The sequence below is a fragment of the Gorilla gorilla genome, chromosome 2, assembly GCF_029281585.2.
Source record: "Gorilla gorilla gorilla isolate KB3781 chromosome 2, NHGRI_mGorGor1-v2.1_pri, whole genome shotgun sequence".
NCBI classification, from domain to species: Eukaryota; Metazoa; Chordata; class Mammalia; order Primates; family Hominidae; genus Gorilla; species Gorilla gorilla.
In genome coordinates, this window is record NC_086017.1 from 13,225,055 (window position 1) to 13,513,412 (window position 288,358).

At 38.9% G+C, this 288,358-nt stretch overlaps 1 long non-coding RNA gene across 1 annotated transcript; it reads left to right on the forward strand.

Annotated features, from left to right (window-relative positions):
• The first annotated feature begins 131,229 nt into the window (after window positions 1–131,229).
• On the forward strand, window positions 131,230–132,194 carry LOC129532540 (uncharacterized). Its single transcript, XR_008678296.2, has 2 exons — window positions 131,230–131,315; window positions 131,608–132,194. It is a non-coding gene; the product is annotated as an uncharacterized lncRNA (long non-coding RNA).
• The last annotated feature ends 156,164 nt before the right edge of the window (window positions 132,195–288,358 follow it).

Here is a 288,358-nt window from a genome sequence, read left to right on the forward strand (position 1 = left end):
TAAATGATCCAAGACCTGGATATCTACTATAATCCCCAAAAAGAGAATAAACCCCAAAGGACTTGAGAAGTGACTTCTAGAAGCTTTAGAATACATATTTTCAATTAATTTCACACATCCTAAAATAGTAATAAAAATTCAGTAATATAAATTCAAATAAAAATACTTAATATTTCCTAACAGACAAGTCAGACATTTTGCTAGGTGACTGGGAATCAGGTATCAAAGAGACATAGTCTCCCTCAGGAAGCTTACAGCATGGTGGGAAAATATCTGTGTTACCTTAGGCTACAGAATGAAGGTGGTGACATTTTCTTTTATTCATTATTAACATTCATGTCACCCATGTTGTGCCCTCTTAAGAAAATAAGTCAGGCTGGGTGCTGTGGCTCACTCCTATAATCCCAGCACTTTGGGAGGCTGAGGTGGGTAGATTGCTTGAGCCCAGGGAGTTTGAGACCAACCTGGGTAACATGGTGAAACACTGTCTCTACCAAAAAACAAAAAAACAAAAAACAATTAGCCAGGCATGGTGGTGCACACCTGTAATCCCAACTACTCGGGAGGCTGAGGTGGGAGGATGGCTTGAGCCTAGGAGGCAGAGGTTGTAGTAAACCATAATAGTGCCACTGTGCTCCAGCCTGGGTGACAGAGCCAGATATTTTCTCAAAAAAAAAAAAAGGAAAAAGTCATAATTTCAGTCCTTGCTGAGCTACTACCCAAGGCACAATGGTGTTCTCATTAAGCATGGAGATGTTTTGCTACTGTTGAAGCTACTGTTTGTAGCCTTGATCCTGCACAGTAGTTCACTTACAGCTTCCTACTACCTTACCCTACCTTCATTGCACTGCCGTTCTAATGGGAAGATTCCCTGGAGCAAGGGGAGGAGCGCTGGAAAAGCAAGTCCTAACAATACATGCCACGCAGTCGGCTTAGGCTGTTCCCTCCTCCTCAAATGCTTGTCCATAAGGCATCCTCTGTCCCTTTCCCCTGATCAGTGCCAACTTGTTCTTTAAAGGTCAGATTCCTGGCCCCACAGTCTGAACCAAAAATTCCCTTAGATGTTTTTATAGTAGCATACATCTTTTCTTCCCAGCACTCATCTCACTTTGCAATTATATATTATTTGTGTGAATATTTGATCACTGTCTATCTCCCAAGAAATGCTCAATGCCATAAATTCACAGTACCAGGAACACAGAGTAGGCATTCAACAGACATCATAGCTTAATAAAAAATTTGGCTTGTGGTTAAGCCCGGTTTCAGACACAGGACTGTGATAAAAGATAAATTGTTCTTTGCTTTTCAAATTTACTTTCTGATTATTGCCATTTAGCCAGAGTAGAACTGATAGCTGAAGACGTTTGTCATTACATCATGTCTGGCCTTTATTCCATGACCTTATTTCTTCCCTTCTGCTCAGGAGAACATATTGTATAAGGTCAGCAAGATGGAGCTGAAGCCCCAGTTTAATGTCTTCCGTTGCCAAAAAAATCACTTCTGTCTGGGGCACACACCTGCTTCTTCCTTCTGTGCCAGCTCTGTGAGGTGAGGCAAATTGGAATCGCTCCTCTTTCCAGGATTAGTGGGATGAACACCTCTAGCTTCTGTTCTCCATCAAACAGCAAGTAGTCAATGGGTACTTATTACAGTTGCAGCACAAGACCAAATGAAACAGGAAATGGAGTCACACCAGTCCTGAACCTAGGAGTCTACCTTACCCCTCCCAGATCCCATCAATCAACAAATCTTGTCGATTTAAATTCCCAACCTTCTTTTCAATCAACCCACTTCCTTTGGTCTTCATCACCCAAGATCAAGCCACCATCTTCCTTTGCCTGTGTCTCCTAAGTGTCCCCGCATCCACGCTGGCCCTCTCCAGCTGTTTTCACTAGACCTAAAGTGATAGGTTCAAGTGGAAAATCTCATCCTTTTGCCTTCCCTGAACCCTACACACTTGTTTAAAGCCCTACAATGTTCTGCAATTGTTCTTGGAAACATAGTTCATATCGTACCCCATGAGGCCCCACACCTTTGCCTACTCTTTTGGCCTTATCTTATGCCACTTTCACCCTACTCTCTGAGCTCCTGCCACTATGGCCTTTAGTTTTCCTAAAGGATTGATGCTCCTACTCACCCAGGAGCCTTTGCACATGCTGATCTCTCTATCATTAACGCACCTCCCATCCCCAATCCTTCAACTAGTTTATTCCTCCTGAATTTTCAATTATGACCTCAATTATCATTCATAAATGGCAGTTGGAATTTGAATCCAGGTCTTTGTGTCTCTAAAGTTAGTACTATTCCCAGCACACTTGGCTTTTTCCCAGAAAAGTAATAAGATACGGTCAGCAATATACATGGACCATGTGCTAGTTCAAAACCTAGGAGATGTTTCTGGTCTAGGCTCTTTTCCAGGATCCACTTTTCTCCTAAGAATAGCAGCTCCTAGCCTAGGCATTCCGTTTTCCCTCCTTCGATATCATTTTCTCCATCCAGGAGTTTCTCTGTCTAGGATCATGGCGGGACAGAGGTTTAATGGAAAGAACACTGGATTGGGTGTCAAGTATATTGGGTCCAGGCACCAGCTGTGGTACTCACCAGCTCTGTGAACATGCTCAAGTGACATTACTTGAGCATAATGTCACTTAATGCTACCTAGGCTACTCTCTGAGTTCCTGCCACTGTGGCCTTTAGTTTTCCTAAAGGAGTGATGCTCCTACTCACCCAGGAGCCTTTGCACATGCTTATCTCTCTATCATTAATGCACCTCCCATCCCCAATCCTTCAACTAGCTTATTCCTCCTTCATTTTCAATTATGACCTCAACTATCACTTATACTTACATAGTGTGTTAATTTGGTTTTTCCAAGAAGTAGACACTAAGACTGGGTTAGATGTGCAAGAAATTGAATGGGGAAATGCCTCTGAAGGTTAAAGGGGAGGAAGCAGCAGTGGCTGTTGAGTGGCATCAGACTGCAATGCAGGTCTGACATCCATGAAAGCATTGCGGGAAGGAAAGAGAATTGCACCTGGGTTATAAGAAAGGTTAGGCCAGGCTGACGGTTAGGCCAGATAGTGGAGGAATAGGCCCCCACTAGCATCACCTCCTGCAGCTGTCATTGCTAGGAGCAGCCTGGGGGAGGAATAAACTTGGTGTGAACTTGGGGGCGGGTCCAGGGGACACCAGCTGGGGATGTGTCAATTATGATCCCCTTAGTGGGAGATGTGAGTGGCACATTGCCACACACAGCCTCAGTTTCCTTATCTGCAAATAAGGACTGTGTACTTAGTGATTCCTGGTGTGAATTTTAGCTCTGAAATTGTGAGCTTCTTCACTTGCTTCTATATCGTCTTGTTTAGCTTCTTCTAATTTTGAAGTATGTTCTTCTGGTAGTAACCAGGGAGACAAGAATAAACAACATAAACAAAAGGGATATTTTAATAAACCTGAAAAATAATTTCTGGTGTATTTTTTCTTTCCCTGATAAACTTTTAGTACAATCCTAAGGACTTCTTGTCTTAAGCATCCTTGAATCTCTAGGATTCTGCACAATAAATGCCATATCAGAGGTGCTACCTTACTCTTCCTTGATTAAATGACTGAAATAGAATAAAAGTGGGTCTGATTTAAGACACATTCATTCATTCATTTAAATTTCTAGGCTTTTTGTTTTGGGAAAGAATGCCACACTGATCTGCTGTTTTCCTTGTTTTGGCAACTAGGGTTCCTAAATCCCTCTACTCAGGGGCATGTTCACCTCCCTTATTCTTGTTTCACAAATAAAAGGCTCAAGTAACATTATTTGCCTATTAGAAAATCTCTTACCAATCCCCGTGAGTTTTCCCCAGAAAAACAGTCTCTGATCGTCTCGTCACATATGGCCCCTATTCTCAAGGAAGTCACAGTCTAGTTGGAAGATAAGAAATGAATCAGTAACAAATGTGAGATACATCATAGTAAGGACTATGAACAGAGCTGCAGTTACTGCCAGACATTGTATTATAAGGGCTTTACATAGTGGGGGGCCGATACTATAAATGAATAAAGGGAGTTGGATGTGACTGTTGGTACAGGACAGCCTGTGCCTCAGCTGAGTGGGAAGAAGGGCAGCCATCATCCTGTTGCAGCTGATTTCTGCTAGGGGGAAATGCAGGTCCAATGTTGCAAATCTTCCTTTTTTAGCAGAGAAAAGAAGCAGGAAATCAGAATTTAGATACAAAAATTTTTCATTTTATAACAATGAGTACTAATTTTAAAAATTTAAAAACATGATGCAGGCAGAAGAAACATATTTGTTAAACACATCTGGACCATGGACATATGAGGGCCTTATTGAATAAACAACATCATTGAATTATCACTAAGTGCTGAATATAGACTTCAAGCATTGGGGAAGATGAGTAGAGGAATCAATAGTTAGGTCAGAGAAAGCTTGATAGAAGGGACTAGTACTGAAGTTGATCCTTAAGAAATGAATATCATTTAGATAGGCAGAAGGAAAAGAGCATTTTGGGCAGAAGAAAGATGTGTGAGATGAAGTTCTGACTAGAAGGAAGGAGCAAGGCACTTTTCCAGTGATGAAGGAATTAGGACTGGAAAGATCGAGTTGGAAAAAAATTAAAGAGGACATTGTTATTGTAGCCTGCAGAACATCATATTTGGAACTGAAGTTCTGGAAGCACCTATCATACATGGGCTAGCCAAATCCTAAGGGATGGAAGGGTGGGGCAAATCTGAAGCAGATGGAGATATTGAAATGGAGAAAAGGTGTCTTTCTGCCTGAGTTTTGAAGGAGCAGGATATGAGGCTCTGCTGAAAGTAAAGGCCCCCTGCACTCAAGATGCACAGCCAACATTTGTCAAACTTAATTAAACCCAGGGCAGCAGGGCATGGTAGACAAATTGTACCCTGCGATTGTTTAACAACCTACTTCAAGTTTATCAATCAAGTGTTTTAGCAGCAAAGAGTGAAGAAAGAGGTGGGCAAAATGCAGAAGAGGGAGAAGAAGAGAGGGAGAAGAAACAGAAGAAAACATATGGAGGGATAGGGTGGAAGGGAGAGGAGGCTAGAGAAGGAGGGAGAAGAAAGGAGGGATGGGGAGAGAGGTTGATTACTGTGGGTCACTTTAGTGGCCATTCTGGTAAACAAGCGCATGTCCTAGGTGACCATGAGTGCTGAAGCAGCCATAGGCTGATATTGCAGCTGAGTTTCATTCCCCATTGCTTCTATTGCATGAGGTTCTTGCCCTGCTAAGTGTGATTTTACACAATGGCTACTAAAATAAAAAACAAATTAATTCATCTCATGTCCAAATGAAGAAATAGCAATCTGTTCCAACCCTGGAGGAAAATCTGGTTATGTTGAACCTACTGAGAATGGTATGTTGGTCTCCAATGTAAGATTTTCAAAGTTAATTTTGACTCAAAATGCTTCTTTTTTTTTTAATGTAAGGATTTAGAACACAATCCCTTTATGGATCACAGCTCCACTGAGGAATAGAATGCTCACTTTAATTGAGCCATCTACGGAAACCTACCATTCTGGTAAGCTGTCCGTCACATGCAGACAGCAACTGGCCCAAAGTCGGCACCCAATACTTTCATGAGAAATCGAATCTGCAGGGAAATAAGAGAGGCAAAGGAGAAATAACTACTTGAGAGAGAGGAAGGCTGAGGCCAGGTCAATAGATTTAAGAGGATTTACTCCAGCCCAGCTGAGAGGAGGCAGTGACAGGTCTCAGAGAGCCCTACAGACCAGGAGAGCTTTGCCAGCTTGTCTAGTGCCACTGACAAGAGGCAGAGAAGAGCCGCTGGGGAGTTAGCCCATCCATCATTTAGGGCAATAACCGTCGGCGCTGAGTGCCTAGGAGAGGTAAAGGAGCCATTTCCAAAGAAAAAAGTGCACTCTTTGGGGAAAGAAAAATACGAAGAGGAGATTTTACTTTTCAGGGGGAATAATGCATGTTGGTTAAAAATAATACAGTTTGATGGCTCGGGCTGTTTGTTATGCATCCCACTGTCAGTTTACGCAGATTTCATCCCTCTCACTGCTCTGTCGAGCAGGAAGGCAGCCAGAGCCTTCCTCAAAGTTGATAGCACGGAACTTCTTCCACCTGCCAGTTACCGTGACCTTAGAACTGCAGCGGACTCCATCGTGCACATGCAAGCAACTGAATCGTAAGGAACACAACACGATATTTTCATCACCAGAAGATGTACTGTGTATTGACTTCTGAAGTCACTTCAAACAAGCAGGAGAGAAAAAGCTTGTGTAGACAGAGCCAAGTAGAGGAGATAGAACAAGTTCATAAGTGTCAGAGGTGGAGAATTTTACATTTTGTTAAGTCCTGGGTTGCTATACCTAATTTTGAAAAAAGTAAAATAATTAGTTTCTAGAATGATAATAACATGTATCATTCTATAAACTATGATCAATGACAATAACATGTAGCACAGATCACATGTACTGTTGGATTGGAAGTGTTCTCTAATGAACATCACTCTCCATTGTAAGGGCACACTGTACCGAATGACTTAAGAACAACCAAGAACGAATGAATAAACAGAACCGTGAAGAAGAGAACACCTTCACTCATTTGCCTACTATGAATGTATGCATCTTTTAAATTCCAGCTTAAATGCCACCCACTTAGCCAAGATTTATCCTATCTTCCTCTCTGAAGTTTATTGCTTTGATTTTGTATGTTCCTGTCTCCTATATAAGCCTGCCTATACCTTTATTAAAACACTTTTAGAAGTTCTACTTTGGCTTAATTTTTCTCTTGTCAGTTTTCTTTCCTATTGGTGTACTCCCTGAGACACAGTCTGAGTAATTAAAAAATATATTCTGTGCCCATTCCTTGGTATGAGAAGTGTGGCAGTGCTCTTTATATATTTTGTGAATGATTTAATGAGTGCATTTTTTTTATAAAGAAGGAGACAGATCCATAGTCAAAGCATTGTCCTCTTACTTACCAGTAAAGACACTGAATTCTATGATCAGCCATTCAAAAAAGTATTCAGGTCTTGTTTATCTACTTTTTATTTTTTATTAATCCTGCTCATTGGGCTAACTAAAACAACAGATCTCTGATTTGACCTCAATTAAAGAACAGAGTTTGGAGAGACAGTGGTCTAATGGAAGTACATGTTCGGAATGAGTATTATTTTATTTAATCCGTTTTTCTTCACTGGGGCTTCATAATTGGTGCTCCCACTAATGGTATTTGTTGTTTGGGTTCTCAAAGAAAAACAAACAACTTAAAATAGACAGACACAGTGGAAAGTTCTCTAGATTCTCAGATGCCAGTTTCCCCCAGGGAGTGATGCTCAGATGGATGTAACATGGAGAAGCAATTGTGAACTCTTCCCATGAGAAACGAATGTTTCTGTGTTAAGGGCTCAGAGCGATGAAAATGAATCCTTTTAGGGAGACTCACATTTTTAAAAATGTGTAGACAAAATGAATATAGAACTCTTTACCAAATCCTACGCTCAGTTAATCATAAGTTTGCAGCCCATATGCAGGGTTTTTCATCTTCAAAAAGAAACCTTGCTGCTGGATTTTAGAAATATGTCTGTTTTAAAAGAGAAATTGTAAGGACGGGTTTTCTAGCACAGTCATGCATATAAATGTCATCCTCTCTTGGTCTAAAAAGTCTAGTTTCTGTGTCGCAGAAAAGTTTTGTATGCCTATTTTACCGTAGAATTATTCTGTTATTACGGTTGTTGTTATTGTCAGTCTTTTCAGCACCATCCACCCTTCTTCTGAGACCAGAATGCTTCTTTTCAATAGGGAATCTCTTTCATCTCATTTGGGTGAAGCGAAAGCCTTTTGGCCATGTGGCATGAAAGATATGCTCCCTCTCCAGTGTGATCCAGCCCCAGCCAATCAGAACTCTATCCTACTTGGTGGTTGGGATAGGCATGGGACTTAGAGAGCATCAGTTGCAAGTTTCTCTGAGACTTGCTATATGGGTGCTTGAAGAAAGAGACTTTGTCTTCCTTTTGAATCATCAGTCATGATGACGTAGGCTTGAGGTGATCAGGCACCACATCACCCTACAGATGAAACTAACCTGCTAGAGAACAAAGTAAACACATAGAGATGAGGGGAGTTGAGAGACAGAAAAACAGTCAAAACCCTGAGGATGCCATATAGGTTTCTGTATCCAGTTGACTTTGAGATTTATTTAATCCTGTACATCATAGTTATGTGAGTCAATACATGCTTTTTTTTGCTAAGTAAATTCGACTTTAGATTCTGTGACATGCCACACAAAGAGATCTAATCAATAATCCGTATTATGAATATGGATTAATCAATAACCCATTTTATAAAAGCTGCAATAGTGAGACTCTGAATACTCTCAGTGGACCCTGACATCTTTGTCTTTTGGTCATGCTGTTCTTTGTTTGAAATCTATGGTTCAGTTCAAGTTCCATTTCTCCCATGAGCTTCCAGCCTTCATTTCGAGGGAACCTCTTACGTAGGACATCCTATCCATGCAAGAGTTTCTCAAACTGGAATTCAAGAAACCCTAGGATCCTCAAGGTATTCAGATGAAGTTTTTATTTTAATTCCTTATTCTGTGTTAACTATTTATTGAGCACTTACTTCGTGCCAGGCACAATGATACGTACTGAGAAAAGAAAAATGAACAAGACAGACAAGATTTTTGACCTAGCTCATATTCTAGTAAGGAATGTGCAGTGGGTAATAATAAATAAATATCTAGTGATAGGAATACATAAAGAAGTAAGCAAGCAAATTTCAGAAGGTGATAGATGCTGTGAAGAAGATTAAATAGGATTGTGTGTTTGAGAGATTGTGGGGAGAAGGTCTATCTTAGACAGGATGGATCTGATGTTTGAATGCATTTAAGTAAAGATTATAATAAACATAACAAACAACAGTAGGAGGAAGTAATACTTTTTTTCTTCTAAAATGCTTAATATAGAGTTACAGTACCCTTATAATCTAGCAGTTTCACTCCTAGGTATCTATCCAAGAGAAGTGAAGACACCACACAAATATGTGTACACAAATGTTCACAGCAGCATTATTCACAATAGCCTAAATGTGGAAACAACCTAAATGTCCATAAAATGACAAATGGATAAATAAAATGTGGTGTAGTCATGGGATGAAATATTATTTGGCAATGAAGAGTGGCACCCCATAATATGCCATAATATGCCTTTTTGACATAAAGATTATTTTGAGCTAAAGGCACTTGAGAAACAGCAGATGCAAGAAAGGCATTCTGATCTACTTCTTTCTTCCTGAAAACAGGCCATAGAAACTCCTGTGTGAAAGATGTCCTCACTGTACCAGAAGAAAGCAAAGCATTCTTTGACAGGGAGTTACAGCAGAAAGACTTCTGTGCACGTGGGCCTTGTTAAAAATAATTCTTATCTTCCTTTAGCCTCCCTGTACGGCTTAGCCACTTTTCTACAATTGCCTGTCGTTGTTACACCTAGCGTAAAAGCATCTAGGTTTTGCCAGTTCTTTGGGTCTTCATTTCCTTATAAGGTCTCTTGTGTCACATAAAACGTATGTAAGTGCTTTTCTCTTGTTTATCTGTCTGATGTCAATTTAATTCTCATGTCCAGCCAAAAATCCTAAAAGGGTAGAGGTAAAATTTTCCCTCCCCTATAGCAATAAAAGGGAATGAGGTACTGATGTGTGCTACAACATGGATGAACTTTGAAACATTATGCCAAGCGAAAAGTCAGTCACGAAAGGTCGTATGTTGTAGGATTTCATCTACGTGAAATGCTCGCAATAGGCAAATCTATAGTGACAGAAAGTAGATTAGTGGTTGCCAGGAGCTGGTGCAAGGTTAAGAATGGAGAGTGACTGTTAATGGTATGGGGTTTCTTTTTGAGGTGATGGAAGCGTTTCGGAATTAGACAATGGTTACGGTTACACAAATCTGTGATTTGTGCCATAACAAATCTATATTATACCATCTGTCATAGTGCAGTCTACACGATGCTAAAAGCTGTACAGAGTATACTGTAAACTACTAACCTGTTCACCTTAGTTTTTCCTTTTGCAAACCAAGAACTTGTATCCTGTACATTTTAAATGGGTGAATTTTATGGTATGTGATTTTCTTAATGAAGCTGTAAAAAATGTACCAAAAAAGGGAATTTTGTTTTATTCAGGGTTGAGAGACACTGGTATACAGTTCTACTTCATTCGCTTAATCAAATATTATCTTGTGTTGTTACTTTGAGTTTCCTAGGATTATGTCTTCTGTACTTAACTAGATTGTAAAGTTCTTGAGCAGTAAGAATTGTGCTTTTCAATTCTTTAGCGCTATCCCAGAGGTATTCACACAACACGGTCTCATTAAATTTATGCTTACTGGTGGATTATCTGATAAAAGGCAGCAACGAGCATGAGCCTGTATTAGTTTTCCAGGACTGCTGTAATAATGTGCCACAATCTGAGTAGCTTAAGCAGCAGAAATTTATTGTCTCATAATTCTGGAGGCTAGAAATCTGAACCTGAGGGTCAGTAGGGTGAGTTCCTTTTGAGGACTGTGAAGGAAGTATCTGTTCCAAACTGTCTTCACACTCACATGGCATTCCCCCTGTATATGTAGGCTTGTCTTTGTGTTCAAATTTCCCCTTTCTATAAGGACATCAGTCCTACTGAGTTAGGGAATTCCCTGGCATCATCTTAACTTGATTTCTTCTGTAAAGACCCTATCTCCCGCTAAAGTCACATCCCGAGGTATTGGAGGTTAGGACACCAGCATATCTTTTTTGAGGGGACACAATTCAACCTCTGACAGAGTCAAATTTCAATTTCTATTAAGATTCTCACCCATCAAGCTCATGACTTTGTAAATTCCCCACAGCTCCCAGGCCAGAGCATTTCAGCCATGCAACCAGTAGTGACCATCATAAAGCTATTATTAAATCTCCAAAGTTGAACAGAAAATGTCTCGCTCTGGTGAGCAGGCTGCAACTCAGCCTTTCTGCTGAGACTTTCTTATTCTGCAGTCCACTACTTTGCCCTATCATCGGATGAATCCATTTGCCTTAGCCTTATTCTTATGTCCACCGATTTCTTATGTCAAATAAAAGGGCAAACCAAGTGAGGCGCTCAATTTTTCTGAAAGGTACAAAGCATTACTGATTCCCAAATCACTGGTGGTAGGACAGTCTAAAAGAGTAAAAGTCCTGGAAAAATAATTAAATGTACACAAAATTCAAACTGGATTAAATCTGTGTGTTATGTCCATATACTCAGCATATATAGCTATCTATCCAGGACTAGGTTAAAAAGTATTTTCTGAAATAGACCCTTCTTTAAGAAATAGATCAAAATAGTTTTTAATTGGTCTCCCATTTGTTTTATTTAACTAATGAGCCTAAAATAGTCTTGAAAACAGAGGGAGGTTTTTTGTTTGTTTCTCATAATCAGGAAAATATTCACCTTTAAATCTTCTTCCATTCTTTATTTGGATAAAAAAGAATGTTTGCAGAGATAAGGGTCTCAATTGTGGTAGGAATTTTGACTTGGAAGTCAGAACATCCAAGTCCTCTTCCTGGATCTGTCCCAGATTATGTAGAAAATGTGGGCATGCCTCTCAACTACGCAGAGCCTTATTTTTTCATCATTAAAAAGAAAATGATACTACGTAAACAGCTCACAGGATTGGTATTAACAACCAGTTAACTCTACCCTGAAGCAACAGCAATTTGGTAGGGTTTGCAGCAGATGTTTAAGTGATCACTATTTATATCTAAAATAATCTTAAAAAGTACCTGGCACAGAGGAGATGCTTCATAAATATTTTCCAAATGCATGAAAAATTATGAATACATCTTTAGCAAAAATATTGTCTTAAATTATCTCAAAAATGTTAAATTTTAAAATCAAGACTTTGATTAAAAATATACTATTATTCAAAAGAAACTGAAAAAAACCCCAAAAAGTATATTGCTATTCACATCTGATAAGGGATTAATATCCAGAATATACAGAAAACTCTTAAAACTCAACAGCAACAAAAAACCCAAGTCGAAATACACAAAGGACTTAATAGACATTTCTCCAAAAAACATATACTAATGGCCGATAAGAATAAAACAAGATGTTCAACATCACTAATCATTAGGAAAACAAAAATTAAAACTACAATGAAATGTTATCTCATACTCATTAGGATGGCTACTATATATAAATAAATAAAGTAACAAGTGTTAGTGAGGATGTAGAGAAATTGGAATTCTCGTGCAGTCTTGGTGGGAATATAAACTGGTACAGCCAGTGTGGAAAACAGTGTGATGGTTCCTCAAAAAAAAAAATATATAATTACCATATGGTCAGCAATTCCACTTCTTCCAACAGAATGAAAAACGGGCTCTTGAAGAGATATTTGCATAGCCGTGATCACAGCAGTATTACTCACAATAGCTAAAACATGGAAGCAACACAAGTGTCCATCAACAGATGAACGGATAAGCAAAATATGGTCTATACCTACAATAAAATACTATTTAGCCTTAAAAGGGAAGGAAATTCTGACATACGCTACAACATGAATGAACCTTGAAGATATCATGCTAAATGAAATTAGCCAGTTACCAAAAGCCAAGTACTGTATTGTTCCATTTACATGAGGTCCTTGGAGCAGTCAAAATCAGACACACGCCATGCACTGTGGCTCACGCCTGTCATCCCAGCACGCTGGGAGGCCGAGGTGGGTGGATCACCTGAGCTCAGGACAGGCAACTTGGTGAAACCCCGTCTCTACGAAAATACAAAAATTAGCTGGGTGCGCTGGCCTGTGACTGTAGTCCCAGCTACTCAGGAGGCTAAGGTGGGAAGGTCACTTGAGCCTGGGAGGTCGAAGCTGCAGTAAGCTGTGACCCTGCCACTGCACTCCAGCCTGGGCAACAGAGCAAGACTCTGTCTCAAAAAGCAAAAAGCAAAAAACATTGAGAAAAAAAGCGGTTGTAGGGAGGAATAAATGTGGAATTATTTTTTAATAGGTATAGAGTTTCAGCTTTAAAAGATGAAAAGAGTCCTGAAGATGGATGGTGGTGATGGCTCCCTAACATTAAGAATGTATTTAATACTACTAAGCTGTACACTTAAAAATGGTTCAGATGGTAAATTTCATATTATGTGTCTTTTAACATAATAGACACAATTGGAAAAACTGTATTGGTATTTTTGAAACTTCCTGTGGATTTGCAATCATTTGAGAATAAAATATTCAAAACAATGCAAAAGGTTTTAGCAAAATTGAAATATTCCCAAGGAATGTGTTTCTAAAGAAAATGTTAGCTGTCATGTATAGTAAGCATTGAAAAGTATGAGAATTTGTGGTTTCAGACAAGTGTGGCTGCCTCAACAGGACAGGTACAAAGAGGTATGAAAGAGAGAAGAGAGGTAATAACAAAAAACAAAACAAACACACTTCAATACACATGCACACACACACATAATGTACATATCCATACACACACTGAAATAATTTATAGTAAAAGAAAAGTTTCCTAAAGTTACTAAAGTATACTTGATGTATGGGTTACTTCTTTTTTTTTTTTTTTTTTTAGACAGGGTCTTACTCTGTTGCCCAGGCTGGAGTACAGTGGCAAAATCTCAGCTCACTGTAGCCTCCACCTCCTGGGCTCAAGTGATCCTCCCACCTCAGCCTCCCAAGTAGCTGGGACTACAGGCATGTGTCACCATGTCTGGCTAATTTTATTTTATTTTTTAGAGATGGGGTTTCACTATGTTGCCCAGGCTGCTTAAACTCCCGGACTCAAGCAATCCTCCCACGTCAGCCTACCAAAATTCTAGATTACAGGCATGAGCCACTGTGTCTGGCACAGGATACTTTTTAATATTAAAAAAATTAATTAGTTCTTTTATATGATCAGTAAGTCAGGCTATGATAGGATTCAACTTAGAAGGCAAAAGGTTTTATCTGCTGCTAATTTTACATTCAGAGTATTTAGGGAGGAGTTTTGACTGCTCAGTTGTATAATGTAGAACTCACCCAAGACATAAAATTTACAGAAAAAAATTGTTATTTTTTTCAAGGGTTAATTTTTCCTGGTGGTTTTGTTTCAATTCCGAGAGAATTGCAGATGCTGAAAGTTGCAATGTGTTGTTGCTACAAATGCCTTTGTCAAGAACACACTGTAAGAACATTTAATTATCCATTTTTTTCAAATAAGTTCAACAGTGTGGGAAGCATTATGTAGGTTATTATTTTTCCCCACTTATAAGCTTTTTTCTTCTTAGTTACATAAAACATTTTAACACCTGCAAAAAATGGGCAAAGCTCTTTGAGCAGCTCAAGCTTACAGATGGGCTCAGGCAAGTGATCTCTCTACACTGGTATTTATTTTGTGGTGAACTGTTACTATCTTTTGGAGAAGCCATTAGACTTAAGATTTTATGTGAATAAGAGGCTGTAAAATGGGGCAAATCCATGTTTCCAGAGTTGGACCTTTTGAATTAATTGAGCAAACATTTACTGGTATTGATTATATATCCACCAAATAATGTAAATCACACCTGTGATAGGTACCTGAAGGAAAGTCATATAGCACCACAGAGCATATTATTAACTGGAAAGAGTGAGGCAGTACCTTGTGTCGGAGATTTCTATGAGGAAAGGAAGGCTTGAGCCCAGATCCAAAGAATGAGTAAGAGTTAACTAGACGTTCCCCAAGGAGTTTAAAACATGTTCACACAAAAACTTGTACACGTGTGTTCACAGGAGCATTACTCCTAATAACTAAAAAGTCAACTGAGGAATGAACAACGTATGGTAGATCCACACAACAGAATAGTATTCTGCCATAAAAAGAATTTAAATACATGACTACTAATGGGTACAGGTTTCTTTTTGAGGTGATAAAACGTTCTGAAATTAGATAATGGAGATAATTGTGCAAATTAATAAGTGCACTAAACATTCAATTTAAACTTTGATAGGGTGACTTTTATGGAATATGAATTATATCACAATAAAAAAGAAATAACTAGATCAAAAAAATGTAGAGGGAATAACCTGACAAATAAGAGGAACTGAAAAAAGCCTGGTGTTGCTTGAGCAGAGGGCATTGTGGGAGGTGAAGCTGGAAAGAGGGAGGGGTCAGACCAGGCAGAGCCTCATGGGATGTCAACTGTGCTCTTCTTTTATCCACTCTCTATTGGTCTCCATTACCACACTGATCCTGTTCTCTTTTGCTGTGTATTCTAACCCAACTCTACCAGGGAAACTTCATTGCCATTTTTCTCCACAAAGTAATCTCCCCTCAATCAACTCTGCTTTCTTATCCCTGAAGCACACCAGGCTTGTTTTTTTGCCACTTCATCATTTCCATGTTGTTCCACACGTGAAATACCTTCTGTCTGATCTGCTCTGAATTACACAAAAGAGGCAGTACACATCCCAGCGGGGGCAGCTCTCTTGCTTAGCACAACACCTGGAGGACTGTTTTCGACGAGAGAGACGAGGTCCCTCAATATGGTGTTGATTTGTTAGAAAAAAGGAAGCATCTTTCTCTGAAAAATAAAGCCACAGAGATATTGATTTCAGAGGTTGTAATTTGAGGATTCTGGGAAAGGAGAGAATGGAAAGGGATATCAAAGAAGGATAAATCTTGAGACATGGAAGTTAAAGAATGAGAGGAATCAGGGGAACCCCTGTGAAGATTAGACTTGCATTTTCCTTTGGGATTCAGGAACCATCATACTGTATGCACAGTTTCAAGTTCTTTTTTTTCCTACATTTTAATTATCATATCTAATAGTTATCCCCAAATTTTAGGGAAAATCACAGCCATGACTTAATTATTGATTGTTGGCTGATTTCTATGACTTCTTTTTGGTTATCCTGAAATAAATACCAGTTTCTCATAGGCCCATTCCAAAGGCAGAATAAAAAGTGTCCTGTTAATAGTATCTGAGGAACAGAATACATTTCTTCCTGTAAAACATGTTTATGAGTTTCTTCTATGTACCAGATTCATTTATAAGTGCTGGTGATTCTGAAGTATATGAGGCAAAGTCCCAGACCTCAGGGAGCTTCCACTCTGTATCACTCTTGAATATTTATAAAATCCCTTCTGCTTACCAGGCACTGGCCACACAATGGAACAGAACAGAAGAAACTCAACAGGGCCTTTGGCAAATCTTGCTTAATGGTCTTGCTCACTGCTTTGTGTAAAACATAGAGCAAACTAGAGTGTGCATAATGTATCGACTAGGAACCAAGTCATGTAAGGTCTCTAAAATAGCAGTAGAGTTGTCAATCCTGGGTCTCCTAGCAAAGATACGCAAAAAAGTATTCTCTTCCTCTACTAAACGAGAGCAGCCACTTCTTCTCTAGTGTCCCATCCCCAACCCTTGGCGGTGGAGAAAATTTCATGATCACAGTCAGTTCTACTGATATCATAGGCCAGCCTCCTGAGATACAAAAAGAATCAGATGAACTCATTCGATGTGGTCCCGGATGTAGGCTCTCTCTGAGGGATCCCAAACAGCTCACATCTGCACCTGAGCTCGGTTTGCTTATAAGAAATTTGAGGTAACAACAGAGCTTTATATTTCTATCATGGAAAAATCACAGGATTTAAAAAATACTTATTTTGAAATAGTTTGACTCACAAGAAGTTCTCATGTTTCTTTCACCCTGCTTTCTCAATGATATTATCTCACAGGACTATAGTAAGTTAACACCAAGAAATCAACATTGGTACAATTCTATGAATTCAAATAGAGATTGTAATTCAGAATTTACCAGCTTCTACATGTACTTTTTCCTTCCTGATGTATAGCTCTATGGAATTTTTATCATGTATGTAGATTCTAGTAGACATGGCCCCACTTAGGATACAGAATTGTCCTGTCATCACCAGGCATCTCTCTCGTGTTACCCCTTAAGAGTTGCACCATACCCTCAACCCTAACCTCTGGCAACCAAGGTCTGATTCTCTATCACTATAATTTTGTCACTTTGGGAGTAACAATAGACTTTAAAAAAATATACAAGTTCACTGTTTCCTTTAAAGAGAACAAGCTTCATTATATTTGGATTTTTTTGAGGGGTTGTACTTACAATTAATACTACTTCCCACCAACAAACTCTCTGCTCCTTTTCTGCTGTTCTCTTTCTTTATATTCTACATTCTCAAATCTCTGAAGAGAACCCCACCCCTGAGCTAAGTCATCTCAGGGAATTCAGATTTATTTATTACTTTACAGTCTAAGCCTATCATTGACCCTAGCACAGTGAGAAGGAAAAGATTAACATATATTTCTACCAGGTTCAAGAGCTTAGGATACTCATGCTAGTATAGGGAAAGGGAAAAAGAAGACAGAAAAAAACAATCTAGAGAGAGTTCTGCTTCAGGCCCTCTTCTGGCCACAGTAGAACAAATAGAGATTTATTTCAGGTTTTGAGGATTTTGGAAAGCCCCTGAAAGTTAAGACCGAAGATATTTTAGAGGCACTTGTACACACAGCCTGCTTCACGTACTATGCCTACGTCAATGTGGCAGATGATGTCTTCAAAAGTAATTTTTAAAAAGTTTGGGTTGGAAAAAAAACCTTAGGATATACTATGATTATATTCTATGATGCTACTTCAAGTAAATTCAGTGGAAGCTATTGTCACTGCATGGATACCCGTGTGGGAATAGTCACGATGTTCCATAGTTACCAAATGCAATCTAAAGCAAGATGGTGAAAGAATCATTTCACAAAATGCTATGTCATGTCACAATATGGAGAAGCTGCCTGAAAAGAAATTAATGCCAAGTAATTGTGCCAAAAGTATGCAGACTTAATACATTTTCCTCTCTATTAAAATTTTCTGGAAGGCTCTCTATGAAAGGAACATGCTAAACACATCGTTCTTTAGTCCTGTTCTCTTCCATAAATACAGAAATGCTTCCAGAAAGTGAGGAATTAAATATGCAAGCACCAACGAGTAGAGGAATATGAGTTAAGAATTCTTTAAATGAGTTTGTAATTTTTTCAGTCAACAAATATGTTCAACTTTGATTTCAGTTCAACTTAACAAATACATGGGGGACGCTTACTTCGTGCCAGGCATCATGCAACTTAAGATGCTGCTCAATGCAAATGGAAAGGAGAGGAGAAGAGCCTCTCTGGAAGGTCTATGGAAGTCGCCCCTTGGCCAAGAAAAGGGAAAAACAAGAGTGTAAAGGGAGGGACTAGATCTTCCCACCACAGCGGCATCCCCTTCGGAAGTTTGTGGTCCAAACCTCGTGTGGAATCCTGAATGTCACTTCCTACCACCCTGTGAAGAACTAAATGTTCACTCTGCACCATCTGCCCTCATAAAGAACCTCATAAAGGTTCTCTGATTATTTGCTCCCTCTCCTACCTCGCCTTTTTCTTTTCCACCTTCTTCCCACCCTTGTTGACAGTATCTTCCACCCTCCTCTGGAGCCTTCTCAACATTTACCCAAACTTTAAAGGGCCCATTCAAGTGCCAATATATCCATGAAACCTTTCTTTACTTCCTTCCAGCTCCTGGGCCCCTCTGAAGTCCCCTGGGAGGGGCACTACCATTTATTAAATATCCATTAAGAGTCAAATATTTCAGTATGTATTATCTAATTTAATCCCCTCTGAGGTGACAAGGCATTCAAACGAAGACAGAAGGGGCTGGGCAGGGTGGCTCATGCCTGTAATACCAGCACTTTGGGAGGCCAAGGCAGGTGGATCACTTGAGGTCAGGAGTTCGAGATCATACTGGCCAACATGGTGAAACCCAGTCTCTACTAAAAATACAAAAATTAGCTGGGCATGGTGGCACATGCCTGCAATCCCAGCTACTTGGGAGGCTGAGGCAAGAGAATTGCATGAACCCAGGAGGTGGAGGTTGTAGTGAGCTGAGATCATGACACTACACTCCAGCCTGGGTGACAGAGCTAGACTCCACCTAAAAAAAAAAAAAAAAAAAAAAAAAAAAAAAGATAAACGGGAGCTCACAAAAGCTACAATAGCCTCATTTTGATACAGCTGGAGTGATATAGCCACTCCGTTCTGATTCTGAAGCCCATGATCATTCATGATCTGCTCTTGCTACCTGCAACTCTCATTTACAGGTTCTTATCTTCACCTGGTTGCCTTACTTCATGCCTGATAAATCATCATCAAATAGAGAGAAATCTCTAACTTGCCTTGCTATTTAGAATAGTTTTTAAATAGAAGTTACTCAATAATTACTGCTTAGTAGGTTTTTCCCCTTTGTTCCCTTTTCACCCAACTCCAGCTTTGCCTGGATGGCTAATTCTTTAAGCAGCCAAAGAGGCTCCCTTCTCAGAACAAAGTACACTCAAGTGAGAAAGAAATACTCAGCCATTCACACAAGAAAAGCAATGAGACCAGAGACAGAGGCAGGCTCGGAAGATGGCTCCCGAGCATGGGTACTGCCTTCATTTCTGGTGTTCACAAAACAAGAAGGTGGCAGAGTCAAAAGGACTTTTGGAAGTCAACATCCTGTCCCCACACCCTACAGAAAAGAGCCCAAAGTCCTGTGAGATAAAGTTGCTCACACAGTCTCACTCACGGTTCTTTCCCCATCCTGTCTTCCAAATTACTTATTTTCCCCCTAATTATAGAAGCATATATACTCAATGTCAGAATTGTGAAATATAGTGAAACATATGAAAAAGAGGGGAAAAATACACCAAGACTCTACTGAACCCCCTACCTAGTGTCCATATTGGGCTTTCCTTGGTTTGACCCATCCATATTTCTTGCTTCATCTTCCATGGTTCACTGCCTAAGTCCCCAGGCACAAGGCCTTGTTTCAATTCTCGTCAAGTGCCTTGTTCTTCCTTAGTTTTTACCTTGGACCTCATAACCTTTGTCCTACTACCTCTCACCCTCTTTCCCACTTGCCTTTAATTCTCTACTCTGCCTTTAATTCTCAACTTAATCATGTCTTCCTCAGAGAAGGCTGTCCTGATCTCCCAGGCTAGGCCAGCTTTGCCCTTAACTAATTTCTTTGCACCATGTAAACTGTGCATGTGAATTTCTCCTCAACTGTATGTACTCTGGTCAGCTTTCTAATTTCTCCTTTTCTTTCTCGCTTCCCTTATGACACCGTTGTTCTTTTGACCTCTAGTGCCAACCACTATGCTCACCATGCAGGCCAAATAGAAGCTTGGTAAATGGTTGTGGAAATAATGAATAATTATTACTACTGCTAATTATTTCCTTCCATTTTCTCTCTCTTTGCTTTCTGATCTTTTCATTCTGTCTCTCTCTGCACACATATATATATATCCACCCACCCACTCACTTAGTTATGTTTACAACTCATTTGAAAAACCTTTATTAAGGTTCGCAAACTTTGCATACTGCTTTTGTAAGTAACATGTCAATGATCAGTTTAACATTTCAAGAGGGTTTTTTTTGTAAAAGATTTTCCAATAATTGCATACACTTGTATATAAATGTAATATAATTTACACATTTCCCTTTTATTGGCCATTCTAGATTTTCTAATTTCTCAAAATGTAAATAATGCTGCAATAAGTGTACAAACAGTCGTTTGAATTTTGTATTCTGTTTTGGAAGGATTCGTGAAAGTGAAATAAGTGGGTTAAAAGGAATAAACAACCCAAGAACTCAAGAATTACTCAATGGTCAAAACTTTGTTAACTACTCAACTGTCAATGAGACTACTCAATGGTCAAAACTCTGTTAACCGAACCCATTAAAAATATTTTCTGTAACCTCCCAGAAGTTTTTGCCTTTCTCCACTCTATTCTGCCTCTTCAAGCACTGTTCATGCTTCAAGGTCTGGTTCAAATCTTACCTCCTCAAAGAAACTCTCAACTCCTTTTGCACTTCTTATCTGCATCTTTCTCACATGTATTTGTTAACCTTAATATTAAGGTGCAAATGCCTGAACTTTGTCTAACACACTTTTCTGTTTTCATATGGTTCTTAGCAGACTGCCTAGTATGTGGTAGAATTCCTTAAGACAAAAAGGTTGATTGATAGATATAGAGAACTGTTACTTTCAGAAGATCGAGCAAGTTTTCATTTGGGGAACTTTGCCTTCTCTGCCTGGTGGGAGCTGTCATTCATATGGCCCCAACTTTGCTAACTCAGGATTGGACAAGATACTCAGATGGGCCAATGAGAGCCTTTCCTGAGATGTTTGGCTAAAGCTGTTGGGCAAGAACCTTACTGTTGGGATGCTAAGCTGGAGAAATAATGCAGATTGAAACTACTGCTGGCCGGGATTCCTCCCCATGGATAAAGCCCATGTGAGAATAAAACCAGGGGAAGGCAGGGTCAAAGGAAAGAGAGAGAATTCTGAAGATGTTGTTTGAGTACCTGAATGCAACTGCCGTAAGGCACAAGCTCTGCCTCTTGAATTTCCTTCTTACATGAAACAGTAAATTCTTCTCCCCTCTTTTTTAAGTTAGTTTGAATTGAGTATCTGTTACTTGCAATTAAATGGGATCTTACTGCCGCAACTGTACTGTGCAGACCCATAATGAATAGTAATATACATTGCCAATAAGCATGTTATTCTGTCTATTTAGTTGCCATTTTAAATTAAACACTGCTCATCTTTGCAATGGGAGTTACATACTAATTCCCAAGAAAGGTTAATTTTTACGAGTTTGTAAGCCCTTAGGAATCATTTTTTATCCAATATTTGCCTCTCAGCCCTGGTTTTTCCCTCGAGCCATCTTGCTGTTTGACTTTAAGAAAATGAAAGTTAGTGATTTCACATTACATTTTAATTATTTCTTTCATAATAAACCAAATTAAAATTTAAAAGCTAAAGACATTTTCTGCTCTTGAACTTAGAGCTGTAGCTTTTAATGAAATCTGCTGCAGCCTTTTTTTAATTTTAATACATTTTCTACATCTCACTGTGTAGCCTTTTTTTCACAAAGATTATCAATGTTTAATTTTGCTTTATTATGATGTTCTTTTTATGAGAGTCACAGAGAAACTTCTCTTCTGCGAAGGTACTTCCTGGTAATACATGTTCTAATTTCACCTCCGACAAACTTGGTTTAAGCTTTACAATTCTAGTCAATGGAATATTTTCTCCTCTGAGACACTCTAAATTTAGTCAAAAAATCTGATTGAAGCAGCTTATCTCTAGAAGAATCAAATTATTTGTGAGGTACTTGTTTTTTAATATAGTCTGTCCAATCCCACTCTATCCACTGAAGCAGGCTTACATCATTCCTCATAAATTTAACCTGTCTCTACCTGAGATAAGTCTATCCATACTCTTTAACCATGCAAAATGTTTCTTCTCAACCATAAATAGAGTCTAGGGTTACTTTTTCTTTGAACAGAACAACTTGAAAGAAAATAAGTATTTTTATTGCTTATTCACTACACATACAGACACTTAAAAAAACCATATAATATTCAAGCATATAAAATAGACATAAAAATCCTGAGAGAATCATTTTTAAGTACTGTGTATAACTTTTCAGATTTTTGTGTATTTTTTTTTTTTTTGAGACAAGGTCTGGTTCTATTGCCCAGGCAGGAGTGCAATGGCACAATCTCAGCTAACTGTAACCTCTGTCACCTGGGCTTAAGCCATTCTCCCACCTCAGCCTCCTGAGTAGCTGGGACTACAGGCATGCACGACTACTCCCTGCTAATTTTTGTATTTTTCTATAGAGACAGGGTTTCACCACGTTGCCCAGGCTGGTCTCGAACTCATGAGCTCAAGAGATCCACCAGCCTTGGCCTTCCAAAGTGCTGGGATTACAGGCATAAGCCACTGTGCCTGGCCAACTTTTGTGTATGTTTAAATATATATACACACTTGGAATGAAACCACATATACTATCCTGTATTGCCCCACTCCAATATACACATATTTAGCACCTCATGTTTTTTTCTGCAATGCAGAAATAAATTATTTAATGCATATATATATATATATATCATTCCTTATACAGCAGCTTAGTATTCTAGTAGGTGAATGTACCTTAATACAATCAATCTACTTCTAGACCTTTAGGGTATTTTGAGACTTGTGCTAATATAAAAAATGTCCTGACCAATACCCTATTATATATATTATTGACATGATTACCAGATAATTTCCTTAAATGTACAACAAATATTTTCCTAAAATTCGCAGTAGCATTGCTGGATTAAAAGGTAGGCACATTAAAAGTTTGTATGCATATTGCCAGACATTCCTCAAAGAAAATTATAAAAAATTACAACCTCACCAAAAATTAACAGTGAGGGCCTATTCTCTTCACTATTAAAATCTCTAGGCCAATATTTCTAGAAGTGTTTTCAGGACTGCCTGCCTTAGACGGTTATGCATGCACATCACTGGGTTTTACAGCCAGCCTACTAGACAGTAATCAAAATGGACTGAGTCTAGGAATCTCCATTTGTACAAGTCTGAGAAATACTACCCTGCCCATATCACTTTAAAAGATAGTTACTGAACAGATGGCTAAAGATATCTTTTTCTCTCTTAAAGGACATTTATTTGCATATATCTTTATATATATATATATATTGGTTATTTCTCTATCTCAACTGTCAGTATTTATATTTTGTCCATTTTTCTTTTGGGATGGGGTTTCATTTTTATTGATTTATATAATCTTGTTATATATTAATGATATTAACTTTCTGCCAATCACATATATTATAAATATGTGTTTTTATTTTTGTGACTTTTGTGGTGGGATTTTTTTTTGTCATATAAAAGTTTATAACTTTTGCACAGTTAAATCATTCTTTATAATTTCCTGACCTTCCCCCAATATAAAACCCCTCTTTGAGATGATCTTCTACTACTTAGTTAATTTTTTTAACCAATTTAGAATTTTTTGGTTATGTTTTTTAAATAAAAAGCTAATTTTCTAAACATCATTCACTGAAAAGTCTTCTAATATTGCATTCCCCGAAACACTAAATGCTAGAAGTCTGATGCCACATTGATGTTCTTCTTAAGACCATTTTCTTCCTGTCTGTAAGACCATTCAGAAATTCTACCAAAATAAGGATACATTTATTTATTTAGCATTTGGAAAGCTTGGTCAATATTAAAAAAAAAAAAACCTTTCCTGTTCTTTTTTTAAACCTCAGACGTTTTCTTCTAATAGTTTTTTAAAAATAATTATTTCATTTTACTCTGTTCTCTTGATAATTTCTATTATCTAGAAGAAATTTGATGTCATGAAGCATTCCTCCATGTCAATTCTATTTCTAAAAGTTTACATATAAACTTTTAAGTATTATTACCAGAAAAAGTTTATGCACATAGATGACTATGTTATCATTTGTACTCATAAAGAGAGAAATCTCTAAATATTTAGTACTATCTTTCAGCCAGTAAATAAAATATGGGTATGAAGAGCTAAGAGTAATATAAGAAAATACTTTTGTTTCAATGTTCTGAGCAAAAAGTAGATGCACACTTTTGTGTAGTAAGATTCCCATTACATCAAATGGTCACAAAAATATGCAAGGAAATACACCACACCCTTAACAGTTCTTACTGGGATGTGAGACTATGGATGATCCTTTTTATTTTCTAAGCGTTTTTTGGCGTGCTTTTATAATAGGAAAACTAAACAATATTCTTACTTTAAAGCTAATCATAAGTATCAAATCAGCATCAATGATGCCTAGGAGTTAGGGAAAGCAATTGTAAAGGCCCAGGAAAGGCTCCATCCAAGCTGAGACTTGTAGTGGGAATAGATGGGTCTGGTAGGACTGCAGAGCCATGCAAGGAAGGAAGGAATGAAATTCGGAAGTGCAACCCTGAAAACTGCTTCAGCATCTTACAGATGTGAACTTCAACTGCACAGAGAGCTTGTTTCTTCTCTTTTAGAGCTTTGACATTCTATGGCTCTTCATTTCATTTTTATTTTCACCTCAGGCAAAGAGAATTTCTCTTAACAGTTTTTCTTACATTTTATGCAATGTTAGGACTTTCACCAAAAGCATATAAAATGGCATGGATGAGATTATAAAAAGTTATTTGACATTAGCGTTTTTGTTTTGTCTTTTATTAATAAGGAAAAGATTATATTTGGCTTTTTTTCATTTTTCATGTGTTTCATTTATTTTTCACTAAAAGTTCTAAAACCTGTTTAACCATCTCTCTTGTTAGAATACCAAGTCTCTTAAGTTTAACTAATAAACAGCTTTTCCTCTGCTTGAAAATTATTTAAAATTATTAATGATGTCTTTAATCAGAATAAAAACTAGTTTTTATTTCAGTATCTTCTTGTATTAGCACTCTAATATACAGTCAAATGACAAAAACTCAATGTCAAATAGTGTAAGATACAGTAATATGTTGGTCCGGATTCCCAGACTTCCAGAAGGACAAAGGTTGGAAACAAGGACTCAGACACCATTGGCACACTTCTCTCCATCTCTTTTCCTCCTTCTTCCACATGGCAGCTTTATTGCCTCAGTCCATAAACACCCTCCCTCGCCTTACATAAAGGGGTATCCTAATAAAGTTCTGTCCAGAGAAGAAAAGACTCTTTCCTGACAATTCCTTTTAGAAGAGAACTGAGGAAGGACCTTCATTAGCCTAGCTTGGGTCATGTGCCCATCTGTATTAGTCTGTTCTTGCACTGCTATAAAGAAATACCTGAGGCTAGGTAATTTATAAAGAAAAGAGGTTTAATTCTGCAGGCTGTACAAGGAAACATGGCAACATCTGCATGGCTTCTAGAGAGGATTCAGGAAACTTACAATCATGGCAGAAGGCAGAGGGGGAAGCCAACACCTCACATGGCCAGAGCAGGAAGAAGAGATAAAGTGGGAAGGAGCCATACACTTTTAAACGACGAGATCTCATGAGAACTCACTATGCAATGACAACACCAAGAGGGATGGTGTTAAACCATGAGAAACCATCCCCATGATCAAATCACCTCCTACCAGGCCCCACCTCCGACACTAGGGATCACAATTCAACATGAGATTTGGGTGGGGACACTGATCCAAACCATATCACCATCCTGAAACAAATCCTCTCTCAGTGAAGTTGGTATATGGGTATAACAGGTGACCAGTCTTGTTCTCGCCTATGGATGGGGGCATTTTTTTTTTTAGAAGAAGAGGGGAATAAGGGAGGATTGAACAGACAAAAACAGTCAAAGGATTTTGTATTTTTGACAGCAAAGGTGAGTTTTAGCTTCTCTCGGATTCTCCTAAACATGTTGGAAAAGATGATAGATTTGGGTTCAGATGTAGGAATCCTTGGATAAATACACCATCCTGTAGATCATAGGAACATTTCTAGAAAATCTGTTTGCAAAACAAGTGTATGCCAAAGCATTTTACATTTGCACCAAAGAGCTAATATTTGATAGATGTTCAGATTATTCCACTATAAACCATTGACTCAAATTCTTTATGGAGAGACATGTCTGTAATTGGCATGTCTCCCAGGTTACCAATCTAGGAACCAACTTACCAAAACAGTTTCCTAAGTAGGCTACATGTGCCCAGAGCAGTTTTGATTCAGCAGGTAGGAAACCACTTTGAATCTAAAGATCAGGTTCAAATGGCCAAAATTAAAATTTTATGTTAGAAAAACAAATTCATTGAATATAATTTGCCATGATCGTGTTTTCTAAGATTTGTTCAAAATACTCAAGGACCAGGGATCTGTCTTTCATGAGAATCTGGGACTCTGTTGGTACTGTCTCAGGTTGCTTCCAGAAAGCATTAAATGTTGTGACTAGGTCTTTGATCAAGATGGTCTGTCTGCCAGGCTGTCGGCATCAGGAACACATTTCCCAGTGTGAACAGCCAAACGGTCAGTGATGCAGGCAAAAAGCACTCCTAATAGATCACATTCTCAAGTGAGTTGTACCTTTTTCTAGCTCAGAAAAGCCTGTGAGGCTATTTCTGACCCCTTCTCCATGCTCAAACCGAAAAGAGAATTAACTATGTTAGGCCAGTGCACTTGCACGTGGGGAGTCCTTAAGTGAGAGGACTTTCTGCATCATCTTTTCCTTCCAGTGTATTTGGGAGCATAAATGTTTATTGGGCTATTCTAACAAACCTCTTCAAAAGATGTGTTACTACCTAGAGGATATGTTGAGAAATGATAGCCATTGCTTCTTAAAAAGAAAAACAAAGCTAAGAGAATGTAAGTGCTTTGACATGTTGTGGTTTCAAATTGAGAATCTGATAAGTGGAAAAGTCAATAAAAATAATGAGTCTGCCAGGGAGAAGACAATATATGCAGGTTTATAAAGTAATACTATTATGCAGAAATAAAATCCCCTATATTCTGAAAGGGTAAAAAACTAGCTAGTGTATTTAAATAGTACTGGAAAACTTCTGCTTCCTCCCAAGATGGGAATAACAGGGACTGCGTTTACTCTCCTGCTGAAACAATTTTAAAAACTGGATAAAATGCATGAAGGTGGTTTTTGAGACCCTGAACATCAAGCAATGAAGGACAATAATCTCTGAAAGGCAGGAAAAAAAATGAGGTGAGCCCTATGATTATGTTACCTTACTGCCTGTGAGATTTTCCAGGCTGCAACACAACATGGGGAAACCCAGGGAGAGCTTGCTGGACATCCTGGGTTAAGGACATGGAGCTGAGATTTCAGGGAGACCAAGATAACTAGAGTTCTCAAGGCAGCATACTGAAGAGGAGAGAGCTGTACAGAGAGAGAACTGTGGGGATCTGCAGCGGGTCCCTCTTGAGTATAGCAGAGTACCAGTCAGTACATGTGTGTGAGGGAACTACCTCCCTAAGGCTCCCGGAAGAACCTCCAGAAGAATTCAAGGAGAGATTCCTCAGGGCTCAGCAGGGGCTGAGAACAGAGCCAGTTTCTATTGATCACACAGATTACTCCCAGATCAGTGAAATACTCTGAGAAGTTTAAGCAGAGGAATATTTTGTTTTATCTGGTACTTAGATAAAATCCTTACCCAAAATGTCAAAGACCTGCTTTATAAGTATTAATATTATCAGAAAATGGAAACAGGCCCGTATCCGCAGTCAGGAGAAATGGGGCTATTTTTATGGGCCAGGGACTTGATAATCTTCCCAGGCTTACAACTCAACAAAGAACGCTCGGCTAAAAACAGCACAATCTATGGTTTTGATTCTCAATCCAACCATTTTTCTTTTACTCAATGTTGTTTCTTCCTAGCACTATGACCTGTGCTAAGACAACAAAATAGTAAATGTAGCATTTTCTCTTATCTGAGCATTAGGCCATCTGAAGCGTTAAAAGAGATTTGGGGAAGCTGCATTGTGGGCTTCTGTGGCAATGACACATTCAAAACTTCAGAACTATACAACTATACAAACACAAACACGTTTTTTGCAGAACCCACTATAGTGAGTACAAGGGCCCATTTCTCTTTCTGTCAGAATCAAAGAAGCCAGCTTTATTCTCACTCTTAATGGTGAGGTGGGGGCCATGTGACTAGGTTTTGGCCAGTAGAATGTTTGCTCCCCAAGGTGTGAACCGTAAATTATTTCTCTGCATGATCCGCTTCTCTCATCGTCTTCCTTGGTGACTTTGCAGCTACATTTTTTTGTTTGTTTTTGTTTTTGTTTTGTTTTGAGACCGAGTCTTGCTCTGTTGCCAGGCTGGAGTGTAGTAGCGTGATCTCGGCTCACTGCAACCTCCACCTCCTGGGTTCAAGCAATTCTCCTGCCTCAACCTCATGAGTAGCTGGGACTATAGGCACGTGCCATCATGCCTAGCTAATATTTTGTATTTTTAGTAGAGATGGGGTTTCACCATGTTGACCAGGATGGTCTCGATCTCTTGACCTTGTGATCCACCCGCCTCGGCCTCCCAAAGTGATGGGATTACAGGCATGAGTGCAGCTACATTTTTAACATGTCTGTGTCACAAGGGGGACAAGCTGGGCTCCTGAGTCACTCTATGGAGAAAAGCCTTTTCCCTGTACCCTGAGAACTACATTGGAGAGTGATGTGAGCAATTGATAAACTTCTTCTATGTTAAACCACCAAGATTTTAGAGCCATTTACATAACAGAAAGCCCTTCTAATAAACCTATTTACTCTGTATTAGATCAAATGATGAAGTGTATCAGTTAGTGTTTGTGTGTGTGTGTGTGTGTGTGTGTGTGTGTGTGTGTTGGGGGGAACTTTTATATATTATCTGGTAAAATTGGTAAAGATTAATGATTTAATTTCTGCAGAACTCTAATGATTTTTTTTAGAAAATATAATGGTCATTTTATTCTTAAAGTTTGGTTTAAGATTTGAGGTAGTAATTCTGATTTTATACTTTAATTGGGGAGGGACCGCCTACCAAGGACAAATATGATCTGTCCATTTTTATCATCTATCTAAAGCTTTTGAAAAATTTATATAACCCATAGGTCTCTTATCTTTCATTTTTCAAAAGATAATTTCTCACTTGGAACGAGGATGATTTGGAGCTCACACTGTGAGAAGTTCACCAAGACCATTTTTTATTGAATGCTGAGCACTTAGTGATCTGAGAATAGAGACACTTTCTCAAAGTTGGGTAGAAACGACCTTGCAAACAATTTAAAGAGACAAATAAGAAAAACAATGGGTTAGGTTTTTGCTTGAATTAAGTTCTTTCAATGAATTACTCACATAAACGTAACTGGGTTTCACACACTATTTCACTCCATTGTTAGTATTATAGTGGCAGTATAGGGTTTTTTTCTTCTTTCTTCAATTCCCCTTTCTCCTCTCAAGGTTAAGTATAAAACAGAAAACAAATACTATTTCAGAGCGGCAGCTTCAGAATTTCTATAGAAGAGGGCACAGAGGCTGCAGTCTGGTTGGAAAAGGGGCCAGGGAACTTGTCGTCAATGGTATTTGCTTCACAAGGATGCTATTCTTATGTTTAAATTAAAAGAAATCTAAAAATCGCAAAGTTTATTAAAGATGCTTTTATTGATATGTCATATGTAATATTGAGAAAATTTGTGTTTATAAACATTTATTTTTCTTTAGGATACCTTGGGGAAGTAGGATATTTTTTAAGGAAAAGGTGACAGGACTCCACAGCCACTGTTTCCTGGGCATTCCATTTAATACTAGATACTTACAATGGGCCAAGCATTGCTCTGGGCACTGGAGGAAGATGGTAAACAAAACACACATGAATACATGCTTTCATGGAGCTTCTTGCATACTTATAGGAGAGATGAGCAATGAAAAATTACCTAAAATATACAGTATGCAATATAAATGCAATATAGGAGGCTTTATGTGTGTGTGTGTATGTGTGTATACATACACACTAATACATATACTAAGTCTATAGTATGTTAGTATATATATGGCTTTGTATACATGTCTTCATATTATATGTGTCTTTATATATAAAAATCTTTATATACAAAAGGCACGTGTGTGTGTGTGTGTGTGCGTGCGCGTATGTGTAACATACTATAGAAAAGTAAGGGAAGGGTGAGAATATCGGAGGAATGGTGGTGGAAAGGAGACAGTTTAGAGTTTTAGACAGGATGGCCAAAGCAGGTCTCAATGAGATATTTGAGTTAAGACCTGAAGGAAGAGATCTACCTGGAGAGATCATTGCAGGCAGTGTGCATAGTATGTGCAAGGGCCCTGAGGCAGGTGCTTAACCTGGTGTGTTTGAGGTCAATATGGATTGAAGAGAGTGAGGCAGAATGCAGAAACTGCACATGCTACCTACTGAGGTCAGACCACTGTGAAAAGACTGTCTCTTCGCTTTCCCCTTGATCCTGGGCCTGAGGCTGCCCAACTGGGAGCTGAAGTATTGATGAAGACTAATGCAACAGAAGAAGGGTCCCTGAAGCAGATAACTGGTCATGTGGTATCCAACACACCAGACCTTGGGGGTGGGGGTTGGGGTGGGCTCCCCCAGAGTCAAGAACTGAGGCTCTGGGCCAGCAAGGGCAAATGGGGCAGAAGAAACCCCTAGTGTAATACGGGAAAGGAGTTCAAACTCAACACCATCTCTTAGGGATCCAAGGAGTTAAAAAATATGCCTTAGAGAGTAAACTAAAAACCACTTCATAGAATCACAAAACCTCACAGAGGCTGAAGCAAACTTAAAAATTATCTAATCCAAATCATCCATTTTATAAAAGGGAAAACAGGCCTAGCTGAGGAAATTGATTCTGAGAGGTTAAACGACAAGTCTAAGATGACACAGCCAGTTGGGAGTAAAAGCAGGTTTTTTTGACGGCCATTTCAATGTTATTTCCTCTACCATTGTTTAGGTGGCACTTCCTTGACGTGATTTTCTTTTAGATTCTATTCTGGAAGGAATTGGTGCTTTAAAACAACATAAATGGCTATAGGCCATGTAATATGATAGAAAGACTTTCGACTCACTCCTGGGTTTAAATCTCAGTTCTAAAAGAATGACCTTACTAACTAGGTAGGCTTGGGATATTATTACTTTCCTCTTGGGTTTGTTGAGGGGATTAAATGTGAAGTGCTGGTTATATAGTAGGAATTCAGCAACAAACTATTATGATGAAAAGACTCTAGACAGTCACTTATCTACAGAGGAATATCAGATTATGCACGATTGCCATAAACTAGACATTCCTCATCCTAGTTTGTGTGAAGTATGTGAATTTTGGCCAGGCGTGGTGGCTCACTCCTGTAATCCCAGCACTTTGGAAGGCCAAGGCAAGCGGATCACTTGAGGTCAGGAGTTCGAGATCAGCCTGGCCAACATGGAGAAACGCCGGCTCTAATAAAAAAAAAAGAAAAAGCTAGGCATGGTAGGAGGCTGAGGCAGGAGAATTGCTTGAATCTAGGAGGCGGAGGATGCAGTGAGCCAAGACTGCACCACTGCACTCCAGTGTGGGTGACAGAACAAGACTCCGTCTCAGAAAAAAAAAAAAGAAGTGCCTGATGCCTTCCAAAGATCTTGTGCAAATTGTTCATTAACCTCAGAGGACATGGGAGGATCAGGAACACCAGCCTTGTAAGAGCATTAGAGGGCTTTTCTGTGGACACAGTCAAGCAGTGTTTTTAAAAATCCATTATAAGTCAACTCTTAGTGAAAGTACAGACAATCTCACCCATGTCCTATTAGATGGAGTGCAGGACTGGGGCTCAGAGTAGATGCAATGAAGCTCTACAAATACCATCATGTTTCCAAGACAACGGTATGTGAAATGGTGATGGGGACTGCCATCACCAGACTGGTGAAGCAAATGTTTTAATATGGGAATCCATTATGGACTTATAAGCTGGGAGCTCTTCCCATCTAAATGCAGGACCAACACTATCACATTTTTGGGACAACGGTGTGTGAAATGGTAGTCCTTGTTAAAATAGCTGGAGGGCAGAAGAAAACACTTTAAGGTAAAAAGCTTATTACAGGCTTAGGAGCTGTAAGCTTCACTTCCTCCAGGCAAGGACCTGCAGATGTCTGGAAGTTATAGTCCTATTTCTGCCCTTGCAGTCAAAAGTTTGAGGGCCGCACACAAGTGCATGGACTCAGTGAAATGTGGGGTGACTTTTCCACAGATGCTGAGCCCTGCTTGCTTTCTGGCCACCAGCCCTCAAGGCTCTGTGAATGGGACGCCAGTGACGCTCTGCAAAGTAATGATGTACCACGTGCTTCTCAAAGAGTGTCACGAGGCTATTTTTTCCAAAAAATGTCTTTTCCATGCCAGTACAACAGTGCCTGAAACTTCAACGTGTGATTCCTCTGGAGGAACCCTCCATTTATAAAACAGATGCTCCTCAACTTATGATGGACTTACATCCTGATAAACTTATAGTAAGTAAAAAATGCATTTAATGCATCTAACCTACCAAATATCAGAGCTTAGCTGAGCCTACCTTAAATGTGCTCAGAATATTTACATTAGCCTATAGATGGGCAAAATACTCTGGCAACACAGTACACTGTAGAGTATCGGCTGCTTTCACTCGCGATCATGTGGCTAACTGGTAGCTGCAGCTCACTGCGGCTGCCCAGCACTGCAAGATAGTTATCACACCACATATCCCTAGTCCAGGAAAAGATCCAAATTCAAAATTTGAAGTATGGCTTCTACTGAATGCATATAACTCTTGCATCATGGTAAAGGGAAAAAATCATAAGTTGAACCATCTGTATAAATATACCCCTGAGAGGACTCCACCATTAGGCCACTTTCAACACAATGTGAATTAACCTATCAACGTGCGGTCCTGTACTACTTGAGAGATACGGTCACAGCCATTAACCTGCTTTACAGAGCTTGTCATGGCTGCAAGGACTCTGTAGAGAATGTTTTGAGATAGACCTTAAAAATTAGTGGAATATGGGTGAACAGGAAAAAATGAGAGAGCAAGTGCCTTGGAAAGCGATTCTTTTCCTAGAACCAAGTCTCCACTTTTATTAGGAAGATGTTTTATTTAAGGCTCCTTTTCATTTCAAAGTTAATTAAAATGGAAAATAATATAGTTTCTAAAGCTTTTCACAGAAACAAATCAGCCAGGAGTCCTTGGAAGATGTATTTTACTAGATCAAAACTTATTTTCTTCTCTTTAAACAGCCAAGTATAAAGACTGCTTATAGAGTATAGAAGACAAGATCAAAGTTATGCCCCACTTTGACTCAAATTTTAAGGCTTTTTGCATTCTCAGAAGCTGAGAACATTCCATTTTTCTGACTTGGAGGACCTGGATTTAAGTTAGAAGCCATCTGTGCTCACTATAATATTCTGTCTCAGGCTGAATTTTGACCAAAATTTGATTCTACCATGATAGCTGAACATTATGATGAAACCCTGGAAGATGAAAGGACATAGATTTCCTCCCAGTGATTTATGTGTAAACTTGTGATTTATTGAGAGACTGTGGATTATTTGACACATTATCATAAACCACTAAGTTTACTGGAGAGTCTCCTGGTGTCCTTGACACAATGGAAAGATATGACAAATTCTAAGAAATAATCTCTGCCTTTAAGAAGTTGACAGTCTCCTGGAATACACAGAAATTATTTATATGAAACAAATAAGAAAAAGAAGTATAAAGTATAACTAAGTGCTAAACTTGTATATGAACTTGAGCTATAGCGCAATTCACCAGCCATCAATGGAGGGTAGGTTGATGAAAAAAAATTTTGAAGAAATCAGAGGAGGTGCCTGGTGAACCTGGGGTCTCAGGAAGGTTCTCCAGGTTGGGTGGGATTTAGAAAGACAGTGTGGAAAGCACAGGGCATTCCTCAGTCCAAAATGATCATGATAACCATAATGATTTGATGAAACCTATTGACGAGCAAGAGTGACAGGACTCTCCCAGCAAACAAACATGTGATGTAAAGGACTTGGAAGAGTTATGCACTTTAACTTTGCTAGATTAGAATGACAGGAATTGAAAAGGCAGACAGTAGGGATAGTATCTTGAGTTTTTTCCGGGGACAGTAGACACCATACATGGAGAAGGTAGACTACGTGTGAAAAAATGAGTGTTAGGGACTGCTGAAAATTGTGTGTGCCTATTCTAAAGGCATGTAAATACAAAATACATTAAAAAAGCATCTTGTGGATGAAAATGCTATGGGCTCATCACTAAATTCCAACAACATTCCTAAGTCCTCTGGGTTATGTCTTAGTCTAACCTCCATTTTCACACACTCAGTATTAACAGTGACATTTCCTGAGGACTCAACTTGCAACTTCCAGTGTCACCCCCTGACTTTTGTTTCTTCAGATGTCACTCCTACCCCTCCACCTCACCAACTTACACTGATGCTAAAGCAAGGTGTTTTGTTCTCTGAAATGGCCCTGAGCATTCTGCTGTCTTCTCTTTACTCCTTTTCTTCCCTCTTTTGCAAGTATCCTTCCCCTCAAAATCCTTCTCATTCTTTAAGGCGGCCATAGTTAAAACTAGGTTGTAAGTGGTAGAAAGCCAACCTCCATGTGCTTCAGTAAGACATGGGGATTGCTGGTTTAGACATCAGAAGTCCAGGGGTTGACCTAGCTCTCAGGAGTAACAGTCTACTCATTATTTCCCAGACTTGTGCAGCTCTGTTTTTTGTTTTTTCAGTTTTTTGTTTTCTTATGAATAGGCCTCATTCTGTCTCTTTGTAGCCATTCTTCTTTGCCTATGGGTGGGCTGGGGGCCAAGGGGAGTGTGGAGAGCAAAGCAGATCCAGGTTTACCTCATCCCAGCATAGTAACCCTGGAGGAGAAAACACACTTTTACCTGCAGGATCTAGAAATAGAAGGTCCCAGAAAATAACAACTGGTTGGCCAGACTTGCATCATGTGCTATGGCACAATTACTCTAATAGGCAGGCATGGTCTGCATGGTCCTCTTCTTGCTGCCTTTTCTCCAGAGGTACCACAAGGAGTGGAAAAGGGTCAGAGGGAATTTACCAAAAGAGGGTGTAATGGGATACTTAGCAACCATAACCAACAACAACCATCGGTGTTATCAGCCCTTTCTACCACCTCTCCAGGAGGCAAGGCTGCTTAACAGAATGAGCACAGACTGTATCAGGCAGCTTGGTTTCAAATTCCAGCTCTGCTCCTTCTTGGTTGCATAAACTTGCAATAATTAGAAATGCTAGGAGCCTCAGTTACTTCATCTGCTAAACTGAGATGACAGTAGCTTCTTCTCCCCCCACACCAAATCTGCTGTGAAAATTAAATGAAACAAAATTAAACAAGCAGCCCAATTCACTGCTAGAAATATAGGCACTGCTAAATACACAATTGCTGCTACTATGATGATGAGCAGCATCATCCTTATTATTACGGTTAATATTACAACTGCTATTACTACTTTTTTCACATTCTTCCTCCTCCTTATTTCTTATGCCCCAAGCCAAAAACAGATCTTGCACTTTTTGGCTTGGGGTTTGTCTACCTTCATCTGTGGACAAACTTCAGCATGTGTAATTCTCTTTTATTATAGTTTTTTTACTTTGAATGGGTGACAAGATTCAAATATTTACTTGTGAAGGTACTCGGCCTTCTTTATTTTCATCTTCTTGCTAAATAGATTTATTCTTTATCCACTTCCCTTCCCCTCTCTCTCTTTCTTTTGCTGGTCTGGTTCCTCAGTTTTTAAACTGAGAATTAGGAGGGGAAAAGGGAGACAAGGGAGGGAAGAGGGGAGATGGGGGAGGGAAGAGGGAAGGGGAGAGGGAAATGAAGGGAGGGGGAGGGGGCAGGGAAGAGAGAGAGAGAGAGAATGAATTGGAAATGGAGGGGGAAACTAAGGGCACAGGAGGAAAAAAGATGAGAGCCAGGAGATCTGAATTTGAGAAAAGTGCTGACTGAGAGGTTTGGTAAGGGAGAAGTTCCTGAGCAGCTGCTCTGTGTGGGGAAACAGAAGAGGAGATGAAAGAGAATGAAATGGAGATGAAATGGAAAGTTGTATCCAGCCTTCCCAGCTTTTTCACCATCAAATACATTTGTGTATGTCTTATATCTATGTACCTGTATACGCATCCCTCAAATCATCAACTCTCACCTGAAAATAGAAAACAGGTATATTTTTTTGCTGTTGTAGAATGTACGCAATGATTAACAAACGCAAGAAAGCCCAGGTAGACCTAGAGGTTTAGAAAATGACATCTGTTGGGGGTTAAGCTATGAGGATGCGCAGGCATAAAAATGATACAATGGTCTTTGGGGACTTGGGAGGAAGGTTGGGAGGGGGTTGAGGGATAAAAGACTACACACTGGGTACAGCATACACTGCTTGGGCGATGGCTGCACCAAAAGCTTAGAAATCACTACTAAAGAACTATCCATGTAACCAAACACAACCTGTTGCCCAAAAACCTACTAATTTTTTTTTAAGTTTCTGGGTTAATCTAGAATGGTTTTCTAAAATAAAAGTTTTAGAAGAATTATTAAAGGATCTTTTCCTCCCAGGTTTTCCCTCCCCAGTTACATCATCACCCCCTAGACAAATATCAAAAATAAATCAAAACTATGTAACAGATAAATATGAGAAAAAAACCCCATCAGGAACCAAGGGCTCTAGCTCCCAACTTTACCATTAATAAAGGCACACTGCAGTGTACCAGACTTGACCTAGGAATAAGCTGTTCTCAGCTCTGTATTTAGGTTAGTTCCTTAAAGTTTCTTCCAGAATTTACTTCCTGAAAATATTGGGGTTGTTGTTGTCACTGCAACCTGCAACTAACCTTCCATGAATAAATTTGATTTAGATAGTAATTATTAGAAAAGTGTTTCAAAATAGACAGTTAACAAGCATAAGAAAAAGGGTGCAACCTCACTAGCGTTCAAAATTATAAATCAAAATTATAATGAAGTAACTTTTTTTTAACCAATCACAATAGGCAAAGACTTTGAAAAGATAATTCCACATTTAGCTGAGAATATAGTGAAATGGGCCTTCCTATATTTTACTCTCAGGAATGCAAATTAATTATTCCTTTCTGGGAAGCAAATAGCCAGACTGTCCACAGTCCCAAATTGACCCACAATATCCCACTATGAAAATGCAGCTCTGGAAAACAGTTCTAAATATGAGAGGGAGGAGGATTTTTTAAAAATCACATCCTTAAACAATATTGTTTCTATTTATTAAATTATCTGTTAAGTCCAATGTTCAAGAAGAAATCAAGAAGTTTAAAATAATGATTGATGATCACCACTTTTCCTTGAGCCAGCGTCCTCACAAAGGGCATGTCATACTCAGGGACTGGGCAATAGAGCTGTGGTTATCTGGTAGGACAAAGGGCTTTGCTCACTTGGACATTAACTGCAATGCAGCACTTACTCGTGTAAGCAGCATGCTTCCAATGTGGCTTAGCATAAGGCCAAAACAAATAGAAGTCCTATAATTATTCCTAGTTATACAATTATGTATATAATTATGCAAAAAGTGCTTTCAGATACTTGTGACATACGTTACTCATGATTGAATCTTCTAACTCCAGAGAAATAAAGGGAGCTCTACTAAATGTTGACAAGCCACGGAGACAGATGCCAACACTTTCCCAGTTAGAGAGTACAGCTGATTTTTTTTTCTTTTTTTTTTTTTTTGAGACAGAGTCTCACTCTGTCACCCAGGCTGGAGTGCAGTGGTGCGATCTCGACTCACTGCAACCTCTGCCACCCAGATTCAAGCGATTCTCCTGCCTCAGCCTCCTGAGTGGCTGGGAATACAGGTGAAGCCACCACACTCGGCTAATTTTTGTATTTTTAGTAGAGACAGTGTTTCACCATGTTGGTCAAGCTGGTCTTGAACTCCTGACCTTCTGATTCACCCGCCTCGGCCTCCCAAAGTGCTGGGATTACAGGTGTGAGCCACCATGCCTGGCCCTGAAATTTTTTTTTTCTTTTTTTAGAAGGCAAGGGGCACCTTGCTGCCTTAAACCTAAAAGGGAGGAAATATTTACAGAAGATTCCTGCTGACTTTCTAAAAATGCCTTCTTGATGCCGTTTCCCAAAGTTTCCCCTTCTAACACTTCCTCCTCTTTGAGAAATGCAAACTTGCAAGCATATTTTAGTAAAGCTGCTCATGTAGTACCTTAAGATCTGAACAGTTAGGAGGAGACGTGTGATCTCTAACCTTCTTTATTCTATTGGCTTTGGACAACATTTCATTAACATTACTGTAGGAATGCTTACCTGTCCAGCAAGGCTGACTAGGGACTACAACTGGAAATCATGAGGCATTTGGCAGCCAATATGGATCAACATCCCAAGAAACATTTTCTCCCCTGCCTTGGCTGCAACCTCAGGCCTGGTAACATTGGCACTTTTTTGTGGTAATCAGTCCAGAGTGAGGGCTAAGATTGATACTCTTCTGAATGCAATTTTCCATCAACAGAGAGTAGAAGATTGGAAAGGCTTGGACTTAGAAATGCCAGCCTCATTCCTCTTCCTGGTGTCTGAACATGCACATTTAGCCGTATCAACTGAAACGCTGATGCAGTTCAAATTCACACACAAGGCATTTGTTACTTTTTTAAAAAGGACATTTTTAGCTTTGCATAATAATATAGCGGAGACTTTAGTTTGTGTTGTTTAAATTTTTCATCTTTAAATTTAAAGATGAAATTTAAATTTAAAATTAAAACCTTAAATTTAAAACCTTAAATTTAAAAATTGAAGGTTATTTTTCATCTTTAGAGATGAAAAATTGAAGGTTATTTTTCATCTTTAGAGATGAAAAATTGAAGGTTATTTTTCATCTTTAGAGATGAAAAATTTAAGGTTTGGACCAGAAAGGTTAAGCCACTTGTCTCTTCTCACACAGCTAAACATATGGCTCAGCAAAGTGATTATGTGAAGCAATATGGGGACATAAGAAGGGAACGATTCAAGACTAAAAGGGCTAATGAAATAGCCTTAGACTACACATGAAGATTATAGCTTATCTCTATAATCAGCCCTTGAGTTTTGGATTTCACTGGTCAAATCAGAATTTTATGATTTCCTAGTACTCTCAATATTAATTTCAAGTTAATTATCACTTTTTCTCTCTTGCGTATAATGCATCACTCTATTTCTTGCAGTTTGGAGGCCTTATTTGCAACAGAGCCATTGACTACTTGGTGGAATTGGGTGGAAGCTACCAGTTAGCATATTTCTAGAGAGATGTCCAAGCAGCATAAGGCCCCTGACTAGTGCTGATGATGTCACTGATTTGGTCAAATACGTTTGTAAACTGTGAGATTCTTGAGAGCAGCGGTGCTCCTAGGACTTAGCTATACATAGACATATGTCATAAATGAATGGACAACAGGGTGAAGCATCCAAGAAAGTGATAAAACTCTCTCCATCTACTGGGGAAACAAGGCACAGATATTAGAGATTTAACACTCTAATGGGAACAGAACATCGCTGACCTACTTTTTCTCCCTCTGTTTCATGTAAATTGCAAACGCACACATTGCCAGCTCTTAACAACATAGCACTCTTGCTCCTAGAGAAGCAGCTGTAGATACTGGAGGCTGTCAGAACTAGAGGTGATATCTGGCTCTGCTCCATCTCCACCATTTGGACCACCCAACTAGGTTTATTAATCTGTGTCTTACTCAGATTACGCTTTTACAAAGATAGAGGAGAAATTAAATAGAAAATTTAAAATGATACCATTCAGACAGGTTTTAGTTGGTGCTGTCCCTTGGGTCAGGCAAAGTAATAAGCATTATCTTTTCTGCATTCCAGATAGGATAGAAGATGAAGGTTAAGATGCACGGAGGGAAGCCTCCTGGCCGGTAAGGCATGGATCAGCAGATAAGAGAAGTGGTGGGATTTGTGAATTTGGAGAAAGGCAGTCGCCTGTGACATTGCCCCAATATACCAAAGGATTTCGGGTGGTATCTGGCCTTGGAGATACACGCTGAGGCTGGAGGCTAAGCCTGTTGGCCTTGGGAGTGGCAACTAAGGAGGGTGGTTGATGGTTGATTCTGAGCTGGATCAGTAAGAAGCTGGATGTGAGAGCAGCAGAGCCTCACTGTGGGTGGGTAGCGGCCCTCACTGGTGGCATCCTGTGCAGAGGAAACACATGATGCTGGGGCCAGTGGATGGATACTCCTAAGTCTCTGCTCTAAGTTTTGGGGCCTGCCTTAGTCCCAGTGTTCTAGCATCATGCCAGATTTGTCCACAAGCTGTCAAAAGAGAAATTTCTCACTGTGTCATTACCAAATCCACCAACCTACCTGCCTCTCAAACCATATTGTCTACCTTCCCTCCTACTGCAAGGCATTAACTCCTTATGTTCTTTCTTCAGGCAGCCCTTCCACTAGTGCATGAGATCCACTGGTGCCTCATCTCCTTAAGATCACTGCTCCATAATTCTTTTTTTCTGTACTATCAGTCCCCATTCCAATCATTCCCATCAGGACATCGACTTGCTGTAATACCTCCCATCCTACAAACACGTCTTCTACTAACTGTGCACACTCTCTGCTTCCATATAGTAGAATTCCCATAAATGATTATATATACTATCGTCCCCACTTTGTCACCTCCTCTGATCCATTTTTTCCTCAACCTACTCCAGTCAAGTTTCATGTGCATCAAAGTCACCAGGAGTTTCCACATTGCCAAACTGGTGACCATTTTCCAGTACTTGCCTTCCTCAATCTCTCAGCAGCATTTGACTTTGATGCAGTCACTTCCTCCTCGAAACACTTTCCTGCCTTAGCTTCTGGGATACTATGAAATTGCAGTTCTGTTTTCTTCCAGTATGGCGACTGCTCCTTCTCATTCGCTTCTGCTGGATTCTCCTTTTCTTCCCCATTTATAAATGGGAGAATGCTCCAGAGATTAGTCTTTATTTCAATTCATGCTTATTTCCTCTACAATGTCCTTGAGTTTCACAGCTTTAGATGTTATCCACATGCTGATGGATCCCAAATTTGACCTCTAGTCTCTGTCTTTCTCCTAAACTTTATACTCATACTCGGTTCCTACCCAGCATCTTTGCTCACCTGCTATTAAGCACTTCAAAGTTAATATGCCTCATATTGATCCTTTGATTACCATGCCACCCCCAAATATGCATGTTTTTAGGATTTTCTATTAAATGTTCCAACATTATCAGTTGTTCTGTGTAAAAACCTAGGACTCATCCTTGGTCCTCTCTTTCTCTTACAGCTTACATCAGATTTATTAGTAAGCCCAACTGGGTCCACCTTAATGGAAACCCACTAGTCACAATCTCACCACTACCATCCTCGTCTGAGGAGCCACCATCTTTTTCCTGCACTAAAGCAAGTGCCTTCTAACTAGTGTACTGCATCTCTTCTTAATATTGCCGCCTACCACCTATTCTCCACACAGCATCCAGAATGTATGTCAGATCACAACATTCTCCAATTCAAAACTCTCCAAATTTCCCCATCATACTTGGAATAAAGCCAAAGTAAGTGACAAGGTACATAACATCAAGGCCCTATGTGACCTGTGCTCTCATGCTCTTCTTGTATTCTCTCCCTTTTGCCTCATTTGCTACCATTCTTTACTGACCTTGCTTTCTCTGAGCATGTCATCCATGTTCCTGTCTCCAGGTCTTTGTACGTGTAGGGCCCTCATCCTGGAAGATTCTCTTTCCAAACATAGCATGACATCACTCACCTCAATCCCTGACTACCCAGCCAATACTCTGCTTAACTTTTCTCCAGAGATCTTATTCCTAACACTGCCACAAATATTATGACTGATATTTTATAATTACTTACATATTATATATTGCTTTTATAATCATGTATATTAGCATATTATTATTTGTGTGTTTGTCTAATATTTGTCTCCTTCACATAAATGTACACTCTGCAGAAACAGGGACCTTGCCTGCTTGTTTTCCATTTTATCCAAATCATCTAAAAGAATCTCTGATAGAGAGTCAGGATTTAACACTTTTTTTGAATATATAAATGGCAAATTTCAATCACCTCAGTAGATTTCAGTAACTTGTATTGAACTAAAGTGGTGGATTAGCACTAAACTGTTACAGCAAATGCACTTATAGTGGCTTCTTTATGATTAATCTGTGGTTATTTCAAAGGTGTTTATTGAGCAGAAAAATGCTAAGAGAAACCAAACTGCATTAACAATCCTTTTAGGTCTTTTGTGCACACACACACAAAAAAAGTTTTATGATATATTACGCAGCGAAATGGTTTTAAAAATTACTTTGTTTTTAGCTGCCTCAGGTCTTTGCACTACTTCGTCTCTCAACCTGAAACATTATTTCACCCAAAACATTTTCATGGCATCACATTTTCATGTGATATAAAGATTTCCTGCTCTGAAAAAAAAATTATGGATGTTATTGGGCTAGAACAAAAAATTGGTTTACAAATATTCCTAAAGACCAATTAATAAGAGAATATACTAGTAACACATATAACAAAAGATTACTCTACAGTATATAGAATAAGTAAAAAAAAAAGATAAGAAACAAAATGCAGAAATGAGAATAGGAATTTTATACAAAAGAAAGTACAAGTGGATCATAAGTACATAAAAATTTGCTCAATCTCAAGTTATTAGAAAAGGCAAATTGAAATTACAATGAGAAACAATTTTATACCTAGAGATTGGCAAAACTTAGACAATACTACATGTTGATGAGGTGTGGAGCAACTAGAACTATTAAAATGCTGGTTGGTGAGCAAGTTATTACAAATGCTTTGGAAACAGTTCAGCATTACTTATTAAGGTGAAACTTACACACATATCATATACACTATATATCATGTGATATATATGATAGATGTTATGTGATATATAGTGTATATATGTGTATACTATATATGTATATACTACATATATATGTGTATACTATACACTATATATGTGTATACTATATATACACTATATAAGATATATAGTCTATATCATATATAAGATATATATACACACACGTATATCATATATATCCCATATAAAGGATATTAATGTTTTATATGTTACACGAGTATAAAAATTTTCCCCCAATGTGACAATTTGTGTCAACAGGCAGGGAAGAAGTGAGGCCTGAGTTCACTCCAAGAGCCTGGGAGGACCTGAGTCTTATTAACAACTACTGGAGTGAACTGGAAGCGGATCCTTCCCCAGCCTACGCTGGAGGTAAAACTTCAGCCTTGTGAGTGACCCTAAGCCACACCTATAGAAGCAGCCCACAGAATCAGTGGGATAATAAACATTCATGTTTTAGGCCATGAAGCTTTGAGGTAATTTGTCATGCAGCTTTAGACTGCTAATTTCTTCATTACTTTCTACTTGGTGTTTCTAGAGGGCTCTTAAACTTTTTAATTTAACTTTATCGTGCTAAGTATCCCTTGACAGACTGATGAAGTCTATAGAGCATTCCTTATTATAATATTTTTAAATGTATAGAACGAGATACATAGGATTACAAAGGAAACAAATTATATTGAAATCTGTGTTCAAAATCCCCCTGGTCCATTCCACTGTGTTTCAGTTAACGTGTTAGGCTCATATTGTTTTAATCTTACTAGCTGCATATTGAACATTTTGTAGGCAACTTTTTATTAGTTATTGTTTTTCACATTTTCTTGGCAATTCTCATGTTTATTCTATATTACAATTTCTCAATAATTTTGTTTATCCTTTCCAAAATGGATTGGGATTCTGATTGGAAATGCATTCAATATATATATTAATTTGAGAAGCACTGACATTTTTACAATATGAGACTTTCTCTTCTATTTATTCAGATAGTGTTCTCTTTATACCTATGTTACTTTCTGCATCTTCTCTGAATAGTAATAGTAATAACATTTAAATGTCATTTATTTGAGTATGTACCATGTGCTATACTGTGTGCTAAGTGTTTTACATATATTGGCTAGTTTAGTCCTCACTATGAAGTAAAGACATCATCCCTTTCTTGACAGGAAAACTGAATCTCAGAGTTGTTAAATGTTTCCCACAGTAAAAAGAGTAGACTGGCTAACTGGTAAAATCTACCTGGAAATCATGAGTTTTTTCTACTTGGCAAAACCATCAATTTATGTTCTAGACCCATGCCTTCACAATAATGTAAAGGGCAATGTCTTTTAATGTCCTACAGGACATATCACAATGAATAGACAGCTGCACGTGTGAAATTCCACATTTTCAAACTATAAAAAATGCATTTGTAATAAAAAGTAAGGAGTCTAACCTCATTTTTCTTGTCTGACTGTTGACAGATTTCAACCACCACTTGTTCTTCTCTTCCCCTTGGCTCCTTATCTGGGCAAGATAACAAGAAAGTCCAGGTGCACTAGGTTGATTTTAAAAAATCCTGGGTGTATCTAGGCAAGCTGATGGGAAAATTGGGTATACCTTTAGCACCAGTGGGAAGTTCAAACCACCCAAGTCCTAGCCCTTATGAGGGAGCTCTCTCTGAGCCCCCTCTAGCCTCCATCAAACTCCAAACTAGTGTTTCTTCCTTCTTCTCAAGCCATATTCAGATGTGCCTGGAGGCCTTCCCTGCTCTTCCCAGAAAGCCTCATTATGTGATTAATAAATCTTTTCATGCTCTCTTGGTGCATGTGTGCTATCATTTGTCTTAACATCTGAACCAAATTTTGAGTGAAGAGTCGTCCTGATTAAGGTGAGTGACCACAGCAACACTGAATATTTCACTCACTATTTTAGACATTGGTATTTGAGAACAATTGTTCCATAATAAGAGAATTTATTGAAGTAGCTAGATGCAAGATAAACATCACAAAGGAAGCCACACTTTCCCTTTACACTATTTACTTACACTAGATTAATTTCTCCCAAGGGCGTTTATTAACTACTTACTGTGTAGGCATACTATTCCAGGTGCTGTGAAAGATACCAAGGAATTTGTCACCAGGCAGTTATAAGATTATCCTAGTTTTGGGAACAGAAATTTTAACTAAAAATATAAAGTCAAATACAGGGGAAAACCCTATAGATTAATTCAACATACTATCTATGTTCTATTCCCTTATGGAAGAAAATTAATTTATAGCTACTTATTTCAAGCATATACTATTCTAATCACTTAAGGAAATTAAATATTTCTTTTTGTTAGATAAAACTAAAGCTTACAATGGATACTTTCTTTACGATTAAAAAACATTGAATGTTTGTCACTAAAGCTTCCCTACAGATTTAAATTTCTTTGATCATGACATTTTTCAAAGTTGCTCACATGCCAACATAAAAGACTGTACTTGGAGCACTGTAGTTGGAAGGATATAAGCTTTCAATTTTGTGAAGTCTACTTTACATCAGGTGTTGACACATTCATGCATGCATTTTTTGCCAAGTATTTATGGTAAATTCACACATTAATTTAAAAAGGAGTGATATATGTGTAACATTATGATTTCAGAGTATATATTACCAGTTATTTGAGTCTTATTTAGTGCTCCTCTATCAAATTTTATGCTTTTCTTTCAGCTAGGTCTTCCATTTTTTTATTTACTTTAGGTCTCTTAATTTGTCTATGATGAATGATTTCCTTCCATTCCAATTTCTAATTGGTTGTTGCTCATATAAAAGAAAATTATTGCTTTTTGTGGTATTTATCTTGTATCTAGCTACTTTACTGAATTCTCTTATTAGTTTTAAGAAGTTACTTATTATGGAAGTATACATCATCTGCTAATAATAATAATAATAATAAATGTTTTCCCTCAAATTATATGTATCACTTATTCTATGTTTCTCTTAATTTATTAACTAGGACTTCCAAATGATGTTGGATAATAATGCTAAGTGACCATACTAGTCATATTCCTGATTTGAATAGGAATGCCATTTAGTAAGATGTTCATTCTTGGTTTCTATTCAACATTCTGTCATATTTAGGAAGCTTCCTTCCTTTCGTAATTAGCTTTGATTTTTTTTTTGAAATTAGGAATAGGTGCTAAATTTTGAATTACCATGTTTAAAATGCTATTTGAACTTCTATATGGTCTACTGAATTCAAGCTTGCCTATCAGGAAACAGAACCAACAATAATGTTCCAAAAAAATTACTCATGTGTTAAACCAATAAATAAAGAAAAGTACTTATGTGGCATAATTTATTTTCCTAGACAATCATCACAGTTCCCTTGTCTTTACTTCAGCCAAATATCAACTATCACTTTAAAACTTTTTGTTATCTTGAAAACAGCCTTGTAACTATAGTTTGAGGAATTGAAGAATGGCTGGAATATAGTTAACTTCATTAATTAACAGGGGCTGTGATTTCAGGAGGTTTTTGTTGTTATATGAATTATGTTTGGCCTTATATATGATTCCAAGACTTATAGGCTATTTTTATATTCATTTAAATTAGGTACAAACCGAATGTATTAGGTAACAATGTACTTCTTTAAGTGGCACAGGTGGCTCCATGACAAGCCATACTTATCAAAATAAAAGAAATGGGGAAAAACAAGTAATATTCAGCAACACTTAACTAAGACTTTCCAAAGGGCTGTGACTTCTAAGGGGATAACAAAAGGAAAATACAGTTATTACATCTGTCTTCCGATTCATTTTCAAGTATATTTTGAAGTATGATTAATAGTTTTACAAACACTTTTCTCACTTCATCCACAGCGACAAAGAATTTCAAATTAATTCACTGTTTCTGACTCCATTCTTAATGGATTTTTAAAGTCCACGGCAACAAATCAATCCACTGCAGATTCAAATCTGTGAACTATCATATAGACTTTTATAACCAGAAAGGAATAGGAATGCAACACAATAAATGATGTTGTGAAATGTATTGGTGCCATTTACTCAGAACAAGAAAAGGAACATAGTCATTTCAAGATATTTAATTTCTAATACCAAAAGTAGTTATATTATTTTACTTGTCCTAGGCAACTAATAGGCTCTGAAATAACGACTTATCACATGCACACTATACACTATATATTTTAACATTTTAATTTTTTTCACCAGATATTTGAGCCTTTAAAAGGGGCAAGATAAGATTAGAAATACTCAAGACATCAATCATTATAGCTTCACGGAAGCTATACTCATAAACGAAGGTGATATTTTCCCTTGGAAAGCAAAAGAGTTTCAAAAACTGTCAACTGAAAAGCTTTTGAAGACTCACAAGTCAGAAAATTGTCAGGATCAAGGGCTGAAAAGTGTAAGAATAGACAAATAGATCAATGGCACAAAATGGAGAGACTTAGAATAATCCCAAATATAATTGGGAACATGAAATCTGACAGAGGAGGGAGGTAGAGCAAATCAGTGAGAAAGGAAGACTCATTCAATAGAAGAGGCCAGGGACATCTGCTCTTTAGGTGGAAAATAATACAACTAGATCCCCACATTTTCATGATTTCCAGATGGATTAAAATTAGAAGTGGCAAATGCAAAGAATTTACCAAAAAAACCCCCAATAAGATACTTATTTTCTATTAGGCTGGGGCACACTTACTTAAGGCACAAAAAGTGCAAACCGACAAGGAGAACATCATCGTTTGTCTATATCAAAATGAAAATTTTGTGTATGAAAAAATACATCATAAACACAGTCAAATTATAAGCTGCTAACTAGGCAAATTACTTGTAACACTGTGAGAGAACTAAGGTTTAATAATAATAAAATTACAAGATGGCAGCAAAATATATAATGCTTTGTATATGCCAGACTGTTTCAAGTGCCTGACATACAAACTCATGTATTCTTTACAACAAATTTGTGGGTACTGTTATTCTTCCCACTTTTCAAAGGAAGTAATTTAATCACAGAGAAATTAAGTGACTTTTCCAAGGCTAATAATGCTAGTTAGTGGCAGAGTGGGATATATAAAGATGGATAAATAAAAACAACAACAAAAAATGAATAACCCAATAGAAAAAAAAAGGCTATGGGCATGTAATTCATGAAAAAGGAAACCTGAACGGCAAATAGTACATTTGAAGACTGGCTCAATTGAACTACTAGTGAGAAAATGCAAATTAGAACACTGAGATACAATTTAACATCCATTAAATTGGCAAAATTTAAAAAGTCTGGAAACATCAAGTGTTGGTAAAGATATAACAAATGTAAAGTTTTTGTATACAGCGGACATCCAGGTGAGTTTAAAAAGTTTGAAACTCTCCAGCTCAAGAACTATACTTTGGAGATTTTGCCACATGTGGGAACAAAAAGTAGTAAACAAAGATATTCACTGAAGAACTGTATATGATAATTATAAATGTGAAAGACACAATTGTGCAAGTTTCAAAAGGATATATTCAACAAGAAAATGTATATCTAAATGATAAAAACATACAATACCACCATATGTTGTTTGTGACGATGTATACACAAGGTAAAGATTTTTGAAAACCCATAGTAATGATACACATGGACTTCAAGTTAGTAGTTATCTCTAAGAAGGGAAAAAGAAAAATGGGGGTTGAACTTTTTATTTCTAAAGGAAAAATTTTATAGGAATTAAACTTGGAAAAACATTAGCATATGTTAAATGTGTACAATAGGCACATGGGAATAAGTTATACTGTTTTTAGTGCATTTCTGTATGTTCTAAATATTTCAAAATTAAATTTATTTTTCAAATTAATTATGCTGTAAAAATGTAAAGAAAAAGAGGTACTGTGAAAGCAAGAACCATGAGAACATACATGGCCATGAAAGGGAGATGCTGTGCAGTGAAGAGCAGGTCGAAGAATGATTTTATTTGAAGAAAGTCCTGTGGGCAGTAAGAGACAGGAGAGAAAGAACCGTTCAAATATGAGAAAGCAGAAATCACAAACTGCTGACCACTGAGCCCAACATAGCCAGAAGACATGCATATTTAGTCAGCCCACAAATATTCAAATCTGAATATTTTTATGTGAGGCATACACCTTTTATTTTCTTACTGTCCCCACAAATCCCTCATGTCTTCCACCAGGCCATTTGTTTATTTATCTGGTTTACGAAAACTTCTGAGTTTGAAATCCCTGGAAAAGACTGAAATGAACGAAAGATAAGGGATTAGGTTTGGAATGCAAGAGAAATACCTCTTCATCAGAGGCAGTAGAGGAGAAGAGGGAAGAAAAGATGGAAACATTTGAAAAGAGAATTTAAGAAAGGTGAGATTTTGAATAAGAAGAAAGTTAAACATTAGAAAAGAGTGGGGAAACATCTGGATACACCTTTAAATGTCATATAGATGAGCCTTTCATATGACTTTATTGTTGAAAGCATCTTTACTCAATAGCTTTTCTGAATCTCTTGTATGATTTTTTTGCCTCCTGAAATCAGGATTGCCTTTTTGAAGCTTACCTCATGCTGCAGGTGTGATGATCAGTATTATTTCTCTGGCTTCTGGATTTCCTCCTTGATTATCTGTTGTATTAATATTAGTTCCTCTTGGGTTTCTCTGGGTAAAACCTTCCCTAATGTGGTCTGAAAATGGATCATGGCACTGTCCTCTCCCTTTTATTAATAAAAAAGTCCGTTTCAACAACCTTCTTGAATGTGTAAGAAGCTATCTTTCCAACAATTATAAAAAGGTCCTAGCCATTTTCCCTTCAAGTCCATTCTCTTCCTTTTATCCATCTGGAACTTTAAAAACTTTCAGTTTTACTCTGCCTAAAAGCATAGCAGTAGTGTTCAAATGCTGAATAAGACTGCATCTCTGAAACATCATAATAATTGATTGATTGAGTCAACTTTGTAAAATCCTCTCCTTTTTGTTTTTTATCAAGAAAATAAAAATGTCTAGCCAATTTTATCCCGATGGAAGTGATAGATTTGCAATTTCAATAGAACTGACTGGTCAATCCAATCAAATAAGTGGTTTTACTATTTTTCTCTGGTGAATTAATTAGTTGCTTAATTGAACTAAACAGATTTATAGGTTTCCTGGGTATTGCATGAACAAAACCCAGTGAAAAATTAAAACTTAAGGTGTCACTCACTATACAGACAAATAATTTTTTGAGGTTAGTTTTACATTTGCAACTAAGTTTTGGCTAAGCTTATCTTCATGAGGCTTTGTTTATAAAATCCAAGGCTAATAGATTACAAAATGTGCTTGATACTTTTGAGGAGTGGTCAAGAAGATTATTGTAAGGTGCAGGGTGAATTGGGTGGGGGCAGAGGTTGTTAGCAAGGAGATTCATCAAAGGTTTGGTGGAAAAGGTGTTAAGTTTATTCATAAAGAAATGGACATACCTAGATCAAGATTTATAGACATTTTATACGTACATACTTTTGCACTCAAAACACTGTACCAGGGACTACCAGGGCTCCAATGATGAAAACTATAAAGTTCCTACTTTTTGGTGAGAATCCTAGTCAGGAAACTTTTGTCTTCTAGAAAAAGAATATACTATACTGGCTCAAATAAATTCAAAAGAAAAATACATTTCCCATTTCCCATAAGTATAAACTAGAAAGAATATATTTTGGGTACGATTTAGGTGTCTCAATTACAGCACTAAAGATATAATTCTATTGTTCACCCTGATATCCTCAACAGCAGATCTACCCTAAAGCGGGTTCATTTTTTGGTTACAAGGTGGCTGTCAGTGACAATTAGGACTATGAGCTATCCTACTGATATCTAGTATGTGTGAGTGAAAGTGTAAACAAGAAAGGTGGAATTCAGGGGAGAAAGGGAGAGAGAGAAGGCGAGTGGAAAGAAAACTAGAACCACAAAAGTAGGTAGAAAAACTTTACCCTGGTTACAGAGTATAAGCCTCTCTTTTTGGTTTCATGAGGCCATTTTAATAGATGCACTGGACTAAGAATAGATTCCAGAATGAATGCCAGAGACTGGCTCAGAATAATCAATATCCAGGACCAAATGGATTCACAGCCGAATTCTACCAGAGGTACAAGGAGGAACTGGTACCATTCCTTCTGAAACTATTCCAATCTATAGAAAAAGACGGAATCCTCCCTAACTCATTTTATGAGGCCAGCATCATCCTGATACCAAAGCCGGGCAGAGACACAACCAAAAAAGAGAATTTTAGACCAATATCCTTGATGAACATTGATGCAAAAATCCTCAATAAAATACGGCAAACCGAATCCAGCAGCACATCAAAAAGCTTATCCACCATGATCAAGTGGGCTTCATCCCTGGGATGCAAGGCTGGTTCAATATACACAAATCAATAAACGTAATCCAGCATATAAACAGAACCAAAGACAAAAACCACATGATTATCTCAATAGATGCAGAAAAGGCCTTTGATGAAATTTAACAACACTTCATGCTAAAAACTCTCAATAAATTAGGTATGGATGGGATGTATCTCAAAATAATAAGAGCTATCTATGACAAACCCACAGCCAATATCATACTGAATGGGCAAAAACTGGAAGCAGTCCCTTTGAAAACTGGCACAAGACAGGGATGCCCTCTCTCACCACTCCTATTCAACATAGTGTTGGAAGTTCTGGCCAGGGCAATTTGGCAGGAGAAGGAAATAAAGGGTATTCAATTAGGAAAAGAGAAAGTCAAATTGTCCCTGTTTGCAGACGACATGATTGTATATCTGGAAAACCCCATTGTCTCAGCCCAAAATCTCCTTAAGCTGATAAACAACTTCAGCAAAGTCTCAGGATACAAAATCAATGTACAAAAATCACAAGCATTCTTATACACCAATAACAGAATAACAGACAGCCAAATCATGAGTGAACTCCCATTCACAATTGCTTCAAAGAGAATAAAATACCTAGGAATCCAACTTACAAGGGATGTGAAGGACCTCTTCAAGGAGAACTACAAACCACTGCTCAAGGAAATAAAAGAGGATACAAACAAATGGAAGAACATTCCATGCTCATGGGTAGGAAGAATCAATATTGTGAAAATGGCCATACTGCCCAAGGTAATTTACAGATTCAGTGCCATCCCCATCAAGCTACCAATGACTTTCTTCACAGAATTGGAAAAAACTACTTTAAAGTTCATATGGAACCAAAAAAGAGCCCGCATCACCAAGTCAATCCTAAGCCAAAAGAACAAAGCTGGAGGCATCACACTACCTGACTTCAAACTATACTACAAGGCTACAGTAACCAAAACAGCATGGTACTGGTACCAAAACAGAGATATAGATCAATGGAACAGAACAGAGCCCTCAGAAATAACGCTGCATATCTACAACTATCTGATCTTTGACAAACCTGAGAAAAACAAGCAATGGGGAAAGGATTCCCTATTTAATAAATGGTGCTGGGAAAACTGGCTAGCCATATGTAGAAAGCTGAAACTGGATCCCTTCCTTACATCTTATACAAAAATCAATTCAAGATGGATTAAAGACTTAAACGTTAGACCTAAAACCATAAAAACCCTAGAAGAAGAAAACCTAGGCAATACCATTCAGGACATAGGCACGGGCAAGGACTTCATGTCTAAAACAGCAAAAGCAATGGCAACAAAAGCCAAAATTGACAAATGGGATCTAATTAAACTAAAGAGCTTCTGTACAGCAAAAGAAACTACCATCAGAGTGAACAGGCAACCTACAAAATGGGAGAAAATTTTTGCAACCTACTCATCTGACAAAGGGCTAATATCCAGAATCTACAATGAACTCAAACAAATTTACAAGAAAAAAACAAACAACCCCATCAAAAAGTGGGCGAAGGACATGAACAGACACCTCTCAAAAGGAGACATTTATGCAGTCAAAAAACACAGGAAAAAATGCTCACCATCACTGGCCATCAGAGAAATGCAAATCAAAACCACAATGAGATACCATCTCACACCAGTTAGAATGGCAATCATTAAAAAGTCAGGAAACAACAGGTGCTGGAGAGGATGTGGGGAAATAGGAACACTTTGATACTGTTGGTGGGACTGTAAACTAGTTCAACCATTGTGGAAGTCAGTGTGGCGATTCCTCAGGGATCTAGAACTACAAATACCATTTGACCCAGCCATCCCATTACTGGATATATACCCAAAGGACTATAAATCATGCTTCTATAAAGACACATGCACACGTATGTTTATTGCGGCATTATTCACAATAGCAAAGACTTGGAACCAACCCAAATGTCCAACAATGATAGACTGGATTAAGAAAATGTGGCACATATACACCATGGAATACTATGCAGCCATAAAAAAATGATGAGTTCATGTCTTTTGTAGGGACATAGATGAAATTGGAAATCATCATTCTCAGTAAACTATCGCAAGAACAAAAAACCAAACACCGCATATTCTCACTCATAGGTGGGAATGGAACAATGAGAACACATGGACACAGGAAGGGGAACATCACACTCTGGGGACTGTTGTGGGGTAGGGGTAGGGGGCAGGGATAGCATTGGGAGATATACCTAATGCTAGATGACGAGTTAGTGGGTGCAGCGCACCAGCATGGCACATGTATACATATGTAACTAACCTGCACATTGTACACATGTACCCTAAAACTTAAAGTATAATAATAATAAATAAAAATTTAAAAAAAGAATAATCAATATCCCCTACCCATGCCAAAAAAATACGGACGTTTAGGGGAAGACTGGATAAAGTTTTCAGTTCTGTTAGGAAGTGGGAGTAATAAATATGAATGTTGTAAAAGCAACTGACAATATCTTCCACATTTATTTTGCAATTTATTTTTTGTGCAGCGATAGAGAAAAAGGCAAGAAAAACATACATATAAGTATAACCTAAGATGTAACATAGTAAATGTACAACCTCAAAAATCAGTCAGAGTTGCTGTTAGAGTTGAAACTTGCCTTTTTTCTTTGAATTAAACTTTTACAATTCTGGATGAGTATGTCTTGATCTTCAGAAATTGTTACTTTGTGAGTGCTAGTTTTGTACAGATTCCTGAATTCCTCTGGAATCATGTTTTATTGTGGTTTCATTTCTGCATATCCTCACAATGTCTGCTAACCTTTAGAATCCTATTGAAAAGTTGTCTCTGATTTATGGCCATTTTCCACAAAGAAGCAAAAGTTTCAGTCACTACAGAGGAATTACCATATATTCAGTGAAGACAGAATAATAAAAGTGCATTGAGATGTGGGTGTCAGGCAGTGAGCTAGAATTACCCATTAGCTACATGACTTGTTCCCACACATCAGCTTGTCTGTGTGCTCAATTTGAATATGTGCTTCAGCAAAATTTGAAATCAAAGCATGCCATGGACTATCAGGGTCATCTGCAAACAGTCAAAACCACTTATATTAAATTCATAAATGTCAAGGGTTTTCAATACAAATGTAAGCTATTCATACATTTTATGAAAGATATGTGAACCAATTATTAACGGAATTTATAGGAGGAAAATTCCTTCCCAGCAAAGAGTCATTAGAAATATTCATGAAAATTGTCAAATATTCAGGGCAGATTTAGAAGTTTCTTTTGCATCTTCTCTGGTGATGATTTGATGTGGAGGACTTAAGAAAAAAACCTCAGCTGTATAATTTCTACATTAAGTCTAGAAAAGGAAGCAATTCTGGATCCTTGAAAAAGGAAAACGGGAATACATTCAACTATCTTTGTCTTGATAGGCACCTTTAACTATACTTCTAAAGGATTCTTTGAAAGTGCAAAGAACAAATGTGCTATCAAGAAAATAGGGAAACTATTTTCAAAAGAAGAAAATAAGCAGATCAAATAGGTCACTTTACACAACAAATACCTTACAATATACAGAGTGTGTGCCCAAGTTACATGTAAGCAACAATTCTGAAAGGATGGAGAAGGAAAAAATAATTACCTAGAACGGTCTCACCTCTCTCCGTGGTGTTGAAGGCCAGTAGCTGTAATGTAAAGCCAAATATTGAGTACTTGCAGCTTAAACCCTTGATCCTGTTCATGCACAGTACAACTAACTTTATGCAGTGATCAAGATGGATGATTAACATGTCTAATTAAGCAGGTGTACTGTTAGTTCTAGAGAAGTATCAGATTAAGTTAGATGGTAAGCTAGTCAGCAAAAGAGGATTACTTAATAACTTTTTTCTTTTTTTTTTTTTTTTTTGAGACAAGTTCTCACTCTGTTGATCAGGCTGGAGTACAGTGGCACAATCACAGCTCATCACAGCCTCAACCTCCTGGGCTCAAGCGATTCTCTCACCTCAACCTCCTGAGTAGCTGGGACTACAGTTGCATGCCACCATGCCCAGCTAATTTTTGTATGTTTTGTAGAGAAGAGGTTTCACCATGTTGCCCAGGCTGGTCTTGGATTACTTACTTTTTAAAGCCACTTTCACTCTTGCCTTACAAAGGGCTGTAAAACCTTACAATAACAAATTAACTTATATAATAACTAACTAGATTTGACTGGCTGTGTATAAAGATGCCTCATACATTATAATAATTTGGGAGGGTGATTGTAATACAAATACATTCAGCTGCTTGCCTAGAACATTCAGAAATGAAAGTTACTAAAGCCCAGTTGGCTGAAAATCTATGGAATGTGACTTCAATCTCCTTCACTAAAATATCTCCCCATGCTATCTGGAACTTATTACTTCACTCTATTTCACTAACACTCAAAATATATGAGAATATTCAGATAAAGTTATATCTTCTAAAATAAACAGAAGATATGAATGATTAAATATTCTTATCTGTGAGCTAATCAATTTAGTGAGATAATGCTGTCCCCACCACCTGGTGGGCAGCATATCTGCATTGAGAGGATGATCATTTTGATGTGGATAAAGAGGACAGAACAGTCCTTACTTCAGGGGGAGCAAAATTGAATAGGTCAATAGCTTAGGGAGCACTTTGGGGAATCTGTGGGTTCTTAGGATTTATGGACACGAAAAAAAGCATATCAGATGGATTTCCAAGGGTCTCTTTTGCACACCGATTACTTAAGAAGCTAGTAGGCCCAAAGTGGGGACCCTTTTAAAGCTGATCCAGTGCCTTGCAAGTCACTGTTTCCTTCGCTATTGTTAGCTACTTATGAATTCACATATCCAAGCATCGTCATGATCATCATCAAAAATTTATTCAGTGCCTACAATGTGCCAGGCAGTCTACAGATCAACTTACATGGATTGTTCAATCTCCAAAACAGTGGGAGGTATACAGTCCATGCTTTACAGACAAGAGAACTGAGTAATTTGTCAAATGCCACTTAACTTCAAGTAGAAGAACTAGGATGTGATCCCAGATTTTCTGACTTTAGAGACAATGTTCCCACTTCCTATTTGGTCTGACCTTTTTACTGTATGGCTATAATTTTTGGTTCATCTTAATTCCTTCTCTATCCTGAGGGCTTCTTCATTTCTCAAAATCATTAGTGCTTTCTGATCACAACCATTTGTTTTCTATTGCCAAACTTTTCTGGCTATTAACTTTATTTCACCTGGCTAATATCACAGTCATCTACTGCTTCAACCTGTCTCCAGTGGCCTAGACTGACTTTGGACTATAGCAACAACTAAATCTTCAAGCCTTTGATCTGAGAGAGAATGCACCTAAATAAGGAAAAAGAGAAAGAAAGAGGAGCTTGGCTAGGGCCAAAGACAATCTCCACTGATTTTTAAATGTTAAACCTTAACAGGTACAGATACAGAGGGATCTTTCACAGTCTCTGCTATACCCTGACCTTCAGGGGATTACTTAACTTCTCAGACAGAATCAGTTAACAAGTGATACTTGATGCTTACTCTGGACAAACTGGACATATTTCCTGCCTTCAGGGGCTCTGAAGTCTATAAAACTATGGTTAATAATCACACTCCTTCTGAGTTGTAAGAGCAAAAATTATCTAGCCTATGCTTATTAGTCAGTATTTGTTAAAATTCAGTTTGATTCCTCTGGGTAGAAATCAAATATTATATATTCAAATTCAGTTAAGCTAAATCTTGCTTCTGCGTTGGCATTACTAATATTCTGAAGCCAAGGAAACTTTAATCATTTGTTCTTGTCCTTACAAGCCCAAGCCTAAGTACAAAAGACGCTGTGCATAGGGGAATTGATTGAAGTATAAGATTGAGTTCCTGCTGATTGCTTTTCCTGTATACAGTTTATAGCTCTTTGTTGTCCTTTTTGCCCCTAGGGTAAGAGCAATTCCAAAAAACAAAATGAAATGTGGTAACACCGGCAAGAATGAGCTTTCATTCTTTTTGGAAAAAGTAACTTATATATTTGGCATCGTAGTATGTTTCCAATTACATGGAAAAAGACATGACTACTGGTAGCTTTAAGGTTTGCCTCCTGATGGAATGGCATGAAGAGAGAGCTTTAACACCATTCCAAAATTTAGGATTTTATGGGTAGTCCAGTGAGCCTAAGTGCATAAAAAATACTGACAGTAGAGTATTTACTGGTGCAAAGAGTGTCATCTCAATTCCCTGAAAGACAAGATTTACCAAACATTAAATACAAAGGTGCAGCAAAAAGATTTCAGATAGAAATCTACATTAGGATTCTTTTGATTCTGAGTAACAAAGACAAAATTCAAATTGATTTATATATAAGGAAATTTATTGACCTGTGTACCAAAATTATGTGAAGACAAATCTGCCTACACGGATGGCTGTCTCCATGAATATTTTCAGGAGTCTATCTTTTCCTCTTTGAGTATGTGTGTGTGTAAATAGATATGGACACTGTGTATCTAGAGAGAGACAGACATACGGTAATATACACAAATCTTAAATATACAATTTAATGCATTTCCATAAATGCATGTAATTATTTACCCTACATACCAATCAAGATAGTAAACTTTTATATCACCTGCAAAAGTTCTCTCATGCCTCACTTTCGTGGACAAATCCCTTTTAAATTATGTTGACCTAATAATATAAATTTCAAGCAAAGTTCAAGCTGTATTTACAAACCCCCTAAAGATTGCCTTTTTTACACTCCAAACATTTAAATGCCTTTTCTAGTGTTTAACTAACCAACATTAATGATTTACTAATTTATTTAACCTAAGGGCATGTATGCTTTATAATCTCATTAAACTGTTACCATTTTTGCACGTTTACCAGTGAGATAATAAAAGGCTAATAAAGGGGCATTTTGGTGTCTAAAGACGTTTGATATTTCTGACCACCTTTTTTATTTTAACCATGGTTTGCATTTTCTAAACCTGCTGTTGGCATTTTACTGAAGATTAATTATCTATCAATTTTATGTAAATAGGATAGCTAAGATTCCTGTGCATATTCATTCATAAATTAAAAACAATGCTTTCTACCAGTTAGCTCTATAAAAGGGAAATAGACCTTGACTAGACATAACGAGGCATTTGTGTTCACCATAACTGTAATTTACTATTAGTGTTTGAAGAGTCATCAGTTCTCATTTACTCTGCTAAGTGACAATAAGTGAGGCTAAAGTAAATTCCTATCAACACTCCAGGGTCACCTTAGTGAATTTATGGAGGATACCATAACATTATTTGAAACAACTGAAATTTTTGGTTCTACTGCCCAATAGCACAAACCACTAGTTTGATCTGTCATCTTGTATATCCAGTGACACTTAGAGTGCACATCCTCAGGAAGGGTGAACTTGAGAGCAGTCATGGCTATATGTTAGATTGTGTGTATTCTTCCTTAACACACAATGCTCAGGGCGACCCATGTGTTGACATTGGTTGCAGAGTCAAATACGAATTGCTTGCTATTTTTAGATGTTTGAGTATGATAATTCAGTAAAAGGCAACTCTGTGGGACATTTAAATCCCAGATTGTAATTATACATAAATACATGTGTAAACATTTCCCCCTAAATCTAGTAATATAGCAAAAAATCAATAACAATGCACTTTTTTAAGTTAGCACAATACTTAGTTTATCTGGAGAGTGAATTTTAGAAAACTACAACCATACAAAATGTAATAGAAAAATAAACTAAAAATATATTGATGCTAACAGTTTTCAAATAATGTCACTTCTGCCCTAATAGCTTTTTGAGCATGTAGATACAGCAGAGACTGGGTCTGTGTAATTTTACCTTCCTGCCCTTCAACCTGAACACTTCTGTTTTTAACTAATATATTATCTGAGGTTCTGTTGTGAGAGAGAAAAAAAGAGAATAGGTCACTGGCCTATGCCATATGTCACAAAGCCAGTGTACCAAATCCAATTTGTTCCTTAAAGGAGGCTCCAAAACTTTAGTAATATGCAGGTATAATAAACTTGATTGATTAGTGTCTTAAATTCATAGATTAGAAGTAAAAAAAATGAGATGGGGTGGCAAAAGAATGATAGTAGGCATATTTACTATAAAAAATCACTGATACATAGCTACAATAATGAAAACAATACACTACTGGCATAGGGTAGGCGTATAGACCAACGTTATAAATTGACAGTTCAGAAATATGCCCAATTTTATTTTCAACAAAGGTACCAAGCTCATTCAATGGGTAAAGATGAGTTTCTTCAAAAGATGATGCTGGGAAAAATGAATTTCACCTTGTAAGAAAATGCAATTCAACCCCTACCTCAATATAATTTTTGTATAGCCCCTTTAAGTTATATATAAACAAAGTCAGAGTGTATCAATGACCTAAATATAAGAGCTAAACCCCTTATAAAAAGACATAGAGCTAAATGTTAATAATTGTTGGCAATGGATTCTTAGATATGCCACCAAAAGCATTAAAGACAAAAGAAAAAAAATAGACGTTAGATCTCGTTAGTATTAAAAACTTTTTATATCAAAGGACATGATCAAGAAAGTGAAAAGATAACCCACTGATTGGGAGAAAATATTGAATCATATATGTGATAAGGTTTAATACCCAGAATATATAAAGAACGTAATGCAACAACAAAGAGATAAACTAATTAAAAAGTGGGCAAAGGGGAGGGGCTTCAAGATGACTGACTAGAAGCACCTGGTACCAGCTTCCTCCATAAAGAAGAAACAGAACGGTGAGTAGATAATGACACTTTGCATAGATTATCTAACAGAAAACACTGGAATTCAACAGAGTAGTAGCAGGAAACACCTAAGGCAAGGAAAAAGAGGGAAGCAAGACAGCCTGCTCAGGGATTAGCTGGGTGCCTGGAGATGCTCTCCTATATGGAGAAAGGATAAGTGAGGACCCCCAGCAGTCCACATTTCCACAGTAAACTCCTATATCCTAGTTATGGGAAAGCCCTTAGACCTTTGTGGGCCCTCAAACTAAGATAAGGAGCTTCCTGGAGACTGTGTGAAGGCATTGCTCCAGAGAGAGGCAGCTCATGCTCGGTCCCACACACCTCCAACCCCTAGCAGCTACAGCAAGGCACCATTTTGACAATCCGTCCCACACCAGACTGCATCCTGCCCAGGGGCTCAACAGCCCCTATATCTTTATATGTATGGAGCCCGATTGATACTCCCTGACCACAGACACTGCATGGCTGGCTGCTGCCTCCAGGGTTGAAGTAGGTGCCATTGGCAAAGACCTTGCTACGCCCAAAAGCAAAAGTCATATGCATTTTCACATGCCCTGAGGACAAACTCCCTTGCATACACCATTGGGGGGCACAAAGACAGATCTGCCCAGTCCAGCTCAGCCTCCCCCAGTGCCCACGCATGCCATCTTGGGACCTGATGACCACTGAGCCCAGTCCATCAATGTCGGCACCTAAGCACTCTTCCCAGGGACCTGAGGTTGGCCCACCCAACCTGCTACTACCAGTAGAGCCAACATCCACTTGCATCCACCATCTGCAGTCATGGTGATTGTCCTGCTCAGCCTGTTGTGGCCACCACCAACACCAGTGAGAATTACTTTGGAGCCAGAGGTTTGTCTCATCATTGCAACTGCCATTCTTCATGACATGCCCACCTACCACGGAACTGAGGACCCACACACTCACCCAGCCCATTGTTGTTACTATTGGCATGTAAGTGAGCAACTTGGAGGCCCAAGGACAGGCATGCTTGGACTGCCACTGCCACCACTGGGGCCCAAGGACATGTCCACCTGATGTCTCCATCCCCAGCAAAACTTGACCACAGCCTTCATTAACAACTGCACCCTAAGCCACTGAAGAAATCACAGATACCACTGATACTGTTTACAGCCAAAGGCATCATTCAAAGACTATACTATATTGCATGCATGCAGAATCAAAACTAAAGTGCCCTACTCAACTAACACCATAAACAAATATTCAGAGAAAAGTCCTCCCATACAAAAGCAAATTCAAAATTTGGAAGAAGTGATAATTATACCAGATGTTCAGATATAACTATAAGAACATGAGAAACATAAAAAATTAAAATAAATATGACACTTTCAAAGGAACATGATGGTTTTCCAGTAGAAGAGTCCAATAAGAAAGAAATGTATGAAATCCTGGAAATAGAATTCAAAATCATGATATTAAATAAGCTCAGTGAGGTACAAGAGAACTCAGATAAACCATACAAAGAAATCAGAAAAACAATTTAGGATATAAGAAATTTATCCAAGAGATAAAAGAGCTAAATGGAAATTCTGGAACTAAAGAATATATTCAATTAATTATACAATACATTAGAAATCTTCAACAATAAAATAGATCAAGCAGATGAAAGAGTTTCAGAACTTGAAGACAGGTCTTTTGAAATGATCCCATCGAAAAAAAGAATAATGAAAAAATAAAAAAGAATGAACAAAGCCTACATGATATAGGTGAACACCATGAAGTGACCAAATATTCAGATTTTCAGTGTTCCAGAAGGTAAAGAGAAAATGAAAGGGATAACAAAACAAATTAAATAGTATCTGAAAAATTCCCAAGTCTATCAAGAGATTTAGACATCTAGATATGGAAAGCTCAGAGATCTCAAACAGATACTATGCTAAAAGATCTTCTGCATAGCACATTAAACTCAAACTGTCAAAAGTCAAGGACAAAGAGATAAATTCTAAAAAGAGCAAGAGAAAAGCATCTAGTCACTTATAAAGATAGTCCCACAGACTAGCAGTGAATTTTTCAGCAGAAACCACAGGAGAGAATAGGGTGATATACTTAAACTGTCAAAAGAAAAAAACAAACAAACACCTGCCAACCAGTAGATTATATCCAGCAAAGTTATCCTTCTGTAAATTAAGGAGGAATAAAGTATTCCTCAGACAAGCAAAAGCTGTGGGAATTTATCACCACTAGACTGGCCCTCCAAGAAATGCTTAATGGAATTCTATACCTGGAAGCAAAAGAACTATATCTACTATAATGAATACACAGGAAAATAGAAAACCCACTGGTAAAGCTAACATACAAATAAGGAAGGGAAAGAACACAAATGTTACCACTACAGAAAACCACCAAACCAAAATGATAAACAGTAAGAGAGAAAGAAAGGAACAAAGAATATGTCCCTCAAATCAATCAATAAAAATGACAAAAATAAACACATATCAATAATCTCTTAAATATAAATGTATTAATCTAACTTTCCTCTTAAAAGATGTAGACTGGCTGAATGGATTAAAAAAAACATGACCCAACTACATGCTACCTACAAGAAACTTATCTCACCTGTAAAGACACATATAGACCGAAAATAAAGGGATGGAAAAAGATATTCCATGCCAATGGAAACCAAAAGCAAGCAGGAGTTCCTATAGTTATCTCAGATAAATCAGACTTTAAGCCAACAGCAGTAAAATGAAAAAAACAAAGGCATTATGTAATCATAAAGGGATGAATTCAGCAAGAGGATATAACAATTCTAAATCTATATGAACACAATACTGGAGTATCCACATATATTGAGCATATATTATTGGATCTAAAGGGAGAGATCAACTCCAATATAATAATAGTTGGGAGCTTGAACCCCCAACTCCCATCACTAGACAGAAAATTAACAAAGAAACATTAAAATGCACATTAGACCAAACGGACCTCACAGATATTTAAGAGCATTTCATCCGACCTCTACAGAATACACATTCTTCTCATCAGCACATGGAACACTCTCCAGAATAGACAACATGTTAGGATAGACCATATGTTAGGACACACAACCACTCCTATTAAACATAATACTGGAAGTCCTAGCCAGAGCAATAAGGCGAGAGAAAGAAATAAAAGGCATCCAAATTGGAAAGGAGGAATTCAAATTGTCCCTCTTTGCAGATGAGATGATCTTATATCTAGAAAAACCTGAAGACTTTACCAAAAAAAACTCTTAGATCTGATAAATAGATTCAGTAAAGTTGCAGAATACAAAACCAACCTACAAAAAGTAGCATTTATACAATAATGAACTAGCTGAGAAAAAAAATCAAGAAGACAGTCTCATTTACAACAGCTACAAAAACCATGAAATACCCAGGAGTAAATTTAACCAAGGAGGTGAAAAACCTCTACATGGAAAACTACAAAACACTGATGAAAGAAACTAATGAAGACTCAAATATTCAATTTGAGTCTCAAAGAGTCAATGCAATCCGTATCAAAATACAAAGTCATTTTCATAGAAATAGAAAAAAAATCATAAAATTCATATGGAACCAAAAAAACAGCTTGAAGAGCCAAAGCAATCCTGAGCCAAATGAACAAAGCTGGAGGTGTCACACTACTTGACTACAAAATATATTACAAGTCTGTAGCAACCCAAACAATGTGGTATTAGCATAAAAACAGACACATAGACCAATGGAACAGAATAGAGAACTCAGAAATAGAACCACGTATTTATAATCAACTGATTTTTTACAAAGGCACCAACAGCATATATTGGTGAAAGAATACCCTCTTCAGTAAATGTTCTGGGAAAAATGGATATTCATATGCAGAAGAATGAAACTGCATTCCTACCTATCACTACATTTTAAAAAATCAACACAAGACAGTTAAAGACTTAAACGTATAATCTAAAACTATACAATTACTGGAAGAGAACATAGAGGAAACACTTTAGGACATGCATCTAGTCAAAGATTTTATGTCTAATACCTCAAAAGCACAGGCAACAAAAACAAAGATAGAAAAATAGGACTATATTAAATTAAAAAGCTTCTGCACAACAAAAGGAACAATAAACACTGAAGAAAAAAAACACTGAATGGGAGAAAATATTTGCGAACAAATCATCTAATGAGGGACAAGTATCCAGAATACACACAGAACTCTATCAACTCAACAGTAAAAGAACAAATAATCCCATTAAAAAGTAGGCAAAGGAAGTAATAGACATTTATCAAAAGAAGACATACAGAAAAAAGGTATATGAAAAAATGTTCACCATCACTAATCATCAGGAAAATGCAAATCAAAACAATCATATACAATTAGATATCATCTTACCCCAGTTAGAATGGCTAATATTAAAACCACAATAAATAACAAATCTTGGTGAGGATGCAGAGAAAAGGGAATTTATACACTGCTGGTGGGAATGTAAATTAGTACAACCACCATGGAATCCAGTATGGAGAGTTATCAAAAAAAAAAAAACAAAACTAAAAATAGAAATACCATATGATCCAGCAGTCCAACTATTATTTATCCAAAGGAAAACAAATCAGTCTACCAAAGGGATGACTGCATTCCCATGTTTATTCACATGCAGCACTATTCACATAGCAAAAGTATGGAATCAACCTAAGTGTCCATCAACAGGCTAATGGGTAAAGAAAATGTGGTGTGTGTGTATATATATATGTGTATATATATGTGTATATATAGTATATATATGTATATATGTGTATATATACACGTATATATATGTGTGTGTGTGTATATATACATACATACATATATATATATACACACACAAGGGGATACTATTTAGCCAAAAAAAAAAAGAAGTGAAATCATGACATTTGCAGCAACACTGATGTAACTGTTAAGTGAAATAAGTCAGTCAGGCACAGAAAGGCAAATATCCCATGTTGTTTCTCATATGCGGGAGCTAAAAAATGTTGACCTCATGGAGGTAGAGAACAGAATGAGAAATATCAGAGATTGAGAAGGATATGTGAGTATGTGTGTAAGCAGGAGGGGGTAAATAAAGGTTGGTTAATGGCTACAAACATACAGTTATATAGAAGGAATACTTCTTAATATTTGATAGCAGAGTAGTGAGACTATAATTAAAAATGTATCACATATTTAAAATTAGCTAGAAGAGAGCACTTGAAATGTTTCCAACAAAGAAATGATAAACACTCAAGTGATGGACACCGTGAATAATCTGACTTGATCATTACATAGTCTATGAATATAATCAAGTATTACATGTATCCATAAACGTACAAAAATTATGTATCAACAAAAAAGTGGGCAAAGGACTTGAGTAGACATTTCTCTGAGGAAGATACACAAATTACCAATAATCACTTGAAAAGATGCTCAGCATTATTAGTCATTAAGGAAATGCAAATCAAAACCACAATGAGATACCATACCTTCTACGATGTCTATAGTCAAAAAAAAGGAAACAAGTGTTGGCAAGGATATGAAGAAATTAGAACCATAGTACATTTCTGGTAAGAAAGTGGAATTGTGTAGCTGTGGAAAATTATGTAGCAGTTCCTCAAAAAGTTAAAATTACCAGGCCGGACACAGTGGCTCACACCTGTAATCCCAGCACTTTGGGAGGCCAAGGAGGGCGTATTGCTTGAGTTCAGGAGTTTGAGACCAGCCTGGGCAACACGGCAAAACCCTGTCTTTATAAAACACACAAAAATTAGCCAGGCATGGTGGCATGTCTCTAGTCCCAGCTACTCAGGAGGCTAAGGCGGGAGGTTTGCTTGAGCCTGGGAGGCAGGTGTTGCCCTGAGCCAAGGAGCCACTGCACTCCATCCTTGGCAAGAGAGGCAAACCCTGTCTCAAAAAATGAAACAAAATAGTAAAAAATAAAATTACCATATGACCCAGTTATTTCACTCAAGTATATATTCCATATCATTGAAAACAGGGACTCAAACAAATACACGTACAGTCATGGTCACAGCGGCACTATCCGTAATAGATGAAAGGTGGGAACAACCCAAGTGCTCATCAACAGATGAATGGATAAACAAAATATGGTCTATACACACGATAGTATATCATCCACTCTTAAAAAGAAATTAAATTCTAATATACGCTATAACATGGATGAGCCTGGAAAACATTATGCTAAGTAACGTAAGCCAGACACCAAAGGACAAATATTGTATAAATTCACTCATATGAAATACCTATGCTGGGAAAATTCATAGAGACAGAAAACAGATTAGATATTAGCAGGTTTTGGGGGTAGGGTAATGGGAAATTACTACTTAATGGGTACAGAGTTTCTGTTTGGAGTAATTAAAAAGATTTGAATAGCAATGATGGTTGTACAATATGATGCTATTCATATCTTTTTCATTAATGCCACTGAATTGTACACTTACAACGGTAAAAATGATTCCAACTGCTCCACATCCTCAACAACATCTGGCACACTACTGGTGAGAATATAAAATGATTTCACCTCCTATGGAAAACAATATGGAGGTTCCTCAAAAATTTAAAAATAGAACTGCCATATGATCCAGCAATCCCACTTGTGAGTATGTATCCAAAGGAAAGGAAATCAAGATCTTAAAGAGATATCAGCACTCCCATGTTGACTGCAGCACTATCCACAACAGCCAAGATACGGAAATAACCTAAATGTTCTTCAACATGTGATTAAAGAAAATGTGATATATGCACATGACAGAATTTATTCATCCTTAAATAGTAAGGAAGTTCTGCCATTCACAACACCATGGATGAATCTTGATGACATTATGCTAAGTGAAATAAGCCAGGAACAGAAAGACAAATATTCCATGATTCTGCTTACATGAGGCATCCAAAATAGTCAAATTCACAGAATCAAAGGGTGGAATGAAGGTTGCCAGGGGCTAGGTGGTGAGGGAGAAGATAGTTGTTAATTAATGAGCAAAAAGTTTCAGTTAAAGTAAATAATTTCTAGAGATCTGCTGTGCAAAATTGTGCCTATAGTCAACAATACTGTATTGTACACTTAAAATTTAAAATCACAGATTTCATGTTAAGTGTTCCTGTCACAATAAAATTCTTTTAAAAAATTAAATGGTAAATTTTAGGTTTTATATTTTACCACAATAAAAAGCAATAACTGAAATGCCAGAAATAAGGGATTTTTTTAAAAAAAGATGAGGAGTGATATTTATATACAACACAGTAAATATTTACAAGTGGTACAGCTGAGCAATAACTAATCAGCATAGACAGCAGCTGCAGACACTGGATCCAGAGGACCAGTTGGTTCAGTTAAATTACTACTTTGAATCAGACATAAAATTAGTAAAGCTCATCTTCGAAGATCCAGAAAAAAAGGAAAACTCAGTATGCTTATTACAGCACCACTATATTAAAGCACAAATTGTTAGAACAAAAAGAGCCATTTTACAGATAAAAACAGTGAGGCTTGCAGAGCTGAAATGATTTGCCAAAGACCCTCTAAATGATCACTGTCCTGAATGCATGCCATCTGCTCTGAGGTCCTGCTCCCATGACCATCTGCCTCCTCTCATCCTTCCATGATGTGCTGACTAAAAAGGGGCACAAGAAATCTGGTTTGAATGAAAAGGGAGCATCAATTACTACAGTTGTGACAAGAATATACAGATTTCTGGTTTTCTTAATTCTTCCTCATTCAGGTTGGTAAATGAGCTATTTAGTTTATAATGCCACTGTCCCCATTCTTTTAGTGGTGATGGTGCTATTATATTTTCTTGAACAGATAACAGGCTGTAGCACAGAATGGTTAAAAACACAGGCAGGCACAGACGGCTGTGATGGCTTACTCATGTAATCCCAGCACTTTGGGAAGCCAAGGCAGGAGGATCACTTGAGGTCAGGAGTTTGAGACTAGCCTGGCCAACATGGTGAAACCCTGTCTCTACTAAAAATACAAAAAAAAAAAAAAAAAAAAATTAGGAGTGGTGGCATGCCCCTGTAATCTCAGCTACTCGGGAGGCTGAGGCAGGAGAATCGCTTGAACATGGGAAGTGGAGGTTGCAGTGAGCTGAGATAGCACCACTGGACTCCAGTCTGGGCAACACAGCAAGACTCAGTCTCAGAGAAGAAAAAAAGTGGGGGGGGAGAAGAACACAGGGAGGCAGATAGGTATTTGATACCAGCTCAGCCACATACTCACAGCATGAACTGGAGGACAAATTACGTATGACTATGAACTAAAAGTTATGAACTGAAACTTGCTAAGTCTCAGTTTCTTCACCTGTAAAACAGGGTTAATGAAGTATAGTCATCCTGTGGTATCTGTGGGGGATTGGTTCCAGGATCTCCCATGGATACCAAAATCCAAGGGTGCGCAAGTCCCTTATATAAAATGACATAGTATTTGCATGTAAACTACACACATTCTTCTGTATACTTTAATTTCTGGAAAACTTATAATACCTAATAAAATATAAGTGTTATGTAAATAGTTGTTATACTATCTTGTTTAGGGAATAATGATTTTTGTAAAAAGCCTGGACATGTTCAGTACAGGTGCAAATTTTTTTCCCCCAAACCTGCAGTTGGTTGAGTACAGGATGCAGAACCCAATGATACAGAGGACGGACCATACCTATATATTCCTCACGGATTTGCTATGAGGATGGAATGAGATGTCAACATCTCACATGTATGTAATCAGCACCCAAACAGTGGTAATTGTGTTAGTCCCCCACCTCCTCTTCCTGCGCAGCCACCACCACCCCTCTGGCCTGGCCACGTGTAAACCTATAGAGAAATCTTTTCTCTAACTCCCTTCTAATCCACTGCAAGCCACTTCCAGTTACTACTCTAAAGGTTATGATCTTTCATCCTATTCTGCCTACCTTGACAACGATAAAACCTTGTTTGAAAGTCAAGTACTGGAAAGATAAAAATCATTCAATGACTGAGATAGGAAACACATTTATCACACTTTTCATGTCATTCAAGGCCAATTATCATCCTAAGAAGGCTTATAATTTATAGGATGAATGAGAAACATGAACTTTCCATCTCTCCTAGGTTTCCTGGGAGACACTGATAGACAACCCAGAAACACCTTCATCCCGGGAGGGGTTTACACATGGAAGCAATCAGAGCTCATTCTTTATCCCTGTCCGTCTTTGACCTTTACAGCACAGATATTTGGATTATTTCTGCCAAATACCTGCCTATAACTAAGCAATACATGAACTTACATCGCTAATTTATAAAATAACAGTCTATCTGAAGGGTCCTTATGAAAAAAAACTATGATAAAATAAGCATTAGAAGATCCAGTTCTGACATCAGAACAATTAATACATTCTATCACTGAAAACGACATAATTAAAATAGCTTTCAAAGTTAATTCTGAAAAAATATCTAACAATATAAACATATACTTTAGACTTTTGATGTGTTTTTCAGAAAACAATAAGAAATTTTCCACTTCATTATTTCTAACTTTTTCCTCTGTTATTTATTCTACAGAATTTATCTTTTAAATAACTTTTGATACTTACTTGAAATACACATAAGGGTGCAAAAGCTTTGATTAAGGATTATTTTCTGTTCTAAACTAAAAGATCAAGTTTTAAATATTCTAATAACTTTATATAAGAATCCTTTCAGCTCACTCACAGTTTTTAGGTGAAATACAGATAATTTAGTGGCTTGTGTGACTAAACTCCAGGATCCTGTCTTCAGGTATAGTTTGATCCAGGAGTCAACAGATAGCCTCAGGACTTTCCACTTTTTCTCTTGCCTCTGCTTACCTCTGTATTGGTTTCACTTAGAATTTTCTTCACTGCTTGTGTCCTGCAGCACCAGACACGTAGCATATTTTCTCAGCAACCTCAGTGGCAAGAGAAGCTCCAACAGTTCAAACCGTGGTTATAACCATTGTTCTGGGATCTTTCTCAGTAGAGTCATCAGGAAGATCAACTACACCAAGTAGCCACACTTGGGCCATATTCTCACCCATAAAGCCAGGGGTTCAGCCTCATCCAAAACATGAGGACAGAGAGTAGAAGTCTTGAAAATTTCAGGCTACTGCTTCCAGAAGACTAAATGCTGAGCCATCAGAAATAATCTCGACTTTTAGGGCAGATCAATTGTTTTTTAACATGGAAAACTACTCAGAGTTCCCATTTTAGTTTCTCACAGTGACTAAGAACTCCAGGGTAATATAGCTCTGTGCACTGGTGCTTGTCCATCTGTGGTATCAGAATATTCAGTTACCCGGCTTCTAAGCATGCCATTTACACTTAATGCTACCGAAATGCTCTGGGCATGGAACATGCTATATAAATGCAAAGTATCAATATAAATTTTGGTAAAAGAGGTATTCCCCAGTCAAGAGAAGGAACAGCATGCCTAAAAGATACATCTAATGCATAAAAGAAATGCTAATGTGTTTCCCCTCCTCACCGCATAATTTAAAAATTGCTTTACTCACATCCTATATTTTAGAGGTTCTATTTTATCTTAGAATGTCTGCACTTCAATCACTTGACTTTCTAAAGGTTATCATAACACTACTTTTTCTTTCCAACGGAGCCCCTTCTAGAGGGTGACAGAAGAATTTGTTAGAACTCCAATACAGTGACAAAATTATCTTTGCCCTTACTCTCAGACCTGAGAAAAACAGATTTTTCAAGTCCTCTGATAAAGGATTACACTCATTCGGGCTTTTTTTTCTTTTTGAAAAATAAAAAGAAATGGTTTGGGTTAGAGATATAAGTTCCCCTATTTAGTCACAGAAACAAAATCTAGGTCTTAACAGCACACAGTGAAGATGAATGAAAACTGGCGCCATGTGGAGGCTGCCAGGATGAGAAGCAGAAACCTCACCTGACGGTTGATCGATGAGACAGTAAAGGTTACAAGAATTATTAATGTGGAGACAGACAAGCAAAGGACACTGAAAAAGGCAAAAAAAGCTAAACTCTTTTTGCTTATTTCTTTTATAAACCACTACACAAAATGGTCTATATGTAATGAATTGCCTCTTGCCACTGTCCCTACAGGTTGAAGATTAATTCAAAGCATTTTCAGTTACTGATCTAATTACATGTTTTGTGGTGGTCATGGTTTTTCATTTGTGTTCTGTTTTCATTTTTGCTTTGTTTTGATTTTTGGTGGGGAAAACCAGTTTTAGACTGAAGTGTTAAGGAATTGGGTAGAAAGATATTTTTATTAACTAAGAGTTAGTAAGCATTGAATAACAAGAAAGTACAACAAAGCAAGTTATAAAACTGTGTTTATTTATAACCAATTTATTTTGAAAAGATGGAATATTATAGTAGCTAGCACTTAGATGGCACCCCCCTATGGGCCAGGCATTTTTCTGAGTGCTTCACATTCATGAGCTCATTTAGTACTCACTCTATAGGTAAATACCAAATTACCATGACGAATGAGGAAACTTAGGCACGGAGAGAAGTTAAGAAAATTTCCCATCATCTCAGAGAGGTGGGCAGAGGGATGAATGAAGAGACGGATGGGTGAAGCAATCTGTGACAGTGTTCACCAAAAAATTAATAGTGATTATTTATTGATATTAAGGTAGGATTCTTTGTTACACTCATTTTATTATTTTGATACTTCTAGAACATTATAAATATTTCTCATTGAAAAGCTATATATTTTTATAATCAGGAAATAAACATCAATAGCTATTGTCATTTCAGAGCAAAATGTTTCATGTATGGAACATAGCTTTATACACTTTGATGATTCACATATATCCCATTGAACATCTTGATCTGAATGTGGCACAGTCAGCTCAAACCCAATCAGTTCCAAATGGACAGAAGTTCATCTTCTCTCCAAACCTTCTCCTCATCCTCATTCTTTTTCTCAGTGAATGGTGCCACCATATACCTACCCATTCAAGAGAGAAACCTGGGAGTTATCCCAGAAACTTCACTCCATTCTATCCCATATGGTCAGTAGTTGAGCAAGTTTAGTTAATTTCATTGCCCACCTGGTTCTCAGACCAACACCTTCCTCTCGTTGGCCCTTTCTCTCTTCATCATTGTCTTTACTAACCTAGTTAAAGCTCTTAGCATCTTCTGCCTGCAATATTGCAATAGCCTCCCAATTGATCTTGTTCCCTCCCTCCCTCATGCTCATTCTTCTCTCTCCTCTCTCCTATTGTACCAGCCATCCTGTCTACAAAAAACTATGCTTGTGGACATATGACCATATTATGCCCCTGCATAAAATTCTCAAGTTGCCACTCATTATACAAAGTAAAAACTAATTATTAAATAAAAGGACCTCCATGATATGGTTTGGCTCTGTGTCCTCACCCAAATCTCATCTTGAATTGTACTCCCATAATTCTCACATATTGTGGGAGGGACCCAGTAGGGGATAATTGAATCATAAGAGCGGTTTCCCCCATACTGTTTTCCTGGTAGTAAATAAGTCTCATGAGATCTGATGGTTTTATAACGGGTTTCCACTTTCACTTCTTCCTCATTCTCTCTTGCCACTACCATGTAAGAAGTGCCTTTCACCTTCTGCCATGACTGTGAGGCGTCCCCAGCCACGTGGAACTGTGAGTCTATTAAAGCTATTTTTCTTCCGAGTCTCGGGTATGTCTTTATCAGCAGCGTGAAAACGGACTAATACACTCCATGATCCAGATCACCTACATCTTTCTAATGTCCCAAGCATAAGCTTCCCTTTTACTCTGTTAACTCCCCATCTGCTTGGGCTTTTCTGTACTTACCTAACCTTATACTAAGGATAACCACCTTCAGAACCATGCTATTCCTTCCATCTAAAACGCCTTCTGCTGGATTGAAATATTTCTACCCTTAGGCTCTAGGACAGAGTCTACTACCCATTTATTATATTCATTTAGCATTTATGAGGCACTTACTAAGCATCAAGCAGTTTGCCAGTGCTGGTGATTTAAGACTAAATCTAAGCCAACCTGGTTCCTGCAAAGAATGCACACAATTCCTCCCCTTTTTCCCAGGACTATTGGTTTTAGCACTGCAAGTCCAGAGTCCCAGGAAGCCCCTCAGGCCTGGGCAGTCCAGGACAGCTGTTACCTGATTTGTGCACCAAGTAAATGTATGGTCTAGCAAGGAAAGTTGCTTAATAAATGACCATTTAAAAACTGTATAAATGAAAGAATTACTTTTTATCACACCTGAGGATGGTATTATGAACATCTTTTATCTTTATATAATTTTACAATAAATTAAAAATAAACCTGAAATAAATTTTACAATGGAGAAAAAAACACTTAATGTAGTGAACACAAATCCTAACATGGACGGAATCAGATTATCTAACTAATGGGGTACAAAGGTTGCCAGGACAGCTGTGAAAGGCTTCCTGGAGGGACGGAGGTGAGAACAAAAACTTTGCCTCCCACGAAGGCCAGTGAAAACTCAGCTTGTGTTTATTCCTGTGGTATGTGTTCCATAGGAAATTCTCCTTGACAGTTTCATGGGAACGGGGGTTAGAAAAGCAGGAAATAAGTGAAAGGACTTCTTAATCCCCTCCTGGAAACTCTTCATCGTCCGCATCTGTAAAGTGTGGATAATAGAGGTACCTAACTAACTCTTAAGTTTTTATGAGAAATAAATTAATTTAATGCACGTAAGGTACTTAGGACAGCGCCTGGCACATGGTAATTCTTCATAAGTATTAGATTATATCACCACCTCCTTCTATCTCCACTACTTGTTCTATGTGTGGCCACCAGAAATGTCAGGAGAGGAGCGGGAGATAAAAAGGAAGGCAGGCTGGGCTCAACATCTATTCTTGGCTGAATCTGAGAAGAGGCTTTGGAAAGTGGGTAGACAGAGGGGTTTGATTTCCATGTTCACCAGGTTTCCCCAGCATACAGTGGAGAGCAGAACAATTTAAGATTCAACCTTTAAACCTACCCTGTTTCAACTCACGAAACCATCTGCATCCCCAAGAATATGTGCCGACAGGAAGAGATTTTAAAAGATGGTCTATGGGATACACCAAGAAAGAAATCCCTTTCTCAAAATATTCCAACACAATCTAGTCCATATTAATAACAAAAATAAAATCTAGTAAATAAATAACTTTTTATACTTAAGCCAAACATCATTGAACTTAAAAATCAGGATGAGTCGAGACTATTCACACAGATTTACATTAGCCTTAATAAATAATAAGCAGAAATTTCATCTTTTTCTGAGAGCCTTAAAAACAATCTGATATTTATATTCTGGAGATAGGAATACAGTCATATTCTTTTATAAGTTAGTTGAATTAAACAGAGGAAATAATCAAACCAAGTATACGCATTGACATTTTTCTGGATCCCTTTAAAAAAATGGTTTATTTCAAGTCAACTCAAATATATAGGAATAAATACATTCAGAGCCCAGACACTAAAATTGCAACCAGATGGCCAGAGGAGTCCGTCTGAGTTCAGAAGTTTGCATTCCAATAATCCCCCAGTGGCGCTCTTCAGTGCATGTGGCCATTGCAGCACATGGCTCATCTTCAAGCATCTTGCCCAAACATATGGCCTCAAGGAGGTGCAGTTGATGGCTGGGAGTTATAAGTGAGCTTTCATCTCGGTAACTTTGATGATACATGTTCAGCTAAAATCTGAGAAACAGCCGGTTTGAGCAAAGACTCACCAGGCAGAGAAAGAGATAGTGTGAGGGTAGGGGTCTCTGCCTGGGAAACAACAAAAGCAAAACAATTACCCCTAGAAAAGCTCAGACCCCCTTATCTAGGTCTTCGGCAGAGGCTCGTCCCCAAGAGTCCCTCTGCTGTCACAGCTGTGGGCCAATGACCAAGTGGTCATAGGTATCATGAACAACACAGCATCCCACATTCTGAGATGTTCCCAACCCTTTACCCTACCTCCACTGGCAATAAAACAAACAAAAGAAAAACTCTCCCTATGGATATGTACGCAATGCCTGGGTTATTTACCACTGCCTGATTAAACAGACATGAGCATAACTAACCATCTACTTAACTGGTTTCCAATAGAAATCATGGCAGGCTGAAAGTAAATCATTCAATAGCCCTAAAGAGAAACTTATTACGGGTTACTCTGAAGCTCTACAATCCATAGAGCAATTTTCACAGTACTGCAGGAATCTAAGTGGTATTCTTTGTGGCAGATGCAAAACTGATTATGTCACTTCCTTGCTTAGACTCTTTAATGATTATCCATTGCTCTGATGAAGGTGGTCAAAAACTTCTTAGCCTTAATAACAGTGAAGAGGAGTAGGAAAGGGCTAGATCTTGAGCTCCCATGCTTCCTCCTGCATTATTCTCTATGCTTGGCTTCTCTACATTTCCTTATTCCTCTAACTAACAAAATTCTTCATCTGGGCACCTGACATACACTATTTCTACTGCTTACATGCTTGCACTGCCTCTTCTTAGTCAGTCAATGCCCCGACCCCTCCTTTCTTTTGTATTAGGATCATTTATTTTCCTGGTGGAAAACTGAAGATTCTTTTTAAATCAACTCTTATTTATCCAACTTTCTTTTGGCATTTAAGCAACAGTTAATTACTTCCTTGGGAAGACTTCCCTTCCTCCCCTGGTCAATTTGGGACCCTATTACTGTAGCTCAGCCTGTAATTTTTTTCTTATAATTCTCATTACAATTGCAATCATTTTTGTAATTTTTTAAAGATATATGTCTCCCTTATGGAACTGGAACTTTCACTTACTCACAGACCCAGCCCAGTTCCTGAGACAATGCCTGGGATCTAGTACTTGTAAACATATCTTTGTTGAGTGAAAGAGTGAATAATGACTGCCTGACTTGGCAAGTAGTGGGGTGGCAGTGGGGCCATGAAGAAGGCAAAGGCCGTGATGCTGGACACAGATGTGTCCAATGCTTATTCCAAGACTAGTGGCTAGATAAAGCTCATGAGAAAGCTGAGTCATGGGTTTCTGCTATATTTGTGTCTAGAGTTACCTTCTTAACAAGCAAACAAACGTATAGACAGTAGGGCATTCGGTAGGGGATTTCATCACTCTACCATAAGTTTCAGTGTGTTCTTGAAATTAAAGTATGGACAATTTTGACACCTTCACTTTCCAAATGTCTATTAATAAGTCTCCCAAAGTAAGGTCTCTCACTAACCAAAGTTGACAACTTTTCTAATGTAATGTTTAAGGTTTTGCAAAACCACCACATGCTAGAGATAATTCAGTGTTCATCTAACTACGACCTGGTTTCACAAATTTTGAAAAAGGAGACAAAGAATGGCAAGATGACACACAATCTCTCCCTTAGCCTTATTACAATAACTGAAATGCAATGGAATGTGGCTGTTTCACATTCTTGGAAGGGGGCAGCAAATCGTGGCTCCCAAAAGACACCTGTGAAGAGCAAATGCTGGTCACACACACCTGGCTTCTGTATGCAGTTTCCACACTTCCATCTGGTGGTGCCACCTTTCTCAAGAGTAAGTCTCTACGTTTAATTTAGAAATTTTATCTTTACAAGAAAACAGAATTTTAAAGGGTCTTAAAAATCATGTTGGTGATACCTGTGAGCCTCAAAATAAAGTTGAATTACAAGGGTGAAATGAGAATGCCTGAAACTCCAGCTCAACAAATTTGATGTTTCACTCAATGGATGATAATAGAATATTTCATCAAGTTGCTTTACCTGTGTTGTTAATAACAAGGTGACATTTATGGAACCAATAAACTGTAAAGTCCATTATGGCTTATTGCTGATTCTTGAACATAAACCTTGTAATATATTCATTTATAAAAACCATTTGAGCCATTTAAATATCATTAAACCACGGCAGAATTAAAATGAGTTTTCTCCCTGTGGGCTCAGGTGCATGGGAGTAAAGTTATTATTTTTGCAGGCCAGTCATTGGCTTGGAGGCTGATATATGATGATGATGGGCTTCTGCTGCCATCGCCAAGGATAGGGGTCAGATCAAGGAGTGTGGTGACTTCCCAGGGAAGGTAACTGGAGTGAAGTATCCTTTTATTCCTCATTCCTGAGTCAGAAAAGTAGTGCGTCTTTTTACCAGATTGAAGCATGACTTAAAGTTTTCTCCTACTATCCTCACTGTTTATGTCCTAATCTGTGATTCTTACTGGAATGAGTGTGCAGGCTGAAACATTAATTGAGAGAAGTCACAGGAGTTTTCTACAGGGGTTAACTCTACCTGCATTGTTGTCTTAGTTCAAATCCCTCTTGTTTTCATCTGGATAATTGCTGGGCCCAGGAGCTGGTCTCCCAGCCCTTAGAACCTTCTTTTTCCAACAAAATTTCTTTATTGTCATTTTCCTAATCACATCATGTCATACTTAAAATCTTTCAGGGTTATATTTAAACTCCTAAGTATGGCAGAGAGAGATCTTGATGTTTGGCCTTTGTCATTACTGAAATCATAGAGGGAAGAAAGCTGTTTATGTCTAACAGCTCCCCAAAAGGAACTGTATTAGGATCATTTATGGGTAAATTGATAGGATTTTATTCAAAATGTACACCCAAACTTCCACTCCCAAACTCCCGCTGGAATGCTATTAAATTAGAAAAACAGTCCAAAGTCGGGGATGTGATGAATCACATTTGTTTTTTCCCTCCAAAGAAACTAAGGATTTAGTCAAATTAGTCTAGTCAAACCGGTTCTCCTCCTTTCTGGTTATTGTCTGCAGTTACTACTTTCCTGGAGTGTCTGACAGCTATATTTATTTAATCTTTACTGTATTCTTGTCTATAGAGCTAAATTAAGGGAAAGACAGCTGGACCACTGCCTGGCACATCAGTTCATAAAGCACATTAAAACATTCCTAAAATAAAGTGTAAATATGGTGCTTGATATGGTTTGGCTGTGTCCCCACCCAAATCTTATCTTAAATTATAATCCCATAATCCCCACATGTCGTGGGAGGGACCTGGTGGGAGGTAATTGAATCATAGGCGCGGTTTCCCCATGCTGTTCTATGATCGTGAGCAGGTTCTCACGAGACCTGATGGTTTTATAAGCGTTTGGCATTTCCCCTGCTGGCACTCATTCTTTCTTGTGCCACCCTGTGAAAAGGTGCCTTCTGCCATGAATGTAAGTTTTCTGAGGCCTCCCCAGCCATGCAGAACCGTGAGTCAATTAAACATCTTTCCTTCATAAATTACCCAGTCTTGAGGATTCTTCATAGCAGTGTGAGAACGAACTGATACGGTGCTAGTTAATTCAGTTTCCACATGAGACTACTAAATTAACTGGCAAAAGTAGGCAACATGTTCAAATAAAAATTGGGAAAACATTTCTCCCGGTGCTGAACTTACTCTATGGAGTTATTTCTGAAAGAATAATTGCGAATTGCATGTTGCAATTACGGGCTGCTCCAGCAGCCTTGAGACAGGCCAGCTGACAGTTGATGTTCTAAAACAGAAGTAAGGAATGGCCAAATTTTTTTTTTAAACTAAAAATGAGTGATTTAGTTCATTATCTAAATTTCAGTCCTTGGAATATGCCCCCAATACATGTTCTGGTTTCAAAAACTTAATCATAAAATGGAAGTGCGAACAAGAATGGTGAAAGGTAGAAAATGATTTATCAACTTGAAATTTAGAAAATTAGATTTTGGAGATATATTTTAAACAAAATGTAACACATTTACCCTATGTAAGTTACTGGGTTTTTTTGTGCTTATGAGTGACTGATGCTATGAGTTAATTTTTTTTTTAAATCCTGAAAAATAATTCATTTTAATAAACAAGTTTAAAAAAATGAACAGAAAATGTATATACCCTATCAATAGAGAAGTCAATTATTTTGGTGTCTACTAAATAAATGTTAAACAGCTATTTAAAGAACACCAACTTGATGGGATACTTTCAAATTGTTTGGCTGTCTGAGATGCCCTTCTTTCTCAGCCCAGCCTAGAGATGCTGGTAGTGGTATACTCACATCACCTCTGATGAAACAGACCTATCGAGGTTTAAATCTTCAAGAAATTATTTCAAGGATAATTTTGTCAGAAGCCTGAGAGAAAGAGAGAGAAAGAGAGAGAGAGAGAGAGAGAGAGAGAGAGAGAGACAATGAATTATATCCTGTATTTTGGATTCTTGGAGTTCAATAATATCCCATAGTCCAAAATCGTTGAAAGCTGTTCATTTTTAATTTGGTTTTTAGTTTTATAATATAAATTGACAGAATACACAAAGCAGAAAAATGAGTAATAAAAGCACTAGATAGCAGAATCAGAATCCCAATAGCTTGAACTTAACAAAATTAAATATAGTACGCATAGGTACAAGTCCTACACTTGGGCTTAAAAAGGAAAAAAAAAATATACAGAATGAGGAAGGCACAACTAATTAACATACATGAAGAGGGATATAGCATTTTTATGTAATATGACTGAGTAAAATAGAAGGGAAAAATGTAAAATATGTGTATCTCATTTAATATTTTATATGATATTGTTGAGGTTATATACCTAATTGAAATTCTGATGAGGGAGGGCTGTGATTGCTTTTACCATAAAATCCATATACAAACCAAATTTGGGTTTCTATTTCAGGGACTCTGTGGATCCCTGAAGCCCTTTTGTGGATCCCTAAGTTTACCACAGATCTCAGATGAACACTCTGCATTAGTTGAACAATCTCAGAATCCATACAAGCATAGGTTTGAATTTTGACTCCACAACTACTCAAGGGATAATACTGGGCACATTACTTAAACACTATCAGTCTTAGAATCACCTTATGCAACATAGGAATCAACATACATACCTTGTAGAGTAGTGGCATGGTTAGAATGAGGCTTTTGATAGAAATTCACCTATCACTTGGTAAGTACTCTCTTGATGATAGATTATCATGGAGTAGATGCTAATGTGGAAAAGATAACCAAGTACTGTGTACAACTCCAAAGAAGTTGCAAGGAGCTAGAATTTTGTTTAAAATAAGATAAATCATTCCAATACTTAGAGCTACTCCCAAGAGAATGGAACTTCTCCTGTGTTTACTGAGGCTTTCCTCAATAAAGACGGTCAACTAGAAATGGAAGGCCTGTTTCTCAGCCACAGCATAGACAGAGGACACAGAGGGCTGGAATGAGTCCACAGACCCCAGCCTGGGTCTGAGCACACATGGCAAGTGGTCATAGCATGATCAAGGGGAGGTATGGGAAGAGCAAAGCCTGAACAAACCTGTCATTGCAACAGATCTCCATCTTCAAATGGAGACTTGATACTAAGCATTGATGTTTGTGAATTGTTGACCTTCTTATAATGGTAAATGACATCTTTTTTAACTTCCATTCATAGGTTTATGCAAAGAAGTGTCAAAGAGTAATATGTTTTTAATTGAGAATGTAGAAATTACAGAAGTTATTAGAAATAGATGTGTCTTCAGAAGCCTTTTGCTTATAAAGTTTGACTCTTTTTAGCTCCAGGATTATTTTTAAATGTCTTAAACAGTCTGCTTATATAGCAGTACCAAGACATTTCCATATCAAACTTAGTTTTCCATTTTTTTTAAAGGCTGTGAACTAAAGGATTCAATGTTCACCCAAGGCCACTTACTGCACCAAAGTTTTCAGATTCAGTCATCCTCTAGGTGAATGAGAATTTTAGAATAAGGGATGGTGGGGGAGAGGATCTGGAAAAGGAAAGGGTATTCTGAATATATCACATCTAAGGCACTGTGCTGGAAGGATGCTGGCAAATCTGTCACGGCATCGTGAACACGTTCTTCAAATGACAAAACTGTTCCCTCTGACAAGCTCTTGGGAAGCAACACAGCATGGTATATCCTTTTGAGGCAGTCTCAGGGGGTGGGGAGAGAAGGGGGAGTTATTAGACGAGGTAAGACAAGGCATAAGACAGATGCATCTGGGTTATCGACTGTCATTGTAAAAAAAAATAGTAAAACAAGAAAATCAAGCTATTCAAGACTTCCAAGCTTGTACTTTCAAAAATGCATGAATATTGCTACTTGTGATCAAGAAAGTGATTGTGCTTGCTAATCAAATAACGTATGGGTTCTGCTTGAAAACAGTAATTAGCTGATTCTTGGAGATAGCATATCACCAGAAGTCATGCTTACTACTTGAATGGAATACCAGCTTCAAACAAGACGACTGCATTCCCCATTCTCAGCTTAGCGGCCCAAAAGCTTATAAATTAGGCAGCTATCCAGCCCTCCTGTACCCCACACCAGCACTCTAAATATTACATTTTTAATTATAGCTGGGAGTTCTCATTCTTATGTCTTAGGGTATGTGGACAGAAGCTGCTGATCATGCATTGTCATAGCAATCCAGTAAGAAATACTGAGATTTGTTTTTTGTCCTACTTCCCATCTGCAAAGTCATGTTTAATATCTAACTGTATGCTTTTATGATTAAAAAATAAAGTTGAAATCCCTGTTCCCCACGTCTCTTACCTCTACCAAAAAGCAGTTTCTTATCCTACTTTTCCTTACTAAAACAGATGAAATTTATTTTTCTACTAGGGAACTCATAAATATCATTTTTAATTTCAAAAACTATACAGATAAATGCATTTTCTTGTTTATTTCTGGCACCATCGAGCATGTGCACGAGCTTTGTTCTCTGTGGAGGATCCTATGTAAGAGCACTGTCTCTAAATTAAATAAATAAACCACTGAGCTGGGGACCTTGAAGAAACGCGGAGTAAGTGAAAGACACAGAGGCAAGTCAAGAGTCTTAGTGATATTAACATTACTAAAAAGTATTCTTATTACCATTACAGTCATGGTAGTAGCAGCTTTTACGGAGTGCCAGCTGGATGTAGGTATATTGCTTAGTGTATATTATGCATTATTTCATTTAATCCTCACAGCAACCACATGTGGTGGCTATTGCCCATTTTATGGACGAGGGATCTGAGGTTTAGGCGTGTTAATCTATTACAGCTATGTGCTTTCGTGCAGGCAGAATTCAATCCCAGGCTTGTCTGACTTTACACCTAGCTATTACACTCCATCCTTTAACTGCTACACTATACCACCTCCTATATTAAAGCAATAATCACCTTAATCCTACAGAATGGTGAAAGTTAACTAAAACAATAAGCTGGTAAAAATATGATTCCCTATTCTAGAAATAGGAAAAGACATTTTTTTTCTCATATGAGCTGATGTTATTCAGGGAATATGGTCTGTGTTTTTCCAGGAGCAGTGCCTCATTCAAGCTAGGCTTTGGCATGTTTTGTAGACCAAAGGGATCTTACTAGTCCGGGTCTCACCAATGCTGATGTTTGAACCATGCCTGAGGTGTTCCAGCTAAACCTCTTCAGGATTCTTCCCAGGAGTGGAAACTCAGCGCCTTCCAAGACCATTCATTCCATCTTTGTAATCATGTAATGGGGGTACCAGAAGCTATCTCTCCTCCAACTCCATTTTTCTGCCTGTGTGACATGCAAAGTCGCCTTGGAGAGATCCACTTTTTTTAAAAAAAGATTCATCCTCGGTAGTATAACTGAAAAGTGAAACTAGATAAAGAGGGTCTTATATCCTGCTATGGAGGTGGCCCCCTCACAATCCTCCATGGTACACCACATGGGTCATTAGTGTGTAAGGACATCAATTTGCATAAGAAGACTGGGGCCCTTTTGTAAAGAAATTGGTGCAATTGCTCAGAGCAAAAAGCTTTTGTTAAACACGGACGCAGAGAGATATTATTTGGCTCCTGCTGTAGAAGGAACTTTCTGTCCCTCTCTAACTTCCACATATTCATCAGTCATCATGTGCCCCTTAGTCTCCCTTTTTCTTAGCTTAAGCATCTTTCCTTCCTTCAATTATTCCTCCTAAAATAAGTTTTAACGTTCATGTCTTGCTGGCCCACTTCTCTGGAGCGCTCTTGTTGGTCTGTATTTCATTTTTAAGTTCTCTTGCACAAAATCTACTTCAGAAGCCCAGCTCTGGTGTGAGGACTACTCTTCCCCTCTCTAGAACAGTAATGAATGATGTTTTCTCTTTCTCATTTCACAAACCATGCTTATCTCCAAGGAATCCAAGAATGCATGACCATCTTGTGTAGCCACATCATTCAGATGACAGCTTTGGAGTTCATTGTCAAGTGGAGACCATGGAAATTTTTTATATACTCTAGCACTTTGATGCAGTATTTCTCCCTCGTCCCGTATTTGGTAGTTGGTGTTAAAGACTCACAGTCAGAAGTCTATGCTGGAATGTATCTTATTGGAGTTTGCCTCTTCCTCTGGTTTGTTTTTATTCTGCCCTCTAGTATGTTCCTAACCTCTCAAAAAGAATTTCTCAATTAAGAAAATGAATCATTCTTAAATTAAGAAAACAAATCATTCTAACAAAAAGCCACATGCATTTGTTTGTTCATCACTGCACTATTCACAACAACAAAGACATATAATCAAACCAGATGCCCATCAATGGTAGACTGGATAAAGAAAATGTACATATACACCATGGAATACTATGTAGCCATAAAAAAGAATAAAATCATGATCTTTGCAGCAACACGGCTGGAGCTGGAGGCCACAGTCCTAACACAAATTAACAACAACAACAACAAAACAGATAACACAAGTTCTCACTTATAAGTAAGAGCTAAACATTGAGCACGCATGGACAATATGACAATAATAGACACTGTAAACTACTAGAGGATGGAGTGAGGGGATAGGTTTAAAAACTGTCTATTGAGTGTGATGCTAACTACCAGGGTGATGGGATCTGAACTCCAAACCTTAGCATCGTGCAATATTCCCATGTAACAAATATGTAAATGTATCTCCTGTATCTAAAATGTGAAATTTAAAAATAAAGCAAGTTTACAAGAAAAGAATAAGAAGGAAGAAGAAAAAGCATCTTTCAACTAAGTAGGTCAAAGACATCTTTTGTAATTCAAGTATGATATAACTGGTTAGAGTCAGGGATTCTTTTCGTGGCCACAGACATCAAAGGGACCTTACTAGCAAGATTCACACCCCCAACTCCTTTTAACAAAATGTTCAAATTTTTTAGGAGGCTGCTAAAAGAAACATGATAAATACTGATAGGGAGCAGGCCTGTATGAGATATTTAAAACACTGGAAAATTTCAATAAATATTTATTGAATGTAAAATAGTGAATCTTAAATTTCACCTTTTATATTTTCACTGCCAACATTCCTAGTTGATTCACTGAACTGACTGGTTCATTCATTCATTCAACATGATGTTGCTGAGCACTTACTGTGTGCCAGCTGTGTTAGGCATTGGGGCCTCCAGGACAAACAAAGCAGGGGACCTGTCTCTAATGAACACTCAATCCAGTGATAGAAGTGGGGACAAAGGAGAACAGAGTCAATTACAGAGTAACTATGATCCAGTACACAGTACCGTGAGACCAAAAAGGGAAAAGAGCTAACTCTGCCCAGGGTTTTTGTGTTGAGGTGGGAGTCAGGAAACCCCCTAGAAAAGTCAACATTTCAGCTGAATTTGGAAGGACACAGAAGAATTAGCCAGGTGAAGAGTAGGGGACAAGGATTTTCAATTAGGGAAAGCTACAGAAATCACAGCATGCATGGGTAAAGGCATGCCATTTAGTACAGTACAAATGAAGGTACCTGGGACAGAATATTGAAAGATGGGACAGGAGAGGCAGACAGGGAGCACGTAACAATGACCCTCAGGTATCACTGCACGGGATTTAGATTCATCTTACAACTTAATAAGCAAAGAAAAACCTGGGAATCAAGGATATTTGCTGTGCATTTTAGCAAGATCACTCAAGTTGCAGTAAAGAAAATGTATCAGAAAGGGCAATATCGTTTAGGTGACTGCTATAGAGCATACATGGGAAATAAGGGTGTTAACTCAGTGATTTTGAAGCCGGAAAAAGTGGGATGAATTCCAGAGATACTGAAGAAGTAATTTTGAAGAATTTTCCACAGTTACTAAAATCTATGTATTTTAGTAACTTTCTGGATGTAATAGGAGATGGAGAAGTCAAGAAAGAGACTTAGTCTTCTGGCTTAGGCAACTGGTAGAAGATAACCTCATTCATTAAGGTAGGGACCCTGTGGGAGATTAGTGACTTGTGTTAATGAGAGACTTATAAAGAGAAGGCTTGTTTTGGACACACTGAATCAGAGGCAGTGGGACATTAGGGTGGAGATGTCAAGAAGGCAATCAGAATCTAGAAGATAAAAAGTGGGTAGGATTTAGGAGCCATCAGGAGTCAGCAGCTGAGTCTGTAAGAGTGGATGAGATTTCTCAGGGTTCTAAATAGAATAGTAAGAAAACAGCAGAGAATAAAACCCTGAGGATTTCTACTGTTAACTTATCATCTCTACATAGCTTTCTGCATAATATCAGAATAATACATTTTAGTCAAGTAATCAAAAACGCAAAAGCAAAGAAAAATTATACCAGGGATTCATTATACAATGACACGGAAGAAAAATAAGCCAAACAAGCTGATATAAATTTTGACACATGTATGCTTTGCTCTTTAAACACCTGGGAAAGTTATTTATTTTAATGAATATATATACATACATATATATACTCTTCCATTGTTTCCGAAACATGCAACTCTTTGGGTCTATATGTTTTATGAAACTGGTTTTTTTTTTTTTTTTTTTTTTTTTTTTTTTTGAGACAGAGTTTCACTCTTGTTGCCCAGGCTGGAGTGCAGTGGCGCAATCTCAGCTCACTGCAACCTCTACCTCCTGGGTTCAAGTGATTCTCCTGCCTCAGCCTCCCAAGTAACTGGGATTACAGACGCCTACCACCACACCTGGCTAATTTTTGTATTTTTGGTAGAGATGGGGTTTCACCATGTTGGCCAGGCTGGTATTGAACTCCTGACCTCAGGTGATCCACCTGCCTAGGCCTCCCAAAGTGCTGGGATTATAGACGTGAGCCACCATGCCTGGCCTGAAACTTCTTTTAAAGACATGGATAGAGTTTTCACTTTAAATAAAAAAATTAATGCAGGTTCACAGATGTATAGCAAGTGGCACAGCATCAAGATCAGACACACAGTTGTAGGTGGTAAAGACTGGAACACCAGGACACAAATGCCCCAACCAATGGGGGCAGGTGCTACTCAGCTTGTGGCACTTGATGTCATAGGAAAATGCAGGCCCCATTATGCAAGTTCTCTATTTTTTAAACAGAAACTCAAATTTTGGATCTACATTTCTTTTTCAACAAATTAAAAGTCTTGTTGTTCATGGGGAGGAAGAACATCAGGCTAAACAGCTAATGCATGCAGGGCTTAATATCTGGGTGATGGGTTGGTAGATGCAGCAAACCACCATGGCACACAATTACCTATCTAACAAACCTGCACGTCCCACACATGTGTCCCGGAACTTAAAATTAAATTAAGTTAAAAAGTCTTATTGTTGCCTTAGGAGCAATACCACCAATATTTCAAATTAAACATCTGTGTTGGTCACCGGACTTCAAGTTTTACTTTAGGCTCTTGATATGAGGAACTTCTCAAAAATTGCTGCTCAGGGCTAAGTTTCCAATTCCAGTCAGGTAATGACACACTTCAGGCACAAACACAATCAAAAGCATTTCATCTCCTGCTTCTGGATCAGCTGTAAGACACAGAGCATACCTGACCCTTCACCTTTTTACCAGATCCCAAAGTGATTTACCCTACCTGTGGCAGCCAGGATAAGCACACGTATTAAACGGCTTACAAAGACAAGCATCTGCTGAGAGTTTGTCGCTGTGATTAATTAAAGTAGAGCCAAGTGGAGGAGGGAACCTTCTCGTGTACCCTCCACTGTGAAGCGATTTTTTGAGACAGTATCTTATCACAATTAAATTCCAATTTCACACTTTGCTAATTTTTTTCACCGCGAACACGACAGCATTCATAATGCCAAAGCAGTGTACGGGAACTGACATTCTCTTTACTGTGTGACTGCACATTAAATTCCCACATGAAAAGCAGTCAGCACAGGATATACATGGCTTGGGGAAACTTACATTGGCTCACTAGAGATTAAGCATGTAACTTTAAAATGGATTTTCCTTCAGGAATGCCTTTCTGTCCAAGTTTAGAAATAATTCAGGTGGTTCCCTACCATTTCTTGTTAGAGTCATCTCATATCTGTGTTTGAAGATCATCTAGCTTTCTGTCAAAAAGCTGGGAATTATTAGAGAATTGTTAGGGAATTAATTTACTGTAGATGGCTAGTTGGACAAGAAACAAGGATTAAGTGCCAACTGCAAAAAATTCCCCCCAAACAAATAAAAAAACCCAAAGGAACCCAAAGCATAATGCTGGCACTTAGGAAGCTTGCTGCGTGGGTGCACTGGCAAAATATTTGCCCATATACCAACCTGAGAATACTTTCAAAAGAACACATCACAATTTGTTGATTTCCAACAGATGCAAGCAGTGTTGTAAAATGGAATGTGCCAGCCTGACACAAATTTGAGCCAATTCTGAAATGGCAAAAATCTTTCAACAATGACTTGAATACTGTGCCTTCAACTTCCCATTGGTATGCACATTTTTTAGAGCTACCATTTGAATATTTTATTAAATGCCTGGGATGATTCTAAGTGTTCTGCATGCATGAATCTCCAGATCTAGGAGATAAATTACTGTTATCCTCATCTTACTGGATGAGAAATTTGAAGTTAAAGAAACTTGCTCAGAAGCACACAGCCAGCGAGTTGGGATTTGTACCTGGTTCTGCCTGAATCCAAAGCCAGTTGTTACAATGCTACCAGTTCAGCACCTAGAACCTTGCTTGGCATGAAGCAAGCACCCAATAAGTATCTGATGAGTGAATATTTCTGTGGATATTTATCAGTAGCCACAAAGCTTTTTCACGCTTCTCCTAAAAATGCCTCCGTGATCTAAATATTTGAATCAACACAATATTTGATAAAATATATGATGCTATACATTAAGTATAACATTTCAGTTAATGAACTTAGTATTTCTTAGCTACATTTTAAACAACCATACTTGAAATGCCTTAGCAATTTTTATCATGCCTTCTAAAAACAAGTATTCCTACTTTATATTCAGGAAATAATTATCTGATGTTTGACAAAGGAACATGTAAAACATGAGAATTTAGCAGGTTTTTGGAGTTTGGCCAACTCACCACCTGTCGCTGGATATCAATTTCTGAGACTGTCCAAGGGGTAGAACTTCCAGGGCTGAAATTTTACGGTTCTGTGATTTGGAAACATGAAGTAGTTCGAGATCAGAAAGTCAGCAAAGAAGTCGTTGTGGGTTATTAGTCTTAATACAACACGGTGGCAATGGAGTGTGGGTGGGTGGTATAGTTTGTGTAACTGTCCCCTCCAGCTGTGATGTTGAAATGCAATCCCCACTGTTGGAGGTGGGGCCTGGTGGGAGACGTTTAGATCATGAGGGTAGATCCCTCGTGAATACCTTAGCACCATCTCTTTGGTGATCAGTGAGTTCATGTAAGATCTGGTTGTTTAAAAATATGTGGCACCTCTCCACTCTCTCTCTTCCTCCTGTCCTCGCCATGTGAGATGCCTGCTCTGTCTTTAACTTCTGGTGTGACTGTAATCTTCCTGAGGGCTCCACCAGAAGCAGATGATGACAACAGGCTTCCTCTATAACTGGCAGAACCACAGCCAATTAAGCTGGTTTTCTTTATAAATTATCCATCCTCCATTATTTCTTTATAGCAACACAAAAGTGGTCTAATACAATAGGAAACCAGGACTTGCTGGAGACCCACTTGGGAAAGAAGGATTATGGTTAGGGGAACTAACTAACTTGTCTGTAGGAGTTACCAGAGTCCAAAATCATGGTTAGTGATATCACAATAATTAAACATAATAAAAGACCTTTAAATAGCTGTTGGTCTTCTGGTTTAGACCCAAATGGGAATTTTTCCTAGTGAGGTTAATAAAGTTCTACACAATTCTACACATAGTAGGTGCTCAGTAAGTATTCGTTGAATGAATGAATGGTTTCTCACCTACCTTATAGGAGAAAGGCTACAACCACCAAGTTGGAATTTTAAAAATCAAGGGGAAATGGGTTTCTTGGAACAAGAACTAAGAGTTCAGGTCCAAATATTCTTTCAAAGTCTCATAAGTAGAAGGTCCTTATTGATGAAACAATGACGAGGAATCTATATCTCCTAGACATTTTGCTGATGTGGTACACCTTTTAAACGAAGCTGAACAATTTACTAGATCATTATAAAAATTAGTCAGGTTTAGAAATACACTACTAAACCAACAGGCAAATAAAGCCTGTCTTATTTTCAGTGTCGTCACCTCTGAATTATTTTGTTTTTGACTTCTCAAAGGTTCATTACTTTGGGAAGACAGTGCTAATAATAATGCAAAAGGTCCTTTTCTGTCAATGAGTATAGGACAAGAAAGCAGGGAATCCAGTCACAACTCCGGTTAGCTGACTGGGACCAATGGGTAGGATCTAGCAATGTGGGGGTCAATGTGGGAGGACAGTATCAAGCACAAGTTACATGTTCTGGTATCCCAGTTAGGAACTAGTATTCATAGAAGGCTCCATTCTTGGAGTGTGTGTATGGGAGAAGACAAAGAGGAGAGGCTAGGCAGGATTCAGTTCTATTATCAGAACCAACATGTACATAGTAGAAGGCTGAACGGAATTATTTATGAGACCACACAGCTTCCCAGGGCTTACTGTGGGCATAATGGAATTTTACATAAAAAGCAAGACTCTAAGGAGCTAACTTAGAAGTTTAGCAATTGTAACTGTGCCACTGGTCCTGATTCTGGCATTGACTTGGCAATACAAAGACATTTAACTCTATCAATTTGCCTCTCTTCTTTCTAATACACATCCATTGAAGTCTCCTGGGACTAAGTGATGGTATTAAATATTTAGAATGTGAAGCTGAAATTAACTAAGATGCATAGATTCCTCACCTCCAAAACCTCACACCAATATACCAGGTGAAGGATTAATTAATTAACTTAAATTTCAGTGAGGACCTTTTAGGAAAATATCAAAAGATTCAGCTGTGAAAACAATGAGGACAAGGGGCAGGAGCCAAAAAAAATGCCTTTGGGGGTATGAGTTCTTACTCATTTTACAGAAGATAGCAAAAACAAACAGATTCTGGTTCTAGGCTAAGGAAATGTTATCACAGTTATAAAGGCATGGGGCAGTGCAGGTTGAAGAAGTTTCCCGGTCATGGCAAATTCATTGACTTGTCTAGAACTGATTTGTTTCATGAAGGAATAATTGTACATAAAGTAGGAGAGAAAGGAAAAAGAAAAGCCGATGATGACATTGGAAGGCCAAGTTAAGATAGAGAATAACAGGGAGGCACTGTTGATTCTAGAACAAAGACTAGATACAAAGAAAAGAATATTTATGGAAGATTATTCTGGCAGGTCTGTGTGGGATGGATTGGCAGAGGGAGGGGAGATGATGGGGTAGAGATGTACTAGGAAGCTATTTCAGGAATTGCTGCAAAGTTTTTGTCTAGGGTAAAGGTCCTCAGTTTCAAACCATAAAATGCTAGAACATGGAGGGTTTAATTTAGAAGACTAGAAAAACAAAATAACCATGCTGGTTCTTACCTATCCTTTGAATTTCTTTATGCATAACAAGGGGATATTTATAGGAACCTAGATGTAACCTGATCATTTTTAAGAAAACTTACTTGGTAGCTTGAAACCAAAAAATGACATTTTGTTTGCTCATTCCCTCTTTCACTACCATTTAAGTATCAGACAAGATGATTGGAGATTGAGAAAATACTTAAGGACAATATGTGTGTTGGGGAATGTGTAAATTATAATTCTCTAATTCAGTCCCCAGTGGCCTAGGTGACCTGATTCAATGTTTAAAATCTGAGCAAGAAAGTGGCAAAGTTGGGGCAAGGTGCGATGGTTCACACCTGTAATCCCATCACTTTGGGAGGCTGAGGTTGGCAGATCACGAGGTCAAGAGATCAAGACCAGCCTGCCCAACACGGTGACACCCCATCTCTACTAAAAATACAAAAATTAGCTGGGCGTGCTGTGTGCCTGTAGTCCCAGCTACTCAGGAGGCTGAGGCAGGGGAATTGCTTGAACCCGGGAGGCGGAGGCAGCAGTGAGCCGAGATCGCGCCACTGCACTCCAGCCTGGGTGACAGAGAGAGACTCCATCTCAAAAAAAAAAAAAAAAAGTGGCAAAGTTAGATTATTATACATAGTAAATGATGATGTTGATGATGACAATGACAGCAATGCTCACCATTTAGAAAAAACATACTATGAACTAGTAGCTGTGCCCCGTCTGCATTTCATATACAATGTCTTGAATCTTTGTAATAGCCCCATAAGCTAGGCACTGTATAGCTACCTAAATTTTGTATAAGAAGAAACTGATTGTTAAGTAGTTCAAATGACTTGCTCAATATCTAAGCTTATACAAGACAGAGTTTAGATTTGAATACAGGCTTGTTTGTGTCTGTAGCACTTCATCCCCACGCTGCCATTAATTTGGAGAGAAAGAGGACACAGTATTTCAGAAACAGCTTCTGATAAGATTCTAGTGCTACAGTGTATGATTACAATATTTGAAATCTGCCCTCAATGTTTGAGAGCACTACAGAGACTTTATATTGAAATACAGATGTCAATATTCAGTGAATTTCAATGTGTTATTTAATACTGATAGAAATCTGAGATGAAATCTGTTTTATCGATATTTTGGTAAAATTACCAATATTTTTGGAGAAAGATAAAGGGGATGCTATCTTAAAGATGCCATTTTATCACAGTACTGCTCTAGCAAGCGGTCTATTACCTGTAGACTTGTTATAATAGACTTTTTGAAACCCTAGTGGAAATAAAAATTTATGAGGCACTACTTTATTTTTTCAAATTGAAGTAATTCTGACTTGGTGAACTTTTAAAGAAATCAGTTCTGCATAATTTATTCAACATAATGTAGAACTTTAACATTTTATTTTTACAGTATACAAATGTGAAAATATCTTTAATAGTCTAAATAACAAATCTAGCATTTGAGGTCTTTCCTTCACCGAGAGCACTTTCCACCCTGCCCCTCGGCTGGGTTTCCTGGTTTCTTCCATTCTTCCTCCTTGAAAAGTGCCTCCCATTCCAGACCGTATAAGGCCTTCTCACCTGCTTCCCCACTCCTTTGCCCAACATCTTGTTCAAGCTTCTAATGTATGAGCTAAATGGCATTACTCTTATCTTTGTACTAGAGTAGAGCAAAGTGAGCCTTTGAGAGGTTTATTTGTCCTTCTTTGCGTGGCTTGAGACAGAGAGAGCTGAGATTCTAACCCAGGTTGGTCAGATTCTGGGGCCAAGACCCTTAACCATTAAGTGAGAGGCCTTTACAGGACATATACTCTATAGTCATGTGTCAGCTAACAACAGGGAGATGTTCTGAGAAATGCATCCTTAGGGAATTTCGTTGTTGTAAGAGCATCATGGAGTGTACTTACACAAACCTAGATGGTATAGCCTACTACACACCTAGGCTGTATGGTACAGCTTATGGCTCCTAGGCTACAAACCTGTGCAACATGTTACTGTACTGAACACTGCAGGCAATTGTAACACAATGGTGAGTATTTGTGTATCTAAACATATAAAAGGTACAGTAAAAATACAGTATAAATATAAAAAACTATATACCAGTATAGGGCATTTACAATGGATGAAGCTTACAGAACTGGAAGTTACTCTGGCTGAGTCAGTGAGTGAGTAGTGAGTGAATGTGAAGACCTAGAACTTTTACACTATCACAGACTCTTTAAACACTGTACAGTAAGGTTACGCTAAATTTTTTAGGGAAATTTTCTTTTTACAATAATAAATTAGCTTACAGTAACATTTTTATAAACTTTAAATTTTTAAAAACTTTGATTTTTGTAATAACACTTAGCTTAAAAACACATTTCTATTCTTATTCTATAAGCTTTTGATCATTTAAAAATTATTTTTAAGCTTGTTTGTTAAAAACTAAGACACACACACACACACACACACACACACATTCTTTAGCCTAGGCTGACATAGGCTCAAGATCATCATCATGTTACACTAAGCAATAGGAATTGTTCAGTTCCATTATAATTTTATGGGACTATCATATATATAGTCGTTTGTTGACTGAAATGTAGTTATGCAGCACATGACTATATATATTTATTTGCATCCTCAGGACTTAGCAAAATGCTGGACATGCTAGAGATGCTGAATATTTACTCAATGAAGAAATGAATAAATGCTTTTGATTGAAAGGAGGCTTCGGCTTTAGCCTGTACAATAGTTACTCCTTACTCACATAGACTGTTAAATGATCAGTGCGTGGAAAGGCAGTAATAATTGAGTATCTGTCATATACTACCTTTTGGAGGAAAATAAAAGCAAAAAGATAGTCTGTCACCTTAAGAGTCTTTTTTTGTTTGTTTGTTTTTCTTTCTTTCTTTTTTTTTTTTTTTTTTAGAGACAGGGTATTATTCTGTTGCCCAGGCTGGAGTGCAGTGGTACAGTCATAGCTCACTGCAGTGCAGCCTCAAATTTCTGGGCTCAAGAGATCCTTCTGCTTCAGCCTCCCAATTAAAGAGACTTACCTAATCCTCAAAACGTTTTTCTGGTTTATCTCTGCTATTCTGTTCCCATTGTTCACTACTTCATACCCAACAATAGTAGCAGCTATTTAATGGGTTTATTTGCTGTTACTTCTGTTGCCAAGGGCCAGGCCCATCTCTCCCAAATATCATACAGAAGACCCTTAACTCGAAACTTTCAGTAGCTTCCTATTTCCTACACATTTAATCCAAAAAACTCATCTGTATCCATAGCTCTCTCTAATCTGGTCTTATTTCTCATTATTCCCCAGTATGCATTCTTCAGTTTCCTCAGTGTCAAAAAGTATGCTATGCTTATAACCCTTCTCAATTTCATCATGTAGTTCTCTTATAATTTTCAGGGTGATGCAGGCCCAGGGTTTGGCAAATGATAGCTTTCCATATTTTTATACTGCCTGTGAGCTAAGAATGATTTTCAAATTTCAAATGATTAAAAAAACAAAAGTAGAATAATATCCCATGACACGTGATAATGATACAAAATTTAAAATTCAATGTGTATTGATAAAGTTTTGTTGAGACACATAAGTATGTGAACCAATTTGTTCACGCATTGTCTACGGTTGCTGTCACTCTATAACAATAGAGATGTGTAGTTACAACAGAGATCACATGACCCAGGAATCTTAAAACATTTACCATCTGGCACTTCACAGGAAAAGTTTGCCAATTTTTGGTGTAATGGAGTAAAATAATGATACTAAATTGGAGTGCCTACTCTGCATGAGACAGGTGCACTGTCCATTTATTATTTCATTTATACTTCCCATCTGGGGAGAGGTAGGTGTTAGTTTCCTCAAATTATAGGTGAAGACATTGGAGCTAAATGACTAAACTAATATGTCTCAGAATCAGAAGCATAACTGAAAACTTTCAGACTCCACAGCTCATCCATGGTTTTCTATAACAAACTCTTTCACTATATACTTGAGAACAAATGAATATATTGATGAGCATGAAAACACACAGTACACATTGAATATGTAAGTGATGTGGATGTCAAATAATGAAGTAGCCCTAGAGAAATCCAGCTAATCCAGGAAGAGTTAATTGCATCAATAGAGATTCTTGTTCTTTCTCTCCTCAGTTCCTAATTTAACCTGCACAGTTCCTTCTTTTTAAAACATTAAACAATTGAAGATCCTTTCAGGTGAAACTTCAAAATTCCTTTTTATCACTTTTGTCTTTTATCCATTGATCAAATTGTTCTTTAAAAGAATAGTTTTTTGTTCAAAGTACAATGTTGTTCCTTGAATCCCATATGACAATTTTAAAATCAGTGCTTCAAACCACAGTCTATTTGAGCTACCTAGGTTTATTGTCTTTCATTTTCCAGAATATATGAATGGATTAAAGAAAAAGACACAAAGAAAAAAGTTCAATTTTCCCCAAAAGTATCTATATGTTGACTCTCACAGTCAAAACTAAGGAGATTCTACAGGAATTAAGAAAGTAAACGGAAAAAATCCAGCTATGATAATATAGAGAAACCTGTGTGATAATCTGTTTTAGAGTTTCATTTTGTTTTGTTTTGTTTTGGCCCAGATGAAATGAAGCATTTTGACTTCTGGTTAGTTCTGGCTCAAGTTTAGAAATAATTCACAGTGCAGCTTTCTAAGCTTAATCTTTGTAAAGGTAACTGACCCTTAAAAGAATATTTTTATATAGCTGTCTTCTGGACTTGCCTCTAATAAATAAAAGCCAACATTTATTGATTGTTACCATATTTTATGCTCTTCACATATATTAATTTGTTTAATCCTCACAATGGTCCTGTATGGTGGGTAATATTAATATAAACACCATTTCATAGATGAATAAATAAAGGTACAGGTAGGCTGGGGGGACTTGTGCACTGTCATTCAGTTAGTGATAGAGCCAGGTTTGAACAAAGGTAACTTGGATTATGCATTCCTTCTTCCATGATGGACAGGCTCTGGCCTGCTTGTTGATACCTCATAATCATTGAATTAACTATTAAATAGTAAATGTAACTTTTAGTCAACTACTTTAATTGTGTAGTTTGGTAACTACCTCCCCAACGGAAACCTGTTCATTTTGGGTTTTTGTATCTTTTTAAAAGGGGCAATATCATGAAGATGGCACCCTCCCCCAAAAGTCTTTTGATAAAAGCATTTAATTTGGAAGCTCTGTGAATAAACAAGAAAAAAATGACAGCCAAAATTTCTTTGTGAACACTTCGAATCTTATTTAGCACTGCCTTATGATTTCAGCATTTATATTAAGATACTGAAAACATCTTTCTATAACTTGTCTGGAAAGTAATTTGCCACCCTTAATGAAGAAAGATGATCGATATAACAGCAGATTATCATGTTTTAACTATGGTGACACACACTAAAAAAATCAATATGGAGTCATTAATCTAGTGAGAATTGAGACCCAGAGGCTAAAAATTATCCAGATTGCAATAAAGTTTTTGTAATGACATTCTTATTACAAATCTATTTGTGCAGTTTTGAAATAATCAGTCTGAAGGACACACCATATTACATTAAGATGAAAAACAAGACAAAAGGTTCAAACTCTCTCAAAAGGCATTTGCTTAAAATAAAAGAAATAGCTTCAATTTCCTGATTGTCATAGTCTCATTTATTTTGCTAGTTCAGTGGGACCAAATATCCTCATATACTGTAGAGCAGAAATTTGTGTTTTTTTCATATTTTCTATTCTACCTTGTTCCAGAAGCAATTTATGGTATCAAGTAAACTATGGAAAAACAGCTTTGTCTTGGACTTTGTTCTAGGATTATGCATTAATTTATTTTTAAAAAGTCAAGAAAAGGTACAATGACCTCTAAACCAATTATTTAGTCCCTAAGCTTCATACAGAACAATGGTGGAGATTCAGGGAAACTTTACAGTGATAACATAAGATTTCCAATTCTTGCTATTTTCAGAGTTCAGCTCTCATCAGTGTGAGAAGTGCCAAGTAGCAGGACGATTGGATTTTCCAGAAAACGGCAACCTCTAAATTAACTTCAGATTGGAGGCTCCCCTGCTGTATGCCAATGATATAGGATCACTGATTTAATCAGGTGAACATAGAAATTGTTTTCTTATTTCCTTCACTTATTTAAGTAAATTTCTTTACTACATGTCTGAGTAAACCAATGAATATCTTAAGAGCTTATTTTCTTAAGGTGGCATTTTAAACTCAACAAATCTTAAAAGATGCATTTTCTTTAATAAAAACAGAGTAATTGATGCTAAACTATTTCAAATTGTTCTTGGCTGCTGAAGTTTGTGCTAGCGCCACATTACATACCATATTTACTATAATACTAGATTTTGTTGTAATTGCTTTATGAAAAAATGTGATCAATAACATGAAAGTAAATCATAAATTTGGAAAGTAGTAGAAGTATAGTCAAATGCATTATCACTACCTATGTATTGCTCTTTCATTTTGTTCTTGATGGGGCTGGATTCAAGGACACATAGAGCATTTATTCTATCCTGAGTAACCTAAATAATAACATAACAAGGGAAATCTTGTTTCACTATCACAGTTTTCCAGATTAATTGAAACTGATACCATAAAGGAATGTTATCCTCAGATTTTGCTTCCCATTACAGTGGCATAGTTTCTATCAGATGACAGAGAAAAATGATAAGCCATGAACAAAATTAACTGAAGGCACCAAAGAGCAACAAAAAAATGGGCAGACGCTGGGGAGGGTGGGCTTGAAGAAAGTGGGTATATACTTGGGAGAAGGTAATGGCCTAGTCGTAGCGAGGATCCTGTTTTCCCATCCTCATAAACCAGCTTGTCCTAATTTTTCTGGTCCTAACTTGTATGGAGCATGACCTCTTTCCTCTCACAAAAGTCTCTATTATCTTTTAATTAAACATCTAAATATCCATTTTTTCTCTATAGTTTCCCCACATTTATGGCTGGAGAAAGGAGGTTGTTCTCTTCCAGGTGAGCTCCTAGATGAATTTATGCACCTCTTCTTTTCCGGCATCCTATTTATTTCCTTTAAACCAACTGGCAAAAAATTTAAGGACACGAGTGTCTATTCATTTTACTTGTTCAGTGAATGTGCCTATCATCTAATAGGTGCCCAATGATAATAAAATGAAATTAAAACAAACATTTCCAGTGCAGGAAGCTAACATTCAGTGGGTATCATAAGCCAGACACTCTTCCAAGTTTTGCACAGGTATTAACCTATTTAATCCTCACCTTCAAAAGTATATCTTATAGATGATGAAACTAAGGCACAGAGATACTAAGCAATTTGCTCAAAGTCATACAAACTGGTAAGCAGAGCTGCGATGTTTACCAAGAACTGAAGAAATGAAGCACGTGTGTCTGCTCCTGGGTCTCTATGTAACTCAGAACTGCTGTTCTGATGACTTCTGCCCACAGTGCCTCTAAGCTTACTTTGTATGCCTTTATACTACCTTTGTCTGTCTCTGGCCTTTCCACACCTCTCCATTGGGACCATCTCTTATTTTCTTCCATGACTTCCCTATTCTCAGAAAACCTTTTCTGGTTAGCCTCAAGGTGCCTCCCCATTTACCAATTCCATTCTGATTATGGTCCTCATGGTCGCTTCCCAATACCAAATATAATCAATAAAATATTATATTGTCAAATATTGTTAAGGTCACTTTAAATAATGAAATATAAGCCATGATCAACGTTACAAGATATCATCAGAGTTACATCCTAGTTATAAGATGGTTGCCAACATGCAAATTTCCAGACTTACCTTGAATGTTCCTTCAATTTCCACATTTGATTTAGTTCTATCTGAATTATATTCTGTATTGATCTTCTTAGTGTACATTCCTGAAGTATATCTTCGGAATAAAAGAGGAATCTGAGGCACGGAAATGTTCCAAGCAGCAAAATATCTGGTTAGTTGGCAAGAATTTACTACTATGTTAAAGAGTTACATAACTTATCTTATAGCTTATTGTTTGACATAGTCTTGGTTTCTTATTCATGATACTGAGTGAAATATATCGTGTCAATTGCCCCTAGTATTCAATTTTATATTTAATCATCTTATAACATCAAAGAGTTCACATGTATTGTCAAATAAGGTTTGCTTCACTTGCTATAGTTTTGTGATAATTAATGTCAGAACTTTAACTCTCAGTATGTCTTCATCAAAATCTTCAGTTATGTCAAAAATATTACTTTGCTTTAATTATATAAGTCAGTTTCATCAGTGCTGGTATAAAGAACTAAAACACAGCTGGTGTTCTTTCAACAAACATTAAGTTCTACAAATATTATATTGAGTGGCTACTATTTATAAGACTGTGCTAGGCTCTTCCAGAGAGAGTTGCATAGGTTATGGGTCTGCTTTAAGCAACTTACAGTTCAGTAATGGAGTCAAATATGTTCTTAAACAATTAATCAAATACATTATAAAAATTGTTACCTTGCTTTATTGCCACAAAATGGATATAAGCCAAATATAGTGAATTACTTGCAATGCCCCCAAACAGAAGTTGTTAATTCATTGTTGGTGACCCTTGGGACAACTGGTTAATTCCATTCCTCTAAAGGGAGCTACTCCAAGTGCAGTCCACTGATCTGGGTATGTCTGTGAAGGGTGTGTTATTAGTCCTCAATGAGATAGAGACAGAGATTGGGAGTAAGCAATTCAAAATTTTGATAAAAATTTGATCATGTAATTTTATGTCTTTGAATATAATAATGTTTTATATTTTTATTATTAATTTTATTGACAATAATAATGAATTATGGATATCCATATAATCTACATTCATCAACTCTGGAAAACCCTGAAAATTAAGCCAAATATCCCCTTAGCTGTTATCACAATATTGATCAATTAGCCAGAATTCCAGCATTCAGTTACTCAAACTATAAAAATTAGAATGCTAGAGATACCTTCTCATGTTGACATTTTATTCTCTTTGCAACTTGGGAAATAAAATTAATTTGTATTTCCTGAAAAACTATTCAATTTCTTCACCATTTTCTTACTTCCTTGAAATTTAATGTATTCTTGTGTTCATTTTTAAAAGTACATTCTTTTATTGATTTTATTCTATAGATTTTACTAGCTTTCTTGGGGTATAATTCAGATATAATAATATGTACACTTATTTTAGGTATATAGTTTGATGAATTTTGGTAGCTAGATACAGTCATGTAGCCTCTACTGCAATCAAGACTCATGAAAAGTTAGAATGATCCCCAAAAAAACCATTTAGTTTCTGAGTTTTGTACAGGGGTATTTTGAAGATTTTCCCACCAGTGTCCTCACTGTGGGAAGAGTCACTACCACTGTGTGCTTGAATTAACCATACTTAGCTTAAGAGTAAAAGCCACAAAAATTAGGAACTTACTGTAGAGGTAGTTTGCTCTTTCCCTCTTCTGACTACATACTCCCTACCAGAATCTATCTGCTTCTGTTCATTCTTCAATCCTCCAGGTTTTATAGTTGTTTTCTGTGGTGGGAGCCCTCTGGCAGGGTCATAGTCTGTCATCTCCTGGGGCTTATGTTTAATATGTGCTTTGAAATTTCATTTTTTCTAGTGATTAATTTTATTCCTTTTTTGCAAAAGTATTGACTATGATGATTAGAATTTTTTTAATCTAGTTTTCTCCACACATAGCTTGAGTAGCATAGCTCTAAACTAGAGATTTTTAAACCTTGTTATACATTAGACTTGCTTGAGGAACTTGGTAAAAAGAGATACACCTAAGCCCCATCTTACTTCATGGAGCCTGGGCCTCTGTATTTTTTATTGTTGCACTAGGTAATTCTAATTCACACCAAACGTTGAGAACCAATTGCTAGACTAATCTCTACACAATTTCAAAATTCCGGTTTCACCTCTTCTAGGAAGCCATCCTGATGTCCCACTCAGCAAAGCCTTCAGAGCCAACAGAGTTGACACACCAAGCTTTCTAAGACCTATTTACAGGACGAAAAAATACTTAACACATGATAACTGTTAGTCCATTACTAAACTTCATCTTTTCACCCACAGATTAACATTTGAGTAGTGAAATGAGGGAGGAGCACGTTTTGATGGTACTCACCAGCAGGAATATAAAAGTCCTTTTGCAACCAGCCAGCTAAATGGGCAGCAAACAATGTAATATGTACATTAAGTACATATTTGACTCCCACTGGTAAAGTATAAATATTTCCACAAGGTACTAATATTCTCTCAAACACAACTTTCCCATTTTTCTTAAATTCGCCCTTCATGCAGTGAAAAAAAAAATCTCAGGGCTTGTAAGATTCCAGCAACAAGCCTTGATTTTCTCAGTGGAATGTGGATCCCTCCCTCTCTTCCACAAATATGCATGCCCGTCACCTACTTAACAGTGGTTCTCAAAGCATGGGCTCCAAACTAGCAGCCTCAGCATCACCTGGGAACTTCAGGGAAATGCAGAATCTTGGTCATCATCCTCGACCTGTTGCATCAGAAACTCTAGAAGGGAGGTGTATAGATCCCTCTTGGTGATTCTGATGCATGCCCAAGTTTGAGAATGACTCCCAGAAGATAGCCCACACTAGCTCATGGAGATCATCCACCTTGTTGGTGGACTTCAAGAGACCCAAGAATGGAGCTGAATATTATCAGAACTACATACATGGAGTTCCTTATTAATGCTCCCCACTCCTGTCTTCTCCCCTTTGTAGTTTTCTTCACCTACGTGGCCAGCATTCCCACCACAGTCACCCATTTTGACAACAAAAAGGTAATCTGTCTTCTGGGAATGTTAACACTTTAAAGAGAATAGCTGACAGAGAGCAAGCTTATTTAAAAAATAACTTCCTAATGCTGGGACTTGGAGCATCTGTGATATATCTCTATATTCCATAATAGAGAAGACAAACTCTTCAATTCATTTTTGAGCCTGGCCCTGGTCTAGAGTCCTGAGAATTTCTTGCCCCTCAACCATCTTAATGACAGCAGAGAAGCTTCTAATCTATCTACCTTTTTTTCCCTCCCTTTCTTCCTTTAATCATTTATTACAAAATAACTGCAAAGCAAGATTAAAAAATAGATGGATAGATTTTGCTGTCTTACTTCATGTTCTACGTTTAAATTAATAAAACTTCTTTCCTATCTTCTATTTGAAACAAACATAACTTTTTTGTTGTTGTTTTTGTTTGTTTGTTTGTTTTTGAGGTGAAGTCTCGCTCTGTCTCCCGGGCTGGAGTGAAGCAGCGTGATCTCGGCTCACTACAATCTCTGTCTCCCTGGTTCAAGCGATTCTCCTGCCTCAGCCTCCCAAGTAGCTGGGACTACAGGCACGTGCCACCACGCCCGGCTAATTTTTGTATTTTTATGCTGGGATTACAGGTGTGAGCTACCACGCCCGGCTGACGCCTATAAATCTTAACCTGAATATTTATTCAGAAATTCTCAATGCTTCTTAAGTATAGTCATAAGCTGAGCTTTCATTTCCAAAGCCAATTAACATTATACAAAATTGTTTGTATAAGCAACCGAGGCATAAAACACAATTTAAATAATATAGTTTGGAAATGATAAAAAAGGGAAAATTATATCTCTCAATGTCCGTGCTGCCTTTTCATGGAAAAATGATCGAAAGGACCCAGCTCAGCATTCACGCCATTAATCCATGTAAAAGCTGAATCATAATTTAATTATTTTCTTTCCTAGTAATTAACTGGGAATTTCTAATTATTCAATTTGAGTATGTTTTGATTCATTAAGCACCCTGTTCATTTTTTTTTCCGACCAGTGTATTAAATCTTAAGAGCAAGCACGTAGAGAAACTGACATGCTGAGACCAATAAGTAGTTCTGGCAGCAGTGCTTACATGAGAGATGATGGGAATATTTTTTATCAAAATTACTTAATAATTATCCAATCCGCTGATAAATTAGCAGGGTGTTAATTGAGTTACACCTGAAAGGCAGGCATGCATGACTCAGAAGAGAGTAGGAGTGGTTTCCATGAAAACCACAGAGTGAAAAGAAAATAGCAAATGTTGATGACGGCTGAAAAGTGCATTGAAAATGCCATGGTAGCAAGTGCTGGAGCTTATGCTTATTTTGGCGGAAAACGGCAAAAATTTCGGTTTGTAACAAATATAAACGTGTGCTATACAACTCAGCACTGTGAAAAATGTTCTTTAAGCTTTTGAATTGTAAGAATTAGTGTGTGCATTCATTGTAAAGTGTCCAGCAGTCTCCCTCCAGCCAGCTGAATATCTCAAATTCCCCATTCTCTAGTAAGTGTGTATATATATGTCTGAAATGGTAATACAAAAATACACATTTTGGCAAAATAATATTTTATCCTTGGATTTTTGTTGTTCTAGAAAATGATCACATTATAAAAAATTATTTTCAGGGTCAGGTATGGTGGCTCATACCTGTAATCGCAGCACTTTGGGAGGCTGAGGCAGCAGGGGATCACTTGAGCTCAGAAGTTTGAGACCAGTCTGGACAGTATAGTGGGACCCTGTCTCTACGAAATAATTAAAAAATTACCCGAGCATAGTGGTGCATGCCTATAGTCCCAGCTATTTGGGAGGCTGAGATGGAGGATTCCTTGAGTCTGGGATGGGGAGGCTGCTATGAGCCGTGATTGCTCCATTGCGCTCTAGCCTGGGTGACAGAGTGATACCCTGTCTCATTTTTAAAAACAAACACCCTTATTTTTCTGCCATCTTTAAAAAAAAAAAAGTTGCATACATATAGAATGTTCCTTTATTTTTTCCAGAAGTCTTTGGTCCTGAATATGTAAATATTACCTCCAAATAAAAATGTTGCCTGCATATACGGAGGTTTATAATTTTGATTGTTGTATTTAGGTCATGAAATTCTATTAGCTGTATGGTACTCAAAACATTTTCAAGTTCTAACTGTATCCTTGCATTTTTTAGCAAGCTGAGCAGCAGTGTGAAGCAGTAAGAGTAGCACATGTGGCCTCTGTCACAACTACTCAATTCAATTGCTCAAAAGCAGCCATAGACAATATGTAAACAAAGAAACATGGCTGTGTTTCAACCAAACTTTATTAACATTGGAATCAAAATTTCATATAATTCTTGTGTGTCACAAAATATTATCCTTCTGATTTTTTTTTTTTAGCTTTTTAAAATGCAAAAGCCATTCTCAGCTGGTGGGTCATACAAACCCAGGCTGAACCTGACCTGTGGGCTATGGTTTGCTGATCTCTGGGATAGATGTACCACACTTTAATCCCCTATCAAGGGACACCTAGATTGATCCTAACCTTTTCTATAACAAAAGGCACTTCAATAGAATGCATTATATATATGACATTTATTACCTGTAAAAATATCTGAGTCTAAATTTCTCAAAGGAAAATACTTGGCTCAAATGGTCTTTGCTTTTATATTTTCAGTAGATATTCCAAATTGCCTTCAAACAGAGGTAGTATCAGTTCAGATTCCTAGACAGAATGTATGTAAGCCTATTCTCCAGAGCTTCACCAGCAGATTGTGTTAAGCTTTCAGATTTTGTTGCTTTGATAGGTGAAAAATGGCACATGAGTATAGTTTTAATTATATTTCTCTTATGAGTAGAGTTGATATTTTTTGTGTCATTGGTCAAGAGCCATTGTGTGCTTAATTTATTGTATTTTCTTTGCCGTGCTCAAACTGTTCATCTTTTTTCTGACTTTTCTATTAAGTTGTTGGTCATATTCTGATCGATTTCTAGAGGTCCTCATAGATAAGGAAGGCACAAGTTGTAAACAAACTAGAATGTAACGTACAAGAAAGCAGAGATTTTGTCAGTTTTAGTCACTGATAATAACCCTCCATATTAGATAAGTGTCTGACATATAAATTAGTCTTTATTCACAAGTGAATTACAAAATGTTTTCCTAGTCATTTGTATTTTGACTTTTCTTATGTTGATTTTTGCTACGCAAGTCCTTTTTAAAAAATGTATGTGGTTGAATTCATCAATCTTTTAAAGCTTCTAGATTTTAAGAAATATTTAATAAGAGCTCCTCTACTCTTAGGTTATAATGTAGTTCTTGTGTGTTTTCTTCCAGCGATTTCATAATTCCATTTTTCCTCACTTAAATCAATGCATTTGAGATTTTTCTTGGTATATGGTGTATGAGACAGACTCCACTTCTTCTTTTTTGCTTTCTGGACTAGCACTTGATTTTACCAGTTGTATTGCATAGTCCATCTCTTCTATTGCAACTTTCCTACTTCCAAGTGCGGAATGCCTCCTTTGCTTGCTGTTTGTATATTTAAAAGCTACTGATATCTGCATAATAATTGCACTCTAGTTTTTAGCAGAACATTTGTTAGCTTAATATTTGAGTTACTTCTAAATTTTCTAGGTATGTGTTATTATCCATATCATCTACAAAAGAGTAATTGTTTTGCTACCTCCTTTTTTGGTAACAGCTTTATTTAGATGTAATTCACATACCATAAAATTCACCTTACCACCTCCTTTTAAAATTTGTTAAGATATAACATCTTCCTCTCTCTTAATTTTATTTTCAATAAGTGTTAAATAAAAGTGATGAGAAGGGCTTCCTTATTTTGTTCCTACCTTTAGTTAGAAATGAGTCTAGTGTTGTCCTATTGTTTGATGCTGGCTTTTGAGTTGAGAAAAGCATAGTTTTATAATGCCAAGAATGAATTTATTCCCATTTTTTGAATGTCTTAAAAATCATACATTGCAAAATTTGTCAAATATCTTAAGCATGACTTTGACTCTCAGCTGTTATGTCCAGTGTATGTGTTCTTTTCTCCCTGTTCTATTTTGTTTTTCATTCTCCATCCTCCCATGACTCCCACCTTCCTGATGAAGGTATGTTGCATTTCACCCATGTGGCTCCTGTGAAGACCTTAGCCACTTGGGCATCTCTTACATACTTCTCACTCAGCACATTGTATCTATCACCTACTTTCACCACAAAAGGAGTTACTAGTTTGTTGTTTTTGGTTTATTTTTTTTTTGCATTCATCTTTTTGCTTTAGTATGCTATCCAGAAGGAAAAGAAGGGAATTGCTGTCTCATACCATCATGCTCATACAGAAACTAAACGCTTTCTAAAATATAAGCATTGCCAGAGAAAAATTATGCGACCAAACTGTTTATCCTCAATTGGACACCCGTCACTGCCCAGTTATCTCTCCATTTTTTCCTGGTGAGAAGGCTGTCCTGTTACCCACAACAACTGCTACATCCCTTCTTCATTCTCCTTAAATAAGATAGCTAATCTCTTAATGCACGCATGCAACATTCCAGGCACTGTTCTATGTTCTTCCTAAGCATCATCTCATTTTATCTTTCTAGCATACCTGTGAGGTGGCACCAGGGAGCAGGGGAGTGGCATGGTTTAGGGTAGGCTCTAAAGCTAGATAACCTGCTCTAAACCCCACCCTGGCCACCTGCTTTTAACCTTCTATTCTTGCTTCTGCAGCCACAAACTAAGGATAATATTAGCACCTACTTCAGGGCTTGTATAGAACATATGAGAGAATAGATTAGTACCCAGGACGTAGCATGACACTAAATACTCTGAGATATAAGAGAATAGTGCCCAGAATAAGCACTCACTACATGTTGTGAGATTGCTACTGTTCTCCCACCTTTACTGATGAGAGAAGACAGTTAAATAACTTACCTATTGTTCTACAGCTACTAAATGATGAAACCACCAAATCAAGCCAATTATTCTCCACAGCCTCTGTTGTTATACACTATGTTAGTTTGCCAGGGCTGCCATTAGAAAGTACCACAAACTGGGTACTTGAACAACAGAAATTTATTGTCTCACGGTTATGGAGGCTAGAAGTCCAAGATCAAGGTATAGGCAGCAGTGGTTCCTTCGAAGGGCTATGAGGGAGGATCTGCCTCATACCTCTCTCCTTGCTTCTAGTGGTTTGCTAACAAACTTGGTGTTCCTTGGTTTGTAGATAATGTATCACCCTCATATCTGCCTTTATCTTCATGTGCCATTCTCTCTGTGTGAGTGAAGGGGTGTAAATTTCACTTTTTATAAGGACACCAGTCACGTTGAATTAGGGGCTCACCCTACTCCAGCATGACCTGATCCTAACTTAACTGATTAAATCTGCAATGTCACCATTTCCCAACAAGGTCACATCCTGGGGCAGTGGGGGTTAGGACTTCAATATTCACATTTTAGGGAACCCCAATTCAACCCATAAGATCTAAAGTATCATACAGAACTGTGCTCTCTCCCCCTCCACTGTTTTGTTTTTTTTTAGGGGAAGGCAAGGGTTAAAGAAAGACACACAGACAGAGAGAAGGCTGCTCAAACAGCAACACAGGTATATTGCAGACGCCTGCAGTATTGGGGGAGCAGCTTAAAGCCAGAGCCCACCACCACTTACAGGCTGGGGTACTTACAGGTATGTGTGGGAGGGATCTAGGCAGTATGGCTTGCTGCTCGGCAGGATATTGATAAGATGTTCTCATGAGGAGGCAGTTTTGGCCCTTGTTTCCGTAGAATATGATAGTGGTGTTCCTTGGACCTTTGCCCAGCAGGATGTGATAGGGATGTCTCTTTAGTTGGGCCTCTGTCTTTAGTTGGGCCTTTGTCTGCCTTGTGGTCAGGTGGTTAGGCAGGATGTTTCTTACGGCCCGAACCCCCATGAAATATTTCACTTTGACCAAAGTCTGCAAAATAGCAGGGAGCTTACAAAATGGTGCAGTGTGGACTAACATCCATGACTGCTAACGTGTTCTTAGTGCTGCCCATGTGCCAATCACCTTTCTGAGAGCTTTCGGATAAAATCTTCACTTCATCCTCACAGAATCCTATGAATGAAGTCCTCTCATTATCTTTATTTGAATACAGAAGCTGAGCCACACATAGGTAGATATTCTATCATGTTTCCCACTCCCCATGGCCCTCTCTAAGGCTTGCAAATCACAGAGACAAAATAAGCCATCAGACAGGATTCTCTCAGGCTCCCGTCTGCACCTCTGCACACACCTCCTCTTCCATCTGTGCTCTTGCCACCAAGGGAACATCCTGACCCAAATGGCTGGGAGTCATATTTCAAGAATTACCCTGTCTCTCCTTCAGCATCAATAAATAATCACAGAAATCAATGTAAAATAAATTAACATAAGTGCTACAAAAAGAAAAGAGGTCATGAGAGAAACAACAAGCCAGTGGGGCCAGTGTGCTGTGGGAAAGGCAGTGGCACTAGATGAAGCCAGGGAGGTGAGCAAAGCCAAGCTAAGGGTCTTGCACTGCACTGTTAAGAGGATCTGTTTTGTCCCCACTAGAGTGGGAAAGCATTCCAGGGAAAGGCATGGCCAGTTGACATAGAAGCAGAGGATTATAACAATGTGGCAAATTCTCTAATTGCTTTTGAGCCCAGTATTGTGAGAACACAGATGAAAGATGAGAGCTCTGTAAGTGGCACCAGGAAGATTTTCTCAGCGCAAATACTTGATTTGCCAAATGAGAGATCAGTAGAGAGTTATCCTCAAAGGTGACATAGGCTTAATTACATTCTTTGCCTCTTCACAGCAATAAGGTGCTATCATCTTATTGTATAAATACATATTAAACAGGGTTCTTTGGGCCATTAATTCTGATTTTTGTTTACCCCATACACTTAAAATAAAGAATGAATTCAATCACAGTAACAACATGGAAGTCCTACATTGAACAGAATCTAGGGTGTCAAACAAATAATAACATTTTAGCCAAGCTCGCTTCAGAGCCCAGAAAACAGCCACATTAAAACAAACAAGTGAACATGATGGGGAATGTGTGGCAAGAAAGAGCCCATGAAACCACAGAAGCAGAGTGAGGACAGCCATGTGTGGGCAACAGGGCCCCGGGGATGGGCACCGGAGTCCCAGTCCCGGTTTTGCCACTGCCCTGTGACACTAAGCAAGTTACTGCTGGGGCATAAACGCATAGGAGGCCTGACGATTTCCAATGTTCCGCTGGGCTTCAACATTCAGGGTGTCTCCGAGTCAGTGGGCTCCTCCTCAGGATGGCTAATTTGACAATGGGTAGTTATAATGGCAAGCTGGAAAGAGGAAAATGGGAGTTGACTCTTTATTCTTATTTGCTTCTAGAGGAAAGTATTCAGGTTCCTTTTTTCTCCCCACTCACGGTTCAGATTCTTGGGTTCAGACAGTGTCTTTTCATGGGTGGGAGGAGTCATGAGAGATCAAAACCTTAGCACAGATGTGTATGGCAAGCTTTTCTTTTATTTCTGTCCTTTCTTCTAGAATGATGAACCAGCCTAAGGCCAGGTTGTCTCTCATGGAGACCCTCTTTCCTACCTTGCAACTCACTACCAAGTCTCAGAACCACACCTTCTCACTTTCTTTGTCACGATACATTACTAGGCGAGTAATTACCTCACCGTCTCTCTCAGTGGAGTGCTAAGGTCTGACCCATGGTCTGGGGCCAGGGCTGTGATATAGACTGTGACGTCCTCTCCCATTGTTTCTTCTGAAGCTGCTTAGGAAGTAATAGACCACCCACACATGGTGCCGCTCTTCAGCCCCTTGTGTTAGTTTGGGACCTAAACTCCGATCAGGAACTCTTGGCTGGCTGGAGGGCCTTCAGTCCCTTCTTCTCTTTCAGGGAACTTGTGAGGACCACTGATCAGCAGTAGATGAGATGTAGACATGCTTGCATTCTCTGGCTAAATGACAATCTAGTCATACCTGGGTTTTTCTGAATCTATCAATATTGGCAAGATTAGCATTTAAAAAAACCCTGTTTCTAATAACTGCTTCCCTTCGGAAATCAACCTTTTCTTACTCCTCAGATTCTCTGCACTTGGTGTAACTCCTACAAATAGTCACGTCTTTTTCACTACACTAAAATACACACCTAAGTCAGTTAAACAGCTAGAAAAAGAAGTAGAACAAGCTATGGTTGCTGATGAGTTACCATGGAAACAAAATCCAGACTGGAATCCACTTCCAGTCTCCCCTGGGCTGGTAACTCATAGACCTAATCTGCATTGAAGCAGCAAAAAGAAAGATCAGAATATAGTCAACTTTCAATTGTCTTCATGTTTATATATATATATATATATATATATATATATATATATATATATACACACATATATATATATATATATATATATATATATATATATATATATGGTGGTCAGACAATTTTAAAAACAAACAAACAAAAAACCTTTATATTGCAAATACTCATAAGCTTCACATAGCCATGTTCATAAGCCATGTTTTTCATCACCTGATTTGTTATCATGTCAATACCACTGTTCCACCAATCCCAGTTTTACGGGTCAGTATAATATGTAAAAAGCTCCAAAGAACATAGTTCTGCAGATGTTCTGCAGTCATAAACTTTATAATTAAATAGGTAAAAGGTATAATAAAACACGTACAAGATCTAATGTAGATCTTGCACACTGAAATGGAAAATCCTGTGCCATGCTGTCTTCAATTTAAAATAAAACACCTCTTTTTTCATCATTCCTTCATGTACTGGAAAACTGTATTGGGAGCTACTCCGAAATATATTTATATGAAAACAAATATGACAAATTCCTCCCTAATGCCATTGCTTTCAGGGCTGTACTAAGTCTGTGCTGCTAGGCCATCATAGAGAAATCTCACAGTGGGAGAATTCAGGTAATATATTTCCTTTCTGCGTCGTATCTTATGAAGCAGATGCCTCATTAATATCAAATGATGAGCCAACAACTCCCCTTTGGTTTCCTGTAGGAGCCACTATCTGGGTCCACACTCACCTAACAGAGCGTCCCCCCATGGGAAACTGATAAGATTTATCACAATAATGGATTTTATTCCAATATGACATTTGTACCTTGGAGCAAAGTGACTATAGATCATCTTGATGTTCTTTTTCAATTTTACTAGGTAAATACTGAACCATTGATGATCTAATATTTCAGCAATCCTTTTACAAGTCCTTGTAGGACACTGAGTTTCACACTCCCAAGATGAAACTGTTGGAAGTGTCTTGCTGTGCATATACAAACAGCCATGTGACATTACTCACAGTTCTGGAAAGCAAGCTCCAGTAATGGGAGAAATGCAGCCCAGTTGACATTACATTTACTGCAGAAACCAGTGTCTCCTGGACTGAACAGTCCTCATACGCATCAGCAAACAAATAAAAGCAAAGCTTCAGATCTCTTTAAATCGCAGTAAACGAATCATCGGGTCTTTACATTTTCAAGCGAGGAGGCGCCTTAAGCTTCCCCCAGTAAAACCTCTTATTATTATTATTATTATTATTATTATTATGCTTTAAGTTTTAGGGTACATGTGCACAATGTACAGGTTAGTTTCATATGTATACATGTGCCATGCTGGTGACTTGGTTAGATGATTTGCTTAAAGATACTCAAGAAACTAATGAGAAAATCGAAATGAGGAACCTTTTTTTTTTTTTCAAAATACACCTTTCTCCCAACAAACTAAATTCTTATGCCTAAGATTGCACAGGAATTCCAATGGAGTCATTCAGTTGTAAGTATTCTTGATGCACTAACTGGTGATCTCCACTGGTCTGCAACAACTGTAAGCATTCCTTTAAGATCTGCCAAGCCAACTTTTCACTGCATCACTGCCCATTTAGGAACCAAAGGCTTAAACTTCCTCCCCTTATCACCCAAAATTGCTTCTCTGGCTCATTCAGGTTAATCTCCTGACTAACATCAAGATCATTTTTTTTCTTTTTCTATCAATATCCTGCAGAGCCAGCATTTAGGAATTTCAGGTTCTGGTCTTGGCATTGTCACTTACACTTTACGTTATCCTGGACAGATTATGCATCCTGCCTAGACTTATGTTACCTCATTTAAACACACCAATATTGGGGTCTAGTCAGGGGTTCTTTATGTGATGTCTGGTCCCCGAGTTCAGGCAGTCTATGAAAAACTGTATGTTTAATTTTGCGTGTGTATGTAGTAAGCATTATAGTATAGAAAGCATTCTTAACTTTGATTAAAGAATTTCTGGGCTATGCGATTTCTAGAGTCCACTGAAGCACTAAGATTCTACAAACTGCATTATATTATAAAGTGACATCTAAATATGTCATTCATATCACATATATTTATCTATTTTTCTTTCCACTTGGTCTTAGGTTTATCTAAAGCCAAAGGGATCAGGAACACTTTAAAGCAACTGTCTACTAGTAACAGTTGACCAAAAAACAAACCTACAATCACTTTCTTTGTAGCCTGTCTCCACAGCTGCTGCCTCCTTGAGCTGTTACCTAATTTTCTATTGCCTAAGCCCTCAGATAATCATACTCTAATTTCCTTTCTGGATTTTTCTCTACCACCTGCTGTTGATATGAAGCTATAGAGAGCAACATGCTAGGAAATGGGAACACCAAAGTCAGCATCTCATCATAGTAAAATTGGGAAGCTAAAGGTCAAAGCTATATAAATTGTGCTGAAGGTCAGAGACCAATGAAGATCATAAGAACAAGAATGAATATCAAGTACATACAGCAGGGATCGGAAAGCAAGTGTGAATTCAGAGTTTGAGATGGATCACGGCAAGTGGTTCAGATTACCAACATGTTAGGGTAACAAAGACCTGCTTTCATTTTTTGTTTTTTATATCACTCAAGTAAAAGGTTTTAAGTTTATAGGGGAGGTATAAGACTCACTTTCATTCTACAAGATGATTAACTACAAGATCTGGTCTTTTTGCACTGGCATTATTGTCACACTGAACAATAACAGCAACTGTGGCTGCTACTATTGCTGTATTCAGTACTGCTCTCATGCCTAGCATTTTGCTAAGAGCTTTTCATGTATCATTTCACTTAATATTTACAGCAACCTGAGGTCAGTGTCATTATCTCAGTTTGATAGATGAGGCTGTAAATTTTGAGAGGAAGTGTGACTTACTCAAGGACTCTAGTTTATAATTGAGGGAACCAGGTTCACACTCAAATTCAATTCAGGGAGACACTTGACACCTATATTAGCTTTCTAGAACTGCCATAAAAAAATTACCATTAACATCTAAATTCATTGTCCCACAGTTTCTGGAGTTTAAAAGTCTGAAATCAAGGTGTTGGCAGGGCTATGCTCCTACTGAAGGCTGTAGAGAAGCATTCATCCTTGTCTCTTCCTACCTTCTGGTGGCTCCCAGCAATATGTGGCATTCATTGACCTGTTGCATTCCTCCAATCTCTGGATTCCCTTCCACGTGTATCTCTGGATTCCCTTCCACGTGTATCTCTGTGTGTCCTCTCCCTCTCTTTACATTTTCACCAGTCATTGGATTTAAGGCCTGCCCTAATCCAGTTTGATCTCATCTTCGATTAACTAGTTATATTTGCAAAAACTCCATTTCCAAATCAGGTCACATTCTGAGGTTCTGGATGGACATAAATTTTGGGGGAGACACTATTCACCTCACTATCATAACTTTGTAGAGGGCTAGATATTATGGACCAGAAATAATTGTAATGAACCATTCATAATAAATATTATTATTGAAGGGCTGTTCATAAAACAAGGTATATCATTCAGAATGATAATCAACCACAAAACAATAACTGCAGTATGAGAATTGTGTATCCCTTGATATTACTGTGTGTGTTGTGTGACCATCATGCTCTTGCCTGTATGTATGATGTGACTTTCTCCAGGAAATAGCTTTCTGGGGTAGATCCAACTATAGTCAGTGTGTTGATTTGCACCTTTACTTCAAAGCCTTGAGAAAACCTACAAAGTCCAGGATGACAAGGCTAATACTGCATTTGATTTACTTCCAGGAGAGATTTCCATCTTTAATAAAAAATAAAGGCTCATATGTGTTCGAGAAGAAAAAAGGCAACAAAGAGATCTGGTCAGTTGTAGCTTCTGGTTCAGATCAAACCGGATAAGTCTAATAAATGTGAGTCCTATGCTTTCACCCCAACCATACTGGTGCTGCAGGAAAACAGCTGTGTATTTTATGTCCCTTCAAATGTTTACTTTTGCACAAAGATGAGTGTTTGGAGGACATGGAAGACTGGCAACCTGCTTTAGAACAAACATGAGGGAGGAGAATAAGTTCCTAACACAATATTAAATGGAAAATAACCACTGCTCTCCCTAACTCTCCTATTGCCCTTGTTTCTCTCAAAGTCAACCTTTGCTACTCAAAGACTATCTATCTTTGCTCTACGTGTCCAGAGACTTGATATATTGTTAAGTAGGTAAGCAGAATCCTGAACCTCAGCCAGTGTCTTCCCTGTCCCTTCAGAGCCATGGGGACAGTAATGACCTCCTGGGGAAGGACCTTCTCATTTGACTAGAGCTACTTTTCTTGTAAATTGCTAAGCAAGGATGGGGCATAGCAAACCCTCTGTAAATGTCAGCTGTCATCTGTATCCTCATTTCACAGATGATAAAATGAAGGCTCAGACAAGGCATTCATTTAAAAAAGGCAAAACACTTTAGGGAATGCTTTTAAGTTGCTGTGGCACACAGAATTGGAATCTATACTAAAATGTTTAGTAAAGATTTTAATAAAGTTGCTGCCGGACAAAGAATAATAACTTCATCTTTTAACCTTAAAATTAAATGAAGGCACTCGACTAAAGTGAAAGGTAAAATCTTCAACCTCTCCTTATTTCAAACCTTGCATGATTTCTTTAGAGGCAAAGATGTAACCACGCCAGAAAAAGTAGAGTCCAGAAAGCATTGAGAGGTAAGTAAATATTTTGAGTCCTACCCCGGGAGTGGATGGATGCCCAAGCTCCAGGTCCGTCGGATGTTTCTGATCTGCATAAACACCACAGTGCCCTGTGAGTTGCCATGTGTGTTGGTTGAATAGCCAGGTACTGCTGGCTCCAGTACTGAAAGGGAGGTCCAGCAGAACTGATGCTATTCTTTATATTGTCCTCTGTGGAACGTCTTCTCACTGACATAGATTTGAAGCATGGCAGCCCGGAGGTTTGGTGAAAGACCCAGTTTAATAATTTATTATATTGTGTGAGAGTCTAGGACCCTGGCCTGGGTGCAGGTTTAAGGAAGGACAGGCTGAGAAAGTCAACAAGAGACAGGGTGCTGTCAGAGAAAATTAGTTGAACAGGGTGGAGTTGGAGAGAGGAAAGGAAATTAAACTGATAAGGAGAACTGGGCAAGTGTAGTTAATCTAAAGGCCCAAGGCAAGGTGATATAGACTTCATGAAAGAAGCTGGCTCACAAAATCTGAGTTTAGGTGGCTCAAAATGGAAGGCAAGATGTGGTACCCACAATGAGATTCACATTCTGGGGCACAGCTCTAAGTACTCTATAGAAATGCCTGCTGCTTTGGCTATGGGGTACAGGGAGTTAGAAAGTCCTCAAGCATGCTTTGATTGGTTCTTACAAACTTTATCCCCTTTCAGAGGCTTTTTACTTATTCATTACCTCAATGACCATTATATCTACGTGATTTGAGTACGGCATTTAGAACTATGCCTACTTTTAGGTTAAAAATGTGAGGTGCTATTGACTTTTAGTTTTCTTTTTAAGGCCAATACACAATTGAACAATTGCCAATTTACTACTGTGTGATGGGCAAATATTGAGTAGATTGTGAATAAAATTGAGAACCTACCCTCATGGAACTTACCATCAAGGTCACATGGCTGGTTGGCAGGGTATAGAGACAATCACATCTTCTGATTCATAGTTCTGTTTCCCTGACACCCTTCTAATCTCTTAATTGAATATACAATTCTCAAAACTGACAGGGAAAGTATTAACTATGCAACAGAAGGCAAAACAGAGAAAGTAGATTAGTTTCTTGGTATTAACTGTTTCACACGAGGGCTAAATATTCAGAGATAATGAAGATAATACAATAAATGTGATTAAACTATTTCTTTTTTTTTTTTTTTGAGATGGAGTCTCGCTCTGTCGCCCAGGCTGGAGTGCAGTGGCGCGATCTCAGCTCACTGCAAGCTCCGCCTCCCGGGTTCCCGCCATTCTCCTGCCTCAGTCTCCCGAGCAGCTGGGACTACAGGCGCCCGCCACCCTGCCCTGCTAATTTTTTGTATTTTTAGTAGAGACGGGGTTTCACCGTGTTAGCCAGAGTGGTCTCGATCTCCTGACCTCGTGATCCGCCCCCCTTGGCCTCCCAAAGTGCTGGGATTACAGGCGTGAGCCACCGCGCCCAGCCGTGATTGAACTATTTCTTATTGACTATGTTAAAATTGGTATATTTCTAGAATGGAAAACAAAGCAAAAAAAAAAAAGTGTCATTTAAATGTTTATTGAAAAACTACTGGCTGAGCGCGGTGGCTCACGCCTGTAATCCCAGCACTTCGGGAGGCCGAGGCGGGTGGATCACGAGGTCAGGAGATCGAGACCATCCTGGCTAACATGGTGAAACCCCGTCTCTACTAAAAAATATAAAAAATTAGCCGGGCGTGGTGGCGGGCACCTGTAGTCCCAGCTACTCTGAGGCTGAGGCAGGAGAATGGCGTGAACCCGGGAGGCGGAGCTTGCAGTGAGCCGAGAACGTGCCACTGCACTCCAGCCTGGGCGACAGAGTGAGACTCCGTCTCAAAAAAAAAAAAAAAAAAAAAAAAAGAAAGAAAGAAAAGAAAAAGAAAGAAAAGAAAAGCTACTATAAGCCCAGTTGTGGCTACAGTGATAAACAAATAGGCATAATCCTTGCCATCCTAGATTTTTACTAAGAGGAGAGATAGACATTAAAAAGTTTCTATACTTTGGAAGTGGACATTAACCATACATATGAAAGAAAACACTTAACAATGAGCACATAGTACTTTTATAATAAAAGGGAAATAAATTGAGGATGCCAGCTAGTACAAGTTGCCACATGGGAAAACAGTTGTAGTTTAGAAAAGCCTAGAAGATGTTAACTACAGGATTATTTACAGAACGCTGCATGACACTGCATTCTGATTTCATGTCATAACGTGATGATTGAAGGCTTCAATGTCAGAGTCAAATTTAGATCTCCCACTCAGAGATTATGGTAATCAGAATCCTTCTGTCACTGAATCCCATACTATTTGAAATACACTGCACTCCAGCAGTGAAATGACAATATGAGGATATAGAGTATGAGTTTGATTTTTCTCTTTCTTATCTTTTCTAAGGAAGTTTAAGAATTTTTCCTGGGCCAATTAAAAAAAAAAACAACAGGATGCAGTATATTTTATCTAAAACTGCTTTATACTTTTCTGACATGCTTAGAAATTTCAGCCAACACTGAAGTAGAAAGGGAGGAACAGAAAGGAGCATGTGCATTAAAATGCCAGCTCTTCCATATGTAAAATCCCAGCTCTTCTTATAAATGGAATGCACTGTACTGCACATTCTCTTAGTTGTTTAAATGAGTATGTAGAAAAATCCTAGCATAGTCCCTGTCACAGAATTAAATACTCAGTAAATATTATTCCAGAGGAATTTATTTTTCTATGTGGTATGAAGTATTAATCAAATCTGCTTTTCTAAATGCAAGCCAATTTATTCCAACATCCATGAATAAGCATCCACTTCCCCCACTAAATTTTTGATTCAAAGTTTTAAGTTACAAAAGTAAAGTACATTTGTTGTAAAAACTTCAAATAATTCAACAAAAGAGAAAAAAAGTTTTGGTCACTCTCTCCAAAGGAATTCTGAACACATCTCCTAAAGTATTTTTATGTGTGTTTAAATACATTTAATTACAATACTACACACACGTGTGCATATATGATTTCCACTGTAACAAATTGGATCACACTATACTTACAATTCTGTTATTTATTTCTGTCACCCAATATTATACCTCAAAAATCCTCCCATGGCAATGTATACAGATCCACAGCACTCTTTTTAAGATCTGCTAATATGTAGAAATATATGCACATATGTATTTATGTATATATATTTGATGTGATATAAGACATTTTATTTAATATGATGACCAATGTAATTATAATTGGCTAATGAAATTTCTTTTTTTCTGCATATTATCATCCATAGTTATGAAGGTTTTTTATATAAAACCCCACAGTCATGCTAAATTCTATTTATAGACTTCTTTTCTGGTGCTTAGATAGAAATTAGTGTTTTTCAGCCTTTACCTAGATTTTAAAGACTTACCGACAATCTGGAAACTCAATGATAGAAGATAAATAAAGATCCATAGAACGCTTTTTTTAACCTAAAACAAATGGGTATTAGAACTTACACTAGATTATATTTCTTTTTGTCTGAAAGGATTGCTCTCCTTTTATAACCCACTTTTTGGAAATCTGAAAAGGGCGTCATAGGAAAATTGTAGCATTTCCTTCATTAGCAATCCTTAAAATAACAATAATTAATCTGGTGGCTTAGCTTGAGTTTGGTCTTTTTTACTTTGTATTTATGTGTATTTTAAAGGTAATCCATATTTATTATTAAAAAAGTACTGAAAGTTGTAAACTAAAAACTAAAGTCTCTTAAACTCAAAACTACCATTTCCATACTCTATAGCTAAGCACTCCAAATAGAAAGCTATTTATTTTAAAAGTCAACTTAAATTTGGCATCTTGAATTCTCATATTTCTATGGGTCTTTCTTGAATTTCTATTTCTATATCACACTGTTTTGATTACTACAGAGTGAAAATATGTTTTGAGAGAAGCCAACCCCCTCATCATTATTTTTCTCTTTCAAAACTTTCTTGGATAGAGTTTCAAATTTGCTTTTCCAGATGAAGTTTAAAATCAATTTGTCAATTTCTCCAACAACCATGGAAACAAAGTGAAAAATTTGATTATTTGAATTAATATATTAATTGAAAGAAGAATTTAAATTCAAAAATGCTGAATCTATATATGAAAAGATATGCTATTGTGCTATATTTTTTCAATTAATTCAGATCTTTCTATGTCCTTCCAAAAAAACTTTGTAATCTTGGCATTGCACATTTATTGTTACATTTGCTCTTAGATATTTATTTATTTTACATTTGCTCTTAGATATTTATTTATTGTTATACTTGCTGTTAGATGTTTAATAACTTGTATTGTTAATTTGAAAGCAAATGTTTTATTATGCTGAAACAACTTTGAGATATATTTGACATACAGTAAATTGTACATATTTGAAGTGTGCAATTTGATATATATATATTTTCTACACCTATGGAACCATTACCACAGTCAATACAATGAACATATCAAACACACCCCCAGATTTTGTGCCTCTTTGTAATCTTTCTCCTTTCTCAAATACTGATCTGTCTTCTGCCATTATGGGTCAGTTTGGACTCTCAAAAATTTCTGTAAATGAAATCATAACATATGCATTCTTTCCTCTGGTTCCTTTCACTTAGCACAATTATTTCGAAATTAAACCATGGTGGTTAGTTTGGCAGTTTGTTAAGAAGTTGACATACACCTACAGTATGACCCAGGAAATATATGTAGGTATCCAAGAGAAATGACAACATATGTCCATATGTATGAATGTTCATACGCCTTTATTTGCAAGTGGACATCCAGCTGTTCCAGCATCATTGGTTGAAAAATCTACCCTTTCTTTTTAAATTACCTTTCATCTTTTGTCAAAGATCAAAACTGTATTTCTGTGCTTTTATTCCATTAATCTATGTGGATATTCTTTCACCAATACCTTACTGTCTTGATTACTACATTTTATAGTAAGTTTTGAAGTCAGTATCAGCTCTCTAATTTTTGTTGTTCCTCAATTTTGTGTTGAGTATTCTGGGTCTTTTTCCTCTACATATAAACTTTAAAATCATTTTGTCAGTATCCACAAAATAACTTGCTAAGATTCTTATTGGGATTATGTTGAATCTATAGATCAAATTAGGAAAAACTGACATCTTAATATTTTCTATCCATGAACATAGACTATCTATTTAGTTCTTTTCTGATGTCTTTCAGTTTTCTTTTAGTTTTCCTCATACAAATCTTGTACATATTTTGCTAGATTCATATATAATTTTACTTTGGCACTAATGTAAACGGTGTTGTGCTTTTAATTTCAAATCCCAATTGCTTCATGCTGGCATATAAGGAAGCAAATGATATTTATTAACCTTGTATACTGAAACCTTGCTATAGTCACTTTTTCATCCCAGGAGTTTTCTGGTTGATTCTTTCATTCTGTATAAAGAATCAAGTCATCTGCAAACAAAAACAGTTTTATTTCTTCCTTTCCAATCTTCATATATTTTATTCCCTTTTCTTGTTTTATTGTATTAGCCAGGACCTTCAATATGATGTTAAATAGAAGTGGTGAAAAGGGACATTCTTGTCTTGTTCTTAGATGTTAGTGGGAAGGCATCTAGTTTCTCACTACTAAGCGTGATGTGAAATGTGGGTTTTTGTAGATGTTCTTTATCAATTAAGGAAGTTCCTCTTTAATCCTAATTTACTAAGAATTTTTCATTCTAAGTATTTGCTAATTTTCCTTGTGATTTCTTCTTTGATCCATTTGTTGTTTAAGAGTTAACTCTTTAATTTCTATATGCTTTAATATATTTTAAAATCTTTGAGACTTAATTTATTAATACATTGGCCTAATACATTGTCTATCCTGGAAAATGTCCCATGTGCACTTGAGAAGAGTGTGTATGTTGTTGTTGGGCAGAGTGTTGTTTTTAGGTCTCTTAGATCGAGGTGGTATATTGTCCTGTTTAAGTACTCTCTTTCCATATGCACCTTCTCTCTGGCTTTTCTATCCATTATTGAAAGTACAGCATTAAAGTTTCCAACTATTACTGTACAATTATCTATATTACCCTTCCATTTTGTCAGTCTTTACTTCATAAATTTAGATGATCTCTCATTATGTGGGCAAATATTTATAATTGCCATAGCTTCTTGCTGTATTGAAATTTTATTAATATATAATGTTGTCTCATCTTCTTAAATTTTGTTTGGTATTAATATAGTTACCCCTGCTCCTTTTGATTACTATTTGCATGGAGTATTTTTCTCATCCTTTTACTGTCAATTTATTTGTGTCTTTGGATCTAAAGTCCGTCTCTTGTAGACATCATGTAGTCGTATTGTGTGTTTTAATTCAGTCTTCTAATCTCTGTCTTTTGTTTGGAAGCTTTAGTCCATTTACATTTAAAGTAATTACTGATAAGAAAGGGCTTACCTGTCATTGCATTTGTTTTCTATATGCCCTATAGCTTTTTTTGTCCCTCATTTCCCACATTACTCTCTTCTTTTTAGTTGACTGCAGTGAAATGTTTTGATTTCACTTCCTTTTGTGCATATTCTATAGCAATTTTTGTGGCAAATATGGATATTACATTTAATATTCTGAAGTTTTAACACACTTTGAATTTGTAACCAGCTTGACTTCATAGCATAAAAAACCCTGCTCCTTTGTATTTCTATCCCCACCCTTTTGGTTGTCGTCACAAAATTATGCCCCTCTCTCTATATATATATGCTCTAAAATATAACAATAATTCTTTTAATGCACTAGTTCCTTAAATCATGTAGAAAACAAAATGTGGACTTACACAACAAAGTTACTAGCTTTTACATTTCATAATTTTAAAAAAGTATTAGTCTCCTAAATCATGTAGAAAACAAAAGGGAGTTACATATAAATGGCACAATAATATAATCCTGTGTATTTACCTTTACTGAGATCTTTTCTTCTTTATACAATCTCAAGTTATTGTCTAATATTCTTTCATTTCACCTTGAAGACTCCCTTGAGAATTTTTTATAGGGCAGGTCTCATGGTAACAACTGTCTCAGCTTTTGCTTATATGAGAATATCTTAATTTTTCTCTTACTTCTGAAGGACAGTTTTTCTAGATATAGTAATCTTGGTTAATAGTTTTTTCTTTTAGCACTTTGAATATATAAGCTCACTATCTTCTGATGTCCAAAGTTTCTAATGAGAAATTTTCTGCTAATCTTATTGTGGATCTCTTGTATGTGAAATCTTGATTCTCTCTTGTGGCTTTCAAGATTCTCTTTGTTTTTTGAAAGTTTGATTGTATCGTATTTCTGTGGGTCTCCTTGAGTTCATCTTATGTGGAGTTCATTAAGCTTCTTGGATGTTTATATTCATGTCTTTCATCAAATTTGGGAAGTTTTCAGCCATTATTACTTTAGATATTCTCTCTACTCCTTTCTCTTCTCCCAGGACTCCCACAATGCATGCCGCACATGTCTCTTAAGCTCTGTTCTCTTTTCTTCAATCTTTTTTCTGTTCTTCAGACTTGAAGATTTCCATTGTCCTAGCTTTGATTCTGCTGATCCTTTATTTTGGCTGCAAAATCTGCCTTTGAATCTCTCCAATAAATTTTTTATTTTGGCTATTATACTTTTCAGCTCCAAAACTTCAATTTGGTTTCTTTTTAGGTTCTCTCTATTAATATTTTCATCTTGTTCATAAACTATTTTCTTGACTTTCTCCACATCTTCATTTGTCTGAGGATCTGTAAGACAGCTGTTTTAAAGTTTTTTTTCTAGCAGAGCTTCTATCACATCTTTTTCAGAGACAATTTCTGTTGATTTTTGTTTTCTTTTCAGTGTGCCATACTTTTCTGATTTTTTTATATGACTCATAATTTTTTGTTAAAAAATGGACATTTGGATCTAATAATAGTAACTCTGGAAATCAGTCTCCCCTTTCCTTAGGGTTGCTGTTTTTGTTTTTGCTTATTTATTTATTTTTGATTGTTGCAGACTTTCTCTGTGCCAAGCATCAGCCTAAGGTGTAAACTCAAGGTCTGCTCAGGTCTTTTCTGAGCCTGTGCCTTTCCTGGGGCATTCAAGATCACTTTCTAATCTTCCCTGTATATGCATTTATTTCTAATTGTCTTACTCTTTAATGTCTTGCTCCCAAAATGGGGGAAAAGAAAAATAAAGAGAGGAAAAATGTGATGCTGGTCTTTTAAATCCTCTGTGAGTCACTTCAGATAGAAGGGAGGGGCTTGCAACAATAGGAGTTGCAACAACCATGGTCTCCCACCTCTCTGTCTGCACCTCTGCGATTAAAAGCAATAATCAGCAATCAGAACACTGATATTTGGAAGATAAGGCCCTTCTTTGTACACCCTGTCTCTTATGAGCTGTGTACAAATTACTCCAAAAATATGTGCAAACTGCCTGTCAATGGGGTGAGAGATGCATAACTGTAACCATTCTAAGGACTAAAATCAATTGAAATTAACTACACTTTATTTCCCAAGCCTTCCCCTAGAAATTGCAAACTTTCAATAGACTTCAGAATTCCACAATAGTTACATCATCAGACGGATTCTGCCACTGCAATTATTGCCTGGGCAAGGGAGACAATTGCCCAGTGCTTCCTATTCTGCCATCTTTCCCGAATTCTCTTTTGTCCAATTTTTAATTTTTTTTAATTTTTCATTGTCAATAGATGCAAATTTACATATAAAAATACTCATTTTATTAATAGTTGATTAAAAATAGTCTAAAAGTTGTTGTTTGGGAGTATGTGGAAAAATAGGGTCCCCCCCAACGGTTAAAAATTAAGTACAAACATTTTTAGAAGGCAATTTGATGAATGTGCTAACATTTTTTTAAAACATGGGCATAATGCATGGATCCATGAATTCCTTTTCTATGGCTCAATCTGATGGAATAACTTACACAAGTATAAATGATATATAGATTAAAACTACTTACTGAAAGTAGTTTTATTTATAATATTGCAAACAAGACAACAATCTATACATTCATCAAACAGAGATTGGAAAATAAAACATATTTGTAAAATGGGATACTGGGAACTATTACAGAGTAAATCTGTGGTCCTGATCTAAAAGAATGTATGTATGTATCTTTTAATTAAAGCAAGAAAGTAGTTACAGAATGATGTAAAACCTTTTTGTCATCTCTATATACATATTCACACATATCTATTTGCAAGTGTACATATATATTACATATGCAAATATATTTTACATGCAAAAAATTCCTGAAAGTAGATTACCTAGCTTCTAACATTTAAAATTTTTATTCGTGCTTTTGAATTTTTGAAGAGTATACATTACTTTTATCATTAAAAACTATTAGTTCCCTTCCTTATAGTTACATAATAATACAATTAACATTTGCTTATAATATTTTGCAGGTCAAATACTAAGTGCTAAAAGTGTCATCTTATTGAATCTCAGCATTATGCTGTCAGGTGCATTTTGTTGTGATCCGCATTTTACATTTGAGAAAAGGAAGCTTGGAGCAGTTCTCTGCTTTCCCCGTGGTTGTGTGGGCAGTCAGCTGTGGAGCCAGCAGGATCCGAGTTTAAGGCCCGGCTCTGGCACTCGTTGCTAATTGAAAATATGCCTTTATCATTACTCATGTTAAGTAGGTAGCATGACCTTAGTAGATTAACACTGACAGATTTTCTTCTCATATGATTGGAATGCCTAATTTTTTGTGTTTTGTGGTTTTCCCCTTACAAGAGAATGGAAGAAAGTCCTGAAAAACATTCTGGCATTTAAAAAAAAGATCTGAAATGTTCATATTTTTCAAAAACTTAAGTTTTCAAATAAGATAATTCTCAAATCCAGGGCCATCAATGTTGCATCTTCCAACAGAAGATAGATAATTACTTAGGGTTTCTGGAAAATGCTGAGAAATATCTAGGAGTTAAAACACTGTTTTCAGTCCCAAATCTTCTGAACTACATTCCGGAAATCACTGTGCTTCTGCAATTTCGGAATCAGCATACATATCCTCAATGCTCTGATTCATTTGTGGAAATATCAATTAGTCCTAAGATATTTCTTTTATTTTTGAAAACTCAACCTCAAAGGTATGGGAATAATTCCTGCATACGAACATGGCAAGGATTCTGGCTTAAAAGAAATCTTCAGAGATGAATGACTTCTGGAAGCTGATTCAAAGCTTCAGGTGGACAAGCATGCATATTCAAGGGCTTCATTAAAGACTATCGCTTCGTTTTATCATCTGGTACTAACTCACAAAGACGTAAATGACTTTCCCAACAGGCTTCTGGCTAGTTTCTCAGAGCTTCAGCCCTTTTCTCTTTGGGGCCAAGACTACCTCTGTTTCCACCTGGAGTTATCATAGCAGAAGGACATGGGGTAGTATGCCCAGAGTGCCTTGAGCCACTTAAGCAATGGAGCTATTCCAGGACGGCAAGTTTACTTGTTGTTACATGATACAAAACTCTTTTAATAAGAAACTATAGGAAAACATATCATGCAGCAGAATGACTACCCTAATAAGATTCTCCAGGGGTTTGACACCCTTACCTATGTATGAAGATGATGGAATGTCACTATTTGAGAACTTCTCCACTGTACCATATTCAACTCAGTATATATTACATAATGGACACTTTATTTGTGAGCCAGCCTGGTTTAGGGTCTCCAGGGCATTCTAACTAATGCCCCGTTAAAACAAACTAGATGCCTATACACTGATTTGACAAGGCTAGTTACGAAGTCTTAAACAAAAATTTATTTTTCCACTACATATTACCATGAATCAAATTCCTAGCCCAACCAAAACCTGAATCCATGCATGTAGACAAGAACCACAAGTTCAAATGAGACAATGAAAACAGTTAACATGTCAAGGTGATGGAACTGTGGGGGTGGGTTTCCTTTCTTTATCATTTGATATAAATAGAAATCAAGAGAAAAAAGTGCGCTCTGTAAAATTACCTACTTTGGGTAAGGGGTTTGAAGAAAGCAACATTGTACACAGACACTTTAGCAAGGCTTAGAATAGCTATTTTAGAGTTTAGAAGAAATGATAGAGATTATCTAGGTCATCACTGTCATCCTGCTGATGAAGTTGAGTGACTCTTTTAAGATCATACAGCTCATGAAAGAGCAGGAAATAAAACCAGCTCCTGACTGACTCCAAATCTGTTGTTCTTCTCCCTGTACATTCCTGCCCTAGCTGGTAGCATGCTGCTATAAAGAACCTTTGTCATAGATACCTAGGAGGAGGCAAGTAAAGGGACGATACACACAGAGCAGGGAAATAAAATCCTACCAAAGAAAACTTGAACCATTTGATGATTTTATTTAGACTGCCTCAGGTGAGAAACTGAGGCTCTTTGGTTTCTGAGTCCTGGAAAAAAAAATTTGTAACATTATCACACATGGAATCAGAGATCTTAGAGAGCATGTGATCTGACTCTTCTTAGACCTAGGAAACTGAGTACCAAAGAGCGGAGACATACTTAATTAGGGTCACACTGCAACTTGGATGAAGAGAGAGGACTCAAGTCCAGTAGCCTAATTCTCAGATGATGGATTTTTTTCCATGGTATCATGTTCTCTCTTCTCCATACAGATGTATTAAAATAAAAAATAATGACAACAAAATGCCCCAAACCTACAATGGGCCAAAGAACAGCTCCAAATGTTAATAGGGTTTCCTCTTAAAAACCAATCAGCAACTATTGGGAAGGATAACTGACTTTATAAATGTCTGCTCCAAAGCAGTGAAAATGTTCTCAGGAGAATAAATAGCATCCATTTCTAAGGCTTAATCTACTCCTCAATCAATTCTCATCTACTGTGCTCCTGGGAAAACTGGATTACATGGATATTTGGTGCAAAATCAGTTCACGAACTCTGGATAACTTTCTCCCTTAATATTTTACTTTTGAGTTCCTGGATGCTCATTTTCTACTGTCAGAAAAACTAGAGCCTTCAGACATTGATTGGGCTTAGAACAGTTTTTCAGGATTATTATTCCTAGAAGACATAAGTGATCAATATTGATGGATAATGTTATTACTGGTTGTTTTAATAGGAAAAAAGGATAAAAACAAAAGAGTTAGCAAACTGGACTTCTCAGCTTCTCTTAGTAGATGACTTCATATACTGTGGTCACTCTTATGCCTTGATAAATCTATGCTCAGACTGGAGATCATGATAAGCTGGCCTGCTTAATGGGCTTCACAGAGACCATGAAATAGAAACCCTGGCATGCAGAAACTTCATGATCAAGCTAATGGAGACATTATTGATGAAAATGCATGACTGTCTCCTGAACAGCAGGGCCAATGAATGCACAGTTATTTATTTCCAGAAAACTCTGAGACATAATTTTGCAGGAAGTTTTCCTAAAATTAAGTTTTTAGAGTTCCAGAGACCTGCATTCAAATCCCAGCTCTGCCATTTTTCTACGAATATAGCTTACAGACTCTGAATAGGTAAGCTCCCTCAATTGTAAAATGTGAATGCTAGTGCCATCTTTCATTTTATTAAAATATTTTGAATACATATTATATATTCATGATACAAAATATATGTGGTACAAGAGTATCCAGTGAAACACATTATTCTTCCCTCCACTGATAGCCACAAAATGCTTCTCCCTGGTACAATGCCTGTTACCTAATTCATGAGTTCTCTTCTACAAATATTCCATGCATTTATAAACACACACATTTACACCCATACATATTTTAAAATTACATCTGAGTACTTATTTTTAGGGTTGCCAATTAGGCAAGTACATAAAGTTTGTAAAGCATCCAGTCCCTAATCATATTATTAGTGGGTTTTTCAAAGTATTTTAAAGAATCATTTACAATATACAATGTTTGCTAGTGCTCAAATTCTAGGAGCAGTAGCTGGAAGGAGGCCATTACCCACTGAGGAAAAAGAACTTCTGACATATCACTCAGCTGACACACTGTAAGGCATCCATGATGCCGGCCATCTGTTTCTTTTTCTTCCACTGCCAGAGTATCATAAATTATCTTCTGTAGCAATCAAGTTCTACCCCTTTCTGTAGCAAGTGTCTAGGGTGGAAGAAACACATCAAGCTAAACAAAGTTGGAGACATCCAACTGTCTAGGTCACCCTATTGATGGAAATAGTTGCAAAGGAAGTTGAGGTGAATCTTGGAAGCCAAACTGGATTTCTTAAGAACTTTAAATGAAGCCGCACCATTGAATTCAACTTAAAAGAATCTCTTGAAACATGCAAAGACAAGAATATAGTCTTAAAACTATTACATATTAGAGTTGGAAGGTCTCTACACATAGAAAGCACTATTGTTCCTTATTCTCACCTTTCCTATGTTCATGTCCCTTGACATGATTTTCCATTTTTCCCCCTAGAGGCAGAATCCACCTCTTTGATTCTAGTCTTAACCACATGGCATGCTTTGGTCAAAAGAATGTAGGTGAAAGGGACAGTGACACAGTTTTGAGCTCAGACATTAATGGTTATTGAATGTTTCTACCCACTCATTTGCACTTTCTGCCCTCACCATGAGCAGATTCCCCCTTGTGTTACCCAGTGGCCCAAGAAGGATGAAAATCACATTGAGCATCAGAACTGGATCCTACCTAGAACACAGACATGTCAAGGCTAGATCAGCTGAACCCCAGTCAATGTGCAAATTTGTGAGTTAGGATGATGATAATTTAAGTCAGAAAATTTGATGTGGCTTGCCATATAGGATTATCATGGCTACAGCTGATTATAACTCTCCTAAAGGGGAAGGAATGTTTCTATGTTTCAGCTTAGCATAGTGACAAGTGCATAATAAACACTTATATTTGTTGCATTGTATTGAACCTAATGCAGCAGCTTATTCTCAAATGAAGATCCTTCTGGGTTTACAGAGGACTGACTTATTGTCTAAGGAGTATTATACAGTTAAGCAGCAGGAAATGTAGAATTGGATTTCCCTATCCCCCAAGCTAGGGGACAATGACCTTCAAAAGCAGGGCTTCTCAACCTTTTCACTATTGACATTTGGGGCCATCTCTAATCTCTACACACTAGATCCCAGATATGTAAAAACCAAAAATGTCTCCAGACATTGCCAGATATACCAAGTAGAGCAAAATTGTCCATAGTTGGGAACCAATGAACAACTACAACGCTTTCGACTAGATAATTTTTAACTGCTAAAACATATGCTTAAAAGAATGCAGACTGGATAAAATATAAGGGTAACTGATATCTTACTTATATAAGTTTTGTTACGAGTATTTAAGACACTGGAAATCATAGTTATGAGTTAACTAAAGACCAACTTGGAACCTAAATTAACCACCTTCATCAACTACAGAGTGGAGCACAAGACAATTCTTTGTAGTTAAAACGATTTTAGAAATAGAATTTTAGATGCTCATTCTCATGGATCCATTCTGTCTTCCTGGTATTCTGGTCATTTTTACCATTTTCCTTATTACACCTCAGAAAAAAAGTCTACAGGGCCAGGCCAGGGAATAAGAAAATCCCTTTTCTTTGTTAAGATTTTCCTAATTCTTGATCAAGACTTGAAAGCTCTCTTGGCTCATTCATCCCTACCGGCTATCTGATGGCACTGACTTCCACCCAGCATTGGGGCTGCACTTACCTCGGCATACGATGGAACTCATTAGCTTATCATATACATTTCTTATCCTATTAGTCACTGATACCTTCTGTAACAGTGCTTCTTCTATCTACCCATTAGAATTTCGAGGACTGCTTACATAACACACAGATGCTTAGCCTCACCCCAGACCATTTAAATTTAACTTCCTGGAAATAAAGCTGAACACTAGTCATTTAAAAAAAAATCCCCGTGTAATTTCATTGTGCAGGCAGGATTGACAACTACTGTTTTAAAACATATGTCATATGAGGTCACATTTAGTTAAAGAACCAACCACATCAAGAACACTGAAAGCTCTTACCATGACCCATAAGAGTCCTACAAGATCTAGTCCCTGGCTATCCCTCTTTCATCTCTAACCACTTCCCCAACCCTCTCTGCTCAGCCACACTGGTCTCCCTGTTACCCGTGACATGCTTCAAGTAGGACCTTTGTCTCAGGATCTCTGCTTTTTACATCTCTTGTCCTAGAATATTCTTTCCCAGATGTTCACGTGGTCCAAAACCTGACCTTGTGCCCAGGTGATTCCTCAGATACCCATTCCCCAAGATGCTTTCCCTGACCTCTCTACAGAAAAGAGCACCTTTTTCTCTGCAACCTCACCAGCATCTGTTGTTTCTTGCCTTTTTAATAATCACCATTCTCACTGGCATGAGATGGTGTCTCATTCTGGTTTCTATTTGCATTTCTCTGATGATCAGTGGGAAGGTGAATTAGTTCAACCACTATGGAACACAGCGTGGTGATTCCTCAAAGATCTAGAAGGAGAAATACCATTTGACCCAGCAATCCCATTACTGGGTATATACCCAGAGAAATATAAATCATTCTATTACAAAGATACATGCATGCGTATGTTCATTGTGGCACTATTCACAATAGCAAATACATGGAATCAACAAAAATGCCCATCAATGATAGACTGGATAAGGAAAATGTGGTACATATACACCATAGAATACTATGCAGCCATAAAAAGGAATGAGATCATGTCTTGTGCAGGAACATGGATGGAGTTGGAAGCCATTATCCTCAGCAAACTAAGGCAGGAACAGAAAACCAAATACTGCGTGTTCTCACTTGTAAGTGGGAGCTGAACAATGAGAACACATGCACACAGGGAGGGGAGCAACACATACTGGGGCCTGTCAGGGGTGGGGTTGGGGGAGGGAGAGCATTGGGAAAAATATCTAATGCAAGCTGGGCTTATTACCTAGGTGATGGGTTGATAGGCGCAGCAAACCACCATGGCACACGTTTACCCACGTAACAAACCTGCACATCCTACATATGTACCCCAGAACTTAAAATTATAATTAAAAGAAAAGAGCACCTTTTAACTCCCTACCCCCCAAGCTTTGCTGTGTTTCTTCAGGGCACTTATTAAAATATGACTTAGATACATGTGTATATTTGTTCATTTTCTCCCTCCTCATGAAGGCAGGGACTGAACATGTTTTGGTTCACTTCAATACACCCAGCATCTGTATCAGTGCCCAGAATCTAGAAAGAACTCATAAAACATTTGCTGAAAGATTTTAACAAGAACTTTAAAATATGTTTATGTTTATTCCAATTCAGGCACTGGATTAGGTGCTTTATAACATGATTACCTCATTTCTTCTTCAGGGGAAGTCTCGTTTTTCTTAATTAAGAAACTTGAGGAAAGAAAAGTTAAGAAAAACACACAAAGTCAAATACATAATAAGTTCCAACATCATAATTAGAACCTAGGATTTTTTCATTCCCACACTCGTTTTTCCCTCTAACACAACAGCCCTTTGACTTAGGTTCTTTTCTTGGATAGAGTATAGAGGGGGAAAACTCAGGGCGCTGGGCAACTTGGGTTTGTAATGGCCACCATAAAGCTCTGACTGTGAGCAAAACAATGACTATTCTTTGACCCTAGTTTTCTTGCCTGTAAAATAATTGGTTTGAACAACATCATATTTAAGAACCCTGCGGAGCTTGAGAATTCTACTGTAGACAAGTCTGGACTTGTTCTATGTGGCCATAGACTGCAGAACCACCAGGGAAAAGATGACAAAGATCCACATTCAGGTCAACATGAAAATTCCATTTCTAACAAATGCAGCTTTCTGAAAGGTGGCCAGGCTTCCATGAGGGGTGGTCAGTCTCTATAGCTGTGAGGTTCAATCTCGTCTTCAGGGAATAGCCTGAAGAGCCTTCTTCCTTGCATTGGGGTTGAACTTGAAAACTTCTGAGTTCCCTACAGATTTTGTGATATTTTATTTTTCATAGACACTATGTTTGTTAAATAATTATGATTCTGCTTTGCCGGCCTGTCACAGCATAGAGAAACGACCTATCTCTGTCTTGTCCTGAAATATAGGCCTCAGCAAACAATATGGAGTCATGGACCACAGGCATCCTGTGTTCTGCCATTGCAGGGAGGTAATTACCACAATGCTCCTTCATTCCATACTCTTCCTGGGCCAATCAGCTTCCCTCACGGGGAGAGGGCAGCCAATCAGCATTCAGATACTCCGAAGAGCAAACTGACAGCTTGGATCCCAGCAGCTGGTTTGATTATCCCCTTAGAGAGAGTGTAGAGTTGAAGTCTCTCATGGAAGATAAGTCAAGATGGGAGAAGATTCCAAGTTGTTTATTTATAAGTGAGAGCTTCATCTTCAAACAGCTTTGAGAGGAAGCCTGTCACTAAGGACTGAACTGAATTTTCCATTCCAAGACTTAATTCTCTTTAGGGCTTAACAGTCTTTCCTGCTGCTGCTATTTCCAGAAATAACCAAAATGCCTACAGAGTGATGTCAATGGCACCAGTGATCAGATAACAGCCTGCACTGTGAAGTAACAGATGAAGCTTTTCTGTTAAATCTAAAACAAACTGCAGAAACCCTGAATACTTTTCTTTTGAATCAGCATGAAATGGACCATATATATATAAAACTTATTCTCTAATTTTGCCTTGAATTGTTATTCTTTGGGCTAGGGTTTATAACCTCTTCGAGTCTACTCGAAAGTGGTGACATTTAAATGATGATGTCTTCTGTTCTCCAGAAATGCTGTTAGAAGCAAACTACAGCTTCAAAGAATTATTTCCCAAAGGCAAAATTGCTGCTGACACTATTTAAGAAATACTACTTGGGTTTGGCTCAGCACGGTTAAGTAGACACAAAGGAAGGGAATGTTTACCCAGCTCCAAAGGGACAGAAGGAAAGAGTACATCAGCACAGTTTTGTCTGTGGAATTCAGAGCACAGGTTGGGGCTTAGTATCAAAAATCTCATCCATGCATCAGTTCTTCAATCTGCCTTCTCTATTACTTTCCATAACTCTAATAAAGAGAGGAAATTTAGTCGCATGTCACATGATGTCTTGCCACACTTATATTGCTATCATTTCCTTTCTGAACCATTAAGCAAGTATTTTGACTTTTCCTCCTCTGGATGTATTAGTTTTCCTGTGCTGCTGTAACAGACCACCATATACTTAGTGGCTTAAAACAATACAAATTTACAATCTCGTAGTTCTGTAGATCAGAAGTTGGTATGACTCTCACCAGGCTAAAACCAACAGGCTGGCAGGGCTGTGTTTCATTTTAGAGGGTCTAGGGGAGAATCTGTTTCCTTGCTCATTTAGGTTATAGGCAGAATTCATTTCCTTTCAATGTAGGACTGGGGTCTCTATCTTCTTAATGACTGACAACTGAGGTCCATTCCCAGCTTGCAGAAGTTGCCTATGTGTCTTGGCTTGTTACCCCTTCTTGCACATGCAAAGCCAGCAATGGCTGGTAGATCTGTTGTAACCTGGATTATGAGAATACTACTAAGGTAGTACTTGCATTGGATTAGAGGACCCTCTAGGGAAAAAGGAGACTTTAAGACAGGGAGACTTCATTACCACTGGCAGTAAAAGGCCCTTAATTTACAAGAGCTAGTCAAATAGTCCTTGTGGAAACTCTAGGATTTGCAGTACAGATGTGTCTCAGGTCAAGGTCAGATCTATCCTATTTCAGTCTAGGCAGAAGTGCAATAAAAATAGAATAAATATGGGAGTTTATAAAAAGCTACATTCAGCTAGATCTTTACAACCTATTTTTATGCCATATGTATATTAGCATTATCAGGAGAAATGCACTTTTAAATATAACATTATTTGTGAACACTAAAAGCTTTCATCAAAATATTTCCAATGACTTTGGAAATTTGTTGGTAAGGAGAAATATATGAACTATATTTGAACCTGAAGTTAACTTTATTTGCATTTCCATTTTCTTGTTTTACTCAACAAAGCGTTCCAGAGTTTCCAGCAAATGCCTTGTCATTATTGATTTTGAAGTAGGAAATGAATGTTTAAAAACTATAATTCTGGAAGAATAGTATATGTATATATGTGTGTGTATATATATATATATACACACACACACATACACACACACAGGGAGAGGGAGAGATGGACAAACTATACATAGGCCATATAGTATATGTATATATATATTCTAGATGCTGAGACTAATGCAAAGCTATCGATTCAGATTAGATTAAAACATAGGATATTAGTATGTATCTGTCCTTTAAGTTTCAATTTTGTCCAGTACATTGAACTTAAACTTACCTTGCCTTGAAACAAACTAAAGGAAATAAAGATGAGTCCCCTATGAGGCTTACATTGACCACTGCGAAAAGAGCAGGGTTCCCACTCCTTCACATGTTGAGGGCCCTAGACTCTTAGACTGAGATTCATAAATTGTTAAATAGACAGTGCCTTAGAAATCACACAGTTGGACCCATTTGTTTTCTATTGTAACACACAGCTCTTTTCCATTCCTATTTTGCATCACTTATTCTACACTAAGGAGGACAACTATCAATGATTAATGAACTTCAAAGATATTCATTAGGCTATATTTTCTAGGGTATAGAGCTTTGGCAGAAACAGTTTATAATCTTACAGTTCTATACATCAGAAGTTAGTATGAATCTCACCAGGCTAAATCCAAAGTGCTGGCAGGGCTGTGTTTTATTTTAGAGGGTCCAGGGGAGAATGTGTTTCCTTGCTCATAAGCTTTGGTGGGGGAAAGTCTTTTGGGGCATTTTCATTCATGAGGTTGGAGTAAAAAACCAACTGAGCTTGCCCAGCCCTGCTCTCTTGTTCTCCTGTGGCAAGATTAGAAAGCTATACTCCTGCTTTGGAGTTGTTTAGATCTGAGAAGACTTAGGGACTAGGAGAGTCTCAACGTTGGGAAATATTCCGAGCTCTTGGTCTCCTTCTCTTGGGTTTGTTTTGTCTTATAGAAAGATGTGGTCTTCCTAGAAGAATGACCCTAGAAGGATTATTCCTTGACACTAGAGTGGCAGAACCACAAGATCGAGCAACAACGTGAACTTGGGGGATGGCTACCTGCCGGCTCCTTATACTTGCTTTGCTTCCAGGCTGGGCCAGCCTTTAGTGTGTTTATTACTCGGGATACTCCAGAGAAGTAAAATAGTGGGAATGAATGCACCTCCTTGTGGGTCATACATTGTATCTCACTTTTAGGGGCCTGCTGGGACTTAAGTCTAGTTACAGGTCTGGAACCAAAGAAAGGCAGGTCCTGAGGAGAATCAGTATTGTCTTGCATGGCAGATTCCTGAGGAGAGACAGTTTTCTCAGGCAATGCAGGGTAAACCTCCTCAGGCAAGTTAGAAAGGCTATACAACTGGGATTAGGGCCACTTCTGCTGGGGGTGGGGAGGGATATTCTGCCTGGGGTGGAGAATCCCTTGTCATGCTGACCTCATCACTCCATTTAAAATTATTTCAAAATTTTTCTTGATGATTTCTCAATAAATTCAACAGACCCTTTGAAAACATCCCTCCTATACTTAGTGGTACAGAAAACAACCGGCCAACGCTCTTTCTTGATAATTTCTGTCTTTGACAGCACCGGTAAAGAACTGAGGGGCTTGATGTCCCGGGCTTGATCACATTCTTCCCACATGTACCCATTTCAGCTTATGGGAACCCATTATTTCCCATCAATGCCCTCACTTTAAACAGTCAACACCCTGTCAGGCTGTGAGTTAACTTATACTGTAATTAAACCAGTTGCAGGATGAGGTTCTGCATTAGATTTTCAGCAATTTCAGCCCTGTGGATACAGGAGAAAACTGTCTCCTTCAGGACACACATAGAAGATCTTAGGTCTTTTATGCAGCACTTAAACTGGAAATTCAAATTCCTGAGCTCATCTTTATCTGTCACCACTTTGTCTAGTGACATTAGCAATAATCAACCAGTGTCACTGTTTCATTTATTTTCCAAAAATGTTGAAAAGTATCATATAGGGTCATATAGCTCCTTGCTTCTTTTAAGTGATTGATTAGGAATAAGAATATTTTACTTATCTCTGTAAAAGTTAAGGCCATGGGATATCGTTTTTCTATTACTGGAAATAGAATCATTGGCATCTTTAAATCTAATCAGATTAAAGAGCCAATTCCAAAAACACCAGAATCAATTCAGAAAAACTTATCTATAAAATTCTGTTTCTCTAGAATCATTTTTGGTACCAAAATCTTTTTTAGTCAGGGTTCTCCAGAGAAACGGAACTAGTACCAGATACATATCACCCTTCCTTTGACATTAAGCTTCATTTTACAAATGTAGAAACTGAGATTCAGAAATACAAGTTCATTTATTGATAGTCACCTTGCTGGCTCAAGGCAGAGCTAGCAATAGGGCTCAGAGAGACATTATGTACTGCTCTTCTCTTCATACACTGTTGAATGAAGAAATCATTGAATAGACTTCAATTACTTGGCATGTCTAGGAAATAGGTATTTCTGTTTAACTAAGGAACAGATAATTTAGTAAGTAGTATGACCCAGTCCTCTGATGCCAATGCTCAGTCTTGGAACCAAAATAACTTTTGGGAGCACCTAACCAGGTTGGGAGATCTCTCATCCCTGTGCTTTCAGAAACATAGCCAACCATGAATCTTCAGTCTAGAAAGGAGACCATCCACCCATCATCGTATCAGTACACTTGAAAGACTCCTCACAAAGGCAGCTGCTGACAACTTTAGCTAAGCAGAATAAGTCCAGGCAGGAAAATTAAAAAATCTTTTCCCCAAACTTCCTAAAACAGAAAAGAAAAAGCTCCAGTAATGCAATAGAAATAATAGCTGTTTCCAAAATATCATTTTGATGCAAAACTAAGAGCTAGAAAAGGATCAGAAAAGTAAGAATTGGCCCATGTTTATGAAACTAATAACTGAGAGAAAATGTGAACTTCTAAATAGCTCTGGAGCCTTCAGCTGGCTAACCAAGCTAAGAGTAAAATAAGGCTGTTATGAAAAATCATAAAACCTGCTCGAGCTGAATGCTCAGCAAATGGGTTAAAAATTTTGTTGGCCAAAGCTGTCCTCCTGTCACCAAGGCTTTGGGTTTTGTTTGCTAGAGGCCCCACAGTTAGTGATTTTACATTTATAAAGCAGAGAGATCACTGAATTTAGGCTCCAATAGACAAGAATTTATAAACTGGTCTTATCCAGCCACAGGGCCTTTGCACAGAAAATATATCTCTTCCTGAATGTGTACATGTCTCCTACCCATTTTGGCCTAAACGCACGTGTAACTCCAGAAAGATGATGACAACCTCCTTATAAAAATAGCTTCCCTCTATCGCACACCCCATCCTGTGATCTTCTGTTTTCTTCATAGCATCACATCAGTTACTCATGGGTGTCTGGGATTGAATTTGTTGCTTACTGTATACAAGTCCCTTAACATCTCTTGACTTCCCTTAGTTTTCTCATCAGAAATAATGTAACATTTCCTACTGGACAAAGTTCTTGCAAGGATTGGATGATCACGTGTGTGTTAAGCACTTATACCTGTTATGGGAATAAAGTGAGAACTCAAAAGACTTAGCTGTTTCTATTGTCATAATCTGAAATTCTTTCTTTTTTGTCTTTTTTTTTTTTTTTTTTTTTCTGAGATGGAGTCTCGCTCCATCACCCAGGCTGGAGTGCAGTGGCGCGATCTCGGCTCACTGCAAGCTCCACCTTCTGGGTTCACACCATTCTCCTGCCTCAGCCTCCTGAGTAGGTGGGACTACAGGCGCCCACCACTATGCCTGGCTCATTTTTTGCATTTTTAGTAGGGATGGGGTTTCACTGTGTTAGCCAGGATGGTCTTGATCTCCCGACCTTGTGATCCACCCGCCTCGGCCTCCCAAAGTGCTGGGATTACAGGCGTGAGCCACAGTGCCCGGCCCCTTGAAATTCTTTCTAAATTTACTTTATGATATTAATCTCCCCTGCCTACTCCCATACCAATTACAGTAGGAGAAGTTGGACAGGACTGTTCTTCTTCACAAATGTATCCCCTGCCCCTAGAGCAGTGTCTGGCACATCACAGGTACTCAAAGGATTTGCTGAATGAATCAATCACTAACCAAGGGTAAATCTCGAATTATTTGAGCCTCAGTTTTACCATCTATAAAAGAGAGATAATGGCTCCCAATCCGTAGGTTATGAAGATCAAATGAGATTTATAACCCTGTTTCTCCAGCTGGAATATATGTGCCCCAGGGAATAATTTGGAATACCAAAAGTATGTAAAGTTAAATTAAACACATAGCATAGTTCATCAGAGGTTTGATTTTGCCAGAAGATTCAGGGGAAACAACAGTTTAGAATTTTTATACTTCTAATAGGATACTTTTTAATTATTAACTTGTTATTTTGCTCTTTCTGTATTTTTTCCTCTGCTCCACTATAAGAGGACAGTTTAGCATTTTTATCCTTTTCCCTGAGGGGCATGTGTATTGCTGGGTGAAAGTAGCATTTTGCTTTTGTTCTCAAAAAAAAGGAATGCTGAGTGTGATTATGTTAACTTTAAGGGATTAGAGGGGAAGAAGAAAGAGCTGAATGCCTAGGGAAAGAGGACAGATGTGAGGAGGGAAGAAAGGTTTCCCCCACGAAATGAAAGGAATTCTTTTTGATGGGGTGAAGACAGTTAAGGAATAGAGGCTTATAAAGAATAACTGATACCAGAGAGACTCCCCAAGGTGGAAAATATAAGATTTTGGGACCTTTAGACAGCTCCAAGAGACATGGAGCCTCAATCATGATTGAGACTAAATTTCCCAACAGCCAGGCAAACTAGGCACTCAGAGGAGTTGCAAACTAGTTTAGAGAAATAAATGTGTCATTTCTTATGAAGTTGGAGAATAAAAAATCACTCTGGTATGTTGCCTTGCAAGGCTTAGTCAAATTCTTGCACAATTGGCAAAATACTGTTTTCCATGCCAGCTCACTTTTCTGTTTAATGATTTTAGCTTTTTAGGTTCAGGGGTTACATGTGCAAGTTTGTCACCTGAGTATATTGCAAGATTCTGAGGTGTGGAGTACAACCGATTTTGTCACCCCAGTACTGAAGACAGTACCCTACAGTTTTTCAGCCCTTGCCCTTCCTCCTCCCTCCCTACTCCAGTATTTCCCAGTTTCTATTGTTTCCATCTTTATGTCCACGAGTACACAATGTTTAGCTCTCACTTCTAAGTGAGAACATGCAGCATTTGGTTTTCTGTTCCCATGTTAATTTGCTTAGAATAATGGCCTCCAGCTATATCCATGTTGCTTCAAAGGACATATTGTTCTTTTTTATGGCTGTGTAATATTCCATGTGTATAGGTAGCACATTTTCTTTATCCAGTCCACCATTGATGGGCATCTAGGTTAATGGCATGTCTTTACTACTGTGAATATTGCTGTGATGAACATGCAAATGCATGTGTGTTTTTGGTAAAGCAACTTATTTTATTTTGGATATATACTCAGTAATGGGATTGCTGGGTCAAAGAGTAGTTCTAGGTTCTTTGAGAAATCTGCAAACTGCTTTCTACGTGGCTGAACACTACCACCAACAGTGTATATGCATTGCCGTTTCTCCTCAGCCTCACCAGTATCTGCTGTTTGACTTTTTAATGATAGCTATTCTGACTGATGTGAGATGGTATCTCTTTGTAGTTTTGATTTGCATTTCCTTGATGATTAGTGATGTGGGGCATTTTTCCACGTTTATTGGCAGATTGTATGTCTTCTTCTGAGAAGTGTCTATTCATGTATTTTATTTATTTTTAAAGGGGCTATTTGTTTTGTGCTTGTTCAGTTGTTATGTTCCTTATAGATTCTGGATATTGGTTCCTTGTTGGATGCATAGTTTGCGAGTATCTTCTCCCATCCTGTAGGTTTTCTCCTTATGATGTTGATAGTTTCTTCTGATGTGCAGAAGCTCTTGAGTTCAATTAGGTCCTACTTGTCAATTTTTGCTTTTGTTGCAATTGCTTTTGAGGCGAGCCCACTTTTTGTTGTTCTTGTGAGTGTGTGCATGAGGAAGAACATGCACAAACCCAAAGAACCAGAAAGTTAATGTGCAGTGACTGTTGAGAAAATACAATTTAGAGTTCAAGGCAGCCAGTGGCCTTAGCCCCAACAGCATATCGTAATGAACAAGACAAGCCAATTCCTTGAAGACAGATTAAGCTGATATCAATGGCAGTGACAGACTACAGGTATTCCCCCAGAGTGGCCACTTTTGATTTCTTGATACCCACAAACTAGTTTGACATGTATTCTCACTGCATGAACCAGACCCTTTACGTAAATTTATAAAAAATTTGTAGCATTCCTGGTAAAATAAGGCCTTTACCCTTTACCATCTCTCTTCATTGAACAATTCCTTTGAGTCAACAGAGGTTGATGACAATAGAGACCCCCTTCAATCTATCTCTTGAAATTGCACATAGAATGTCTACCAGAACCTGAAGATATTGTGCTTGACCACTTACGGACAGCTTTTTGGGGCATCTCTCATCAGTATAATTGCTACGATTTGAATGTGTGCGCTGCCCCCCACAAAATTCTGGTGTTGCCAATATGATAGTTTCAAGAGGTGGGACCATGAAGAGATAGTGAGGTCATGAGGGCTTCTTAAATGGGATTAAGGTCCTTATAAAAGAGGTCTCTTGGCTGGGTGCAGTTGCTCATGCCTGTAATTCCAGCACTTTGGGAGGCCGAGGTGGGTGGATCACGAGGACAGGTGTTCAAAGACCAGCCTGATCGACATGATGAAACCCCATCTCTACTAAAAATATAAAAATCAGCCAGGCATGGTGGTGCATGCCAGTGATCCCAGCTACTCAGGAGGCTGAGGCAGGAGAATCGCTTGAACCTGGGAGGCGGAGGTTACAGTGAGCCGAGATCACACCACTGCACTCCAGCCTGGGTGACAGAGTGAGACTCCGTCTCAAAAAAAAAAAAAAAAAAAAAAAAAAAGGTCTCTTTCAGTGTTCTGTCTCTTGCCCATCCATCCCTGCCATGTAAGGACATAGTGATCCTCCCCTCTAGAGGATGTAGTCCTCACTAGGCAACTGAACTTGATCTCGGACTTCTCAACCAAGAACTGTGAGAAAATAAATTGGTGTTCTTTATAAATTACCCAATCTCATATTCTGTTATAGGAGCATAGAGAAAGATAGCAACAAGATTTGAAGACTGGAACTTGCCAGTGAAGTTTATGAGACACACACCTCATTTTATTCCACTTCTTTTTATTGCACTTTACAGATATTGTGTTTTTTTTTTTTTAACCAGTTGAAGGTCTGTGGCAGCTTTGCACTAAGCAAGCCTATCAGTGCCAGTTTTCCAACAGCATGTGCTCACTTCATGGCTCTATGTCACATTTTGGTAATTCTTGCAATATTTCAAATGTTTTCATTATTATATATGTTATGATGATCTGTGATCAGTGGTCTTTGAAGTTACTATTGTAATTGTTTTGGGATGCCATGAATCACGCTCACATAAGACAACAAATGTAACAGATAAATATTGTGTATGTCCTCACTCACTGTTCCACTGTCCAGCTATTCCCCCATCTCTCTCCCTCCCCTCAGGTCTCCCTACTCCCCAAGACCCACAGAATTAAAATTGGGCCAATTAAAAACCTTACAATGCCCTCTATGTGTTCAAGTGAAAGAAAGAGTCACATGTCTCACTTTAACTCGAAAGCTAGGAAAGAATAAGAAGATCAAACCAGTTACAACATTCCCTTATGCCAAAGCTTATTCCACAGCAAGTCTCCAACTGTCTTCAAAACTATGAAGGCTGAGAGAGGTAAGGAAATTTCAGAAGAAAAACTGGAAGCTGGCAGAAGTTGGTTCATGAGGTTTAAGGAAATAAGCCGTTTCCATAACATAAAAGTGCAAGGTAAAGCAGCAAGTGCTGATGGAAAAGCTGCAGCCAATTATCCAGAAGATCTAGCTAAGATAATTGACAAAAGTAGCTATACTAAACAACAGATTTTCAATGTAGATGTAACAGCTGTATATTGGAAGAAGATGCCATCTGAGACTTACATGGCTAGAAAGGAGAATTCAATGCCTAGCTTCAAAGAACAGGATGACCCTCTGGTTAGGGGTTAATGCAGCTGGTGACTTTAAGTTGAGGCCAATGCTCCTTGGCCGTTCCAAAAATCCTAGGGCTAATTTGCTAAATCTACTCTGCCCATGCTCTATAAATGCAAAAACAATGTCTAGATGACAGACATCTGTTTACGGCATGGTTTACTTAATATTTTAAGCCCACTGTTGAGATTTATTGCTCAGAAAAAAAAGATTTATTTCAAAATATTACTGCCCATTGACAATGTACCTGGTCATGCTAGAGCTCTGATGGAGATGTACTAGGTGATGAATGTTGTTTTCATGCCTTCTAACACAACATGCATTCAGCAATCTATGGATGAAGGAGTCATTTCAATTCTAAAGTCTTGATATTTAAGACATATATTTCATAAGGCAATAGCTGCCATACATAGTGATTCCCCTGATGGATCTCTGCAAAGTAAACTGAAAACCTTCTGGAAAGGATTCGCCACTCTAAATGCCATTAACAACATTCATGATTCATGAGAGGAGGTCAAAATATCAACATTAACAAAAGTTTGAAAGAAATAGATTCTAATCCTCATAGATGACTTCAAGGGGTTTGAGACTTCAGTGGAGGAAGTAATTGCAGATGAGGTGGAAATAAAAAGAACTAAAATTGGAAGCAGAGACTGAAGATGTGACTAAATTGCTATAATGTCAGAATAAAACTGAATGAAGAGTGGCTTCTTATGAATGATCAAAGAAAGTGGTTTCTTGAGGTGGAAGCTACTCCTGCTGAAGACGCTGTGAATGTTGTTGAAATGACAACAAACTAGAACATTACACAAGTTTAGTTAATAGTGGCAGGATTTGAGACGATTGACTCCAATTTTGATAAAACTTCTACCATGGTTAAAAGCTATCCAGCAGCATCACATGCTACCAATAACTCTTTTGTGAAAAGAGCCCACTGGTGCAGTAAACTTCGGTGGTGTCTTATTTTAAGAAATTGCCACACCCACCCCAACCTCCAGCAACCTCCACCCTGATCAGTCAGCAGCCATCAACATGGAGGCAAGACCCTTCACCAGTCAAAAGATTATGACTTGCTAAGGGCTCCGAAGATTTTTTAGCAATAAGGTATTTTTAGTTAAGATACGTACATTGTTACTTTAGACATAATGCTACTGCACACTTAATAGGCTACAGTATAGTATAAACATAACTTTTACATATGCTGGGAAACCAAAATTCACATGACTCATTTTATGGTAATATTGACTTTATTGTACTAGTCTAGAACCAACCTTGTGATGTCTCCGAGGTATGACGATACAATAACAAATATTTTTTCAACTGTTCCCACATAATTACATAATTGGGGCTCTTGAAAGACTTGATCTACGACATGCAAGATAAATTGTGTGGACATCGATTATGTTGGGTAATATTTAATTTGCTTTAATTTGGCTCAATTTCCCCAAATGGTTAGATTCACTAGAACATTTTTCCCATTAACCTGGGAGAAGTATAAAACCACATTTTTACTAATGGAACACTTAAAATGCTATTTCAATGTGCAGATTAAGCACATAGTAAAGGATCATAGAATAGTTCTCAAAATGTGGTCGTTGGGTCAGCAGCAGCATCACCTGGGAGCTTGTTAGAAGGGTAAATTCTCAACCCCAACCCCCAACCCCCAGATGTACTGATTCAGGAACTCTGGTGGTAGGTTCAGAAATCAGTGTCTTAACAAGCCCTCCAGGTGATTTAGGCACCCAGGGAAGTTTGAGAACCACTGCTTGAGAGTTCTGCAACCGTGCTGTACATGAGCGACACCTGGGGAGCTTTTCAACCTCTCCAGGCAGCTCTCCATACCAATTAAACAAGAACCCCTGGGGTTGGGAATCAGGTATCAGTTATTTTTTTCCAAACTCCCTAAGTGATTGCCAAATTCAACCAAGTTTGAGAACCACCGCTTTAGGATGTCACCCTGTGGGAGAGGGGGTCCAGACCCATGGCTTTTGTTCTTGCTGGCAATCTGTTTAAAGTTGATGCCCAGGTTGAGAGGCAGAGGTGAGGCTCTCCCCATCTCAGGACCCTCCTAGCTCTTGGGAGGAAGAGTTTCTCCCCTCCAGTAGTCCCATCACCCTCCTCTTTTTATGTCCTTCATGGCATTTATCCTTATCAATTTCCCATTGCCTAACATCCATCTGCCCAGGTAGAATTATAACCTTGAGGGTATGCACCTTGTCTTTCTTGCACACAGTTGCCTTATCAGTTACTAATTTGGTGCCTGGGACACTGTAAGCACTGAACTATTTGTCGGTTGAATGAATACATTTTGCCATAATCCACATCAGGACAGGGTAATTGAGGTCCTTCCTTAGCCACTATTTTTCCATGACTTGGAGGCATGAAATTATACAAGTAGAAGTGTCAAAAGCAATAAACCCCAGGACATAAAAAAAGGAATGCACCAAATCCACCTTTTGAGCAGCAGCATTGTAAACAAAGACAAAATTCTTAATTTTCACTTTATTTGAATAAACAAGTAGATTAGTCCCCTAGAACTTTCTTGTAGCCTAACCTCATTGTATTTACAAGCCTCTCCTCTTTAAAATTCCAAGTCCCTCCCCACTTTAAAATTTCACTTGAGACAAGATAATCTTTGAGAGTAATTTCAAGTGACCTTGGCCTACTTTGATTGCCGTTTACAAAATTCAGCTAAAGTTTCCTGCTGGCGTGGTTATAGTGATCCATCTTTAGCATAAGTGAATGGAACATCCACTGGGTTATATATCAGAAGCAGGTGGGAAGTATCTCATATTTATTACCTGTCATCTTTTTCCTTAAAAGTTCATTTTTCACTAAATCGCTTCAACCCCTAGGAGTACCTTAATAAATTCACTCATGCATTGCATTCCTGAGGATTATAGCATGCAATTGGTCAGTAACTGTGTGATTCAGTCTTAAAACTGATAAAAACATCTACAGTAATGAATATATAAAAGTGTTAACACACATTTTACTTAGTTGTGCTTTTACTGTCATTTTGCTCTGCATTGCAGCAGCGTAAGAATCGTTTACACAAAGTATTTCCTGTAAGAGTTCCATTTTACACTCTACCCCCAAAACAAACCTCAAATTAACTCAATCACATGCTTCACATCTCACAAGAAATATTATATAGAAAATGGACCATACAGATATGATTCATTATAAGAGAATGAAGAATCACTGAAATGTTTAAAAAGGTTTTGTTAATACCCCCTCCCACCTGGGGTCCCCTTCTCTCCCACATAGAAAGACTGCCTTTTTCCCCTTTTCAGCCCACATGACTTCTTCCTTTAAAAACCAAGGTTATTTTAACAGCTTGATTGAAGTCTAATTGATATACACTAGACCGCACAGAGGCAATGTGTATCATTTGATGTATTTTAAAATATGTATTCACCCATGAAGTCATCACCATGATCAGGAAAGTGAACATATTCATCACCCTCAGGGGGAAGTGAGTGAGAACCTACAAAAAGGAATAGGGGATTGTCTAATCTCTTTTATTTCCATCCTGGGACAGCAAAACTGAGAGGCATGATTCTCTCCTCTACCAGCAGTTTCTAAAAATCCAAGCACACTTTAAAGAAAGAAGGATTTTTAACAAGAAAATTTGCAGACACATGTTTTCTTCCCTCTTGACAGCAGTCAGCTGACACCAGTTAGGGCAGGGCTACTGTTACTTGCTGCCTAAGATGGTCACACAGTTTCATTTGTTAACCCAGGAGAGGAAAAACATCAGGAAGGTGGTATCCCACCCACAGGTTTTTCACGTTTTCTCTAAAACCTGGTAACACAAAAACTACACTGCTCTGATATATTCATATCTACAAGTCACTAATAAAATGCCTGAAAATAGAATTTAGCACTACAAAAATAATATTTTATAACAATGTATTCTATGCACACAAATCAACATAGGAAAAACTTATTACTATAACATATTACAGTCATGGGTTGATTAGAGTTGGGGATACATTCTGAGAAATGTGTCCTTAGGCGATTTCATCATTGTGAGAGCATCATAGAGAGTATTTACACAAACCTAGATGGTATAGCCTACTACATACCTAGGCTATGGTATAGCCTATGGTTCCTGGGCTACAAACCTGTACAACATGTTACTGTACTGAATACTACCAGCAATCATAACACAATGGTAAGTATTTGTGCATTTAGACATAGGAAATGTACAGTAAAAATACTGCATAAGAGATAAAATATGGTCCACCTGTACCATGAATGGAGTTTACAGGACTGGAAATTTTTCTGGGTATAAGGGAATGGTGAGTAAATGTGAAAGCCTAGTACATTACTGTGATTACTGTTGACTTCCTAAACACTGTACACTTAGGCTACACTAAATTTATTTTTAAATCCTCTCAATAACAACTTTAGCTGACTGTAATATTTTTACTTTATAACAAAGCTTATAAATTTATAATATTTTAACTTTTTAACTTTTTGACTCTTGTGTAAAACAGCTTAAAACATACATCGCATGGTTGTACAAAAATATTCTTTCTTTATAACCTTATTCTACAAGCTATTTTTCCAGTTTTAAGTTTTTAAACTTTGTTAAAAACAAACACACATTAGCCTAGGCCTACACAGGGTCAGAATAATCAATATCCCTGTCTTCCACCTCCACATCTTGTCCCACTGGAAGTTCTTCAGAAGCAATAACATGCATGGAGCTGTCATCTCCTAAGATAACAATGCCTTCATCTGGAATACCTCCGGAGGATCAGCCTGAGGCTGTTTTACAGTTATTATTTTTTATGTAAGGAGAAGGAGTACATGCTAAAATAACAGTAAAAAGTATGGTAAATACATAAACCAGTAACATAGTCATTTATTATTATCAAGTACCATGTGCTATACATAATTGTGTGGGCTGGGCTTTTATGTGACTGGCATCACAAGTTTGTTTACACCAGCATCACCACAAACACAAATACATAATGCATCGCACTATGATGTTACGAAAGCTAAGAGATCACTAGGTAATAGGAATTTTTCAGCTCCAGTGTAATCTATAGAACCACCGTCATACATGCATATATGCAGTCCACTGTTGACCAAAACACAATTATGCAGCACATGACTGTATATCAATGTTAAATTTCTAGAAGCCTTAAGTACTTATGTAAAATATTACTGAAAGAGTTGTGACACTGTAATATCTATTCTTAATAAAGTATTGTAAACTAGAAATAAAAAGATACATATGACATAGAACATTTCAAACCAAGAGTCACACAGAGAAAATATAGCAAAGCCCCACTCATGGAACTAATTTTACCAATGTTTTGATCCTATTTTGGGGATCAGAAATAGGACCAAGACATACATGACCTCTGCTATCTACCTTATGCCCCAAGTTCTAACTAATATAATATCAAAGAAAAAGTGAATACACATAGAGAAAAAAAATCAAGCAGAGATGATACTATTATAATATTTGAAAAGCAAAACATCACTGACAAACCGCTAGAAGCAACCCTTGCCCACAGCTGGTGGAAATGTAAATTGGCAGATCCATTATGGAAAACAATATAGAGTTTTCTCCAAAAATTAAAAACAAAACCTCCATACAATCTGGCAATATATAAAAACATATAAAAGAAGTTTTGGATAAATTGAGGCATACAGATATATTGTGATATCAATCAAAATCCATCTTCAGGAAATAGAACCAACATCCTAGATATGTATGTATGTGTGTGTATGTTTAGCATGTATAAAGTCCTTTTGAAATAGCACTTACTACGATTCTAAAATTCACTTGGGAAAGAGGAAAAAGCCCTAACAAGTGAGGCTATTAAGTAATACTAAGAAAATGAATTTGGACAGGAGAGGGGCAAGAGACTAAGGAATAAAACAGGGCTATACTCTCCCCTGGTGTGTCGCTGGCATCTAGTACACAACCTAACATAGAGCAGGCACCGAATTTGTATCAAATGAATAAATGCAGCTTTAAAAATACCCATCACCAAGACTCTAACAGATAAATGCAGAAAGACTATGAACAGACATCCTTTCAAGAAAAAATGCAAATACAAGAACGACATAATGAAATGTTTAACCAATATTATTTATATCAAAACAATAGCAGAGAAGTATGATTTAATTCTGTAACTCAAACTGAGTAAACAGGGAAAGTAGGTATATTACTAGCAGCATTTTTTTTATTAGATCAATTCTTTAGAAATGTGATTTTATATCCTTAAAAATGTCTCTCTCTTGGATCCAGTAATTCAATGCTGGGGAATTTATCTGAATAACTAAAAAGAAAAAAAAATGCCCAAATAAAAAAGATGTTCATTGCAACGGTATTGTATAATCAAAATAATGAGTACTTTAAGTAAAAGACAGAGTTTACATAATTACGACAGAATATAATAAAATAATTAGAAATGATGCAGAGACTGAAGTGTCATAAAACTGATGTCATATTAAAATTTTACAAATAGAATAGATACATGAGACCGCCATGAGAGCAAATGGTATAGATACGAATAAAGACTGGGAAACACCATAGAGAAAAATAGAAAATACGGCGCCCAGCATGGTGACGAGTTATTCTTCTTCTGAAGTTCTTTTAAGATTGATTCAATATTACCTGAATAAAAACAATCTGTAAAACCAGAGACATAAGCACTAGCCAGCCACTTTCATAAGGAAGCCGCTCCACTCTGCTCATACCTTTGCATCTCCTTCTCTTTTTTCTGTTATCATCTATTTTCAAATGACAAGAACCCTGGTCAACAGCCCTAAATCACTTCCAGGTGTTTGCTCTTCACCATTCCAACTGAATGGCGCCTTCCCTGAAAGCAGAGGTCATTTTTCTGGTCTAGCTGATCTTTCCCCTCAGACCCCTCCTCAGCTCCAGACAGTACCCAGCACCTGCTAGGTACACCCAGCACTGTTGCTAGAACCATACACATTCCTGTGGCCAGAGTCTCAGGCACCTGTCTCTAAACCCAGCATTTGGGATTGGATTCTGGCTTTTCAGAGTGGAGGCCATGCCACACCTGCAAAGCTCAAGATCCTTCCCCACAAAGGTTATCCTCTGAGTTTGTAACCAGCCCAACACTCCCTTATTAAAAGACGACAAAAAGAGGGAGGAGAGAAGATTCCATACCCAGTGTTCTAGGCCTCAGGGACAGCAGATGTGCTTACCTATGTAATTTCAGACCACAACGCAAAGCATCATATCTATAGTTTGCATGTGAACACCTTTATAGTTTAACTTTTTAAAGGCCTGTGAGAAGATGTTAGAGACGTGAAAGCACTTTGAAAAGATTGGAAAGGAATAAAGGGAGGCTTCAGTAATACCTCGCCAAGGCCTTTATATGTAAGAAGATTATCAGAAGTGTCCTACCTGTCTGGGTTCCGACGTCCACCTCAACTCTGCGGCCTGGAGAAGCCAGCTGGGTTTGACTTTTCCACAGGACCTGCTGCACAGGCTTAGCCACAAGGAAGCACAAAGCCTCAGAAGTGCTCTGCCTGGCAGTGCTGACCGCACACGGGCCCTCATTCCTGCGCCCGAGTGGGCCACTCCCACCCCTGGGAACAGGCTTCGCCAACAAGGGAGGCCCTCTCGGCAGAATGTAGCTGACTGGAGCCTGCTCATTCAGGCCTGCTTCTGATGGCCACACAAAGGCCCGTCCTGCTTGCTCTCCCTTCCTTTCCTCTCTTGTCTCACCGTCCAGCCGCATCACGACAGACAGTGCCGCTTCTCTCACATGCTCTGATTCCTTGCTACCGAAACCGTGGTCTGTGGACCGGCAGCACCTGCACCGCTTGGAAACTTGAAGGAAAGGCAGAGTCTCAGGCACCATCCCACCTGCAGAGTCCGAATCTGCCCTGTGCGCAGATCTCTGGGTGATCGTTATGCACATTCGCAGCCAAGAAGGTTGCTGTGATTCACACTTGGCTCACACTTGCCCCATACCCTTTTCTGAGTGCATTTTCTCCATCTCCAGGCCTTGTTTGGAACTTGGCTTTCCTCTTGACGATGCTACTTCATAACTCCTCTCAAGTAAAGTCTGCTCACCGGCACCTGCCCTTGGATTTCAAGGACAAGCGACTACTGTGTGACGTTTTAGTAAAACATACTAAAGCAGCAACTCTGTGCCCGTTAGGCACGTACGCTTCCATTACCTTATTAAAGCCTCATCACCGCTAGCGAGGAAGATGCTGTTATTACTTCCAGGTTGTGGAGGAAATCAAGCTTTATCAAAGTGGGGTCTCCTAAGTGCCATCACCTAACTAAGTGTCACAGCTGGGATTTGAACTTCGTACTGCAAGTGCAGAGGCTTCACAGTGCTGTCTCCCCAGTCATTCCAGCTTTGAGTTCATCAGCTCTCCTGCAACACCCTCGTTGTCTTTTGTATTGGTTTCTATTGCTGCAATAACAGATTAACCCCAATTTAGCAACTCATGACAGCACGCATGTATTACCTTACAGCTCTGTAGCCCAGACGTCCCGGGTAGTGGTGGGATGGGGGTGTCAGATTTGTTTATCTGCTTTGGGCCTGACAAGCCCAAAATTAAAAAGTCTCAGCCTGGAGGAGATTCTGCTTCCAGGCTCATTTAGGTCATTGGCAGAATTTATTCAGTGTGGCTATAGAACTGAAGTCCTTATTTTCTGGCTGGCTGACGGCCAGGGGTCATTCTCAGCTTCCAGAGGCCTCCACATTCCCTGGCTTGTGGCCTCCTTCATCTTTAGAGTCAGGAAAGTGAGTCAAATCCTTCTCTCCCACTTTGAATCCCTCTAATTCTCCCAATTGGCCTCATCTTTCTTGTTTCCAGCTGCAGAAAGTTCTCTGCTTTTAAGGACTTTGATATGACTAAATTGAACCCACCTGGATAATCCAGGCTAACCTTATTTTAAGCCCCTGAACCTTCATTCGATCTGCAAGGTTCCTTTTGCCCTGTTGTGTAACATATTCCCAGGTTCTGGGTTTCAGGCCATGGACATCTCTGGGCAGCCTTTCTGCCTTCCATCCATTGAAGCCACACCACTCAATTATATCACCCTCTTTCTTTTCTTCTCATATCATTAATATTTTCTAGACTCCTTAAAGCCACCTAACATTGTAGTATCTAGCTCCCTGATTTTCTCCTCCTCTTTTCAGGCATTCCCCTGAGACAGATGAGTGACCACGCTGGTGACCTTCTTTCTCACCGTCAAGCATTTTCACCTCCAATCCACTTTTTATGATCAACTTTTGCTGTGTTGTTGCCAACAGGGAACCAGTAGTGAGAACTAGAAAGTTGTCCTGCACATGGGACTGAATTTTTATTGCAGGATGACTGGCTTTTATTTGATAGTTCATGTACGCAAAGTAGATCAAAATCAAATTTGAAAGGCATGAACAATACCTGGTGATAGAGGATATGATTATACAGCATCCGTCAAAACATGCCAGTAAACTGATTTTTGAAAAATAAAGAGTAAACAATTTCATAGCCTCAAATGTCAGACTTCAATAAAAAGAAATATGATTTTGGAATGAAACCTTTTAACAGTCCTGTGTAATGACAGGAATTTATTTTGGCATCTGGATTTGAATTCCCTTGCTGCTTTTAAAAACATATTAAAAAGGAGATTAGTACCAAATTTGGTTACATCAATATGATTTTAGAGAGAGCTAGTATGATTTACATGCTATGTAAAGCCCATTTTTTTCCATTAAGGATGGGGGAATGGGCCATCTCCTCAATGAAGTCACATCTGATCTCAGTTGCCGAGGTACCTTGGGGATACTGCTGTTCATAAAGAAGACTTAAGATGATGCTCAGTTTTTCTTGGTGGGTTGTTGCTTCGCTGCATCAATTTATCCACTGCAGATGTCAATGGCAGCCCGGCAAGCACCCACCCTGTTGCTTCTGGACTGCCACAAAACTGCAAACCATGGTCCTTCATATTTTACAAGAGGAGAAATAACATCTTTTAAAATGAGGTTTTTATAAATGACTCGTAAAAATTAAATAGTGAAGACTTGAGAAAAGATTGAAAAACATACTGGGCTTGATTTTATTTCCCTGAATTCCACCACACAACCCCAAAAATAATTAATAAACTTTAAGGACACAAAGTGGGGTTCTTGTTAAAAATTCACTAGCGTGGAGATTCTTCTGAGTCAGTAGTTTTGCTGTCATGCTCAGAAATCGGAAGGTTTAATGGTCACCTCATCTGATTCTGATAATGAGGGTCATAAATGGACCATGCTTTGGCTAATGCTGTCCGTGTGCCCCCTCTCCCAGCTGCTTTACTGAATTATGGGGGAAGTTGAAAGAGGAAGGAGAGAGAGAGAGAGAGAGAGAGAGAGAGAGAGAGACAGAAAGAGAGAGAGAGAGAGAGAGAGAGAGAGATGGAAGAGAAAGAATTGCAATTTTAACCTTCCAAAAAACTTTTGTTCTGCTTCTTCCTCACTATTCACTCTCATTTCCCAGCATGAATAATAATACCTCAAACTAAAAGTCAAATTTTGTATTTTATTAAGAATTCATAGCTGCTGGAATGCTTTAACTCTCTAAAAGCCCTTCAATGACTTAAGTGGAAATGCTTCTAAATGGCTAAAATAAGAGCCAAAGTTGAAGCCACATCTCCCAAATCTCCCTGAAATGGGCTCCTATCCAAATGGACACAGGGGCAATTTATTCCTTCTTCTTGCTCTCCTTGCAAGAAGCTGCTAAAAGATCAAAAGAAAATAATTATATATTGTCTTCTCAATGAATGGTCATTCAAATCATTTCAAAATGCTCATAGAAATTTGGAGCAGTGGCTACAATTACAAATCCCCACTGACAATATAGTCATGGAGAAATCATTGGAGTGAACTGCCCCTTCAAGAGTTTTAATTTGCAATCAAGTCAACAGCTGTTCTAGTAAAGCTACAAGCTGTTTGATGGACCAAATTTCACTCCAAAGTGGCAAAGCAACACAATAAGGTGCCAGGAGGAATATGTGTGGTGGCCTAACATGCAATGCCATTCTATCAAGTTTTGCAACGCCACCAAAATAGGTCCCCTCCGAAAAATCTTCAGGCAGTCTTTCTCAAACAAGGAAATTATATTGTTTTAATGAAACATAATAGTGAACAAAGGAAGTAATCCTCCAACCCTAACAACATTTACTTACTTTCAACCATACGTTTAACATTTCTTGAGCACCTGTTGCATGCAAACTCCATACTAAGCGGTTGGGGATGGGAGGTGGTATAATTAATTAATACAACACGATGTGATGCTCTCAAAGAAACTCACAATGTGGGGATCTAGCTGTGAGTAAATGATTTCCAGATAGGAACAGAAGGAGTATAAAACATGACTTTATCAAGGGTTCAAACAAGAAATAAGAGGGAGGAAAGAAAAAGAACAAACATTTCCTTAGTACTTCCTTAATGCCTGGCACTGTGCTAAGTTCTGTGCATTTGTTATCATGTTGGTCAAATGCGTTGCTACTTCTCCTTTATATCCTAGAAGTAGACTATCCTGTTAGATCAGAAGGTGAATCACCTGCTGGCTGGGGTGAACATGTGTAAAACTCACCCTCCTTGTGGACTGTGAAAAGATGAATTCGCAGACTGGCAAAATATGTTCCAACAATGTATTTTTGTCACCCACTGTAAATCACTAAGCAACAGAGCTGCTGATGTAAAAGTAGGTGGCATTCCTTTTTCCTTACTCATGACAGGCAGGGACAATTTTCTATTTCTCTTCCAGTTTCTCTCTTGCCACTATTGATTGTGACGAGCTGGAAATTCTGTTTCACTGGACACCAAATCTACTGACAGCATTAATAATAGATAAAATTTACAGAATATCTTATACTTATTTCATCTTTATCTGTGAAGCAGGTAAGATTATTGCTCTCATTTTACAGATGATGAAACTGAAGGTTTAAAAAATGAATTAACTTGCCCATGATTCTATGCAACTAAAAGGTGGCAGGCCAAGAGTCTAACCCAAGTTGCTGACTCCAGAATCCACCTGCCTAACCAGTATAACATATTTTCTCATGAAATAGCAATAGATAACTGAGATCCAGGTCTCAGATTGGTTCACTGTAGTCTGCTCAAATGGAAAGAAACAGCTTCACTGTATTCCATGATTTCCTCCATGAAACAAATAAACAATAAAAATAACCTTCCATTTCTTGATGCCTTCTTCATGTCTCTAAGTATAGGGTTTGTTTCATTATAAAATATCTTCTTATGAGGAAATGTCTTAGTGTCTAAGTGTCCAATCACAAATTCTGAATTCAAAAGAAAGAACATGGTCTGTTCTCGGGTCTGTTACTGCACATTCATAATGCCCAGGAGGCTCTCCTGGTGCCCTACACCCTCACCAAAAAAAAGCGTTCTCCAGTATAGGACTAACATGAAGTCATGGCGCAGAAAACACTTGCCTTGACATCAACACATCAGAAGCCAGCGACACCCCCAGATCTTTTATCTTAAGTTTTCCAACTACTACTCCTCTCTCCAAGACAAATGTATGTACTGCCAGGCATATAGCAAGGTTATGTCTGTACCATTATGCTGTGCTCCCTTTGGAGATAGGCTTGTTTTGGAAAGAGACCAGTTCTTCTTGTCCTTTCGCCAAAGCACAAAACTGGATACACTGAGCACAGAGCTGTGCAGTCCTCCTACATTGCTCATGATACCTCCTGCAGATACTATGTCATTATTTTTGATGCCTTGAGGTCCTGAGCTGCAAGGTCTCAGGTCTTGAATTCAGATACTGCCCACCTGCCTTAGTCAGAGCCGAAGTGGAAAATTTGAAAATAGAGCCAAGCAATTTAACATTTTGCTTCAACTTCCAAATTATTGAGAAAATAAACTTAATAATACTTACCTACCTCTTGGGATGTTGAGACAATTAATGAAGGTTTTTGCACTTTTCTAAAGTTCCAGCAACCAAAGGAAATTAATGTTTTATATTCCACCTGCATTGTACAAATTAATGGGCTTCCCTGTTCAGAATAAGCAATGAGGACTTTGTCCTAATTGGGAGAAGTCCAAAATGTTATAATTTTTTTTCTGGGCCCCTCTTCAGTTAATTTTAATTTTTGTCTTTTGCATGGTCTTGGAGGTTAATTTTCTGAAAAGGCAGCTTTATATATTATTATTTTCCCAACTAATCTCTCTATGTAAGTTATAAAGCCAAAAATTAGTTGATTATAAGCAGCCCAATAATAACCTCTCTAGAGCCATTGCCTCTTTTGATTAGATATATTGCTCTGTAACATGCATGGCTCTGAGTATTCAAAATGAATAAAACCCTCAAACATTTTTGGAACAATGTATTCTGTTGAGTTTCCATAATGCTAATGTTAATAATAATGGAATGAACTAGAATAAACGGCATGATTTAACAGTCCAAATGGTGAAACATAAGACTTTTCTCCTATTATTTTTTATTTTTTAAGTTACCTTTTTAAAGAAAGCCAGAATAATTGAATGATAAAATATCCTACACGGCAAGACTTTGTTGCCAAGGGCAAATTCTGGTATCTTCAGACAGCTGACAACTTTAATTGTCAAGTTATATTTGTTAGGATTATCTCAAAAAACATATTTCCTGTTATATTCGGTTTGTGCGAGGTTAGCCTCTGTGGACTGAGTGCCTCCTCCATGCACAAATTTGTTTTCATGGTGATTAAGATGCAAATCTGATTTACACACCTCCTTTCTTTACTAGGAGGTGAATATCTCTAATGAACATGTATCCAGAGAAAATATAATGATACAAAGAAGAAAAACCTGAAAATGGTATTACATGGGACAGGGTTTCCCAAGGGTGGTGCATGTACCACTGGTAATAAAATTAAATAATTACAGGTGATGCATGGGCAAGCTTTTTTACTTTAATGCGTATCTATTTATTTGATTACCTATAGGAGAAAATATATAACTAGTACACTAAACTCCAAACTTTTATGACCCCAAATGCTTAGGATACATAACAGGTATGACTAGTAAGACGATTTAGAAAAGACATGAAGAAAGTACTATTTTGGTGGCATGGAGATAAGGCAAGCATCTCGAAGGTGGCATGAGAATGACTGGAAGTGGATAAACATCAACACAGTGGGAACACAGCAGGGGCGTTGGAGTTAGGCCTGGCCTAAGACCCTGGGTTGGCCACGAAGAAGCTGTCAGATTCCACATTTGTTAAAATCTCCCAACAAGGGCCTGCTGGGAGAATGTTTAAGTTCCACCTAAAGCTTTTAGCATGGTGCTGGCTACCAAGCAAGCCCTCAAAAAACAATAGCTATAATTATTCATCATAATAAAAGTCTAGTCCTAAGTACCCATCCAGCCACAAAAGAAAACAAACTCCTTGGACTGGGTGAAAATGGGCACAGAAAAGCACTCTTAGGAACATCATACGGAACTGGTTACGCTTTTAAAGGAAAATTGATAAAGACATGAAAATGAATTGGCTTTTAACAATACTTTCTACTTTTTCAAGCTAAAAATGATGTGTGTACTCTGGTTATTTATTATGCAACATTAACCTTAAGTTCCTTTCAGGTAAGGACTGTGTTTTATTAGTATTGGCATCATCTAAAGTTTAAAAATTGAGTCTTCACACAACTGACACTTAATAAAGTAGTATTGAGATAGCTATCATATTGCTTCTCTAATTTTCAAGATTCCTTTATCTACCATGGCTTTGGAAGGCAGGAAATATTTATAAACACACAGCTTTTGACAGGATGTATTTTGCGTGCTTAGGAAGGAAAAGTCCCATATTTTATAAAACATTACCAGGAGTTTTCTAATATTCTCAATATTGTTATATTCTCTGTGCTTTGTACATCTACTCTGCTTCTGAAATCACACATACTAAGTCCTAACACATTGGTGGCAACATCTGATTACAGTAGGTCCATTCGTGCCTGCTCTACAGGTTCTACCTAAAGCATAATGAAAATATCGTAAATATTTTCCTGTATCGGTACTGGATACAGAGGTGATCATTACATACTTGCTTATTAGTTGGTTTTCACAGCAGTCAGGGATGAATTACTTGGAGAGCAAGCCCAAATTTCCCCTGAGTGCTAGTTATTATTATTTTTTAATGTTTTAAGATCTTTTTTAGATAAACAAAAGAAATGGCAATGGCAAGGGATATTCACCCTATCCACCCCTGAATTACACAAAGCCCAGAAGAATTCTGATTAATGGCTTAGGATTGTGGGACCTTAATACATGTCATCAAAACCAGTTTTTAGGTGATGCTTAAACTGTGAATACCTGTCATACTTACCTGCCCCTAGGATCTTAAGGGTGGATGATTATATTTTTAAACTTCCTAATAGTGCTTTTGAAATACAGCCTAAAATGAGCAAATGAAGCACTTCGAAGAGAATTGTTTCTATCCATTGAAGTCCGACATGTAATAGCAGAAATTTGGAGATGATCAAATGCCCACCGACAGAGAACTGGTGCACTTATTCCCTGGAATATGTCATATAGATGTGAATAGAATTGCACAAATCTGCGTGTATTCACATGGCAGAGTGTCCATGATATGATTACCAGTCAAGAAGAAGCAAGTACGAGTGGCACGAAGATTCTGAACACAGCCCCATCATGGGCACGTATCCAGTCCATCCATAGAAAAGTCCTAGAGGGGCACATACTAAAACGTGCATGTGGTAATCTCTATGGACCGGAGTCTGGGCAAACAAGAGGAAGGGCTTTTAGCTTTTACTGTACACATCCCTGCAGTAAACTTTCATTATAATAGTAACTTTTAATAAGCATTTTTCACTTTCTAACCTTTTTAAAAACAAGCAAATATATTCTAATAAAGGCAGTCCTAGACTTGCATGACCTATTATTTAGATTTATTGTCATGCCACCAGAAGTCATTGCCTCTCCAGTCTCCCCCTTTATTGATTTTTGTGTGTATGTGTCTTAAACTTTAGAGATCTAAAAAGATCTGTCTGGTCTATGGCCATGTTCACTGGACCCTTTTTCTTCCAATGTGTAATAGAGGATGGTGTAATAGAGCGAGTGCAGGCTTTGATTTGGGGTCTGAAAGCAAGGGTTGCATCTTAGCTCCATTATTTCCAAGTCCAGACTTTTCGGCTGCAAGGAAAGAGAAACCCACTGAAGCTGCCTAAAGCCCAAGGAAGGTTAATGTAAAAATATTAATTACACCTGGAAATGAACCGCAGTTGGAGCTTCTGAGAAATGCAGGTAAAAATTGTGAAACAATCAGAGATCTAGCCAACTCCTTTCTCTGTTCACCCCTCACCCCTATCTCACGGCATGTTTCTCTCTGTTCTCTACTTTGTTCTCTTTTCTGACAAAGAGCTTCCTCTTCTTTCTCATAGTTACAATGCCCAGTTTGCTTCATCTGCACACAACTTTCGTTGGTGAAAAATCTGCAGAGGCCTGGACTCCATGGGACCTGTCAGCTTCTCATAATTATTGGGTCTCTTACTGCTATTGAGAGATCACAAGAATTAAATAACACTTTCTTTAAAAGCCTCTCACATTTTTTGACACAGTATTCAACAGCTACCCAACTTCTTTAAACCTTGGTGTCCTTGATTGCAAAATTAGATACTAATAGTATCAACATCACAAGGTTTCTGTAAAATGTTTAATATTGTGCCTGTTATATCATAAGTGCTTAATAAATGTTAGGTGATGTTATTGTTACTGTTATTGTTATTATTAAGCCTATCAGGATTATTATTTTAAAGATTTTTAAGAAAATGAATGATGTGCTTAACCCAAGTGGGCAGCTTCATGCATGCCTCAATTTCCATAGAATCTACGAGCAGAGAACAAGAGAAGTGCGTGAGTGATGATCTTGACAGATCTGTAAAACAAATCATGATACATCAACAGTTCCTCATGGCCAGGCAACAATGGGAAAAGACAGAAGCAGTCTTATTCCTGTTTGAGGTAAAGACATGTGGAGTTAAATGGAGACAGTGATAACATCATTTAAACCAAAGGCTATTTAGATGCCTTCATTAATCACTAGCAGGAGCTCACTCAGCATGAAAGGGGGAAAAAATCTGTGCTGCTCTTTCTTGGTCCAGTGGAAAAGATTGCATGAAGCACATAAGAGAGAACTTCCTGCCAAATGATTAGACACACAGGGAATTTAATAATGAACATTTTTCAACCCATCAGATGACCCATTCCCCTTCTGCAAATGGAGAGGGCCTGGAATCAACTTTGAAGATGCTCCAACAGACACACAGACATGTTTTAATCTCATGTTTCATATGACATTAGCAAACAATGTGCTTGGCAATACTCTAAACATAACACACCACCATCTGATTAATGGAACGTGTCAGCTCAGCTATCAACACTTAACATTTATTATGCTCAATGACACTCTAGTCTTGGCTCTCGAAATAACAGGTGTTTCAGTGGTAAAAAGTCAAGACAAAAGCGTGAAGTGAAGGCTTTCACATACTTTTCTTCAAATTTTTCAGCAACACAGTTTTTGACAGAGGGCCTTCTGACTGCTCAATTTGACGGCATTCGAACTTATAAAAGCTGAAGTATAGGGTTTCCCAGGGGATGACATAATGAAATAAATGCACTCATGAATATGTATGGTTGGAGGAGGCCATCTGTTCTCCACCAACCTCTTTTCTTACAACTCATAAATGCCCAGCCCCGCCCCCACGCCTACCCCACCCTCCGGAAAAAAGCTCCCAAAATGTCTTCATTTGGAACTTTTAAAAGAAAAGTTTCATCTTGGACCAGAAACATAATTGCCATAAAAATGCTTTTATTGTCAGACTAAAAAAAAAAATAACTCAAATAATGCTTTTGTAAACATTCCAAACTGTGAAATTCCAGAATTCAGGGATGAAGTTCTTTACTCTTCACCTAAATTGAAAGCCACCTGAACCTGCTTTCTGAGCTGCAACTATGAGAACAGGTGAAACTTCAATAACCACAGAGTAGAAAATAATCTATCACTCAGGAATTCTGAGTTAGCTCTAGTTGTTGTATATTCAAGTTAAAAAAAAATTGAGTTTTTTCCTTGACCCCTGCGGAATCCATTGCTCTTTACTAATTTTGCAAACAGAAGATGAGGCCAATCTTACTGTTCAAAGGTTACTAAAAAGAAATTTTCAAGAGATGAGAAAATATAGTCAACAAAGAACAGGAGATGAATTTCTTGGAAAAGTTGATTGCAAGATGACTAAATTTTTGGTCAACGGAATTCTATTTAAAATGCATAAAGAACATTTGTGCATTATTACAGGATTCTTTTGGTAAGTCTTTTGTAAAGTGGATGCACACAAAAAGAATAATTACTTCTAATTCATTTGCTTTGCAGTTTCAACTTTGTAAACATCTTGCCTTCTTAAAGTATGGAATACTTCTAGTGAGTTCCTCTGTGCTTCAAGAGAAAAATAATGTAAGCTTAAATTATTCTAACAATGATATGGACTTGGAAAATTTTAAAAACATAGTGTTAACAACAGCCCCTGCGCTTTATTACATTTTCTCATACTAGCCTGCTTGTAGATACAGCCTGTGATAAATTATGTCTTATCAGAAAACTAAAAAACATAGGACAAAAATATTGTTAAATTCTAAAAGGTAGTGGCTGGGCATGGTGGCTCACACCTGTAGTCCCAGCACTTTGGGAGGCCGAGGCGGGCGGATCACGAGGTCAGGAGATCGAGACCATCCTGGCTAACACGGTGAAACCCCGTCTCTACTAAAAATACAAAAAAATTAGCCGGGCGTGGTGGCGGGTGCCTGTAGTCCCAGCTACTTGGGAGGCTGAGGCAGGAGAATGGCGTGAACCCGGGAGGCGGAGCTTGCAGTGAGCTGAGATCGCACCACTGCACTGCAGCCTGGGCAACAGAGCGAGACTCCGTCTCAAAAACAAAACAAAACAAAAAACAAACAAACAAAATTCTAAAAGGTAGTAAAATGGATTGGAAAGAGCATACATGTTCTAGGATGAGAAGGCTTAAATACTTCCCTGTTTAGTTAATGGCAGTGTGGTCTTGGGCAATCCAACCACCCTTTCTATCACTCCACAGTTTTATCTGTTAAATTGGATATCATGGTGCTATTAGGATGGCCTGAAAAGGTAATAATAAATGTGAAAGCATTCTAAAACCAGAAAAGGACTTTATAAAATAAGCCTGAAACACATGTTAAGGTGAATTAATTTATAAATTACATTCACAATAAAAATAAAATGTACTTGCTCCTCAATCTTTTCTTACCAACAAGCATCATCATCTATTCTACATGGTCCCTTACACAGACTAAAACAATTTCACTCATCTTCCCTGTCTGTATCCCGCTACAGTTGCAGGATACTAAACATAACTTGCAACTAATAGAATTGTACCCTAAGTATTTTATTCCTAAGAATGTTGCAGAACACCAGCATCCAAAAATGATTCTATCGAAGGGGAAAAGAGCTCTGGGACCTCCTTACAGAAGTCATTTTACATCTCTGTGTTCAGCTGCCTGTCTGTGAAAACATGTTATTGGATAGCATTGCCTCAAAGGCCTCTTGAGACTCTGAAGTTCTGTGATGTTCACAGTGCAGTGTAGTCAAGCAAGCACTAGGCTAGTAACCACCAACTGGCTATGTGGTTTTGGATGAGACAAGTTACAGAACCTCTCTGGGCATTAGTTCCTTCAGCTGCAAACTGAGAGGGTTGGGCTATATATCCTCTGAGGTCCCTTCTACCTCTGACACCATATGAGGCTCTAACATTGTGTTAAAATAATTAGTTGGGAAGTCATTAGAGTGAGGTGGCTCCAGCACTCTGGGTTCCTGCATAAGCAAACCAAAACCCAATTCAGCATAAAATACAAAATGAAACTTAAGCTTAGCCAATCAGAAACCACCAACTAACCTCTAATGAGGGACTTTACACTAGAACGGTCCAAATAAAGCTACTACTCCACTTTACCCAACCAAATAATTTCTTTGCCTTGCTTCTGTAGTCACCCTGTAAAAAATCCTTCCTTTCATTCCCTTCAGCAGAGCCCCAAACTGGTCACAGTCTGGAGCTACCTAGTTCATGAATTGCTACCTGCTCAAACTCTTGAAAATTCTAAAGCACTTATCTCTTACATATAATTGAAGTGAAGGACAAATGGCCTGGTGCCGTGTAAATTGCTTCCAGAGGCTGGGAACCATGTAGGCAGGGCCCCTACCATTAAAAATAAAAAGTCTCATCTTTTTTTGGCATTTGGGCAGAATGTGTGATTTTTGTAAGCAATATCATTATTTTCAGACAAATTAGGGGTCCAGAAAAAGTGTGTCACAGGCTAGATTTTTTTAAAAGTATAGTGTCATATTTTCATTTTAAAAAGTCAGTTAGAGAAATGCTACATGCTGAGAATGTATGTCAACTAGGTCTATAAAGGTTTTTACAAGTGGAACATCATAAGTATATTTTCCAAACACTTCAAAGTTGTAAATGTTCCAGCTTTTACTCAAAGAAGATGGTGAAGCTCCAATTTGACAGAAATACAAAATTTCGATGGTTTCATGATTTGTTTCAATTGTGAAAATCTTTCTAAATTGTATTAGACCAGCATCTAGAACATACATTTTAGCATTTTGCCCAGTCCTATACAAAACAAATTTAACACAAGGTTTCATGACAAAGGGACAAATGACCACTCCAAAAAGAGACGGTTTAGCCATCAAGGGACTTTGACAAGCTCAAGGGCCAACCCAAGGATCTCTACTGCATGTTAATCCTGATTCCACTGCACAGAGAATTTGGAGAAGATGCAAATGTTGGATAAACTCAGCAGTAATCTTTTAAGACTAGCTAATCCTTATTAATTTGGAATACACTTCTTGAATGATCGGAAGCCTGAGTAACGTAAATCTTAGTCAAGGAAATGCTCTTAATGAGTGAATGCAGAATATTAATTCAAAATTATCATTGATGGAAGCATTCCACTTGAAACCAGCATAAGACAAGGATCCCCTCTTTCACCACTTCTATTCAACATTGTATTGGATGTCCTGGCCAGAGCAATCAGGCAAGAGAAAGAAATAAAGGTCATCTGAATGGGAATAGAGGAAGTCAAACTATCCCTGTTTGCAGATGACATGATCCTGTATGAAGAAAACCCCATAGTCTCAGCCCCAAGCTTCTTAAGCTGATAAACGACTTCAGCAAAGTCTCAGGATATGAAATCAATGTGCAAAAGTCATTAGCATTCCTACACACCAACAACAGTCAAGCCAAGAGCCAAATCAGGAACAAACTCCCATTCACAATTGCCACAAAAAGAATAAAATACCTAGAAATACAGCTAACTAGGGAGGTGAAAGATCTCTACAAGCAGAACTATAAACCACTGCTCAAAGAAATCAGAGATGACACAAACAAATGGCAAACATTCCATGCTCATGGATAGGAAGGATCGATATTGCCAAAATGGCCATACTGCTTAAAGCAATTTATAGATTCAATGATATTCCTATTAAACTACCATTGAGATTCTTCACAGAACTAGAAAAAACTATTTTAAAATTCATATGGAATCAAAAAAAGAGCCTGAATAGCCAAGGCAATCCAAGGCAAAATGAACAAAGCTGTAAGCAGCATACTACCCAACTTCAAACTATATTGCAGGGCTAGAGTAACCAAAACAGCATGGTACTGGTACAAAAATAGACATAGAGACCAACGGAATATAAAAGAAAACCAAAAATAAGACTGCACATCTGTAACTATCTGATCTTCAACAAACCCAACCAAAACAAGCAATGGGGAAAGGATTCCCTATTCAATAAATAGTCCTGGGATAACTGGCTAGCCATATGCAGAAGACTGAAATCGGACCCCTTCCTTATACCATATGCAAGAATTAACTCAAGATAGAATGAAGACTTAAGTGTAAAACACCAAACTATGAAAAACCTGGAAGACAACCTATGCTGCACCATTCAGGACACAGGAATGGGCAAAGATTTAATGATGAAGATGCCAAAAGCAATTGCAACAAAAGCAAAAATTGACAAATGGGATCTAATTAAACTAAAGAGCTTCTGCACAGCAAAAGAAACTACCAACAGAGGAAACAGACAACTTACAGAAAGGGAGAACATTTCTGTAAACTATGCATCCAGCAAAGGTCTAATATCTAGTACCTATAAGGAACTTAAACAAATTTACAAGAAAAAACCCCATTAAAAAGTGGGCAAAGGACATGAACAGACACTTCTCTAAAGAAGACATACATACAGCCAACAATTATATGAAAAAAAACTCAAAATCACTGATTACTAGAGAAATGAAAATCAAAACCACAATGAGATACCGTCTCACATCAGTCAGATTGGCCATTATTAAAAAGTCAAAAAATAACAGATGCGGTGAGGTTGTAGAGAAAAAGGAATACTTTTATGCTGTTGGTGGGAATGTAAATTCATTCAACCATTGTGAAAGACAGTGTGGCAATACCTCAAAGACCTAAACACAGAAATACTATTCGACCACGCAATCCCATTACTGGGTATATACCCAAAGGAATATGAACCATTCTGTTATAAAGACACATACATGTGTATGTTCATTGCAGCATTATTCACAATAGCAAAGACATGGAATCAACCTAAACATCCATCAATGATGGACTGGATCAAGAAAATGTGATACATATACACCATAGACTGGATAAAGAAAATGTGGTACATATACACCATGGAATACAGCCATAAAAGAGAATGAGATCATGTCCTTTCCAGGGACATGGATGGAGCTGGAGGCCACTATCCTTAGCAAATTTATGCAGGAACAGAAAACCAAATACTGCATGTTCTCATTAATAATTAGCTAAATGATGAGGACATATGAACACATGAAGGTGAACGACACACACTGGGGCCTATTGGAGGGTGGAGGGTAGGAGGGGGAGATAATCATGAGAAATAAATAATAGGTACTAGACTTAATACCTGAGTAATGAAATAATCTGTATAACAAACCCCCAAGACACAAGTTTACCTGTGTAACAAACCTGCACGTGTATTCTTGAACTATTACCTTAAAAATAACAGTTCAACAACAACAAGAAGCAGAACAAAATTTAGCACTGAAATTCAGCCTAGGTCCTGTTGGGAATTGCTCAGTTGTATGTGTTTCATTCTAAATCCATTAGTAAAACAAAGTACAGCAGGATATCTGGACTACAACCTCCATCTTCTTTTTGGACCACTTTTTGAAAATAGCTTTATTAATGTACAATTTACATAATATAACATTCAGCAATTTAAGTATATGATTTAATGATTTTGGGTAATTTTTCAGGGTTGTGCAAATATCATCAAAATCTAGTTTCAGAACATTTCATCACCCTCAAAATGATTCTCCGCAGCCATTTGCTGTCAATCCCCTCTCCGCCTAGGCAACCAATCATCTGCTTTCTGTTTATAGATTTGCCTTTCCTAGACTTTTCACCTAAAATCACATAGACACTGTGTAGTGTTTTGCATCTGGCTTCTTTCACTTGGCTTAACAATTTTGAGGTCCATCCATGTTGTAGCATCTATCAGTATTTAACTCTGAATGGTATTCTATTGTATAGATGCGTATTTTCTAAAGCACATTTTCTTTAGAAAATAGACATTTGGTATGCTTTTACTTCTTGGCTATTATAAATAATGCTGCTATGAATTTTTGTGTACAAGCCTTTGTATGAAGATAGGTTTTCAATTCTCCAGTTATCTAGGTAAGGAATTGCCATGTCAAATGGTAAGCATATGTTTAATTTTTTAAGAAACTGTTGAACTGTTTTCTGGTGTGGCTGTAGTACTTTATATTCCAGGAATGTGAAGAGATCCAGTTTCTCCATATCTTCACCAATATATGTTATTTTCTGTCTTTTTAATTAAAGTCATTGCAGTGGGCGTGCAGTAGAATTTCTTTGTGGTCATAATTTGCTTTTCCCCAGTGAATAATGACGTTGAGCACCTTTTCATATGCCTATAATTCATTTGCATCTTTTCTATAATGAAACGTCTATTCAAATCGTTTGTTCATTTTTAATCAGCTTGTTTGTATTATTATTGAATTGTAAGATGTTTTCATATATTATGGATCCAAGTTATTTATCATCTATATTCTTTGCAAATATTTTCTTCAAGTCTGTACTATGTCTTCACTTTTTAATTGTATCCTTTGACACACATTTTTTTCATTTTAATCATTTGATTTATCAATTTCTTTAATGGATCATATTTTTGATATTGTATCTAAGTAGTCTTTGCCTAACCCAAGTCACAAAGATTTTCTTCTAAAAGTTTTAGTTTTAGTTCTTACATTTAGGCCTGATCCATTTTGATTTAAGTTTTGGGTGTGGTATGAGGTAAAGGTCTAAATTCATTGCTATGAATTTGTATACCATATTGTCCCAGCTCTATTTATTCAAAAGACTATCATTTTTCCAGTTAAATTTCCTGTGCTTTGTTGTCAAAATCAATTAACCATTAATATAAATTACTTTTTTTTTTTTTTTTTTGGAGAGACAGGGTCTCACTCTGTCACCCAGGCTGGAGTGCTGTGGTGCAGTCATAGCTCACTGTAGCCTTGAACTCCTGGGCTCAAGCGATCCTCCTGTCTTGGCCTCCCAAAGTTCTGGGATTACAGGCATGTGCTGTTGCACCCAGCCAAATTACTGATTTTTTAAAGAGGCAATATGTAATAGTGCTTAAGAGTTTGAGCTTTGGATTCAAACAACCTGGGAAGGAAACTTAATTCCATCTTTTAGTAGCTGTACGGCTTGGGGCAAGTGACTGAACCTCTCAGCACAGCAAGACCCTCATCTGTAAACGGAGGATAATAATAGTACCTAGCTCCTGATGCTGTTTTGGGGATTAAATGAGATGATACATGTAAAGTACTTAAATGAGAACCTGGCATGGAGTAGTAAATGCTGAGTCCATGAGAGCCGTCATCATCATTTTCTCTAGTGGCAAAGACAGGAAGAACCAGTTCAGCTTCTTTGTACCTTGGAGTACAAACTGGAGCCACCTGGCCAAAATATGGAGGATGTGAAATCCCTGGGGTGGGGGGATTGCGGGGATGATGCTGCTTTTTACCTGGTGATCCTATCCATTTTCTCCTTTTCATTATTTCATTTTTTTTACTCCCAGTTTTGTCCAGGTGGCACTTTGCCTTTGTAAAATACTCACCTCTCCAGACTCCCTTGCTGCTAGGAGTTATTTTTTGATCCAGTTTCGGCCAAGGATATACAGTAGTCCTCCTTATCCGCAGTTTTGCTTTTTGCTGTTTCAGTCACCTAGGGTCAACCGTGGTCTTAAAATATTAAATAGAAAAGTTAAGAAATATACAATCCATAAGTTTTAGATTGTGTGCCATTCTGAGTAGCATAACAAAATCTCATACTGTCCTGCTCCATCCCACCTGGGATGTGAATCGTTTCTTTGTCCAGCAGATCCATGCTGTAGATGTCACCTACCTGTTAATCACTTAGGAGCCACATAGATGATCAGATCCACTGGCGTGGTATCACAGTGCTTGTCTTTAACGAACTCTTATTTTACTTAAAAATGGCCCCAAATGTAAGAGTAGTAATGCCGCATATTGTTATAATTGTTTTATTGTATTATTAGTCATTGTTGTTAATCTCTTACTAAGCCTAGTTTATAAACTAAACTTTATCATAGGTATGCATGTATAAGAAAAAACATAGAGTTTGAAACTATCCATGGTTTCAGGCAACCTCTGGGGGTCTCGGAATGTATCCCCTATGAATAAGGGGGGACTACTGTGTAAACAGAATAAACTGTGTGGGCTTTCAGGGACAGCTATTGATTTCCTGATAAAAAGTAGACAACCTAAGCTGGCATGGATGATTTTCCCTTCAACCATCCCTCTTGGTCCTGCTTGGATCATAGCCACAAGGCTAAAGGGGGAGCAGTTGTCTTGTAGCTGCAAAGGCAGAAAGTCTCATGTTAGGGGTGATGGAGCAGAAAGTTCCAAGCTGACCTGAGAAACTGGGGCAGTGGTGACTTGCCTATCCCTGGGTGTCTCGTATGGCCTTGTTACACTTGTAATAGCTACTAGTTATTGAGTACCTATGACTGCCAAAATAGTTTACGTACATACGCTCTAAACACTGCAAAAAGCTTTGTTGGATACATTTTACTCTTTCCATTTAGAGATGAGTAAACTGGAAATCAAATAAGTTTAAATAAGCTGCCTGGGTATAAGCAGTGGCCAAGAGGTAGAATTGGGCTCCAACGCAGATGCACCTGGCTCAAAGTGCAGCCAGGACACTGCAGAACTGTTCACAGCTGTCCCCAAGTGCAGAATGACTTATTTCAGGGTGGGATCCAGGTCTAGTGTCTTATACGTATCACATACGCATCACATATGCAGCCGCCTCCTTCTCTTCTTCAGGCTGGGAAGAGGGATGAAGAGAGGGTGGTCAATAGGTACAAACAAACAGTTAGATGGAAAGCGTAAGTTCTAGTACCCATCACAGCAGGGTGACTATAGGAAACAGCAGTGCATTGCCTACTTCAAAATAGCTAGAAAAGATCTGAAGTGTTCTCAACACGAAAAAATGATACATGTTTGAGGTGATGGGTATCCTAAATACTCTGATTTTATCACTATACATTGTGTGCATTTATCAAAATATCGTGTCCCATAAATACGTACAATTATTATGTATCGATTTTTTAAATGGGGCAAGGTTTTGTCTTCTTTTGCCTTGCAAAGCTCAGAACCAAGCCTATACATTTTAAGTCGATATTTTTCTTCAAGGAAATGAACATTTAGTAGCAAACAGACAAAGTTTCAGGTAACTGTTATTAATAAAAATGGTCAAGTAATTGACCATTGGTTGTTGTGTGGGCTTCATAGATTAATGGGGAGTAACAGAGTAATTTAAAGCATTTAGGAATTCACTTCATAGAAAACATCCTTAGGTGGAAAGTAAGCCAAACATTTCCTCACTTCCTTCCCACTCAGCTGGCTGCCCTTTCCCTCCAAAGAATATTAATTGCACCTCTCTGGCCTTCTAGAATATGAAAGGTTCTGAACAGACATATTTTCCATACTTAGCACCGGTACAGTGGCTTGGATAAAGGTGAATTAGGAACCAAAACAGGTTTTGTTGTTGTTTTATTTTGGCTTGGTTTTCAACTATACTTTCACTTTGGACAGCATTTCGCAAGCAAATATCCAGAGAAATATTAATATGCTCCTCAGGCTGGGCGCAGTGGCTCACGCGTGTAATCCCAGCACTTTGGGAGGCTGAGGCGGGCGGATCACGAGGTCAGGAGATCGAGACCATCCTGGCTAACACGGTGAAACCCCGCCTCTACTAAAAATACAAAAAATTAGCTGGGCGTGGTGGCAGGTGCCTGTAGTCCCAGCTACTCGGGAGGCTGAGGCAGGAGAATGGCGGGAACCCGGGAGGCGGAGCTTGCAGTGAGCCGAGATCGCGCCACTGCACTCCAGCCTGGGCGACAGGGCGAGACTCCATCTCAAAAAAAAAAAAAAAAAAAAAAAATATATATATATATATATATATATATATATATATATATACACACATACGCACACACACACACATATATATATATACATGCTCCTCGGAAGAAAGCCCCATGGTCAGTTTTGGAAACGGTCTTTCTCAGAAATTCCTAATTCAGATTAGCATATTAAAAGTTCTGAGGGGAAAACAATTTTTAACTTTGCATAAGCTGATGTTTCGCAAAACTATTTGACCCCAAAATTTTCTTATTTACAACACCTATTGATATTTGTAGAACATTGATACTATGTGGGACATACTATTGCTGTTTTAGGAGAATTTTTTAAATGCTCCAATTGATTTGTTAAATTATTTAGCCAGTCTCAGTCTAGGGCAGGGGTCAGCAACTTATAAAAGCTGGCCTGGGATCTGTTTTTATAAGGCCCAGGAGCTAACAGTGGTTTTCACATTAGTAAAGAGTTGTAAAAACAAAAACTAAGATAACAACAACAAAAAATGATTAAGCAACAGAGACCTAAAACATTTACTATCTGGCCCTTTATAAATAATCTTTACGTACACCTGCCCTAGGAAATTAACCTTTAAAAAATTAAATCCATGTGTCCTGAGTGCATAAAGTACAATTTTTTTACAATGGGGGGGGGGGGTGGGGAGGATAGACAGAAGGAAGGGACAAGCCTGGCTTCCAAAATGTAGTTGGTGATATAACAAGAGAAATGACCCTACGGACTGTGCAGAATAATTTTCTAGCATCTTCCCTATAACAGCTCATCAAGTATTCTCTCATTCAGAGTAAATGTCTCCAGTTCCATCACCTTTCCTCATAAGTGTCTGAGTCTCCTCGACACCACGGTCCCTTGTCTCCAAGTTGTTCCAGTTGGTCTACATACCTCTCAAACTCTGGTGTCCAGGCTAGCTGTTACTCTACTCATGCCTGAGGGATGCCAAGCGCAAAGGGCCTTCCTCTCCTGTCTCCCCAGGTCAGAGGACACAAACCAGACAGCGACATGCCAAATCACACACAGGGCTTTTGTTAAGTCTACCCAATGTTTTAAAATACAGTTGACCCTTGAATAACGTGTGGGTTAGGGGCTTTGAGCCCAGTGCAGTTGAAATTCGCTTATTACTTTTCACTCTCTCAAAACTTAACTACTAACAGCCAGTGTTGACCAGAGGCCTTTCCAATAACATAAACAGTCAGTTAACACTTATTTTGTGTGTTTTATATATTACATACTGTATTCTTACAATAAAGTTAGCTACAGAAAAGAAAATGTGATTAAGAAATCATAAGGAAGAGAAAATACATTTACACTACTGTACTGTATTTGTTAATCCCAGGAGTTTATATCATCTGTTTACAAGATGAATTGTCTGTCTGAAATGGTGGACAGCCACAGCTGCAAACCTCAATCTATTGTACATTTCAAGCAATTCAACATTTTCTCATAATGTCATGACTTTTCTCTGCCTCTTGCATCTGCTTCCAGTATCACTAGTGGCCTTTTGTATGGATCCCATTGTGTTATTCAAGGCTTATGGTTTGCACTAAACATGATGAAAGATATGGGATAACCAAGGGAGATCATTTTTTACTGCAATATGAAATGTACTGGAGAGAGAGACTGTTCACATTGAGATGCTCTGCATCACACGGCTCGCCACTATAGCAACAGGAGTGGCTACAAAATTATGACAGTAGTAGAGTGTGTACTACAGTTAACTTTATGCCTTGTAATTTAATACTGCATCTTTGCATCTTTAACATGTTTACATTTCTTTCAACTGAAAATGGCACTACACATGATCTGTTTGTGCGAATACGTTTTGATAAATTTTAAGTTTTATAATAGATTTGTGCATATTTTATGGTATTAAATGATAAAACATACTAGTACCTACATATATTTTATCCATTCATGACATACCTAACTTTTCCCTAACTTTTTCCATATTTCTAGACTATGCAGTTCATCTGGGTGAGGTTTTTCAAATTGTTGCAAATCTCCAAAAACTTTCCCAATGTATTTATTGAAAGAAAATCCACATATAAATGGACCCATGCAGTTGAAACCCATGTTTTTCAAGGGTCAACAGCATAGGAAAATAACACACTAAAGTCCAGCCTTTCAGTTTTTCCTGGAGGAAAGAACATATGGAAATATCTGAAAACTTCAGTTCTGCCTCCTCCCATAACACAAGGAGCCAAAGCTGAGTAGTGGCTACTCCATTTGACCAGGCACAGCTCCCTATTTTGCCATAGTTCTCACCGCTTCCTAGTGTTGTCACCGAGCCTATCTCACTCATTAGCACTTCCTGCCTGGTCCCGAAGGCATTTGCATCTGTAGCCTATTTTACTCATTACCCCATGACCTATTTCTAGAAACATTTGTTTATATATCTATCTATATATTTTGAAATCATTTAATAGCAGAGAATAGGCCTTAAAGAAATTCTAAATTGGCATGAACTTGTGATAGAGAAAAAGCTCAGGGAAAGATCCAGAACCTGCTTGCCTTGGTAGTTCGGACTGACCTCAGTGACAGGGGCTCTGCACAACAGGGGATGGGGTGTGTGGGGAATGCTTGGGACTAGAAACAAAAAGGGGGCAGTGTTTGAGGATGGAGCCAAGGGGAAAGAACCCAGGATGAGAAGACAGAATCCCTGGGTTCTAGTGCTCACTCTTCCACTTAATCTACTTTGTGTTATTTGGTCGACTGCTTAGCCTCTCTGGGCAACAGCCAGCTCTTCTACAATCTGCAGCGAGGTAGCACCCGCCTTGGCATCCTTGGTTTGTGAGTACCCAGTAAAATCAAGTCATAAAGGCAGAAACACTGTAACATTTATGAAGTACAATGTATAAGTAAGGTATCATTACTCCCTAGCTTTCTAATTTGGCCTAAGGCTGACCTGGTGGAAACAAACCAAAAGCACAAACAAAACAACAGGAAAATCAAACAAAAACCCCATAAAAAGAAAGAGCTAAGTTCCTCTAGGACTAAGACACATCCATCTTTTCCACTGTAAAGTGTGTGCTGTTAAAAGGCACAGATGGACCCAGCATGAGCCGCTAAAGATGGATAAGGATGGCCTCATGTTTACCAAATTTCAGACCAACTAGGCTTTTTGGCTCAAGACACCAGCCTTGTGGACACAGAGAGTCAAAGGTGAGGCGTGGCTTAGTTTGAGATGATCTGGCCACCACTGAGATCAGCGGGGCTCCCATGCGATATTCAGAAAGGGCTCTTCACTTTAACCTCAGTTTTAACTCTCCCTGCTCAAAGTTCTCCAGCCTTCCAACTCCCACATGAACAAATTCTAAAACAATTCTCTAGCTGCCTCTCCCAGACGCTCCAAGGAGTTCTGTGTTGTTCAGAACAATGGCTGCATTCACACTTTCTGGAAGCCTGGTGTCAAGGACAGACACACCCACATGAACACCGCTTGCCACATTCCCTGGAGGAAGCCAAGGATGAGCTGTGTCATGTTGCTGCAAAAGAAGAAAAGAAACTTTGGAAAATGGAAGCAGCAGAAAATATTCCTACTGGGGACTATTTGAGCTCAATATCTATCCCAAAGTCATGAATTTCAGTGTGGATAGCAATTTAGAGATTTTTTTTTTCCTGGCTGTAATTTCATTTGATAACTTTCCAACATCTAAATCATTGTTCACATTAGAATAACTGATGATAGTTAAGCCCGTTCTTTTCCTGTGTATTTGATCTCAGAACTAAGGTTTGAATGGGAGCACCACATTGTAGTTGAAAAGCTGTTCTCGCACTAGTTCTGCAATCTATACTGAAAGAGTTCTTTGCAGAAGAAGGGAAGTTAAAGGAGGGTCGATTTGGACTCTCAGTACAGAAGAATGGCTCACAGCTGTCAAAGCTGACAAAAGATGGACTTTATGCTTCAAAACACCGTGCTCAAGAAGAGCAAGACAAATTTTTGCACTGGGGGATCTAAGAGAAAATCAAACATCAGTAGGGTGATGGACTAGAATCTAGATGACCTTCCAGGTTCCTTCCAACTCTTTTGTGCCAATGTTTTCTGTTTGGGCCAAGAATAACAGTATTGTCCAAGAGCTGGTTTGTACGACTAGAGGCAAAGCATGCACAACCAGCAAGAAGTGCCTGCAGTGTGATTTGTAGAGTGATGCTGAGGTTCTCTGCCCCAAACTAACATTCCCACCACTTGGGCAGAGTAACATTGAAAATTACATTTAAGAAAATGCCAGGTTTGGATTGCATATTTTAACAGAAGTGTGGAGACTGTTACTGTTAAAAAAAAATTTAAGTCTATATTCGGCCAGAGTAAAGAGAAACTGAATCAACTTTCTCTAGCCAAAATAGAAAGCCTTAATAAAAAGGAGAGATGGTAGGGATAAGGATAATGATAGTAGTTTAGTAGAGAACCTGTTATATGCGAACACTATACCAGGTGTATTACATAAATTATGTCATTTAAACTTCACTATTACACCCTCCTACCCCCATTTTAAAGATAAATAAACCACATCTCAGATAAGCTAAGCCACATGCCCAAAGAATGGGTGGCAGGTGCGTAATTTCAACAAGTACTCTGTGACTCTTGCCAAGAAGATTCGTTTCTAAGAACAAGAAAGGAGAGGCCAGTTCTGAGATGGTAGCAGAGGAGGTTGGTGAGAACACTAGAAGTGTGGTGCTGGGGAAGAGAAATCTCGTTATCTCAAACAACTTGGAGCAAGCCCAGAGCCCTCCTGGACATCCATGCTTGGGAGAAGTTGGAGTAATCAACCCATACAGTACTCCCATTTGGAGATTTTGTTTTCAGAATTAATCTCTACCTCCTTCTACCCTCCTGACTGGGAATCTAAAAGCTGTGGAAGTCTGAAGAGGAAACCAAGTCGCTCCTGCAGAGGTTTAGGGGAGCCTGCCTTAACACAAAGGATCCAATGCAAGTCAGTTTACACTGTGACCACAGCTTCTCTCAAATGGGGGGGGATTAAGAATGTAAAGGAAGGAACAGATTTGAGACCCTATGGAGGAAGGAGTGGCAGGTCGGCTGTCTGGTAGCAGATTAGACAACAGGGCAGGAAAGAAATCAAAGTCAAAATGGTCTCCAAAGTAGCCTCGTCGCTGCTTCTGGGCAGAAGCTGTGCTCCCGGCTCAGTGAGGACAGAACTCCTAGTACAGTGCATGAAGACTGATTTCAAGTGTTTGAGCATGAATAATTGGGAGATATTTGGTAACATGGAATGAAGAGTTATGGCAATTAATTTGATGGAGGTCAAAAGAGAGGGGAAAGATGGTAATTCTGTTTAAGACATGGCTGAGGCCAGGCGTGGTGGCTCACGTCTGTAGTCCCAGAACTTTGGGAGGCCAAGGTAGGCAGATTGCTTGAGACCAGGAGTTTGAGACCAGCCTGGGAAAAATTGCAAAGTCCCCTTTTTACCAAAAACAAACAACAAACAAAAAAAATTAGCCAGGTGTGATGGCATATGCCGGTAGTCCCAGCTACTCAGGCGGCTGAGGTGGGAGGGTCCCTTGAGCCTGAGAGGTTGAGGCTGCAGTGAGCTATGACTACACCACTGCACTCCAGTCTGGGCGACAGAGTGAGAACCTGTCTCAAAAATAAAATAAAATAAAAAATAAATAAATAAAAAATAAAAGCATGACTGAGTTTTTGGTGTATTGATAAATAAAATTCAAATAAGCCCTAACATTTTTATTCTAAAAGAGAACATATGTAAATGCCCTGAAGGGATTCTCTCCCCTCTGACATTCAATGAGTCATTGCCAATTAACTCCCTGGACACTTAAACTCATGCAGCAAATGACTTCAACTTTTTTGATGACCGCACTAGACCATATTATTTCCTTCAGTACATATTTCTATCTAGGATTCATTCAACAAATATTCATGGTGCATGGCCCAAAAGTGTTCAGGATGATCCAGATGTCGAGACTAACCTCAGGAAGCTAAGAACCTAATGGAGTGATGAGTCAGGTCCATGAATGACCAGAAATTATATTCAGAATTTTTAACAAATGTAAGGCATGGGCACTGACCAATCAGAATGGATTTCTCTGTAGAACTGCATTAGGGTGTTGGAGGACCTCTGGCACTCTAGGCATTACTCTTTCAGTTGTTGGATCATAGGGAGATTCAATGGGGCTGGGAGTGGGGCCAGGGTTCTGGGTCACTCAGGGTGTTTAGGAAAGAGACTATTTACTAATTGATTCAATTTTACAGTCATTGGTGCATCAGAATTAGTATATACTTGCTGATTATCAACCCTACAGGAGATATTACAGAGGCAAGAAATGTATCAGTTAGCTATAACTACCTAACAAACTCCCCTAAAGCACTGTGACTTTAAATAATGGCTATCAATTACTATGTTTCATGGGTGACAAATGAGTCAACTGATCTTGACTGGATCCGTTCATGTGTCTTAGCCAACTGGGACCTCTACTCTGAGTGGAGCTTGACTGAGAACACCTTACCTCCACATGTCTCTCTTTCTCCTCTGGGACCAGTGACATAGTCCAGGCACATCCTACTCATAGTAGTAGCACAGGTGCAAGAGGGAGCCCAATCACGTAAGTGCTTTTCCAAGTCTCAGCTTGCATTCTGTCTGCTAAATCTCATTGGCCAGAGCAAGTCATATGACCAAATAATTCAGAATCAAGGAGTGGGGCAATATCCTCCACCTTCTGATAGGAGGAGCTGCAGTCTCATGGAAAAGTTAATGGATACAGGAAGGGCTCAGGAATGCAGTCTATCACATCACCTCTCTCTCTCTCTCTCTCTCTCTCTCACACACACACACACACACACACACACACACACACACACATACATACACACATACACATACACATACTCTTGCTCTCTCTCTCATCTGTTTAGTGTCCTTTTCTACTTCTGAAAAGAGCACCTTAACTCTCCCTTAGGGAACAATACCTCCTCTGCTTTTGGTCCAAGGATTGTTGACTCTATCTCCCAGATCCCAAGAGTGGAGTATGGTTCAGATCTCCACAATCACAGCATTCTATTCATTTTGGCCATGGTCATTAGTTCAGCAATAGGCACGTGACCCAAGTCAAGCTGATGGAATTAAATTCTAGGAGTTTTGTTGGAGTTATTAGGAAAGAAAAGTCTCTTTCTAAGGAAGTTGTTGAGAGGCTAAAACATAAGCCTATAGCTTCTGATAGCTATCGTGTTACAACGAGAGGAAACCTTGAGAATGTATCAGTTCAGAAGAAAACAGTGAGAGATTGAGCACATAAAACTGAATAAATAATGCTGATATCTTTTGATCCCCTGACTCCAACTGTGCCTGAACCATCACTCCTAAGATTTTCAGTTGTATGTGGCAATACCTCTACCCCCCACTTTTGTTTTTAATTAAATCAGTTTGAATTAGATTGGAGAGAGAGAAAACTAACTGTTAAGAAAATTAAATGAGAGAATTATTTTGGCCAGAAGGATTAAGGTAGGTTATTTAGAGAAGTTGTCATTTGAGCTAACCACTGTCTTGTTTAATGTCTCAGCATTTTTTGTTTTGTTCTGTTTTGTTTTTAATGCCTAAGAAACCCTTTCAATTCTTCATACCCTGGGAAAGATAATTTACATGAAAAAGTACAGCAACAGCTGACACGCTTTGAAAAATGAGTTGTTGGCCACCTCTTTCATTTCTACTTGGCAAGTTTTACGATGAAAATGAGATCTTTCCAGACAACACCCTAGTTAATTTTCCAGTTGGTCTAACAATGTATTTAAGAAACTTGCCTCCTAAGAGATTAGTTGGGCCCCACTGCGTTAGCGTGGCAATGTAACCCAATTGCTAAGCAGTTAATCTATTCATTATGTATATTTTCATTCTCAATTTTTTTTTTCTGAGAGCTAACTGAAGCATGAGGGATAACATGGCTTTCTTAAGCAATTGCTTTCAAGTCCTGATGAAGAAATTTCCAAGCATAGATTTCAGCACAGTCTTTCCCAAAGTTGTCAAAGTCAGCTAGAAGGTTATATCTATAGGTGCCTTCTCTATAAGATACTCCTTCTCCCAAACAGAATTCATATTTCAATCAAGATGACTCACACTTGGTCTTCTTCACATGTAGATGTCTCTCCATACACTCCATGCCTTTCTGAAATATCCTCTAGGACTGAAAATGTAATGCATTAAATAAAATCTCCAGAGACGTTCATATATCATCCCAACTGTTCCACTCAGATGGGTAATATTGACTATTCCAACTGTTTGTGCTGACGCTAATGTTAGAGACTAAAGAAATATCAAGGAGGAATATCTGTACAAATTTACAAATGCTCATGGAACAACCACGGTAACAATTCCCACAGTAACATTAATATCCTAAGCTAACAGACGGAAAAAGAAATAAGCATGAACACAGCCCTATGGCCTCTCATTGCCCATTTTGAGACACGAAGGCATAAATTCATGCGTGTGTGTGTGTGTGTGTGTGTGTATCCAAACCAAGTATAAAATTAAACAATTACCAGGAAACCTCATTATTGTGGAAGGCCAAGCCCGTACTCATCAGCCACAAACTGTAGTCCTCACGTCTCAATGTCTTGTTGATTACCTTCACATCATCTTCACTTGCACTCCCACACCCCAAACACTGCTCAATCTTGGAGCTTTATCCGTTCACCAAATTCTTCAGAGCACAGGCAGGTACAGGTGCTTTTGTTCTGGGCAGCCCCTTTTCATGTTTGTGATAATGTTGCCAATTTGAGAAATCAGTCATCATTTGGCTAGAGAAACTGTTTTGGAATGTTTCAGCTAAAGTTGGATTCACTTTTCTTGCAATTACGCTCAGAAGATAAAATGACACTGCAAAATGCCACCCGACAAGTCCCCTACCCAGTTTTCCCCACGTTCCTGCTCAGATGCAGGAGGAAGACTGATTACAGCAAGGGAAGGAAGAGCATCCTTCCACACTCACCATTTCACCTTCCATCCTTGTTTATTTTTTTTTTCTTTCTTTTTTTCATTTCCCAGCATCAGGCCATGCTCTGTGCCAGGTGGAAGAGGACGCGGGGGTGAGCAAAACAGACACAGACCTTTCAATTCTGTAATATTCACACTCATGAATGCAAAACTGAAAATGTAGAAAGATGGTTGAAGGAAAAAGATTCTAGGGAAGTATGTAGCCAAGAAACCTGCCTCAGTGATAGGTCTGGGAAGGCTTCCCTGAGGAAGCCACTACTGAGCTGAGATCTGAAGAAAGAGTAGGAGTCAACCAAGAGCATTCAGAATGTAAGTACAAGAGGCACTACTGCCCTTTAGAGGAGGAAAATTGGCAAATTCAGGACATAAGAGAAACCCAGTGTGGCTGGAAAGCAGAGAGCAAAGAGTGTACTGGGTAGGACCCTGCTGATCAGAGAAAGAATTTTAACAGGGCTCTGGAGAGAAGAATTGTTGAGTTAAGGTAATGCTAGGCAGGCAGCAGCAAGTTATCCAAAAGTTTTCAACTAGTTGGCCTGATAGGGCCATATGGGATGATATGATATTGAAATAATTTTGTATCAATTGGTAAATCATTGCTTCGGTAACCCTGGGACTTTTCCTCAGTGCCCCTGCTACCTAACCTTCTGGAATATTCCAGTTATCCTTGTGATCTAGCAACTAAAGGTAATAATGGCTAGCACACTGGAAACCCTCTGTGACAACCTTCTAGTACCAGGGTGGTTGGTACCCAGACCTTACCACTTATTAAATGTTATGAATATAAGTCTTGCTGTGCCTGCAACAGTGCCTAAAAAGTCAGAAACACTCTATGGGCATTTGTTGCATGAACTGAATAGAATCACGTCCTAATTCACTAGAGACCCAAAATGAACAGAATCTTCACACAACTTGAGCAGCATCAGGAAGCCAAGGTCAAAAGGCAGACAGCCTGGGATTGCTATGAAATACAGGAAATTATTTAATGGGAAATGAGGGATGATAAGGCCAAAGCTGAAGTCTCACAGAAGCTGAGTTGCAGTGCTAGTGAGTCCTTGTCTTCTTTTTAAGATGGATGCTTAGTTTTTCTGTTCAATTCTGTTTGATGGGTGACCCCTCCCAAGCTTGAAGGGAACATATTCCCAGCTGGATAAAATCAGCCACTGGAATTCTATACTTTCCATATCCATATTAAATGCACAGATTTCACATTGGACTCTACAATAGCATTAACTGTGTAATTTGAATGTATTAATCTTCAAAGAGAAAATAAAGGTAGCACTTTAAAAAAACTGTAAGCTTTAAGAAGCAAAAACAAAAAATGTATATTGATATTTTCTACAACAGGGGTCCCCAGTTCCTGGGCCACAGACCAGTACTGGTCTGTGGCCTGTTAGAAACCAGGCCACATAGCAGGAGGTGAGCACTGAACAAGCAGAGCTTCATCTGTATTTACAGCCACTCCCAATCTCTCACATTACCACCTGAGCTCCACCTCCTGTCAGAACAGCAGCAGCATTAGACATTCATAAGAGTGCAAAGTGTATTGTAAACTGCACGTGCGAGGGGTCTAGGTTGCATGCTTCTTATGAGAATCTAATGCTTGATGATCTGTCACTGTCTCCCATCACCGCCAGATGAGTCCATCTAGCTGGAGGAAAACAAGCTCAGGGCTCCCACTGATTCTACATTATGGTGAGTTGTATAATCATTTCATTATATATTACAATATAACAATAATAAAAATAAAGTGCACAATAAATGTAATGCACTTGAAGCATCCTGAAACCATCCCCCTCCCCAGGTCCATGGAAAAATTGTCTTTGATGAAACCGGTCCCTGGTGCCTAAATATCTGGGGATTGCGGTTCTACGACATCTATGGAGTTTCTGTTACAAAGTGCAACATGTTCACTTCAAAGAATTTGGAAGAAGATAAGAAAAAAAATTGTCTATAATGCCACTAACCAAGAACAGACACAATTATTTTATGTATTGTTAATAGTCTATTTTTTGTATATAATTTGGTACCATTTAAAAAATATTTTTTCTAAATTTAAACAGCTCTTGATTTGAGAGGGTTTTTTCTTTTGTTATTATTGCTGCTCTCTTATTTCTCCACTCAGTGCCTTTTAGGGGTTGAGGGAGAATGACAGACTATTGACATGAACCACCACTGCAATCAGACTTGGCTACATGGACTATGCTCATCTTTTTGAACACTTCATCCACTAAATGTAGAACAAGGTGATGGGAATATAAAATGGTGCAGCCACTGTAGAAAATAGCTTGTCAGTTGCTCAATAAGTTAAACGTAAATTACCTAATGACCCTGTAATTCAACTCCCAAAAGAATTGGAAACAGGTATTCAAACAAATACTTGTACACAAATATCATAGCACCATTATTCACAATAGCCAAAAGATGGAAATAACCCAAATGTGGTCCACTAACAACTGAAAGGATAAACACAATGTGGTATATCCATAAAATGGAATAGTATTCAGTTGTAAAAAGGAATGAAGTGCTGATACACGCTACAACATGTATAAACCTTCAAAACGTTATGCTAAGAAGTCAGTCATAAATGTATCATGTAAATGTATGATTCCATTTATACGAAATATCTAGAATGGCAAATCCATAGAAACAGAAAGCAGATTAATGGCTGCCAGAGACTAGGGGAAGGGGGAATGGGGAGAGCTTGTTTAATGGGTACAGGGTTTCCTTTTGGGACATTGAAAATATTCTGAAACTAGATAGTAAAAATGAGAGCCCAACCTTATGAATGTTCTGGATGTCACTGAATTGCATACTTTAAGATGATTAAAATGGTGAATTTTATGCTGTGTGTATTTTACCCTCCCACAATAATATATATTTTTAAGTAAAGCAAGGGAGGCATATCAGAAGATAAAAGCACAAGACCGAGAAAGAACAGAAACCCAATGAAATCCACTCAACATCAACTCTAACATCTTCTTCTAGGTGATGATTTAAAAATTTTCCCAGGGATCCCGGTATAGATTTGTGACCTCACTTGCCCTTCTGTGGTTATTGCATTAATGTCGTCTTCCTGATAACCAATGCAAAACTCCATCACTAGCTGGAAATTCTGAAGGCATTGTTGACCTCACTTCACATATCCAGTACCTACCTAGTTATAAGGGATTCATCCCTTTTGGCTGCCTTTGTCTTTCCATGCCCATATCCAGTCATGGGCTCCCTGCCCCTGGACTCTGCCACCCAAATCCTGCCTACCAGTGCCAGGTTCATAGCTAAACCATTCAACAGTTCCTTAGCATTGCCCCATAAGTAGAAGAGATGCTGGTCATGACCCTATAGTGATATGTATTCAGCCTTCCCTGTGAGACAGATGCTATTATTATTTCTATTTTACTGAAGAAGATACTAAAGTTTAGAGAGTTATAATGATTTGCCCAAGATCATAAGATAGGGTGATGTTGAGACTTGTAGCCTAGCAGCCTGATTCCAAGCCCAAGGTCATAAATATACCACCCTACCATCTCTACTATTATCTGTCATCAGTCCCCCAAATGAACTCTTCATTCCAGTTAAACAAACTACTCTCTATATCTAAACACGACAGAAGCATGCCAGGCCACAAACCTAGAAGGTTTACCATGGTTCATATCCAATCCTGCCTTCAAGGAGTAATTTACGTCCTTTCTCTTCCATGAAGATGTCCCTTAGGTAACTTAATCTAGTCTCTCCTCCCCTCCATCTCCAAATCTAATCAACTCAGATTAATTTTGCTTCCTTCATATTTATGTCTCCTTCCTCTCCTCTCTGTCCTTATTATAGCCACCTTCATTCAGTCCATTATGTCTGGTGTGGGTTATTGCAGTACTCACTTGGTGGTTTCCTTGTCCCTATTAGATGCCCTCAAATGCATCTTCCGCCAAGCACATAGTTGACTCTCAATTTTTATACATTGAACAGACTAAACAAATGCTGCCAGAGAAATCATTTCATTATGTGCCACTCTCTCCCCCTAGACTCTCACCTCTCCAAAGGCAGAAACTATGACTTACTCATCTTTGCATAACAGCATCAAACAAAATGCCTGGCACACTGTAGATGTCAACAGATGTTGGCTGAATGAATCAATGATTGGAGTGTTTATTCAATGTAATATTCATATAGCACTTAAATACTAATACAAATCAACCCAGTGAAACTTAGGTTGTGTGTCATTGCCCAGATAGACTGTTAGGCCCTTGTGAACTAGGAATGTGTTTCAGAAACTTGGTGTCCTTAACACTTGGCACAGTAAAAATGTGACTTATGATCGAATGCATCTCCACTAATTCATTGATTCAACAAATATTTACTTACTGTTTCAGGCACTATGCTAGGTTCCAGGAAAACAGTAGTTGAAGAGGCAGATGAGGTTGCTGCCCTCTGAGAGTTTACAGAACACAGGGTGTGACAGAGAAATACCCAAGTGATCAAACAAGTAAAAAAAAAAAAAATTCAAACACAGTCAAAAAGGAAATAAAATGCAGCGACAAAGCAGAAATAGATTGGAGGAGAGGTCCACATTAAAGAGGGTGGTCAGGAATTCATCTCTTGCAGAGGTGAAACCAGAGCAGAAACCAAAAGGATGAGCTGAATTTCAAACTGCAAAGTTGAATATATAATAACTCAGTATCTCCACTGATGATATCTTTGGTAAAAAAGTGTTAGACAAGCAACTGAGGGATGCATTCAGGGACGAATGTGCTCAGGCGAAGTATTGCTTTTAGAATGTTCTGCAAACAACAAGATACTGGGACCTAATCTATAATAAAGGGGTTTTGTTTGTGGCAGAAGATGGGGAGATGCCCAGGCCATCAGCAGATGTGCTGTCTGTAGTTGGAAAAGTAGCTTGTGAAGGTGCCCTCACAGAATTAAGTTGCATTTTTAATCTACCGTTTTCTGTGAAATTCATGCATCTTAAATTCGAAAGCATCTGGTCTACTTTTTCTTAGTCCCCACTAGAAAACTCCTATAGTGATTCACTCCTTGTGTACATATTCTGAGTTGGAAATATCAAGGTAACAGATGTGACACATTAAGATTTTGATAAATATAGTCAGTGAGTGAAAGGATTCAATCCAAATTACTCAGCCTGACAGCATGAGCTCCTAAACAACCTGGGAATGGATGGTGCTCAAAAGTTTACTGAGTTGACTTAAGTAACTGCCTCTCTAATTTCCATGCCTGACTCAGGAATATTTTATTTTGATAATTTTTAATCAAAAATTCGATTCTGAGGTGTTCTAATTACATTGAATCTCAGAGTAAACTGACTTTGGACCACATTACCTCCTCCCAAGGCAAAGGACTGGGTAAATTCACTAATTGTCATATGATTTCACGGACCATTGAAATGTCAGCCCTCGTGGCTCCCTGCTGAGTGGCTCAGGGTCACCAGGACCCACAGGGCCTATAATCTTCTTAATTTCAATTATTGCCTCCTTGTCTCCATAAGCTTCTGGGAGGCTTCCTCCTAGGTTTGCTTTTTCTTTGCTCAGAACTGAATTTCCTCACTGTGACTTAGTCTTACCTTGCAGAATTATTAATATTAATATAGTTTACAAACATGCAGCAGGGTCTTCCCTGCAGCAAGGTCCTCCTGATACATGTTCCTGAAATATATTTACATAGTAATGAAAGGCCAACATTGTCACTCATTATGGGAATATCTACTAGAAGTTAAATGTAACTCAGAGAAGATCTCAGCTTCTGAAGTAAAATTACCTGTAATTCAAATTCCCACATCCTCACTTGCAGGCTGGGTGACCTTGAATGAACTATTTCAACCTCTCTGAGTTTCCATTTCTTTATCTGTAAAATGAGTGCAATAATAAAGCCCATAAAGAATTATTGTATTTAAACAAAATAATACACAGGGTTTAGCATTGTGTCTGACACATGGGAAGCAGCCAAGAAATGTCTGCTACTATTGCCATTATTATTATCATAATCCTAGAAGACGCTATGCAGTTTGTATATATTTCATTTACTTATTAAAAAGGTATGTAGCCCCATGAGTGGCATTCATTAAGCATTCAATAAATTTCAGATATTATTACTTATGAATCAATTAGAATCACAAAACTATAGCATGGGACAGAAAAGTAGAGATTATCTAGTTCAATCCTCTTATTTTACAGATGAGAAAAAGAGTTAGAGAAAGGAAATGACCTGCCAAAGAGGACAGGGGACACAGCTACCGATCCCACTGCAGGCTTTTTTCCAGGTCAACCCCCACCATGACTAGTGGACAGTAGACAGAGTGGACAATTTTTAAGTTGGTGAGGATGCAGAGGGCAGAGGAAAAAAATGCATGGAAGACACTGTAAAGTGGATCCCACAGAGAACAGAAGGACAGACATAGAAAGGACACAGTGGAGAAGGTTTCCAATAACTCACAGGCATAAGAGAAGTCTCCAAGAAATCAAATTCTGATGATAAAAATTAGGATAAGGAGGAGAAAAATGACAGGCAACTAAAAAGCTCGACCTAGAAATGCACGGAGTTTTGCAAAGAGCTTAAGGCCATAAAGTGTTACAGTGTCTGTGACCTTGTCCCTGAGCTAAAGACCAGGGGCATCTTAAGTGCACTATCATCCCAAAAGCCTGGACCTATTTATCACCTGCAGGTCCTCCCAGGTTATTTAGGATGGGTCCAACAAAGAATTCTTATTGGGCAGCTCCTGACACCACAACTCTTACTAGTGCTGCTGCCAAATACGCAGCATTGGGATTTCATCTCTCTTGAGGTCCCAAGAGCCCTAATTCATTAAGGAAAGTACAGATAACCATTGGTGGCAGCAGTGAGAGAAGGAGTCTTCGACAAAGCCAAAGAGAGAAGCCCAATACAGAACTGCCATCTCTGTGTCATGAAGAAGGGATGGTAGTGCTAACTCATGCTGTCTGCGCTTTTTTTTTTTTTTTTTTTTTTTACCATAAATGGAGCATTTGCCTGGAATGCAAATTCACAGATACAAAACCCAGAGGAAGCGGCTGGAATAAAAAGCGACAAGGGTCTGAAAATAAGGCACAGATGTAGACGGAAAGAGTGGTAAGGGCTTTGTATTAATAACTTGCAGGTTGGCTTCCCTATGTGGCTCCTGGTATGTTGAATTCTCATGGAGGGTCCCTGGGTTGGCAGAGCCAGTCACAGCAAAGCAACGCCCCTGTGTTTTGCTATATCATGGGCTTTGAATGTCAATGTTATAGAGGGCAAAGGGCCCCCCATCCCATTGCAAAAAGAACCTGCTGTATGATGATTGGAAAAGGGTCCCAAAGTCAATGACAGATACAAACAAGGGCCAAAGGGCAAATGTGTGCTGGGAAAAGAACATCTAAAAGGCTAGAAGGAAGACTAAGCAAAAATATCTCGGGCTATGAAATGGTCTTCAACTTCTAGCTAACAATATCAGCAACAGGGAGGGGAAAACCCCTCAGCATTTCCAGGGCTTTTGTCTCTCCCATGAAAGAAATGATTTTGTATCTGGCCTGTGTAGTATGCACTTGGTGTGGCGCTGGCGATGGTTGAAGGCAAAAGAAATTGGAACATGGATTGTGTCCTCAAGAATTTAAAGACTTTAAACCTTTTAGGTCTTCAAGTGCTAGTCCACAGTGCTCCTCTTAGGGGACCACTTAGCAGAATTCAACAGAGCTAACTAGCTAAATTGTATGCCATTTTCTCAGAGTCCTGGGAGAGGTCAGTGTAGAAGAAAATCACACCATTTCTCAATTGTGATGGCTCCCGGAATCCCCTATGAGTGTCCAAGAAGATGACGGGAAGAACCACAGTTTCCAAATGTTGGAGCTTGAATGTTACAGCTGGAATTCTTTCAGCTACCTAGAGTCTTTCCATCCCTGGCCCTTATAGCATTCTCACACTGCCCATATCCACAGATTCACCACTGGGCCCACGTGTGGCCAGGGCATCTTCCTAGTACTACGCTCCAGGCAGTGACACTCAGTGAACAGGATTTGCAACAAGAGATGCCTTCGCTGGCTAGTCCCCACTTTTTAAATAACAGTTACAAGCAGAGACAAGAACAGAGTTCAAGTCCTATGGCGCCCAGCTCAGTGCCTTTATACCTTCCTTCTGCTTCTTCTTTCTCTGTGCTGCTGAAGACCCTCACTTGCTTTACTTGTGCAACATCTTTTAACAGCCCTTAGAGCCCAGATGGGGGTTCAATTCACAGGATGCCCAAAGCTAGTTTTCTCAGCGAAGAGTAAAAGGATAATTTGAGAGGTGCACAAGTCTGCTTGCCTGACAGTATAGATCCTGGCAAGCTCCCCTGATGGGAATTGTGACTGTCCTAGTTTTTATCCTCCAGCTTGAGTACCATTCAGATGCTTATGTGTGAACGTATCAGCCCATCATGAGCAGAAGTTAGTGCATCTATTTAAGGAGGCATAGAGTAGTGGGAAGAATAAGGTCTTCAGAGTCAGCTAGAGCTGAGTGGCAACTTTTCTTCCCCTAGCGATGAAAGGGAAGTCTAGCTAGTCAGTGTGACCTTGCATAGGCTGGGTGGCCTCTCTAAGGCACAGTGCCTTTCTAGTAGAAATGAGACTAATAATACACACCTGAAAAACTTGTGAGAGCAAATGAGATATAAAAGGAAAGTGCCTCCTCCTCTATTGACTACATCATAGTAGGTGATCAATAAATGGTGGCTATCATTATCGTAATTGTTTTTCTCAAGATCACTGAAGACAAAAGCATCTCTGAGGCAGTAGGACACAGGTAAGTGATGTTTTAAAAGGGGAGAATGGGAAACCAGGCTGCCCACCTGACATCTTAGGTGGTGGACCCCCGGGGGAGAGGGAAATGCAGAGGACCAGAGAGCTCATTAAAAGTATTACCACTAGAGACACAGCCACGCACAGTCTAATCGGCCTGGAATGAGAATGACACCAGGGGACCGAGCAACTGCAGATGCTGAGGGAAAAACCCAGCCTGGCAGGCAATGGAGAGTATTCAAAGGGCAGAGCAAAAAAAAAATGAGTCATGGAACAAGCAAGCAGCAGGCACCTGGGATTCTGAGTGGGGGTGGAAACTTGGCCAGAATCTTGGAAGGGAATCCAGGAGGCAGTCCACACATGGGGAGTCTCCAGGCAAGCCATGAGATCCCAGGAACAGACTGGGCTTCAGGGTGACTCCAGCCCTGGGGAGGGATATTGTAAAATCTAATAAGGACCTCTGTCCCGGGGGCTCTCGTCAACAGGATGGGTATTAGGTATTCTTTTAGCTACCAAGACCAGAGGCTGAAAGCAGCGTCGACTTACAGACTCATTGATGTGGGACAGTTAGCTCCTAGATGTGGAGAAAGAGGAGGGAGGGTGTTGAAACTAGGAAGGGTCAGAAATGCATAGAAAGAACTTGAAGGCCAGAAAAACCCAAGTTAAAAACCATATCGGTGTTTTGTCTTAGGAACTGAGAGACCTTGGCAATCACTTAACTTTTCAAAGCCTTCGTTTGTTTTTCTATAAAGTGGGTATAAGAGCTAGCCAATAGCATCATTGTGGAGATAAAATTAAAGTAAGGCATTTTTCTTTACAACTCTACCTAAAGCTAACTCAGATATAAACTCTTATCCACATCTTAATAACTACATAGACAAACATATAAAATATGATAATATAGAAAACATTATAGCTATAACATATTCAATAATAGACTATAGATGATGCTAACATCTCATACATGTGTATATCACTTTTCCACTGGTAGAGTCTTTTCATATCCATTGTCTGGCTTGATCTTCACAGTATTAGGTGGTCAGAATCGTAACACACTGGAAACAGTAAAATGTTTGGCAAATGGAAAAATGTTTGTATTGATCATGTTTTTTATTTTTCCATATTTTATGACGCTTCGACATCTTGGGGCATTGTGAATGCAGGGAAGGGCTGCCCCTCCCATAGTAAGCTAATTCCTAGAGGTAACAGACAACTTCCCCGAGAGCATGCCTTTCATATGCAAACCAGCCATAACTGCAACCACCTCCTTTATCTAATTCTCATACACCAAGCCAATGTTACCCCTGCTCTAAATCATTTGAGGACCAGATACTGGAAAACTAGGGGCCACCCCTATAGCCCAGAGCCCACCAAAATTATTCAAACTATTCAATCCTAAACTTGCTTAGCTTGCCTACTTCACCTTATCCTTTCCTTACCATGAAAACCATCTTGCCTATGTTTTTCCCCACTCCTACTGCCTCCTGACTGACCCTGGTAACTCCCCCATTGGCCATGTGTGGTTTTGTTACTCTAGGTAGCTAGTTGGACATAAACAGGGCAAGAGAGCCCCTGCCAAAACCAGGAATGTCAGGTGACCATCAAGTCATGGTCAGGTGGTTGTTAACTCTCTCTCTAAAATAATAACAGCTGCTACTAGGGAAAGGCAGTCTCCCAATAGATAGGAAAAACCTGAAACTGGTGATCAGTGACTTCCAGATAAGATCTCAGGAGTTGGGTGAATGGGCTCACACATGCGCACTAAGAGGCAAAATGGTGGAGTTTAACTGGTATATGATCTCCTAGGACATTCGGCTGGTAAGGGAAGAACGCCTCAAGTGAGCATGCATACAACTCCAGTAAACACTGAGCAGGCTCTCCTTCCAAGTGCTAGCAGGGCACTGTGCATGCAGGCAGCCCACCCCAAGGGAAGAATCAGGGGAGAAGGAACACAAGACCTTGGGAGAATGCCAAGTCAAACCCTAAGTCAAAAGATCAAACCACGCACGTGATCTCTCAAGTCACCCGCTTGGCCCTCTTCTAAATGTACTTTACTTTCTCTGCATTCCGCTCTAAAGCTTTTTAATAAAGTTTCACTCCTGCTCTAAAACTTGCCTCCATCTCTCCCTCTCCCTTATGCCTCTCAGTTGAATTCTTTCTTCCTAGGAGGCAAGGCCTACTGCAGACCTATACAGGAAGAAAGACCTACTGCAGACCTGCATGGATTTGCCACCAGTAACAGTGTGGCATGGTGCGGCGTGCCCCTTCCTCTTGGGAACTGTACGTAACGCACAGTCTTTTCAATGGCAGTTGTCTCCTGATCTATGGTCTCACTACACCTGAGTAAAAACAAAATCTCAGGTACATTTTAGACGTTTAGACATTTATTTGCCATGTTAATTCAAATATGGTAAATAACCCTTACAAAGAATGAAATAGAGGCATTGTATCAAATTAAAATGAAAAGACTTCCTCAACATGTCAAGTGGAAAAAAGGTCACAGGAAAAAACTTACAGTGTGTTCTCATTTATGGAAAAAGTTATTTGTTTATGTACATTCGTATACGTACTTGTGTGTGTACAGCAAGGAGAATTAAGGATGCATACTCATCTACCGGCTGTGGCTACACCTGGAACAGGGTGGCTGAGGCAGGTGGGAGAAGGATGTTGAAGAAAGACTTTCTATTTTTCTCCTGCATAGTACATATTATCTGAAACTCTTAAACAAAACTGGATTTATGCATTACTTACATAATGAAGATGATAAACTGTTTATTCAGCATCCAATTAACATGTACATAGTACAATCACATAAAATGAATATTATTTAATTAATAAATATTATTTGGATATTATCAGACCAATTATTTCCACCAAAGGGAAACTAGGAATTACCAGCTCTTGATCTAAATGGGGCTTTTTAAGCTTCTAATCAGCTCCGAAGAACTATTAGAGAAGGGCTTATGGTTGGAACACAAAGCTTTCAAAAAGGCATTTACCATCATTATCGCCCCATCCCCTAATATGAAATGATTCATTTTCCTGTATCCATAGTTTGCAAGGGACTTTTGAATTAAATCTTAAAAGCTAAATTTTTCTGGAATCTGTCTGGACCTAACACTCAATGCCAATAAAGAACCTCAGGGTAATTTGTTTTCCTCTATAATTTCAAAGTGGATCAATACAAGAGCCCTTTATTGCTGCTGTGGCTTCCACAGCCCTTGATGGTGAATCATTACAGAAGGAGAAGTCTGAGATCCATAGATGAGAGGTGGTCAGACTCCATTTTTCATGTGGTTTCTGTGGTTTCCAATGAGTTTGGGACAGAGAAGAAAAGCTAGCTTCATACTGTGTAGCCCAGCTAGCTGAGGGTCTGGGCTGCTGAGAATGAGAGAGAAAGAAAAAGATTATGGCTCAATAATACTGCAAAGGGTAAGATACAGGCTCTGAGGTCTGACTAGGATTCAATCCCAACTCTCCCTTTCTTGAGTGTGTGGCCTTGGGCAAGTCATTCACCTCTTTAAGCCATTGTTTCCTCATTGGTATAAGGATAACAATGTTTTCAACCCCATACAGTTATTACAGGGTATCAGTGAGGTGGGTTAAGCTCCTGGTATATTATTAGTGCTCAGTACACATTAATTGTTTTATATATATTTGAGAGAGTAGAAACTTAGTTTTATAGAAACTGTGCCTTCAATTTCAAATAAGTACATATTAAACACCAACTGCATGGTAGTCTTAATCTCTGCTCGAAGAAAACTTACAGTCTATTTGACAAGGTCAAACATATTCCTGTAAGAACTTACATAACCATACAAGGTTTATCTAGTAATTTGGGGTAAAAACAATTCACTGGGTCACTCCAAATGAATTGTCTTGATAATAAAGGCAATTGGATCTCGAAGAAGGTTTATAGACCTTCATAAATTGCTTTACCAAAGGTTTCATAAAGGAGTTGGGATTTGACCTAGGACTTAGATCAGGCTTGTTTGAACAGAGAGCAGGGTAGGAGGCATTTTATAATAGGTGGGATGACAGTATGATTGAAAACATGGTGTATCCAGAGGGTGCTCAAAGCTAAAAGTAAACAATTTGATGTGGAGAATAGGTTTTGAAATAATTAGCTCATAGATTCCAAACTGATTGGGAATACTCCAAAATTAACCATGTTTTGGTTTTCAAAGACTTCAATCTTATTCAAATCAATTCTGAAGGCTTCCTGTGTTTTTTTATCATGTCTTAGACACCTGTTACAGCTGAGTATGCATTCAAGCAGAGTTGTGAAGTCTCTAATATCCAGACTCACTCAGATGGGGACCAACACTAACCAGGTGAAATAAAATCCAGTATCTAATGCATCGTTGCAGAACATGGTCCTAATATAGTGGTTCCTAATGTTAGTCATGGGGCCAGCATCATCATCATCATCATCATCATCATCATCATCATCATCAGCATCATCATCATCAGCAGCAGCAGCAGCATCAGCATCATCATCATCATCAGCAGCAGCATCATCATCATCATCATCATCTAGGAACTCATGAGAAATGTGAACTCTCAGGTCCCACCTAGACATACCAATTCAGAAAGCCTGGGGGTGGGGTACAATAATGTGTTTTACAAGCCCTGCAGGGAATCCTGATGCAGTTTATGACACTAATACTATTGTCCAAATGTATTTCTTTCAAATACACAGATTTAATATGTGCGTATTGGCTAGCACAGTAAAATGGTCCATTATTACTTGTACAAAGGCTTGCAAATTTCCCACCGCCTCTTTTTCAGAGTAAATTCTTAGAAGAAACAAACCCTAAGGAGACCTAAAATGAGATTTTTTTTTCCATAACAGTAAGAAGAATTTTAAAAAAAAAGAAAAAATAATCAAGTGGTCTTTTTAATAATGCAATTTTGCTTCTTGTAATGTGGCTTAATAGAATCACCATAGAGAATTTTTAAAAGAATAGCCTGTGCAATTGGAGCTTTATTGGCTTTTTGTTGGAAATGCGTTGGCTATAGATGGGCCAGATCCCATTAACAAACTTAATCTGGAGCCCACAGGAGCCTTCTGACAGAAATATCCTCTTGTGGGGGTGGCAAAATGCAGAAAAATTGATTTTAATTATTCAAACTCTAATTTCAAAGTCAATGATTGATGCTAGAGGGTTAAGATATTGCCAGTTCATTCTATGTCTTTTTCTAAAATTTTCTTTTGAAAGGATGATTTTTAGCTGAGAACATCAAGACATGTGAAAGAATAAAAAATGAAGAAAATCAAAATTTAAAGAACCAGAAATAACCCCAAGTTTAGCAGGATCCCATTGTTAAAGCCCCACAGGGTAGTAGAGGAATAGCCCAAAGATCTCTCTTGCAACTCTTAGTACTAGGACTTAAAATATTTTCCACAAACGTCCTCCTGCTTGAATTGACTGCCTTGTTACATCTAAGCATCATTACATCTAAGCTGTTTAATACTTTGAAGAAAACTGTAAAGCCAGACATATAGGGGTCTGAGGAGTGCTCAGAGTTGAAGCTGAAGTCCTCACAGTGGCAAACCAGCCATGGCTCCTGGCTATTTTTCTACTCATCAACTACCGTTCTCTACTTTTTTCACTCTCCTAGCCATGCTTCCCTACTATTCCTCAAGTTGCACACCAAATATACTGCCAACTATCAGTTCCTTTCACCTTTATATTCTTGTGGTTCTCTGCATCATTTCTTCCAGTCCTCTGTTAACATATCACCTTCTCAGACCACCTTTTCCTGATCTTCCTCGTATAAACCTCCAGCCTTCTCTATCCTCTGTACCTTATTTTATTTTCTTGACATATTACATAATTCACTTGATTTTTTTTTCTTTTGCAATTTCTCTCTCCCCTAGAAACTCAATGAAGGCAAGGGCTCTGTATATTTTGTTGACCACTGTATTCCCAAGGTGTAGAATAGTGCCTGGTGCATGGCAGACATTCAATACATATTGATTAAATGAAAAAATGAATAGTGAAGGAAAGACTGAGTGAAAAATTGTGACAGGAAAATCCAGATTTCAATTCGTCTGTTAGGGTGGACAAGAAAAAAAAAAGTCTATAGATATTTGCTCAGAAGTAAATCTTGCATAAAAAAGTAACTCTTCATATAAAAATTGGCAGGATTTGCCACCATAAAATCAAATGCCCATGCTGGCCACAATGCAGAGAAATGAACTTTAAAACACCTCAAATCTATCAAGGAAGTGGTCAGAGACAGCCCCTCCACCACCACCTACTGGAAACCATTTCTCTGCCTCTAGTTGATTCCTGGAACCGTACAGTGAGGGCCATGTGCCCAGACGAACTGTAGAAAGAACTTCCCAAGGGGAGAGGATGCTACCTCTATTCCACTCTCTTGACACAAAGCCCTACACCTCGAGAGGAGAATTGACTATTGTGTGACATCCAAAGTGGCTCTTAAAAGAGACCAGGTGATTTGCCTGGATATTTTCCTCATCTTGGAGGACCGGAAGGAAGATTCTTATCTTCTCTCCATGAAGAGGAGAACAGAGCTCACCTGAAACCCTGAGACTGGGTTCTAACCCTAATTCCACCACCATCTAGCAGATGACTCTGGGCAAGTCACTTCTCTCTGAACATTAGTTTTCTCACATGTCAATGAGAATAATAAAACAGCTACTATATATTTGAGTACTTTATAATGCTGTACACTTTGAGCATGCCATCTGCTCTGGCCTTCACAAGAGTTCTTTGAAGAAGGCACTGAGGCCAGCAGAACTTAAGTAATTTAAGATCACCCAAAGTGGCAGAACCTGGTTTTAAACTTAGATGGGTCAGAGTCCAAAACCCAAGCTCAGAATGACAGCAGTATAGTACCTTTCTCATAGACCTCAGAGATGGATAGGAGGAGCAAAGAGCATCCTGAATAAAAAGGCATTTTGAAAATTAAAACACATTCACATATATGGGATTTTATTAGTAACTGTGGGTTTCTGGGAGTCTGCAGTAGAGTTACACAAACGTGAGGTAGCCTGTTATTTTCCCTTTGAGAATTAGCATGGACCTTCTCTATTCAGCCTTCACAGATTATTATCATTCTGATTACCTTCATTTAAAATCTCAGCATTTATTTACCCCTAGGTGGTTTAAAAATGGACTCAAAAGAGGCAGTGAGCAACATCAGGAGGCAGGAGAGTGACTTCTGGCTCTGTCTTTCTCAGTAGCCTGCATATGCTATAGGCAAGTTGGACAAAAGGTGAAATATAGGCCACCACCTCACAGTAAAATAGTCTTAGACAAACCTAACCCCCTAAGTCTCAGCTTCCTAATGTAAAAATTGCAACAATAATATCCACTCCCTGATCTAAACTGACGGATGAAAAGACGATTGTCCTCAGAGCAAGTTTCAACAAATGGGAGTTGAGTGGGAGTGAGCAGTTTTGAGGGATGTATTACCTTTTCTTGGAGAGTCCCAAGAAGGACTGAGCCCTACTTGCTTGCATCAGAAACTGGCTCCTTTGTTGACTTTCCTCCTTGCCCCACTTTCCCCACTTCCTCACTGTGCTAACTGGGACAACCTCCCAAATAAATTATGTGTACCGAAACTCATGCCTCCTGTTAGGATAACCCGAATTAACACAATTCTCAACTAAATTTATGTTGAGTAATCAAGTGTGATAGGCAGAATTCTAAGGTAGGCCTTAAGATTTCCCATCCCATGGAATACCTGCCCTGCACAATCCTCAAGACTGAATAGGATGGATTTTACTTCCATAATGAGGTTCTATCTTATGATATGGTTGACTTTAACATAGGGAGATTATTCAGGTGAGCCTAACCTAATCACATGAAACCAGCTGAGAGCTTGTCTCTGGCTGGCTGCACAAGAGGAAGTCAGAGAGATCTGATGCATGAGGAGGATTCCACATGTTCACCATTGTTGTCTTGTGGATGGACACAGGGCCACATAGCAAGGAATGCAGATGCCTCTAGGAAATGAGAGCTGACAGCTGGCAAAAAATAAAATAAAATAAAATAAAACTGGACCTCAGTTTGACAGCCACAAGGAACTGAATTATTCCAACAAGAATTAGCTTGGAACAAATTTTTCCCCCAGAGCCTTCAGATGAGAATTCAGCCCAGCCAACACCTAGATTTCAGCCTTGCAATACCCTGAGCAGAGAACCCAGCTGAGCTCACCTGAACTTCTCACTTACAGCATCATGAATAAATAAGTAGGCATTGTTTTAAGCTGCTAAATTGTTACACAGCAACAAAAACTAATATACCAAGTAAAGAGATAAGTACCCAAATGTCTAGTCTAGTGAGAAAATCAGGTACTATCATTCAGGATAATTCAAATAACATTTGGAAAATAGTATGGTGTGTTTATACATATTCCTTTCTTTATTGTTAAATTTTATTGCATATATTTAAGTTACACAACATGAGGTTTTGATAAGTATATTGTGTGTTTATACATATTCCTTTCTTTATTGTTAAATTTTATGGTATATATTTAAGTTATACAACATGAGGTTTTGATATGTATATAGACAGTGAAATCATCACTATAGTCAAGTGAGTTAACATCCATCATCCCACATAGTTATCTGTTTTTTGGCATTGTGAGAACACCAAAATTCTACTGTTTTAGAAAAATCTTGAATACACTACAATATTGTTAACTATAGTATAGTCCTCCTGTTGTACCTGTGGTCTCCAGATCTGTTCATCTTACATGTCTGCAACTTTGACCTACATCTCTCCATTGCCTCCCACTGCCCACCTCCTCCATAACCACATTTGATTGATTGAATCCCTAAAGATTCCACACATAGGTGAGATCATGCAGCATTTTTCCTTCTGTGTTTGTCTTATTTCATTTAGCTTAATTTCCTCCAGGTTCATCCTTGTTGTGGAAAATGGCAAGATCTCAGTTCTTCAGGTTGAATAATTTTCCTTTCTGTAGATACCACAGTTTCTTTATCCATTTATCCATCAATAGACACTCTGGTTGTTTCCATATCTTCGCTGTTGTGAATAATGCTGCAATGAACATGGGAATGCAGGTATCTCTTCAAGGTGGTGATATCACCTTCTTTGGGTATCTAACCAGAAGAGGGATTGCTGGGTCATATGATGATTCTATTTTTAATTTCTTCAGGAATCTTCCTACTGTTTCCCACAATGGCTACATCAATCTACAATTTCACCAACAGTGTACAAGTGTTCCCTTTTCTCCACAACCTCGTCAAAACTTGTCATCTCTTGCCTTTATAACTGTCCTAACCGGTGTGAGGTGATATCTCCACATGGTTTTAATTTGCATTTCCCTGATGATTAGTAATATTGAGCACCGTTTCACATACCTGTTGATCGTTTTTATTCTTCTCTGGAAAACTGTCTATACAGTATGTCTTCTTTTGAGAAATGTCTATTCAAGTTCTTTGCCCATTTTTTTAATCAAGTTGCTTTTCTGCTATTGAGTCATGTGGGTTCTTTATATACACTGGATATTAGCACTTATCAGGTATAAGGTTTGCAAATATTCCCACTCTCTTAGCTAAGACAATTTTTAATATTTTTTTAGTTTTCAAAATCTAACTTCATCTCAAGTTATTCCATACCTCACATATTCCACTAAAAATTGACATGACAATACAGATATTTCCAAACTGGATACCTAAACAATAATTCTTGAAGAGGTAATTCAAAAGAAGTTAAACCATGAAAATATCAATTTGAGGGAAAAGAAACTCCTCTTTACAGGTGCAAGGGTAGGCCGAATAGGTCCAATGACATTATGTTTCTTAAGGCACCACCTTGCTATTAAATTATGATGTGACGTCTACATGAAGATGTCTACATAAGTTTAGGCAGGAATTTGTAGCCTGTCCATTCATTCTGGATTTGCAGTAATCCCTGACTGCAGAGGTGCCAAGTACTGAATGGTTCCCTTTTCATCTTTTCCTACTTTGAAGTGTCAAAGCTGACACCCAGACTCACCAAAATGGTGTATATGTTAATGAAGTCAGACATACTTTCTGTTGCAACAGGTCCCCAAACTACTCAGGCATAATGCAGTGAGGAACAATGCTAGGCCCAAAGAATGTCAAGAGGCAGCAAAGATGAAAGATAACCACACAAATGAGGACTGATAAGAGCCACCAAACAAAGGCTAATTCCTACATGCTAAGCTCATGTCAACAAAGGAGCAATATACCAGATCACGAGAAGTGATTGCCACCCAGGGATTCCCTTTCACCCCACTGCTTCCATCATCCATGCTTGGGCCTGGCTACAGTTTTTAGTTTCAGTCTTGGAGATTTTACTGCCTTTAGACAGGGCTACACCCTCTGAATCATATGTTAGCGTACAGAAGCACTTGGAAGGGAACCTAGGACTAAAGGCTGTTTTTCTCTTTCCGATGACATGACCGAGTTTCAGAGAGGGAAGAGACTTGCCTAAGACAACATGACAAGTGAGTGACAGTGAAGTCTGACTCCAGGCTCTGTTTGTTCCATTTAATAGATAATGACATTTCTTCTACTAGTTTTCTCTGACTTTTGGAAGCACAAATGGGCCCACTCTTCCATCTGTCTCCACCCCACCTCCCACCCTACAATCAACCCATTGAACATCTAGCTACCAGATTAATGCTTTAAAAATACGTAGCATATCATGTCACTCCTCTGCATCAGTCCTCTGATGGTTTCCCATCACTTATAAAATAAAACCCCCGACTTTGTTTTACCTCAAGGCTTCAAGGCACTACATGATGTGAGTCCTGCCTACCACTTTGACCTCTCAACCCTACTTTCTCTGTTCACAATGCTCCAGTTCACATGAGACTTCTTTTCTGTCCTGTGAGTGCATCTACCTTCTTTCTTCCACCTCAGGGTCTTTGCACTTGACATTCCCTCTACACTGAAGATATTCTCTGAAAACTGTTAATATTGGCTCCAGCAGTCTATTTACTTTCTTCAAGCACTTTTCACTATTTGAAATAATCATATGCATCTGTGAACCTTTATATTGCCTTCCACTAGAATGTAAATTCCAGGAAAGCAGGGATCTTGTTCGTTGTATTCACAAGCATCTTATATTCACAGTATGTAAAATGGTGCCTGGCAGGAGGATTGCTTGAGCCCAGGAGTTCAAGACCAGTGTGGAAAACATTGTGAGACCCCCATCTCTATAAAAAATACACAAAATTAGCCAGGCATGGTGGTGCATGCCTGTAGTCCTACCTACTTGGGAGGCTGAGGTGGGAGGATCACTTGAGCCCAAGAGGTAGAGGTTGCAGTGAGCTGAGATCGTGCCACTGCATTCCAGCCCAGACAACAGAGTGAGACAATTTTGAGACAATTTTTATTGTCTCAAAAAAATAAAAAACAAAAAAATAAAATTATGCCTGGTACATGGAAAGCCCGCAATAAATATTTGTAGTGTAGATTTATGAGTGAATTAGTACCACAGCTGTCATCTACACTGATAACCCTGATAATCAGAATATTTAACTAACCAAAATAGAATAGCTCATTCCTGAACAGGCCAGAAAACAGAATTTCCAATACACTGTCCAGTGTTACAGCTACCCCAATGGAATGATTTAAGTGCCCAGCTGATCAGGCCTAGGTAGGAAGCAAGAGAAATGTACGTAAGGTGTATTTATCCACTGGAAATTGACCATCTAGGATACAGATGGCTAATAAAAACCCACTTACCCTTTCCTTTGGTTTCTGGAGATGAATCTGTTTGTTTTCTTCCTACTCTGCTAAAGCAGTTTCTGACGCTGCTCCCTTCAACCACAAAGTTAATGAATTTGCAAAGAAGATAGGCTCTCCCTCCCTCTGCTGTTGCTGCAGGGTAAAAAAATGAAGCTTTTTCTTCCTCCATGGAAACTCACAGAGTGACTTCTCTCTTAGGACCCATGACTGGACTGTTTCACTAAATAACACAGCCAGAATAAGGGCTCAGGACAACATTTTTCCTATACACTGTTAATAGCCCCTTTATTCTAATAAATTGTAGTTTTTCCTAATATATATAGATATTATATCCACAGCTAATATTGTTAGTATTGTTATGTATCTATGTGAAAGAAAATATATGAACTATTAATATATTTCCCAGTTCCAACTTACACATTTAACATTTTAGGGGAGCACTTAGGTTTTTTCCAGCAAGAGTTTTTAGAAATGTATCCACCCCAAATCTGAGGATGATCATTAGTCAAAAACAGGCAGTTATTTTTGCTTCCTGCTCACTTTTTGCCCTTCATACTTGACTCTTGGGAGCTGACAAATAAAGATGAATTACCAGTCTAGAGCATTCTAACTAACTAAGCCACTGTAGTCACTTAAATAAATCTTGAAACCCAAATTTTGCTTTGTTTGCTAAAATTTCTCCTCTCATTGTCTTCGACTATGTGAACTAGAATTACATAATATCAAGAAAAAGGTCGTAAAAACCAGGTTCTTTATCATACTGACTTTACTTTGGACTTAATGTTTCTTGACTGGAAAAGAAATTGCTTCATGCTAGAAAGATCTGCAATGTAAGTCCTGTACCTTCTCTAACTTACAAACATAAAATCCCTCTGTTTTCATATATAACAAAAAATGTATATGCCTATCAATTGATACTAGACAGTGTTATAGTGTATAACCAAATTAAATGTCTCCTAATTTAAGAACTGACATTACTTGATATAGAATAAGAATAATAAAAGCTAACATTTGCTGAGTGATTACTATGTACTGGAAGCTTTTCAATGAACTTTGTATGCAGTATTTCTTTCCATCGTCACAGTGATTCTACGAGGCAGGTACTTCAACAGTGTGGTAACGAACATATCTAAGAACAAGGAATTCTAGAGCCAGACTACCTGAGTTTATATCCTAATCCTGCCACTTAATTATGACATGACCTTGGGGAAGTTATTTAACCGCTTAAAGCTCCTGTTTTTAAAATCAGTAAAATGGAGATATTAGTAGTTACCTACCTCACAGGGTGCTTGCAGGGAGTAAATTAACAAATTTGTATAATAGGCTTACTGTAGTCAGTTTCACTACAGAGAATATTATATTAATGTTTTCTCAAACTTTGGTCATTTTTAAACTATGCATAGGATTTTGACAATATAACTGTGTACCATTTTATTATTAAGTAGTTAATACTCCTATTCACTTGATATTGCCTTTGTGCAATGCAATTCTGACACTCGCTCCCTAGGGATGGTCAAATTTCAAAGCTTAAGGGCATACTCCTCCACGAGACTGCCCTCACTTCAGACACCGGCCACAAGCTCCAGGGTTCCAAGGTCACCAGTACTTCTGCCCAACTGGCTACAAATTCAGGGGTTCTCATTACCTCCTCAGGTTTGATAATTTGCTAGAATGACTCGTAGAACTCCAGGAAAGCTATATTTATGATTCTAGTTTTCTTATGAATGATACACTGCAGACCAACCAAGTGCAGAGACACATAGGGTGAGATCCTGGAGGGTCCCAAAAACAAAATATCCATGTCCTCAGGATGCATCACCCTCCCAGCACATTAATGTGCATGACCAACAAGGAAGCTCAACCATGCTCAGTGTCCAGAGGTTTCATTATGGTTTCATTATGTAGTTATGACTGATTGATTGGCCGTGTGGCTGCACTCAATCCACAGACTCCCCAGAGGACAGTTGGTACAACCTGGCTCAAAGTCCCAACCCTTAAATTGTATCGGTGGTCATTCTAGCATAGCCAGTTCCCATCCTGAAACTACCTAAGGTCCAGCATGAGTTACTTTGTTGACATAAACTCAAGAAGAGCCCTCTATGAATAACAAAGACTCTTCTATCGCTTGGCAATTCCAAAGATTAAGAGATTACTCCCCAATAGCCAGGGACAAATGGCAGCCAAATTATCTACTACATGACGCTTTTTTTAAAAAAAATTTTTTTTAATTTTTTTTGAAACGGAGTCTCTCTCTGTCGCCCAGGCTGGAGTGCAGTGGTGCGATCTCAGCTCACTGCAAGCTCCGCCTCCCGGGTTCACGCCATTCTCCTGCCTCAGCCTCCCGAGTAGCTGGGACTACAGGCACCTGCCACCACGCCCGGCTAATTTTTTGTATTTTTAGTAGAGACGGGGTTTCACCGTGTTAGCCAGGATGGTCTCGATCTCCTGACCTCGTGATCCACCCGCCTCGGCCTCCCAAAGTGCTGGGATTACAGGCGTGAGCCACCGCACCCTGCCGACGCTTTTAAATCAATTCCCTTTTTGCCTTAAATTAATTAACCATAATCACAAACAACAACATAATGTAATCACAGGTTTGATTATTGCTAATCATATCTTTTCTAATACATATTAAAGGAGATGAGTGACTTAAAATTTAAAATGTTTATCTGCATATCATCCAAAATCATCTTACATTGCCACTTACTCATTTTTGAATTCAGTTTATTACACTATTTCCCCCAACAAATCCATATTCTTTTATCTTATGTGTCTCAGAAGTATTCCACATGAATAGAATCATATTGTGTAAATGCTGAGAAACCATCACAAAACAATCTCTAATTTTTCAGATGGAATCTAAGCCCAGCACAAGGAAATGACTCACCCAACTCTACACAGCTAGGACTCCATCTCAGTCTTTTGACCTCAGTGCAGGGGTCTTTTCATCACCTTGAGTCAGCAACTTCACCAGTATAGAATTGCTTAGAGGAATGAATATAAGGGGGAGGGTAAGAGAAAGCCTGACATACTTTTTTTGGTACTAACTGCTGATGGTATCTTAAGGAGAGCATGTCATGGGAAGTGCTGAAAATGATCAGAGACCTGGGTTGGCCAGGTCTCTGAATCTTGTAGCAAATAAAACCAGGCTTTGCGGTCAGACCTTGTAGCACCCAACAGCTGGTTCACTGTGTCATCCAAGCCCCGACTGCTATTTCTTCCCTAGTATTAAGTGGGCATTTTTGCGATATAGGCTCACCCCAGCCTGCAGGCTTTGGGAAACCTATCTGCTATCCTTCCTATTCATCTATTTCAACATGAGCCTTCAAAAATAATAAACACAGTGTGGGTCACTGTGAAAATGAAACAGAAGAAAAGCTGACATCAAGAACTTGTAATATAAAAGCGGAATCACATTTTAGGAACTTTCTTTAAGCCCGCTGAAAAACTCCACTCTGCACAATTATGTTGATTTTCCATTTGCCTAATAACGGGAATGATAAAGCGAAGGCTGAGACAGCGTCTATTTGTAAAATTCAACATTGATTTTCTCCCCCTGTATATTTGCCCAGACGTAATTGTGGTGAGTGGCCTTTTAAAAATTTAAAAATACATTAAACAGACTAATGAGTCTCCAATAAATGTATACATGAATAGTTGTTTCCTTGACACAGCTTTCTGCCATGGAAACTAAACACATTCCCGGAATACGCTACAAGTAATCTCTTGACAGCTACTATTTTGGACACTGATATTTTATACCCGCGTTTAAAATGGACTCTGTTATGTTTTGACTCATCTCTCTTTCATTTTTTTCTAAGTCTTGCAGTGTTCTTTTGCAAAATCTCCCATTGCCATCCTCCTTGCCTCTCTTCCTGCCATTGCACCTACTCGGGCCTTCTTTACTTTGTTCTGGGATAAGTGAAGCACATCCTGAGCTAGTCCGTTAGAATCCAGGGTCCTCTCAGTGCACATCTCTCTGCAAAGTGACACTCCTCCCCCCTAGTCCCTGCTGTCCCTGGGTTCTTTCCTTTACTGGGAAGGCAGTATAGGTAATGTTAAGACTCAGGCTCTGGAACTGATTTCAAATTCTGCCTCCCACGTTTATTAGCTGTCTAACTTTGGGCAAGCAAATTCACTTTTCTGAGTCACAGTTTGCATAACTGCAAAAGGAGAATGAATTACATTCCTCAAGAGCTGTTATGAGAATTACATGAAATAACCCATATAAAGTGCTTAGCATAGTATCTGGCATATTGTAAATGTCCAATGAGAACTGTAAAAAGCTATGTTATGTGTGGAACCAAGTCTAGAGATCCCTAACTGTATTCCACAGCCCTTCAAAAACTAGGCCATCTCCCATGCCTCTCAAGTTTTTATTATTTGTTTATTATTGTTTATTAAACAATGTGACCAATAAATGATTCAGTTCAATCCTGAAAACACTGAAGCTCTGAGCAATCTATCCCCAAGGAACTATGCTCCTGTTGAGACAGCTAGGCGAGTCTCCTCCAATTCACCATTTTAATAATTTTCATTAAACCCCAGGCTGGCAAAACCTAATTATCAGGGTGAAGGAATCACCAACTCATGACCCCAGATGAAACTGCCTGTTAACCATGTTGGTAGAAATATGAACATTATGGGTCTGCTACCATTTCTACCAAAGAGTGAATGAACCAAGTTCATCAGAAGTTGGGTTTTTTTTGCCCTGATTAACAAGAACTAAATCTTAAACACTGCCTTGTTTTGATATATGCTGAGCCTGTCTCTCCAGCTAAACTATGCATGGCTTGAGGACAGAGAAGAGCTCTCATAAATCTTTTGTCATTTTTCGGGACAAAATTCACTTTCTAAACAATATAAAATAGTTGTTCTACTCTGGATTTTTTTTTTTTTAATCTGAAGTACAAAGCTTAGTCAAAGATATGGAAGACTAAGAGCTAGTTCCTACTGCAGGGCTCTTACTCTTTTCATCTGAAAATATAAGAGAAAGGACAAGACTATGTCTGTAGAAGGAATCTTTCCATTTCCCAATTCAAACTAGCTTAAGCAAACCATGTATCTGAAAAAAGGCTAATCTACAAAGTATATATGGAACTCAAACAACTCAAGAACAACAACAACAACAAAACCAAGTAGCCTGATTTTAAAACAAGCTAGAGAGTTAAATAGACAGTCTCAAAAGAAGACACGCTAATGGCCAACAGGTATATGAAAAGATGTTCAACATCACTAATCATTAGAAAAATGCAAGTTAAATTCACAGTGAAATACCTCATACCTTTTAGAATGGCTAATATCAAAAAGACAAGAGATAAGGGTATGAAGAAAAGAGAACACTTATACATTATTGATGGGAATGTAAGTTGGTATAGACCTTGGGTAAGACAGCATGGAACTTCCTCAAAAACCAAAAATAGAACTACCCTATGATTCAGCAATTCCACTTCTGGGTATATAGGCCAAAGGAAATGGAATCAGTATGTCAAAGAGATATCTGCACACCCATACTCATTGCAGCATGATTGGCAATAGCCAAGATACAGAAACAACCTAAATGCCAATCAACAAATGAATAGATAAGGAGAACGTGGTGTATATCTTTATATACAACTGAATATTATTCAGCCTTAAACAAGAAGGAAATCCTGTCATTTGTGACAACATGGATGAACCTGGAAGACATGCTAAGTGAAATAAACCAGACACAGAAAGACAAATACCGCACCATCTCAATTATATGTGGATTCTTAAACAGTTGAACTCATAGAAGCACAGAGTAGAATGCTAGCTGTCGGGGTTGGAGGATGGGGGAGACAGGGAGATGTTGGTCAAAGGGTACGAAGTTTCAGTTATACAAGATAAGTAAATTTTGGTGACCTAATGTACAGCATGGTGACTACAGTTAACAGTACTATATGGTACACTTGCAAGTTGCCAAAAGGATAACACTGAAGTTTTCTCACCGTGCCAACCCCCAAAAAAGTAACTATGTGAATGTGATGACTATGTTAACTAGCTTGACTGTGGTGAACATCTCACAATGTATACATGTATCAAAACATCAAACCATACACCTTAATTATATACCATTTCTATTTGTCAATTATACCCCCAATAAAACAGAAAAAAAAGAGCTTAAGCAAAAAAGGGTGATTGATTTATTGGCTCACTAACTCACCATTTGACAATTATATTAAATCCAAGCTAATCTAAATCCTGGTGCTCTAGCAACGTCATTGAGGACTTGTCCTTTCCCCTTCTTTGTGGCTGATGATCTTTATATTGGCTTCATCTCAGGCAGCTCTCCCTGCCTGGTCTCCTCACGATCTCCAGTGTTTCAGTCTTACCATCTGTCACCCTAACAACTAGTAGAATAAGAGCTTCTCTTTCCCAGAGCTGATGCCCACTGGTTTGATTGGCCTGGCTTAGGGCTCATGACCTCTGCAAAACTATTCATTGTATCTGAGGGAGGGTAGAATCTTTGACTGATAGTCTCCCCAGGATTGGATGCAAATGAGAAAGAAAGAAAGAAAAAAAAACTAGGGCTGTTTCAGATAAAGAAGAAACTGGTACTGACTAGACAGTGATAGAAGATGTCCACTAGGCCATCTAGGGCTCTGTAAAGCCCTGATTTGAGACAGGCAGCTACCTTTGGGCCTCTGGACTAGTTGCTTAAAGAGCAGGCTGACTCCAGTAAAGAGTCCTTAGGGCACATTTCCCTCTGCAGGTTGGAGTCTGGTTTGGTTATGCATCCTTTGGGTCATGCATATTTCCTGTTTGCCTTTGTAGCATTCTTGTGTGGATTCTCAGGTGTGAGAGGAATTGATCTGTTAGAACTGGTTTTCACAGGACGCTGGTTCTGATTGGCCTAAAGCCAAGTGAAAGTGGATAATAAATACATCATTGTAATTTGAATTCTACTAAAATCAAGTCAAATATTCCCTCCCTTGACATCACATGACTCCTTCTGTTTCCTTTGCATATTTTATTCAGTCATCATTAATCAGCACTGATTAATTGCCTATATGTGCCAGGCACCAAACTAGACACGAGCACCTTTACAAAGTTTGAATTCTAAGTCCTTTTTAGGGCAGTTTATGGTCTAGTGAGTAGATGTGATGGTGTCTAATAAGTACTGTTAGGGTGACGTTGCAAGGTATTTAAAAGTTCAAGAAGAAATGAATGTAAAGGCAGCAAAGACTTCCTAAAAAGGTAAGATGTGGCGTGTTGGAGAATAAGACAGAGTTTGCTGGAAGAGAGAGAGGAGCGGTATTCTAGGAGGCGGGGGTGGTGATGTGATGGCAGGGAGGTGGAAAACAGGAGGGCGTATATGAAGATCTGCTCATAGTTACTGTGGTTGGGGTGAAGGAAACTGAAGGAGGCTGGTGCTTTGGAGTTGACAGTGGGCAAAAGAAAAGTGGCGTGAAATAAAGTCAGAGAGACAGACAAAAATATGGGCCACCTAAATTCCTCTTTAAAGAAAGCCTTGCACCCCAGCCACAGGAGGTGCAGTCTGCAGATGGCCTTCCGCTGCCAGTGTCTCAGGGTCAGCCTCAGGTGCACTTGCTTTGTCAGAGTTTTGCCCTCCCAGGGTGTAAAGACCGACGACTTTGGCCTGATGGATGACACTCTGGAGGTACTTTTCCAGAGCTCCCTCACAGATAGGTTGACAAGGCTGTGTCAGGCCTGCATCCCAATTTGACTTCTTTTGTCCAATACTACTCTCCTTCCTTTCTACTAACACTGCTCTCTGATAAATATCTTCAGTCCCAAACTCCATCTGGCATCTGCTTCCAGAGAACCCATACTGAAAGACCAGCATGGATCCAACCACAAAGGCTCTGTGTATGAAGCTGAGATGTGTTCCCTGAGTTCAAGCATTTCAAAATGAGAACCAACTAATGAATTGTCTGTCCTCTGACAAACTCTTCAGAGTCTCTCCAAGTCTGAAATAAATGTCCCATCCTGTTACAAAGCTGAAACATCTAAACTCTGGTGAGAAGATTAGAGAAAAAGAATAAAAACCAACTCCATTGTATTCATTCGACAAACATTTCCTGAATGCCTAGTCAGCCTCAGATACCTTCTGATCTGAGAGTACCAGACCTCAAGAGTAAGACATGGCACAGGGCCCTCTCATGGAAGGCTTCCTGAAGGAGATAGCTCCTGAGAAGAGCCCAAGCTTGTTAGAAGGGACATGTGGCTAAATAAACAATGTAAAAATGAAGATCCAACACACAGAATTACAGGATAAGCTCTATATTCATTTCCTAGGGATGACATAACAAAGTACCACAAACTGGGTGGCTTTAAAAAGAGAAAGTTACTCTCTCACAATTTAGAAGTCAAAAATCAAGGTGTTGGGACCCTCTGCTCCCTGTCAAGACTCAGGGAAGTATCCATCTTTGTCTCTTCCTAGCTTCTGGAGTTACTGACAATCCTTGGCATTTCTGGCTCTGCCTCCATCATCACAAGGTATTTCCCCCATGTGTCTGTCTGTGTCTCTGTTTTGTCTTATAAGGACACCATTCATATTGGATTAGGGCCCACCCTAATGGAATATGACCTCATCTTGATTACATTTGCAAGGACCCTATTTCCAAATGAGAGCACATGTAGATGTTCCAGGGGTTAGAATCTCAACATATCTTTTTGGTGAGCACAATTCAACTCCCAACAGGCTCCAGCAAGAATGTCACCAGCCTCTACAGGCAGTGATCAAAGAGACTGGAAGCACTAATTTTAGAGCCAGTGGAATATTGGAATTGTGGCTTTCCATTTACTACTGTGTGTATGTGATGTTGAACCAACTACTTTTCCCTTTTCCTCTAAGCCGAAAGTGTCTTCAGGTATAAAATAGGAACAGTGTCAGTACGTGCTGAGATTATTCTTTCTCCTCTTCTTCCAGACATACTCCTTCCTGAAGTTAGGCATAGTCATTTGACTTTCTGCGGCTAATCCAAGCAGAAATTATGTGTAGCACTCCAGTGTAGAAGTATTGAAGACTTGGCACCCAATTCCCCTTGCTCTCTTCCCCTCCCATGGCTAGTCCTTAAGACATTTGTTGAGATGACAGTATCATCCTCCATTGGCTTTGGTTCCGAGTAGTAATGGTAAGCAGAGACCCCTGACTACCTGCATTGAAAAGACAGTATGAACAATAAATAAATCTTTGTTCCGTTAACCACTGAGATTTTAGTATTATTGGCTACTGCAGTATGACCTAACCTATCCTAACTGGAACAGAGTGTTGACCTCACAGGATTGTTATGAGGTTTAACTAAGATAAAGCACATAAATTACTCAGCATGGTGCCTGGAAAATAAGAAATCTCAATAAATACTTTTTTTTATGCCCAAGGGAGCAAATACATTGCAGCATTTACATGGCAAAAATTTTGTGACTCCATTCTCATTCTAGAATATTGAGAAAAAAAGAACTCATATTGAACAGCTGGTGTATTCCATCCACACTGGTAACATTTATTGAAAGACTACTACAATGCCAAGTACTGCTCTAATAACTTTACCTGCAGTAATTTGCTTAATCCTCACAACTACCATAGGAGGTAGGTAGTAGGACTATCTTTTTTCACAGGAAAGGAAATTAAAGCACAGGGAGGTTAAATAACTTGCCCAACATCATAAAGTCAGGAAATGGCAGAGCCCAGGCAACCTGGCTCCAGCCGGAGCACTGCCCTGGGCTCTTGCAGGAACAAGTACAAACAACAGAGCATGTTTGAGCACATTCCAGGACTATCTTGGAAGGGAAAGCAACTTCTGAGGAAGATGCATCTTGCTCCAAAGATGCCCCAGGGTCAAATTAGCCATTATCCCAGGAGAGTAACAAAATGCTTTCAGGTCTCATCTGCTAAACTTGGGCAAGATGAATACAAAACATTTGCGAGCTAGAGACTTCATTTTGCAGTGCCATCACCAACAATCCAACATATTTGGTTTTAGCTAGACACTTACAAACAAGCAGAGCACGTAGCCTTGAGGCTGAGCACACAGAGAAGCAACAGATGCTGCCCACGGAAGCCCACAGAACCTTGTTCTCCAAGGCTGCAGGAGAGGAGGGATTGAGAATTCCTTGGAACCCAGAAGTGATGAATTTACAACAACCCCTTGAACAATTCCATCTGAGTTTATATGGGTTTGGCCTTTGTCCCTGCGCTCCATGAAAAGCCCTAGTATGGCAGGTAATGAAAACACAAAGCCTTTTCTAGAGCGAAGTTTTATTTACTGAAATTACCCCAACACCTTGGAGTCAGAAGACCAGATGTGTATTTTATGTGCTGTGGCTTTCTAGAGAGAAACACTTAGAATGGCCATCTGTATTAGTTTGCTAGGTCTGCCACTACCAAGTACCACAGACTGGGTGGCTTAAACAATAGAAATTTATTTTCTCACAATTCTGGAGGCTGGAAGTCAGAGAGATGGATGTGTCCACAGGGTTGGTTTCTTCTGTGGCCTCTGTCCTCAGCTTACAGATGGTGACCTTCTGGTTGTGTCCTCACAAGGTCTTCTCTCTGTCCCTGTGTCCTAATCGCCTCTTCTTGTAGAGACATCAGTCTTACTGAATTAGTGCCTACCCTAATGACCTCATTTTAACTTGATTACCTTTGTAAAAACCTATCTTCAAATACAGTAACATTCTGAGGTACTAGGGCTTAGGACTTCAGCATATGAATTTGGGTGGGGCCCAATTCAGCCCCTAACACTGTCCAATACAGGAACTGTAGTTTATAGGAAAAAAAAAAAGCTCCACAACCTCTTAGGTAATAGAACTAGTTCCAAATATTCTAGATGGGAGATTCTTCTTCAAAATTAGCAGTTATTTCTTAAAGCTAGTTTTGTTCAGTCAGCCAGCTGTTCTCTTCCATTTACGCAAGGAAAAGAGATATTAGTAGAAAGCCTAATGCCGTTTATGAGGATGCCTTGTGACCAAAACCAAAGAAAAGTGGGCCACCAGCCAGCCATACTGAGCATACAGCCATCTTATATGCAACACTACCTCTTATTTCTATCTACATAGCACTTTACAATTTCAATGATCACTTTCTATCTTCACACCACCCCATGAGGAAATCATAGACTAGTTAATATTCCTTGAACTGATTGGGAAGCTAGGGCTCCGAGAAAGTGACACGTCACTTGTTTAGTAAATGGCAAATCAGAAAATGGCTCTGTCACCCAGGCTGGAGTGCAGCGGCATGATCTCAGCTCACTGCAACCTCCACCTCCCAGGCTCAAGGGATCCTCCCACCTCAGCCTCCAGAGTAGCTGGGACTACAGGTGCACGCCACCATACCGGCTAATTTTTTTTGTATTTTTTGTAGAGTAGAGGTCTCACTATGTTGCCCAGGCTGGTCTCAAGCTCCTGGACTCAAGCTATCTGCCCACCTTGGCCTCGCAAAGTGCTGGAATTACAGGCATGAATTCTTGATTGAAAATTATTTAGTAGTGGGGTTTATATCATCAACTCAAATATAATATATATTTAAAAGTTTGGCCCCAACTACGTAATCTTAAGTGTCATTGTCTATTTATCTCAGAAAATAAGTTCTTCTGTATACCAACGAACCTCTCAAAAAAAATCAACAGCTGAGACTACTTTAAAAAGAAGTACAAGAAGAGCTTCAGAGAAAAGGGAGAATAATTTGCCTATGCAAGAATGACTTACTCTGCTGGATATGGAAGGCATATCATAAAATTAGGTACTATACAGTTAATATATGGTAGTAACACAAGAACAGTCAGAGACGAATGGAGTAGGATAGTTGATAATTTTTTTCCTACATTCATAATTGATGAATTCAACAGAATGTATAGAAAAGAATTATATCTTAGTATTCAGTATATAAAAACAATTGGTAGAAATAATAATCACTTAATATATGAAATTATGTTATTAATATCAAAAAATACCAATTAAAACATCAAAAATACTACTTATAATTATTAAATGGCATATCTCGAGCAGAAATTTGTACAATTATAACCAAGGGAAGCATTCAGGGAAATGGAATCTTGTTGATTAGCTGACTTTGCAATTAACTAACTTTTGGGTTTTGAATACATAAAATAACTCTTTAAACTAAATAATAAATATGGAAAAGAATAAATATAATTCATCATTTAAAAATGTAACTATAACACATACTCTTTATAGACAATTTGAAAATATAAAAACATATAAAGAATAGTATTAAAGTGGCCCTAAGTTTTATCTCCAACATATAGCCATTATTGACAGTGTAGTGTGGTTTTTAACTCAATGACTCATTCACATATATAATTGTGGGTCCTATTTTGTTTTCACCTAATGTTACGTTTGCAATATTTTCCTATTTTCTAAGCTATTCTTTGAAAACATGTTAAAAGTTGCAAAGTAGTCAATCATTTATATATAAATTATAGGTTTGTCATTCATCATCAAACAATAAGCTTTCTGATTTTTGTAAAAATAAATAATACAAGCCTGGCATGGTGGCTCATACCTGTAATCCCAGCACTTTGGGAGGCTGAGGTGGGCGGATCACCTGAGGTCAGGAGTTTGAAACCAGCCTGGCCAACATGGCGAAACCCAGTCTGTACTAAAAATACAAAAATTAGCTGGGCATGGTGATGGGTGCCTGTAATCCCAGCTACTCGGGAGGCTGAGGCGGGAGAATGGCGTGAACCCGGGAGGCGGAGCTTGCAGTGAGCCGAGATCGCGCCGCTGCACTCCAGCCTGGGTGACAGCAAGACTCCATCTCAAATAAATAAATAACAAATAAATAAATAATACAGTAAACATTCCTAAACATTATTGTTTATATACATCTCTCTTGAATTTCTGGAAGTCACATTATTGGGTCAAAGATCATGAACGCTGGCAAGACCTTTGATTGATAGTTTATTCCCTTCAGGATGATCACACCAACCCATACCCCCTGTCTGGCGGTAAGAGTATAAAAGTTTATCCTATTTTTCTGACCATGCTTCTTGAATGTGCTACCACTAAAAATTATCATTTTTAAAATGTTGCCAGTTTTCACCTTACTAGTTGAAAAATTGTATATTTTGTTGTTTGATTTTTTTATTAGAAGTTTGAGCTTTTGTATACGTTTACAGGCCTTTTTTTTCTACTTTTATTTTAAGTTCAGGGGTAGATGTGCAGGATGTGCAGGTTTGTTACCCAGGTAAACTTGTGTTATGGTATGGGGGTTTGTTATACAGATTATTTCATCACTCAGGTATTAAGTCTACTATCCATTAGTTATTTTTCCTGATCCTCTCCCTCCTTCCCACCTCCACCGTCTGAAAGAACCCCATGTGTGTTGCTCCCCTCTATGTGTCCACGTGTTCTCATCATTAGGTCCCACTTATAAGTGAGAACATGCAGTGTTTGGTTTTCTGTTCCTGTGTGAGTTTGCTAAGGATAATAGCCTCCAGCTCCATCTACGTCCCTGCAAAGGACATGATCTTATTCTTTGCTATGGCTTCATAGTATTCCATGGTGTATATGTACTGTATTTTCTTTATCCAGTCTATCACTGATGGGCATTTAGGTTGAGTCCATGTCTTTGCTATCGTGAATAGTGCTGAAATTAACATACACATGGATGTGTCTTTATAATACAATGATTCATATTCCTTTGGGTATATATCCAGTAATGGGATTGCTGGGTGGAATGGTATTTCTTTGTTTAGTTCTTTGAGGGATCACCACACTGTCTTTCACAATGGTTGAACTAATTTATTCTTCCAACAAAAGTGTATAAACATTCCTTTTTCTTCACAACCTCACCAGCATCTGCTGTTTTTTGACTTGTTAATAATAGTTATTCTGACTAGTGTGAGATGGTATCTCATTGTGGTTTTGATTTCCATTTCTCTAATGATCAGGGATGTTGAGCTTTTTTTCATAGGCTTTTTAGCTGCACGTATGTCTTCTTTTGAGAAGTGTCCGTTCATGCCCTTTGCTCACTTTTCATTGGGATTGTTTTTTTCTTGTAAATTTCTTTAAGTTCCTTTTAGGTGGGGATATTAGACCTTTGTCAGACGCATAGTTTGCAGAAATTTTCTCCCATTTTGTAGGTTGTCTGTTTACTCTTTTGATAGTTTCTTTTGCTGTGCAGAAACTCTTTAGTTTAATTAGATCCCATTTGTCAATTTTTGCTTTTGTTGCAATTGCTTTTGGCAGTTATCATCCCAACTATAGAATACCTATGGAAATCCCTACAATTTCCCGGATTTCACATATTATCTACATGGAGTTCCTTAAGTATGTATATTAATTAGACATAAGGCAGCTAATGACATAAATCATACTTTTTGGGGCAAAGAGTAATGTTTCTTTCTCCTAACTCATCTACCCATATGGTAGGGAACTTCTGTCCCTCCTCTTCCTATTCTTCCCTACTTTAGGGGGAATAAATAATCAGATTGGTCAGAACTGGAACATTTGTTGAGCCATATTTTCTAAAGGATGGAATAACTAAATTACAAAGGCAACCCCAGCCCATCCGTTGCTTTGTTGTGGTTGCATTCTACTGGTGATGATATTTGGGGCAGGTCCTGCTCTTCCGTTCAGCCAGGCAGGGGAACAAATCTCCTTTGCAGATTCAGATACCTTCACACAGGTTGACCTCAAGATCCAGGCTTATGGAAGAAATAAAAGGTGTTTGGTGACCTCAAATCCAAGCTACATTCTCGAAAATTATTTAGCAGACCCCAGCATTTGAGGATCACTGGGTGCTCGCCCAGCCATGGGTAAAGCTGATGTGTTGTGTCAGTTTCTCACATCCACTGGTTAAGACCCTGGGAAGGAGGAGGGCTGAGTCTTGGCCCCCTCCCAGCTTCCAACGATGCTGTGTGTCAGCATTGTAGACAAGAGCTTGCAAACTCCTAACTCTTCCTCTGATTCCGGCTGCCTCTTCAGACAGCCTCTCTATCCCAGTTTTCAAGACACGTCTGTGTGTGTGTGTGTGTATCTATGCATACATTTTAAAGTAATCCTGTTTTAACTAGCATAGCTGTTACTTTTATGTGTTATTATAAAACTGTGCTTCAGCTGTCAGCATGCTGTTCTCCCACCATATGTTTCCCCTGTGCTTTCCTGACACTGCCTTTCCCAGGGCCCAGAGATGGCAGAGGGAAGCTCTGGAACACAGTGCAATTCTGAAAAGCTTTGTCTTCTCGCTTATTGCTCTTAAAACTTTCCTTTGCTGAGTCAGGAAGATGCTCCTGTATCTCCACCTGTTTGTGCTTTGGGGCATGAAGCCTAGCTCCTGTAACTTGTTTCATAACCCAATGCTGAAATTGCTGTTGCTGCCATTGTATTGTAACAGAAGGGAAAAGAGAGAGTGGGTTGGGATTTTGTATCTTCTATGTGGGAAAGCCATCATGTTCCTTTGGGTTTTTAAAAGCCCTTGCATTTGTACAGTGCTTTATGGTTCATGAGGTGTTTTTGTATTTATTATTTTCATTGATGCTGACAACACTAAATGCTTGTCCCATACTTATTTTCTATTTACCAATAAAATGGTGAAGATCAGACATTCAGCAGGCATTATTTGAACACTTACTGTGTGCTGGGCACTAAGAATTTGAGGATGAGCATATTGTTATTATTTATTTATCTTTGTGTATTTATTATTTAGTTATATTTTATAGATGAGGAAATAGACTGAGAGAAATTAATTATCTTCAGTCATCCAGATAGTAAATAGTGGAGTAAAATCCTCAAACTTAGTTTTTTTTCATTTCAGCTTTAGTATAGTTCTTTTATAAACCATTCTAACTTGTCCCTCAGTTAGCTTCCTCTAACTTACCACTTCTCACTTGAAACATCTTTTTTTTTCTAACTTAGCTCAAAGGCTGATAGAATAAGCAATTATGTAGAGTATCTGATAGGCCCCATGTATTAATTATTAATGCTAGCTAATATCAGAAATGAGAATGAATGTCTTTAAAAAATTATAGACTTAATGAATTCAGACTAAAGCATTATGAAGAACAGAAAGGTAGCCCTGAAGGAGAACAGAAGGGTATTAGAATTGTCTTTTGTGCATTTTCCACGCTGATGGGTGGATTGCTCTTGGCGCCTTTGTCGTGAAATCTTTGCCCATGCCTATGTCCTGAATGGTATTGCCTAGGTTGTCTTCCAGAGATTTTATAGTTTTAGGTTTTACATTTAAGTTTTTAATCCATCTTGAGTTAATTTTTGTATATGGTGTAAGTAAGGGGTCCAGTTTTAATTCTCTGCATATGGCTAGCCAGTTATCCCAGCACCATTTATTGAATAGGGAATCCTTTTATAGGAAAGCTGAATATTATAAATACTTTTAAGAATAGGAAGAATAGAAAGAGAAGGGACAGAAGTTCCCTACCAGATGAGTAGATGAATTAGGAGATAAGAAACATTACTCTTTTCTCCAAATAGTATGATTGGTGTCATTAGCTGCCTTATGTCTAATTAACATATGTAGCAAAGGAACTCCATGTAGATAATATGTGAAATCCAGAAGACTATAGCAGTGACTTCCATAGATATTCTATGTTTGGGATGATAATACGAGCAGTTGACCTAGGCTTGTATATTGATACAATCATAAATAACCAGGTTCACAATGTAAGACATATAGTCATTTGCCAAGGAATAAATTATCAATATGACATGAGAAATACCTGATTAGAGAAAAGTCATGTTAATATAATGACCGAAGCCTTCTTGTATGATCAACTATCATAAGACCTTTCTAATTTAGATGTCATTGATTTGCATTTATCATAATTTAAATTGGACCAAGATAGGGTTTTCCAAGCCGAAAGGTAATGCTTGGAGAAGATACTTCCCCATCTTAAAGAGGTTCAAATCATAAAAAGCCCACTTTGAAGAAGTTTTAGGCACTTGAGAAGCACTGATTTCTATAAGGCAGGACATAGAGCTTAAGAGGAGTTTAAGATTTTTAGTGAAATTTCCTCATTTTATGGATGAAAACACTGAGGCCTTGGGAGACAAAGAGACCCCAAAGCCACACAGCAGCAAAACCCACACCAGATGATCCCATCACAAATGACCACTTTTTCTACTCAATGCTACCCCGCTTCTCTTGCTTTGGTAATAACAAATTGCTCTTGCCTAGTAAAGAAACCTTAGGCTTGCATTTGGCTACACTCGATTGCCCCATATTTAGCTGGAGACTTTTGCTATAAAGCTATATTTCTTGTTAAATACTCCACAACTCAGAATTTCTGTAAAGCAGGATGGTCTTGCTGTAAGTACATCTGCATTAAGTTAGTTGTTATTGTTTTGTCTTGCCATGTTATATTGTATTCTGGGGTTTCTTTTGTTTGTTTCATTTTGTTTTGTTTTGCTACAGCACAGTGCTTAATGAATGGAGATTTTAAAGATGATGGATGTTACTGCTACTTGTTTGTAAAATACTGAATAGTTCTGGAGAAAACTCCCTATTTGCTCAGGTGTTTCTATGTAAATCTCAGAAGGGACACATGGATTTTCCATGTGATTGATATGGTCAATGATCTCCATTATCCCCCATGCCACAGAGAAACTTGAGAGATAAGGAGTATAGAGAAGAGGCAAGAAGATGACACAGAATTTCATGCTGGTGTAACCACTGGGTGGGTTCCTCTTGTCCACCTCCCAAATTGAGCTGATTTATCAAGACAGAGGAACTGCAGTGGAGAAAGAGTTTAATACCCATAGAGCCGGCTAAAGGGGAGACTAGAGTTTTATTATTACTCAGACCAGCCTTCCTGAAAATGTGGAGGCTAGGAGTTTTCAGATAGTTTGGCAGGTGGGGAGCTAGGAAATGGGAAATGCCAATTAATTAGGTCAGGGATGAAATCATAGGGGGTTGGAGCAGGTTCTTCTTGCTGTCTTCTGTTCCTGGGTGGGATTGCAGAACTAGTTGAGCCAGATTGCCAGTCTGGGTGGCAGCAGCTGGTCTATCATAATGCAAGGTCTGAAAAATGTCTTGGACACTGATCTTAGGTTTTACAACAGCAATGTTATCATGCAGGAGCAATTGGTGAGGTTAGGAATCTTATGGCCTCTGGCTGCATGACTCCTGACCACACTTTCTAATTCTGTGGCTAATTTGTTAGTTTTACAAAGGTGGTCTGCTCCCCAAGTAAGGAGGTAGTTTGTTTTGGGGAGGGGCTGTTATACTCTTTGTTTCAAAGTTAAACTACAAACTAAATTCCTTCCAAAGTTACTTTGGCTAACACACAGGAATGAACAAGGGTAGTTTAAAGGTTAAAAGAAAGATGGAGTCCGTTAGGTCAGATTTCTTTCACTGTCATAATTTTTGGAAAGGCAATTGCAGTGGGAAAGGCATGTAAAATGGATTTGGGTCAAGTTCTATTGTCTGCTTATCACTAATCAATTCTTGGAAGCAGGAATTCCTAAGGATGGGGAAACGTTGACCTTCCATGAAACTAACGGGCCACCTTGAAGTCTTATCCATGCCAGTCCTGTTATGTTGGGCTCCTCGTTCTCCAAGCACACTTTTGACTCTCTCTTTTAGCTATGCCTGGAAATATCTGTAGTGGAAATAATTCTGTTTAGTCTCACAGCTCAGAAGTACTTCCTACACTATTTATCCAAATCCTACCTTTCACTACCTAGCTAGAGGAAACCTTAGTTTGAATGCCAGCTGCAGGATTTACTGGCTGTGAGACCAAGGGTAAGTCAGGCAAATCATTGAATTTCTCTGACTCTCATTTCCTGAGGTATAAAATGAGATAATAATAGTAGCTACTTTATAGGTAGTCACTATACAACTTGTGTGTGCATCACAAAAATACAGCATTAGTTCGTCAATGACAAGGGATGTTTTATATTATTCATATTATTTTCTTTCCATTAGAGGCACTTCAGTACTTCAGTGAGGACAGCTCACCCCATGTGAGGAAACCTGAGTGAACTGGCACTATAATTTCTAAATCACTCCAGTGATAGCTTAAAAGCTGTGGTGAATTAGTGACTAAGGAAGCTGCCCTGTCCAGCTCTGAGAACAAGGCTGTATTCATTTCCCTGCACTGCTGAAACAAAGCATCTAAAACTAGGCGGCTGAAACTACAGAAATGTGTTATCTCGCAGTTCTGGAGGGTGGAAATCTGAAATCACATGTCAGGGGGGCCGAGCTCTTTCTCTCTCTCTCTCTCTCTGAAGACTCTAGGAAAGAATCCTTCCTTGTAGCTGCTATTAGGTTGGTGCAAAAGTAACTGTGGTTTTTGCCATTGAAATTAATGGCAAAAATTGCGATTACACTAAGGGAGGAGACCACCCCTCAAATTGTCTTATGCCCAATTTCTGCCTCCAAAGAAAGAAGAAGTAAAAACTAAAAGGCAGAAATGAAATCCACAGGCAGACAGCCCAGCGCCGCGCCCTGGGCCTGGTTAAAGATTGACCCCTGACCTAACCGGTTATGTTATCTATAGATTCCAGACATTGTATGGAAAAGCATTGTGAAAATCCCTGTCCTGTTCTGTTCCATTCTGATTACTGGTGCATGCAGCCCCCAGTCACGTACCCGCTGTTTGCTCAATCGATCACGACCCTCTCACGCGGACTCCCTTAGAGTTCTAAGCCCTTAAAAGGGACAGGAATTGCTCACTCGGGAGCTTGGTTGTTGGAGACGTGAGTCTTGCCAAAGCTCCCGACCGAATAAAGCCCTTCCTTCTTTAACTCGGTGTCTGAGGGGTTTTGTCTGCAGCTTGCCTGCTACAACACTAACCAAACATCTGGTGTTTGCTGGCAGTCCTTGGCACTCCTTGGTTTGTAGATGCCTCTTCCAGTCACATGGTATCTTCTCCCTGTGTGTCCTCATGACATCATGACATCTTTTCTCTGCACATGTCTGTTTCTGTGTCCAAATTTCCCCCTTGTATGACATCAGTCATACAAGATTGGAGTCCATTCTGATGATCTCATTTTAATTTGATTATTTCTATATGACTGTATCTCCAAATAAAGTCACATACAAAGTTACTAGGGGTTAGGATTTCCACATATCTTTTTGGGGGCACAAAATTCAACCCTTCATATGAAACTAACACATGGTAAGTTAATCATTAAAATAAGCTCTTTTTATTATATTACTGTCTGCATTATATTATATTTATTATATTACTGTCAGCTTTGCTCAACATAACAGTATATTTTCTCCATTTTATCCACATTTGTTTTTTCTCCTCAACTGACTGCAGTAAATCCACTAACCACAGAAGTCATGTGTTATTTATTTACTTTTAGTGTATTAATCCGCTGAGGCTACCATAGCAGAATACTACAGACTAGGTGGGTTAAATAACAGAAATGTATTTTCTCCAGGTTTGAACACTGGAAATCGAAGCTCAAGGCACTGGCAGCGTTGGCTTCTGGTGGGGCTTCTCATCCTGGCTTGCAGGTGTTCTCCTTTCTGCTGGGTCCCCACCCAGCCTTCCCTCTGTGCATAGGCATCCTGGCATCTTCCTCTTCTTCTAAGGATGCTAGTTTTATTAGATTAGGAACCCACTCTTATAATATCCTTTAACCCTAATTACCTCCTTCAAGGCCCCATCTCCAAATACAGTCACATTGAGTTCTGCCTATGAATTTTAGGGGGACACAATTCAGTTCATAACAATGATATTCTTTCCTAAGAAGAAGTCTGGCCATGTGGTGGCAATTAACAAGTTCTACTTAGCAAAACGTTCACATATTCACTGGAAGAAGAAAAAAACGTTCCTGAATATCTGTGTGTGGGGAAGGGAGGATGGAAGGGTGTTCCTCATAAATTCTCTAGCTGAATTATTTTTTTCATATATACCACTAGTCTGAAGCACAAATATGTGGATTTCTAGATAAAGCAACCCCACAGATAGTCCAAATATTTGTTTCAAGTCAGGTATTCTGCTGAATTCAGAGAAGCATCCCCAAACAAAAATTATGTTTTCAGCTCCTCCCAAAGTCTTCACTTTGCTGACAGCAAGCAGCTGATAGCAAGCAATCTGTGAGCTAAAGGCAAACCATAGTATCTTCTCTTAGTTTTCCAGGATAATTCAGATAAAGCTGCCACAGATCTCTCTCTCAAATCATAAGTAGAAGGCTCAGAAATCCCTTTTTCCAGGACTCTGTAATGACTGACCTCTGGGACACTGTGTCTCCTTATGTTTCAAAAGGTTCAGGATTGGCCACAGCACAGTCAAAAAACAGATATCATAAAATCCACCTGTACTCTGCATCCAGCTCACCTGGGACCCTTGTAAGGCTGCATGATCTCCTCTCTTAGGTGTCCCAAGCCCAGGAATGTCTGTGCAACTTATGAGGAGGTGAAACCCACTCACCTTCTTATATCTACCAGACACCCTCTCACTTACCTTGAGGGATAATCTCCAGAAGTTTTGCTGGCATGAATGTTCCATGAGTGGGGCCTGGGCAGTTTAACCGTCAGGGCCGTCATCTTAATTTACCCTGTCTGGGGAGACTGAGGAAGTGGAAACCAGCACAGGCTTGTCAGAAGCCTGAAATCTTTCTGCAGAACCTCATGCTGCTCTGATATTCCTTTATTCTATGACCACCCTATTGGCATTTACATATTTAGTTTAAAGTGGGTTATTAGATCTCTTGTAAGTGACCCTGTAACTATTCTCATGTTATTATATTCATCCATTCATTCATTCATTAGCAAATCATTTATTAAGGGTAACTACTGTGAGCTAAACCTCGTACCAGGCAATGGGATATGAGGAGGAACCAAAGAGATGAGTACTTGTCTTCAAGGAGGATGTTAAGTTGTAGAAGTCTGCCTCCAACTAGAGTTGAAGGCAAAGAAAAGGTCTCTGGAGTATTTTGTACTCCCCAACAGTGGTGATGGCCGGGTTGTGCTCACAGCAGGTGCTCAATAAATAACTGGTGAGTCACATACCAGATGTACAGAGTCAGCTTTGTTGCCTGGGTAGCTACTGATTTATGGCTCCATATGGTCACCCTTTCTAAACTTCTCATTGCCTTCTGTACCAAGGCTACACTCTTCTTCCTTTTGCAAGTATCCCTCTCTTTCTGACAGCACAAAACATGCTCCCATTCCCCTGATCTCTTCTCATATCCTGACCAGACCAGCCCAAGCAGAACAGAAATATTGGAGGACTGGGGGAAATTTGTTCCTCTGCCCACACGGGCTATCAGACAGACTGGCTGGGCTGTTTCTCCAAATGAAATACAAAGTTAAAACCATTCCTAATCACATTAACCACTGTCAGGAATAAGCTGGTTAGTTACAAAGCATGATAATGCAGAGAAAATTCTAATTAAGAGAAATGAGAGAATCTAACACATATCATCAGTCATTATGCTGTCATCCTTTTCCAATATAACAAGATGTGGTTTGTGCCAAGTGTCTGGCTATCGCTTTTGAAAGAGAACTATTTATAATTAGAATTGTGTTGAATATTTAAAAGTTGCAAAATTACCATGTCTCTAGGGGAAAGTGACTGTGGAACCATGCAACAACAAATCCGGAAAGATTGAGGATGCATTTAAGAGCCTCCAAGTTTGCATTAAACAAGGAAAATGGGCCATAGCAATGAAAAGCAACATGCATTTTATAAAGCCATCCTGCTAATTAATTGTCATCTCACAAATGCTGCTAAGCCTTTTGAGTGATGATGAATGTCACCGTTCACAATTATTCAGTAAATCACAACATGAAGGTTTGTTACCTTATTTTTGCAGGCTTTATGGAGGACTTAATAGTTCCTCCCATGTCCAGTGACCATTTATCTAGACCACTCGCTATCCACAACATCAGAGAAAAACTACCAGAAATAAAACCCTGAGTACCTAAAATAGCTAACGCAAAGCCCTTGTACCTCTATTCACTGGGTAGACCTCAGAACCTCACTGAGACACTTTAAAATAAAACAACTTGCCATTATAGAATATTTCAAACTATAGAAAAATAGAGAGTATGGTATAATGACTCCCTCTTTGCCACTTAGATTATTTTGAAGCATATGTAAGATATAAAACTTCAACTGTAAATATTTCAGTTTGTATTTCTAAAAGATATAAGCTCCAAAAAGACTCCCATAAAAATGACCATCATTGTACCTAAAACAATGAACAATAATGTGGCTTTCTTTCCCTCAACAGACTTACAGCAGTAGATTAGGTGGGGCAGGGAGGAAGGGCACGTAGCCACCGACTAGCTGAATAATTTTAGGGAACTCATTTAATTTCCCTAAGCTTCAGTTGCCTCAAAAATACATGTAATTGTTATGGTTAAAGATGATGTAACATAGATGCAGAATCCTACACAGTGCCTGGCATACACAAAGGATGCAATGTAAGCTATTGTCACTAAAATGGTTAAAATAAAAATGTCGTCAGCACTGTAAGAAGTAAATGACAGCTCTCTGGAAATTTACTTAGATGAATTATCGATGACCACCGTGTTTCTTAATCAATAATGGAAACTTTTCAAACTCATGTTCGTAACTTCTCACTTGCCTCTGATACTACTATGGAGCACGCACTCCTTCTGGAAGTAGTCTCCTCTCCTCTCTTGGCTTCTGTGATAACAAGAAAACTGTGGTTGCTCCTTCTTAATCTCCAATGAGGGCACCTCCTCGCAACATGGCCATTCAAAGCTAGAATTCTTCGAAGTTCAGTCCCAGTCCTAATTCTGTATTGCTTTTCTATTCACTCCACAGTCTCAACAGATTTTTAGCAACTCCCATGGTTACAAATACGATTTAAGCACTAGCAACTTTCAAATGTATATCTCTGACCCAGATCTCACTTCTCAGCTCTGGATATTTATAACCAACTCCTTAACAGTCATCTTCATCTGAGTGCCCCACAACATTTCATGTACATGTCCAAAACTAAATTCCTACATACTCTGTTTTAGAATCTATTGCAGCAAATTATTGTTTCTCATGCTTCTGTAGGTTACCTGGATGGTTCTTCCGCTCACGTAGTGCAGCTAGGGTGCTAAGAAGGCTGGAAGATCCAAGATTCACATAGCTGACAGTCCATGCTGGCTTCCAGCTCGAGGTCAGCTGGGATTATCAGCCACAGGTTCTGATTCTCCTTCATGTTAGCATCTCCATGTAGCCACTTGAGATTCCTCAAAGATGGCAACTGGATTCCAAGGAGGAACATTTCAAGAAACAAAGGCAGAAGTTGCAATTCTCTTAAATATCAGGTTCAGAAGCTATAAAGCATCACTTCCACTATATTCTATTAGACAAAGCAGATCACAGGATCAGCCCAGATTCAAGGGGAAGGGAAATAAGTTCTGCCTCTTAGTGGGAGAGTGGTAAGGTCACACTGTAAGAAAAGCAGGTGAGGTGGGAGATACCGTTGCAGCCATTTTTGGAAACAAAATATACTATATTCTCTCTAATTGTGTTCCTTTTCCAGAGTTCCCCTCTCATAAATTATATCATTAACTACCCAGTTGCTCCCGCCATGATTATCCTCGACTTCTCCTTTTCCCTCATCCTCCCATGTCTCCTCACTCACTGAATGTTACCGTTTTTACTTTCAATATCTCTTACGAGTCTGTCTCCTCCTCTCCATATCCATGGTCACACCCTAGTTCAAACCCTAGCTCAAGCCATTGTCATCCCCTGTCTGGATTCCTGTCAGGTGTCCCCTTATTCACTTTGCCTGTCTTTAATCCATTCTTCACAGAGCAGAAGGAACCATCAGTTCTCTAGTTAAAACCCATCAGTATTTTTTCATGGCTATTTTAATAAACTTTAGATTTTTAACCTGGCCCACAGAGTCCTCTATGAACTGTCCTCTGTCCATGTCTACAGCTTTATTCTCTTTTTTACCACTCTCCCCTGTACCCTCCCCTCCCCACCCCACACACAATCATCTTCTCATGGTGGCCTTCTCTTATTCCTCCAATGAATCACACTCTTTCCTACATCAGGGCTTTTACCCATGCTGTTCCCTCTGTCTGAAATTCCCTACCTCCTACTCTCAACTCAGCTAATCCCTACATCTCTTTCACATCACAGGGGAAACACCACTTCCTCAGGGAAGCCTTTCCTAACCTCTAAGGTCAGGATAAGTTCCTCTATATATGCTGTTGTGGTACGGAGTGCTATTAATTTGTAGCACTTATCATATTAGCTATTAAAGAGTTATTCATTTAATTACAGTCATTCTTGCTATTCACAGTCCTTAGGTTCTACAAAGTCACTGTGAACACTAAATTAGCAAATACAAGATTGGGCTCCCGCAAGACTCTGGTTAGAAGAGTTTCATCAACAGCTCAATTCATGACTTTGTCTGATGTGTGTGTCTGTTTAAAGACACATTATCTAATACATATTGCTGTTTCATTAGCATCAAACTCATGGGGCCAACAGCTCTGTAACTCATGATTCAGTGAATCTTATCTAACACACATATTTTCTCCATAAAGCACATCACAGCCTTCTTGTGCTTAGAAACACTAGACAGCACTTTAGCACTACATTTGGGGGGCCTTTAAAACAGCAAAATCACCACAATTTTGCATTTTGTATATAAAAATGCAAAAAAACATGGTGCTAAATCTACCACAATAAGGATACTTCTTTACATTCTGAGAGGTGAAACAAGAAGGTAGAGCATCACCTTGTTCAACCTCAGCTTGCAACATGTGGGCTGGACAATGTGAATTCTGTGCTGCTCTGTGCACGTCCATGAATGACTATGAAAGTGCTGTGAGTATTGATTTTAGGCTTAAAAACAAATGTTGGTGAGTAAACAAATTTGCAAATACAGAATCCACAAAAAATGAGGGATTGACTCTCCTTATTTAATGAATGTTTCCCTTGCTAGAGTATAAGCTTCATGAGAACAGGAGTCCAGTCTGTCTCATTCACTGTTTCCCACCGTGCCTCACACAGAATATGTATTTGTCCAGCAAATAAACTTATATAATTTTATTCTTCCTTTGAGGATACAAAACTTAATTCTCAACCCCAATTTCCATATAAGTTATAAAGAAATAATAGGATGTACTCAGCAAGAATAGATGGAATAGAAAGGCCAAAGTGAGATGAGCTCTTATTAAAACTGTGGTAGGCAGCCGGGAGTGGCGTGGTGGCTCACGCCTGTAATCCCAGCACTTTGGGAGGCCAAGGAGGGTGCATTACTTGAGGTCAGGAGTTCAAGACCAGCCTGGCCAATATGGTGAAACCCCATCTCTACTAAAATTACAAAAATTAGCTAGGCTTGGTGGTGCACGCCTGTAATTCCAGCTATTCGGGAGGCTAAGGAAGGAGAATTGCTTGAACCTGGGAGGTAGAGGTTGCAGTAAGCCAAGATCACGCCATTGCACTCCAGCCTGGGTGACAAAGTGACACTCTGTCTCAAAATAAACAAACAAACAAAAAAACTGCGGTAGGCTTGGATGTAAGACAAATAAGGACTTCTATAACTGCATTGCTAAGGAGGAGAAGTTTAGTCTGGGTGAAAATCAAGAGATAAGGGAAATCGACTAGATGTAAAATTGATGGTTGGTGCAGTAATTGACAATCTAAAGTTCAGGTCCAAAAATGTAGAATCTATTTTGGAATTGTGCATAAGGCATAATGGTCTCCACAGAAGGGTAAGGGAGTGAATGAATAAACAATTGGATGGGTAGATGGATGAATGGCTAAGGAAAACAGAAAACCGAGGAGATCACATTTAAGCAGGACAATACAATGTCATAGGTCTAAGTGATGACAAATTCTTCAGGTATAGTGTGTGGCGGAAGAATAGCTGTGGGTGACAAACGCATTCACAGGAGAACTACAGACGGTGGTCTTGAGTTATTTGTGTATGATTCAGCTCCTAGGAGAAAGAGCTAGCTTGATTTAAGTAAGGTATCAGGGCCTCACCTGAGCAAACTGGATCCCACACAGGTTGCATTTTCAGTAGGGAACTGAGTACCAATTAGGGAAGGAAATTAAGGCGAAGTCACAGCCGTACATCCTAGGCCACCATGGGAAGGGCATGCCGAGGCTTAGTGGACATGCGCCCCCACCCCAGGCAAAACAGATCCAAATCTGGAGCAATAAGTCTAATCCCAAAATTCACTCTACCCCTTTGGCTAACATTATAACTGCCTACTTGAATAGAGACTGAATCACGAACTGGGTAAACTGAGCCTGCAGTGGGACTTATAGATCTTTGCAATTGAAAGACACTGGTAAACAAGTACAGCTTGACTGTTTCTTGACTGTCTTGAAACATTCTAGAGTATTCATTAGACACACTGAAGGACTGACTTTGAAAGATTTAAATGATGGATTTATTTCAACCAAGATTTATTGAACAGCTATTAGGTATAAAGAGCAGAGTGGGTATGGAATTGAGGAATAATCAATGCAAGATGAATGTGAACTTCACCAAGCGTGTGAAATTTCAAAATGCAAGAAATAGCCAATTATGTTAATTTCCTAAGAGATTCCAAAAGGCTACAAAAGCTGATGATTTTCTAATTAGCATCCACAGGACTACTGCATATAAAATCAGTTTAAGATATACAAATGGTCCTTGAGAAGCAGAAAATGAATGGGAAAAAATACTTTGGATGAGAGCTCAATCAAAACAAAAGAAACTTCCAGATACTAAAGTGATTCCAGTTGCATGCATATGCCCAATGTAATCTATACATGTTCCTATCTAGATGACTTAGGTAAGCATACGTAATTGCAGGATTTGCCACCATAAGCACTGATAGCCCCAAAAAGAGACAATTGAAAAATCCAGGCTGAAAAGCTAAATCTGATTTTTCTCACTTTTAACTCAGTCTGGAACTCTAACCTCACACATGCTGATTTTCCTCCCCAAAATAGCACTGCTAAAGAGAAAACTGAGATCACAGAAAAGCCTCATGGGTTATGTTCAGGATAATCAGCTGAATTCCTTAAGGAGTCCTTCTGTTTCTTCATTAAAACAATACCATTTACTTGGAATCTTTTGGTCTTTTGAGACAGGTTGTGGTTTGAAAATAAACTGAAGCATCATAGTGTTTTAGGACAAGGGAAAGGGGAATAATGGTTTGCATTAGGGTGTTTAGACTCATGCAAAACTTAAACAAAACACATGATGTCAGATTTGCAGTTCTGAGTCTGTCTCCCAGTATATGTGCTTGTATCACACATGCTCTGGCATACACAGGTACACATACACACACACACACACACACACACACACACACACACCCCACATCTTGCACCCTCCCATACCCAGGCTAATCCTAGGCTATTACCTCATTCTGACACTTGGATGCCACCAGAAGTTGTCAAATGACCTCTGCGCCACTAAAAAATCTCCAGGGACAGTCAGTAAAAGCATCTTCTCCCCACCTCTTCTCATATAACAACACTAAGCTTCCTTCCTTCCAAGTTCTCATCTGTTATATTTCTATAGCTATCTTTAAGCCCATTTCTCCAGCTACTAATATTCAGTGTAAATCTAAATGTCTAAAAGGACAACAAGCATTGCTAGGAATGTAAAATTCTAATCAAGGTCCTATAGCCTTCATGTACTAAAGGACGTGCATTAGGCTGTTCTTGCATTGATATAAAGAAAAATACCCGAGACTGGGTAATTTGTAAAGAAAACAGGTTTAATTGGCTCGCAGTTCTGCAGGCTTTACAGGAAGACAGTGCTGGCATCTGCTCGGCTTCTCAAAAGGTCTCAGAAGGCTTACAGTCATGGTGGAAGGTGAAGGGGGAGCAGGCCCATCACATGGAGAAAGCAGGAGTAAGCAAGAGAGTGTTCGGGGGTGGGGGTGACATACACTTTTAAACACCTAGATTTCTCAAGAACTCACTGTCATGAAATAGCACCAAACCATGAGGGATTCACCCACGTGATCTAAACACCTCCCACAAGGCCCCGCCTCCAGTATTGGGGATTACAATTAAACATGAGATCTGGGTGGGGACAAATATCCAAACTATAAGAGGAGGCTCAGGCAGAAGGTCTACCAACGGTAGACGGGGTAGAGTTTTGGGTGATCTCTCACGCCCCTTCCCCTACCACACTAGTGCACACCAGCCTGACTTCCAATTGCCAATACCGAGGGTGTTCTCTGAGCTCTGAGCACTCTTTGCCACCCAAGTGGCAGATGAGAAGTACCGGGGAATTAATACACCCTTAGAGCAGTCCTCAACCAATGACCAACAGGAATTGGTATAAAAATACCGAGCTCCTTTGCCCACTGGGTGACAGGACTTTGGGGTGTATATTCTACCCTGGCCTCCACAGCAGAATTAAGTTTCCCCAGCAGAATTAAGCTCCAAGGGGCCATGGTAAATCTGGCTTGCTGAGCACCCTTCTTTATTGACTACCTTCCTCTGGACTGTTTTCCAACACCAACCAATTCTCCAAATCCCTGGAAACCAAGATGTCTTACAATTTAACTCAATTCTGATTCCATCTACCCTGAGTTAGTGCAGACCACAGAGATTAAGGATCCAGCCCCACAAAACTGATTTCCCATTTCACATGCCAACTGCAAGTAGGAGGTCCCAGGTACCAACACATCAGTCTGACTGGCTCTAAATAGGAGGTTCCCAAAACCCCCTCCCCAGGTTCAATAATTTGTTAGAATGGCTGATAGAATTCAGGAAAGCACTTCACCTAGGTGTACCTAAATTTATGATAAAGAATACAATGAAAGAACAGACAGATGGAAAAGATGTCTAGGGCAAAGTATAGAGGTAGGGAGGGGCAGCGTAGAGCTTCTGTGCCCTCTCTGGGCACATCACCCTTCCAGGCCCAAATTTTTCAAATCCCCTTGGTCAAGAGTTTTTGTATCAGCCTGGTCAACATAGTGAGACCCCATCTCTATAGAAAAACTTAAAAATTAGCTAGGCATGGTGATGTGCACCTGTAGTCCCAGCTTCTCAGAAGGCTGATGTGGAAGGATGGCTTGAACCCAGGAGATCAAGGCTGCAGTGAGCCATGATCATGCCACTGCACTCCAACATGGGTGAGAGAGTGAGCCTCTGTCTCAAAACAAGCAAACAAACAAACAAACAAAAAGAGTTTTTGTACAGCGTAATCTCCAGCACCTCCTCTGCCTTCTAATCACTTGTCTTTCTGGTGACCCTTTCCACCCTGAGGCTATTCCTAAGTCACCCCATTAGCATGAACTCATATGTGACCAAAAGGAGCTTCTAGTGAATAATAAAAGATACTAGTATCACTTAGGAAATTCCAAGGGTTTTAGGAGCTCTGTGCAGGGAACCTGGGACCAAGAGCATATATATTTGTTAGACCACATTTCTCCTTGACTGTCTTACTTCCCCAATCCCTGTTGGTGGCCTCTTTACTTCCCAAATAAGCTTCTTGCATCAAATCTTGTCTCAGGGTTTCCTTCTGGAGAACCGAAAGTAAGATAGTAGGTAACATCAGAAACATAGGGTAATAACATGTACTAAACTTGGTATTTTCAAATCTGTTCTAGTAGAGCAGGCACGGGGAAGCTTCAATATAAAGTGTTCAATGACAATGACACTCCAAAGATCCCAGTGAAAATGCCTGTAGGGAGCAGGATTCTCTCAGAGTCAATTAAAGGGCATTAAAAGAAAGAATGGTAAAGGCAATTCACAAGACCGCCGAAAAAAGGAAAAATTCAGTGGAAATATTGTAAAATACCATAAAATTAAATGATCCACCTTTCAGAGCACTTGAACAGCAAACTTTTCAGAAGGAACAAACCTGGAGTTCAAGGTTAGTAAGAACAAGATGGTCCAATGAACAGCTCTAATTAGCATTTTTCCTAGATGTATTGCAAAGGAAAAATGAAGGTGTAAGTTTGGGTGAAATAAAAGCCAGTGCGGTTTAACCCTCACATACGTTTGCTCACCTTTAATACTACTACTATCTCATTAAATGGGCCACAACTCTTCTGTCGCTGGTCGTTAGGGTTCAGAGTTTATGTCACAATTGTAATGGGTTATTGATTGCCTCTTAAAGAACTTCATAGCTCCCCAGGCTTTGAATCCATTAATGAATGTTGGAGCTGATAAAGTTGAGTTTAATTACATACTGTATGTCTTGTTAGACATTAAACTTGCATTTATTCTGTTATTAATTTTTTTCCCAGTTGAAATTTTATTTTATTCATCCACAAAATAAATATCTGTCTTAGCTGCATTTTATTCTTCGGAAGTCATGGGCATCAATGAAAACTTAATTTTGAAAAAATGTAGCGCATTCTCCTTCATGATTTATTATTTATGCAGTAGTAAAGTTGTATTTGTGCCTGACTCCATAGTTTGCAAGATCGGTAATCTAATCAGTTGATCTCCATCCTGAGAGCCTTTCTTTCTTGTTCCCAGCTCCCTACTAAATTTCCATGCCCCACACACTACTCTGTCCAAGAGGCCATTATATATTATCCTCTCTTTAGAAGATGCTGTTGTATAAATGGCACAGTGGCAGGCTGGCCACAGAGGTACATTCATTAGCTTAGACAGAAATGGAGAAGCAAACCTTTCGCCTCAGATTACTATTTTTAATCCATTCCAGGTCAGGAGTGTGCCTGTTTGAAGGACATTCTGAAGGCCTCTTTTAATGGGTTAGTGGGCTTGATGTGAAGTCTTGAATAGTATATAAAACACATTTGTCAAGGAAAATACTGCCAGACCTTAACATTACTAGTGACAGTATAGCTAATAAAGGAAATAGCAATTTCTACTGTGAGATCCACTCTCTCTGGTTCTGAAAATCCAGATCAAGTATCTTCCTCCATTAAGTATTCTTGGATTATACAAAAACATTATCTCTCCTTGGAATTAAACACTTTTTTTTTCTATCCTTCATTTGGAAATAAATAATGCATAATGACAGCTTTTGAAAGTCAGGTTCTTGGGGGTAAAGATAACTTCTACTTCTAAGCCTCCCATTGGGGCTGATCGCATTGTTCCTGCTCAGGGGTAGGTACTCTATTGGAAGCCTAAGGAGGCACCAACCACATAAAATCCTCTTTTTGGATTTGGGGAGAGAGCATCAACAGAGAAATATATTGAAAACATAGGGGAACCTGTGAAATACCCCTGCAATCTCTGAGAGCTTCATTAGTAAAATCCTAATGGCTGATTTTAGTCTGTTCCAGCTCTCATTGTAGAATATTTCCCAGGCCCAAAGACAAAAAGAAAAGAACTGGGAAAATCTAATCAAAGTTTGACTACATAAGAAAGCTGTAGCTTAATCAATGGTATTAACATATCTGAAGAGACAGCATGTCAATAGACATGGGGTATGGTCCCCGTGGAATATAAGAGGTGGCTCACGCCTGTAATCCCAGCACTTTGGGAGGCTGAGGTGGGTGGATCACGAGGTCAGGAGATCGAGACCATCCTGGCTAACACGGTGAAACCCTGTCTCTACTAAAAATACAAAAAATTAGCCGGGCGTGGTGGCGGGCGCCTGTAGTCCCAGCTACTTGGGAGGCTGAGGCAGGAGAATGGCGTGAACCCAGGAGGCGGAGCTTGCAGTGAGCCGAGATCTCGCCACTGCACTCCAGCCTGGGGGGACAGAACGAGACTCTGTCTCAAAAAAAAGAAAGAAAGAAAGAAAGAAAGAAAGAAAGAAAGAAAGAAAGAAAGAAAGAAAGAAAGAAAGAAAGAAAGAAAGAAGGAAAGAAAAGAGATGTCCTCAGGGAAAGATTTGGACAGCATTTATCCAGGCCTGAGGAGATGCAGTGCCCTCCAGCATTCTGTCCTTAAAGAGCCACGTTAGCTTCATGAGGGTTGTCTTAGTCCACTTTTTGCTGCTATAACAGAACACCTGAAACTGGGTAATTCATGAGGAACAGAAATTTATTTGGCTAATGTTTCTGGAGGCTGAGAAGTACAAGACAGAGAGACAGGCATCTAGTGAGGGCCTTCTTACTGCATCATCCCATGGCAGAAGGCAGAAGGGAAAAGAGCATATGCAAGAGAGAACAAGAGAAAAAGGAAGGCGGCAGAACTTATTCTTTTATCAGGACCCCACTCCTGCAATAAACGCGTCAACCAATTCATGAGGGCAGAGTACTCAAGATCTAATCACTTCTTAAAGGCCTCACCACTCAACACTGTTACATTGGGGATTAAGTTTCTAATACATGAAATTTGGGGGACACATTCAAACCATAGCAAGAGGAATCCTTTAAGATTGTCACCCTTTCTTAAGCATAGTAAAACAAAGGGAAGATCAAAGTCGTGTGTCCCTAATTTTTCAGAAATAAATGTGTGGAACTGTCAGGGACATGAGGAAAGGTCAGAAAAATATGAAGTCAGTTAAATAAATTGTGACCCACAAATTAACATTTTTTCAATAATTGAAAACTTGCAAAATTTGTTACCAATATAGAAAATTAAAACAAAAAAAAACTTTTTATTATTACAGAATGACACTGATAGGCAGTTTTACTAACGTGTCGTATGGAAAGTTCTACCATAACTAAACATTATAGTCACTCTTCATGAACTCCTTATCTTGAATCTAGAGTCAATAGTAATTTGAGATTATGACTTGACTTCCCACATTGGGTGTGTCTCCAGATGTAATGTATTTAAGGTGATTCTTCTCCTAACTTTTCTTAGAGGAAGTCCAACCTTCCTCTAAGAAGGTTATGTAACTTCCTCTAGGACGTCTTTGCCTGGCTCATCATTATAAGATCCCAATTACACTCTTAACAGTCTTGTCTCTACCACACTGTAATCTCCACGAGGCCACAGTCTTTTTATAGAATGACCAACAGTCCCAGTTTGCTGGGATTGGGAGGCTGAGGAAAAGGGAGTTGCTGAATGGAGAGCTTTCAGTGCTGAAACCAGAAAAGTCTCAGAAGAAACAAAAACAAAAACAGAATGCTTTGATCACTCTATTTTACATTGCCATTTTCAGTACATCTATGGAAGTATCTATAAAATATATTCAAAATATATATAGGATAAAAATGTGATTCCAGCGATTCTGTATATAGAGTTAACCATTGGATCAATTCAGTAGGTCTTCCTTGTAGTTATGACCAGGCATTTGTTTACATTTTGAAATACATAAAAGATAAACTAATTTTGCTTTTTTCTCTTTTTATTACCAAAACAATATGGGAGAGAAAGCACAATACATAATTGGTTGCACACTATAACTCTGAAATACACAGTCCAAGATTGAAAGGCAACATAAAAGTAGTTGCTTTGTATTCATGATAGATAGGTTCATGGTTTTGTTTTATTGGAAGACTTTTACATTAAAAATGTTTTTTTATATCTCAAATGTTTTAATTTTTAAGTTGATTTAACACTGACTCTTTGAACTCCAAATCATATTCTACTTTCTCTCTGAAACTTTTCCAAGAACATTCTGGAAAGAAATAATGTTTCCCCTCTGAATGCTTTCACAATTGTTGCCCATGATATTCATCTATCATATTACCATTTTAGTGACTTACAGTTATTTCTTCTCCCCTTCCTTGTGACCTTACTGCCTCTCTACAGTGGACTCTCCATTCCTGGAGGACAGGTGTTATGTTTTCCATCACTTAAGGTCTCCTCCAATGCCTTATAACCTCTCTGCCAAACTGCCCCCACCCAGCCCTTTCCAGCCCTGCCTGGGGAACTCTACAGTCCATTATCCAGAAAGCTGCAATTTGCAGCCATGATCCTACCATCCTGTGAAACTCAGACCCTCTCTGGAGGACAGACAAATTCTCATGGAAAAGACTGGGCCATTCCTTCTCCATAATCCCCTCCTTTAAAAGTCTTTATTGGTCCCAGGACAGCCATTGTGAACTGAGTCTCTGTAAATCAGTCAGCTAGAGATGTGTGGAGTGGAAGCTGAACACCAACCCCCCTGCAGTTCACTTCTGCTCTGTTCCCAGAAGCAAGAAGCACGTTGCTTCTCTAGGCAGGGAGGAAAGAAGCAGGATCCAGCCTGGAGAGAAAGCAGCAGGTTTAGAAGAAACAGACTGCTACATCTAAGGAGACGCCAACTGTAAGATTTGGGCTAAGAAAGTTCCGGAGGTTAACCTGAGGCTTCAAAAAATGGGACTGAAGTTGCAGAGAACTTTTAAAACACCTGTTTTTCATGATCCCATGTAAATTTCATTAGAGAGGGGATACTGGCCACAGCAAGGACATGTCTTACACCTGCTAACCAATGCCTCTGATCTCTGGAAGTAGGGCTAACAAATCTAAATGAGAAAAAAAGATAATGTTCTCTCTAAAAAATGTGCATATTTTGAATTATGAGAGTAGGGAGGAATCTGAAGCAAAAACAAATTGAAGAGAGATGTGGAGAGAGAAGACCTCTGACAAATTCTGCATTATCCCTGTTGTGAGGAGAGGGGGAGGGAATAACCCCCTCCAGAGTGGTCAACCCAGCACTAAATTTGTGTCCATTTAGGGGGAAATTAAATTAAGGAGCAAGAATATCATACTCAAAATCTCAGTAGAAGGCCCCTTTGCCCTCCAATCGAAAGACATATTATACATTTTAACTTTTCCTTCCTTCATTTATTTTCTTTGATTTTTCTCTCTTCGTGTTTAAATGTATTCTCCTTGCTTAGTGTGAATACTCAATGCAGGAACAAAAGACCCATTTGTCATGCTGGAGACTAAGAACACATCAGGTATAATGGAATTCTGGCTTGGGCAACGCTCGTCATTTGTTCAGACATGTCATCACTTTATTCTGACATTCTGTGCGAATCCTCTACTCCTAGTCTACGTGACTCCCACACGGAATCTTCACAACATTATGTAATTAATATTGGTAAACAAATCTTTGTTCACTACCCTGCCCTTGTAATTTCCTAAAAAGCTTCTGGCTTATTCCTCAATCTTAGCTGAATCAATACACTCTGAAAGCAAAGTCATATGCAGAGGACAAGAGCAATTAATGATCACGTACTCAAGCTTAAGCAAGAAGAGAGAGAAGAGAACTCTATCCTGTTAGGTGACTGGATAGTATTCATAATATCACAGCATGAATGTGTGGCTAAAAAACCTAAACCCAAATCCCTTATAAAGTGTATTTGTAATGCAATGTAGTACTTTCCCCTAAATGGATTATGCTTTTCTTGCACAAAATGGAAGTATTTTGCTGTATTTTGGTTCCATCTATTATGGCAAATACAAGAGCAATGCAGTAGTGACAGCAGGTCCTATCTGGAATGTTCGGTGCACTCTCTGGAATGCCCTGAGCTTCAGTTGTCCTGTCTAATCCTCCTTGTCACTCAATACCCAACCCAGTTCCACCAACACCAGGGCACTTCCCCTGTGGTTCTAGCTTGCAAGGCTTAGGCTTGCTCCGTCTTGTGGATTCAATGTACTCATTGTTCCTGACTGGGGTCTCTCAGGGAGAGCTGGGTCCTAGTACCTCTAGCACTAACTGGGTGTGTGATTTTCAGTAAATGACATAGACATTGTATTAGGGTACTCCAGAGAAACAGAACCAATAGTGTGCACACATGGTAATATGGTTTGGCTGTGTCCCCACCCAAATTTCCCTTGAATTGTAGCTCCCATAATTCCCATGTGTCATGGAAGGGACTTGGTGGGAGGTAATTAAATCATGGGGGTGGGTCTTTCCCATGCTATTCTCATGATAATGAATAAGTTTCATGAAATCTGATGGTTTTATAAAGGAGAGTTCCCCTATACAAGCTGTCTTGCCTGCTGCCATGTAAGATGTGACTTTGCTCTTCCTTCACCTTCCACCATGATTGTGAGGCCTCCCGCCTCACAATCTGTGAACTGTGAGTCAATTAAACCTCTTTCCTTTATAAATTACTCAGTCTTGGGTATGTCTTTATTACCAGGGTGAGAACAGACTAATACACATGGGGAGAGAGAGACAGAGGATAAGGAATTGGCTCACATGATTATGGAGTATGAGAAGTTCAGTAATCTGCCATGGCTAGAGACCCAAGAGAGGCCATGGTGTAATTTCCAGTCCAAGAGTAAGAGAAAACCAATGTTCCAAGTCAAGCAGTCAGGCAGAGAGAAAAATTTATCCCTTTCTCTACCTTTTTGTTCTATTTAGGCGGTCAGTGGATTGAAGGCTGCCCACCCACATTGAGGAAGGCCACCTGCTTTACTCACTAATTCAAATTCAATCTTATTGAGAAAGACTGTTACAGACACACCAAAAATAATGTTTAACTAAATATCTGGGCACCCCATGAACCAGTCAAGTTGACACATAAAATTAACCATTGTAACAACTATTTGGTTCCTTTTCCTGGTAAAGGGAAAATATCAGATTAGATCAAAGCTTACCAAAATATTTTAGTTGTACCTCTTGAATAACTGGTGTTTTGTTTTGTTTTTCACACAGAGTCTTGTTCTGCTGCCCAGGCTGGAGTGCAGTGATGCGATCTTGGCTCACTGCAACCTCGACCTCCCAGGTTCAAACTCCTACCTCAGCCTCCTGAGAAGCTGGGATTACAGGAGCTGGCCACCATGCCTGGCTAATTTGTGTATTTTCAGTAGAGATGGGGCTTCACCATGTTGGCCAAGCTGGTCTCGAACTCCAGACCTCAAATGATCCACCTGCCTTAGCCTCCCAAAGTGTTGGGATTACAGGTATGAGCCACAGCAAGCTAACCAGGGCTTATTCATATGGCAGCTGTCACGGTTCTGAGACAGAAAGTGGAAGCATGTCAGGTCCCTTGAGGCTGGAGGTTTGGAATTGGCATAACATCACTTCTGCCACATTCTGTTGACCAAAGAAAGTCACAATCCAGCCCAGATTCAAGGAGTGGAGAAATTAACTATCTCTCGATGGGAAAGGGTACACAGTCACATTGCCAAGGTTATGCACAAAGGGAAGGGTGGAGAATTATGGCCAATCTGTCATCAACCAGAGTTTTTCCTTTCTGCAAGTCCATAACTATCAAATACATTCCCTTGCCTGGCTTAACCACTACCTATCGTGTTTTCCTCTTTCATAAGGCATTGAGTCACTTACCAAACATTTACCAAAGACAGAGTTACTGCCGGGAATTACCACCATGCATGGAAGTTTGAGAATGTGTGAAATGGAAAGTAATTGTCCCCAAGAATCCAGAGTTTAGGTGAACACATTATTGAAATGTCTAATTCGTTTGTTTTATTTAGTTGCAGACGATTTAGTATCAGGAAATAATAAACTGTTAAAGCCAGTAATAAAGTGAAGATCATCTAGTCCAGGGATTGCAAACCTAAATGCTTTAGAGACCAAATAAGTAAGATAAATGAGCAAAATTTGGCTTAAATGAGTTTAAGCCATAATGGAGCAGGAGAGACTGAGAAAATGGCTGGAAACTACCCTAACTGAGACAATTAAAATTCTTGCTTAAAAAAAAAAAAAAAAAAAAAGAGCCAGGCACAGTGGCTCATATCTATAATCCCAGAACTTTGGGAGGCCAAGGTGGGGGGATCGTTTGAACCCAGGGGTTCAAGACCAGCCTGGGTGACATACCAAGATCCCATCTCTATAAAAAACTTAAATATCAGCTAGGTGTGGCGGCATGTGCTTGTAGTCCCAGCGACTTGAGGGGCTGAGGCAGGAGGATTGCTTGAGCCCAGGAAGTCCAGGCTGCAGTGAGTCATGATTGTTTCACTGCATTCCTGCATGGGTGAAAGAGTGAGACCCTGTCTCAAAAAAGAAAAAAGGGAAGGGAAGGGAAGGGAGGAAGGGCAGGAAAGAGAGAAAGAAAGAGGAAGGAAGGAAAGAAGGAAGGAAGGAAGGAAAGAAGGAAGGAAGGAAGGAAGGAAGGAAGGAAGGAAGGAAGGAAGGAAGGAAGGAAGGTAGGGAGGGAGGGAGGGAGAGAGGGAGAGATGGAGGGAGGATGGAAGGAAGAAAGGACAGGGGGAGGGAGGGAGGGAGGAGGGAGGGAGGGAGGGAGAGTGGAATTGCTCAGAATAAATAAAATAAACATGTAAACTAATTTCAGACTCCAGGCCTCCATTTTGTAATCTCTGCTTCTAGATCGATTCTCACTTTACAGATGGGAAAACCAAGGCCCAGAGAGGTTAAAACATTTTTCCCACCGTGGCCCAGGTGGTCAGCAGCAGAAATGAAACTGGACTCCGAGTTGCCTGCTGCTGAGTACTGACATCAACATTGCCTGCAGTATAATTTTGCAAGTTTTCTTCCTGATAGGAAGGCTAGATTCAATCTCTTCACAAAATAGTTGCCTCATGGGTTTTGTCAGAATCGACAAAGCTCTCTTGGTAAATGGCCATCTCATGGGAGTGATGGCCTGGGTCAGGTTTATGAAGGGAACGACAATGTGATTTGTGGCTGTCACCCATGGGAGCCAGGTTGCGCTTGCCGCTTCCTCACTGCTGGCAGGAGGCCAAGGAGGCCGAGGCGAAGCTGTCATCGGCTGCCGTGCTGATAGATGCCACCAGCCTGGGCACAGTCTGTGCTTCCAGGCAGCTCAGGAGACATATCTGACTTGTCCTTCTGGCCCTACGGAAGATACTGCCTGGCAAAAGTGGAAATGGCAACGCAGGACAAGAAAGGAGAGAAATCCAATAAGGCTGTGGTCACTAGTGGCCAGGAATTGATGTTTTACTGTCTTTCCCTTCATTCTGTTGGGCTGTTTACTTCCCATTTAAGAAATATCCTGGTTTTCTCATCCTGCACCCTGATGGGTGAGGGGTTGTTTTGTTCAGGGAAGAGAAGGAGATGTAGCCAGTGTTGACGAGTGGGGAAGGATTTATAAATCAAAGAAAAATGTCTCCAACAGAAAATCACACCCCAAGTATATGCAGGAGTGCAAACCACAATTTGGCCTGCTGCCTGGTGTCACAAGGCATCAGTGGCCTTGCTGTGACCCTTTCAAGGAAACCCCTGCAAGCATCTACTTGTAACAGTCGCAGCAGGGAGGTCTAAGCCTGCACATTTCCTCAAAGGTGGTTTTTCTGCTCCCATCAACGGTAGATTATCAAGAGATTTTTAGTGATGAAACTGATAGATCGGAAATTACTTGATTCCAGATTCTTTTCTAGCAGAACAAAACACAAACAAAACCAGTGAACGTTTTACTTAAACACCTGGAGGTGGAATTAAAACACTGGACACAGAGCTAAGTGCCATGGTACATGGCTGTAGTCCCAGCTACTAAGGAAGCTGAGGCAGGAGGATTGCTTGAGCCCAGGAGTTGGAGTCCAGCCTGGACAACATAGTGAGATCTCATCTCCAAAACTGGACATTGAACGTATAAAAGCCATAAAGAAACAGGGACAAAAATGAGCTAGTTAGAAGTGAGTTCTAAAAGCCAAATATCTCTATATAGATATAGTAGCCCAGAGAGTGAACTCCTTCTACCCCAGGACACACAATCAGGATGCTTGACAGGCCGAGCCTATTCCTTCTAAAGTGTTTTACGATCTTTATTCAAGAATGAATGAAAGTGCATGCTTGTCTGGAGTCCATCTGATCTAATATAGAAAGAAAGATTTAAAAGGTGAACAGTTTTAGGACAGGTATTGCCCCTTGGTGTTTTCAGAAAAATACACACCCAGGGGATGTCAGTTCCCATTTTTACCTTCTAGTTGAACAATATCCATCTACTGCCACACTGCTTTTAAAATGAGATGTTTTGGTGCAGGTCAAATGAAAAACACAAACGTGCTCTGCTAGTGGTCAGGTGATCAAGGTTCTGGAGCTGCTAAGAACAGGACCTGTGTCCTCCTGAGTCCCAGGTTTCCTCATTTGTAAAATGAGAGATTGGAGCAAAATTTTATAAAATTCTCTTTAGCTTGATAGTTCCTTTTTTCATTCATTTTGACATAGTAGTCACTCAGTCATTCTTTTTTTTCATTTATTCAACAAATTTTATTGAACCCTGTTCCATGTCCAGGACTGTACTGATACCTAAGTACAAAGTAGTGAACAAGAAAAATAGCCTCTGTCCTCATAGAGCTTCCATTCTAAATAGAGACAGATGATAAATGAAATAAGGAAGCAAGATAAGTTCAGATTTGCTTGGGGTGTGATAAGCAGGACAAAGGAAAGAATCCAGTGTTGTGTGAGAAAATAATTGGGATTGGGATGGGTGGGGAATATCTAGATAAACAGGAAATCAAAAATCCTGAATATAACTACTAGTGACCACAGCCTTATTGTGCCACAAATTAGGCATGTGACATTAGACAAGTCTCTTTCCCTCTCTGTATCTGTATTCATTTCCTATTGCTGCTGTAACAAATTGACACACATTTAACAACTGAAACCAACACAAATATATTACCCTAGACTTCTGTAGGCCAGAAATCTGACACAGGTTTTACTGGGCTAAAAGCAAGGATTACGCAGAGCTGTGTTTCTTTCTGGAGGCAACCGAAGAAAATCTATTTTTTTTCTTTCTCTCTTTTTTCTTTTTTTCTCATTCAGGTTGTTACTGTCCAGTTTGCCTGTTCAGCGGTTGACACTTAGAGCTTGGGCTCTAAAATGCCACTTGAATGCTTGTCCCTTCAGACACACAGTGGCAAAATTTAGTTCCTTGCTGTTATAAGACTGAGTTTCTGGCTCTCTTGCTGCCTGTAAGGGAGGGCCATCCCCAGCACTTACAACCTCCACATACTTGGGCTCATAAACCCCCTCCTCCTTCTTCAAAGTCATCAATGGTGGTGAAGTCCTTCTCACATCACTTCTCTCTAATCTATTCTGCTTTTCTCTTCATAGCATTCATAATCAGATCAGGCTCATTAGCATAATCCAGGATAATCTCCCCATCTCAAGGTCCCTAACCTTAACCACATCTGAAAGTCCCTTTTGCCATGTAAGGTAACATTGTCCTAGGCTCTGGGATTGAGGTGGAGATATCTTTAGGGAGCCATTATTCTGCCTTCCACAATGCTCTGATTTCCTTTTCAGTAAATGAAAGCATTGAGCTAAAGCTCTTTCAAATCCAAAATGTCATGACTTGTTTTGCTTCCATATTTTGCCAAAACTAGAAGTTATGTTTCTTTTTTGCAACAAATCCTAGACAAGTTTGCTGAGAGTGAAGGCAGAATCTCTCAGTTGAAGAGGGTGCTCACTTCATTTAAGACAAATGACAGAGACTAAGTGTATTAGTCCATTCTCATGCTGCTATGAAGAAATACACAAGACTGGGTAATTTATAAAGAAAAGATGTTTCATTGACACACACTTTCACATGACTGGGGAGGCCTCAGGACACTTACAATCATGGCGGAAGGCACCTCTTCACAGGGCGGCAGGAGAGAGAATTAGGGTCATGCAAAGGGGAAGTCCCTTATAAAACCATCAGATTTCTTGAGAACTCACTATCATGAGAACAGCATGGGGGAAAGTGTCCCCCCATGATTCAGCTATCTCCATCTGGTCCTACTCTTGACACGTGGAGGTTATTACAATTCAAGGTAAGATTTGTGTGGGGACATAGAGCCAAATCGTATCACTAAGTTACAGTGTCATGGCTATATAACCACTAGGAAGTCTCAAGGATGGAGTTGGGAACATGTTCAGGGTTGATCCCTGAAACTAGGCATCATTATTACATGATGGGCTGCCTGGTGTTACATGACTGCTGATAGTCCTCCTGAATGTAATGAAATAGGATAACTCATATTAGAGCCACATTTACTAAAAAGCAAGGAAGTCAACACAATGAACTGTTGAAATGTGCAACCTCAAGAGAAATACATGCAAAGCGTCCCCACATATTTCTTCAAGCATGTATCCCAGGTATGATGACTGGGTCCCAGGCACATTTCCTGAAATGTGAAGCCACTGTGGGCTCTTCTGTGCCCAGGGAAGCACAGGCACACACATCTGGAAGAACAGAATTCCTACCTGATCAAGCCATGGTTGGTGGCTTTGCAACTCTAAAAATTCTAATTCTGCTAAAAAGCAATGGATGTTTCTCTAATTTGCCTTTCTGTCTTTGTAAACTAAGAAAAACCAAGATGGGTGGGGGTGGCAACAAGAACTCTGGCATATAGGCTGGCAACCAAAGTGGGTGGGAAATATTTTTCTGGGTCTTAAGGGCATTCTCCCAAGAGCTGTAGGTGGTACTGAGAAGTTAGGGCTATGTTCTCCATGGCCTTCCTTGGTATCTGGAACTTGCTCTTGGGAGAACTGACTGGAATTTCAATCACAGCCTAGAGTTAGGCTGTCCAATTTACCTGTTCAGGGTTTGACGCATAGAGCTTGGGTTCTAAAATGCCACTTGAATACATGTCCCTTAAGACACACAGTCATTTCCAGAAGATGCCAGGTGAGTCAGACAATTCAAGAATTCTTATTTTATAGATTGTTAGGATTATAAAGTTTAGAGATAGAAGATCCTGCCTTGAGTCTTAATAAGATAACTGTGTGACCTTAAGCAAGTCATTTAGCTTCTCAGTTTCTTCATCTGTGAAGTGGGAATGAATAATATCTACATCACATCACCATTATAAGGTTCAAATAAAACAAAGTAAGTACAAGTGCTTTGCAAGAGGTAAACACTTTATACACATTAATTGATAACACTATTATCGTTCACAGTTCTTCAAGAAAGAGTAAGTTGAAAGTGCTCATTAATTTTGGTTAGCTGTCATAGTTTGTAATTGTATATCCAAGTGATTATTGTACTAATGGCTTTTCCTGCCCCTCAGCATCCTACAAGCTCCTGAAAGCTGGGAGTGAGTCTCTTTTGATCACCACTGTTTTCTTGGTCTCTTGCCCAGTACCTAGCACTTAGTGCGGACTCAAATATTCAATGAATAAATTAAAGAGAGAGTAAGAGTTAGAAAACATGGAGAGGCAACAATGAAAGGCAGGAGGAAAGGAAGAATTTTTTTGAAAAGTAGGTGGTGCAATGTAAACGTTATTCTCGAAACTGCAGAGTTTAAAATAGTAATAATAAACATAATAGTTTATATTTATTGTGTAACAATTATTGTGTACCATGTGCTATTGTTAGATTTAATTCTTAAAATAGTCCCTTGAGGTGGTACTATTATCTCCATTTTGCAGATAAGGAAACTGAGGTTTAGCTTAGTTAAATAACTTGCCCAAAGTCACAGAGTAAGTGATAGAAATGGATGAAAGTCAAACCCCCACAATCTCACTCAGAGCCTATACCATGTTATTCCATGCAAAATTTTATTTTATTTTTTTTTCTTAGTTCAAAAACTACTTAGAGTAAACACACAGTGAAGATAAATTCCTGATGGCAGACTAGAGTACAGGAAAGCAAAAGGAGTCCTCCCACTAAAACGTATATCGCACAAAGGAAGTAGACAGAAGTGCAGTTTAAGGTCAAGAGATGGAAGATATCATAATATGCTGCCAGGCTGCCTTTGTATAAATTCTATAAAGAAATTATTTTTCAAATAGTCAATAAAAAGCAAGTGGTATTTAAAGACATGGCCAGGTAGAATGACAAATGGCATACCATTTCAATTTTTCTCAGGCATGCAAGTTTTAGCTGAATAAACATAAAAGAAATCAATCTACATGGTGCAAATGTGGAAAAAAAAAAACAACTCAAGATCTATGTCAGCAATAATAAGAGGCATCTACTCTTCTAAAACACCCAGCTCATGGAAAATGGATACCCAGACCAGAGAAAGAAATGCATGATGGGAAAGCCAAGAACCTCTTCCATTTAGTTCTAAGCTGTCAGCATTCAATTAAGGGTATACTCTCTGGGAAAACAGTGCATAAAAAGATTCAGCAAGATAAACTGAACAAAGAGAGCCTGATAAAGATAAACTCTTTGTTTTTGTCCTTCTGTGGTTAGCAGCCATTCCAGATCCCAGTATGGTTTTCAAGCATTAATTATCGCTCAAAAATCCCAAGAATTAACATTTATGTTGCGGTGTGACAGACCATATCTGCATGGTAAACTGTCAGCACAAACCTCCTAAAGAGAAATGGACTGGGACATATTTGGGGGAGGAATCAAGGGTCACTCCAAAATTAACCACATCATTTCTGAAACAGCAATCTTAGTGTAACACACGCAGCTAAAGCAGGGAGTCAGACTGTTAGAATCTTGAAGATCAACCAATCTGGAGCTCAAATACTAGCAATCCATGGGCCGAATCTGGCCCAGACAAATATTTGTCCGACTTGCAGGGTCACTTGGTGCTTTCTGATTGTTTTAATTTTGAATTCGTTGCCAACATTTAAAAATTAGAAAATTCTGAAAGCTGAAAAATCTAAATTTCCCTTGAAAATGTGAAAGAGCAGACAACACTTGGCCCTCATTCCTGAAGGAAACAATTTGTTAGATTAAGAAGGGGTGAGTCCTTCCAGACAGAGTGTGCTTTCTAGATTAGCACAGTTCCTGTCAGCACCCATTATCTTGCACTCATTCTACTTCACTCATTTACATTATCAGCCTGGGCTCTGTGGTCTAACCTTTCCACTTTGCAGAAAAAAACTGAGAGGTCTAAGTGGTTTGGTCAAGGTCATAGATACAGGTACAGTGTTAATATTTGGCCCCAGGCCCGAGGCTTCTGGTTAAGCTCAGTGTGTTAATACTACCTTCATGGGCTCTTTGGAATCTATCAATGACCTGTAAACACCTAGAACACTCAATTTGCTGTTCCTTTACAGCCCTTACTACTTCTTACTTTCCATTGGAGTTACTTCTAGATGCTCTATTGGTCTTTTATTCATTTATCCACTTAGTGTTTCTCGAACATCGACTGCGTATCAAACATTGTGCTAGATTCTGGTGATACAGCAGTAAACACATTTTACGGTCTGGTGGGGGAAGACAGACAAGTCTGAGCTCCTCAACTACCTGGTTTACTTTTGAGCTAACACTCAACACTACAATACAAACATGTAAGTGTCCAACAAAATATGGAATAAATAAAGGAATCTCTTCTTCATTTGTTCTTTACAACAACCCTAAGAAGGAAGCATGACTAAGATCTCCATTCACCAATAAATAAATCATGGCACTGAGTTTAAATCGTTTGGTGATAGCTAGTAAGTGGTAGGGAGATACTTGACCATTCATCCCTTATTAAAACTAACGCACACCTCTCTGTAAAGAGTTTTACCAGTAAGACACAATTACATGGCAGTATTCTATGAAGGATGCTACTTTCTATTAATATTTATCACTTTATCACATGGGTTCTAGTTCTAGATCAATTGCTGGTTAGCTGTCTGATCTTGGGTAACACAGGTAACTTACTGATCTTCGATTTCCTCATTGATAAAATGTTAGGTTGTACAAGATGAAACCCAGTGCTCTTCACTTGGTTAAAATTGTATAATCTTTAGGTTACAATGAAAGAACTGTCCCTGTTTATTGCAATAATGCTATGGGTTTATTCATTTCTTTTAGATTTATGCTCTTAATAAGAACCTCCATAGAGATTTTTGTATGCTGGCAGTTTAAATAAACTACAGCTAATGTGGCTTCATAATAGGACTGTGATAAATTTTGACAGACACTCAATGCTGATTCAATTTTAACAGAATAATGATGGTTCCAATGTGTTGATTCACATCATAGGAGCATCATTGGAATGAAAATATCGTGTCTCATACTATTATTTTCATGATTTTAATTATACTTTGACTTACAACCACAATGGAAAAACTTAAATTACCGAGTTCTTTTTAATTAGCTTCGTGTACATAAAGATCACTTTGTTTCATTTTGGAGTTAGTATCTTTGAAATGTTGCCAGTTTATTATAATGGTGTATTTATTAAATTGCTCCAGAAGCACATGAAACCAAAGTCCTACCTTTGTTTAAACCTACTTAATACTAATATTTCATATGGAAATTAGAAAACTATATAGGTTCTGGAAATCTTAGAATCATTATATTTATTAAGCACAGTGAAATGTTGATACATGGGAAACGAGTGGAAGGTTCTTTCAGTCATCATTTTAGGAGGCTTTTGACTTCTAGGCAATATCTTGAAACAAATCCCACATGTACATAGCCCACCATAGCTTCTCATGTACGGTTTTCCTCTTACTGCTTCATGGGAAGGACCTATGTAATCCTTAGAGCAAAGCAACTGATAAAACATGATTTTTGTCAAGATGCAGGACAAGAGGCAGATGTCTGGGCAGGTTCAGGTAGCTTCTGTGAAAGACACAGCTCAAGCCTTCCCATATTAAATCTTCTTTAAATTAGCCCCAAAATTCTAGCACTGTGAGTCTATGCACACAATCTCTTCTAAACAAAACAGTCTTTAAAAAAAAATTTTCAGCACCATTTAAAAATATTTATAACCAATTCTTTTTTCTATTATTATACTTTAAGTTTTAGGGTACATGTGCACAACGTGCAGGTTAGTTACATATGTATACATGTGCCATGCTGGTGTGCTGCACCCATTAACTCGTCATTTAACATTAGGTATATCTCCTAATGCTATCCCTCCCCCCTCCCCCCACCCCACAACAGTCCCCAGTGTGTGATGTTCCCCTTCCTGTGTCCATGTGTTCTCATTGTTCGATTCCCACCTATGGGGGAGAACATGCAGTGTTTGGTTTTCTGTCCTTGCGATAGTTTGCTGAGAATGATGGTTTCCAGCTTCATCCATGTCCCTACAAAGGACATGAACTCATCATTTTTATGGCTGCATAGTACTCCATGGTGTATATGTGCCACATTTTCTTAATCCAGTCTATCATAGTTGGACATTTGACTTGGTTCCAAGCCTTTGCTATTGTGAATAGCGCCACAATAAACATATGTGTGCATGTGTCTTTATAGCCGCATGATTTATTCTTTTGTTGGCCTCACATTCTAGAGTCTTAGTTTAAGCTCCATATTAAATACCTGATTCCTTTGTCATAGGTATCATATGTTCCATGTTGAAGACATATAATTTCTCTACTTCTATAAGATTTTGCATTTGAAACTGAACCACAGGAATTACAGTGAAAACAATCGTGTCCCTCATTCATGAGTGTTTTCAGTCTCACAATCACTGCCCTAGTTACAACTAGGTAGAAACCACAATAGATTAATGGTATGGCAGAGTTATAACTCACCTTTATCCCTCAGCTCACACTGAACTAGAAACAAAGGCTCAAATAATTAGCTGGCAGAAGTTGGAGAGAGAAAATTTTGCAGAGTTTGCTTTTCTACAAAAACAGACAAAACTGGGCTAGGAAGGGGGAGAAGAAATTAAAAAGATAACTTAGACTTTGGGAGTAAAGAACCTGGCATACTTGAGGTGGGAAGGAGGAAAAAGGACCATTCCTGGGGAAAGAAAGTGAACTGGGAACTAAGTGCTGATCCTCAAGGTCTAGCCCACTGGCCATGGAATATCCCAAGTCCCTATCTCCTTATGCTTCCCTGGACCCTCATCTCTTGTTGTTCCCCAAATAAAAGTGGGGAATCAGTGGGAATCAAATTCATGACCCACAAAGGTGGGAGAGGACAGAGCCCATTATGCATGTCCTCTATAAACAAGAGTACTGGTAACCACAGCCAAATCATTTCAAGTGCTATATCCTTAAATGGACTCCCCTTTCCCACCTTTGAACTTCTGCTCAATCTTCTCCACCTATGCTACCTTCTTTCCAATGACTAGGGTGACCACATATCCCAATTTTTCCAGGACATCCCAGTTTATTCATATCACATCCACATAATTGGGAATACTGCCTTTTTTCTCTCTGGTCTCTCTCCTGTTGTCTAGGTATAAACAATAAGTTATCATCTTACCAATGCCTTTTTTTTCTTTTTTTTTAAGACAGGGTCTCGCTCTGTCACCCAGCCTGGAATGCAGCGGTGTGATCTCGGCTCACTGCAACTGAACCTCCTGGGCCTCAGGTGATCCTCCCACCTCAGCCTCCTGAGCAGCTGGGAATACAAGTACGAGCCATGGGGTTTCAATATGTTGCTCAGGCTGTCAGGCTGGTCTCAAACTCCTAGGCTCAAGTGATCCACTGACCTCAGCCTCCTAAAGTGCTGGGATTACAGGAGTGAGCCACCATGACTGGCCCTCAATGTCAACTTTTATCTTTGAAAATATTCCCTATTATTCAATGTAGAGCTTAATCACTACCTCTTACAAGAAGTCTTCCCTAATTTTATAAGTTATCATTCTTCCCTATTTTTGATTTTATGGCTATTTGAAGAGAAATGGTAATAATCTGCCTTTATAAAATAGTATTGGTAAATATATCCTATCCCTTCCTAGATTTATAAAGGCCAGGATCACATTTTTTAGTGTTATCTACAGTGACTTCTACATAGATAGTCAATATCTATTTCCAGAATTTGTTTAAAATTATATGTATTTTCAGACATCATAATCTCTGAATGAGAAAATATGGGGACATATTTTCCATAAAATTAGTTTTAGAGTTAAATTAGATTGTGTATGAAAATTCATCAATACATTGTTATCCGGTAAGTTTCATAATTGGCAGCCATTTAAATGTTATAGTTATTATAAATTATTATATTATCTAATGATGAATTAACTGGTTCTTCCTCTGTGTCTCCATAGCACTTTATCCATACGTCTATTGTGGCATTATCATGTATTATTTTATATACGTCACACCTTATGTAAGATATACAAGGACAGTTTTATAGCAATTTTAGCACAATGCCTACTTTACAGTATAGCCGAAAAATACAAAACGTACTGGATTCAATTTTTGTTGGGTATGCAAAATTCAACATACTTTTGCAAATTATATTCAATAAAAGATTTGTGTCCAGAATACATAAAGAACACTTACAACTCAATAATGAAAAGATAAGTAGGCTAATTTTAAAACGGGCAAAAGATTTGAATAGACATTTCTCAAAAAAAAAAAACGCATAGTCAATAATCACATGGAAAGATGCTTAGCACCACTAGTCATTAGGGAAATGCAATTCAAACCCATAAGAATATGCCATGCCACATCCACTAGGATGGCTAACAGTTAAAAGACAGACAAAACCAAATGTTGGTGAGGAGGTGGAGAAACAATCTGCAAACATCGCTGATGGGAATGTAAAATGGTGGAGTTGCTTTGGGAAGCAATTTGACACATAGAGTTACCATATAATCCAGCAATTCCACTGTTAGGTGTATACTCAAGAGAAATTTAAAAAAATTACATGTCTACACAAAGACTTGTACACAAATATTCACAGCAGTATTATTCATAATAGCCAAAAGGTGCAAACAGGCTACGTGTGGTGACTCACACCTGTAATCCCAGTACTTTCGGAGGCTGAGGCAGGAGGATCACTTGAGCCCAAGAGTCTGAGACCAGCCTGGGTAACATAGTGAGACACCTCCACTAAAAATTTAAAAAATTAGCCGGCTGTGGGGCTAGGCGCAGTGGCTCACTCATGTAATCCCAGACCTTTGGGAGGCTGAGGCAGGTGGATCACGAGGTCAGGAGATCGAGACCATCCTGGCTAACACGGTGAAACCTCATCTCTACTAAAAATACAAAAATTAGCCAGGTGTGGTGGCAGGTGCCTGTAGTCCCAGCTACTCGGGAGGCTGAGGCAAGAGAATGGCGTGAACCTGGAGGGAGAGCTTGCAGTGAGCCAAGATCGCACCACTGCACTCCAGCCTGGGCAACAGAATGAGACTCCATCTCAAAAAAAAAAAAGAAAAAAAAAATTAGCCAGCTGTGGTGGTACATACCCGTGTGGTCCTAGCTACTCAGGAGGCTGAGGCGGGAGGATCACTTGAGCCCAGGAGGCTGAAGCTGCAGTGAGTCATGATCACACCACTGCATTCTAGTCTGAGTGACAGAGCAAGACCCTGCCAAGGGGAAAAATCTAAATATTCATTAACTGATGAACAGAGTAACAAAATGTATTATATGTATATATTGAAATATTATACAGCAATAGAAAGGAACTAAGTACTGACACATGTCACAAAACAAACTTCAAAAACATCATCCTTTGTGAAACATGCCAGATACAAAATAACACACATTCTATTATTCCACTTTTACCATATGTTCAACAAAGACAAACCTACAGCAAGTCAGTAGAATACCAGTTACTCTAAGGTGTAGGAATGGGGAGTGACTGTAAATGTGCATGCGGTGATGGAAATATACTAAAACTAGATCGTGGAGACGGTTGAACAATTCTGGAAATATACATAAGTGCATTGACTTATACACTTAAAATATGTGCATTTTCAGTAAAGACAAATTAGCCAGGCATGGTAGTGTGCACCTATAGTCCCAGCTACTTGGGGAGGCTGAGGCAGGAAAATCGTTTGAACTCAGGAGGTGGAGGTTGCAATAAACCGAGATTGTGCCACTGTACTCCAGCCTGGGTGACAGAGCGAGTCTCCATCTCAAAAAAAATATATATGAATTGTATGGTATGTAAATAATATCTCATTAAAACAGTAGAAAAGAAGTCAAACTGACAACGTACTGAATTACTGAATAGTAACGTAGAAAACTTAGATGCATTTCTGTGATATGCAAGTCACCCTTTGCTTCAGTTTCCCAACCTAAGGGTGTCCTTCTTCCCTTTAATTAAGGAGAAGTGCTAGAAAAGTGGGACAGATACAATAAACCGTTGGTGATTTTTTTTAACACAAAATGGTGTGGACTATAGAGGAATAAGGAGCCCTGGGTTTCATTGCTGTCTGTAAGTCAGTGACTGGCTGTATAATCATGGACAAATCACTTCACCTCACAGGTGTTCAATTCTCTCCTCTGTAAAATGAAAGCCTAGGAGACCTGGTTTCTTATTCTTACCCACCCACCCACAACACTGCAGAAGGAGCTGGCCCAGTAGCCACAGCTGAGGACAAAGGATGGACACATAACCTAGTCTGATTATTTTCCTAGAAATCTGGCTTTGGGACTCTGGGTCAGCAACAGTGTGAAGTTCAGAGCAAGTCATGTCAACTCCTGCCCTTAGTGCCGTATATCTGAACCATTTATAATCTAAGTAGGTACCAGCAGAAAATAATCGACTCTATACTTGATGTCCTCGGCACTCAAGCCCAGGACAAGACAACAACTTCTTTCTAGATGACTTAATAATTTCCCCATTAAAACCTACTTTCTTGGACTGGGTGTGGTGGCTCCAGCCAGGTATGGCGGCTCATACTTGTAATCCCAGCACTTTGGGAAGCCAAGGCAGCGAATCACTTGAGCTCAGGAGATCAAGACCAGCCTGGGCAACATGTTGAAACCCTGTCTCCACAAAAACTATAAAAATAAGCAGGGCATGGCGGCACACACCTGTAGTCCCAGCAACTTAGGAGGCTGAGGTAGGAGGATCACCTGAGCCTGTGAGGTCGAGGCTGCAGTGAACCATGATGGTGCCACTGTACTCCAGCCTGGGTGACAGAGTGAAACCCTGTCTTAAAAAAAAAAAAAAGGGGGAGGACTGGGTGTGGTGGCTCACGCCTGTAATCCCAGTACTTTCAGAGGTGGAGGCCAACAGATCACGAGGTCAGGAGATCAAGACCATCCTGGCCAATGTGGTGAAACCCCATCTCTATTAAAAATACAAAAATTAGCCGGGCATGGTGGCACATGCCTGTTTTCCCAGCTACTCGGGAGGCTGAGGCAGGAGAATTGCTTGAACCTGGGAGGTGGAGGCTGCAGTGAGCCAAGATCATGCCACTGCACTCCAGCCTGGGCAACAGAGTGAGACTCCATTTCAAAAAAAAAAAAAAGAACCTTGAATGAAAGCTGGGAAAGATTTACTCTTGTACTCCAAATAAGTATTTGAAAATAACTACTAGAGGGTCTAATGCAATAGTGTCACTAATTCTACAATTCTACTTCATCTCAACACCCATATTTTAGTGTAAGCATGGACTTAAAAATTAAGGCAACCAAGGACAAGTGAGTGATTCTGTGGTCTACAGTTGTTAGCAGAAACATCCTCAGCAATGACTCACTTAAGAGCCACTCCTTCAGCTCAGCCACCCCTACTTCTCTTGCTCTCTGTAGTTTCCAGTCTTTGGAATAGCATGAAAACTCCTAAGCAGGGAGGTAGACACTCTAGTGATTAAAATCCAGCTATACCATTCTGCTTCACTCTCACTTCATAAAATGGATTTTGTAAATGGCAGGCAAATGCAAATCAGCACACTATCCCATTTTACTGAACCTAAATGATTTTATGTGCCTTCTAAAGAAGCAGCTAATGTGCCCCATAAATAAAACAATCAAAGTTTAAAGCCTTCAGCCTGTTTTCACACCAGACCACCCACTCTGATTTCACAGCCATACTGGAAGTAAGTAACCAGAGAGAACCCATGAAACTGTCTTTGCCATCCTGCTGGGTACTGAGGATTTAGAGCTACCACAGGTCTTTTCTGAGTACCCTACACAATACTTGGGGCAGGGAACACTGGACTTAAATCTTGCTATCAATGGCCTATCTAGCCGAGATTAATTTATACCTGGAGCAGTGGCTGTCAACCAGGGGTGATTTTGTTCCCCCAGGAGCATCTGGCAATGTGTGGGGACATTTTGGTTGCCACAATTTGGGAGGGGATTACTAGTGGCATCTAGTGGGTAGAAGCCAGGGATACTGTTGAACACCCTATGCCCACGATTTGGTTCCAATGTTAAGGCTGCTGATGCCATACACACACACCAAGGGGGTATGCAAAGGTTTATTACTCACATAATAAGGCTTTCTGGAGAATGCAAGGCAGAGACCCAAGTCAGTCTGAATGTGGCTTGGGTTTTTATTATGGTTAGGAAGTGAGCTAGGGTGAAGATTCCCACCCATGGACCTGTGTTTGCTTGATTTGAACTTCCCCCTGGAGCCAAGAGAGAGATGGTTCAAGCTTTCTTAGTTAAGGCTTGCTCAGATGTGGGGCAAGAGGGAAATAGAGGGTGGTGGGACTGGAACGTTGTCGGTGGTCAACGATAAAAAACGGAGTCAGACTCTTTATTCTATCCTGCAATACACAGGAGAGCCCCCATGATGAAGATTTATCTAACCCCAAATCTCAGTAATGCCAAGGTTGAGAACCCCTGCGCAGGAAGAAGGCTAGTCTGACTCACGCTGTGTCTAGGTGGTGGCTGTGTGGATGTTGAGGGTGCCTCCGAGACAGGCTCCCTGCTGGGGTCCTCCAGTGATGAGCAGCCTGCTGTCCAGCTGGCAACAGAAACCCCCCCTGTAATTACCTTTGGTCAGTGAAAAAAGCTACCTCACTTAAGGTGACACCCTTTCCCCAACTATCCCCAGGGGCTGCCCAATATCCATCTGGCTGTGAGGATACAAAGGTCCTGCCACCCTCTGGCCTCAATTCAGGACAAATCTGCAGGGCCATCCAAGCTCTACAGTTACCCATGGGGATCAGCTTAGACTTCTGTTGCAATGACATCTCTGTTCAATTTCCTCCCCTGACCAGTCCTGCTGCCCTCATCTTTTGCACAGGTATTGTTTCCACCCTGTACTTTATTCAATAAGTTCACTGCACACAAATCTCCATCTCAGAATCTTTCCCAGGGAAACTGACCTTCTCTTTACCAGACCTAGAGTGAGAAATAAAATTTACATTGTGACCAGGTACACATATGCATATATATATATATATATATTCTCCCTATATACATAAAATAAATGTTCACAAACTAATACTAGCCATTATTATGATATACTCTGATATTTTCTATTCTAGTATTTTTATTGAAAAAAAAAACAACCAAACTGCCCTCCACGACTCGATGCGTTGATCTCATAACACACTAATGAGTCTTGATCCACAGACTGAAAAGCATTTATTTAGATGTGCAATCAGATTAACTATTTTGGCCAATTGTACTTTTGAAAAATGTAACTAATCAGATTTTTTTCCTCTTGATACTGAATTTGATAGGCCAATTTGGATCCAAAGGCCTAATTAGTTCTATGTGTGCAGCCACAAAGAGTGAAAAATCTCAACCATAGACCACTATTAAAGAAATGGGCCTCATTACCTTTAATCATGTGTTATAAATCCAACTAAGACTAACAGATTGTTAACCCTTACCCAACTCAGTATATTTAGTCTTGTCATTATCTCATTATTAGTGACTGTCTGCTACCACAATGCCCAAAGAGTTAATTTTCTTAAGTTTCTCCTTACAAACCTAACTAAAATAGTTTTCTTAAGTGACCTCCTCTTTCTTTTCTGAAAGAAAGAATTTAATAGGGTTCCAGCCAAGGAAGTTTTACCAGATACAATTTGCTAGTAAATTGTATTTACTAGAAGTATTTAAAAGTCATTAAAAAGATGAGAAATTTATATATGTGCCTTTTGCCTTATAAATATCATTTACAAGGGTAGATAGAAGTCATGTCTCATAAGGATATAGTGCCTCTGGGAGAAGGAGGCTGGTAATAGCCACAGCCAACATGCCAGGAAAGGACAGTGATAACAGAACGCTAGTGAAGACTTAGAAACTGTCCAATGTTTTCCTTTTACAGAGACAGAATCTGAAGTCCAGGCCAGGTAAGCGATTTACCTATGGCCACGTATCTGACAGGCAGCAAAGTTGGAGAAAGAACTAGAACTCCAGGTTATCTTGTCCTGATGCTCTTTCTGCATATCGCGGGGCTTCCAGCAGTGAGATTTTCTCTTTTCATAAAGAGCTTGTGCCTCATGATTTCCCAGGAGATTTATTCAAAATAAGTTCCAAGAAACAGGTGGAGTTGTTTTCTACCCAAAATATACCTACCACAGAGCCTGCTGCCAACATTAGAAATATTTTGACATCTCCAGAAGCAACTCTAATGGAGGCAGAAGACGACTCCTTATCTGTTCTCTTTTGATAAAAACAGGCAATTCCTAAATCTATTCTCTCTTCTCGATACCCAGAAAAACTGCTAAAACCTGCTGCGCTTTATCCTTTGAAACATTAACTGAGTCCTTGGCAGTGAAAAGAATTTAGCAAGATTCCGGCATAATGTCTTGCGGAAATTATGCCTTATTTGCTCATTTTGCAGGTGTTTGAGCTAGTGTGGACTCCTCAAGTCAAGATCTTCAGCAAGTTCTTATTCTAAAAGAGCCTTATTTTAGAATTGCCCTATCCAAATTTCTATCTGATGCTTTAACTGGCTTTGTAAGAAAATCTCTTTATCTCTTTTGGATTTCTGGAAATCCTGCTGGTTGGACGCAGAAAAGCAAACAATTTTGGTTAAGTAAATTTCAGACTTTTAACACATACTAATGTGAATGTTTGCTATTAGAACATGCGTAAATATTTTATGAGAAGGATGCTTGCCTAAAATAAACATTTTAAAAAGATCGAATGAAACTTTTATTTAGAAAGTGCCTTTCTCCAAGAGGTTCAGAAATGCTTTTAAACACTTGCTTGATCTTAAATCAAGACTTTTTTTTTTTAGCTTGAAACTATCAAAATGTATCTCTTCTGTTGTGTCTTATGTTTGAGTAGAGTTTCTGTTCAGGGAAAAGTATCCATGATTTTGTTCAAAGTTCTCTAGGAATAGTTTGGGAATCTGGGAGTCTGGCCTCTGGTCCTCACTCAGCTGATGACCAGCTAGGTGACCTTAGCAAGTCAACACACCACACCACACTCTGTGTCCTAAATCGAGGAGGAGGTTGACGTCAATCCTCTGAAAGGGTGTTTCTAGTCTGGTGATAGGAGCCACCTAACTCTGAAGGCATGACAATACTTTGGGAGATATCAGTCTTCTAAATCTCTCATTGTTTATGGTTAATTGCATTAAGGAGCTATGCAATTTATTTGACAAAAATAAACCCCATTCAGAACAGAGCTCAGTTTTCAACTTCCCCTTTTTGAATGTTTACACTTTCGATCTAAAATTCCAGTTAACTTGAATAGTCCATAGAATGTGGAGTTAACAGAAAGAAATGAGTTCAAACCCTAGTGGTTTCAGTAATGAGCTGTTTGTTGACCTTCTCAGACTCTCCATTTCCTCATTTGTAAATTGGAAATAGTAGCATTGACAGATAAAGTTGTCATGAGCATTAAATGAGATAATATACGTAGGGCCTCTGGTATATAATAAGCATTCTAGAGATGGCAGAGGAGTCTTCGGTTTTTGTTTGTTTTTTTTTTTTTTGGATATTGACATGTCATGGGAAAACTGGAAATAATCAATTATTTCCAGAATGAGTTTAGAGGGAGAGAACAGTGGTTAGAAAGGGTATTGAAAACATAAACTAGAAAGTATCTGAGACAAGTCTCAACCAATGCAGAAGTTTCTTTTGCCAAGGTTAAGGACGTGCCCGTGACACTGCCTCAGGAGGTCCTGATGACATGTGCCCAGGGCAGTCAGGCCACAGCTCAGTTTTATACATTTTAGGGAGACATAAAACATCAATCAATACATGTGAGATGTGCATTGGTTAGGTCTGGAAAGGTGGGACAACTTGAATTGAGAGCTTCCAGGTCACTGGTGGATTAAAAGATTTTCTGATTAGCAACTGGTTGAAAGAGTTTATCTAAAGACCTGGAAGCAATAGAACAGAGTCTCTGGGTTAAGATAAGGGGTTGTGGAGCCCAAGGTTCTATGCAGATGAAGCCTCCAGGTATCAGGCTTCAGAGAGAATAGACTGTAAATGTTTCCTATCAGACTTAAAAAGGTGCCAGATTCTTAGTTAATTCTCTCCCACATCAGGGGAAAGACCCAGAAAGGGAAGGGGATTCTCTACAGAATGTAAATTTTCCCCACAAGAGATAGCTTTGCAGGGCCAATTCACAATACGTCAAATAAATATATTTTAGGGTAAAATACTTTTATTTTTTTCAAGGCTTGCTCTCTGTCAGGTGATGCTACACTAGAGTCAGGCTGGAATTTGGTGTCTTATTGCTACAAAAAGTCTTAAGATCTCTGTTTTAATGCTAGTCAGTTGTGCCTGTATTCCAAAACGGAGGAGGGGATAATGAAGTATGTCTGGCCCCCCACCCCCTTCACATCATGGCCTGAACTAGTTTTTCAGGTTAACTTTGGAATGCCCTTGGCTGAGAGGAGGGGTCCATTCTGATGGTTGGACGGCTTAGAATTTTATTTGTTCAGTTTATAAGAATTACAACATTTGATATGGTTTGGCTCTGTGTCCCTACCCAAATCTTATCTTGAATTGTACTCCCATAATTCCCACATACTGTGAGAGGGACCCAGTAGGAGATAATTTGACTCATGAGGTGGTTTCCCCCATACTGTTATCATGGTAGTGAATAAGTCTCATGAGATCTGACGGTTTTATCAGGGGTTTCCGCTTTTACATCCTTCTCATTTTCTCTTGCCACCACCATGTAAGAAGTGCCTTTTGCCTCCTGCCATGATTCTGAGGCCTCCCCAGCTATGTGAAACTGTAAGTCCAATTAAACCCCTTTTTCTTCCGAGTGTTGGGTATGTCTTTATCAGCAGTGTGAAAACAGACTAATACAATATTCATTTTTAAAAGAAAGGAAATACAAAGAACCTTCTGGAAGTAAGAAGACTTCATAAATTAAGAGAAAGATGAATTGTGTGGATCAGAATAATGCAAGTTATAACAAGATTAAATGGGCTCCTACTTGATTTGGAGAATGAACTTATGAGTCTTCTGTAAATTCTCAGTAAATCCGCAAGCCACCAAATGTTGACATTCTATGAAATGACAAAAAGATTTGTGTGCTCCTGAGAATAACTGAGATTTTCTTTAAGTAAGTAGGAAAGAAAGATGCTGTAACATATAACATCAGATCACATTGCCAGTAAACCACAAGCTGGAATCAATGATTTCTGAACTGTAAATGCTACTCTAAATTTTGATATCAATTCCAGTTTCTTGTGACACAAAAGCCTTTGTTTTTGTGTACTTTTTGAGTAGTTTTTCTGTTTTTCTGCCATCTTCCCTCTTTTCTGGAACAGTGAAGGCTTATGATTCTTTTAGTATCATAATTATTAATGTACACTTTGGAGATGATACAAACCTCTCATTCATTTATTAGACATTTAAAGACCACCAACCATATGCCAAGCTCAGTGATGGAGAGGAGGGATAAAAATATGGGCAAGAGTTCCTGTTCTTTAGAATTCTAGAATGATCTATCACATATTCCCCAAAGACAGAAGAATCCCCTGTCCAACTATTTTGTTCCATTGGCTGAGCACTTGTGACGTGCCCAGGTACCGTGCTAAGTGTTTTCTGCATTATGTCATGTGCCCTGACAGAGGCACATCTGCCTGTGCTGGAATATGACAAGGCACTTTCTAACCCAAGGCCATGCTCTTCACTTGTGAACAGATGCTGTAACCAAAATCTGCCTCCCTATAACTTCTGCCTAATCCCCATGGAGCCACACAGTAGTGGGCTAATTCTTTTTCTGCATGTCAGCTGTTCAATTGCTGTCAGCTAGCAAGGGCCTCTATTATCATCTCCAGATTAATCATCCCCTTTTTCCAGAAACTCTTGTTCACCAATACCTAGGACAATAGCTAGGATATAAGAGAAATTCAAAAACATTTTTGCTAAATCTAAAATATAGCCACATACTCTACCTGTCCTACAGTTTATTAATAACCTACCCAAATGATAAAGATCAGAATTGAACACAATCTTACAGGTACAAAGTGCAAAGTACAGTGGGTCCATTTCTATCCCTTGAACATAACCTATCGCAACAGTATCTTTTCTGGCAAAAAAGTCACTCATTCAGCTTGAGTGAAGTTAACTCATAGCCCCACAGGAACATTTTCTTCAAGCAGGCATTGCCACCCCCTCATTTGTGTAGTTAATGTGGGTTTTTGTTTGCTTGTTTGTTTGTTTAAACCCTAAGCAAAGGTCTTACTTGTATATTTTTATCTTTTTAAATTTGGTCTGATTTGCGTTCCTAGCTATTTTTGTTTAAATCTGCCATGAATTTTCCAACATGATTCCAAACTTCCCCAATGTCAAGCTTCCCACAAATCTGATTGGCAAACCCTTTCATATCTTATCTAAATAATTAACAAAATTATTGAATAAAACAGAGCCACATAGAATGACACTAGCAACCTGGCTCCAAGTTGATACCTATACATCAATCAACTTTTGAATTCCCCTTAGACACCATCAAATGCAGACATTTTTCTCAAGGGTATTATGTAAAATGTTTTCAAATGCATTGCTCAAAGCTAGAGAGCCCAGCTCACACTGTAATAATCCCAATTTAAAGGTAAGTATGCTGGAGGGATACAATGTATCTCATTCATTGCATAAATTTTACACTCTAAATCCTTCAGGGCTTTAACTATTGAAACTAATTCCAGGTTCTTCTGACACATAAGCCTTTGTTTTTGTGTACATTTTGAGTAGGTTTTCTGCTTTTCTGCCATATTCTCTCTTATCTGGAACAATGAATGCTTATGATTAAATAAGAGAGAGCAATTTATTCAAGAAAGTGGACAACGAAAGGGTCCATATAAAAGAAACTCAGGTGAAGAAAACCTCATAACACTCTCAAAATATTATCTGGCTATATGGATTTAGAAACCAATCTCCCTCACAGTTGGTTAACTTTTCTTCCTGATGCAAGAATTTCAATGCATGGGCTGAATTTATAGTAAGACTTTCTATACAAGTATGTAGAGTAAAGTAATTGAATAAACATGAGAGGAGCATTTTTGGGTATTGCATACCAGCTGAGGATTAACACACAGTACATGAATTAAAAATTTCAGGAACCTTGCAAGAGGAAAGATTACAGCTCTTTATAACAAAGAAAATTATTATTTCTATTATTTTCCCTTTAGATGCGTTGACAAACTTAGACTTTTGGAATACATTCTCTTTAGTTGTTCAGGCTTTACCATGTATTTGTATAGAGCAATCTATTTTTCTTGGGGAAAACCAAATGCCCATGACGTATGTTTGCTTTAGAAGATGGTTTCTTTGACTTGTTGGAATAAATCACAATCTCCTGTTTCTACTTTTGTCCTTTCACAAGGATTTCCACAATTACTTTAAAGATTTGTTTTAATATTTAAAGGGGAAATATCTATTCAAAAGGCAATTGAAATGCTATTATGTGCACTAGCCAAGGGAAATGTAAAGGTTTTACTTTTGGGGAGCTTAAAATATAATAAAGAAGCAAGGTCAATCAAAATTGGTACAATAAACATTTATACCACAACATTCTTTTGTAGACCAATTTATATTTTTATCTACCTGGTTGTGTTATTGCAACGCTAGGTATCTCTTGTAATATAAAGATGAGTTTCTTGCTATTTTTAAATGTTGGTTGGAAAGCCCCATATCAACATTTATATTTTTCCTGAACAGTCTTTTGTGATTTAGATCCTTAGCTATAGTAAATCTATCAAGCTTTTTAAATATTTGAGTAACTGTAAATTTTAATGAAAACTAGGATACCCAAAAGCTCAATGATATGTGATCATTAGAGTGATTTGTTAAAAATAATAGCTCATGACAGCAATGTTTCTGACATAAATTATCTAAAAACCTTCTTGTAAGCTCAGCCTTTTCATTGCTCTTATGAATAAAATCTCACTTATTCTTGTATAGAGCAAGGATGATAAATAGAAAATTATTCATTTTTAAACCATAAATACTTATTAGAACTTGTTCTCTGGTCACCTGGTGCATCTTATGTTAGTTAATATTGTGTTCCTTCAATCCTTTCTGGTATTTTGTTAGAAGCAAAGTGACAGTCATAATTCTGCAGGCTTTGTGTTTTCTCACTGCTGAAGCAAATGAATGTGCATAACTTTGAAGAAAAAAATTAAATAAAGAAGAAAGAGCTCACTGATGTCAAATGTCTTGCTTACTGATTCCAGATAGAAATTGGAATAAATTATTGGTTTAATAATAATGCTCAAGAACTGCCAGCTTTCTGAAAATATTAACAAAATGGCACACACTGCCAGAGTTCTTTCTCCAGTGAAAGGTAGTTAAAGACTGTAGTCCCTGAAGAATAGACTAATTTGAATTTGTCTCAGTCTAATACATTAAAATATATATATATATATATTTCAATGGAACAACAAAAAGGAGTCCTCAGTTTATTAAAAATTTCCCCAGTCCTCTTTAGCACTATCCTCATTTACAGATGAAAGATTTACTTTCAATATAGGCTTAACAGTTATTATAGTCCATGAAGAAATGACTCAGATTTTCCCTGACTTAAGCAAAGTATAGTAAGACTTGTGGAATAAATCACAATTATTAGAAAAATACAATAAATTATTTTATCTGGTTCAATAATAGGGATAGAATGTTCTGGTTAATCCCATAAGAGAGTTAATATTAACTTTCCTGTAGAAACCTAGTAGATTTCTAATTTTTTTTTTTTTTTTTGGCTGGAGTGCAATGGTGTGATCTGGGCTCACTGCAACCTCCACCTCCTGGGTTCAAGCAATTCTCCTGCCTCAGCCTCCCAAGTAGCTGGGATTACAGGTATCTGCCACCACACCCAGCTAATTTTTGTATTTTTAGTAGAGACAGAGTTTCACTATGTTGGCCAGGCTGGTCTCGAACTCCTGACCTCAAGTGATCCTCCCGCTTCGGCCTCCCAAAGTGCTGGGATTACAGGCATGAGCCACTGTGCCCAGCCTAGATTTCTAATTTTTAAAAGAAATTTTACTATGTCAAAATCCCCATAGCACTACAGTGGCTGCTTTAGGACATACCTTAAGATTTTACTGCACCTCAGAGACATCATTATGTCACTGAAATGCAGATAAACTCACTCTTTTACACTACAAATGTTGCTTCAGTACCTACCTATTGGGTGTCAGTCAAGCTGCATGTTAGGGAACAATGATGCCTTCCATAGGGGACCATGTCTTGTCTGAGAGGAGAAGACAGGCATATAAACATACACTTCTAGTAATATGGAAAAGATGGTGGCTTAGTTTGGGCCTCCCCCAAAGCAGGCCCTCTTACAAAGACATGGGTGCAGGTAGTTTACTTGGAAGTGGACCCTAGGAACACAAATGAGTAGGTGACCACGTGGGCTGCTGGGATTCAATGCCACTGAGGTCTTGCGAGGAACCACGTACAGTGTACTCAGAATCATCCTGCTAGAAATGGGAAAGCAGAGGTCTCCATCACCCTCCTCCTCACTGGTTGAAGGTTGTCCCTGGAACTTCTGGGCTGTCTGGCCCATAAAAAGCCCTTAGGCAGAGAAGCAGAGAGATGCAGGCTCTTGAGGTGGGGAGCCATGGGCACACAGGGGAGACACCCACCACAGCTTCCCGTGAACTCTACAGTGGCCAAGGAGCATGTGTACGACATCAGCAGCCTCTGCCACAGATGGTGATTTAGAGTCCACCATTGTAGAATGGGAGCCAGAAGAGGAAAGAATCAGTTCTACCTGGAAGTCAATATTTCAGAGGACAATAGATGCCTGAGATGACTGAGTATTCTCCAGAACAGGGGTCCCCAGTCCCCAGGCTGTGAACTGGTACTGGGTCATGGCATTTTAGCAACTGGGTTGCACAGCAGGAGGTGAGTGGTGGGTGAGTGAGCATGACCACTTGAGCTCTGCCTCCCGTCAGATCAGTGGTAACATTAGATTCTCATAGGACCACAAACCCTATTGTGAACTGTGCATGCAAAGGATCTAGGTAGGTTGTGCACTTTTTATGAGAATCTAATGCCTGATGATCTGAGATGGGACACTTTCATCCAAAATGATCTCCCGTCTGTGGAAAAATTGTCTTCCATGGAACCAGTCCCTGGTGCCAAAAAGGTTGTGGATCACTGCTCTAGAAAATACAAGGAGTGAAGGTGGAAGACTGCTACTTAACTGCAAATACATTCAAGTAGAATATCAGACCATAGATAGTTCAGTGAGTCCTACCTTTGCATCAGCTGTGATCAGATTCACTGTTTAAACATACATGTTTATATAAATGCTTTTATTTTATTTTATATGCTTTTATTTTATGTTATATAAATATAAATATATATTTATAAATATATTTATATATATATATGCTTTTGCTTAGGTAGGTACAGGTTTCAACGTGCCCCGTTTTCAGAGCTAATGTAGATGTTCCAAGCTGTTGACAGTATAACAGACAAGCAGTTTCTTACAAGAAATATGAAAACAATTACTTTATTCTACCCTTGACTCTGACCAGCAGATGTAAAGGCGGCATTAGACAGACTACAGGTTGACTGCTTGGAAATCTACAGGTAATAGGACTTCAGGAGAGAAATTTGAGCTCCAGGAGAACAGAGAAGGGCAGGGTCAGGTCTTGGTCTCATAGAAATGAGAAGCTGGATCCGGTTCAAGGCAGACAATAGGATGCATAGAGTGGAGAGTAGAGACTGAGAACACAGTTCTGGAAACTGAGGTACACATAAAGATTAAGAAACAAAACAAGACCCCACTGACAAAAACTGAGCACCAAGTCAAAATAAGTGCAGCAGCAAGAGTGATAGATTCAGAGCCCCTAAGCTATGAAATTTCAGTTTCTTCATTTTGTTAAAAATGAAGTCAGTAGCTTGGGGACATTTACGTGCATAAGAATCACCTTGCAGGCTTGTTTTAAACATTTAAAGGTAAGTCCTCACCATACCTTACCCATATGTTATGCTTCTGTAGGTTTAGAGTGAAGTCTGGGAATCAGCATTTTTAAGAAGGGTCCTAAGTGCCTCAGATGCAGGTTGCTTATGGATTTGGTTAGGAAGCAGCGAATTAAGTTAAGATTAATTTCAAAGTCTGAGAACGGAGTGAGCTTCAACCGGCCCCAACAATGCAAAAAGTAGGGTGATCAACTCATTCTAATTTACCCAGAACTTTCTCAATGTTAGCATGGACAGTCCCATGTTCCAGGAAACCATTCAGTCCCAGATATACTGGAACAATCGGCCACCCTAGCATAATGGACATGCTGTTGTGTCAGGAGCTCACAGAAGACCTAAGCTTCATCACCTCAACCTCATGCATTCCGCTAGGCTTCATATTGCACCAGCCTTCCTCCACAGACAAACACTTCAACTGACTCCTTTCATGATTCAAATCTGTGATACATGCTGAGATCGGACCTGATGCTTAAAAACTCATGAGGCCCTGAGTTGAAGATCCTGCTCCCAGAGGTTACATGTCTACCTCCAATTTCCCTACCCTCATACCTGGAAAGAAAGTATTCCAGTAAATAAAAGGAAACAAAAGAAAAAAATGGGTGTGGCAGGGGGGTGCACACTGGCTATGGCAGCTCATGCCTGTAATTCTAGCATTTTGGGAGGCTGAGAAGTGGGAGGATCACTTGAGCCCAGGAGCTCCAGAGTGCAGACAGCCATGATCGCACCACCGCACTCCAGCTTAGGTGACAAAGTAAGACCTTGTCCAAAAAAAAAAGTCAAACAAAAGACTACCATTTGGACAACTGTTTATATAAGAATCCTAACATAATGCACAAGACTGACCCTGGGGCCTAATGCCTGAGTTTGTATCCACAGCTAATGAGATATGTGACCTTGGACAAGTTACCTCCACCCTAAGTGCCTTTGTTTCCTCATCTGTAAGGTGAAAATAATAACAATATTAATAATCATAATATTGTCTACTTCATAGGATGAAATTAGTCAGGACATGTAGTTTTCTTTGGGCAGTGCCTGACACACAGTAATCACTCTGTAAATGCAGTTCTTATTTAAATCCTAATGTTTAAGGTAACTCTGAAGCACTCTCAATTACTTGTGTGAATAACATCAGTCTTTCCGCACCCAAGCAAATTAAGTTGTAACATTCAAAGTCATTTTAAACAAGCAGTTTATTTTCCTATCATTGAAAATATCATGTGGAAAAATCCACGCTGCACTTTTAGCCTTTTGGTGATGCTGGTGGAAGGAAGGATGAATCAGCTGCACACAAGATGTCTATTAGTGCCCCAGCTGAGCTAGAGTCTCCAGGACACTCCCAAGCACAGGAAGGAGGCTTGGAAACACTTCAAAGCCTGCCGACACGCAGATTGCTTCTGGTCGCCAGTGGATTAGTATTGGTGATATGTCCTTAGCCACACACTTCACCTCCATATGTCTCAGCCATCTTCACCTTTCCCTCTGACTGTGACAATGAGAATATTGAAATCAATAAGTTCACCCTCCTTGCTCCACAGACTCATGTGCTTTGAAATGAAAAATGGCTCAGGAGGAAGAAGCCAAGACAGGCTCGGAGGACATAGATGGAGTTACAATTGGCAGGATCTGCAATCTAGGATAGGGGCACAGATGACAGCAGGCTGGGAGTGAGAATACTTGGGGTCTCCCTCCATTTGGTCACTACTCAGTAGTGAGGATAGGTCATTTTAATTCAACGGACCCTGCAGTATCTCCTCTGTAAAATAAAGGCATTGGGCCAGATAAATAGATATCATCCCTTCTAGTTCTAAAAATCCTGAGAATATTTTACAATAAAATGTCAGCCAGCTAGCTTTAGCCTTATTCCTCTCTTCCATAAGCACCTCCCTCTTTGTTATCGGTTACAATGCGTTCTTCTAATGCCCATTTTCAGTTTGAAACAACCTAATCACACATTAAGTCCCTTAATGGCACAGATTTTGTTTTAATCTCATTTTATCTTCAGTGCTTAGAACTATTCCTGACAAGGAAAGATTTTCAAGAGGTGTTTCCAGAATTGAACCCATGCATCATCCATCTCCTCGCTCGTGTTATTAGTCAGAGGCCCAGCAAGAAACAGATAGTCCATGCACACAGGGCAATTGAGGCGAGTTTACCAAAGGGACTATTGACAAGATCTAAGCAGTATTAGGGTGAATCCACCATCAAGGGGTGGTGAAGCACCCCAAAGCTAGCAATGGCAATAATTACTACCCCTGGTAGCCCTGACAGGGTGAGGGGAAGACAACTGTTACAGGAACTCTGAGAAAGTCATGGAAGCTGTAGGTGCTAAGAGCGCACTGCCTGACCTTCTTTAGAAGAAACCAGCTGACCTGTGTCTCAGAAGGGAAGGACTTCCTGGCCACATACCTCCTCCCCAACCTCTCTCTCCCCTCGTCTTTCCTTCAAGCCCTTCCCTCTCTTGCCAGCGCCTCCGTTGGCTGAACACAATGGGAAGTGAGAAAGCACGGCCAAGTGTCCAGGCAGTCCATGAAGGGCACGGATTGGGGTGGAGAGCCTACCCGGGGAGAAGGTGAACAGAGAATATCCAGCACCCTCAGCTCCCAGCACCACTGCCTCCTCCTTTGAAAAGTCCAGTGAGGTCAGGCGTGGTGGCTCACTCCTGTAATCTCAACACATTGGTAGTCCAAGGTGGGAGGATTGCTTCAGCCCAGGACTTCGAGACCAGCCTAGGCAATCTAGTGGATCCCCGTCTCTACAAAAATATTGAAAAATTAGCCAGGCATGGTGGTGCACACCTGCAGTCTCAGCTACTCAAGAGGTTGAGGTGAGAGGATTGCCTGCGCCTGGGAGTTTGAGGCTGCAGTGACCTATGATCATGCCACTGCACTCCAGCCCAGGCAACAGAGCAGGACCCTATAAAAAAATAAATAAAAAAAAGAAAGAAAAAAGAAAAGTCCCCTGAATAACTCTATTTATTCACGTAACATTTATTCAGCAAATGTGTACACTTTGCTCTGTGTATACACAGTGCTTTATAAGTGTTGCCTACTTTCTAGCTAGCATGCATTTTTTTTTAACCAACCAGACTGTAAGCTTCATAGAGACAGGGATGATGTCTTCTATCTTCAGAGCCATCTCTAATGCATTCTTGCTGTATATATAGCACTCAGTATTTGCAACTTGAATGACCACCTTTATTAAAAAAAAAGAAGTTTTGGTTGTTGATGTTGTTGTTGTTGTTGTTTTTTGAGACGGAGTCTCACTCTGTAGCCCAGGCTGGAGTGCAGTGGTGCGATCTTGGCTCTCTGCAAGCTCCACCTCCTGGGTTCACACCATTCTCCTGCTTCAGCCTCCCAAGTAGCTGGGACTACAGGTGCCTGCCACCACGCCTGGCTAATTTTTTTTTTTTTTTTGTATTTTTAGTAGAGACAGGGTTTCACCATTGCCAGGATGGTCTCAATCTCCTGACCTCGTGATCCACCCATCTCAGCCTCCCAAAGTACTGGGATTACAGGCGTGAGACTGTGCCCAGCCAAAAAAAACCAAGTTTTTAAAACAAATTATACAACTGGTTATCCTTAGCATACTATCCAATTTCTAAATCTCTAGAAAGAGCCAACTCAAATGTACAGCATGGCTCACTGACTTGTAGAGTGTTTCTGTTGAGTGGCGATCATGGTGGCAAAGTGTGAGTCTTCCCCCTTAGGAAGACTGGCTTTGGAATTCACTGCATAGTAGTGCATAGTAGTTCCTGGAACCCATTCATTCAACATGCCTTTATTCATATTCAGTAGGAGTAAAGTGCTGTGCAAGGTACTGTGAGAAATCAAAGGTTAATTTGCCTTAGATTCTGTCCTGGGAATTAGAGTACAGTGGGAGACAGAAGGTGTTGATGTAATTAGGTGGAAAGAAGGAAAAGCAATCCCAAGACAAAAAGAGATGCAATGCTGGGAAAGTTCTGAGTGATAGCAATGATTTTGATGGAGAAATTTAGAATAGGCTTCATTTTGACCAGGCACAGTGGTTCACACCTGTAATCCCAGCACTTTGGGAGGCTGAAGCAGACGGATCACGAGGTCAGGAGTTCAAGTCCAGCCTGGCCAATATGGTGAAACCCCATCTCTACTGAAAATACAAAAATTAGCTGGGTGTGGTGGTACGTGCCTGTAGTCCTAGCTACTTGGGAGGCTGAGGCAGAAGAATTGCTTGAACCTGGGAGCTGGTTGCAGTGAGCTGAGATGGTGCCACTGCACTCCAGCCTGGGTGACAGAGGGACACTCCATCTCAAAAAAAAAAAAAAAAAAGAATAGGCTTCATTTTGGTTAGATCTTGGAGACCATGCATTCTTTGGTCATGAAGAGATAAAAGAAGGAATATGCTACACACACGTGACTGGAAGCTTTCAGGGAAAAACAACTCTTCGTTTCCCTGAAAGTTCAAACAAAGTGCCGCATGGGTCTCTGATTAGAAAAATACGTGCTGGAATCAGATATGGAGGGCCTTGAATGGCAGGCTCAGTCTGAATCACCTTTCTGCTGGCAGTAGGGAGCCCGTGAAGGATTTTGAGTCAATGATGAGAACTGGAACTTCAAGGAAAAATAATAGCAGGGGACAATGCACTGAGGGCTTTCTGTGCAGGCACAGTTCTTCATACTGATCCCCAATGGGGAGTATGCTATCACTGATATTGTTTAGAATTTCAGCTGCAGGATGATAATAAAAAGCATCCAGATGATTCGTTGGTTTCATTATTCTTCCTAAACTCTCTATGAACAATCCATGTCCTGCCTTGGCTGCAGCTTCTTGCCTGTATCTGGGGCAAACCACTATACACGTATCAACTTATTTAACCTTCAAAACATCCCTGTGAGGTAGATACCATTACTATTGTCAGAGAAGCACAAAGAGATAAAGTGATTTTCTCGAGATAAGAAAGCTGGTAAATGGCAGAGCCAGAATTTGAATGTGGGCTGTGTGACTCCTAATAGCTACTCCCACTGGCCTGGCAGGAAGATTATAACTTCCTTGAAATCAGGGGTTATGCCTATTAAACTTAGCTCCATGCTACCCCTTGGTAAATAGGAACTTAAAAAGTAGTTATTGTTTGGTGGTTCCAGGCCTGAAAAATGATCAGTTTTCTACCCACACACAATCATAAACAGTTATACCCTGATTTCATTGATTCTATTTTGAGTTCCAGTAGACATAAATCAGGGTGTTTACTAAGAATCCAGGTATATTTGACAGAAAGCAAATAACTACAATCGTCTAATCAGGCATGTGGAGATAAGTGCCATGCCAGCCACTGTATGGACAGGTCAGATAGTTAACATTCTCAGTGGTTAAATGAAATCATTTCCTGCATTCTGACTTGACCAGCTATTTGCAGCATTTCTTTTCAAGTGGTCCAGGTGCTATTGTTCAAAAATGATTGTTCTTATTATTAAACCCTTTAAGTATTCTAAATGCCAAGGGTGAAAGCTCCTTGTCACACTATGTTTCAAGTGTGATTAGGCATTAAAAGAAAATTTCATATTATCAGTTATTATTCAACACTGACATTGCACCTTGGATAAGAAAGCTCTCTGATTCGTGGATTCAGTAATCACAGTTTCAATGTGTGATGCTTCCTGATTCTAGGTGCTCTTCCAGCCTCTCCCTTTGTATTAGTCAGTTTTCACACTGTTATAAAGACATATCTGAGACTGGGTAATTTATAAAGGAAAGAGGTTTAATTGACTCACAGTTCCACATGGCTGCGGAGGCCTCAGGAAATTTACAATCATGGCAGAAGGCAAAGGAGAAGCAAGCTAAGACCTTCTCTCACATGGCGGCAGGAGAGAGAGTATGAGGATTGAAGGGGGAAGAGCCCCTTATAAAATCATCAGATCTAGTGAGAACTCACTCACTATCACGAGATGAGAACAGCGTGTAGGAAACTGTCCCCATAATCCAATCACTTCCCACCAGTCTCTCCCTAACCACCTGGGAATTACAATTCAAGATGAGACTTGGGTAGGGATACAAAGCCTAACCATATTACCCTGCCATCATGCCTTCCTCCTGCCTCACCTCCCTCTGCTTAATCCACTTTTTCCCCTCTTTACCACCACCTCCTCCTCCATCACCACCACTGCCACAGTGCCCAATGGGGACTGCTGGTGCAGCTACTGAAGCTGGCACATGCAGGAGGCCCTGGGCTTGGCTCAAACACCTACAAATTAAAAGTAATAGTAATAATAATAGCAACAATAACAACTGCTAACAACCTTTGGTGCTTACCACTTTACATGCACAGTTTCATTTAATCTTCAAAACACACTAGGCATAGGAACTATTACTATCCCCATTTTCTATGTGAGGAAAACCTCAAAGGGGTTCAGTGAAATAATCAAGATGGTACAGTTCATCAACAGCAGTGTCTAGACTGTCTGGGAGGCTGCGTGGCTTCAGAGAGCATGCTCTTAGCCCCTGCACGACACAAAGGGTGTCTACATTACTACAGCCAGAGGAAATGAAACAGCAGGGGAAAGAGAGAGAGTCTGAAAGGGGGAGGTGTCTGAAGTAATTTCTGGAAGAAGCAAAAGTCCTAGGATAGTTTTCTCTTTGGGTGGGTACTTTGGATGGGAAAGGAGTTTCATCTCACGGGACAGAGGAGCATTTGCAAAATTCTATGAATCCCTACTGGGTCGTCTCCATGGCTGTGACTGGATGACACTGTTACCACATTTTTCTGCTAAAAAAAAAAAAAAAAAAAAAGATCCTAGGAAAATCAAATCACTGTCTCCAAAATACGAGAATCCCAGACCTCTGACTCTCCCCAGTGAGACTTTGGTCTATTTAAACACACACAAAACTCTCCTGCCTTGCATTAGCAAAGGAAAGTTTAGAAAAACAAAATTAGATTTTACCTGCAGTGTGTTAAATGAAACCCTCCAAATTACGCCCATTTTTAAAGGTGATTGAATGTTAAGTTTTTTACTTATTTAAGAGCAATTCCATTCCACCCACTTTGCCTATTAGCATATCAGAGGTTCACAAGCACACTAATAATGTCAGCGGTGCTTCACCTGCTCCATTCCTCGCCTAGTCCATGTCTTTTTAAACAGAGAAAAAGATCAAAAGAACAGTAAATTGCCCTGCACGGCAACCAAATCTGAAGACACATTATAATGACAAACTTTTCTTCAATCCAAAATGAACATGCTTCATTTCTTCATTTCCCTCTTGGTTTATATCATGTTAATCTCTTTTGATAAATTCAGACCAGTCTGGATCCAAATAATACAGAACATGTCCAGAGTGTCCCTGGGGTTTTCTTTTACCTCTTCCAGCTCTGCCATCAGGTGCTCAGATCACCTGGTGTAGGGGAGAAAAACGAAGCCATAGGAAATCTACTTAATCAGTAAGAGCACTTGTGAAACAATCACTCCCCTAATTAAGCAAGGCAGCAGATAGACATTTTCATGCATGATCATCCTGAACAGTTCTTAAAGGCTGCTTGGAACGTGTTCTTAGGGGCTTGGAACAGTTCTTACAGGCTGCTTAGAGGCTGCTTGATATGGGAAACGTTGATCAATCAGTGGTTTGTCTCTGAATCTGGCATATGCAGAAGGCCCTGTACTTGGCTCAAACCCCTACACATTAAAAATAATAATAATAATAGCAACGATAACAACTGCTAATACCCATTTGGTGCTTACCACTTTATATGCACAGTTTCATTTAATTTTCAGAACAACTCTAGGCAATAGGAACTATTACTATCCCCATTTTCTATGTGAGGAAATGGGGCTCAAAGGGGTTCATTTGGGAACGCTGATCAATCAGTGGTGTCTTCTGTATATGGATGTGGAAGGGAGGGGCAGAGATGCAGTTTGGGGACTGGTATAATATGTCGGATAAGATGATAATGCCACCAACCTTGGGTAACTTCTGCTGTACTAAGGCTGGGTTTTCCATAAGATGCTCTCATTATTTCCTCCCAAGATTTCTGTATATACATTTTCTGTCCGGTAGGCAGAGTAACGGATACAGTTTGTAATTTTTTAAAGAGTGCTATACTAACTTCTGTATATCTACCCAATGAATCCCTTTATCACCACCCCCAAGGCCATCACCATAGTACAATGCACCCTCACTTGCACTTAACACAACCATCACCTTCCCAGCCTCCATGAACCAACTCTTAAGCCCTACCATGCCTATCCTCACAATTGACAAAGGAACCATTTTAAAATAAAAACCTGGTCAAGTTCTTTCGGACACCCTCTTACTCACATAACCCACAGTCCCCCATGGAATCATTCTCTCTCACTGCAATGAGTAATCAACCCACTGGTTCAACTATAGGTGTATTCCTCTTGGCCTCTGACTGTAGAGAAGTTGATTCCAATATGCACAGATCTATTTGTTTATTTCTAAAATTTGTGTGATAGCATTCCATTGTATGAATGTACCATATTTTATTTAACTGGATATCTGTTAATAGATAGTGTGATGTCTCTAATGATAGTGCAATGAATACCTGTATTAGCTCTTGCACTGCTAGAAAGAAATACCTGAGACTGGGTCATTTATAAGGAAAGATGTTTAACTGGCTCATGGCTCTGCACACTGTACAGGAAGCATAGCAGCTTTTCTGGGGAGGCCTCAGGAAACTTTCAGACATGGCAGAAAGCAAAGGGGAAGCAGGCACATCTTACATGGGTGGAGCAGGAGGAAGAGAGAGAGGTGGGAGGTGCCACACACTTTTAAACAACCAGATCTCATGAGAACTCTATTATGAGAACAGCACCAAAGTGATGGTGCTAAACCATTCATGAAGGATCCACCCCCCATGATCCAATCACCAGGCACCACTTCCAACATTGGGGATTACAACTGAACATGAGATTTGGGTGGGGACAGAGATCCAAACCGTATCAATACCCTTCTATTCATACTTGTATACAATTGTCTAGTTATTCCCTGGGATACAATCCAAAGAATATAATGGCTGAGTCAAAGATTACGCTTATTTTCATTTCATTTTAAACTAGTTTTTTATACTGTAAATGTAATATATAATCTTGGCAAAAAGTAATACATTAAAAGTTCAGATGACTATAAAGTTACCAACAAAAGCCCTCTTTTTCTACTCCATTTCCAGGGTCATTCCTTAGAGACAACCATGCGTATCGTTCCATAATGTTTGCCCAAAGAAAAAATGAATGTAATTGCTGTTTTTATAAACACACACATATATAAATACACATGCATAAATATGGCTATATATAGTCCATTTTTTGAAAAAGGTTATAATATATGTTATGCTTACATTCAATTTTGATTCATTGCAAAATTATCTACAGTCGCATTTACACTCCTACCAACAGTATATGAGAATGTCTATTTTTCAGCATCTAAACTTAAGATGTAGAATATGAGGAAGAAAAAATAAAGGCTAAAGTATCTTAGTTTTGGTTTTCTTACTTTTAAAAGTCAGCTAACAATATTTTGCAAGCCTGTTTGTGAACATTAAATGAGATGATATAGAAAGAGAAATTTTATACATTTAGCCTGGCCCACAAAATATGTATGAATAAATGATAATAGTTCATATTGTTATTGCTATCATCATTTGGTTTATCTGACACATCAAATTACTTTTATATAGTGGTCCTAGTTCTATCTTTTAATGGTAAGAAAATAAATTTAGCTTTTCTAACCTTAAGACCTGGAGTTACTATCTTTAATAATAAGGGGCTAGGAAATTAAAGTGATGTGAGTCGAGCAGGCTACAGTCTCTAGGGAAAAAAATATGTATCTTCTATACTATCTTGCTAATCAGTCATCTGACTACAATTTTCTATTGATTCTTCCCTTGGAGAATTTGAGAATATTCTAACAGAACTTTGACACACAGGCACTTGATAAATTTCTCCAGATTATATCTTAAAGAGCAATAATGCAATTTTGGTGAAAAATAAAGAGGCAGCCCAGCGGAGGCGCTGAAGGATGAACAGATAGATTTCATGGGCCCGTTTCCCTATTACAGAAAGAGATATTTATTGCCTGCAGCACAGCTGAGGGACTGCATTTGGAAATGCCATAGAAAGTAGTCTGTAGCTGAGGTCCTGGGGCTCAGCCCAGGATAAGGCATTTGGCAGGTTCAGCCCCAGAATGGCAGGAAGCCTGCTTTCCAAACAGCAGCTGCAAAAAGAGACTGAGTTTGTTAAAACTTATTTGGCCTTATTCTCATCTCCCACTGCACCCCTTCGGCACTCTCCCAGGCACAGTGCTGTCTTTGTAATCCAAGACAGGGGAGCAGGGGAGGGAAAGAAAGGAGGGGAAAGAGGGAGGGAGAGGGGCAAAGGGAGGAAGGAGAGGGAGGGAGAAGGATGAGGGGGAAAGAAATGAAGGGGGTGGGGGGAGGGAGAGAGAGAGAGAGAGAGTAGTAGGAGATCCCTAAAGAAAAGGCTGGAATTCATTTATTGACAATAAGAACCATGCTCAAAGTAATGCTGACAAAGGGATCTTTTCCACAAAGGAAACCTGAGGCTTTTCTGCATTCAGGCCTTTACTCTGAATCTACAGATGCATTGATATTGGTATCATTACTATCATCATTATTTCCTTCATCCAAGCTCTTGATATCTATTCTTTAACTTGAATAATAAAAAATAAATTTTTTAAATAATAACTTTCCATGTTTTAGAGGAACCTGCAGAGAAATAGTAAATAACTATCCTAATATTACCCTGGATGTAGATGACCAAGGGGATATTGGGAAATAGACTCCCAGTGTTACCAGACAGGGGTCCCCATCCAGACACCAAGAGAGGGTTCTTAGATTTTGTGCAAGAAAGAATTTAGGGTGAGTCCGTAGAGTAAAATTAAAGCAAGTGTATTAAGAAAGTAAAGGAATAAAATAATGGCTACTCCATAGACAGAAGAGACCCGAGGGCTGCTGGTTGCCTATTTTTATGGTTATTTCTTGATTATATGCTAATCAAGGGATGGATTATTCATGCTCCCCCTTTTTAGACCATATAGGGTAACTTCCTAACATTATGATGGCATTTGTAAACTGTCATGGCGCTGGTGGAAGCATAGCAGTGAGGACGACCAGAGGTCACTCTTGTGGCCATCTTAATTTTGGTAGGTTTTAGCTGGCTTCTTTAATACAATCTGTTTTATCAGCAAGGTCTTTATGACTTGTATCTTGTGCTGACCTCCTATCTCATCCTGTGACTTACAATGCCTAACCATCTGGGAATGCAGCCCAGTAGGTCTCAGCCTTATTTTACCCAGCTCCTATTCAAGATGCAGTTGCTCTGATTCAAATGCCTCTGACACCAGGATCCCAACCCAGTGCTCCCTCTCCGAGGCCAGGCTTCTAAGGACATATCTCTGTTTTCTCATTCGCTTGCTAGGTTGATCATACCATTATGGATGTCATCCAGGAACAGCTGATGACAGGAACAGCTCAATAAACCAGAGCCCCGGTTCCATGAACATGTTGTCTGGGTGTAAGTGTGGGCTTTATCATATATCAGCTGTGTGACTATAAGAAAGATCCTGACCTCTCTGTGCCAATATCCCGATATCCAAAATGGGAATGGTCATCATGCCTACCTAGTAGGGTTATTAAAAGAATTAAGCTAAATAATGCTCATGAAGCGCTTAGCATAGTGCCTGATATACAGCAAGGACCTAATAAATGCTGGGGGAGATGTAGTATTTAGATACTAGTGAATCAGTATCAGATTATATAGACAAGATTTTCCAGTTACATAGCAGACCTTGAAAAAATATTCTCATGGTCTCCACTTGATTTTTTACAAACGAACAAACAAAAAAACAATTGAAATTGTCTAGAGCTAAAGAGGACAGTTGTTCCAATGGAACATAGGCAGAGGGCAAACTTTGGTCTTTATTTAGCTGAAGTTGTCAAATATCCAAAGATTAGGTGTTGGAGGTGCCCTGAATTCACTTCATGAGGGCAATCCCAAGAGTCACTCGACGTCACAGAGAAAAAACAGCCCATCACATGCAGTTCTTTATCTTTGGGGAGAAATTTCTCTCTTCAAGGTTCTGATGAAAGCTAGGGAGAAAAATGCAGTAACATGCAAAATTCTGCATCCAATTTTAAGAATTAAGCTCTTACCTAATGCCAAGCATGCTTTGGCAGATGAAGAAAAGATAAAAGATGTATTAGGCAAAAGCAGCTTTGCTTTTCTGCATTTAAGTTCTGCAGTGAAGTGGAGTTTTGATCCCAGTTATTCTCCCTGCTGACTTGCTGCTTCGGAGTGCGGGCATCACCTCTAACCTATTTAAGCGGGAAGGGTGCACATGAGTATTAGGTCAGAAGAGGAAAAATAGGACAGAAGTAGGGGGAGGAGATATAACAAATGTATAGGCCAGAATCTAGAACCTTTTATTATGCCTCCTGTAACTTTCTCATGAAAGTGGGAGTGGAGTGAGGGGGAAGAAAATACCCAGGATGGATTCATAGGAACAAAGAAAGGTCTCTTCTAGCCCCGTGACTCTACTGAAAAAATTCAATCTCCTCTACATTTTCCATGAGGCATCAGTTGCTCTTTATAGTTTCTAAGGCAGCAGAATTATTATTAGTTCTATGGAAAATATTGAACCATAGTTGTTCTCAGGAATATCTTGCTGCTTAAGCTTAAATGTCACAAGGTATTTGATCATAGATAGATACCAATAGGGCAGGCAAAATCCTGCTGCTCAGAAAGGGAAAACCACAAAGAAATGACAGAGGTGGGCACAAAATAGACTGGGGATGTGGGAGACAGATAAGACTTTCTTTCTGATAATGATGATTTAGCTTTAGAATGTGGCTGGCAACCCTGTAGTTGTTTTCCTTGTGCTTGTTCAACTAAAGCAGCCATTCCCCAGCCTTGGATTATAGCATTTCCTTATCAATGCTTTGAGCAAGATGCAAACAAAGGAGAGCTCCCATACCAATTTGGGAGTAGAAATTCTCACCCTCGCTCTCCTACCCGGCATCCCTACAAAAATACGCAGATCTGGGTAGGTCTTTCCAAGGATCTGTTCAAAGTAAAAGTAAAAAAGAAAAGTGTGACTCGGTCTATTTTATATAACCTCAAAGGATGACCAATTTGTACACTCAAGATACCTTGATGTTGAAAGAAACTTCTAAACACCTACATAAATGTAGCAGATGTAGCAAGAGAGGGACAGGTAGACTGAGGGAAAGGGTCAAATTTCATTTCCTTTCTTTTTTTAAGGTAATGAGGTTTTACTACCTCAGGCACACTGTCTACACTGAGTAACTAGAACTAAGCTGAGGAAGTGTTGCTGAGCGGAGAACCAACTCTAACAAATAGATAAGGGAGGCCTATAGTCATTTATCAATTATGTATGTACACATGAATGTCCTAAAGGGTTTGAAGGTACTTTGTGTGCTTCTGTCAGATGTGTTTGAACCAGAAAAACTCCGTTTTAAATAGAGGCTGGGTAAAATGAAGCTAGGGCTTGCTGGGCTGCATTCCCAAAAAGTTAGGTATTCCTAAGCCTCTAAACGTGTGCAGTTAAGGGATCAGATTGATAACATTTACTAAACAGACCCAGACTTAAGAGTGTCCTGATATCCTGATATCTTGAGAACAGAAGCACTCCTAATTTTGCTTTAAAAATAATATTGATTCTTGCAAAATATAGTAATTAAGGAAAGTAATCCTTTATCACAAATCCTTGTAACATAATGCATTTCCCCATGATCTTTTTTTATCCTCTATATAAACAAACACTGTACCCAAGGTGATCACATTCCTCCTCTTACTTTCAGGAATGCCCTACTCTGTCTATGGAGTAGCTTTTTTTTCACCATTTTACTTTCTTAATAAATAAACTTGCTTTTGCTTTACACTGTGGACTCACCCTGGATTATTTCTTATGTGAGATCCAAGAACCCTCTCTTGGGATCTGGATCAAGATCCCTTTCCCTATAAGCCTGTTCTGCAATGGCATTTGCTAACCACTTTTCTTCTTTTCATACATAGGACAAAATTCCCTTCCATCCAGACTCTACCTCCAAAATTCTGAATTCATAAGGTCTGTGCAACGAAGGTTTTAATGTGCCTAAATTTATGTCTGCCTATCCCCTAATTTTACCCTCAGGCCAGCCCCTTCCCTGAGCTCTACACATTTTCAATTCTCTACTGCAGCAATCTTCAAACTGCGATATCCCTGCCCTCTGACATTTCAATGTACAGACATTCCAAAGGGTATGTGAGCACAAATAGTTTCAAGGGAAGACATTTCCAGATCCTACACATGCTTTTTGCCTAACCTATCTGCCTGAGAAAGTGCTTGTAGTCAGCATTATGCAATATTCTTTCCACCCTCCCAACGACCCCTTTTTCTCCATTTTAACAAAAGAAAAGCTTAAGTCTCATCTATCCTGATCTTACCTTTGTAAGATCAATTTGGCAATCTCCAATTCTTTGCTTTCAACAAATATGAAGAATTTAATAAACATGACCACTAACATCATTAAAAATTAGTTTGATGATAAATTATTACGTGGTTTTTAGCAGGTATCTATAAAGGCATTCATAGACTTGAGTAACATTGCCCTCAAAAAGAAAAAAAAAAAAAAATGACAGAGAATTGATGCTGCATCATCTCTCATTCCAACGATAAGTAATCTTTATTAATACATGAGCTAATTAAAAAGGAAACCAGCCTCAATCATCTAATTAAGAGATTTGAATATAAAGATTTCCAATATAATTATTTTATATTTAGTATTTATTGAAATGTGTATTAGGTGTTATTTTGATCAGTTGTCAACTAATTGAAACAAACAACTTAATCCAGAACAAAGTTTTTTAACATTTGGACCTTACGGCCTTAAAAACACTTTGATCTTTTTAAAATTTCAATTTATATGCATACTTTTATGGTAGTGAAGTAGACAGAATACTAAAAAACTTTCAACACATGTGCCATGTTGGTGTGCTGCACCCATTAACTCGTCATTTGACATTAGGTATATGTAACTAACCCGCACGTTGTGCACATGTACCCTAAAACTTAAAGTATAATAAAAAAAAAAGAAAAAAAAACCTTTCAACACAAACATTTATCACTTTAGGATAAAATTTTGTGGGAAACATAGAATGAAATATGAGTAAAAGGAATGATGTATTTTTTTTGGCTGTGTAAGAAAAACTTGTTCAACTATATTTTAAATACAAGTATATTGTGCTTGTTCGAGTGTATTTTAAATAGATGATAATGGAAATCAAATCACTATGTTTCATAGGCTCATGGATTCATTTAAAAGAGAGTGATATGTTCTGACTCTGTGTCCCCACCCAAATCTCATTTTGAATTGTAATCCAAAATGTAATCCCCACGGGTTGGAGTGGGGACCTTTTGGGGGTGATTACATCATGGGGGAAGTTTCCCCTTGCTGTTCTCATGACAGTGAGTGAGTTCTCATGAGATCTGATGGTTTTATAAGGGGCCCTTTCCCCTTCACTCCTTATTTCTCTCTCCTGCTGCCTTGTGAAGAAGGATATGTTTGCTTCACCTTCTGCCATGATTGTAAGTCTCCTGAGGCCTCCCCAGTCATGAGTAATTGTGTATCAATTAAACCTCTTTCCTTTACAAATTACCCATTCTCAGGTATTTCTTTACAGAAGAGTGAAAATGGACTAATACAGAAGGATATAACTGTGTTATTTAAGATATGTTGTCACTACAACAGGCTAGAAATTATCCTTTGTAACTGTTTAAACACAATAAAAAAAAACAGCTTTAAACTTAGAGATGTGCAAGAGAGTAGATTTCCAAACTTCTTTAGGTAGTTCAGAAGCAAAAATGTTTGAAACCCATTGTTCTTGAGCCTTGCTACTCAAAGTGAGACTCCAGTGGCATCCCTGAGAACTTGTTATAAATAGATATAGCAGGCCTCCCCTCAACTTTGTTGAATCAGAATCATTCAAATACAATTCCCAAGTGGCCCATATCCCATTAAGGTTTAAGAAGCTCTGTAAGATTCCTTCACCTAGTATCTGAAAGTTAACCTATTATATCTCTAACCTTTGACATTTCTTTCACTTGTTTTCCTGTCCTTGTTAATGGCATCAGCATCCAGTTAATCCTGAGTAGAAACCCCAAGGTCGTGTTTAACGCTTCCTCTTCACTTACTCCTTCCTCACTCCTCACAACCAATCAGCAAAGAAAGAAGCCCAATCAAGTTGATATTTTCCATTAGTTACTATGTGCAGGGCAATAAGGATAGAAAGTTAAATAAAATATATTCCAAGCTTAATTTAAATAATTGTCTTCTAATTCCAATGCCCTCTGTGGTGGACAGACTCTGTTAAAAAGTAAACAGAGGAGCAATAAAGTTTTAAAGGGTTTATTTGAGCAAATAAGGATTTATGAATTGGGCAGCTCCAAACCAGAAGTGGTTTAGGGGATCCGCTGAAGGAACTCAAGGAGGAGGCTTTATAGGACAAATGCAGAAGTAAAGCAAAGAAAATATTTGACTGGTTATAGTTATACGGTTGCCTTACTTGGTCTATCCTGTTCGAAAGTCTCTATTTACAAAAGTTTGTTCACTGCTTCTGATTGGTTGAGCTTAAGTTCTGCCTTTCTTTAATATAGACATTTAGAAGAAAGAGCTCAAATTATGTTTCACTTATGTTTGCAATGTAATCAGAGTTAAGGGCACTGGCTTTGTCTGCTCAGAGATTCTTCAGGCCTGGTGAAGAATCTACTTTAACAATGGTAAGGTGACCCCAACTAGTCTCCACATGCTATGGTAATCTTTTTGTGTAATCTTCTCCCCTTGAGTGTATGTGGGAAGGTGGACCTGTGACTTGCTTCTAACAAAGAGTATATGTCAAAATAGGTCTCTCCTGTGCTCACATTTTATAAGACTCCTTGCCAGACTTACTTCAAGTCTCTGCACTGCTGGCCTAAAAAGGTGAGCTGAAAGATAATAAACTGCCTATGGAGAGGACTGCGTGGCAGGGAAACAAGTCACCCTGCCAATCCCCTGCAGGAGCTGAGGGCAGCTCTTAGCACTACAGTTGCAAAATAAATAAACAGGAAAATTCTGCCAATAACTTGTGAGAGCTTGGAAACAGATTCTTCTCCAGTCAAGCCCCCAGAAGACAATGCAACCCAGCCGACACCTCGATTGCAGCCTTGTGAAAGACCCTGAAACAACCTCAGTGAGAACCCAGCTAAGTCATTCCTGGACTTCTGATCCACAGAAACTGTAAGGTAATAAATGTGTGTTGCTGTAAGCTGCTAAGTTTGTGACAACTTGTTATGCACAATAGAAAACTATGCAGGCTCTGATAATGTCTTAGCTGGACAGGTGCAAGAAGATCCTTGCCATTGCTCTTCTATCCACAGTTTTTCTCTTTTCTTCATCCTGCTTCAAAACAAATCTCCCCATGTCAAATTCATGCCTAAAATACTTCAAGGGCCTAAAAACTCTGTTCAGAACATAGCAAGTTTTCAATCAATGTGTTAAATGAATAAGAATATAAGGTATTAAAAAGTTACCTGTATATAATAAAACAATAAGCAATGGACCTATTGATTACAAAGACACAGGGCAGGCCTTCGAGATGCATCAAGCCCACATACCAAGGGACATGATGGGGCTGATGCAGTGGTGATTCTGCTTAAATTTTAGCTTTACAGGTATTCTTTATATCCTTTGAAAAGTCACCTCTCATATCAGACTGTCCTATAGTAAAAAAAGTAGGCAATCCTCTATAAGTGTCTAATTTATGTATTTTAAAACCATGTCCTATTTCCAACTGCAGGGAGAAGGGAACTTTCGATTTACTGAGTGCTGAGTCTCCTACTATACGTTTCACGGGCTCCCTGTGATTTAGGGATCCGGCACATGCCCAGCATACACAGGCCCAGCATCTACACTTTCTCACATCAAAATAACTTTCACATTTGCCTCCATTTTGCTTTATTCATTCACAGAGAGCTTTGAGTGCTGCCAAGTTCAAAATGTGTTGCTAAGAGACAAACTTGCCCTGTGGATAAGGAAAAGGAATCAAAGGCAACTTGCCAATGGTTTCGTTACTGACTCATTTATCAATCTTGGAAGACGTAGGGCTGCTCTGCCTCTTGGTTTCCCCAAATGGTAATTAGAAAAAAATTATCTGATGGATGCTCTGTGCAGAGATGTGATCCTATTAATTTCCATCACCCCCTCCTGTTTTGCTTCTGTTGAATCCACGCTGCACCCCAGTGCCAGGTGGACTTTCGCACAGCACACCTCTGCTCGCCTCTCTGCCCTCACACGCATGCTGAAGCCCTTCAGTGATCCTCCAGTGCATTAGAGACCCATTCGAGCTGTTCAGTGAGAGCCTTTTAGGATCTGGCCTCACCTTTCTGCTGTGGCTTCCTGCGTTTTCCCTGCATGTTCCTTGCTCTGCAGCCACCTGCCTCACCAGCTAACCCATGCCTTCCCATCCCAACTTCTTGCTGCTGCCATGCTGGCTGGTTTACAAAGAAGTCCTCCGATATTTCTGGCAGCTGGAATTTCCCCCATCCTTCAAAGGCTTTGCAATGATTTTCTTTACACTGTGCCCCTAAACAGAAGTAATCTTCCCCTCCCTTCATTCCTGTGATTGTGTATTTTTCTATTTTGGGATTCCTGCTTTCTTCACTGTAGTGGTTACAGTATTTGTGATCCCAACTAGTCTATTGAGCTACTAGATCTTAGGCACTGTGCCATCCATACTTGTCTCCCACACAATAACTCACAAAAGCAGATAATTAATTTGTTTATTGCATACAACGGCTAACGTTTGTGGAGTATGTTATCCAGGCTAAGCATGTTACATGCATTATCTTATTCAGTCCTCATAATTACCCAAGGAGTTACTGTTATTAACCCCATTTTACAAATTAGGAAATTGAGGCTCTAAAAGATTATAAACTAGCTCAGAGTAACAGCCACACAGCTGTTCAGTGGCCAAGTCAAGATTTCAACACACGTTTGTATGACTCTACTTCCTCTCTACTGAATGCTGTTGATTTATGGATATTTGAAAGCTTAAAACAGTGGTCCTGAAAACCCTTAAAATTGTTTTGAATAAAAATGATAAAGACTGCATTATTTGTAATGAATTTTACTTTCTTTCAGGCAATCTCATTCATTGCAGATGAGAGTTTCTACAGGTACAGCTCCCTTTCAGGACATTTAGATATTATTTTCAAATATTTCAATATATATTTCATTTGAATAAGTTAGGATTTCATGTGACAGTGTGTAACAGGGAAAACTTTTTGTAGTAGCTGAAACAATATAGAAACTTAGTTCTCTTTTTGTAAAAGAAATCCAGAGTCAAATATTCCAGGGATACTATGGTGGCTCAAAGTTTTCAGGAGCCGAGGCTCTGTTAGTCTTGCTGTTCCCCTGTGACCTTAGCATGTCACCCCATGATTCACCACAGCTTCCCAAGTCCAGTTAGCACGAAAAAGGAAGGAATGAAGAAAAGTTTGCTCTTTAACTAGTAAGGAGACTGCTCAAAAAAATTAAATAACACTTGAGTTCGAATTTCATTGGTTAAAAGTAAGTCACATGGCCATACCTAGCTACAAGGGAATCTGGGAAATGTAGTCTTTTAGCTGACTGCTCTGCTCCCTGAAATAAATGGGAGGTTATATTATGAAAGAAAAAGGAAAGAATGAATATTGAGGGGCAACTAGCAATCTTTGCCTTGCATCTAACACAGGATTCCTACTTCCAGCAACTAGTCACACACGTATCAAAGATACATGCCTAAGGATAGTTACTGCAGCACCATTTGAAACAACCAAACATAGGTAATTCTAAAATCTTTAAGGATGTGGATAAATTACTTTTAGTATGCAACAAAATGTGATGATGTTCTATGTAAAAACGTAGTTAAAATATATAGTTAAGTGAAACAACAACTTGGAAAACAGGGATTAGAGCATGATCTAATTTATACACAAATATGAAAAAAATTGTTTCTATTTTACTTTATATACTGACATATTATTTTAAATTTTTTAAACCCATGAACATATATTACCTTTACAATGATTTGTTTTTAAGTTAAAATCTTATTTATCAAAAAAAAAGCATCCCTAACCTTAGGATCTTTTATATCCCTTAATACAATTTTCTTTGATATTCCTTTTATTCCTGTCTTATTTGCTAACTCAGAGCAGCAACATTATAAAACTTCACACTTGAGACTAAGAAGGGATTGTTTCTGAGCCACTTTGGAGGAGTTTCTACCCAGGTTCCCTTATCCAGCTCCAGCCCTATCCCCTCAGCCTATTCCAATGCAGGACAAGAAAACTCTTCGAGTCACGGTTACATAATGGAGTTCCACTATCAGAGAAGTTTGGAAAAATGCTAAGTTGCATTAAAATGGGTTTCTTTTCTGCAGGGTATTTTAGAGACTTTGATAGGGAAAGACCTGTGAATCTATACGAAAGAAATGTGCAGTAATATGCATTGTTTAGAAACTACTTTACCGGAAAGTACTGGTATTACTTACTTTCTCTAATAGCTTTTTGCATTGAATACTGTTCAACCTTTAGCAAACTCTGTTTCAGAGAAAAACTTGGGCAAATCATCCAGTAGACACAGGCTCTGAATGGTCCATTACTATCTTAGCTCTAGCAACAAAAACAACAACAATAAACAAATTATAGACTTAGGGGCTTACACAACAGATATTTATTTCTCATAGTTCCAGAGGCCTGGAAGTCCAAAATTAAGGTGCAGATTTGGTTTCTGGTGAGGACCCACTTCCTAGCTTTTGTCTTAGTCCATTTGTGCTGTCGAAACAAAACGTCATTGACAGGCTAGCTTATAAACAACAGAAATTTCTTTCTCACAGTTCTAGAGGCTGTGAGGTCCAAGATTAGGGTGCCAGCATGATTGGGTTCTGGTGATGGCCTTCTTCTGCAAATGGCCATCTTCTGTGTCCTCCCATGGTAGAAAGAGCAAAGGGAATCCCCCTCCCTCCAACTCTTTTATAAGGGCACTCATCCCATTCATAAGAGCTCCACCCTCATGATCTAACCACCTCCAAAATGCCCCACCTCCTAATAGCACCACATTGGGGTTTAGGATTTCATTATATGAATTGGGGAGGGATATAAACATTCAGGTCCTAGCACTCGTAAATGGTCACCTTCTCACTGTGCACTCACAAGGCCCTTTCCTTGGTGTATATGCTTGAAGAGAGAGAGAGAAAAAGAGAGAGAGAGAGAGAGAGAGCAAGCTCTTATGTTTCTTCCTCTTTTTAGAAGAGTATTAATTGTATCATAAAGGCCCCATCTTCAAGACCTATCTAGTTCTAAGGATCTCCCACAGGCCCCACCTCCAATACCATCACATTGGGGATTAGGACTTCCATAAATGAATTTTGGGGGGACACATTCAGTCCATAGTAGACCCATCAACCTTTCCATCTCCCATCGCCAGCTCACCATTCCTTTTGCTCCACCTTGACGAACTCCTGCAGGTTTTCCAGATAGACTAGCTGTCTTTTGTTCCACCCTTCCTATCCTCTTTGCTTGGCAAATCTCTACTTTTCCTTCGAACCTCTACTAAAATTTAGCCCCTCCAGGAAGCCTTCCTTACCCATCCTCTTACCTCCCCCAACTGCCAAGTTTTCTTTACTTTGATCATAATACTTGCCACCACAGTGTGTGTAATATCTAATGCATTTCTCAGTCCCCACCACTGGAATGCAAATCCTTCAATGCTAAGGACTTGTGACTCTTTTGCTTTTGTATCTTCAAAACCTAAAACAGTGTCTGGAATATAAGGGATGGTGTAATACCTATTTCTGAATGAATAAATGGGAGAGCTTGGCAATTAAATCATGTGTTTAGGATAAGTTGCAAAGTAGAGAAATTCACCACTATTTTCTGATTAGTAGAAAAATTATTTTTTAAAATAAGAAATTTAAGAGTTCTTTAAGTGAAAGAGGTTTCATGACTAAATGCACACTGTAAATAAGGTTTTAGAATTTCAAGTAGCTATCATGAAATAAAAAGTAATATCTCCAGTTTGAGTTGAATGCTTATTTCTCATAAATCCTGCTAAATTTTCACATTAGGATGTAAATATGTACTATTTTCATTGATATCAAGGTCCTCACAGAAAATGTTTTTATGGGTTGAATTGTGTCCCCAAAAAAGACAGGTTTAAGCCCACCCCTCAGTACCTGTGAATGTGACCTTATTTGGAAAAAGGGTCTTTGCAAATGTATTCAAAGTAAGATGAGGGTGTGTTTGATCAGACTGGTATCCTTATACAAAGAGGAGAAGAGACACACAGACATACAGGGAGAACACTGCAAAGATGGAGGTAGAGATTGAAGTTATTCATCTACAAGTCAAAGAACATCAAGGGTTGTTAGCAACATCAGAAACTAAGAGAAAGGCACACAACAGCCCCTGGAGTCCTCAGAAAGAGGATGGCCCTGCCAACACCTTGATTTCAAATATCTGGCCTCCAGAACTGTAAGAAAATTAATTTCTTGCATGTGGTTTTTTTTTTTTTTTTTTTTTTGAGATAGTCTCGTTCTGTTGCCCAGGCTGGAGTGCAGTGGCATGATCTTGGCTCACTGCAACCTCCACTTCCTGGGTTCAAGTGATTCTCCCACCTCAGCCTCCAGAGTAGCTGGGATTACAGGCACTGGCCACCACACCCAACTGATTTTTGTATTTGTATTTTTAGTAGAGACAGAGTTTCGCCATGTTGGCCAGGCTGGTCTCAAACTCCTGACTTCAGGTATCCACCCGCCTTGGTCTCCCAAAGTGCTGGGATTACAGGTGTGAGCCGCCACACCCGTCCTAATTTCTGTGGTTTTCAGTTACTGGGTTTGTGGTATTTTGTTAGAGCAGCTGTTGGAAATTGATGCAGGTGTTTATTGCTCCATCTAACTCATTTAAACTAGTGACTCTCAGACTTGTGATCCCAGGTTCCACTTCTACCAGGTCTGACTGAGTATATCCAGGGTAAAGCCCAGAAATGTGTGTGGTTAATAAGCCACTTAAGTGATTCCAATAGTGTGGATCACAGACAAAATTTTACAAAATGTTAATTTAAACTGCCAAGTGCTTTGCTTCTTCCCTGATTTTAATCAAAAGTCAGGTTCTTTCTCTCATGCTTTTTCCCAAGTAGACCAGGGAACAAAAAACAAGCAGGTGTATTTGGTTCAATACTAACCCAAAATGATCAACAATAATTTTCATGATAAAGCAATGTTAGCTAAGCTGACATACCATATCCCAAATTGTAGACCAGAGGGACTAGAGTTCGCCAAATGACTTTGCCAATGAATAGGGGGAATATGGAAATTCTGACAGACTCTTATCAAAACGAGCAGGTGTTGCAACACTGCAAATGACATGTGCTGCCAACAGCATTTCCCTCTTCTCTGGCGGCTCACTTTGAATTTTTTAGTGTGTCCACTCACTCACAGCTTCCCTGCAGCACAGCCAGCTGGAGAATGGAGAGGAACTGAGGTTCGTCAGGAGCTGGGCTCCTGTGACGAATTCCTGACCTGGAAACTCAGACAATGATCTTGCATCAAGTTCTCCACCTACATCTAGTCCAACCATTGAGAACCTGAAGATGAAGCTGGTTAAACTCAGTGCTAAAGGCATCAGGGCCTGGATCTCAGCACCAAGTGGATCACTCAACGTTACCACCCAAATCACCAGGCACATCACTCTTGATGGATAAATAACAGGACTTAGAGTCTAGGACTCACCTTAGCCATGTCTGTAATTGATGTGTGACTGGGCCCAAGTTATTTACCCTCTCTGAACCTCAGCAGCTCCATCTATAAAACAGTGATAATAATTCCTACCTCCCAGGGGGCTATTTGGAGATACAACAAAACAGTATATAAAACATTATCCATAAAATATTAGTTAATATAGAAAGGCATCCACATGTATATTCTTTAGCCACAGGCTGCACCCTCGGCCCTACAGGTAAGATCAAAGGAGACCAGGTCAGAGATGGTGAACCTGCCTGTACAAGCCACTGCCACCATTGGCCAGTCTCCACAGAGGTTGTGCTGTGGACACTGGGTGCATCAGATAACTTGGAGGGGACACCTTGAGCAGCAGAAATGCTCTGTTGTTATGCAGTGTGACAAAATGGGTAGTAGGTCAGTTAACAGAGACTGTTGGTAAATTGGAAAATCCTTTAAAATGATGTATACATAACTTAAATTTTGATTGCCACTTACAATGTATAAACTGGATCCACTTCTAAGCTTTTGATGCCAAGGCTTTGTGGTGTGATTGACTTTAAATTGGTTCAATAGTCAGGGTTCACATTGTCTTTGTTGCAGGAACAACTTACATGCACCATCTCCTGGGATTTACAAGTTTATTTCTTTAAAGCACAGTGAGAATGTAAAGACCTTTGTGGAACAATCTGAGTGCAGACTCTGGAGTTTTTATGATTCCTTCCACCCCTAAGGCTTTTAGTGTTATGTCACCCACATCTAATTCAGCATCGTTTTTAGTAACTCAACCCTACTGTTTCCAAAGCATTCATATAATCAACAACTCTCTTTTTGTGCTTATATTAAATCAGTTTATGAAACATTTAATCAAAGCATGTAATTACATAACAAATAAAACTGGCATAAATAGATATGGGCAGCAGCACAACTGACTCTTGGCAAGTGATCAACTGCACTGGTGGGAACAGAAGTACCAAGATGAAACAGAGAACTGGCCATTAGCTGGGGACAATCTGCATTAGCTGGGCATTAGGCAATATGTTTGACATAGGGGATAGAAAGAACTGGTTTGCCTAGTGGTAAAGAGGAGATTGATTAAGAGTTTCTGGGCCAAGTGTGGTGGCTCACATCTGTAATTCCAGCACTTTGGGAGGCCGAGCCAGGCGAATCACGAGGTCAGGAGTTCAAGACCAGCCTGGCCAACATGGTGACAACCCATCTCTACTAAAAATACAAAAAATTAGCTGGCCGTGGTGGTGGGCGCCTGTAATCCCAGCTACTCGGGAGGCTGAGGCAGGAGAATCGTTTGAACCTGGGAGGTGGAGGTTGCAGTGAGCCGAGATTGCGCCACTGCACTCCAGCCCAGGCGACAGTGTGAGACTCCATCTCAAAAAA